Source organism: Rhinichthys klamathensis, unplaced genomic scaffold (assembly GCF_029890125.1).
Source record: "Rhinichthys klamathensis goyatoka isolate OS25496 unplaced genomic scaffold, OSU_Roscu_1.1 h1tg000035l_1, whole genome shotgun sequence".
Classification (NCBI taxonomy): domain Eukaryota; kingdom Metazoa; phylum Chordata; class Actinopteri; order Cypriniformes; family Leuciscidae; genus Rhinichthys; species Rhinichthys klamathensis.
This window is the reverse complement of record NW_026606583.1, coordinates 2,261,886-2,519,061: the sequence shown is the minus strand read 5'-3', so window position 1 is coordinate 2,519,061 and position 257,176 is coordinate 2,261,886. Positions and strand designations below refer to the sequence as shown.

At 38.1% G+C, this 257,176-nt stretch overlaps 9 protein-coding genes across 15 annotated transcripts in view; 5 read left to right on the top strand and 4 right to left on the bottom strand.

Moving 5' to 3' along the window:
- Positions 1-26,252: 26,252 nt before the first annotated feature.
- On the bottom strand, positions 26,253-29,400 carry LOC130080507 (cytochrome P450 26A1). Its single transcript, XM_056245869.1, has 7 exons — positions 28,717-29,400; positions 28,329-28,553; positions 27,713-27,994; positions 27,467-27,622; positions 27,233-27,367; positions 26,991-27,143; positions 26,253-26,881 (listed from the first exon to the last, which is right to left on the bottom strand). Exons 1-7 carry the CDS (start codon positions 28,903-28,905, stop codon positions 26,543-26,545), a joined length of 1,479 nt encoding a protein of 492 aa, XP_056101844.1. The 5' UTR covers positions 28,906-29,400; the 3' UTR covers positions 26,253-26,542.
- Positions 29,401-36,287: 6,887 nt separating this feature from the next.
- On the bottom strand, positions 36,288-109,893 carry exoc6 (exocyst complex component 6). Of its 6 annotated transcripts, none has more exons than XM_056245860.1 (23): positions 109,734-109,892; positions 81,545-81,716; positions 79,465-79,512; positions 79,244-79,334; positions 78,718-78,763; positions 76,117-76,321; positions 75,385-75,525; positions 74,323-74,391; positions 71,993-72,076; positions 71,865-71,911; positions 71,628-71,748; positions 66,825-66,896; positions 66,582-66,679; positions 66,373-66,478; positions 66,105-66,214; positions 56,763-56,874; positions 56,546-56,680; positions 54,799-54,978; positions 54,149-54,178; positions 51,176-51,317; positions 45,580-45,653; positions 40,024-40,136; positions 36,288-36,928 (listed from the first exon to the last, which is right to left on the bottom strand). In XM_056245860.1, exons 1-23 carry the CDS (start codon positions 109,862-109,864, stop codon positions 36,796-36,798), a joined length of 2,460 nt encoding a protein of 819 aa, XP_056101835.1. In that variant the 5' UTR covers positions 109,865-109,892; the 3' UTR covers positions 36,288-36,795. The 6 variants fall into 6 exon arrangements, with proteins under 6 accessions (XP_056101835.1, XP_056101838.1, XP_056101839.1 ...); XM_056245859.1 differs by lacking the exon at positions 36,288-36,928 and adding an exon at positions 38,990-39,232 and having other exon boundaries at positions 109,734-109,893; XM_056245862.1 differs by lacking the exons at positions 36,288-36,928; positions 109,734-109,892 and adding exons at positions 38,993-39,232; positions 91,984-92,123.
- A 4,248-nt stretch (positions 109,894-114,141) lies between these two features.
- Positions 114,142-131,840, bottom strand: adam8b (ADAM metallopeptidase domain 8b). The gene is made up of 23 exons (XM_056245858.1): positions 131,731-131,840; positions 131,256-131,338; positions 131,006-131,112; positions 130,786-130,864; positions 130,280-130,356; positions 129,953-130,136; positions 129,801-129,863; positions 129,323-129,394; positions 128,547-128,716; positions 128,036-128,117; positions 127,766-127,899; positions 126,256-126,433; positions 126,022-126,111; positions 121,630-121,825; positions 120,298-120,400; positions 120,013-120,181; positions 119,836-119,916; positions 119,646-119,730; positions 119,423-119,534; positions 117,902-118,067; positions 117,155-117,190; positions 114,897-114,971; positions 114,142-114,524 (listed from the first exon to the last, which is right to left on the bottom strand). The coding sequence occupies exons 1-23, from the start codon at positions 131,780-131,782 to the stop codon at positions 114,468-114,470; spliced, it is 2,451 nt and encodes an 816-aa protein (XP_056101833.1). The 5' UTR covers positions 131,783-131,840; the 3' UTR covers positions 114,142-114,467.
- Positions 131,841-136,794: 4,954 nt separating this feature from the next.
- LOC130080417 (uncharacterized) lies at positions 136,795-137,771 on the top strand. Its single transcript, XM_056245768.1, has one exon. It carries the CDS (start codon positions 136,795-136,797, stop codon positions 137,719-137,721), a length of 927 nt encoding a protein of 308 aa, XP_056101743.1. The 3' UTR covers positions 137,722-137,771.
- A 287-nt stretch (positions 137,772-138,058) lies between these two features.
- LOC130080416 (uncharacterized) lies at positions 138,059-144,836 on the top strand. The gene is made up of 17 exons (XM_056245767.1): positions 138,059-138,227; positions 138,321-138,437; positions 138,522-138,724; positions 138,803-138,950; positions 139,864-140,553; positions 140,645-140,668; positions 140,854-140,960; positions 141,099-141,218; positions 141,313-141,360; positions 141,466-141,549; positions 142,928-142,978; positions 143,485-143,529; positions 143,625-143,689; positions 143,775-143,844; positions 144,064-144,217; positions 144,454-144,555; positions 144,691-144,836. The coding sequence occupies exons 1-17, from the start codon at positions 138,059-138,061 to the stop codon at positions 144,819-144,821; spliced, it is 2,328 nt and encodes a 775-aa protein (XP_056101742.1). The 3' UTR covers positions 144,822-144,836.
- Positions 144,837-161,771: 16,935 nt separating this feature from the next.
- LOC130080428 (neuropeptide SIFamide receptor) lies at positions 161,772-163,193 on the bottom strand. The gene has a single exon (XM_056245776.1). The coding sequence runs from the start codon at positions 163,129-163,131 to the stop codon at positions 161,839-161,841; it is 1,293 nt and encodes a 430-aa protein (XP_056101751.1). The 5' UTR covers positions 163,132-163,193; the 3' UTR covers positions 161,772-161,838.
- A 9,145-nt stretch (positions 163,194-172,338) lies between these two features.
- Positions 172,339-185,847, top strand: tubgcp2 (tubulin, gamma complex associated protein 2). The gene is made up of 18 exons (XM_056245857.1): positions 172,339-172,451; positions 172,657-172,829; positions 172,900-173,028; positions 174,861-175,037; positions 175,125-175,284; positions 177,398-177,605; positions 177,747-177,946; positions 178,817-179,006; positions 179,967-180,112; positions 180,298-180,478; positions 181,695-181,875; positions 182,255-182,427; positions 182,916-183,044; positions 183,127-183,247; positions 183,366-183,509; positions 184,235-184,318; positions 184,477-184,640; positions 185,601-185,847. Exons 2-18 carry the CDS (start codon positions 172,680-172,682, stop codon positions 185,674-185,676), a joined length of 2,613 nt encoding a protein of 870 aa, XP_056101832.1. The 5' UTR covers positions 172,339-172,451; positions 172,657-172,679; the 3' UTR covers positions 185,677-185,847.
- A 1,222-nt stretch (positions 185,848-187,069) lies between these two features.
- myof (myoferlin) lies at positions 187,070-228,740 on the top strand. Its single transcript, XM_056245856.1, is given in 54 exon segments — positions 187,070-187,275; positions 187,372-187,427; positions 187,712-187,803; positions 194,772-194,880; positions 195,980-196,073; positions 196,364-196,497; positions 196,592-196,720; positions 197,679-197,741; positions 197,824-197,874; positions 197,966-197,996; positions 198,081-198,196; positions 198,651-198,777; positions 199,809-199,912; positions 199,997-200,065; positions 200,163-200,206; positions 200,509-200,591; positions 200,742-200,777; positions 202,096-202,220; positions 202,337-202,450; positions 202,534-202,711; positions 202,801-202,925; positions 203,852-203,961; positions 204,125-204,317; positions 205,248-205,403; positions 205,503-205,634; positions 205,736-205,899; positions 206,918-207,032; positions 207,201-207,303; positions 208,424-208,821; positions 208,914-209,016; positions 209,110-209,187; positions 209,293-209,474; positions 209,744-209,902; positions 215,973-216,074; positions 216,270-216,431; positions 216,618-216,783; positions 217,098-217,174; positions 220,881-220,937; positions 222,295-222,303; positions 222,427-222,525; positions 223,058-223,186; positions 223,437-223,592; positions 223,733-223,824; positions 223,924-224,094; positions 224,190-224,338; positions 224,498-224,637; positions 224,737-224,825; positions 224,900-224,995; positions 226,383-226,524; positions 226,608-226,707; positions 226,806-226,993; positions 227,879-227,988; positions 228,078-228,225; positions 228,323-228,740. Coding segments are annotated over 54 exon segments (6,282 nt in total). The 5' UTR covers positions 187,070-187,187; the 3' UTR covers positions 228,362-228,740.
- Positions 228,741-241,322: 12,582 nt separating this feature from the next.
- The window catches only part of sun1a (Sad1 and UNC84 domain containing 1a), a 21,485-nt gene continuing 5,631 nt past the window's right edge, over positions 241,323-257,176 (top strand). The window contains exons 1-14 of one of the 2 annotated variants that reach the window (XM_056245854.1): positions 241,323-241,467; positions 243,287-243,460; positions 244,838-245,034; positions 245,138-245,164; positions 245,590-245,817; positions 246,110-246,214; positions 250,630-250,761; positions 252,015-252,095; positions 252,792-252,890; positions 254,306-254,354; positions 254,893-254,948; positions 255,047-255,189; positions 255,646-255,909; positions 256,998-257,090. In XM_056245854.1, the coding sequence (XP_056101829.1) occupies positions 241,418-241,467; positions 243,287-243,460; positions 244,838-245,034; positions 245,138-245,164; positions 245,590-245,817; positions 246,110-246,214; positions 250,630-250,761; positions 252,015-252,095; positions 252,792-252,890; positions 254,306-254,354; positions 254,893-254,948; positions 255,047-255,189; positions 255,646-255,909; positions 256,998-257,090 (1,698 nt within the window). In that variant the 5' untranslated portion in view covers positions 241,323-241,417. The remainder of the gene's footprint in view (positions 241,468-243,286; positions 243,461-244,837; positions 245,035-245,137; positions 245,165-245,589; positions 245,818-246,109; positions 246,215-250,629; positions 250,762-252,014; positions 252,096-252,791; positions 252,891-254,305; positions 254,355-254,892; positions 254,949-255,046; positions 255,190-255,645; positions 255,910-256,997; positions 257,091-257,176) is intronic. The other variant, XM_056245855.1, reaches the window with a different exon arrangement.

Sequence of the window (257,176 nt, the reverse complement as noted above, 5' to 3'; positions counted from 1 at the left end):
ATCAGCACGTGTCGCCAGGCCGGGGTTGGAGGGGGGTAAGGGTAAGTCGAGGACAGAGGCGAGAGAGAGAGAGAGAGAGGGCAATACTGCTGCCCTCTGTGTTTGAGTTTATGAGAGCTTTCCTGTGTTTGTCCCCTCGCCGACCTTGTGGCACTGTGATGCTTCACCTGTGTTGTGGTTTCTCACATCTATACACTCCAGTACAGCAAGTGCTGATGTTCTGAGAGTGACCACAGCATGTTTTCTTTACCCATTAAGGCCCATATTGTGATTCTGCTATACAGTGATCAGAATATTGCTATAGTCCTACAATCTGCTTAATAGGAACAAAGACATGCACACATATCCTCGCTGTTCTATTATAAAAAATAACCTAAACTCATTGGAAAAATGTGCCTATTTTTTTTTTTGCACAAATCAAAAACCAACCCTATACATACAATTCAATGCAGTTTTCAGCTGAAATGGCCATTAGTGGTAGTAAAACATCAACAAGTTCTTTGCACAGTACTATGTTATGATGACCTCAAAACACTTATACCATAGTGCCATATTTGAAAACTAATATATTTTGAAGTTTGCATCACATAATCAGCTCCATGTGCATGGCATTTCTGATGTAGTAAAGCTCGGTAGCTCACCGTACAGTATTGCACTTGTTGTGACGCAATGTAAATGCGTTTTTTGCCTCACTTTTGCTTTTGTTAAAACTATTAGTTAGGTTTAGGGTAAGGTTTAAAGTAGGTGGTATGTAATTTTCAAATGAGATATAGCATTAACCCTTTAGCCAAATTACGAACTGCTGCAACAACCAACGTAATAAAATGTTGCAAGATTCACGTTTGTTTTGGATAGAACTGATCACGCTTTTAGCACCACTTACTGGACATTTAAATTTGAAAGCGTAGCAAAATGTACAAGAAGCAATGTAATATTTTGCAGTAATATCACCACAGGCATGTATTTCCAATAAGCTTGGGCTGCTAGAAATACTCCAAATAATTTTGCGGAAATTGCAAATTGTCGGTCATGATACTTTGAAAAGTATGTTCATAAAATGTTTATAAAATAAAAAATACAGTTACTTCATTGCTCCAAAAATGTGTCTGCAGTTGCTGAACTTCTATACCAAAACTGTCTCTATTTAATTTAATTACATAATAATTTTCCAGTTTTTTTAAATGTTCATCAAAACGTTGAACATATTCTGAATAAGGGATTTAAAAGATCTAAAATTCTCATTCTGATTTCTAAAATCAAATGTTTGCCTTTTTTAACATGTTAATCATGACAATTGGGATTATGCGTTTATATGATACTTGCATAGTCAGAATATGACCAAGTAATATTGGAATATTCTTTAGCATGTACATATTCAGTGTCCTGGCACAGTAAGAGTCAACAGCACTACTGAACACACACAGGGAGGCGTGAGTGTGGGTTGTCGGGCATGCGCTCACAGAATTGAGGGCTGTGGAAACATAACCCGTCAGGGATGCATCTTTCCCCTCCACCTCCCGCTGAACTCCCTGCTCACTGGTTGACCTGATGTTATCAGTCGCTTTCACACTTGGTGCCGCTTCTGGTTGTAATTACACCGTGTAATGGAGCATCCTGTCAGCGCGTCTCAAACGCCGCTGGGCCCTTATCTCTCTGGCTAAGCATCTGCCGGGGCTCATGATAGAGATTTGCCAGGACAGTTGCGCAGAGAGAGAGGCAGCCAGACAACTGCTCTGAGTGTTGCCCATTTGGCAGGTGGCGTTCTGCCCGCTGCTGCAGGTGCAAGAACAATTTTTTTTTTTTATTGTTCAAATGAGAACATTAGCATGGCTATTATGTACAGTAGCAACCAAGTAAACCACAATGCTAGGGTGTTCTGGGTGGTTGCCAGGGCGTTGCTATGCTGGGGTGCGTTTCCCAAAGCCAACTATGGTCGCAAGTTCTGTTGTTACCAACAGAGTTCAATGGAACTTGCGACCATAGTTGCAAATGATGCTTGTGGGAAACGCACTCCTGGGTGATTGATACAATGTTGCTATACAATTTTTTAAAGGAGTTCTGGGTGTTTTCTAGGGCATTGCAAGGATGTTCTCATTGCTAGGTGGTTGCTTACTGGCCAAAGTCAAAATAGCCCACCTTCAAGTCTCTATGATTTCCTAGTCTCCAGATGGGGCTCGGTTTTTGTAATCTGCCCAGCAAATATCGTAAGTCTAGAAAAGTAAAAGCACACCTTTCCTCAACAAATTGAATGATATGAGGTATTATTGTTCCCATGATCTCGTGTAAGTAGCACCAATGGGATGAGATGACTTCAAAATCTGTTTAAAACACTAACTAAGTTTGCTTCTGTGTCCACTTGGAATTAAGAGGAGTTTTCCGTTCTGGGCACTAAATAAAGGTGGAAACAGGGTCTAAAATGATTTGTGATCAGATCACTGAAAACATATGGAGGTAGCCATAAACATGTGACAACATCGCATTTGTCGTGGAAACGCTCATCTGTCCTGAATGTGTCCCGGTGTCGTGAGATATCAGGTCCTCTCTTGAAATTGGGTCTCCATTAGAACCCCAAGCGATGCAATTGGCTCATTAGCTCATAAGCTAAAAAGTATTCATGCACCGTACGCCACTCCTTCGCCGTTCCCTCGAATGTGGCCCTGTTTACACCTGGTATTAAGATGTGTTTTTGTCAATTGGCTCACAAATGGACGACGCTAAATACAGGTGTAAAGAGGGTCTTAAAAGTTTTGAGTTTGTCCACTTTCGACCAATTCCAGAGGTTGTCGAATACTCATTCAGCCGGATTGCTTTCGTAGTGTAGACGCTCATGTGGTCGGATGTGTTCGAACAGCCACAAAAGACCGTCTACTCTCCACCTACTGACCTAATGCCTAAACATTATGGGAAGCGCGCTAGCCAGACGGGATTTAAACTTTGTCGGCTGAAGACCCAAGTTTGGTTTAAACACAATATGTACCAAGCACAATGTTCTCTCACCATTCCTGATTTCTAACACACACTCATCACGTCCGGTGTGGTCTAGCGGAAACAGAGCAGAAACGAAAGCTGATGCTCTCCGTGTGTTTTTCCGCCCATAGACCCTCCCCTCGAAGAAATCCAGACAGAAGTAGTTGAAATTGGGCAAAAGAGACGGATTAAAACACCCGGTGACCAAAACGCATCTTAATACCGGGTGTAAACCGTGTCTGGTATGTAGAATGTGGCAAAATAAGAGTGGAGTGTCTCAACATAATCTGAAAACGTGGACACAAAAGACACATTATGCTTGTTTATACCTGGTCGAAATGCATCTCAACCAGGGTTACTATCAAATAAAATACTATTAAATAAAATAGACATTAACTGAAATAAAATGTAATAAAAGTAAGCTGATTTTATTGCAACATTTCTCAGTTTCATTTAGTTTAACTTGATGTACTAAAACAACTAAAACTGAAATAAAAATTAACAAACACTGTAGAGACATAATATAATTAAGTATTAATAAAGACATTATCACAATAATAGTATCTCAATAGTATATATCTCTATGATACTAAAATAACTGACTACTTGATCGGATCTCTGAAAACGTATTTTAATACCAGGTGGGAACTCAACTGGGTCAATGAGCCCTAGTAATAGTGATGTTTGCCTTATTAGACAGCACTAAAAACATTGATTGCATTATGTGTTGTTGACTTAGTCTTGGTGCACATGTTTTATTGCTGGAATCAAAGATGCAATTGTCACAGTAAGTTCAATAAGTCCAAGTTCAGTCCTCTGAAATTCATTATGCTATCATTTATTATCTTTTATCTATGAATGTTCATTTCCCCATTTAGTCAGCCAACTTAAATCAACACCTCATCATTTAATGTTGAAAAACAAAGGATGCAGATGGTGCCTGTATGTGGCTGGCTGCTAGACTGTTACAGATTATGTAATCTTACACAGATGTAGGCGGATATGTGTTGATCTCATTCTCAAACACTGTATCAAAATTAACCATTTTTTAAAACAAACTCAAAGTTCATACCAGTGGAGTATAGCAATTATGTTTGTATTCATAACTGACCGCGTCAGTTTGTGTTCATTTTTTGGACACCATTATACAATCATCTTTTTTGCTCGACTGTCACGTCAGCTGTCTTTTGAACTTAGGTCTCTTTCAAGAGGTGTTAATCAAGGCAGGATTTTACAGTCACTCTTGCAATCATCTCCTCATCTCCTCTGCTGAATGGGCAGTTGTGAAACACAGCACTTCCCTGTTTAATTTGAGGTCGATGTGACATGATTTCAGGCACATGGACAATTCCAGTGAACTCTTTGATGGGCAGCACTGGGTTCACCCATAGTTCAGGGTAATTCTGGGTGCAGAGACAACTCCCATACAAGCCTTTATTTTGATCGGCTACCAATTAGCTTTGACACTGAGGTGCAGTCATTGCCGCTTGACTGACTTGACTTGGGTCAGGGAAATGCCCATCTTTGAAAGGTAAAACACAAAGCAATTGCAGATAACAGCTGATTCTGAGAAGATAACCTGTTTAAGCTGTGTCAAAGCATTTCCAGGTTTCCTGTAAATAATATACAGTCACTTCGGGACGTTTATTGATTATTTAACACTTTCCTTAGTAAATTAACAATCAAAATACATCCTTGGACTCATAGAATGGCGAGGGTATGATCTGCATCAGTGCGATATGAGTATTTCCACAAATTAGATCTATTTAACATCTTAGTTGTTTCTCTCAGACAGCGATGGGATTCAATGGAGAGCAAACTGAGACCTTTTCCCCTTTAAAAAAAGATCCTAGTATTCTCACATTTGTAGTCTGTTGAGTTGCAGATGCAGACTGATCTCATGAAATGGCGTATGTATGACACGCCAATTCGTATTTCCATTTTTGGCGTGCTATCAACACGCATAATCGCTTTTCAGCGTGTTTATCAACGCCGTTGACTTAACGTTACATTACTGGATAAATATATGACCTACCCCAACCCCGTCCCTAAACCTACCCGTCACTGGGGTTAATACCATTTATGAGTCTTCCCCTACCATCCTAGGAAAAAAAATATCGCTCCCCAGATGTAGATCTACATTTTGCTTCGTTTCGCTCGGACATTTAACGGCGTGTACATACACGCGGAATCACTCGGACATTTAACGGCGTGTAGGCCTACATACACGCGAAATCACTCGGACATTTAACGGCGTAGACATACACGCGAAATCACTCGGACATTTAACGGCGTAGACATACACGCAAAAGATGACGGTTCGTTTCGGCGTGGACATACACGTGGATAGCTCAAAATGCGTATAGATAATACGCCACTTGACTTGAAAGTGACGTGTATGTTTACGATAAGTCATGATGTCATGTTGGCAGATGAGATCTCTCAAAATTAAGTCGAAAACAATATGTGCTCGAACATTTCTCAACAAATGCTTTGGGAAACTTGTACCTCGTTCGTTGCTACGTCATGTCACGCATTTAAGTCGGATACATGACACGGAAGTAGCCTAAAGAAAACAAAATAATTATTATTATATATTACTCGCAAAAGCATTCATTATTATTCACTACAAACTTGCTTTCCACTTACTGATGTATATATATTTTAGACATATTATATGAAATTATCTATTTTATAGATCAGAGCTGCAATGTTTCAAACTGACACGCCCTATCCAATGACGCAACTTGTGTATCATCTAGAATTAGTTCACTTTGCCTACAACTTCAAATTGCAGGGCCATTCATGTGCTCGGAACTCATAATAACAATATTTTCTACTACACTTGAATAGCACATTAGTCTCCTGAGCTATGATCGAGGAATTTCAAAGTAATAAAATACTTGCACTGTTGTTGTCACGTATATGGTGGTCGTAAGGAGATGCATGACGCAGAATAAATAACAATGATACTTTAATAAACAGGGAGAGAAAAACTAGGAAAATACACAGAGAATTACATTACTAACAGTACTTAACTCAAGACGTGAACTGACAATGAACTGAACAGAACCTGATGTTGTTCATCAACCTCAGAGTTGATGAGTGAACTAAACAAGAAACAGGTAACCAGGTAACTAATAAAACTAACATGGAGTCATTAAGGTCACAAAGAATGCTAAACTGAAAGGATGTACATGAAACAAAAACACAAAACTAAACATAATCCCAGACAGAAGTCCTCCTCCCACAAGGCGTGTCCTCTTGGCATGCACTTTAGTCCAGCGATGGAGGGAGGGGGCTTTGGAGGAGAACGAGGAGCTGGCGAAGAACAGGAAACAGGAGGAGCCGGAAGAGGGGAACACCACGGCGGAGCTGATGGAGTCCGATGGTCTCTTGGATGGACCCCGGTGGGCCAACCGACGGAGGTGGAGCTGGCCATGGTGGAGACCCCAACTAAACCGAATATATGACGGACCGGAGTGACATTGGAGGCCCGAAAGTCCAAGGCGATGATGCCAGTTTGAGGGGCCAAGGCGAAAACGGGGGCCTGGTAGAATGGGGTGACATCGGAGGGAGTGAGGACCAAGGCAGAGCCGGAGGGAAGAAGGAACCCGGTGGAACTGAAGGGGTGAAGGGCCTTAGCCAGAGGCCCGGAATTCAGCAGTGGAACCAGGATGACGAAAGTCCAAGCTGGAAATGGATGGACAAGGACCTTGAGTGATGTCAGACCACAATGGAGCTGAGGGAGTGCAGAAGAAAGGCTGACTGGGCAAGGTGGAGACATGGGCCTGGAGGCCCGAGGTGCAGCCAGGGGATCCGTCTCACAGAGCCGAGCTGGTGGGTGGGAGTCACCGACGAGAGCGAAGCTGAGGAAGCAGAGCAGGTGAATCGATGGAACTGGACAGAGCCAGGTGTGATGACGGAGACATCGGGCTGAGCAGGTGACAGGGTGGGACTGGATCGTCTAACGGATTCCTTGAAGCGAGTTCAGGGACAGGGATGAGGGTCTGAGGTGGCTCCATTGAGAAGTTAATGAGCCCACCTCAGGAGAGGACTGCCCCCGTGGTGCGGACCCCGGGATTGCCCTGATGGTGGGCTCTGGCCTCTGGACAGAGATGGCTTTTGGCTCTAGCTCCGGGATGGACTTGTTGGCAGTCTCTGGCTGCTTGGTTGGCTCTTAGGTGGCTCTAGCACGTGGTCCGTGTTGGGCATTGATTCTTGCTCTGTTTCCGTTGTAGGCTTAGGCATCAAAATTAGGTCCACAACAGAAGATGTCTCATGCCTTCCAAGACACTCTGGGCTGGGACGATAAGTCCTGTCTGGAACAGGCAGAGATGGCTGCTGGTGATGGAGAATGTGCCGGTGAGTTGTATTGCAATTTTACAGTTGTAATGTAAAATAAATATTAATCATTAGATTTTCCCCCAAATCGTGCAGCCTTACTAAACCCATAGATGTGAAATATATTAAATGTGACTCCGAAAAAAAGGAATTTACTGCAGGGAAATTTTTCCAGCACATTTTAAATTATTCTAAATGTTTGCTTGTTTAAACGTATCACCCAAACGACCAAATTTGTGTCGTTTCTGTAACATGCACAGTAAAGGCTCCAGAGGACAGCTGTAATGGTATCATGGCTGATCTTCCACAGGGTAGGACTGTTCCAGTGCTCACCGTGAATGTTATAAACCTCTGAACTCCTTCTCTCTCTGATTGACTAGTCTATAAATAAAAGCTCATAAGTGTTAAAGGGTCACATGCAGTGTGTGTGGTTAAAACGCATTCCTAGTGAATCTTGGCTGAACCCAGATCTGCTGTTCGCGGTTCCAGCCGCAGTAAAACAGAGCTTCTCTGCTGGTGACAGATGGAGAGGGATGGAGGTCTCGGCAACGGCTCAAGGTGAATCGGAGGGCAGGCCAGTGAAAAACCCAGTGCTCGAAGCGAAAGAAAGATTCCTCACTGCTACCGACTGTACACCTCGGCTTCTCTTGGTGTCGTGTAAGGATGAGACCCGGCGCTCCTGTCCTTTAACCCCCTCTCTTTCTTTCTCACTCCCACAAAGGAGACGAGACAGTCCTTTGATGGTGACAATGAAAGATGGCCAATGCTAAGGAAAACACTCGGCTATGATTGATCATTTGATGCATGGCCTCAACAAAAGTGAAAATGGATGATAAATGCACCAGCAAGCACACGGGGGTAGAGGACTACACGTGGAAAGAAGGAGCTAATGGAAGTACCGAAGCAATGTGTTTGTAAAAGCATCTCAAACTGCTGCTGGACAGACGTGTGCCAGCCTGAAAGGATCATTAAACATGCTCAGAGACAATATGCAAGTGCCATTAATATAAGAAATACCCAATGATGAAGTGCTGGATTATTGAAAATTGAAAGCACACTAGCATAATTATTTTATGTAAAGAGGGTTAGGGATAATGATTTTTTTTGTACTGTTCTGTCGAAGTATTGTCTTCTGCATTCATCTCCCTTCACTTTTGAGTGGAACGGCCACATCTCAAAATCCAATTAACAACTGATGAATAGAACCAAGTACCTACCCTACATTTTTTCTTTTTTGATAATCAATTACCCTTAGATGTGTCACAATACAGAAGAAAAGACATGTTGCTACTTCTGTTTCATCAAGACTTTAAGCATATAGACTGCAGGAGTGTTCGTGAAATCTGTTTGAAAATGATTATTTTTGCAATTCTGTTTGTTGATGCAAGTGGTACAGAAATTACACACTTCACCTTTAATTTTCTTGCTTAGAATTTGTCCAAGCCATTGTGACTAGCACATGGAGAAATACTGAACTATAATGAGGGCAACAAACTTGGAAGTACTTCATGCAGTTCTGGGGAATGATCCAATTGTAATAGTGCTCTGAACTGAACCTCACAAGAAATTGAAATTTGGCCAAATAAAATATGTGAAAAGGAGGGCCCAGCATTTTTACTGTTACCTAAGGTATGGTTTCTGTACAGTTATTAGATATATCACAGTCACATGTTGTACAGTATATGAAAGTATTCAAAAAAAAATTATTATTCATGGATATATACAGAATTTGAAAGTCATTCATTGATTTTTCTCTTTATTTGTACAATTATATTAATAATCTATAATCTATATATTTTAAATAGTTAAATATATATTTAAATTCAAATATATAGTAATATATATTTGATATAAATGGATGTATTATATCTGGTATATGAAAGTATTAATAGATGTTTTACTTATTTGCATGATCATATTATTCGTTTAGATTAATTAAATATTTTAATGTAATGTAGTTAAATATATAATTACATTTAAATATATGATAATATATATTTTTTATAAATTTACATAATATTATATACATTATATGAAAGTATACAAAGTTTTTTATTTGCATGATTGTATTAAAAATATAATAATTAAAATATTTTAATGTAATTTGTATAAAGTTAAATATAATGACATTCAAATATATATTATTTATTTTATTTTAAATTGCATGGATGTATTATATACAGTATATGAAAGAACATTTATTTGCACAATTTTATTAATAATTGATATTATTTCAATGTCATTTATATATAGTTAAAATATATAATTAAATTATGTATGTTAATTGTTATTATATTTGCATACGTATATAATGTCATCATACTCAAACCTACATCCAAATGAACAAACTTCATAGCTAAACACTTCATAGAGACAATGTGAATCGGAATGTGTCTATAGAAAATAAATGCACGCAAAATTGAGGCCATTTAATTTGAGATCAAGTGAAATCAAATATGACAACCGAAACCTTCTGGTCCACGACCCACTGTTATTCAAAGTTCGAAGAATTGACAGTTAAGCATAGAAGAAGAAAAAAGCACAAATGATATATGGGCTGTGGCCTCAATGAGACAATCAAATACATTTGTGAGCTGTCTGAAACTGTGCCACAGCATCTGTATCTGTCCCAGCACTTCCCCGAGGTGGACTGTAGTTAACCCCTGACCACGGCTACTTTCACTCCTTCTTCTGACAAATCAGGGCCTATAAAGTTGAGTATGAAAGCCAATTTATGGAGGAGAACCTCTTTGATTGCGCCACCTAAATAGTCCCTGAGGCTCCTGAAGATCTGAGGATCTGAGATCTGCGTCTCACACCACGTTCAGAGCGTCATTACGACGTCAGCGTGTATCAGACTGCTTTGACACAGGCATAAAATGCAAACGAACTCACCGGGGCGGGGGCTTCAGTTCAAAGAAACGGGGGCCCGTCGTGATAATGTGTCTCTGCTTTTCACAAGCAGGTGAGGTGTCACGCGACATAATGCAACCCTAACTAAAAGTGTGAAATGCTTGCTACTGTAGACCTAATGCCAGTCACAAACCAGATAAGAGAGGGTCGGGTGGGAGGGTCAGACTGGATGACTAGACTCGCACCGTCACCTCTCTTATTCCTTTGTGTTCTTCTGTCCCGTCTCTGCCCCCAGCCCTGGTTCAACCTGGAGGGCCCCGGGACAATTCACATCTCCAGGTCTGACAGGAAACAAGGGCCGTGGTGCACAATGAAGTCCTGTAGACACTTTGACTCCAGCTTTAATGACGGCACTTAGCAGGTACCTCTTCAGACGGCCCTGTGCCAAGTGCTGTAAACGACACTCTTTTCATAGAGGCATTCCTCCATTTATACCACTTTTCCAGCTATTTCTCTTTGCTGTAGCTGTATGACCTGAGAAGAAACACTCATCCCTATTGAACCCTAAACGATACCTTCCCTTCCCTTTACTTAATATACTTTAAAAGAATACTTAAGTGCAAACTGAATGTAATGTTTTAATTTCATGTTTGTAATGATGAAGTTGCAGTTTTGTATAAATAAAAATATTTTCATTTTAAACGTAATATTAAATAGCACAGTGCAGTTAATAATTACAATCAAGTTACATGTGCTTTAGTATGTTAGTCATCACATCAAAATAAGTGCACTTCTTTAGACCACTACAAAACGTTATTAAACAATCATTTAAAATGTACTTTAAAGTAAAACTTTCAATTTGACATTATTATTACAAGGTGCACTTTTTAAAAGTATTACTTACGGTCATCAAAGTGACCTTTTATTTCAATAATATGTTATAGTTTTTAAATAAAATATGCTTTTAAGATTTGAGGTGCGCATTCAATACGATTAACCACTTTTTTGTCTTAAGGGTTCATTACTACTCTATACCAATATGCACCTTTTAGGGGTAGACAAAGTTAAATTTTTAAGGGCACTGCCCCAGTAAAGCTAAAGGTACAGTTTGTAGTACCACATTTTCATTAATGTGTAAAATTTTCCAAATGTTTCAAAAGGAGTTGTTAAAAAGCCCCAAAAGTGAGCATTGGAGTGCTAACTTGATGAAGCAGCAGAAAGGTGAGACACTGGACTTGAGGAGTGCTAAATCACACTATGGCTTGAGAGGATGAAGCATTGCTCTTTAATAGGCAATAAATAAGGATTAGCATCAGTGGGGTTATGTTCAGGTCAGGAAGGGTCTGAGCAGGGCTGTGGAGTTCACTGATAGACTCTCTGGCCCTGACTGGATTCCCAGCTGTGAACGCCAGCGGCCCTCATCTGTCCCTGTCTGTCTCAGCAGGAGCTCATCTCAATGTTCCCCACCACACCTACCACACTCAACATCCACACCGTTCACATCTTACCCTGCTGTCTCCACACGACAATTATTCTTTCCTTGCACTGCAGGCGTGATTCGTAAAGACACACACACAGAGAGAGAGAGAGTGAGAGTAAACATGAACAGGTGACATCTACTCATTTTAAAAATGTCAATTTTAGGATGTCATGACACTCATTGTGCGTCTCGTTATGTGTCCGCTTGCATGAGAATCAACACATAATGTGGCAAGTAAAAGGTTTACTAGATATTAGAAAGAAAAGACCACTGGAATTCATTATGCAGATTTGATGATGGCATCATTGCTGTTGATGCATTTTGAATTGCATTGTAACTTAAGTTATTTAATCTCAATTTATTTCTCAAATTTATAATCTCAAAAAGGAATAAGATTTTAATTAAAACTTAATTTCTTTAAAAGTATAAAGTTGGCATGAAATGTAATAAAAATGCTAATAAATTAGCTGAAGTAATTGCAGGAAATATGGAGAAATTAGAAAAGCAGAAGAAAAAATTGATTGTTTGAGTGTACACTATTGGGGTTGGTAAATATTTTTAAAACAAGTCTTTTATATATTGACATCATATATAAATAATATACATAAATATATTTTAAAATAAGTCTTATATATTGACTATTGACGTGTATATATATATATAAATATGTGTGTGTGTATACATACATTTGTACAGATATATATATATATATATATATACACACACACAAGCACACACACACATATATATATATGTATACATGTGTGTGTGTGTGTGTGTTGGATGTGATTAATCACTATTAATTGATTTGACAGCACTTAAACATATATATATATTATTACTGACCCCGAACTTTAAGTGACAACAGAGACAATTTATATAGAGACATGCCACTTCCTCAATCCTCAATACAACTATATAGGGAAAACCCGTAACGCCAAAGATGGCGGTTGTATGCACATGCCCCGCCCCTCCCGCTGGAAAGCCAATCGTCTGCTTTTAACAGTCAAGCCGGGAAACACGTAAGCCTATCGTCTGGTTCCACTGACGCATGCGCACAGTTGAGGTTTGCGACAGCGGAGACGAGAACCCTTGCGCATGCGTAGTAAACGTATAACCTGTGGGGGAAAAGGCCTTTTAAACCTTATTTTGGGGCAAAGTCATCAAACTTTGTCAGCGATTTTTATCATATTTTACTGCTGTTTCTATACAAGCAGGTTTTATGTCCCGGTGACCAGTGAAAGTGCAGTTCTGACTCTCTGCCCATTCATTTAGATAGGAGCCTGGTCTTGTTAGTCCGAAATAGCTGCCCGGAGGCGTTGCCAAGATGGCGGCCGAGTGGCATGACTTGCCTAAAAGGACTTTGGCGACAATCACTGTGATTATAATTATTGGAGGAAATATGCTACAGAGGAGATTAAACCCATCAAAATAGCTACACCATAAATAACAACAGCACACAAACTATATTGCCGCAATATTTACATCTATGGTTCTTCTGAGATTGATTTAAATGTCTTTATGTTTGGCCTCACAAAGACCCCAAAGATGTCAGCATGATAAAGTTTTCTCCCTTCAAATCCTAAAATAAAGTAACCAAAACTAATTTGACAGATATGCTTGACACATTAACCCTTTAAATATGGATTTCATAAATATTAAGTACCCAATATCTATGTATTGTTAATCTGAGCCCAGCATAATCAGGACTGTAGGGGAAGTGATGACTTGAAGCATGAGGTTAAAAGTCTGGCTCAAGCTGCTGACACACGTTCTCCAGGCAGTGATAGTGTAAAGAAAGACTCAGCACTGAACTTTGCTGAATCAAAGACACGACTGAAATGGAGAGACAAAGGTGGCTCTAGACGGATGGCTGGAATGAGGGATGAGGTGGGTGAGGAGCCATTAAAGCTATCCACCATTAGAGTTTTCCCCAACTGATAAGTTACACTTCCAAAGCAGCTCCAAAAACATTCACTGGCCCCCACCGCTCCGCGTCACTTTAAACCCTCAGCGTTCAAGTAATAGCTCATCGTTTTGATCATTGAGGCAGAAGCTGGCATTGGAAAGCCTCCCCAGTAGAGACAAACTGTTTTCTTTTTGAAACGACGGATGTTGGAAATAAATGACGCTGCTCGCTCGGTCTGGCATGGGAATGAACCCGAAGAGAAGATAATGGCAGGTTGGATGAGGGTGAAATGTTGCAAAGCGTTCCTCTCGTGAAGGAGGTAATGGGAGATACAGAGGTAACTCTTTCAGCATATGTGTGTGTGCGCGCACAAATGTCACAGACACACCACTCTATATCGCCTCTGCCCTCCCAATGAACTGGGCCAGTCCATAGCAGCTGTTCATAGACCGTCCTTCTGATGGGAACGGCAAATTAATCATTTTAGCTTTTTTGTGGGAAGCTCCACCGTTATCTCTTCCCTCATACCGAAACGACTTCACATACCTCTACCTGTGATGTTGTGCTCTTTAACTCATCACGAGCCACACTGAGCAATGCTCAACCTTCAGAAAACTATTTGCTCATGAAGCATTGTGTGTCTAACGGGCACTAAAAAGTCAAAACGTTCACTTTCTGAATGATAATGGAATCATGATAATGATAATGTTTATTCAAATTGCACCATGAACACTTGATTTTGATTGGTCAGCACAGTTTGTGTGTAACTGACTGTTGTTACAGGCATCTGAGTTATTCTAAATCACCTCTAAATCATCTCTTTCTTCTCACATAATAAAATCCTTTCAGCTTTAACAGCCATTTATTTTGTAGTGGGATAATATAAGCTGGTTCTAAACCCTGATCAGGTGAAACAAACTGTACACTTTACACACAACAAACGTAAATGCGTTTGTACATTTATTGTACAGTACATCGCTTGTGAATAAGTGCATTTAATGTGCGCTTGTAGTGCACTTCAAATCTTAAAAGTTCATTTAAAATAATTAATAAGATTATATAATATTGTGCTTCATAACACACTTAAGTAGATGTTTAAAAAGTGATGTGTTGACTAAAAAAGCACATATAAAGTATTGATTATAATTTTAACTGTCGTGTTATTTGATATTACATTTAAAGTTTTTGCATGTACTAAATTTGAACAAACATTACAATGTGTAATTACAAATATATTTAAATACATGGCAAGTTTCAATAGAAATGACATTATTTTAGTTTACCATAATTTCAAAGACAACAGAATTATGAAATGAAGTGACGTAAAAGTTTAACTAATTGCATTTAATATCAATTTAAACTGATACATTTTCATTTAATTTTAAATAACATGCAATTAAGTGTCCAAAAACATTACATAGAGTTCAACAATTTCTGTAACAAGTATTCTTTTTAAAAGTAGTCTATAATGTTCTTCTCAACACAAGGAATCCCTGTCGTGTTGGAAAAACAGCTGTGTGTGTGTGAGCAGGTAGGGAGTGAAGGGTAAAAAGTCAGCAAGGGTTCATGTACAGGCCACATGAGTGCGGATGGGGGAGGGAAGGACATGACGAAATGAAGAGGTAGAAACCATGAGCATCAGGTGTGAAACTGCAAAAGGAATGAGATTAAATAGAAAAACTCCTGCTTCTCTGATGTTTCTACTGAGAAAAAAGAGTTTCAGGAGAGTTGTGTCCCAAATGATATGCTATCTATTATACTGTCTAATACAGGAATTGAAGAACTTCCCACAATTAATTTTTTCGGTTAATTATATTTGAAGTGCACTTTCTTTTTTTATCAATATATTTATTATTTTTCACATGAACAATTCACAGATTCAATCCGAGTGCACTTTTTCTGGTTGGAATTTTGACCGTGGACACACTTACACTACTTACACTTACACTAAAGTGCATGAGAATGCAAATTTTGCATAAAGTCTCACAATGTGCAGATTTTCCACGATGCCACAGTCTGCAGTCGTCTGAGTTTTCGATATGAACAATTCCCATGGAATTCTTGCCAGACCAAATGATCTGAGCCATTCGATCCAGATTCATTTCCTCCAACTCAGTTCTTTCCTGTCTTTCAATTGTCTTAAATGTCATCTTTATTTGTTCTGTTACTGAGACAAATGTTGAAAGGTCAATGAAATCTCATATGAGACACGAAAGCTACAACCACTGAGCAATAGGAATTTTTCCCATGGGTTCCCATAATTCACATTCACTGCTTGCACTATTGCGAATGAATTAACTTTCTTAAATAGACACCAACATTTGTATTTACGTAATTGTGGTCAAATATGAATATAAAAGCATCACCATCAAAACATATTCATCTGATGTCCCTGCATTTACATGCATTTCCAAAAAAATGTATTGATAGTGTTAAGAAATGTTTGATAAAGGCATGATGCCATTAGGAGATACATGAACTGTCCTGGTTTGGCTCACCTCAGCACAGTAAACTAAGAGGTAGAGGGTTACTGAGATCCAGCGTGAGATGACAGTCGACACAGAGTGTTTTATCAGCAGTGTTGAAGACGCTCTCCGTCTGCTCCCAGAGGAGGCCTGAAGGAATCAAGATGTGTAAATGAACTGCTATGCTTTTGTCATTCTGAGTAGAATGATGGGAAGAGTGCAGGGCTAAAGAAATATACAAATCTGACATTTACATTTATTTAAAAAATGTGGTTACCCACCGTCAAAAGGAAGTGTGCTTTATTGTGTTGAACATGCACTTGTAGTGTACTTTTGAAAAAACAACAATTGTACATGCAGATAACATCATTCATGAAATAAAAGAAGAGTATACTTTCATGACTATACGTTTCTTAACATCTTTTAAAACGTGCACTTTGTGATAATGACCAAAATCATTCTTTTACGAATTTTTTGTCAAAATAAGTACTTATTTTGATGTGTTGAGTATATGCACATGTAAAGTAGGCCTATTGATATTTATTACATTTAAAGTTAATAAATTGTAAATCTACATTGCTGCATCATAATTACAAATATGACAATCAAGTTTCAATAGAAAGGACATTAAAGTAGATTTTTAGTTCACCATAAATGCGTGTCAGTATTATTTAACCGTATTTCAAAGACAATTGAAGTAAGTATGAAATTATAAAGATATACTCAAGTCCAATTTAAGTGGGTCAAAAACACCCACAAGTTCAATTAATTGTATTTTATATGTTTAAACTACAATACATTTTTATTTAAATGTAAATAACATGCAATTAAGTGTCTGAAAATGAAGAGTTCAGATGCAAAAACTTCTAAGTCTGATTGACATTCCTTTTAAATGAGGATTTTACCAGGCTCCATATGTTTAGGTTCACTTTAATGGCAATGAAAAGGTTATTGCAATGCCTTATTTTCAAAAACGATAAGGCCTGTTCACACCGAGAACGATAACTATAAAGATAATATTAGCGTCCACGTTTATTTTTAGCGCGTTCTTGTCTGTCACTTTAAATGATCGAGCTCACTATTAGCAGGATTGAATCTGATTGGCTGTCAATGTTTTTATCGTTCATCAGGTGGATAAAATGCCGATATGGTTATAGCTGTGGTGCGAACTTTATTCTTTAATATTGAGAACGCTTTTTAGAACTATATCTTTATCGTTATCAGTCCTTGTTGTGAATGAGCTTAGGTTCAGTAATTTCACTTTCATGGCAATAAAAAGGTTATTAGTCAATGATTGAAATGCCTTATTTTCAAAAAAAAATTCAAGAGTAAAGATAGTAAAATAGTAGTAGATAGTAAGAGTAAAATAGTAAAAACATAAAAATACTCATTTAAAAGACAAATGTCAGGCGGATGTAGAGGTTTTTGCATCTGAAGACTTCAAATATTAGCAGTTTGCACTTACGTATATTAGTAGAACTAATTCTTATAAGTAGAATATGAGAATTATACTCTTTTTAAAAGTATACAAAATTCTACTTCTTTTTTACAAGTGATCCCCCAAAAAAGTATGTCTTGAGGCCACTGATTAGTTTTAGATGATTTTATATATCCTATACACGTGTGATTTGAAATAACCATGAACACGGAAGCTGTTATCGGTTGACACATTTCTCACATTGACCTTGTGAAGTCTTCTTATGACAAATAAGATATTTTTTCCCGTATTCATTCACAACTATATGACAAGGGAGAGGTTTCCACATCTTATCTGGATGAAGTTCGGCCCGGTTATGGCTCGGATGACCTCGGAGCAACCCTACCTGATCCACTTCTGAAGTGTGCAGAGTAATAAAACACTAGAAGATAAAACAGTATGACACATTTATTGTTGTTTTTAATTCCCTACTGTTTGTTTGGCCATTCTTCACAGAATGTGCTAAAATGGATTATTTTTTTTTCTTTCTGAGAAGCAAGCAAATAGGCATTTAGATGAAATGGAATGTAACCCGCTTAATTACTTTCACAATAATTTTATTGCTGTTGTCTACAGAAATCTGTGTTACTCAGGACAGAGCGTGGGTGAAAATACTGCGACTGCAGAACAACTTGAGTCCTGACAAAGTTCATGGCTAGACTGAACTTTTGAACTTTCGATGGTATGTGGCTTTGTGCTGGAGTCCAAATGGAACATGTAGCATAAAGATGCAGTGGTAGATTTGCTCAGGTCTCACATGGATCTCGCAGGTTATCTGCCTTTGGTTTGCCACTGAAAGTCAAGTGCACCGGGCTAAACATCAACAAAACTCTCGAAAGATTTATTGCTGTTATTCATCAGAGCTGAGCTCAACACATAAACCTTTACTTAGAACCCCGAAACTCAATTATTGAGCCATTCATTAGACTGCAATACATTTTGTTTTGCCTTTTTATTTCATGATAATTAAGCACATTTTCCAGTCAAATTCTCAAGTCCGTAATCTTTTTTCTAGGTTTTCTATGGAAGCATGTTTCCGCCAATAAAAAGTAGGCAATTGCAAATTTTTCTCACTATTCTGACTTTTTTCCGAGTTTATATCTCACAATTGCAAGAAAAAAAGCCATAATTGTGAGAAAAACTCGCAATTGCGAGTTTTAAAGTCAGAACTACGCAATTCCAAACTTATTTCCCGGTTTCACAAACAAGGCTTAAGCTAGTCCCAGACTAAAATGGATGTTTGAGCTGTTTTAACTGATGCAACTTGCACTGACATATCTTAATATATGTCAGTGGCAGTGCCATTGTTTTGTCTCAAGATGCTCACCAATAATGTTTTTTTTCTAAAGTATGTTTATAAAAGTCACTTAAATGTCCTAATTGAACTAAGGCCTAATACTGGCTTAATCTAAGCCCTGTCTCTAAAACTAGGCCTAAATACAATTCCGAGTTTATATCTCACAATTTGGACTCTAAAAAATGCTGAGTTGTTTTAACCTAATTTTGGGTCAAATAAGGACAAACCCAAACGTTGGGTTAAAAATGTCATTTAAAAATGTAATCCAGTGGCTGGGTTTGTCCATATTTGCCCCAAAGTTGGGTTGAAACAACCCAGCAGTTTTTGTAAAATATAAAAATACAGAAATGTAAGAAACTTTCAATTAAAAAGGTAATTGCAACTTTTTATCTCACAATTCAGATTCAGTTTCTTTCTAGCAATTGCACGATTATATCTCAGAATTCTGACTTTATTTCATACAGTTGTGAGTTTAGAATTCTTTTTTCTCAGAGTCGTGAGACATTTACTTGCAATTGCAACAACAAAAAGTCAGAATTGTGAGATTTAAGTTAACTAGCTTTTATATTCTTTGGCTTCCATAGTTTTCTTCTTTGTATTGGTTTGCTACAAATCCTTAAGCAACTGACATTTTAAATGGCTTTTTAACAAAAACAAAATGCAGGGAAAAGAAGTCTTTTCATGTTTTTACGGGTTTTTTCAGTAACTGAGATGTGTTGTAAAGAGAAACTAAGGCACTAACATACGTTTGTTCAGGTTTATGTGTAGGACACAGAGACGCCGCAAACCTCAGAATGAGCAGCTTGAGGCCACTGTGAGGCATGAACTCTGAGGACTGTTTGAACTTGCCTTAAAAGTGCGTCAGAAGGCCATAATAGCAGATGTTGTCTCAGAAAGTCAATCATTAGTTCCCACCTCAGCGGATCGCACAGTAATTGGTTGTCTTGCGTCTTGTCTGGATGTCTTGAGGTGTTTTAAGGTTGTGTCAAAAACAAATGTACTTGGGGGACAAGTGGATTCGATGTCAGGATAATTGCTGTTTTCGTCTTATAGTTGATAAAGAAAATTACATTTGAATATTCTAATTTCCAAGCCTTATTTCAAGGATTCACAAGTCCACAAATGATTGAATAATTAATTCATTTATAATGTTTGCATAATTGTTTATCTTTTCAACATTATGAATGATTGAAGTATCATTAATTAAACAAATTCATTAAATTCAGTCATCATTCATTAAATGATAGCTAATTTAGTGTAATTCATGTGTAATGTGACCCTAACTCCAATAAATACTGCTCTGATTGCATACATAAATCATTAAATTTGAAGGTTATATGTTTGGAATTTGAAATACTGTCCCCTTAAATACACATATCTTCTTTTCTTGATAACTTTTAGTTTAGTAAACTACTTTTTTGCAAGGTAGCTTATACTACTTCAAATTATGAGCGTCTCAGGTCACACTTCATAGGTGTCTTTAACAACTTACATCAGAAAAAAAAAAATGTTAGGTACAATTATTGTGTTCATGTTGTATTGCAAAACACATTTGTTGTTATTAATGTGGGATACGGGTAAGGTTGGCGAACGTGATTTCACCACGTACAACATGTTTCATCTTTGTTGATCCTGGAACAACCTTTCAAGCAACCAATCAGATTTGAGGGACAAGTTTACAGTTTATGTGAAGTTTAGGCTTACAACCAGGGTTAGGTGCTTCCACATCAGTGTTATTCACCTATCATTTCCCTCTAGTTTGGTTTAGGGGTGGTGATTGGGTTGGGACAATATTTTTGGACTGGATTGTTGTTCAAGGATCAACAAAATATGTTGATCCGGGAACATCTTACTTGGTAAAATCATGGTGACCGGGTAAGGCTAGGGACAAATTTAGTGGTATGGGTAGGTTTAAAGGAATAGTTCACCCAAATTTTTTTTTTTTTTTTACCCAACCAAACCAAAAACCAAACCAGTATCATGCAACTTAACCTGAAAGCCACAGGTAAAAGCAATAAATTATCTTCACTTTCAATAGACACCTGATATTTATCTGCCTAGACTGGAACGAGGTCTTCCAGGAGATTTGGGGAATTTGTTTTCACTTGTTGGATGCTAGCATTGCTGTTATTCTAAGGACTAAATGGTGCATGCTTACTGTTTATGCTCCTGGTCGAGTCAGAAACCTGAGCCGCGTCGCTCGACCAGAGTAAAGCTGCCTCTTGAGCTGTGTCGGGTGTGGACGTATACACACTCAAACAGAGAAATCATTCGTCATTAGCTTTGACCACAGGTTCTCACTCAGATACCTTGTTTGACAAAAGCTCATGCGTGATAGAATGATCTCATGAAAAGAGAGAGTTAATTCCCAGCAACATACAGTAGTGTCGGCACAGATCCGGGCCACATCTGGTACATGTGGATTCCACGCGTACCAGATGTGGGCTGGATCTGGGCCGACACTGTGTTGCTGTCTGGGTCATCTTTGTTTACTGTGGTGTAAAACACTTATATTATGCATATATTTATGCATATATTTCGGTCATGACAACTCTCTCAGTGTTTGGCATGGTAATGGATATGACAATTTTGATATGTTTGGTTTTTGGCGGGAATAGACCTGCTAGACCTGCCACGCTGCTGCTGCTACTGTTGATTACCCATAGTAGATCAATACAGGTGGAGCTGGGGAAGGTGGAGGGTTTGGTGACCAGTATTTGAAGGTTGAGCAGTGAGCTCATTGGCTACTGATACAACAGGAATTAATCAGGTGGTGCCCTATATAGAATGGTGTGATTGCAAGAAGATTAAGTTAAGAGCCTATCAGCCTGCGCCATGTAGAGGTTCATGACAGAACTTTGTATTTGATCATAACTAAGTAGATTTTGACGATTGCTGGAGGAAATGTGAATGGGGTTTGCATCGAGATGACAGGGTGGGAAATTTTTGCTATGCACAGGGTGTTCTGGTTTGCTTGGGCTGTGTTCGAAATCGCCCCCTATACCCTCATTCGCTTTTCCCTACATTACTCCACTAATGTAGTCCACTTGAAGGAGTCAATTAAAACGAGTGAGTGAATTCGGACACTTAGTGCGCCGGAAGGGCTGCAGCTTTTGCATAATTTGTGGTTGCTGTTTAATAATTATTTGAAACTAAGTAAACTGGCAGCTCCAGTAGTAATGAAAATATTTGTCTTGAACTCCGTCATGAAAACTATCTAATTCAATTTCTATTAATATCTATCTCTAATAATCATTTAAATCAAGCGTAGCGTCAGCTCTGGCACGTTAGTCAAGCTCGCATCAGCTGACTCTCAGCTGATCCACGTCTACCTGTAGGAATACGACACCTATCACTGTATACATAAGCTCCTTCAGTATTATCAACATCTAATGCGTTTCTCAGTAGCTAATTACCCTCCTCCATCCCCAGCTCCTCTCATCAGTCAGGATTTGGGATTCTGATTCCCCTCGAATCAGAATAAATTCTCGAATTATGTTGCATTTTAAAATCTTGAATTAATGATATCTGCATACATGTTGGTTCTGTTCTGTTTACCCTAAGGGGGGTTATTGCTGCTCTTATCTATGCCAGGCTGCATGGATGCGCAGGGAGTTCTCGCCCAGAACAGAACCATACCGCCAATCCAAACTGTATGCTAACTGTCAATCGTATTTGACGACAGTGGTCCTGACAGAAAATAAATTTATACCTGTATGATATTACGCTGTAGCCACATTGGATCGGAAGTTTGGAAAATGGATGAATGGATCTTCTGACGAGACGGGGGAGTTAATTCGATGCGTGACTCTTACAGTATGGGTATTCTTTAGGCTCTGAGTGTGCATCGGTTGTACACTCGTTATTGCAGTGCATCGTGGGATTGATTAAAAACATGCACAATAGTTTTGGACACCACTACATATGGCTGTCCCTTCAAATAGTACACTATTTAAGGGTATAGGGGACGATTTCGGACACAACCTAGAAATTTACCCAAGTATACTTAATAAAATGAGTTGAAGTATACTTATTTTTTTTTGTAAGGGGAACTCCAGTAGCAGGATTGGACACCCCTGCACTAAAGCTTCTCCCAAGCTTTTTTCCCCCTTCACTACCTGATTGTTACTTTTGGCTTGTTTAGTTGTGGTTTAAAAGATATAAGTAATATTATTGATTTAACTGCACCTAGACTATCAAATATCAAAAAAGAACACTCTAACTTTGCAACATAGACACTGTTATTTAACTGAATTGAACCAACATTGAACTGACTTAAGCTGAATAAATAATGACTCTATTGTGGGCTCTAAAGCTGCTATAGCTGAATGGAACTAGTTTCATTACTGATGATCTTTGCAACATTGACACAGTTACTGAACTGAATTGAAACAACATTGAGCTAAATTTAGTTGAATAATGACACTACTATCTTCAACTGCTTACAGCTGATATTGAATTAATTCATTTTACAAATACATTGTTATTTTCCTGTTTATCAATGTGAAGCTGCTTTGAAACATCTGTATAAAGCGCTATATAAATAAACGTGACTTGACTAAAGTTTAATATATATTGTTAGAAGTTTGCACAAATCATTAAGCCAAAGTATGAGCAAAAGTATACACCAATAAAAACTGTTGATCTAAAAATAAGTGTGTAAATGTGTCTGAATGATGTATCACACATGAAGTAGGTCACATATTTCACTCTTTCTTGTACAATTTTAAACTCATTGTCCCCATCAATAGTACTAAAACAGACCTGCAAAACTTCCAGCTCACGAGAAATGGATAAATTAATGTCTCTGTGAGGTCATGCCTCTTTTTGTAAACGACTGAACTTTTCCTGACCCTGCAGACCCGTGAAAAGCCCCCTCTTGATTATAAATAATAGCAATGGGCTGCTAATAGTTAATCCGATTGAGAGCTGGAAAAGTCTGATATGATTCAGCAGGAGGCCAAGAGGGCAGCAGACGTGTAAATGCTTTCAGAAACGCTCTCATTGACCCTGTGCTAATGAAAAAGTCATTTTCACTTCAGTGTTGGAGAGCCATATCAGTCAGACATCTTTAACACTTCCCCTGTGGAGTAAGTTTAGCTGACATTAAGTTTTTGAATGAACCACTAACCCTACTATATGTTATAATGTAGCTTGTTGTGCTAATAAGCAAAGTCAATTCACATTTATTTATATAGCACGCCACTTTATACAGTACAGATTGTGTCAAAACAGCTTTACAGTAATAAACAGGAAAATAACTGTGTTAATGTAAAATTCAGCTCTATAAGGCAATAGTGTCATTAAGCTCTGTTGAATGTTGGTTCAATTCAGTTCTGTAACAATGTCGATGTTAGGGTTCATTTCCGATATTGTGAGTGCAGTCAATTCAACAATATTTCTGAATTGCAATGCATTGCAATAGCTCGGGGTGCAGTACCATGACTTTTGCACTGGCATCACTTATATTTTGTGCAGAAAATGTAAAAAACAAACAAAAAAAAACAGCCTTTTCAGCTGAAAATGCTTCTTTTGTCCCCTTCCCTTACGCTAAATAACAAGCAGTTCAGTGTCTGGGGGAAAAAACCCCTGCAATTACACTGATTTACACTGTGTCCAGTTCAGGGGAGTGAATAAAAACAGGCCTCTTTCATTTGCTCGCTATAAATTCTGTATATACTCACAAATTTAGAGAAAAAATGGCTCCGGGAATAAAAAGTTTTGTTGTCGCCCCTAGATGTCAAACAATAGGCCGGACAGACGTTCTTTACAAGGTGATAGGAGGAAAAGTTCAGCTGCATCTCTCCCCAGGCCTGGACCTGCAGCGATAGGGTGGCTGAACATAAAGGTGTCAGCCCTGCGGCGGGACGCGTGTAAATCAGCAGCAGAGAAAAGCCCCGAAACGGCTGAGAGAGGCATCTGCCAGCATCTCACCGCCTTCTCTGTCTCCCTCACCGTGTCACACAAGGACACGTCCCTTCCACATGACCCCCGTGCGCTGGGAGACGCGCCCCCTCCGGGGGTAATGCGTTTGTGCAAATTTGCCTTTGGGGGTCGTCCGTACGGCAGCGTAATGAGCTTTTGAAACGAGCAATGATGATGACTACTGTAACATTTGTCCTTTGCAAGTATACTTAACAAAACATTATTACTCGAAAAAGAAGTGACAGAAAAGCACGGTACCAGTAATAAAATAATAAAATAAGATAAAAAAAAAAAAAAAAAAATTTAAATTAAATATTAAAATTTAAATATAAAAAAATAAAATAAAAAAAATATTAAAAAATTTAAAAATGTAACTCTCCCAAAGTAACTCTTGCATGGCTTGATAATTTCTGTTTAACTACAAACATTTGGATTGAATTTTAAGAATGAAGTTATTTTTCAAAAATTATAGTAAAAATGTTAAGGCAAGAACATTTGTAAATGTTTTAAGAGTTAACCTTGTAAAGCCTGACATATGAAATAATAGTCAGAAAAGTAAAAAAAAATCTTAGTGGAAGAGTTTATTTAACCTTTAGACAAAATATTTTAATAAATAAAATAAAAAAAAAACTTTTTTTTTTAGTATCATATTTGACAGATCAGGCTTTTATGGCTCACATATGATGTGAGAATATGGAGCTCATACTCAAGGAGTTGGAAAAAATTATTCAGAGGCCCAAACTGAGCAAAAATTGCAATTTGATACAGTTGCTGATTTTTATATTACCAAAAAAAAAAAGAAATTCTGATAGCTTGTATCGTAAATCAATCAGATCTTTATAAATGTATAGCAGACCACTTACATATAAATATCAGTCACTCTATATCTCCCAATAATATATCTTCGTAAGAAGATAAATTATATTTTAGTAATCATTGTGGAGGCAGAACACATTAAGGCAATGCAATACAATGATCATTTAGAGATGAACAAGAAAACATTCCTCAAAAGCCTAATATATCATATTTGATACACATAATTTACATCATTTTAAAAAATGATGTATGGATTCCAGTGTTATTCTTTTTATAAATTAGAAATTCACATATCAAATATGAAACAGTAGACTTTAGGGTTATGTACAAAACAGAGGGTGTTATAGCTCCACATCCATCTACTTCCAGACGGAGAGCAGTTTGGATGTTTAATTGCCACTGATTATTTACTGTGATGAAGTTCTCTGCATGCAAACAGTTTGACTACGTGTTCTATTCAACACCATTATCCTTATATTAACGGTTTCTTAAATTAAGGGCTCCAGGTACTTTGCATTTCATAATGCTTTAGATGTCTGAGATCTCAACGTTCCTGTATGCAGATTTAAAGCCTTTTCAGATAACATACAGATTCTTTTTTTTTTTACATGAGAAAGGATCGGGGAATTACACTATCACATTTTATCTTGAAATTTGCATATGCATGTGCTTCCACGTGGATCAATTCTTAAAACATAATACCAGCAATGAAAAACGTGAAATTTTAAACAACTTGTTTTATTAAATAAAACCCATATGATAAAGAGCAAGTTAAATAAGTTGCATACAGTACAAAAGCTATATAACACAACTACATTATAAATATACATCACAGACACTTTGTAGAATTGCAGTGATCCATGAAAAAGTAGTGCCCTCGTTTTTGCTTTCTTGTATAGACTTATATACACATCTTTTATATAAACAAAATATAAAATATTCAATACATCACAGCTCATCTAAAAAACATATGTACAAAGCTCATGTTAGTTCAGAACTCATTTCCAGACTAATTTCTGACGTAACTACTGAACTTGGTGGGGAGATTGTCCACAGGGTACACTGTTGGGCCCGTTTTCATTGTCGGGGGTCCGTTAGAAAGAACCCAGTTGCATTGCTGTGTTAGCTCAACTAAAAAGATCTTGAGTAACACTTTGGCGAATTCTTTGCCGACACACATCCTGGAACCGCCTCCGAAGGGGATGTAGTTAAACCTGGAGCCGTCCTCCAGACCTTTGCTCATGAATCTCTCCGGCTGGAACTCATCTTTGTTAGGAAACACCTCGGCGACGTCATGCGTGTCACAGATGCTGTAAATGACATTCCATCCTTTAGGTATCTGGTAACCCTGAAGAGAAAATAAAAGAATTCAGTGTTAAACAAATGGGAGAGTATTTCAATAGAGGACATTTTAAAGCGGCAATATTAAAAATCACCAGCCCTGAAGTTTAACTCACGTTCAATTCAAAGGTTTTGAGAGCCACTCTGAAGCCTCCTGGTACAGGAGGGTTGATTCTGAGAGTTTCTTTGATCACACATCCAGTATACTTCAGTTGTTCCAAAAGCTCCATACTTAAGGAGTTTCCAGGTGAGTAGATGCCCAATTCAACCTGTTGATAAAAAAATTAAATAAAAGTATATTAGCCCACACATTGGTTAAGTAATGCAACCAGATTGAGAAGAACTTTTTGGATCATACCTTCTCATGAATCTCCTCTCTAATTTTCTGCACCACCTCCGAGTTCAAACCGAGGAACATCACCAGTGAGGTTGCAGTGCTGGCGGTGGTCTCATGACCTCCAAACAGAAGCTCAGTAGCGGCTTCTTTCATTGCCTGAGGAAAAAAAACACTTTGTTAATGATGTTTGCAGACTGGATCCTACTTCACTTTTGAGCATAAAACAATAACCGACAAGTAACGGGAAATATTTACCTGCAGACTGAAGGGCTCTTCACTCCTCCTGCTGTTCTCAATCAACAGCTGAAGAGCATCTTTGTGTTTTTGCTCATTTTCATTGTCATCGTCTTGAATTTTCTTCCTGATGTTCTCCTCAATTTTGGAATGAATGAAATTACGTGCTCTCAAACCCTGCCAAACAAACGACAGATTGTTATTACATGAAATTTATTTCACATACCCTAAAATGCATCTTTAGACTGTTATTATATCCTAACTTACCCTGTACAAGCCACTGAAGGGAACATCAATAGGCAAGGAGAACAAGTTTTTGATCATCTCCTCAAAAGCTTCCACCAGTTCCTGCTCGTCCGTCTTGATTTGCTCCGGCTCGAAACCAAGCAGGATTCTCATGGCTATACGGAACATGAGGCGTTTCATCTCCGGGTAAACCAGCACACATGCATCTCTTTGCAGCCAGTCTTGTATGGCACTCTTCACCTCCTGCTGGATCACTGGGATGTAGTGCTCTAGAGCATCTCTTGAGAACGCTCTCATAATGGCCTAAACATGACATAAAAAAAAAAATCAATGCATCATTTTTCTTTCAATACAAAGATTGAGGTTTAATATTTACATTGGAAAAAAAAAAACATTTGAGGATTTTCAGAAAATATGCAGAGCTTCTAGGCTCCTTTTTTGATGATGGCTTAAATATCATATATTATTGAATAAAGTTCCTCAAAAACTTTCAAATAGGAGCAACCACTGACAGATTCTACAAAGTTCTTGCATGAGTTTCACCTCATCAGTTCCTCAGACAACAGTGTAGTAGAACGTTTCTTTTTTTTTGTAAAGTACTTCCAATACAATTTAAAGCACTGATTAACATCTTTACCTTTTTCTTGTTTTTGTGTTGAGTGCCATGAACATTGGAGAGGGTGTCAGAGCCCAGAATAGTTCTCACTGATGCTGGCCACTGAACAGAGACCAGCTTGTTTTCGCCCAGCAGAATCTGCCTCACGTTCTCGGCTCCCATCACCCTGACAGTCGGGTTCCCAAAGAGGTGCGTTTTGTAGATGAATCCGTATTTCTGCCGTTTCATCCGGAGGAACTTCCTTCTCTGTGTAAAATGACAACGTGTTATTGGCACAAAGATTCCAAACGCATGTTTTGATCCACATGTATCCGATATTAAACACAACAAAACATTAGTGAGCATCGCATTTACCAATCAAATACAATCAGCTGAACTTGTGCAAATTGCAATAAAAGTGCACGCGTACCTGGAGGATCAGCTGGAGCGTTTCTCCAATGAAGGGTAAGCCCATTGTGCCTGGCGGCAGTGGTCTACCACAGCTCGGATCGACCCGTCGAATCAATAACATCTCCCACAACTTTACCGCGGCGAGAAAGAGCAAAACGGGAAGCACGATGGTGCAGAGAAAGGTGACGATGAGAGTGTACAGACCCATGGTGAAGCGCGCAACGATCGCCAAAGAGCTTCTGGAGAGGAGACGCGTTTTTACGCGCGGACTGAGAGCGTTCTCGCTTGTGCGCCCTTATATATCTATTGCGCGCAGGTCTCCTCCTGTTACCTTCCTCAGATAAATTAGTTCACACAAAGTTCATCTTTAATTGTGGTGTCATCTCGCCCCGCCCACAGGGCAGAAGCTGCTCCAAACTCTGAACCATTTGTTATAGGCGCATTTTAATACCACCTCCCGTAGAAGGCAGACAATCCTGAGATTTCACTTTGAAAAGGTGTTAATTCCCCCGACACAAAAGGAAGCATCCGAGGCTCTTTTGTTGCCAATATTCCCGTCGTTTACACTCATTACTCTGGGCTTGTGTGCCATCAGAAATGCCGCAGAGGATTTAATTGAGGAGCTTAAACTGTGAAGCTCTACTTTTACATTTTAAATCCCTTAAATGGCCCTCTTTTTGTCCTTCTTTGGCGTGGGGGCTCTTAATAGGCCATTACACAGGTTAGACAGCTTACCTGTAAAGTTAAATGGCGGTATTTATCTGTATTTATTTATTATATCGATTTTTTTTCTTCATATTAAAACATTTAATCACTGGGATTTTTTTTATATATATTAAAAAAATTAAGATTATTTATAATCGTGACATTTCTACCCAACAATATGTCCTGTTTCTAATAATATAAACGTGCACAGTTGATTTGCTAAAAAAAACATTGATACAAAGATGATTCAGGTCGTTATTCTCTGGTATTTGCTGCTAGATCTGATAACAATATCAACATACATTGCAATATAATAATGTACTTCTGTCTGTTTATCTAGACATCACTGAGATAAGTATTTGAAATAAGTTATGCCAGATATATGTGTTGTCAATACTGTGGTGAACTGGATCTGATCTCATATTAGACTTTAACCTGGAACAGTGCCATAGATGTTATGCTGTTTTCATGTGGAGCAGAGTGTGCAGTAATATCATAAATATGAACATTGTCTCATTGCGGGTTCAAACCCGGGTCAGCTTAAAAAGTGACGGAGCAGAGCAAGGTTACGGTACATGAAGAGCAAACACCCACAGCAGTCTGAATTACTGTTTTTACGACAGCCATAACGTGGAAAAAACAAGCTGGGAAGGCAGTCAATTAAAGAGACAGGATGGCTCCAAATTTTTCCCTCTCTTCATTCTTTGATGTGTGTCTGCCCTGCATTTCACCTTTCATCCTGTGTGATGGGATGGGGAAAACTCACGCATGACATATCTATGTTAAGCTGGTATTTTAGGTATGTGTCTATGTAAGCAACTCATTCATATGTTACCCCATTACACGACCGTTGCCATATTTATTCTTCGACATGACCTGACCGTGCCAAATGCCCTAAGCGAACCTTCAAACTTGGCCTTATTTGTGAATTTGTGCAATTATGAGTCCTGTTTTCCCTCGTAAGAGTCGTAGAAGTGTGTGAAATGCTTTGATGAACCTAATAAACTCTTTCAACCGGCGCCAAGAGCAATGCAACCTGAAGTTCAAGGATAGTTCCCTAAAGAAAGCTTGTTTAAATTCTTCCTATAGCTTCTTTCTATTACAATTATATTCTTTATGTAAACTGTGATATACTCTAAAGTGCTGTAACCCATTTAATCCACTGGTAACATTTGTAACCAAACTTTACCATTGAGTTTGAAAATGGATTTTATATGAATTTATAAAGCTGTTTAATTCCATTTTTGCCCTCGGGAAGAATATGTGATATATGTCATAGATCCATAAATGTATATCCTGTGTCCTTGTAAACCTGCAAACTCTACATTATGGGGACAAAATGTCATTTTCAGATCCCCATGAGGAAAACAGCTTATAAATCATACTAAGTGATTTTTTTTTTTTAAATGTAAAAATGCAGAAAGTTTTGTGTGATGTGTAGGTTTAGGGCTAGGGTTAGTGTAAGGGGATATAATATTCAGTTTGTATAAAAATCATTATGTTGATGGAAAGTCCCCATAACACATGAAAACACAACATGTGTGTGTGTGTGTGTGTGACCCTGGTATTCCCTATGTTATGGGGACCAAATATCCCTATACAATTATAGTAATAGCAGTAAATTATCACCTTGTGGGGATAATTTTTTGGTCCCCATGAGGAAACAAGCTTACAAATCATACAGAATTCTGTTTTTTTGAACATCTAAAATAGCATAAATTGCCCTGGGATGCGTAGGTTTAGGGGTAGGGTTAGTGTAGGGGGAAAGAATATACAGTTAGTACATTATAAAAACCATTACGTCTATGGAAGGTCCCCATAAAACATGAAAACCCAATATAACCGTGTGTGTGTGTGTGTGTGTAAAAATCTTCAATTGGTTTCATTGAGCTATCCAAAGACCCAAATACACACTGTAAAAAATTATATGATCAAAAAGTTCATAACATATGTTTTTACATTGCTTTAACTCATCAAAACAAGTTAAGCAATTTTCAACTTTTTTATGTTATATAAGATTCAGCTTTTTTTAAGTCAGTTTAATGTAATTCAAGTGATTCTACTTAAAAATTTAAGGCAACACATTTTTTTTTACAGTGCATGTGATATAGCTAGAAACACTTGGGATTATGAACTATAATAGTCCTGACAATCCAGTGAACTCAATTGAATTTTACATGTCAACTGTTCTATTCTTTAACATTTTAGTCTAAAAAATCACTTTCATTTTGCATTCAGATGTTTGCAATATAAACTGAAGCTAAATCACATATAAGTTTTCATTACTAAAAAGACTCCAAAGAGTGGTGCCTCTACGCCCCCCCCCCCCCCCTCCCCCCCTCCCCCCCCCCCCCCCTCCCCCCCTCCCCCCCCCCCTCCCCCTATTTATTTCTCATTTCGATGTTTATTCAGTGATCTTGAGAGTAATCTGAGTCATCGCTATCGATAAGTGTCTCGTATGAGCTGTAATCTCCAACACTGAGTGTGTGTTGATCTCAGTGCTCCTTCCCGGGTGCTGGTGACCCGCCGGTGACCCTGCAGCGCGGACCCTGACATCTCTGTGAACTCTGGCCACAAAGCTCGCCAAGTTCACTGTCCATCAAATAACGAGATACGCAGCCTGAGCAGCAGTAATTATCCACACTGCCATCCATTCTGTGCTGTCCATCACAAAAATCAAATCAAGGGCATCATTAAAGCCACTTACAGTAATGTTCTAATTGGGTCAAGAGATAAACAGCCTTTCTCTGGTGTGCGAAAGAGAGAGTTTTAATTGGAGCCTTGGATGTTGGTCGTCGCCTTTATCACAGTTTCACCCCATTCATCACAGAGGTCCGCCGCCTATATTTAGCTATACAAGGAATAGGCCGTTTTAAAACATGGCGGTGAAAATGAGTCTGCAAATTATATAATGACTTTAAGAAGGGGTAGAATTTTGTAAATCAATTTCTGACAGGAATTTTCGGGGCACAAGATGTGCGTTCGTAACGAATACGCATTAGCAAATCGTATTTTGTTAAATGCCAACCATTTGAAATATGTTTTAAATAAAACACGTTTGTGCGCCCTGGCTTGTAATCTAACTTTTGTGTTGACTAAAATGTTTGAAAATGTTGGCTGCATAAATAAGTAGTACTAAGCCTTTAAGGGAAAGTTCACCCGAAAAATGAAAATTCTGTCATCATTTACTCACCCTCAAGTTGTTCCAAACCTGTATGAGTTTCTTTCTTCTGCTGAACACAACAGAAGATATTTTGAAGAATATGGGTAACCCAAACAGTTGTGGGGCACCATTTGTATTTTTTCTCCAAGTCAGTGGTGCCCCACAACTGTTTGGCCACAAACATTCTTCAAAATACCTTCTTACGTCTTCAACAGAAAAAAGAAACTCGTACAGGTTTGGAACAACTTGAGGGTGTGTAAATGACAGAATTTTTATTTTTGGGTGAACTATCCCTTTAATTAGTAGCGTCAGATTCCCCCATCCCCACATAATTCGGACCGTGATGAAAATGAATCGTTTTCTATTACCACGTATAAAGATATATCTACGCTCGGTCGAAATTAGCTACTTTATATAGCCTACGCTAGAATATAAAATTATTAATTGTCAGCTATTTCAGAGTAGCCTATATGGTACAACCAAAGGGGTACAACCGGCATTTCTTTACATTGGATGACGTGTACGCAGCCTGCTGGAGCTAGCTGTTTCTTTTTCTTTTTTGGAGCTACTGGTTGTTGTTGTTGTTGTTTCCTCGCATAAAATGACTCGCATTAGTGACACGTGGCACAGCTATAGGTAGTGAATTTGTCTTTGATTTATGAGTTTACATGACATATAGACCAGCGAACGCTGTTTGAACCGTGAGCACCGCAGGAGGGGGTCACGAGAGCACAGCCAAACAGTTCACTAAAGGGTCAGACTGAAGACTGACTTTAAGCTAACCTCCAGCCTCTGGAGCCTCATTCTGTCTTTTATTTGCATTTAAAAATACTGCTGCTATTAAAGGATCCTTCCCGGTCAAACAAAACAAAACGATTAGATGGTAGAATATATAAAACGTTCTTAACTGTGTCACTAATGGGTGAAAAGACCTTATATGGTAATTCCTGTTCTGCAATGGCTTTGAATGCTCTTGCTTTTGTATATAAAAAAAGAACGTCATGAGCTGTAATTTAAATAATTATTTATATAAAAGTGTATAGCGGATTAAAACATTAGAAATATGCTCCTGACAAGATTATAGTCACTTAAAAATGTCATTATTATACCTTGATCAATTACAAAATGGGTTGAGCTGAAGTTAGCCTTGCTCATTGCTCAGTGAGAGAGTTTACTTTAGGTGCAGTGGCGTAGGTTTGATTTTGAAATTGGTGGGGACGGGGACATCAATGTATAAATATATTTTAAGTTTTGATCGAAATTATTGCTAGGGATATATCAGTGTCATTGGATATTGGTAGGGACACGTCCCTAGCGTCCCTACCAAATTCTACGCCCCTGTTTAGGTGTGTCAACTTGAAGTTCATTTTGATAATTTTTATTTAAGTTTAAGCATGACCAACTTCTGTAATGGTGTTGTAATTCTGTACTTTATTTTACAGTCCCTGTTTCACATGGACATATGTGTGTACTTATTATAGTAATGACACTATAACTACTAACCCTGAACATACCCCTAAACCTAACCTTAACCCATGTATTACCTTACACTCATTTTTTTCATGCCTGATGAAGGTCGTGAGACTGTGAGACCGAAACTTTGCTAATAAAATTTTGATACTCATTTAATGTGCGGGAGTTCCTTGTTTTTTTTCCCTACGGCATGTTAATAAAAGCAACTTAAATGTCCTAATTGAACTAAAACCTAATCCTGTCTTAATCTGAGCCCTGTTTGTGAAACCGTGATCAGTTGAATTAACTTAAAAAAGTGAGGAAACCTGTTGCCTTAAAATTATTAAGTAGGCTAAATGTTATAAACTAGATGCGTAAATGAAAAAAATAAGTTATGTGGAATTGTCAAGTTCACATAACTTAATTTTTTTTTCAATTAAACATTCAATCACACAGTTTGTTTACTTAATCTTAAGGCAACGGGTTTCCTCACTTTTTTGAAGTGAAGTCAACTGATCACTTTTTACAGTGTACGTAATATTTTATTTTATATTATATACAAATAGGCTATAGCTTTATTGTCTGGGTGAGTGACAAGGGTACAACAATAAAACATGTAAATAAAAGGCACTTGAAAAGTAACGAAAATACAGGATGAGGGCATTGAAAAAAGTTTTCAAGTCACTTATATGGGAACTTTCATACATCAAAAATGAAAAATGGAGAGCTGAAAAAATCCAATAAAAGCACCCAAAATTGTTGAAGAAATACCCTAAACAATTTTTATAAAGCACTGCTCAACAAGCTATTATTTTCTGGTGTAGACTACGGAATAAAGCAAAGATGCAAGAGATGCTGAAGTAGGGTGAATTTAGGTTGATTGGGACACTGTTCGGGAGAGTCATCTCAATGGCAAGTGTCCCAATCCCCCTGAATTCACCCTACCTAGAGCCAGTGCATCTCTCCACTGAGCGGCCAGCCCGCAGAGCCCGTGGGGGAGGGCAGACGGCTCGAGTGAGTCCCGTGCGATGGTCCAGCACAGGGCCCAGAGCTGCCGGTGTTGTGCCGAATTCTGACCCCCGCCACATTACTACCCCCGAGTCCCCAGTAGGTTTAGGATTAGGGGTGGGGTTAGGATTAGGCAACCAGGCAGTGGGTTCAAGGAGGGGGTTCATAATTTGTATATATAGAACTTCAAATGCATTCTTCTAAAAGAAATAAATGAATAAAATAAATATAATAAAACTATTTTTGTAATATAATAATTCACAGTAGGTTAAAATACACTTTATATATATATATATATATATATATATATATAGAGTATATACACACACACATTTATTTGACGTGAAATCTGTATGTTAACATTTCTCTGTACAGAGCGACAACGTGGTTGATATTAAGAAGCAAAAAAATTGATCAAATGTATTTTTGTGATAATATTTTATTAAAGCACACAAATAAAAATGAATGGGCTTTGAAAACAACTGAAGTCACTTGGGTTTGTGTAACTCCAGGTAATGCCAGAGAGAGATTTATGGATATTGTGATTCTGTCTGCCTTATTGAAATGTTGAATATTAGGGTGACACTTTATAATAACTTTCATTAACAAACATTATATAATGCTCAACAGATCATTGGTTAATGTACATTCAAATACTTGTAATGTCTTGAAACCATGATTCATCTGTTTTGAGGTCTTTAAATTATGAGTTATTTTAAAGCGAAACTAATATTAGTGTTGTTACAGCCATGAAATGGAAATATGGAAACACTCTCAGAGCTAATGACAAATGTTTTATCTTTACATTCCATCCCCCCCTCCCAATTTTAACAAAATATTGTGGTATATACAATGGTACTCTAAATACATAAGCATACAGTTGCTTTTTAAAACTTAAATAATTTTCAGTGCAAAATGCCTGTTAAAAATAAATTTTAAGAAACAAAATAAAACCATAAGTGGATAACGAAATATTGTGATTTTTTCCAATGCAACTTTGCACAGAGTCTGTAGCTGGACCAATTATTGCTTATTTATTTTCAGATTAAAATGAGATTGTAAAGCATTTGAACCCAAAGCTTTCTATTCACCCTGAGAAAATAAAAATAAAATATAATTCTGTGGCGCATCTGTACATCATCATTCAGTGAAATGTAGGTGACGACTTTAGATTCTTTTACATGAAGAAGTGCTTTTTGTGCACACAAGTTTGAACAAAGTCTGCCCATTTAAAAGGAAAAAAAATGAAGCATTCTCATGCAAATGTTATTATCATTTATAAGTCACCTAATCTGAGTCAAATTCAACTCAAGGCAGACGGATGGGAAGCATGATTCCATTGCAGTGTTAAATACATTTAAAAATATTTACAATAAAAACTTCATCCTTGTTACACTAGGGAGAACTTCATACAGGTTGCAATATGACCATCAGCATCAGCAGTCACATACACACCTCCGCTCTCTCAAGTGTAGTGTTACAGTCATTGCACTTTCACAACGTACAAAACATAATTCTCAACCTTTAAAAATACATTACAAAAAAATTACTGCATAACTTCTGTTTTTTTCTCTTCATCAATTTACATTATTAGCCTACAGTGGTGAATATTTTGGCAGAAGACATGGAGGATGCAGTCAAAATATACCACAGTACTTTGAGTTGTTAACTTACAGCGACTTAAAAAAAGGGCCAAAGCAAGAAGAAGAATATAGTTTATAAGTTACGTTGTCAAAACCAGCCCAGTGTTTGGAGTTCATGTGAACGACTCTAGGAATGCTGGGACATTCCATTCACCAGACTTCTCAGCTGCTTCACCACCGTCTCGATCAATTTCTGCTTGTCACGGTCGTTCTTTCTGAACTGGGAGAAGATGTTGTTCTTTTTACTTGTGTCTTTCATCCTAGAAAAGCAATGTGAGACGAAAATATAACAGTTTATAACAGCATTCGAGCTTATGATGAAGACGTGAACAGTCATATATACACACACACAGCCACATATACACATATATATATATATAAACATACAATATATACAGTAGTTAACATTTGAAGTGGATCAAAAAAGTTCATCAAAGTTATCCTAAGACAAAAAAGGGTATTGTTAAAGATTCATGTATAACTTTGATGAAAGGTTTCGATCCACTTCAAATGTTGACTACTGTGTATATATATATACACACAATATCTCACTAAAGTGAGTACACCCCTCACATTTCAGCAAACATTTTAGTATATCTTCTGAAGGGACAAAACTATAGAAATGAAACTTGGATATATTTTAGAGTAGTCAGTGTGCTGCTTGTATAGCAGTATATATCTACTGTCCTCTGTAAATAACTCAACATATAGCCATTATTGTCAAAATAGCTGGCAACAAAAGTACACCCTAAGTGAGCATGTCAAAACTGTGTCAAAAGTGTCAATATTTTGTGTGAGCACCATTGTCATCTAGCACTGCCTTAATCCTCCTGGGCATGGAGTTCAGCAGAGCTGCACAGGGTGTTGCTGGGACCCTCTTCCACTCCTCCATAATGACATCACGGAGCTGCTGGATGTTAGACACATGGCGCTTCTCCACCTTCTGCTTGAGGACGCCCCACAGGTGCTCAATAGGGTTCAGGTCTGGATACATACTTTGCCACTCCATCGCCTTCAGCTTCCTCAGCAAGGCAGTTGTCATCTTGGCGGTGTGTTTGGGGTCGTTATCATGCCGTTCGGTCCAGTTTCTGAAGGGAGGGCATCATGTTCTGCTTCAGAAAGTCACAGTACATGTTACCCTCAATGAAGCACAGCTCCCCAGTACCAGCAGCACTCATGCAGCCCCAGACCATGATGCTACCATCACCATGCTTGACTGTAGGCAAGACACAGTTTTCTTGGTACTCCTCACCAGGGAGTCGCCACACATGTTGGACACTATCTGAGCCAAACAAGTTTATCTTAGTCTCATCGGTCCACAGGACATGGTTCCAGTAATTCATGCTCTTGGACAGGTTGTCTTCAGCAAACTGTTTGCAGGCTTTCTTGTGAGCCAGCTTCAGAAGAGGCTTCCTTCTGGGACGACGGCCATGCAAACCGACTTGTTGCAGTGTGTGGTGTATGGTCTGAGCACTGACAAGCGGACCTTCTGCTTCTGCAACCTCTAAAGCAATGCTGGCAGGACTCATGCGTCTGTTTTTTGAAGCCAGCTTCTGCACCTGACGGACAGCACGGGGACTCGACTTCTTTGACCCTTGCGAGGCCTGTTCCGAGTGGAACCCATCTTGGAAAACCTCTGTATGACCCTGGCCTGTACTGTAACTCAGTTTCAGGGTGTTACCAATCTTCTTATAGCCTAGGCTATCTTTGTGGAGAGCAGCAATTATAATTCTCAAATCCTTAGAGAGTTCTTGCCATGAGGTGCCATGTTGAACATCCAGTGGTCAGTATGAGAGAATTGTACTCAAAGCACAAATTTTAACTGCTCTAATACAAGATGCACAAATTTGTATGGTCCTGTCAAGCAGACAAAAACATGAAAATGATGAATAGTACATGTGGCTTTGCATGGTTAAACGACGTACAGCTATTATCACTTAGGGTGTACTCACTTTTGTTGCCAGCTATTTTGACAATAATGGCTATATGTTGAGTTATTTTCAGAGGACAGTAGATATATACTGCTATACAAGCAGCACACTGACTACTCTAAAATATATCCAAGTTTCATTTCTATAGTATTGTCCCTTCAGAAGATATACTAAAATGTGAGGGGTGTACTCACTTTAGTGAGATACTGTGTGTGTGTGTGTGTGTGTATATATATATATATATATATATATATATATATACACACACACACACATATACATATACACACACATACATACAGTCATATGTAAATGACAAAAAAGATCCTGTGTAAATGCATGTTTCGTGATATATGCTACATCAAAAGCTGAATATTCAGAGCAGTTAGAATCATTAGTAATGATTTAGTTTAGATATAGTGATGCATGACTTATGTATCATGATATGTGATTTATTCATATTATATTATTATTCAGCCACTCTGTACAGTATGTATGCTGAAATGGGTGTGGGATGAATAAAGGATGGTGAAATCTATGATTTTTATTCTAAGAATGATATTCATGCAGCATATCACATTATTATGTAGAAAGAGAGAAATCCATGTTGGATCTACGTACCCCCTGTTGACTCTGGCATTGGTTAGTAAAAAAAAAAGAAAGAAAGAGGACGAAGATTATATATTAGATTGAAAGGACAAAGCTGAGGTCCATTGTTCAGATCACTCCATCTTTTGTTCACTGATGTTTGAGGTTCTGTTCCAAAACTAGTGAGCTGCCAGCTGCCTTTCTAAGGGTGTGTTCACACTTGGCATGTTTGGTTCTATTAAAACAAACTCTGGTGTGATTGCTCTGTTAGTGCGGTTCATTTGAATAAATGTGAACGCTGCAATCCGAACCCTGGTGTGCACCGAATAAGTGGACCAAGACCCATCTTTTCAGTTCCAAATGGTGCGGTTTGACTGAAATATGAACGCAACATGGACCAAAGACAGGAAGTGATGTCACAAGATGCGACCCAAAAAGGACGAGCGCATTTAGCCCAGCAGTCCCGTAGCAAAATATGCCATAAAAGCCATTTTTTCGAACCAGAACTAAATGTATCATTTTCATAGGCGGAGGATGAACCAACTCCAGGATAAAGCTAAGGAGATGCGCTTTTCCTTTAAAAACACAAATAACAAATTTCCATGAAATAGTTTAAAGTTACATGTGACCGCACAACCTCCACATCCCAGCATAAACGCTCCTGATATCTTTTTTGGTTTGGATCAAAAGAACCAAGAGAAGTGAACTACAAGTGTGAACACACCCTAAGCAGGATGATAATAACCATAATGGTTAAGTACTCTGTGAAGCTCAATGGAGTTTGAATTTAGCATTTCTTCACTGAGCTGAAGGAACGAGTAGAAAACAATACGTACTTCTCCAAAAGTGCAAGTGCAGTGGAGGGGTTAACCCGCAGGTACTTTGAGGTGGGTTGTCCGTAGTCTGCCAGGTACGTGGACCAATCCCACACCATAAACAGATCTAGAAGCTTCAACACAGGAAACAGATGTTCCATATAAGCAATGAGTCAAGAACAGAACTTTGTGTGAACCAATAGAATAGGTTGTAAAACAATACTGAAGATGAATAAATGTCATTTGCATTTGTTTTCAGAAAGCATATTAATAATCATGGCTGTCACACATTATGACCAATGAATTTATACAATTATGAGTAATTTTATAGAGATTGCATACAGAACTCAAGCTAATTAAATATATCAGAGCTGAAAGTACTGAAAAATTGGAAAAAAGAAATCTAGATTGAAATGTATGTTTTTTTCAATATTTTATTTATTTGCATTATTTTTCCAGACCAGATATTTCTGATTTTTTCCATGTGAAAACCCTGATCACAAGAAACTAACAATATTAGAAGTGCAATATAAAAAAATAACTTGCAAAAACAACTAACAAATGTATAAAAGAAAGAGTCTATTATTTTGTGTTTTCTGAACAAGAATACTCTAAACATTTTGCTAACAAAAATTGCTTAATTGACTTAAATATTCGAGTATTTGTTCAAAACCGGTCTAAATGTTGTCCCAAATTGATTCATCTGAACAATGTTTTTTTGTTTTGTTAAGTATTACATATTTGATACATCAGGTTTAGGATCATATAGTATTATAGGATGAGAATATGGAGCTCATATTTAAGGAAGAAAAGATCACCTCTCAACTTTATTCAGAGACCCAAACCGAGCAAAAATATGGAATTTGGTGCCGTTTCTGATATTTAAATGGCAAAAAAAGATAGCTATTCTGATAGCTTGTAATATAAATCAATGAAAACTTTCTAACAGTAAAGCAACTATTTACATAAAATATAAGCTGTCACTCTCCCAATAATGTCTTATTAAGATGATATTCAAATGTCTAGATTTATGATTTAGTTTTAATCGTGGGGGCAAAACATATAAAGCAATGCAATATAGTGATGATTGAGAAATGAAGAAATAAACGTTCCTACTTTATATGGCCTAATTTATCATACTTGATACTTACATTTTAACATGATTTTTCTAAAAAATTATGTATGAATAATCAAGTTGATAAGTTGCTTCAGTCCAATAAGTGTTCATCTTGAAATATTACTAACAATATATAAACTTATTGCTACATTTACTTTGATTTTTGATTTTACAGCAAAAAATACAAATGTACGACAACCTGAAGGTTTTTTTTTTATTTTTATTTTTTTATTATACTAGGACTTGTACTTGTTTTCAGTTGTGAAGTTTCCTAATTTTTTTTTAGTCAAGTCGTCTTTTTATACAGTGCATAAAAATAAAAATCAGTCAGAAGTTGTCCAAAGAGAAGTGTGTGAGGTCATACACTAATGGTGGGGGTTAGTACTAGGGCACTTATTGGGGAGCTGGGAGCACTTTAAATGCAAAAGGAAGAGAAATCCCTCCGTGACCTCTAGATAACCCAAAGAGGAGCTAATCCTGGCTCCACGGTGCTCTGGTCAGTGGGCTCCCTGCCACTTTGCAACTCGGATTCAAAGCAAGGCTCTGGACACATTGAACTTAATTTGCTGGAGAAGGGCCAGATCACTCACCTCTATGTATGCAAATCAATATCAATCAATGGGGGACAATTCCTGGATGGCTCGTTCATTATGGAGGGCTGGGAGAGGAGGGTTCAGGGGGCTAATAGCACTTCACACCTACTATGTGGTCCGTATTGAGGAGGTCTGTTTTTCGGACCGTTATTTAGTGCTGTTTGCTGCTCCTGCTGGGCTGTGACAATATTGCTGCTAAACACACTAAGACCCTGTGGAGCATCATGGGCAACAAGACTATCTGCTAGTAAATGTCAATATATGCAGACTCTGAGCTGGGTGATATAGCTAAATCAATTGAACTTAAACTTATGCATTTTGTAGATGCTTTTGTCCAAGGAGACTTAAAGGAGAACTCCGGCGCAAAATGAACCTTTGGTCTAATAAAACATTGGTACCTAGTCAACCGTTCTCTGAGATTTGTTTTCATGATAATCGAATGTAAAGAGTTTTATCTCTAAAAACTGTTTAGCGTATAACGCTAGTAATGGGGGCATCTATTAAGTAAAAAGAAATCGCTAGATTATACCACTAACAAGACTCAAAATAGCCCCACACTAACACAGTAACATAATGAGGGTCCCTACATGCAAAACGAAGCATTGAGAACTTTGTAAGTGTACAGACCGTTTAATAAGATGATAAAGATAAAGACAGTCCACTTCGTGTATAGAGACAGGAGCCATCTTTGGAAAACAGTCTCGACTAATCAAACCACGAACGACGTGCTAAGTGAGCTGAACTGTATGAAGTTCAGTGAACTTCTGAACTGTATGAATGGCGTTCGTGGTTTGATTAGTCGAGACTGTTTTCCAAAGATGGCTCCTGTCTGTATACACGAAGTGGACTGTCTTTATCTTTATCTTCTTATTAAACGGTCTGTACACTTTTTAGAGATAAAACTATTTACATTCGATTATCATGAAAACAAATCTCAGAGAACGGTTGACTAGGTACCAATGTTTTATTAGACCAAAGGTTCATTTTGCGCCGGAGTTCTCCTTTAAACGTCAATCAAGGTATACGTGATTTGAGTTCATGCATTCCCTGGATATCAAACCAAGCTTGGACTGTTATGAATTAGATCTTGATGTTTTTCAGCCTTTTGAGAGTATCCGATAAACAGTGGAATCCCAAAGTTCGGGACCACACTCAAAATCTGGGATGCAAAATCTAATTTAAAGCTGAAAAAAAAAAAGTTTTAGGATTTAAAAATGGATATTAAAAAAAGAAAAGAAAAATATAATATTCTATCAAACATTCTATACATTGCTTCTGTGCCTTTATTTAGTACCATTATAATCCCAGTAAAGGGCATTTCTTCAAAAGATCTCACCGCTACTGATTCACGAGCCCAACATGACCTGACACAGTTCACAGTGAGTGTGAGAAAAGTTCACTTCTGAAAGTTTTAGTTGAAGATAATGAAGGGGGCATTTATTATTACAGTGATTTTGTAATGATTCAATGTTGTGTTTTTGATTGCCAATTGTTGCAAAAAGTACCTAGTAACTGGAAAAGCTGGACTAATAGAACAACTGCTCTATTGTTACACTACTAAAAAAGAGCAGCGTCGCTACTTTTAGTTACTTATTCGTGACGCCGGTGAAAGTGAAAACGGGCATGTTCAAAAATGTGCCTTAAGACATTTCAGTCTCTGTTAAGTGATGTGAACAAGTGAATTTTTTACCAGTATTAGTACAAGCATCTGCAGCCCTGCACAGTATCACCTTACAGACAACAAGGACTTAAGGAAATGTTTAAAACATGACAGAGTAAACACGAGTCTCCATTAGCCGCTGCGTGATTGGCAGGGACACTGTGACCTCTCTATTCGGTGTCGGCACATGCTCAAAGGAAAAAAAAAAAACGTTAGCTACGCCACGCCAGCCGGCGATAAGAGCTCTAGGGCAGATCTGCGTCATAATGTGTGATGGGAAGGTTATCTACGCTGGGTGTTGGGGTGAATAGGTAAATTCTGATCGCCAGCGCTCTGCTCTCCTTATCTCTGACCCTGTTCGAGCTCCGCTCCGTCCGAATTGGAGCCAGAGCTCACTGAGTGCACTTGAGAGAAGCTGTCAGCAAATCCTCCAAGAAACCAGGCGAGGATCAAAGCGGCGTCATGCTAATGGTAATCGAGAGGTCTTGGGGAGTGGCCGCAGTCGTGACACGCTGAAAGACGCCACTCCGACCAGAGATAAAACCAGAGCTGCGCGTTTCTTCATTTCCCATGAACAGGTGGTATATGTGATTCACAGGGAGGTTTGAAAATGAAGGGATAAATTCACTATAATTGTTTTCATAGCCTTCAATTTGCACATTGTTTGTAGGACAATGGTGGGCAGGATGTGAAATACATTTGTGTTAAATAAATACAGAAGATAAGGGTGTAACAATATGTCATGCCACAATATATCGCAATACAAAAATGCAACAATATGTATCGTGGATAGTGACAATCTGTGTTGGGTGTAGTTCACTCAAAATGAAAATTACTGTGTGAGAAAAAATTCAAGTTTACACAGTTTCAGTGTCAGTACTACATTACACTGCTATATACAGTATAATGCTCAATATAATGTATAATATTGCATTGGGGGATATTTGTGGGTCCTGATAATGCCAAATGTCTTATGTTACCAGTAAAAAGTGTCCTATATCATTTAAAAAATATCCAGCCAGTGACAAGCATAGGATATTCGTCTGAAATAATTCTGTATTTTCAGCTTCAGAATCATGAATAGTTTTATTCTGGTGTCACTATGGGCTATATGCACGCATAACTTCCGCGTTTGATGCAAGGATGCTCTTGCGTTTCCGGTTGGGGAGATTTAAAGCGGAGGAAAACCGAGGAAAACGGGATTATGGCAGAGTCTTCAAAATGTACTGTCCTCTCGTCTTTGAAGCGAAACTTTAATACGTTTAGATTTAATTTTATATATAGTTATGTTTATTTAATATAATAAACAAAGAAGCATAAACAACATGAGGGGTGTCTGTTTTGTCTGTTTTTGTGACTAACGTTTCTTTAGTATAGCAATAGAGTATAAAAACCAATATAAATTCTCGGTATAGCATTGGACTCTACGATCGGCGGAAGTAATCCAGCATCCTTAGACCTTCACCGGAAATACTGCCGTGCATAGAGCCCATTGTCCTGTGGATTGGGTTACCACCACCACGTCCAAGTCTATTCATTTCCACACTCAATGTAAAACCAAATTTAACATTTTAATCAACAGTACATTTTTTGTTAACATTTTACCATATTTCTTGGAGTCTCGCAATAATATTGTATCGTGAGTTCAGTATCGTGATATGTATCGATTCGTGACATGAGGATAACCTTATACCCCTAACAGAAGATACAATCCAAATAGAAAATACCAAGATATATTGTATATCACCATTCATCCAAGAAATACAGAGAAAATATTTTTGTTCTTGACTACTGTGCGTGCGATTTGAAGACACTGGCCTTTAGCTTTCAGAAGCCGTATAACGTCAAACGAGGTATTAGAAATCAGAGGGGATTTTCCAATTAGTAACGCCACTCCCTAATAATACTTCCTTCTATGACATAGCTTTGTAGAAGAAACCTTGACATGACCTCGGTTTACACCTTAAGCACCTCAGGCCCAGATTAAAAGTTCAAAATCCAAGCAGCACAAAAAAACAGGAGCAAACGGTGAAAAAGCATAATGAACCCCGCTGCGACTAAGTGATTTCCCCTCCTGAAGGTAAGAGTGTTCAGGTTGGGATAATCCATTAGTGCCTGTTAATGCTGTACCTTCTCCACCCTTCCCCTCAGCTCCACTCAAAAGGACTGTTGATCAAGAATAGTCATGTCTCCAGAGAGGTCTGTACCTGTCGCAGGTCAATGAAGGCCAACTGCAGCGTGTCGCCCTGGAATCCTGGCACGGGCTCTGAACTGGCAAACACTGCAAATGAAATACGAAAATATTTCATGTCAATATGGGTTATTGGAGCGAACAGTTGGAGGGCATCATGTAAATACAACAAATCAAACTCTTGAACGATGTTTACAAAGCATTTTTATTTCTTTAAAATGTTATCCATCTGGCTAAAGAAAGCCAACATACTGATCTACTATTTAAACGTCTTCTAGTTATTTTCTAACATTAACTCATCGTAAAACATTCAAATATCCTACAAACTCAGGTAAAACCTTCAGACTGAGCTTGTTTTTAGACTTGTGTTGCTGTATCTATATACACTCAGCTAAAGGATTATTAGGAACACCATACTAATACTGTGTTTGACCCCCTTTCGCCTTCAGAACTGCCTTAATTCTACGTGGCATTGATTCAACAAGGTGCTGAAAGCATTCTTTAGAAATGTTGGCCCATATTAATAGGATAACATCTTGCAGTTGATGGAGATTTGTGGGATGCACATCCAGGGCACGAAGCTCCCGTTCCACCACATCCCAAAGATGCTCTATTGGGTTGAGATCTGGTGACTGTGGGGGCCATTTTAGTACAGTGAACTCATTGTCATGGTCAAGAAACCAATTTGAAATGATTCGAGCTTTGTGACATGGTGCATTATCCTGCTGGAAGTAGCCATCAGAGGATGGGTACATGGTGGCCATAAAGGTCAGAAACAATGCTCAGGTAGGCCGTGGCATTTAAACGATGCCCAATTGACACTAAGGGGCCTAAAGTGTGCCAAGAAAACATCCCCCACACCATTACACCACCACCACCAGCCTGCACAGTGGTAACAAGGCATGATGGATCCATGTTATCATTCTGTTTACGCCAAATTCTGACTCTACCATCTGAATGTCTCAACAGAAATCGAGACTCATCAGACCAGGCAACATTTTTCCAGTCTTCAACTGTCCAATTTTGGTGAGCTCTTGCAAATTGTAGCCTCTTTTTCTTATTTGTAGTGGAGATGAGTGGTACCCGGTGGGGTCTTCTGCTGTTGTAGCCCATCCGCCTCAAGGTTGTGCGTGTTGTGGCTTCACAAATGCTTTGCTGCATACCTGGGTTGTAACGAGTGGTTATTTCAGTCAAAGTTGCTCTTCTATCAGCTTGAATCAGTCGGCCCATTCTCCTCTGACCTCTAGCATCAACAAGGCATTTTCGCCCACAGGACTGCCGCATACTGGATGTTTTTCCCTTTTCACACCATTCTTTGTAAACCCTAGAAATGGTTGTGCGTGAAAATCCCAGTAACTGAGCAGATTGTGAAATACTCAGACCGGCCCGTCTGGCACCAACAACCATGCCACGCTCAAAATTGCTTAAATCACCTTTCTTTCCCATTCTGACATTCAGTTTGGAGTTCAGGAGATTGTCTTGACCAGGACCACACCCCTAAATGCATTGAAGCAACTGCCATGTGATTGGTTGATTAGATAATTGCATTAATGAGAAATTGAACAGGTGTTCCTAATAATCCTTTAGGTGAGTGTATATATATATATACACTCACCGGCCACTTTATTAGGTACACCTGTCCAACTGCTCGTTAACACTTAATTTCTAAGCAGCCAATCACATGGCGGCAACTCAGTGCATTTAGGCATGTAGACATGGTCAAGACAATCTCCTGCAGTTCAAACCGAGCATCAGTATGGGGAAGAAAGGTGATTTGAGTGACTTTGAACGTGGCATGATTGTTGGTGCCAGAAGGGCTGGTCTGAGTATTTCAGAAACTGCTAATCTACTGGGATTTTCACGCACAACCATCTCTAGGGTTTACAGAGAATGGTCCGAAAAAGAAAAAACATCCAGTGAGCGGCAGTTCTGTGGGCGGAAATGCCTTGTTGATGCCAGAGGTCAGAGGAGAATGGCCAGACTGGTTCGAGCTGATAGAAGGGCAACAGTGACTGAAATAACCACTCGTTACAACCGAGGTATGCAGCAAAGCATTTGTGAAGCCACAACACGCACAACCTTGAGGCGGATGGGCTACAACAGCAGAAGACTCCACCGGGTACCACTCATCTCCACTACAAATAGGAAAAAGAGGCTACAATTTGCAAGAGCTCACCAAAATTGAACAGTTGAAGACTGGAAAAATGTTGCCTGGTCTGATGAGTCTCGATTTCTGTTGAGACATTCAGATGTTAGAGTCAGAATTTGGCGTAAACAGAATGAGAACATGGAACCATCATGCCTTGTTACCACTGTGCAGGCTGGTGGTGGTGGTGTAATGGTGTGGGGGATGTTTTCCTGGCACACTTTAGGCCCCTTAGTGCCAATTGGGCATCGTTTAAATGCCACGGCCTACCTGAGCATTGTTTCTGACCATGTCCATCCCTTTATGGCCACCATGTACCCATCCTCTGATGGCTACTTCCACCATGTCACAAAGCTCTAATCATTTCAAATTGGTTTCTTGAACATGACAATGAGTTCACTGTACTAAAATGGCCTCCACAGTCACCAGATCTCAACCCAATAGAGCATCTTTGGGATGTGGTGGAACGGGAGATTCGCATCATGGATGTGCAGCCGACAAATCTGCGGCAACTGTGTGATGCCATCATGTCAATATGGACCAAACTCCCTGAGGAATGCTTCCAGCACCTTGTTGAATCTATGCCACGAAGAATTGAGGCAGTTCTGAAGGCAAAAGGGGGTCCAACCCGTTACTAGCATGGGGTACCTAATAAAGTGGCCGGTGAGTGTATATATATATATATATATATATATTTGTAACTGATCAGACTTCAGGTTTTCCAAAACCAGACGATCGATTGAATGATGATAAATTTTTGGAAAACCATGGATGGCTGGATGGCTGGATGGACGGACGGACGGACGGATGGAAACTTTGATGTTGGTTCAAAAAGATAGTTAGTCAGTCAGTTAGATTTGATCAACTTGTTTTGGAAAACCATAATTCTATATTCGATATTAGTTAGTTGGTTCGTTTGTTATATTTGATCATCTGTTGTTGGAAAACCATGGATCATCAAAAACAGATGATCAAAGATAAAAAACAAACTAACCAACTAACTAACTAACTAACTACTACTACATATAGAAATATGGTTTACCAATTGATTAAAACTAACTGAGTGACTAACAATCTTTTTTAACCACCATCAAAGTTTGTTTAAAGGCTTTACCATCTAGTTTTTTTTATGAAATTAAAATCATATGAGAAAAAAGACAACAAAGCAAAACTAGCACAACTATGTAGAAGATATGTCAATTATTCAGATTAGGCGAGAACTTCTGCAAGAATCTCTAACCACTGAATGCTGGATCAACAATCAAATTATGAGATGAACAGTTGTGAGACAGTGATCGACATGTACACAGCTAGCACAGATCATTTCCTCAGAGGTTTTTATGGTAACATATAGACAGACCCACTATGAGCACTGAGATTAATCAATAGTCAATCATTATATGTTCATATGCACTTGAGCTTCAGTAAGTTTGCACATAGTTGAGCTGCAGTCTTCACCTGTCTATCCAAGTATACTTGATGCAAAACTTTGCAAAATCATGCTCAAGAGGACCCAGGTTTGAGTCTGATTTAGGTCATATCTCAAAACCCATGTCCCCTCTGTTCCTCCACTTTCCTGTCAACTATCCACTGAGTCACTATATAGTCAAATAAATAAAAAAATCAAACAAATCAGACTGTACACTCACAACATGGGAAAAGTATTTCTGTAGGTGTATCTTAACTCTTGTGTTTTGACTAGCGTAAGATGAACTGCCGCTAATGGGACGAACACCATTCAGACCTTAGAGAAGGGTCAGGCGATCCCTGGCGTACCTGTGCAGTTGAACCCTCACAAACTCTACTTCACCCTGAGACATCTGTGACCCGAGGCCACAGGTACGAGCACGCACACACCGCCTTTTCACTTCTGCTGACAGTGATGTAGCGTGACTGAAACCTTAAATGGTCGAGGAGCAGAAGATCCGATGCTAGAACCAAAGAGCTGTCTACATATTAACATTATTGATGAACACTTTGCTCTGACATCTCTATTGTGCCATTTAGAACTAAAGGGGCTTATGTGCTTCCCCAGGGAGATATTCAAGAGATGAAACCTCAACAAGATCAGGTTCTGCATTTCACAAAAAAATTGAGACTATCGTAGAGACTTTGGACTTGGGACAGTGTCATTTTAAGGTCAACCCCACTAGTGGTCGAGTGTACTCAAAATGGACTCAAAAATGTACATATTTGTAATATATATCTGAATTTACATTACAAAATAACCTATGGTCTTATTCTCACCAAGGCTGCATTTATTGGATCAAAAAACAGTAAAAACTCTAATATTGAGAAATACTTTCAGAATTTAAAATAAACGTTTTCTATTTTATTACATTTTACAATAAATGAAAATAAAATCTCGCAAGCCATTCGAACTTGCTGAATCATCACCTTGTTTCCATCAACAGTAGCGAACCGTCGTGTTTTAAAGCTATTTAGTGATTCAGCAAGTTCAAGTGGTGTGCGGGATTTTTTTAAACATTTTTTGGTTTTCGTTGTACATTTAATCGACGCACCCGCTACAGGTTTGGGTGTGCAAGGCATTATATTTTTTTTACATTATATTTTACAATGTAATTTATTCCGGTGATGCAAAGCAGAATTTTCAGCAGCATTACTCCAGTCTTCAGTGTCACATGATCCTTCAGAAATCATTCTAATATGCTGATTTGCTGCTCAAGAAACATCTTGAAAAACAAGAAATTTCTTATTATCAATGTTGAAATGTAACATCTTAATGTCACTTTAAAAAACAAACATTTAATGCGTCCTTGCTGAATTTAAGTATTCATTTCTTTCAGAAAACATCTCAGTGTGTGTTCCACAGACTACAGTTTTGTCATATGGCTTTGAAACAGCATTAAGATGTAAATTATTTTTCTTTTTGGGTGAACTATTACTAATATGAGTGGGTATTGCATGAAAATAGAATGAATGTTGACTTAAGTGACTAATGTTGCACTAAACGGTTCCATATCAGTTCGTATCAGAACATGTGTGGATTTCTAAGAGCAGGTGGAGTGCGGGTAATCAGGAATCTTCCTTGAAAGTTTATAACTAAGATAACTGCTTCTGAGAACAGCTGATAATATCAATAATAGCTGCTGCATGAGTGCATCTACCGCCAAGCTGCGCTTCACAGAGCAAGAAACCGACATGCCTTCCTGTTAATGTATTAGCCATACTCTGATTTGAAAATGGTTTCTGGTGAAGCGCAAACTTTTAATTTCAGAATGGACACATTTTGTAGGGGATCTGTATAATTAATGAATTACAACAGAGGGGAAGATATATTAAAAACGGCTTCAGACGACTGAAAATTTAATATGGAGGTATTTTATGGTTCTTTTATAGTGTACAAGGGCTGGGAATGACAAGAGGGTAAATAACTTCATTATTGGGCTAGCTGTTGAAATGACGTGGCGCTGGCATTGTAAATATGCAATTATTAACTACTCACGTTCACACTGTATGACGTCCAGGTTGAACTGCTGAATGGCTCCCATGCTGATTTGTTTGAGCTCAGTATCCAGCAGCATCTGCATCAGCGATGTGGCCAGGTGTTTACAGGCGGACATACACGACGTCTGCGCCACCTTACCCTGAGGAGCGGCACACAAACACACCAACAAACCGTTACTACAGGTGTCCTCTTCTACACACGGCAACAGTGTTGGGATCAATGTCTTAATGAATTCATAGTATGAACTTGAAACTGTCTCTGAATAGCTGGTTCACCCTTTTTCTTAAGTATTCTTCTTTTTCTTAGACTACTGTTCAGAAGGTTGTGGGCGGTAAGATTTTTAATGTTTTTGAAAATAGTCTCTTATGCTGACAACGGCTGGATTTATCAAAAATACACTAAAAACAGTAATATTGTCAAATAACTGTTTTCTGTTTGAATACATCTAAGCAGCACAGCTGTTTTTCAACATTGATAAGAAGAAATGTTTCCAGAGAATGATTTTTTGAAGGATCAGAATAGTTTTTTTAAGTTTAGTCTTTGCCATCACAGGAATACATTACATTTTAAAATAAATTCAGATAGAAAACAGTTATTTTGAATTGTAAAAAATATTTGACAATATTGCGGTTTTAACTGTATATTTGATCAAATAAATGCAACCTTGCTGATCATAAGACTTCTTACAAAAAACATATTAATAAATTATTATTCTAGATTTGTATATATATATATATTGACTGCTCATTTCCATATAATGAAAGTGAATGGGGAATGGGTCTGTCAAGAACTAAAAAGACAAAAAAGAACATAAAAGTTGCCCATATGATTCATACTCTAAATTTTAAGTCTTATGTCAAAATATAGCTTTGTATGATGAACAGACTGAAATTTAAGCCCTTAACCCTTATACATTTATGTTAATTTTTGTGTCATTTTGTGTCACATAAAACTTGGCGGCTCTAGTCACCATTCTCTTTCATTGAATTTTTTAAAGATCGGCCTGGATATTGTTAAAAAATTTCACCTTTTGTGTTCCACTAAGGACAGACAATCATCTGGGTTTGAAACAACGTTTTGGTGAGTAAATACTGACAGAAAAGGTGAACTATTTTTGGGTGAATGTATGAAAGTAAGCATAGCGATAAGTGTATTTTGATTAATTTCCAAATATATACCATAATTCATCATATCCTTAAACAACCTATAATCAGTGGACGACGTAATGGCACAACATGGAGATGACACAGGCCTTCCAACTCTTGAAAATCTCAAGTTTTAATTCAGAAACGCACACAAAAACACACAGTAACAAGTCTCATATCTGAAGCAGTCGCTCATGCAAGCCGACGCGGCTCATAATCAGCAGGGTTGTAAAGAGGAAAGAGGTGAAAGACCAGTCAAACTTGGCAATAACAGACGTCAAACACTCAAACACACGTAAAACTCATGCAACAGCTGCTCCACCAGTACATGCTGACAACTAGCAGAGAAATTAATAAACAATTCCATTTGGTTATTCTACCCAAAGCAAAAAATGCAAACAAAGCTCTCCACAAAAAACAAGCCTGTCATTATCATGTTATCACATGTTAATATCCATTAGACACATCACAGATCGCTATAAACAAGACTAAATATGTATTATTTTGTGTGTAAGCAACATACAAAAATTAAGCACCACATTGAACAACCAATTCCATTTAACAAACATATGCATAATTAAAAAACAAAAAGCCTAAAACTTCAGAACGCTCCGATCCTCAAAAATCCAAGTACATTCCTCTTTATTTCTAGAGATTCATGTAAACAATGAAAATCGAGGCCCTGTAAAACATAACATTTCATCCTTGAAAAGATGATTTTTGACAAAAAATAAAACATTGTGTCCTAACCAGAATGACATAATGCCAGAACATACTTTATGTTGAATATATAGTTATGTGAAGCAGGGTTGATATAGTTAACTAAAAACCATACCATGATTTCAAAATATTTATTAAAAAAACAAAGTGGACCTTTGGACCAATGAGATATAACTGTGGTTGGGACCAATCACAACACACCAGATATAAAAACCAAGCGATCAACAAAATATCTTGTCATTTGTCGCATCCCATCGTGTTGCGAATGGTTTTATTTAAGCATGAGCTGAACAGCTATCTTGTTTTAAAAGCCCTTTATGCTGTGCTCACATCTCTTTCAACCACAAATGCAATTGTTAACGGCCTATATTTATACTAAGTTTGCTTATATTAGTGAATTAGAGTGAATTAAGTTAGCTGCGCTAACATACAGATTATGTTACATCTAAGTATACTTGTTAAAGGTAATGACGTACAGCTGTCCTGATAGTGTAGTAGGTTATAATGTTTCATTATGCAGCATTAATAAAGCAGCATTCTGATTTGAGACGCACTCATTGTTGAGACTATCCTCTTAAAGGGACAGATCAGACAAAATGAAATTAAAACAGCGCGAAACACAATAGAAGATATTTAGAAAAATGTGCTTTTGTCCATACAATGAAAGCCAATGAGGTCCAGTGTTGTTCAGGACCTCATTCACATTCATTTTATGGGAAAACTGTTATTCAAAATATTTTCCTTTGCATTCCAAAGAAAGTAAGTCAGGTTTGGAATGGCATGAGGCTGAGAAAATGGTGACCGAATTTTTGGGTGAACTGTCTTTTTAAATACTGGTACTAGTGAATCTCAAGTAAGAATGGCATGTGTGTTCTGCAGATACTGGTATCAGCTTCAGACAATCATGGGCAGCAGATCAGGGGTAGCATGCCAAATGATCTGCTTTACATTCTGCATTACACGTGAAAAGGGAGGCAAAACAAGGTTGGCAGCAAGTCCACAGAGCTGACATGAACATGCAGTTTTAATGTCTTTTTTTTTTGTTGCTTTTGAATAATTGTAATTTTTCTGTTCCTCCTCTACAGTTCGAAGAGGGTCTACTTACCGACATTGCAGCATGATCATTGTTGTTATTCTGAGCGGAAACCCCAAGAAAATAAAACACGGACAGGGAAAGAAAGTATAGCGATAATAAATGGACAGACAAAGGAAAATCAGAAATACCAAGCATGCCTGGCAGAAAATAAATCAAAGGATACATTCACTTACAGGAAATATGTTACATTGTTGAGAAACCAAAGCATAACCAACTTAAACTGGAGGTTAAAGCAATTTGTTTAAGAGGACAGTGCAGCTGAAGAAAAACGCAAGCAAGCAGTATCGTTCTGTTTTAATGGATGAGTTGGGAGTTATCTGTGCTGATTATGTGAAGGAATATACAGAGATTAGACTGGGTTTGGGAATGGATGTCTTTTTGAATATTATATTTGTGTAACGACACCTATAACACCAAACACTACATTCCTGTGCGCTTATGTTAAGATTTACACCTAATGTCAAACAATGGAAACTAGAAAATGTGTCATTCTGGAGGGATACTAGAACATCTGCCCAGTTGTGACCATCTAAAAAGCTAAAAATGCAACATTGTTTGACGCCACACATGCAATAACACACATTACATGAACCCACAGGTGGAGAATGATCACAGAACAATGACGAGACTGCGTGTGAATAGGATGACGTGGAACTCACCGGAAGGTGCGTGAAGACCTGGAAGGTGCTGCGCAGGAAGTTGATGAGGTCCATGAGGTATCCGCTGGCCCTGCCGTCCGACTCCGACATGCCCCATTCGTAATCAGCAAGCTGAATGAACTCATCGATCTTCTGATTGAGTTTAGTGTATATCTCTCCTTCAGCTGCGTGTCTGGCATCCTAAAAATAAGAAACCATGCATTTAACTTCATCCGGATTTGTACAAACACTGGCACAACCAATTGCATTCTGGAATGCTTTTAAACAGTATTGAAAGATTCATTTTGCAACCAATACACGTCTGCTTTTTTGTTTAAAGGGGTGGTATAATGCCCTTTTCACAAGATGTAAAATAAGTCTTTGATGTCCTCAGAGAGTGTATGTGAAGGTTTAGCTCAAAATATCCCACAGATATTTTTATATAGCATGTTAAAATTGTCACTTTATGAGGGAGAGCAAAAACGCACGTTTATGTGTCTGTCCCTTTAAATGCAAATGAGCTGCTGCTCCCGGCACAGAGGGCGGAGCTACAACAGCTCGTTCTTAGCAGCTTCGATTACCTCACGCAGATATGCACTGAAAATCTCAGAAACTTTTAGCCTTTTATGTTCAAACCAGAGTAAGACAAAGATGGAGAGACTCAAGAAGAAGAGACAACATATAGACAACATTGATGAATTTATGTAGCTTATGTGTAGTTATCTTCTGGTCATTGATTATCTATAAATCGTGTTCCGGGGGGCAGGGTTTATGTAAATTTTAGGGTTCGTGATGTCACTAACCCGGAAAGAAGCTACTTAAGAAGTAGAGAAGTAGTCCCTACCAGCCGTTTGTTGTTGTCCTTAAAAAGCAATTTCTCTTAAAAAGCTATTTCAATTTCTTAAAAAGACCATTTCTCCCTTTGCTTTGAACTTTGAGCGTCGTAACTTTGCAGATGTTGTTTATGCTCAAACGGCAACATTACACACTAACTAAAGTTAGAAAAGGGAAATCATAATCAACCACCCCTTTAACTTTTCATGCTACAATCAAACATATTGGTTTCACTTTATTTTGATGGTCCCTTTAACACATTCTGTTGACTATAAATAACATTGCAACTCTCATTAGAGTGTTAGTAGAGTATTACTAGACTGGTAGGGTTAGAATAAGTTGAAATGTAGATGCAAAGTTTCTTATAGTCAGTAGAATGTCTGTTGGGGAGCATCACAATAAAGATTTTGCAGATATTAAGCAGACAGTCTACTAACACTCTAATGAGAGTTAGTCGACATGTAGTTACAAAGTTACTTATAGTCAACAGAATGTTCTAAAGGGACCATCAAAATAAAGTGTTACCAACATATTTTGCATGCATATCAAATGGTACACATTTTGTGGATCTTTAATGGTAAAAAAAAATTCAAATGCAACTCCAAGATGTAAAACAACAAAATGTAGAAAAGGGGGGTTAATACTTATGCAACACATTAACTTAAGCAATGCCAACATGCTGCTGCGTGCTCAATGACTCAAAAAGAGGTCACCTGATAACACCTCCGTTTAAATACATTTAACACACTGGCATCAAAACAAGCTCTTTATGAAGTTCATGAAGCCCGAGGCGGCTCCTGTCCCATGCTGTTGATGACAGCTTTACTTTGAGCGCACTGCTCCAGACGGCTGATCTCTGATCAGAGTGTGCCCATGGCGGTAATACGAGTGAGTGAAATGTGTAATTAAAGAACATGTCTGTAAATGACTTTACCTTGAAGGTGGAAAGCCCATAGAGTCTTGTGGTGTGAACTGTTTCCGGGGAAACATTGGTGATGTTTGTGATAAAATCCTCCAGGTATTTACACGCGTGCTCTAAGTGCGTGGTGTTGATGATAATTTGAACAAGCTGCAAAACACAACAGAAAAAAGCCGTATGTTATTTTCACACTGGGCTTTGCAGAGAGAATAAGTCATTGCATCAACTCTACCTCCGTTAATCCTATGTGCGGCTTTTTGATGAGGTTTTGCAAGCAGCTGCTCAACGTCCTCGTCAGCAGAAGGTTGGTGGATTTACGGAGCATGTCGTCAATCTCGGTTGAGCTGAAACACAAGTTAACCAAGAAATACGTTCAATCATTGCACTCTAATCCATAGTTTTGGCAAGCTTTCTATCCACATTGTTCCTGACGAGCCTACTGTGTTTTGAATTATGGGTGGCACTTTCGATTTGGGGAACTTCCATTCATAAAGACTGAAAATCATCAGGTTTCCCAACAAATAAAGCTGAATCCATCAGTTTGACTGAATGAGCTGTCAATTCTCCTTCATGTTTTATTTCCAGACATCATGAGAAAAACGTAACACTTAGTATTTTAACGTGACATGTTATAACAAGAATATCTTTGGCAAGAGCTCTTTTCAGTCGCTGTATTCTTTTCATCAAGATTATTTTCTTTTTGCCCCTTTGCATTCCATTGTAACTGTATGAAAAAGGACAACATACTGCACATTTGTTCTCCCGCACATTTGTTCTCATACTTCACAAATGTGCAGTATGTTGTCCTTTTTCATACTATTACAACGGAATGCAAAGGGAAAAAAGAAAATAATCATGATGAAAAGAATACAGCGACTGAAAAGAGCTCTTGCCAAAGATGTGTTCTCCCAATTTAATTTACGATATATCCCGATATATGATATATCCCCCATTAATAATTCACCAGAATCCACAAAGAATCTCTCGTTCTTTCCAGTTCTCTTTCCAGTTTTGTTTTCACGGGTAAATACAATTTATTAACTGTCAAAATGACGGAAGTCACTTCGAAATAGTATCACGCAATGGCAATGCTGAAGTTAATGAACATTTTTGATTAAGTAAGCAATGTTCCATAATACAGATATATATATATATATATATATAACTAAAGTGACATTTAATCTGTCCGTTATTTCTGTGGAAAAAATCACGTTTCTGGGGTTATTTATGGTCTGTTGAAAGTACCTTGTTAATGCTTTTACACTTTTAAATGTCCTTTTAATGTTCGATGGTTTAAGGGGGAGTAGAATAATGTCATCTTTGTACCAAGATTTAAAAAAAAAAATATTATTGCGTTCATAGAGCGAGCCTTTTCACGGATTGTTTACTGCTTAACGGAAGTTACACCCATAATTCGCGCAAAGCATCATGTGGCGTAGGAATAAGGTGGATACAGGATACTTTTTAAAATCATGTCTTGTTCTATAATTGGGGGTACATTTATATATATATATATATATATACATATATATATACACATATATGTGTGTATATATATATATATATATACACATATATGTGTGTATATATGTATGACAGGGAAAGAAACCAGTGTCCTTGTTTATACGTCCATTAGGACTACTCTTTATGAAGGTGTCGGATTTGACCAAAAAGTCTCTAGTCTAATGTTTCTCGCTCTCTAATGTGAAAGAGAGGCGGATCCGCAAAAAGACTCTCCCCACTGAATCACACTTAAGTATATACCAATGTTTTTTAATCACATTCTTGATCGCTTGACTGTGTGCAGAATAAGTAGTGGTACAAACTTCTTTGTCTTTGATCCCTAGCTGGCGCTTGGTCTGGATTGGCTCCTAACCCCGTACGCTGCTGTGGGTGCCAATGGTTGTCGAATCTCATTCACGAGGCGTTTCCATGCGGGACGATCCAAGGCGGTCGTTTTGGCGTCGTCGATATTTAATCTGCGATTTATGATGTCCTCCTCAACCTGTTTGAGCCACGTTTTCTTTGGTGCCGTTCGCTGGATTCTCCACTGGGAGGGTCGGTTACGCCAGAGGAGTTGGTGTGGTAGTCGGCTCCCACTCATTCTGCAAACATGGCCAAACCATCGCAGTCGTCGTCTTTGGATTTGTTCCTCGATCAGTGGTTGTTGGCATCTGCGCCGGATGTCCTCATTTCGAAGGCGATCTCGAAGTGATACTCGCAAGATCTGGCGCAGGCATCGCATTTGGAAAGCTTCGAGTTTGTTGAGGTCCGCCTTCAGCACCGTCCACGTTTCGGATATGTAGAGTAGAATCGGCAGGATTAGCGTCCGGAATAGGTGAATTTTGGTCGCGATGGAAATATTGGTTCGCTTCCACAGACACCACTTTAGCGAGGCGAATGCTGCGGTTGCTTGGCCAATTCGACTGTGGGTCTCCGCCGTAGACGCAACTTTCTTCTCTTCAATCAGTAAGCCCAGGTATTTGAACTTCTGAACTTGCTCAATCTGGATGCCGTCAAGGTGGACGTTGGCCGGCGATCCATCTGTTGTCATTACCTTCGTTTTGACAATGTTAATTTTCAAACCATATGATTGGGCAACGCGGGCGGTCTCGTAGAGAATGTCCGTGGCTTCGGCATCGTCCTCGGCCAGCACGCCACTGTCGTCGGCGAACATAAGATCTGTTACTGATGAGCCATTTTCGTCGAACTGCACTCCTCGCCTACCCTCGAAGACTTTCTTCATGATTGCATCGACAACGATGTTGAAGAGCAGTGGTGAGGCGACGTCTCCCTGGCGGACTCCAGTGCGAATGGTGAATTCCGCAGATAGCTCGTTTCGGATGCGTATTTGGCTTGATGATCCATTGTAGTTTTCCTGCAGGAGCTTGATGACTTTCGGTGAGATGTGCTCGGTCTCCAGCGTCGTCCAAAGTGCTGGACAGTCGCTGCAGTCGAAGGCGGATCGAAAGTCGATGAAGACGATGACCGTCCGCTTTCCACATCGAATTTGCTCTTACATCACCTGGTGGAGACTGAATATCTGGTCACAGCACCCCTGTTGCGGTCTGAAGCCGGATTGCTCCTCTCTACTCGTTTGCTCATGGTGTTTCTGCAGGCATGCTTGGATAACTTTCATGAAGACCTTGCCGACGATCGAGAGCAGACTGATGCTGCGGTAGTTTTGGCATTCCCGATTGTCACCTTTCTTGAAGATCGAGATGATGATGGCCTTCTTCCATGTCGTTGGTATTTTCTCCGTACGCCAGATGTTTTGCAGGAGAAGGTCTACTCGCTGGAGAAGAACGTCGCCACCAGCCTTGATTGCTTCTGTGGTGATCGCATCCACACCAGGCACTTTGGCATTTTTCAAAGTCCGGATGGCCGCCTTTACCTCTGCGAGCGTCGGTTCGGCATCGGACATCGCGGCCTCTGGTGGCTCGATTTGTGGCGGCTCCGCCGGGGGTCCTTGCGGTGGGTCGTGATTGTACAACGTTTCGAAGAACTCCCTCCAACGTTGTAGACGCTCCGTCGATGATCGCACAAAGGTGCCCTCGGCTTTTCGGATGTTGTCGTTCGTTGATTTAGCCTTCCCGGTCAGTCGTCGGAGGGTTCGATAAAGCGTGTGGTACTCGTGCTTCGAGGCCGCCACCTCCAAGTCAGCTGCTACTTGGTTCCAATAAGCCTCTCGTTCTTCTTTCATTCGGCATCGGACGTCCTTGTTGAGCTGGCGGTATCGCTCGAATGCTCTACCATACTGAGACACTCATCCGATATCCATGGCTGTGTTCGGCGACGGGCGGGAGGGCACAGTTCCTTTGCGCATTCCATGATGGCATTTGAAAGCTGTTGTTCTTCGACGTTGACGTCTTCAGATGGAGCCAATGCTGCGAAACGGTTGGATAGTGCTATTTGGAATTCCGTCTTGCGAACGGGATCCAACAAGCATTTCCAGTCTAGCTTGGCTGATGGACGCGATTTGCATTTGGTTCTGTGTAGTCGAAGCTTGATCACAGCGCGCACGAGGTAGTGATCCGATCCACAGTCTGGGCCGCGCATCGAACGGACGTCCTTGAGTGATGATCGGAAACAAGAGTTGATCAGGATGTAATCCAACATCGCGGAGTCGTTGCCCGCTGGATTACGCCACGTAAGTTGGTGTTTCTTTGGATGTTGGAAGTGGCTATTCCCAATGATGTAGCTGTTGGCGCTGGCTAAGGACAAGAGGCGCAGACCATTATCATTGATCACACCGTGTCCTAAACGACCCATTGTGTTCTCCCAGCCAGATCGATCAATGTGGGCGTTGAAATCTCCAGCCAATATGATCAGTTCGGTCTGCGGAATCGAGTCCAACGTGAGTTGCAGTTGGTTGTAGAAATCGTTTTTGGTCGGGTCCGGGTTTGTCTCGGTCGGTGCATAGATGGCGACAAGGTGGGTTTTGGTGGTGCCATTGATGGTAAGGACCGCGAGTCGATCAGAGATCGGCTGGAACGAGACGACACTCCCGACTGCGCGGCGGCCGGCGGGCAACCATGAATCCGACTCCCGCCTCTCATTTTTCACCACCAGAGTAGTATAGTGTCATCTGGTCGTCGATGCTGGGCAGATGGTCGTTGAGCCGCCATCTATCGACGACCAGATGACACTATACTACTCTGGTACAAACTACAGAATGGGACTTCTTTTGTTTGTCCGATATATAGGACGATTCTCCTACTTTCTCCAAAGCTGATTCTACACTGCATATACGCTTCAGTCGAAGAAATTGGGTATAGGGTGGGTAGCCCTTTTTTTAAAATAAGATGGATGAACACTTGCTGCATGGAGAATACTATTTTTATCCGTTGGTTTGGAATATAAAGAGGTCGATAACGTACCGGATTCAAATATAACTCTAGTATCAAGGAAAAGGACAGAATGGGAATCAATTTCCACATTGAACTTAATAGAATCCACTATATTATTAAAAAAATCAACGAATTCATCAAACAGATGTCTTGAGCCCCTAAAAATACAAAATACATCATCCACATATCGCTTCCACATAACAATATTATATAAAAAATGGATATTATTCCAGATGTATCTCTCTTCTAAATATCCCATGAATAGGCAAGCATAATCCGAAGAAAATTTGGACCCTGTTTTTGTAAATAGTATTTATCCTCAAAATGGAAATATTTTTTTTCTAAAAGTAAAGTGATCATCGCATTCAAAAGGAGGGGATTTCTCAGTTCTTTGATTTAAGAAATGTTTCATCGCCACTAAACCTTACCTATGAGGAATGTTAGTGTATAATGAGACCACATCCATAGTTGTTAAAAAAAATATATATATTATTGGGTTCTTCCCCTTCTATATTAATTCCAGATAATTGTATCAAGAAATCACCAGTGTCTTTTAGATATGATGGGAGATGTTCAACCAAAGGTCTTAAAATACGATCTACATATGTGATTTAGGTTCCAGTAAACTTTCATTGGAAGCTATAATAGGGCGCCCCGGGGGCTTATTCACAGATTTATGTACCTTAGGTAGAGCATACATAACAGGCATCACAGGAAAATCATTAGTCAGAAATTTGAACTCCGATTGATTTATAAAACCCTTTTGATGTGATTTAAGTAAAAACATTTCAACCTCCATTTTAAAAGAAATGGAAGGATCACTATCCAGTTTCATATAATATGTAGCATCAGACAATTGAGATGTCACTTCAGAGATATAATCCAATTTATTCATCAAGAATAAACCACCATCTTTATCAGCTGGTTTCCAAACCACATCAGATTTCCTTGATAATTCAGTTAAAGTCCGACGTTCCTTAAATCCATAATGATCGTGTGTGAGACATTTCAAGATATTTTCAATCTCCTTATCAACCATGTTACCAAATGTATCGATTTTGGAGTTGTTAACCACAGGACAAAATACAATGCGTGGACGTAGAGGTTGTTTAGTATTGACCGACGTGTATTGTCTTTGAGAACTGTCCTTATGAAAAGAATACTCAAGTTTGATAAAATCGAGATTTTATAGATCTAAGTTGAAAGGCATCGGTAAGTGTAGGAGGAACATAAGACTCATAAGACATAAGTTGCTCCTCATCAGTACCTAAGGGGATGGTAGATAAGTTAAACACTAGACTTTGGTCTTGTACATCCTTTTCCTTCTCATGGGTCGAGTGTCCACTTTTTCTTCCCCTTCTGGGGAACATTGGCCTATATTCGTGTGCGGATCTTTTTTCTGATTTTTGATTTCCTTTAGAAGATATTACTCATCAGTTTGGGACTAATGTTTGGCGCTGCGCCTTTCCACCCCCTTGACTTATGAATTTGCACATGGTTTGTCTTAAAGCATATTAAAAACACAACATAAACAGAAACTATAAAAACTTAGACTAACTTTTTTTATTCACCATTTTAAACTTGAGACTTCAAAAATGGACACTGCAAAAAACTGTTATTTAGGGTACATCAAGGCAATTTCAAGCAAACTGATATTAATATTTGTGTGAGATAATTTGCTTTCCCTTAATTGATAAATTAGATTTTTATGAAGACAATTGTTTAAAATATGTAATTATCATCAATAGACATGAAAATGTACCCTAAATTGTAGAATGACCATTATTTAATTTATTACAGCTCTCTAGAATAAATTATTTTGATTGTTCAGTTGCAGCATTCTGTTGTCGAATAATTTTGTATGACAATAAATTGAATGTTTTACCAGGCCGCTGATTTCCTACATAACTGTGCTAGTTTTTAAATCAACCACAACACTTAAGACTCTTTCTTCTGACATAATGAAATCGTTTATATTCAAAACAACATTTCATGTCCATTTATTTATTTATTTGGTAAGTAGACAAGGAATTTAGCTTGTACTTCAGAAAGAGAGAGTAAAATGTAAAAATTGAGTAGCAATGTAGTGTTTTGTTGTGCTGCACTGCTACTTGCCAGACAAATTATCTTGCTAACCGAAAGCTATATTGTTTTAAAACCAACTGAGAAATGTAAAAAAAAAAAAAAAATTGCATGGCTACTTTGGGTTAGTTACTCCCCAAAATGACTTTCTTCTGTGGAAGGCAAAATACTTTTTATATAATATAATATATATAATAACAGTTTTTATATAATAACCTTTTTTTTTTTACATTGGACCCCATTCACTTTCATTGCATAGACAAAAAAATTTTCGTTCTTTTTTTGTTCTACAGAAGAAATCTCTTTAACCAAGCATAGCATGCTTGCCGTCTGCACCCATCAGTGTTGACCGGGTCCACAACTAGCCCTACTGCTGCCCAGAACGCTTGTAAGGTGTGAGTGTTTACAGGACACTGCTGGTTGGTGTTGATTTTACAGTTGGGGACTGTGTGTCTCAGTGTGAGGTGTTGATTAGGAGGAGTGATCAGGTGGCAAACGCTCCATGAAGAAGTGCAGAGGTCGCTCATTATCGCTTGCTTAAATAACAAAGAAACCATTAGAGAGGGGTGTGAAATCGGCAGTCGTTTGCATTGATTAGCGGAGGGGAATAGACTGTGTTAGATCAATCCATAAGTGTTCTGACAGCCTCGTGTGGGTCTCCTCACACACACTCCTCTCACTGCTCAAAGCAAAAGAAGTTTCATCAGTTGGCTCAAAGTCTGTGGAAATGCCTAGTGCAAATATTGGTCAAAATATTGGGCATGGCGAAGCACTGGTCAACCACTAAAGACCCCGATATTTAGTACTTTGCATGTTATTGAAGAACAAACTGGTGTGACGTAATTATGAACAAAATCAGGCCAAACTAAGTTTGTTTCTGGAGTTGGAAACAGAACAGCTTGCCAAAGCAAACATTCCAGAAAAGTTACTCCAGCTAGTAAACACCTTCGAACTACCATTGGTCTGTGGCGATTATGTAATAGGTAGGTGTGGCTCTGAGTCTCCGCCTTTCTTGATGCGAAAACCTTCTCGGGTTAGTTTCTTCTGTTCAGTCCGTCGAGGTCAGATGAGAGTAAAAACATGAACACACAGGAGAGCTGCTTTATAAAATGAAGTTATAATTCTAATTGAAAGAGACACTAGCTCTTTTCCATCCACCAATTTTTAAGCGAATTTTGGGACATTGCATAAAAAACTGCTGGATGGAAATGGCAAAATGCACATAAATTCAAAAAAATTGCATAAAAAACAAGATAACTTCATTGCTTCTCGTCTGAGTGCTCTCAGGCACAAGCTATTTATTATATACGAGAAATTGTATATAATACATACAGTGGCTTCTCCTACTGCACCAACTTTGTTTTTCTTAGTGATATTTAGCGGCAGTTTATCAGGAAGTGACGATTTTGTTCTCTTCGGCTCACTGGATGGAAAAGGCGCTTGGTTCGCAAATGTTTTATGCGATATTCCAATTTTGCGCACAAGTTAAATTCGCAACTTTGGATGGAAACATCACTACTGACAATTTTATCATGTTTAATACCATAAAGCTGCTTTAAAGCAATCTATTGCATAAAGTGCTACATTATTAAAATTGACTTGACTGGATTACGAAATTGCAGAGCTCGTAAAGACATATCCATGTCGATATGATCAGATGCTTTCTGAACTGATGTTTTCTCACCACTGTCATTTTGTTGTAGGTTTATTTTGATATTGAGAGGAAAGTGCGCAGCACATATTTACATATTCACTAAACGTCGGAGTCGGGATGTTCGCTAACAGTATACCACTGCAAACGTATTTCAAACTTCCTTTTACCCCCTAAGCAAAGAACTGCGCCGTGAGTGGGCCTTAAAGAAATAGTTCACTTCAAAATGAAAATTCTGCCATCATTTACTCACCCTCAAGTTGTTTCAAACCTGTATGAATTTCTCTCCTCTGCTGAACACAAAGGAAGATATTTTGAAGAATGTCGATAACCAGACAGTTGATGGACAAAATAATAGGAAAAAAATAGGAAAGAAATACTATGGAAATCAATGGGGTCCACCAACTGTTACTGACATTCTTCAAAATCTCTTCTTTTGTGTTCAGCAGAAGAAAGAAATGAATACAGGTTTGAAACAATTTGAGGGTGAGTAAATTATGAGAGTATTTTCATTTTTAAGTGAACTATTCCTTTAATCTCTGCTGCTGAGCAACAGGGCTACTCGCATGGAAGGGATGGTGGGAGGTAAAATCCACCGGCTATGTGCACTTCTAACCCTCTGGGAAAGAATTCGAGGTGCCGGTGACAAGCACAACACAGACCCCTCACAACAGCCAGCCGAATGCCACAGAGCTTAAAGAGAACAAATATTGTCAGAAGTGATGCCTGGAGGTGGAAGGGAGGGTGGTGGTTTTAAAGTCAGTCCAGACCCATAAATGAGGGCTTCCCATGAAGACTGACAAGAGATGAGTGAAGGACTGAATGACTGAAACTCTGCTGCTAAGTGTTTTCTATTGGGATGTTTGGCTAACAAGTGCAACTCTGCATCCAAAGCAGAATTTCCATCAGTATCTTCATTTCAAGCATGCTGGGATGGAATGAGACTGAAAGTGTTGAATGTCTGCTGATGAAGATTGTGGAGTCTGCTCACCTGCGATGGAGTGACTCCGAGAACTTCAAGCTGGCGTAAATAAACTCCTTTACTTGAGAGTAGATTTGAGGCACTGACTGGGACATGGGCAGCTTCTTTGGAAATTGTTGCTGTTTAATGAAGAAAAAAAAGTTACATTTGTGCTTTTATGAATCAAATATCATCACTTTTGGTAAATATATACATTCTGAGACTACTCTGACACTATACAAGGCATTAATTACTTCAATTAATTGGCCAAAATGGCGTTTTTGAGTGTTTGAAATACCTTTTCTATCTCTGCATCATGGAAGGGGAAGCGACTGACCACAGCCTTATACTCTTCTTCATTCTCCACTGGAATGGGGCTGTAGTTGTCCTGCTCAAAAATATCCCTGTTTCAGAACAGGAAACACAGATGTCATTGCATAACACAAATATAACCACATGGATTCACTAACATTAAAAACAATGCAGTTGTAGTTCAGTTCAGCTCACCTGAACACCAAGGCCCATTTCTTGAGCAATGTTTCATTGTACTGATCTCGGACCTCAAACAAAAGGTCAAAAAGTCTGTTCACAGGGAAGCCATAACCCTACAAAAGCAAAAATAATAATAGTGAGTAAGCAGCCAGAGTAAAAAAAATGTTTTAATACATTTAAGATTAATAAAAATATCAATAAAATGAAATGAAATGTAATTGGAAAGCAACATGGATATGCCTTAACCAATACATGTACCTGTAAAGTGTCTGCAAATATAACTATCAGGTTCTTCAGTTCGAGGACCAGGTCGGGATCACTGCAGTAGGACTGTTGGGTTAAAAATAATAATAATAATGATTAGCCTGGTTAAAACCAGGCCATTCTCAGTTGTAACTGAGTTATGGTCTGGCAAAGCGTCAAAGACAAATCATTTCCAGAGGGGCGTCACCAACGGACGTCGCGGATAGACCTAAAACCAATCAGAGCGATGAAGGAGATGACGTATGCAGAGCGGCGGAGAAACATCTCCGATTGTTGTTCTTTGCTCGGTTTTAACTAAAAGGAAACATTCAAATCACTTAAAACAGACGCGATAGCTGATTCGAACGAGTGATGTTCGACGGCGGCATCCATCTTTGTAATGTAGGCTACAAAATCTGCTTCAAAATCCCAGCGCTGTCGTCATCGTGTAAAGCCCGCCCCAACGTTTCTGATTGGTGCCTCGATTTTGACGGATTGGAAATGGGCTTGAATGAGCTCTTTGCCCGACTAACTTTCAGAGCAAATCTAAATTTGCCGGAAGTTGTCTGGGTTTTCCCAGGCTAAATAATGATAGGAATGACAACAAAATAATGCAACTTTTACATTAACATTCTTCACACATATGATTAGAACATAAAGCATATCTGAGTGAATCTCTCGAAGAAATGTTCAGGTCATATATTCTTATAATATATATAATTCTGGAAATGTGAAAATTCAGCTTTTACATCACAGGAATAAATGACATTTTTAAATATCATAAAACAGAGAACAGGAATTTTACATTGTAATAATTTGTTTAAAAACTTTTCAGTTTTCACTGTATTTTTGATCACATAAATGCAGCCTTGTTGAGCATTAAATTCTTCATTTAATTTTTTTAAAAAAGTCTAACAAAAGTGTGTGTGTATATATATTTAGTGCTGTATTAATCGCGATTAAACGATTCTAAAATAAAAGTTTGTTTAAATATGTGTGTATATATACTGTATGTATATATATATATATATATACACACTCATACATGCAGTATACACACATTATATAAACAAAACTTTGTTAGAATTGTGATTATTCGGTTTGACAGCAATAATTAATCTTTAATTAATTATCAATTAATCATAAAATGACATCAAAATGGCGAAATTTCTTAATGGTCTTGGATTCAAGCTTAAATTTCTTTCTTTCTTTCTTTTTTAATTTTGGGATTAAATATGAGCCATTTCTTTCATTTGATTCGCTGCAACTGCACAATAATAACTTGTGTTATCCATTGCTTCACACAGAGGAACCAATACTCACTGAAGCACATTTCTGTGGACCAGATTAGTTTAGGTTCAGCATTTCACTCTAAATGGGTAACTCACAGCCAGTCACTTATTGATCGAATACACTTGTGTCTTAATGAGTTTTTAGGTTACATTAGCATCTAAATGAGGCCGTCCGACCCTCCCCCCCTCGCTGATGGAGGCCTGTCCATGAGGTTAAATAGGAGAGAGCAGTGCTTGACCCAGGCAGGGGAGTGATGACTGACAGGGTTAGTGAATGTCTGAGCACACAGACCTGCCCACCCACTGCTGTATGAAACCACACGGCACCATTCCCCAAAACAGCAGCACAGATGATCTGGAAAAATCCTTGAGAATCTGCTTTTGGATTTTTCCATGTGTTCACACTCACGAACCACATTTCATTATCATTAAAAAAAAACATTCAAGCTATAACTGCCATAGAAACGTGTTGCTGCCCCAGTTTTTGGCAATCTAACACACTTCTCAGTCCATGGAAGTTTGATTCCACCACACAATAAAAAATGTATATGAGTTTATATCTCACAATTCAGACTTTTCTCACAACTGCAAGTTTATATGTTACAACAAGTTACTTGTAGCAATTGTGACATTTGACTTAATTCTGGAGTTTGCATCTCTGACTTTTTGTTCTGGAATTCTGAGTCTACATCTTGCAACTGACTTTTTTCCCCCTCAAAGTTCACAGTTTATGTCTTGCAATTTTGACGACTTGTCTTGGAATTCTAAGTTTATATCTCGCAATTCTCACTTTTTTCTCCTCAAAGTCTTAGTTTACATCTCATAATTTTGGCTTTTTGCCCCAAAGAATTCTGAGTTTATGTCTCATAATTTCACTTTTTGTCTTGGAATTGTGATGTACATCTTGCAATTCTTACTTTGTTTCCTCAGAATTCTGAGTTTATACTTGCAATTTTCACTTTTTCCCCCTCAGAATTCTGAGTTTAGGTCTCACAATGTTTTCCCCCACCATAAAATTAAAAAAAAGTTCTGGCTTTTTTCTTTCGCAATTGCAAGTTTATGTTGCAATTCTGACATTTCTTCTCAGAAGTTTATATCCCGTGGCGGAAAAAAAGCTTCCATACAATCAATTACTGATGAGTGGTTTTAAGTAGTTAATGATTCACAGTAAACTGCAGATGTGAGTTTGTCCTAACGCTATGAGATACACCCTATACGGCTGGCATCTTCAGCATTCGCAAAGATCTCCAGAGCTTTTAACCATGAGCCAGACGAGCCTCTTCCAGGTTGGTGGGGTTTGATAATGAGGGTGGTTGTACAGGAGCTGCAGGTTTGATTTACAGCCCCTTGCACTAGTGTGATTCTCTTGTTAAACATTTAGATAGGGCGCAGTGGCCTGCCTCTCAGACGTGGGGAGTGAGTGCGTAAATCACACGGTTAAATAAGCACTGGTCAAGCTGCAACACACGCCGTCACTCCACACTTCAGGACATGATGTACTTCATTGACAAAGCATGTGAACATGAACACAAAAACACACACATGCAAATATGTCCCTGAAAGAGGAACAAAACAAAGACCTTAGAAATGGACAAAGTCAAGCAAATATTTTTATAGAGTGTTATATCTCCTCCATTGTCACACAATTGCTTCAAGAAAACAACCATGCTCAGGCATTTCCTCAAGACATACACATTTTTACCATGAAACCATATTTTCTAAACTTACAAATTTTGTTGTCATTTAAAGAAAATGCCTTTTGGATTGTACAAATGCAGCCTGACCAGTGAGTTACACACTCTAGGTTCCCACACATTTTGACCAATGACTCTCTAAGACTTTTCCAGTCATTAAGTATGACTTTAAAACATTTTTTATAGAGGTTTCTGGGGGCTTTCATTTTGCATGGCAGGAATCAATTCTTGGAATTAATAGATTTAAATGACTGTACAAATGTCTCCAAAAACGATCTATTTTTTCTTTTAGGCAGCTCAGGAGCTAAGAGGGCTTTAGTCGTGTCTTTCCGTGAAGTTTATTTTCAAAACAAGGCATTTGGAATGATAATTGGAAGCATTTCCTGGTGAGCCCTTTCAGTGGCCATCCATTCAATCTGATCTAATGGAGAGGTCAGTTGGGCCTAATGAGGACAGATTGCAACAATAACAGCAGATTAACTGTGAATATTCTAAACTGCTGGGGCTGAAAGTGTGTTTGGAGGGCCAGTCAGTTGTAAATCAGTGAGGGATTATGCAAATACCCTGCGGCTGGAGCTCACAGCCTGAGTCCTCTGGCCCGAACAAAGGGGTCAAGCCTGCTCTCTCCCACTGCTAGCTAACTTTCAATCACAAAAAAAGAGACTCGGACCAGAGCATGGCAGAGAGAGAGAGAGAGAGAGAGAGAGAGAGAGAGAGAGAGAGAGAGAGAGAGAGAGAGAGAGAGAGAGAGAGAGGGAGGGTGGGGGGTGGGGGGGTGCATCCCCCGCATACTCAGACTCATTCGAGACTTGTGTTGTTAAAAGTACCTGTACTTCGGTGCCAAGTTGATACTTAAAGGGATAGTTTACCCAAAAATTTAAATTCATCAATAACCTCATGTTGTTCCAAACCCATTAGACTTTCGTTCATCATCTGAACACAAATGAAGGTATTTTAACCTCTATTGACAGTCCATGCAACAACTACTTTGACACCTAAAACAATTAATAAAGAGAACGTAAATCTAATCCATATGAATTGAGCGGATTAGTCCAAATTTTCTGAAGAGAATCAATCGCTTTATATGATGAACAGGTTGAATTTATGCTTTTATTCACATATTCATCAACTCGCACATCAGTTGTGGTAAACGGAAGCTCAAGCATTTTCGCTTGATGTGCGAGAACCAATGAGGTTCATTCTAGTGTTACGCACAACGTTTGAGCTTCAGCAAGAACCAATGAGGTTTGTTCTCGTGCGTCAAACCATTTCGGTAGAGCTTTTGGTTGAGCTTCTGTTTATGTTCGTTTATATATGAATAAAAGAAAATTTGGACTAAACCACTCAATTCTCAAATGTCTTTATGAACTTTTTGAAGCGTCAAAGTGGTAGTTGTGCAGACTGTCAATGGAGGGACAGAAAACTCTCAGATTTCATCAAAAAGATCTTCATTTGTGTTCTAAAGTTGAACGAAAGTCTCACGGGTGACAATTTTAATTTTTGGGTGAACTATCCCTTTAAGTCTTGCAGTGTAAATGCAGTAGACCTGCCATGTGTTCTGTTACCTGTAATGTGTTTCTCTTTGTTTTTCATTTTTTTCATTTTTCATTTGATGTCTTAGTTGAAGAATATTTGAAGGCTACAATAATGTATGATTTACTTGTAATTATTAGTATTAATAATTTCCTAATTTAATTTTATTATTATTTTTGTATTTAGTTGCGATAGTTTTTGCTATGGTACCGAAATTGATACCAATAACTTATTGGTACCGACTACTGAAATTTTGGTATCGTGACAATAGTTGAGACGTGTGTGTGTGCAGGACTCACAGAGTGTGTGCGAAGTACTGCGATGATTTTGGACAGGGCCATGTTCCACAGCTCATCTGTGAAGGCTCTGGTCACCAGACCTTGTGTGGCGTGTAAAATGTGATCTTCCACCACAAAGAACCTGCAGAGCATGATGGGAGTGGGCATTACATGGTTTAAATCAACTTTGTACATAAGAAAATGAACACACTGCCCTGCACATAAATATCTTCACAAATAAATCCAGATTTTACTTACCCAACAATCTGATTAAAGTACTTTCTGTAGCCCTCCACTGTTTCATGCTGGAGGAGAAAAACGCACCATTAAAACATATAGAAACAAATCAAATTGACGTGATTGTTTAAAGAGCAAAGAATACTAACCATGTTAGATTGAGGCTGCAGTACTAGTCTTGCTTGTTTTTTCCTTTGCTTCCTATAGTAATTTTCAAATGTTTCTCTGTCTCCCTAAAAAAAAAGAATATGCCATTAAAGAGGGTTTTAATAACCAATTAATTTCCATCTAACTTAATTTATACAAGAGCATTTAACTTTGGACTTCCACGGCATGTAATTATGCATTTTACCCCAGAGCAAATCGTATCTGGAATTTATCAAATGAGTTTCTGAGAACTGAAACTAAATCTTGTGTTGAAACCAACCCAGGCTCATTGTACATATGTGACTGCCTACATATCTGCAAAACATGAAATATACAGCTCGAAGTACATTTTGCTGTTCTTTTCAGGTTACATATCAACAAGAGGCACTTTGCAGATCCAGGTTTATTAAACAGCCCAGTGTGATGAAGAAAATGTGCCTGTGGGTAGCACGTTTCATGGCACTTTCTAAGTGAAATGTCCAGTGACTGGTGCTAAATAGCGTGTTCAGTTTTCTCAGAAACAGTTCAAACGTGACTGCGGAAACATTGGTTTGTTATACATATTATGGTAGTTTGAAAATGAAATGTCCAGTGAGTGGTGCAAAAAAAAAGTATTGTGCTTTATCATATACCCTGTACACTAATTCCTACCCTAAAGCTAACCGATAGAGTTAACAAAAACCCGCCCCCCTTAGTTACTGTTGCTATCTCGGACAAACACACAGAGTTTTTAACTGTCTTACAATGAAAGCTGTTAGTGTGAAAACCTTGTCCCAAGATGTTTTCGATCAATTTTGGACACGGAAGGACCATCTCTCTTCGAGGAGCATTCAAGTGGGACTTAAATATGCCATGGAGGGATATATAAAAGATTTTTAAATAAATATGGTAGGTAACAAGATTAATTTGGAAGTGAGGGTTTACTGATCACAATGCAAGCGGGAGAAGCACGGTCGTCACGATCACAGATGGCTGTTTATGAGCCATCGGGTGTTTTTGACCTACTGTACATGACGTGAGAACAGTTAGCTATTTATGTTTGTACGTTAGCATGGACTCACTAACTTTAATTGTAACTTAATGAGAGAATGACAACCAGAAAATGAACGTTTTCATCTTCATTGGGATTTGGGGTTGAATCCTTAGGGAAACTGCGCTCACATCATTGATATTATAAATAAACCGGGCTTCAGTCGTATTGCGCAGATAATTGTGCACAGTACGGTGATTCAAAACATGAATACCCATACCCATCCTCTCAGGATACCTGGAATCAGTGTTACAAGTACCCCAGGCACATTGTTTTACCATTTATTAAGCATAAACACTATAAAACCGATGAGAGCTTTGGATCTTCCAATGTTTTCTTTATGGCGCTAAAACCTAAAGATGTCCAGTCCCCATGCAACTGATACTCAACTGCCATTGGCTCATCTGCGTTCCAGGGGAGGGGCTTACCAATAGGTCAATTGTGCAAAAAGGAATAGTTGTTTTGCTGCCTCTAGTGGTCATTTTATCTGGAAACTGTATTGAATTGTGTGTATAGTTAAGTTTTTGTGGTTTATCAGAAATGTATCAGGCAGAGTCAAATATATATCCAACGAGCATGGGTTGGTTTACACATACAATCCCTCTGAATGTTAAGCACCCGAGCCCCCTTTCTCTCTCTGTGTGGCCGAAGAGTGGCCCTCGGCCCCTGCCAGCACCTGTGAGCTCACGGGTAGCACAGCGGTCAAAAGCGCTCGTGTTCTCATTAACTGAACCATTGAGGGGAAAGCGCTCGACTCATCCTACGCCCAGTGAATGCACCGCAGTTTGTGCACAATCTGAATGCCGAAGCGAACAACTTTTTCACTGCTTTGTTTTTATGGCGAAAAGGGGGTTACTGCTCGGTCAATCCCATTAGATGCTGCAGTCTGACCCCTTTTGTTGGTGTGCTGATGGACTCTGGATTAGTTCTGACCAGATGAGCGATGGCACCAAGCGCTAACAAACTCGATTTCATCTCTCTATAGTTTGCGCTTGGTTTAAGGCAAAAATAATATTGATGGCACGACTGTCAAAACTCTGGAAATCCCTTTGCTTATTTAAGCCATTAATGTTTGAGGAGCCACTTGGGAGAAAGCATTTCAGTGAAAACGCACTGTCAACTCAAAGGCTGGGCGCCTATTAAAAAAAGATCAACAGGAATGTTTCTCAATAAAACACATATTCTGTTGTAATGCAGAAACCAAACAAGGATTTCATAACATGTTATGAGATGGGCTGTTGTTATATTGGTTGTTCACTGTGTGCACGGCACGTCTGTAGTGAAGGAGACTCTGGGAATTACCAAAACAGTGTAGATGTGAAGACATCGGTAGACTGGTGAAAAATCCACCAGATCCTGCGCCGTCAAGACCTTAAAAAGAAAACGAACAAGGTTCAAGGAACATTTCTTGACCCGAGTGGCTTTGCTGGCACTAAACAATGAAGCTTCAAGTACGTTTTAAATCGATCAAACAACATATACAAGTTTAACAAAATATTCCTTTAATAACAGGTCCTCTTAAAGGCATAGCAGTTCATTTATGAAACAGATTGCAGTTTACACCTCGTCTTGAAATAAATGTGTCTCCAGTGAAAGGTTATATATTTTGCATTCAAATTTTGTATTTTATTAATACTTTTAATACACGCACATAGACTATTTCTGTCGAATACACTGTCCGGCCCCAAAAAAGATGGCGTGAGTAGCTTTTCATTTCTTAAATAACCATGTAGGAAGATGTAGGCAGAGTCACATATATCTTGACTCTTGCATTGTCAATACAACATCTTGAACAAAAATTGATGCACCCCTTCACGATGAAATAACTTCACAACATTTGTTTCCATCAAGAGGTGCATCAATTTTTAGTCAAGATCGTGTATTGACAATGCAAGAGTCAAGCACTCTGTAAAGTCTATTCCAGCACATCCCAAAGACTTGCAATGAATTTAAGGTCTGGACTCAGAGGTGCCAATTCATGTGTGAAAATGATTCTTCATTCCTCTGAACCATTCTTTCACAATTTAAACATGTTGAATCTTGTCATCCTAGAATATGGCCATGATGTTTCTTCCTACATGGTTGTTTAAGAAATGAAAAGCTACACACTCCATCAATAAGCGTTAAAAGAACTGTTGCCAAACATATAACATGCTAGAAACATAATAATCACTGCAATAATGATCCAACCATAGACTCTTAAGCATTTGCCTATTTAAATCCAAACAGCGATTTTCTTTTTCTTTTTTTTTTGGCCATGCAGTGTATAATTTTTGTAATGAAATCTGGACATTTTCCACTGAAAACAACAAATTTGGGACACACTGATGCTACTCTTCCTCAAAATGTGACTGTACATCATACCTCCTCATCCATCTCCTCTTCCTCCGGGCTCAGGCCGTTGTGATGGAGGGGTGTTCGGCCGTTCAGACCGTACAGAGGTTTGGCACAGCTCAGAGTGTCCTGCTTCTGCACCGTACTATTAAACGTACGGTGCTGCTGAGCCTGTGAGAACAGGGTGACAGGGAGAAGACCAACAGTAACTTCAACAGCCTACAATGCCAGTCACGACGTCATATGTATTGAGCTAACGACTTGCAACTTTAGATTTCTATTAGCTACATGAGCGACAAATTTAGTACACGTTTCAAAACCTAGTTAGGTGTCTACATAGACAGCATTCTAAAGCATCACGGTTTTGCGTGATATGTAGACGCAAATATGTAGATGTACAGTAGTTACGTTCAATTCTTGAAAGAATCTTAAGTCGGTAACCAGTCGAGAACCAGTTTGAAATGAACAGATCAAAAGAACCAAAAGATCCAGAGGATAACCTTGAAAAACTTCAACAGTCAGAACCAGACATTTCTGTTCCTTTGTGTCGGACATTACCAAAAAGCAGACTTATTTTGTACGTTTTATTATGATCTCTGAATCAGGGCAAATCAAGTCACATTTTGGAAGAAAGGTTGATGGTGTATTGACTCATCATTTCAATTTTGTTCATTTTGAACAAAAAAAAGTTACATAAAAATAGTGCGGCTTTAAAAAAGTAGGCAAATTAAATTAAATTAAAAATTAAAAAAATAATCCAACCTGTCTCATTGCGGTTTCACCAATCTTGTCCGAGTGTTTTCGGATACTTTCCAAGAAGTCTTTCAGGTCGGACATGGAGATCTCCTTAATCTCCTCTCGGAGTTTAGGAAGTGTCTCAGCCATAATTTGGCAGAACCTGTACTTGCTCACTCTGGGAATATAAATGTTTTCTAGCTGCTCCATGGTTTTCAATGCAGAGTAGTATCTGAAATGGAAAAGATTCATGTCAGTCACCACTTTACTAGTCCATAAAACCCCTTAAAATCAGTGATATTTCTATATGATAACAGCTAGCTGTTATCATATAGAAATATCATTGATTGTAAGGGTTAAATGTGTGTGTGTATATGTGTGTATATATATATATATATATATATATATACACACACACATTTATTTATTTATACAACTGAGTTACCTCAGTTTGTTGCGTATGGAAAATAGATTTACGCATTTTATAGAAGTCATTGCTTATCTCAACGCACAAACCAGATCATCCAATGATTGTTGATCTCATGATCACTTTTTTCACTATTTATTTTTCAATATTATTTGAAAAACTAAAGTGTATTTTTTGTTGTTGATGTTCCAATTGGGATTCAGGACAATTTTCATGTTATATTTTGGTTGCATTTTTGAGTTAATATAACTGGTTGTGTAAAATAGGCACATAACTTCATATAAAATACGAACATAAAATAGGGCCCTGAATCTAATCAAATTGAAATGTTTGAGGTATTGGTAAATATTGTATCGCTGGCTAAGAGAGAATCAATGTCAGATCAGATCATGATGAAACACCCATAATCCAGAAAATCTTTAATATTATTTGTCAAGAGTTTTTATAGTTAACTACAGACCATTTATGGCTATTAAGCCATTTTGCAGCTTTGCTGTATTAATATAAAGTGTCTGGGTATCACAGGTGGACGTTTATCAGCATTGCACAACAACACTACCACAACGAACTTTGGGAAGACTAGACCAATAACTGAAGCTGTCGCATCAAATAGCTGCAGAAAAAAAGTTTATAAATGCTAAAGAAGTTTATTAAAAGCTTGTGTTCTTACTAGCCTGTGCTCTCCACGTGCATTTCTTTATTTATTTATTTTACTTGTATTAATTAAGCGTGGAGGCCAAATATTCCATCTAGGAGGTCTTTTTCCATCTATATCTACACCAAACTATTTTTGTTTTCAGAATATATGCAACATGGACTCAAATATAACAATTGTGCACAATGTATGAATGTGCCGTCCATGTTCAACGTATTAATACGTTTATTAACTTGTACAGCCGGTGCCTCTGAATGCTCCCTGACCTCACCGCTCTGAAGTGCGCGTGCGTCCGTGTGGAAGGCCAAAGTGGCGCCCCTTCCCAGCGAGTGTTACATGTGAACTGCGAAAGAATCCCTGCCTGATTAAACCATGTCCCAGCCTAGTCATTAGTCCGCAGGGGCGACACACAGATTAATGGAAAAAAACTTTGCGCTAATTGCCTCAATTTGGAGGATGCCTGTCATGGGCCTGCCGGTACAGGACAGTGCTGTGAAGAAGGGCACACACAAGGTCAATTGTCTTTGAGTTTGAATAGTTTATTTATTCATGATGTGTCCTGACTGACAAAGTAGACCTTAATGGACAAAAAGGGTCATTATTTTCAAGTTCAATGTGACCCTTACATTCATGCCTTCTTTCCAGGAGAAAAGATCGAACACTTCTTCATGTTTGAATGCATTCTTAGCAGAATTATAATAGTTCAATTGATTTTTTTTCATGAGAACACTGGCACTTTCCACACACTCCTTTACTTTTTAAAGCAAAGGCACAAATATCATGTTCTTTGAAATGAAAACTATTAGATATCTTAGATCAATTACTATTTTACATAAAATTATTACTTTTTTAGTACATACACGTATAAATGAAGTTCAAATGTCTGCTCAATTCATTATAGAATTCATTTTTTTATTATTTTAATAGCCAATATTATACATATTTCATTGCTTTATCATCACATGACTTTCACCCCATTTCCTAATTGTGACACCATGGAAGTGACATAATTTGGACACTTTCTTCAGCAATCTGTAAATAGTCTCGTTCATTTTTTCTACAATTTTACACTAATTGTAGTTTTGACTACATTCATCAAGCTCATTCATTCAATGATTATGACAAATATTACATGGTCATGAGTATATTTTTTTCTCTCTCAAATTTAAGGAATAGGTATCAATAACTAAAAACCAACAAACCGACCTTTGTCCTAGACAAACCTACTTAGGGACGACATAATTTTGATTGAATCTGCAACCTTGTTAATTTGGAACCATAATTTTGTCGTTTATTTTTTTACACATTATACAGAATTTTTATTTAATTTTTAATGCTAGAACATCAAATCATTCAAATAATAGTTTTAAACTGCAAACCTCAAACTTAACAACTTAAAAAGTTCATATAATATTTAGTTGGACATCATGAGGTGGATGAAAAACACTGCTTTTGCTGAACTCCTTTTTGAAGAGTTTCAAACCCATTTCATCACCATTAATGACTATGACTGATTTGCAAAGATAAAAACTGTGAGTAATGTTACCTTTTTGATTCAAGCTGCTCCTTCAATTTGCTGTACATTTCCAGCACTGTAGAAAAGGAAATAAAAGAGGGTAATATAGAGGGGGAAAGACATTGTATTAAAAAGAAATCTTAACTGAAACATTTAGTTAATTCAGTGAATTGAAACCACTCCCTAAATTTCTAATATTACTTTTTGAAAGAAGTGGACTAAAGAAACCACAACCTAACTTAATTTATCTACAGCATCATCCAACAGGTTAGTTTGGTTAAACCACTGTAACAACAGAACATCAAATTCTCTTTCTGTCTGTCTCTTTTCCTAACAGTTAGGAATTTTTGTATTAATTTTTAAGTCAGAGAGACGGTAAGATGTAAACACAGAGCACTGATTAATGAGGACCTGGACTGGTTACTGTAAGGAGAAACCTGGGAACATTCACATTTACAGTTTCTTGATTGCGTTTACTCGTCTTTTGATGAAATCTCTAGAGTGTTTGCAAGCCATACGGCGAGCGCCTTTCGGTTACGCGAACGCGCCGTCTCACCGGGAATGCAGAGCTGCAGCTTCTCCACCGTGGTGGCCATGTTCCTCTGTTGAACCCGGCAGCGGATGACCTCCTCCGTTTGGGCCGTCACCTTACATAAGGGAAGGTCAAAGAGTGTGAAGCCCTCTCAATTAACGAGACAGTCCTCTCTGCTCTATTGTCTGATAATCGACATTCTTTTCTAACGGCAGACATGCTAACAAAGCCAGACTGTGCCATACCTCCCGTCCGGCGTCTTGAAGTCTTCGATTGGTGTCACTCACTTGGCCCTTAAAACATAATATCACTTTTGTTAGACAAATAAGCCCACAATTCCCTGTTGTAACTGCTCACCCTTGTAATCAGATCATACTTCATGAGGAGTCAAGAACAAAGGCACGCAAATTCAAATTAAATGTGCAGCGGGAACTTGAACTTTTGGTCGGTAGGGAGCTTTTATGGCCGGTAATCGCTTCTGACAGCCCTTTCTAACAGATTCTGTGACAAACTTCTCAATTTTACTTGGGATTTTTGAACTTTGGTTGTTCCTCTGGCCCTGTCAAACAATTCAAATCAATGACCCAATTGACCATTGGTCCCTTGTTGGTAACTTCAATGAGCTCTATGTGCCATTCATTGTCTGGGACAAAATGTGGATAGCATTTTCTGGTAATTAAACATTTAATTTTTTTCTTATTTTTTTCGGCTGAACACAAACGCTGGGTGGCTGATTAACATCAAATTTGAAGACCTCCACACCACTGCGCCAGTATAGTGGCCCAGGTGCAGGGACCGCACGGCCGGAGACTTTCCCACATATTAAGTCTCATTAGGTCATCGTAATAAGGAACCGCTTTTTGAGTTTATTTAAAATCTCTTTTATTCGGGAACAAAGGGGGCCAACGACCTCATTGATGCCGTATGTGCTCTCTTGTTATCTGAATATGCTTTATGTAATTTGGGTCTAATTACGAGGATTGGTGAGCCACTCCTGTGCCGTTTGGTCACCATATTTCACTCTGGGAAGTGGAAAGGGAGCTAAAGAGAATTGGCGTGCGATTCCAGTGCGAGGTCTGGAGCGCCGCTTAACCTCATGAACGCGCAATGACCGGTCCGTCGTGGACGAAAGCTAGACACTGTGTCTCTGCATCCAATGGGAGTTTGTGGAAACCAACAAAAAACAGCACAAATATAAAAATTCAATTGTGCAACAAACTTTGTTCTGGAGAATGGTGCTTAACCTTTATTAATACAATTTCAAGGCAAAATAATTGTTTACTGTGTACTCTACTGTAGAAGAATATATGTTCTCTTACGCCATTTTAAAGGCTAATACTGTCTAAACATGGATTTGAAATAAAATACCCCTCTCTATGGACAAAATACCCAAAAGTACTTTATAACAACATTATGCACAAACAATATTGCAAAATAATTGCCTTATTATGTCAGTAAAAAGCATGTTTTTTTACATTGTTTTTCACTAAATGAACATAAGGGATAATATTTCATTTCTTATTATTTTCTTTACACTATCGTCCAACAGTTTTGGGTCAGTATTGTTATTCAGAAGTCTTATTCAGCAAAGACACGTTAAATTGATTAAAAAGTGACAGAAAAAAGACATTTATAATTTTACAAAATATTTCTATTTCAAATAAACGCTTTTCTTTTGAACTCTATATTCATCAAAGAATCGCAGCAAATCAACATATTAGAATGATTTCTGAAGGATCATGTGACACTGAAGACTGGAGTAATGATACTGAAAATTCTAATTTTAAAATATCCTCAAATACATTTATTTAAAATTTTATTATTTCAAAATATTCCAGGTTTTACTGTATTTTTCATGAAGGAAAATGAATCCTTGTTAAGCATAAGAGACTTATTTAAAAATTCTTACCGACCCCAAACTTTTGAGCGGTAGTGTATATGTACCATTTTAAAAATACAAAGTAATAATAAGTAATATAATCTATATATATTTCTTATTACAAAATTATTAGTGTGTAAAAAAAGTGCCACAAGGACTAACAAAGCATTTTGACCTGATTCTATGGAACTTAATAAAAGCTTTTCAACATGATTTAAAATCAGAGCAACATTCCTGTTTAAATAGTTGTGGTTATTCTAACTATCACCAGCTCTGTTTAGTATAATGCTATATTTTCCAGTACCATGATTTCACCACCTGAAACTATTATAATACCATGGTATTGTCACAATATATAGCAGGGAAGAATTTATTATTTCTCAATAATAATGACAAGCTTATAATTTCTAATCCCTGAAATAATTTTGATCATGATTTCCACCTACCATCAGTTTCTCAGCATCCGCTCGGACTTTCAGCAGTTCTGTGATGGCGTCCACGAATCCCTGATGATGGAAGTTGCACATTTTCTCAATCTCTCGGTCATGGTTGCGTATTCTGGCATCAAGTTTCTCCATAAACCTTTTGTGTGCGTTGGGCTGATCATCATAAACAGATCTATAAAACAAACATCAAATTAATACATGAAACTATTTCAAACAACAAAGAAATCTTCATTAAAGATGTATTTTTTTCATGTTGAACCACCATTTCTAAACTCAACTACACTTTTATTTATAACGCACTTTCAAAACAATTAGAATGGACCAAAGTGCTGTCCATAAATAGTAAATCACTCTAAAATAAATAGAAACATAAAATAACTTCAAAACACGACACCAAGAAAATCATACAACCAATCACTCAGTTCTCAGACCTAATCAAACGGCTAAAGTCATTTTAAAAAATATCCATGCTTGACGAGGATTTTAAAGATAATGGCAACACACATTTCAGAAAAGGTAAAACACCTATTATTTTAATGTGATTAAAGGGCAGAAACACACTTGGCGCTGATGTCCATATCGTGTGTTTCCCCTTCAGATAACACACACTTCTCCTTCAATACTCTGCAGGTGGTGTTCTCAGCCTCAGAGCATGTGTGTATCAGTAGCTGTGGTAGTCTGTGTACAGCAGGGAGAGCTGGCGAAGCGAGGCCAACAGATGGGCCGCTTCTTCAGTGTGCTGTGAGATCACAGAGTGTTTCGCCCTCCTCACTGCTCCAGATGGCCAAGAGAGCCGTCTCTCTCAGTGAAGAAGAACAGAATAATCCAAGATGATTCAGGGTCTTCACTCACTTCGTGACACAGACGGGAAAGTGTGAAGGGAACTGACATTGCACAAGTGCTGCATGAATTCTCATTTACAATTGATGTGAAACAGTGAACAAACCATTTTATTTGTTTCAAAGCAAAACAGAATGTTCAAAATGTTCTCTTTTTTTGGGACTTATTACCCATTAGTGATTGATTGGATTCCAAAAAGTGGTATAAAATGCCATGGTATTACCATGATTCATAACTCAAAGTGGGCTGTAACACATTATTAGAGGATCCATGAAAAATCTGAGAGAAAAATTATTTCTTCTATAAATGAATATCAGATCTTCTATAAATGTATATAAGATATTAATGAAATATGTTAAAGACAATATTTTAACAAAATCCTTTGGTACATTGCAGGTTTATTACAGTTAACTAAAACAAAAACTATAAAAAAAAATAAAAAAAACATTTGTTACCGGAAATAAAATAAATGTTATATAAAATTAAACAATTACTTTATTTTAGCTAGTTGCCAATGCAACATCTCATTCTCTTTTAGTTAAACTTGATGTACTAAAATAAACTAAAACTTATAAAACAATAAATTACAATTAAAAGTTATAGACCTAAAAAAAAACTAATAAAAAAAAAGACAACAAAATTACTAAAACTTGAACTAAAATTAAAATGGAAAATATAAAATTCAAAAATAATTTTAAATATACATATAAACTATAATAGTGTTTAAATGATCCTAAAATAACCCTTTACAATAGAACATTTCTTTTTTTGAAACACCATTTAAATGGGTTTTTTATATTCACATGTATTTTATACATGAGAAAATGTAGCTGGCTTTAGAGATGGGGCTGGATGGTGGATGCATGAATGATTCTCCAAGTGCGCCACCCTGTGTGCAACAAGGGAACGATGCATGTTGAATCTGATGCATAAACAAACCAGCACCCATAGATCAGTGCACAGAGTTTACACTGACTGAACATGACACGGTTACTCATCACAAGTGACAGAAGTGATTGTACACATGTAATAAGTAATAAAGATGACCTTAAAACACTCAAATTCATTAATATACTGCCATGCATTAAATAGACCCAACGATATGACAAGTCCCAACAACATTCAGAAGGGGAACGTGTTTTCTATACTTCGGAGCAGTATAGGCTATAAAACACCATATCACAGACTCATAGCGGTCAATTTTTGACAGTTTCCATGGATAATTGAATTAAGCAATTAAAATGATATCCCTATAATGTGTGCATAAAATAAAATACATTAGTTTTCTTGTCTTTATCAAACGCCCATTCGATTCAATTTTCAATTCACATTTATTTGTATAGCGCTTTTCACACATCGTTTCAAAAGAAACTTTACAGAAGTGCATATGTGTCTACATTACAATTTAGAGTGATCTGTTATCAGAGATGACTGTGTCCAAGTTATACATTTCAGAAATGTACATATATATCACACGGTTAGCTAAAAATAAATTAATTTAACAGTGTATTAATTAAGGGCAGAAACAATGACCTCATTGAGGTAAAGAATACATTTTGTTAACAAATGTTTAGGATTATTGTGTCGCAGCCGCATTCCGTCCAGCACACCTTTCTTTCCTTCAAAGCGGTGCGCTTTCGTTCCTCCCTAAAAACCCAGCCAAATAAGTGAGTGTTGTAAAATGCAGTCTCCTGTTGCTAAACTATGGAACGTGTTTGATATTAAAAACTGGGTATTAAAAGCACATTAAGGCACAAAAGAGACACTAGCTGCTTTTCCATTACCCTTCAAATTGCGCAAATTGAAATTGCCAATTGAAAATACGCCCAAAGGAAACACGTCGATTTCATAAAAACTACCATATATCGCAAAAAAGTGGTGGTTCACATGAGGTGGTTTTCCAGGCAATTCGGAGAAAAAAAACAATATTTCGCAAAACTGCAATGGAACAATTTTATCCACCCATTTACAGGTCACCTGGCCTACGTAAAAGTCGATCTTTCTTTCTACTGGTTTCTAAAAAACAAAGAATTGCCACAATTTATGCTTTCCTTGTGATTAATACTTGGATAACACACCTACGTCTCCTTCGATTCAAAATAATGGCTAGTGCAGTGGCTGCGATATACTTAAACCTATCCGTTGCCATGATTTTTAGTATGACTTATCACGAGAGTGAAAAAATTACGCTTTAGTCGCATAACAGCGCTTAATGGAAACGCAAGTTCATTTCGCAATAGTTTTTTATCGACATTTAGAAAATATCGCAAAAGTTTTGCGCAAATCTGTAATGGGAACCGCTACTGTTCCCCAGGCGGCTTTCTGTGCGGACGCTCTGAGACGGAGCCGAATGCGGATAAGCAAATGGGCTTTGGATACGCGAGTAGAGATATAACACTGTGGGTTATATCTTAAATAAGCGTACACAGTTGAGAAAGAAAACGTGTGTGTAACAGTATATTGAAACTGTGCATTCGCTCTTAAAGTGACAGCAGCCTAATAGCTGCTGCACTCTGTCATTAACGTTACGTTAATGTCATTTCATTCTGTTGTATTTATTTGTCTGTTTGGTTTGTAATTACTTTCTTTGCTCTTATTGTATTGCTGACTGTTACCTTGTCTAATGTCATTATTTTGAGGAACTTTTCTTACATTGGTTAACCCAGATATTCATCTGTGCTGAAGTATTGATAATCGTGAAATTTCACTGAGACTTTGATCATATAGCCTACCAATAATCGTGTTAAATAATTGTGATTTCAATATTTTAATACCAAAAATAATTTGCCATTATCGAGCAGCCCTAGTTGGCATTGTGCAAATTTGTTGCAAACCTACCGGTACGTAGGTTTGTGCAGGAAGTAAGACTGGAATTAAGCAGTTCTCTGATTTTTTTAACTTTGCAGACCTTTTACATTCATAAAGAGCTATAGCACAAACGACATGACAGGTAATATCCGAAAAAGCTAAATAGGGGCACTTTAAAATACAAGACAAATAAGAAGAACAAAGTGTTGTGACATGGTGTGAGGCTAACAAAGTTCTGCTATTGATTTGCTTCCTTGTTTTATAGAGATGACTGCCGTAACTGAAAATCCAAAGGAACTCATTACAAAACATTATGAATCATGATGACGAGAATAATAAACTCTTGAGTCTGAATATTTGTTCAAAGATCCATTCAGACAAGATAAATGGTTTATCTCATGACTCTGATGTGTGAGTATCAGCATCTGAACTGTTCACAGGTTTGTTTGTGTGAGAGATAGAACTTGCTTTGAAACTATTTCATGAGACATACTGGAACTGAAGCATCTGAACAGTGGCAGCAATTAGCATGGGGTCATATGAAACGAACAGCATTAAATAATCTCAACCAAAACTACAGACAAAAATAAAGATATTCATAATAACAAATTATTATCTAAGTCTTGGGTGGCTCACGGCTAGTAAAACCGCCAGCTGGCTCGATCTATCTGATGCCAAGAAGAAGGTTCGGATGAAATCCAGGTTGCCATTGGCAACACAGCCTCAACGTCTAGACAGTGAATGGACTGTTTAAACAACCTTTAAAATGGCACAACTACACAATGTTGCTAGTTCTGAGTGCATTTTACCAAGATGTGATACAATTGCTAGGATGTCTTGAGTGGCTACTGGCAGGGATGAGAAACCAGTTTCATGTTCACAAATTCTATTTGATTAGAGGATATGATGAGTGAACACCAGATTTTTTTCAATGGTCCACAAGGGGGCAAAGAATTTAAACCAAACAGCTTGTGTTTATTTCTTGTTTTGGTCAATGTTTGCTTAACGACAATAGCCTTTTAAATTAAGTTGTCATATTCATTTATTTTCAGTCAGCTGTACTCCATATACTGTACAAACAAACACATTTACATGGGCCAACAAAAATATGAAAACTTTCTTTGTTTTGAAAACAATATGTTCAATGTGAATTCTTTAAGATTAAGTTTATGTTGTGTAAATATCCGATTAATCTCATATAAGATGCGTTTGGTTCTCAAAGAACCAACTGTAAAGTAGGCCTACTTTTAGTTTACCGGTGTTCATTCACTGTTTTGGCTTCAGCTCCTGCAGCTCAAACTGGTCAATAGAGTGCATTAGAGCCCGTTCACTAAGAACTTTTTCCATTCATTTTTCCCATTGAGATTTAAAAATAGTCTTTGTTAAAGCGTTATAAGTGATGATGAACCAAACCAACCAGATACGAGGTAACTTTTAACATAAGAAACTTTAATTTTAGGCAAAAAGTATTAGAAAATGGGACAAAAAGACAAAGATAAAAGACTGTGTACTTCATGGATTAATGAGGGAAAGAACAACAATCCCATGAAGTATTGGGAATGACATAGGGTGCTTTCACACTAGCACTTTTGGTGCGCACCCGTGTTCGATTAACTAATTGATGACATATGATTCGATAAAACTGTATGTTCTGTTTGTTCTCATTCACTTTCCTGACAAGCAGAGAAAATCACATATTTAATCTCTTACACGATACAAATCGTCACAATCTCAAATGATTTTGCCTCATTATAACAACTTAAAATACTCCATTTATGGTTATACAGATAAGATTAAGTCGTCATTCGAAACTGAATAAAACAAAATAAAAACAAAACATTGTGCTTTTGTAAAATAAAGAAAACAAACAGGATGCCGCTTTCTGCCGTTCCAGTTTCCTTTCGATGTGGAGGACGTCACAAAAATGAATCGAAACTCAGCGTATAGGCTACTAGCAAGCTCTTGCGTGCCAACTGAACTCTTGTTTTGGGTTGGTGCATAGATCATGGCTGTGTCCGAAATCGCCCCCTATACCCTTGAATAGGGCACTATTTGAAGGGACAGCCATTTGTAGTGGTGTCCGAAACCCTAGTGGATGTTATTGAGTGCACTCATTCAATCCCACAATGCACCGCAATAACAATTGTACAACTGATGTACGCCCAATGGCTATCGAACACCCATAAAGAAAACAAACTGCGCTGGTCCAGCGTAATATCATACAGCTATAAATTCCTTTTTAATTGATCAATCTTTTCATTACTACTGGAGCTGCCAGTTTGCTACGTTTCAATCCATTATTAAACAGCAAGCATGAGAGTATATGGAGTACTAGGGAGGGAATAGTGAATGAGGGTATAGGAGGTGATTTCGTCTTCTGCTCTTTTTCCTGTTGTGGCGGTTAGCAAACAGTGTTATATTACCGTGTGCGCTTCTTCTGGATTGGAGTGTGGATCGCCTGACTGACTGTAGAGTCAGTAGAAAGACAGTAGCCTACTGACATTTTAAAAACGCCTGCTTTTAAACGCTCCCGCATTTATCTATGCAAGTGGTTGGTGAAGAGCGTCACTTGGTACCGAAGTCGGTACTTTTGACAACTCTACAGTCAGACAACGAATACAGTCATCTGACCGTATGCGTCCCGTGACAGTTCCGGATGAATACATGTACCCTTACACCCCTAATATAAATTAAATGTAAGTATTTCGACAGCATAGCAAGCAAAAATTTGACAACCCTAGCTAGGTGGAATTACTGGCCCAAACGCTGAAATGAAAACTCTGCTTGTACTGTAAGGCGTAGACCAACTAAGATGTATTCAGCTTAACAAAATAGTTTGCCCTATTTTTTTTTTTACATGCATCCCCTGTGAGGTTAGCTTGTCGGCCTTTTCCTGCCAACCAGATGGAAAATGCTGAGGGGATTTTCTATTGAAAACACGCAAAGCTTTCTAAAATCGGTACCCACTTCCACTCCTTTTCAGAAGGTCATATTACACCCCGTAATGGGATATCCTTTCTGCGAATCTGCACACACGCACACAGAACTACTATCAGCAGGACCATGATCACAATGAGTTTCCTCCTTCCTGTTATTGAATTCAACAGACCAAAGAGCGGCAAGTTCCGGACAACTGCCAGGAGGTACTGAAGGAAACACAAACACAGAGCGAGTAAAAGTCAAGCCTCTTCACTTACGGCTCAAACACAAAACATTATACATCTGCATCAGGGTAGTTAATGAAACCTAACTAATCCCCATTGTAACACAAGCTTGAATGAGTGTCATTCACTGTGTTTACATTTAACAATATAGGCTTAGGAAATAAGGTTATTCCAGGGTTTTTGCAAAAAGCATCATTCTGAAACATGTAAACGTGTGAACAGTGTTCTCGTTTAAGACAAAATGGTTTACCACACCCAGGTTTTTGACGGACAACACAGCACATGTGGTCATATAAACACGTAAGTGACATTTATTACAGGTTTCTATAGATAATCTCTAAATTAAATGGCTGAAGTAATGGAAAAGTATGGACAAAGCTGCTTGATGCTGGCAGCAAACATATATTTGGGTTAAAGGGATAGTTCACCCAAAAAATTTAATTCTGTCTACATTTATTCACCCTCATGTCAATCCAAATTCCAAATCCACAAGACTTTGATTAATCTTCAAAACACAAATTATGATATTTTAAATGAAACCTAGGTTTCTATCCATCCGTCAATGTAACCAAAACTGAAAATCTTCAAAAAGGTTTGTCGTAAAATGAATACATACATTTAGTAAGTGTATACTAGGGCTGTCAACATGGCTGAAAATCTAAATTCGATTTGTATACTTATGGTTAATATTCAAATTATATTCAAATTTAAATGGAATAATTTCAGTTTGCGGAAAAAAAGCTTTTGGCTTGTCTCCTGAGGCCACGAGGGCGCAATGAGCAAAATATTAATTCACTGCATTGAATTGTTTATTCAAAGCAATGAAATAACTGTCTTTAAAAAAGTGCATAACGTTTAAACTAATGTTCATAAATCAAATATAATTTCATAAATTACATAAACAATTATTATGAACATGACAGCATCTGGATGTATTTATGCATAGTTTAATACAAAGAGCCGAAGCACCGATCACAGAGTATTTCTTTTGCATTTAAAAACATGACATACAGTGGAATGAAAAAAAGAAGTCTCAAGACATGTTTTTATTTACTTATATATGGCAAGTAGCCTTGTATTAAGCGGGATAATATACATCCAGACAGTTGTTATTACAGAATAAACCCTGACAGAGTGATCAGTACGGATGCATCACTTACATGACATGTCTTTACATTACTTTTTACTTGATAGTTATGGTTGGCACTTGACCTTTTTAGTCATGAAATAAAAATTTATGAAGAATTAATTTTAATCTAATATGACTGATTCAGTGGGAAAAATCAGTTGCTCCAAAATCCCCTTTTTTTAATCAAACTGACTGCCAAATTAAAACCAAAGTGGAAAAGCTGAGGCCCATCACGATAAAGCACTTTCCCTGCACACACCTTTGAGCTTACAAGGTGAAATTATTAAAAGCAGGTGAAGCTTTCCTTCAATGACTTGATAATATCTGTGGAATGAGAAAATACTGCTGTCGTACTGCTAATGTTCAGTGTGAATGTCAGTACAGAACGTGTGGCCTCAGGACATGATCCACAAGCTGGAATGTCGACAAATTCGCATGTCCTGAAGATCTGCTTTCTGGAGGCCTAAACAGCTGGTTTGGTTAACATTCAAATGAATGAATCTCTCACTATCGTCACAACTGTGTAATATGAGCCATCTAGACCTTCTGTTGCATGACACAACAAATTGCAAAGTGAATTATGGCTTCCAGAAGTTTAAGTTACAGCCAAAAGGGCTACTGAGTTTTCTGACAATATTCACATTTATATTCAGATATAGATAAGAGCATCTACTCTTAGTGAAAATAGGGCAGCTCAATTCTGCTGAAATCAAAATTTCTATGATCAAGCCAAAGGCCTCGCAATGAGATGCAGCGGAGTGCAATTTCATAAATGCATGGTGTGATGTAGCCAAATGTGATGTAGTCAAAGATGTCATCATTCATGGTTTAGCAACTGAAGTGCTACTGAAATCATGATTTTATCAGAAATCATAAAGCCATAGTACTCATGATGGGATGCTGCAGAGCGCTACCGAAATCATGATTTTATCAGAAATCCTAAAGCCAAAAATCTCATGAATGGTAACAGCTGAGCGATAAAGAAATACTTTTTTTGAGAATTCATAAAGCCTCATGTCATGATGGATTCCAGCAGAACACTACAGAAATCATGATTTTACCAGAAATCATAAAGACAAAGACGTCATGACGAAACACAGCTGAGCGATACTGAAATCATGTTGTTGTTGTTTTTTAAATCATAAAGCCAAAGATGACATGACGGGATGCAGCTGAGCGCTAGCGAAATCATGATTTCATCAGAAATCATAAAGCCAAATATGTCATGACAGGACGCAGATGAGAGCTACCGAAATCATATTATCAAAAATTATGAAGCCAAAAATGTCATAACAGGATACAGTTAAGCACTTCCGCAATCATGATTTTATATATATATATATATATATATTTTTTTTTTTTATTTTTTTATTTTATTTTTTATCATAAAGCCAAAAATGTCATGATGGGAAATAGCTGAATGCTACCAGCATAATGATTTTTTTTATTTGATTTTTTTTATCATAAAGCCAAAGATGTCATAATGGGACACACCTGAGAGCTAACAAAATCAAGATTTTATCAGAAATCATTTTAACTCTAAAGAACTCATTATGGGATGTTGCTGACCGCTTATTCAAGACTTTATAAAAAATCATGAAACCAAAGATGTCATGACAGTATAGCAAACGTCTACTGGAATAAAAAAAAGCATCATCAAGAAATCATAATTTCTACTGAAATAGTCAAGCCGAATATCTCATGATGAAATCATCAAATTGTGAGTGACATCATGATTTCTACTGAAATGATCCAGCTACAGCTGAGCTAAGAGCAGAATATTAATATCCAGCTCAACCCAGACTCATTTGCTAACGCCACACCCACCCATATTTCGTCAGCTTTCATTCTTCCGTACTTGAAATGTGTTTGGAAAAATGAAAATAGAGTGTATACTTTAGTATTTAATCTGACAGAGCAGTCCATTTGGAAAAACTAAAGCTATTTTGCTCCGAGCTTTCCACCTGTCGACAGCTCCATCATATCCATAATGCAGTGAGACCGTCACTGGGCCTGTGCTGCTTCACCTCAGATGTTTACATCTTATATTATTAAATCACAACAACACCAGACAGACAGACAGATAGATAGATAGATAGATAGATAGATAGATAGATAGATAGATAGATAGATAGATAGACAGACATGTCATGGCACATTATGACAAATATTTCACACATAAATCTTCATTTACTAGCTGAATGACAGGAAAACGACGATCAACAGCCTGTGTCATTGAACGTGTGTGTGTGTGTGTGTGTGTGTGTTTGAATCAGTGTCAGGACAGCATACAGCGACCATTCAAATCATTCATGTGGAAAAACACAAAATCATATCGAATCGATCAGCACTTTATTTGATAGCTTTATCAGCAATGGCAAAGTCCTGCTGAGCTGCATCTTTAGCAAACAAAGGCCTGCTTTCCATCCATTAGACAGGAGAAAACAATACATCACCATCTGAACCTTAAATAAGAGCAGATGATGCACATCTCTCACCGTAGCGTCGGCCCCACACACGCCGTGTCCGTGCTCTCGATCTCCTGTAATATTCGTTCATGTTCGGTGATAGTCTCCAAGCTCTCGCTCTCCGCCATGTTGGCTCTAATCGTCACAGTGTTCATTTGTGACAAATGCCGAGAGAGATGCAGTAACACGAGTCCGCCGACAGGGGGAGCTGCGCCAGTCTGGCAGGGTCAAACTCAAATAAGTGGAACCTTATAAAAATGTGTGCAACTATCTTTTCTCTTGACCGTACATGGCACAAAATCGAATCTCAACACAATTTATGAATGGATTAATTTTGTCATTTCATCTGAATATCCACTTTTGTAAGATTTAGTCAGTCAAAAAGATTGAGGATTGATATAATTTAGTGTCTCTGGAAGATCTGTCTGTTTGTTAATGTGGGATTTGTGGACACATTAATGGTTTTAGATTTGTGGGGAAAAAATACACTTTTTATTTTGAAGTGAAAAGATCAAATTAGACCTCATCCTTGCTTGATGAAAGTATAATTATTTTTAAAACAATTTAAACTAACCCCCCAAACATTTGAAGCAAAAAAAAAAAAACAAAAAAAAAAACATTGATAATAATAAGAAATTTCTTGAGCAGCAAATTAGAACTAGAAAAAGTTCGTCGAGACAAACTTTAAGTTGGCTTGTGAAAGTTTGGACCGCAAAGTTTGAAGAAGTTTAAAGTAGTTTGAAGTTTAAATTAGTTTAAAGTTTAAATTAGTTTGAAGTTTAAATTAGTTTAAAGTAGTTTATAGTTTAACTTAGTTTAAAGTTTAAAGTAGTTTAAATTAATTTAAAGTTTAAATTAGTTTGAATTTTAAAGTAGTTTGAAGTTTAAATTAGTTTGAAAGTTAAAGTAGTTTAAAGTTTAAATAAGTTTGAATTTTAAAGTAGTTTGAAGTTTAAATTAGTTTAAAGTAGTTTAAAGTAGTTTAAAATTTTAAATAGTTTAAAGTTCAAAGTAGTTTAAAGGTTAAAGTATAGTTTCAAGTAATTAAATGTTGCTAGGGTGTTTCTAGTGGGTTGCTAAGGTGTTGTGGGTGGTTGCTAGGTGGTTTCTAAGGTATTTTGAGTGGTTGCTAGGGTGTTCTGGGTGGTTGCTAGGGTGTTCTAGGGTATTTTAGGTGGTTGCTATGGTGTTGCTAGGGTGTTTTAAGGCATTTTGGGTGGTTGCTAGGGTGTTGTTAGGGTGTTCTAAGGTATTTTGGGTGGTTGCTATTGTGTTGCTAGGGTATTCTAAGGTATTTTGGGTGGTTGCTAGGGTGTTGCTAGGGTGTTCTAAGGTATTTTTGGTGGTTGCTTGGGTGTTCTGGGTGGTTGCTAGGGTGTTCTAAGGTATTTTGGGTGGTTGCTAGGGTGTTCTGGGTGGTTGCTATGGTGTTGCTATGGTGTTCTAAGGTATTTTTGGTGGTTGCTAGGGTGTTGCTAGGATGTTCTGAGGTATTTTGGGTGGTTGCTAGGGTGTTGCTAGGGTGTTCTAAGGTATTTTTGGTGGTTGCTAGGGTGTTGCTAGGGTGTTCTAAGGTATTTTGGGTGGTTGCTATGGTGTTGCTAGGGTGTTCTAAGTTATTTTGGGTGGTTGCTAGGGTGTTCTAAGGTATTTTGGGTGGTTGCTAGGGTGTTGCTAGGGTGTTATAAGGCATTTTGGGTGGTTGCTAGGGTGTTCTAAGGTATTTTGGGTGGTTGCTAGGGTGTTGCTAGGGTGTTCTAAGGTATTTTTGGTGGTTGCTAGGGTGTTGCTAGGGTGTTCTAAGGTATTTTGGGTGGTTGCTATGGTGTTGCTAGGGTGTTTTAAGGTATTTTGGGTGGTTGCTAGGGTGTTCTAAGTTATTTTGGGTGGTTGCTAGGGTGTTCTAAGGTATTTTGGGTGGTTGCTAGGGTGTTGCTAGGGTGTTATAAGGCATTTTGGGTGGTTGCTAGGGTGTTCTAAGGTATTTTGGGTGGTTGCTAGGGTGTTCTGTATGGTTGCTAGGGTGTTCTAAGGTATATTATGTGGTTGCTAGGGTGTTCTAAGGTATTGTGGGTGGTTGCTATGGTGTTGCTAGGGTGTTCTAAGGTATTTCAGTTGGTTTCTAGGGTGTTCTGGGGGGTTGCTATGCAGTTGCTAGAGTGTTCTGGGTGTTTGCTATGGTGAACTATTTATGAGTTTAAAAGTTCATAAGTGTATGAATTCATGAGAGTTCATACGTGTATGAATTAATGCATTTATAAGTTCATGAGTTTATAAGTGTATGAATTTATGAGTTTAGAGTTTATAAGTTTAAATGAGTAAGAGTTCAGAGTTTATTAATTTATGAGTTTGAGTTCATAAGTGTATGAATTCATGAGTTTATAAGTGTATGAGTTTATAAGTGTACGAGTTTATGAGTTTAAAGTTTAAATTAGTTTGAAGTTTAAATTAGTTTGAAGTTTAAAGTGTAATTTAGTTTGAAGTTTCATTTAGTTTCAAGTAGATAGATATATAGATGAGTGTCATAGATATATGAGTTTATTAGTTTGAATGAGTCTCATTGGCTCATATAGTGTATAGAATGGCAGTTTGATTCAGTCTAGGGTTTCAAGGGATTTACATTTGAATTTTTGACAGTTGGGGAGTTTGAAAATCTGAAGATTCCGCAATGTAAAGTCAATGGGAGTTTTTTCCGACTTTGATCGTCATTTTTAGGAAAACCGTAAGTCCGATCAGTTAGAAAAGATATAGCATACCGAGTCAGAACAGTTTGAGTGTCCGTGCCGAGTTTGGAGTATGTGGAGTTAAAGCTCTAGGAGGAGTAGCAGTTGTAAATTTTGAGTAAGAAGAATAATAATAATAACTAGACAAAGTTCGTCGAGACAAACTTTAAGTTGGCTTGTGAAAAGTTTGGACCGCAAAGTTTGAAGAAGTTTAAAGTAGTTTGAAGTTTAAATTAGTTTAAAGTAGTTTATAGTTTAACTTAGTTTAAAGTTTAAAGTAGTTTATAGTTTAAAGTTTAACTTAGTTTAAAGTTTAAAGTAGTTTAAATTAGTTTAAAGTTTAAATTAGTTTGAATTTTAAAGTAGTTTGAAGTTTAAAATAGTTTGAAAGTTAAAATAGTTTAAAGTTTAAATAAGTTGGAATTTTAAAGTATTTTGAAGTTTAAATTTGTTTAAATTAGTTTAAAGTAGTTTAAAGTTTTAAATAGTTTAAATAGTTTAAAGTAGTTTAAAGTTTTAAATAGTTTAAAGTAGTTTAAAGTAGTTTAAATAGTTTAAAGTTCAAAGTAGTTTAAAGGTTTAAAGGTTAAAGTATAGTTTTAAGTAATTAAATGTTGCTAGGGTGTTTCTAGTGGGTTGCTAAGGTGTTGTGGGTGGTTGCTAGGTGGTTTCTAAGGTATTTTGAGTGGTTGCTAGGGTGTTCTGGGTGGTTGCTAGGGTGTTCTAGGGTATTTTAGGTGGTTGCTAGGGTGTTCTAAGGTATTTTGGGTGGTTGCTATGGTGTTGCTAGGGTGTTCTGAGGTATTTCGGGTGGTTGCTAGGGTGTTGCTAGGGTGTTCTAAGGTATTTTTGGTGGTTGCTAGGGTGTTGCTAGGGTGTTCTAAGGTATTTTGGGTGGTTGCTATGGTGTTGCTAGGGTGTTCTAAGTTATTTTGGGTGGTTGCTAGGGTGTTCTAAGGTATTTTGGGTGGTTGCTAGGGTGTTGCTAGGGTGTTATAAGGCATTTTGGGTGGTTGCTAGGGTGTTCTAAGGCATTTTGGGTGGTTGCTAGGGTGTTGCTAGGGTGTTCTAAGGTATTTTTGGTGGTTGCTAGGGTGTTGCTAGGGTGTTCTAAGGTATTTTGGGTGGTTGCTATGGTGTTGCTAGGGTGTTCTAAGTTATTTTGGGTGGTTGCTAGGGTGTTCTAAGGTATTTTGGGTGGTTGCTAGGGTGTTGCTAGGGTGTTATAAGGCATTTTGGGTGGTTGCTAGGGTGTTCTAAGGCATTTTGGGTGGTTGCTAGGGTGTTGCTAGGGTGTTCTAAGGTATTTTTGGTGGTTGCTAGGGTGTTGCTAGGGTGTTCTAAGGTATTTTGGGTGGTTGCTATGGTGTTGCTAGGGTGTTCTAAGTTATTTTGGGTGGTTGCTAGGGTGTTCTAAGGCATTTTGGGTGGTTGCTAGGGTGTTGCTAGGGTGTTCTAAGGTATTTTGGGTGGTTGCTAGGGTGTTGCTAGGGTGTTCTAAGGTATTTTTGGTGGTTGCTAGGGTGTTCTGGGTGGTTGCTAGGGTGTTCTAAGGTATTTTGGGTGGTTGCTAGGGTGTTCTGGGTGGTTGCTATGGTGTTGCTATGGTGTTCTAAGGTATTTTGGGTGGTTGCTAGGGTGTTGCTAGGATGTTCTGATGTATTTCGGGTGGTTGCTAGGGTGTTGCTAGGGTGTTCTAAGGTATTTTGGGTGGTTGCTATGGTGTTGCTAGGGTGTTCTAAGGTATTTTGGGTGGTTGCTAGGGTGTTGCTAGGGTGTCATAAGGCATTTTGGGTGGTTGCTAGGGTGTTCTAAGGTATTTTGGGTGGTTGCTAGGGTGTTCTGGGTGGTTGCTAGGGTGTTCTAAGGTATATTATGTGGTTGCTAGGGTGTTCTAAGGTATTTTGGGTGGTTGCTAGGGTGTTGCTAGGGTGTTCTAAGGTATTTTGGGTGGTTGCTAGGGTGTTGCTAGGGTGTTCTAAGGTATTTTTGGTGGTTGCTAGGGTGTTCTGGGTGGTTGCTAGGGTGTTCTAAGGTATTTTGGGTGGTTGCTAGGGTGTTCTGGGTGGTTGCTATGGTGTTGCTATGGTGTTCTAAGGTATTTTGGGTGGTTGCTAGGGTGTTGCTAGGATGTTCTGATGTATTTCGGGTGGTTGCTAGGGTGTTGCTAGGGTGTTCTAAGGTATTTTGGGTGGTTGCTATGGTGTTGCTAGGGTGTTCTAAGGTATTTTGGGTGGTTGCTAGGGTGTTGCTAGGGTGTCATAAGGCATTTTGGGTGGTTGCTAGGGTGTTCTAAGGTATTTTGGGTGGTTGCTAGGGTGTTCTGGGTGGTTGCTAGGGTGTTCTAAGGTATATTATGTGGTTGCTAGGGTGTTCTAAGGTATTGTGGGTGGTTGCTATGGTGTTGCTAGGGTGTTCTAAGGTATTTCAGTTGGTTTCTAGGGTGTTCTGGGTGGTTGCTATGCAGTTGCTAGAGTGTTCTGGGTGTTTGCTATGGTGAACTATTTATGAGTTTAAAAGTTCATAAGTGTATGAATTCATGAGAGTTCATACGTGTATGAATTAATGCATTTATAAGTTCATGAGTTTATAAGTGTATGAATTTATGAGTTTAGAGTTTATAAGTTTAAATGAGTAAGAGTTCAGAGTTTATTAATTTATGAGTTTGAGTTCATAAGTGTATGAATTCATGAGTTTATAAGTGTATGAGTTTATAAGTGTACGAGTTTATGAGTTTAAAGTTTAAATTAGTTTGAAGTTTAAAGTTTAAATAAGTTTGAAGTTTAAAGTTTAAATAAGTTTGAAGTTTAAATTAGTTTGAAGTTTAAAGTTTAATTTAGTTTGAAGTTTAATTTAGTTTAAAGTAGATAGATAGATGGATAAGTGTCATAGATAGATGAGTTTATTAGTTTGAATGAGTCTCATTGGCTCATATAGTATATAGAATGGCAGTTTGATTCAGTCTAGGGTTTCAAGGGATTTACATTTGAATTTTTGACAGTTGGGGAGTTTGAAAATCTGAAGATTCCGCAATGTAAAGTCAATGGGAGTTTTTTCCGACTTTGATCGTCATTTTTAGGAAAACCGTAAGTCCGATCAGTTAGAAAAGATATAGCATACCGAGTCAGAACAGTTTGAGTGTCCGTGCCGAGTTTGGAGTATGTGGAGTTAAAGCTCTAGGAGGAGTAGCAGTTGTAAATTTTGAGTAAGAAGAATAATAATAATAACTAGAAGGTACATTTCCAGAAGAAAATGTGAAGTGGTGCTTGCAGTGGCAAAACTCGCCGCTCGGTTGCTAGGGTGTGGTACATTATTGCATACGAGCCAACAATCATGTCTGTACGATATTGTGGAGCTGAGATATGGCTTATTCATGTGTTTGTATGGTTACTAGGGTACGCTATATGGTTGCTAGGGTGTGCTGGGTGGTTGCTAGGGCGTTGCTAGGCAGTTGCTAGGGTGTTCAGGGTTGTTGCTAGGGTGTTCTGGGTGGTTGCTATGGTGTTGCTAGGCAGTTGCTAGGGTGTTCTGGGTGGTTGCTATGGTGTTGCTATGTGGTTGCTAGGGTATTCTGGGTGGTTGCTAGGCGGTTGCTAGGGTGTTCTGGGTGGTTGCTAGGGTGTTGCTAGGGTGTTTTGGGTGGTTGCTAGGGTGTTGCTAGGTGGTTGCTAGGGTGTTCTGGGTGGTTGCTAGGGTGTTGCTATGTGGTTGCTAGGGTGTTCTGGGTGGTTGCTAGGGTGTTTTGGGTGGTTGCTAGGGTGTTGCTAGGTGGTTGCTAGGGTGTTCTGGGTGGTTGCTAGGGTGTTGCTAGGCGGTTGCTAGGGTGTTCTGGGTGTTTGCTAGGGTGTTGCTAGGGTGTTTTGGGTGGTTGCTAGGGTGTTGCTAGGTGGTTGCTAGGGTGTTCTGGGTGGTTGCTAGGGGGTTGCTAGGTGGTTGCTAAGGTGTTTTAGGTGGTTGCTAGGGTGTTGCTAGGTGGTTGCTAGGGTGTTCTGGGTGGTTGCTAGGGTGTTGCTAGGCGGTTGCTAGGGTGTTCTGGGTGGTTGCTGGGGTGTTGCTAGGTGGTTGCTAGGGTGTTCTGAGTGGTTGCTAGGGTGTTGCTAGGCGGTTGCTAGGGTGTTCTGGGTGGTTGCTAGGCGGTTGCTAGGGTATTCTGGGTGGTTGCTATGGTGTTGCTAGGCGGTTGCTAGGGTGTTTTGGGTGGTTGCTAGGGTGTTTTAGGTGGTTGCTATGGTATTCTGGATGGTTGCTATGGTGTTACTAGGTGGTTGGTAGTGTTCACATTTGGTTACTATAGAGTTTTTATAATGTTCATGGCATGATTTAGCACTTAGCTAATCAATATTAGCATGTAGCTATTCACTGCTAGCATGTGTAGCATGTAGCAAGTCCTGTTTGCTAGCATGAGTCAAAAGACCCAACCCCCATCTCTATACGATGTTCTGATGCAGAGATGTAGGTCTTGCAAAATGGTTGCTAGGGTACTCTGTTTGGTTGCTAGGGAGTGGCTTGGCAGCTGCCAATCATGAAGCTCCAAAGTCAATGTGAATGTATAAACCAACCCCCATCTCTATACGATGTTCTGATGCAGAGATATTGGTTTTGCAAAATGGTTGCTAGGGTACTCTGTTTGGTTGCTAGGGAGTGGCTTGGCAGCTGCCAATCATGAAACTCCAAAGGCTGCTTGTCACTATGAAAGATATAAACCAACTCCCATGCCTCTGTGACATTCAGAATGGACGATATTCCTCTTTGGATTTTGGTTGCTAAGGTGCTCGACAATGGTTGCTAGGGCGTGGCTAGCAAGTGTTGAGGTGATTCATGATTGGCTGTTTGCTGGCCCGAGTCAAACGAGACCACCCTCATGTTTCTATGACAATTCAGTCCAGAGATATCCCTTCGATCTCTTTCAATGGAAGTCTATGGGAGTTGTTGCTAAGGTGCTCTAAATGGTTGCTAGGGCGTGGCTTGATAGCTTCACAATGATCCTGAGAGACTGATTGGTTGTCTGAGTAAAATGAGCCCGCCCCCTTGTCTCTATGACACTGTGATCCAGAGTTATGTTCAATATAAAAGCGGTTTCTATGGTGTAGGACGGCCCATTTCATGGGCCGTCCTACACCATAGTAAGTCAATGGGGAAACTTTGGGCAGCTCCTGCACCCCAGGGGTGCAACTTTTACCCCATTGTGTGGTATGTTCTTACAGAGTCTGTCAGCCTCTTCAAATGTGGCAAATTTCACGTTTCTGCGACATCCTCGTTCCGAGCTACGACTCGTCAAAGTTTTTCGCAATGTTAAGTCTATGGGATTTTTTTGGGCCGTTTTTCGCCCCTGGGGCGACCATCGTACCCCCGATCTCTTAGAAAAGTCATAGCACACCATTCCCGAACAGGCCGCACGTTTTGACACCTCATTCATGGGTCTGTGACAAAAACTGCGGGAGGAGTAGCGCGTCAAAAAGTGGCCGGAAGAATAATAAGAAGAAGAATAATAAGTATGTGAGATAACAATAGTGTTGCTTCGCCATAGGCAAGCACCACTAATAATAATAATAAGTTTAAATACAACATCAGTAAGTTGGCTCTCACAAGCCAACTTAACTAGAAAAAGTTCGTCGAGACAAACTTTAAGTTGGCTTGTGAAAGTTTGGACCGCAAAGTTTGAAGAAGTATAAAGTAGTTTGAAGTTTAAATTAGTTTAAAGTTTAAATTAGTTTGAAGTTTAAATTAGTTTAAAGTAGTTTATAGTTTAACTTAGTTTAAAGTTTAAAGTAGTTTAAATTAATTTAAAGTTTAAATTAGTTTGAATTTTAAAGTAGTTTGAAGTTTAAATTAGTTTGAAAGTTAAAGTAGTTTAAAGTTTAAATAAGTTTGAATTTTAAAGTAGTTTGAAGTTTAAATTAGTTTAAAGTAGTTTAAAGTAGTTTAAAGTTTTAAATAGTTTAAAGTTCAAAGTAGTTTAAAGGTTAAAGTATAGTTTCAAGTAATTAAATGTTGCTAGGGTGTTTCTAGTGGGTTGCTAAGGTGTTGTGGGTGGTTGCTAGGTGGTTTCTAAGGTATTTTGAGTGGTTGCTAGGGTGTTCTGGGTGGTTGCTAGGGTGTTCTAAGGTATTTTGGGTGGTTGCTAGGGTGTTCTGGGTGGTTGCTATGGTGTTGCTATGGTGTTCTAAGGTATTTTGGGTGGTTGCTAGGGTGTTGCTAGGATGTTCTGAGGTATTTTGGGTGGTTGCTAGGGTGTTGCTAGGGTGTTCTAAGGTATTTTTGGTGGTTGCTAGGGTGTTGCTAGGGTGTTCTAAGGTATTTTGGGTGGTTGCTATGGTGTTGCTAGGGTGTTCTAAGTTATTTTGGGTGGTTGCTAGGGTGTTCTAAGGTATTTTGGGTGGTTGCTAGGGTGTTGCTAGGGTGTTATAAGGCATTTTGGGTGGTTGCTAGGGTGTTCTAAGGTATTTTGGGTGGTTGCTAGGGTGTTGCTAGGGTGTTCTAAGGTATTTTGGGTGGTTGCTAGGGTGTTGCTAGGGTGTTCTAAGGTATTTTTGGTGGTTGCTATGGTGTTCTGGGTGGTTGCTAGGGTGTTCTAAGGTATTTTGGGTGGTTGCTAGGGTGTTCTGGGTGGTTGCTATGGTGTTGCTATGGTGTTCTAAGGTATTTTGGGTGGTTGCTAGGGTGTTGCTAGGATGTTCTGAGGTATTTCGGGTGGTTGCTAGGGTGTTGCTAGGGTGTTATAAGGTATTTTTGGTGGTTGCTAGGGTGTTGCTAGGGTGTTCTAAGGTATTTTGGGTGGTTGCTATGGTGTTGCTAGGGTGTTCTAAGGTATTTTGGGTGGTTGCTAGGGTGTTGCTAGGGTGTTATAAGGCATTTTGGGTGGTTGCTAGGGTGTTCTAAGGTATTTTGGGTGGTTGCTAGGGTGTTCTGGGTGGTTGCTAGGGTGTTCTAAGGTATATTATGTGGTTGCTAGGGTGTTCTAAGGTATTGTGGGTGGTTGCTATGGTGTTGCTAGGGTGTTCTAAGGTATTTCAGTCGGTTTCTAGGGTGTTCTGGGTGGTTGCTATGCAGTTGCTAGAGTGTTCTGGGTGTTTGCTATGGTGAACTATTTATGAGTTTAAAAGTTCATAAGTGTATGAATTCATGAGAGTTCATACGTGTATGAATTAATGCATTTATAAGTTCATGAGTTTATTAGTGTATGAATTTATGAGTTTAGAGTTTATAAGTTTAAATGAGTAAGAGTTCAGAGTTTATTAATTTATGAGTTTGAGTTCATAAGTGTATGAATTCATGAGTTTATAAGTGTATGAGTTTATAAGTGTACGAGTTTGAGTTTAAAGTTTAAATTAGTTTAAAGTTTAAATAAGTTTGAAGTTTAAAGTTTAAATAAGTTTGAAGTTTAAATTAGTTTGAAGTTTAAAGTTTAATTTAGTTTGAAGTTTAATTTAGTTTAAAGTAGATAGATAGATAGATGGATAAGTGTCAGAGATAGATGAGTTTATTAGTTTGAATGAGTCTCATTGGCTCATATAGTATATAGAATGGCAGTTTGATTCAGTCTAGGGTTTCAAGGGATTTACATTTGAATTTTTGACAGTTGGGGAGTTTGAAAATCTGAAGATTCCGCAATGTAAAGTCAATGGGAGTTTTTTCCGAGTTTGATCGTAGTTTTTAGGAAAACCGTAAGTCCGATCAGTTAGAAAAGATATAGCACACCGAGTCAGAACAGTTTGAGTGTCCGTGCCGAGTTTGGAGTATGTGGAGTTAAAGCTCTAGGAGGAGATAGAGTTGTAAATTTTAGTCTCAGAAAAAGAATAATAATAATAATAACTAGAATGTACATTTCCAGAAGAAAATGTGAAGTGGTGCTTGCAGTGGCAAAAGTCGCCGCTCGGTTGCTAGAGTGTGGTACATTATTGGATACAAGCCAACAACCATGTCTGTACGATTTTCTGGTGCAGAGATATGGCTTATTCATGTGTTCAGGTGGTTACTAGGGTACTCTATATGGTTGCTATGGTGTGCTTATACAGTTTATGAGATGATATTTAAAGAGTAGTTGACAGTCTGAGTCAAAAAAGGCAAACTCCACGTCTCTATGATTTTCTGGAGCTGAAATATAGCTTGTAAATGTTGTTTTATGGTTGCTAGGCTGCCCTAAGTGGTTGCTAGGGCACGAATATGAAGTTATTATGTTACTACTTATTGGCTGCTTGATAGGCCGAGTCAAAAGAGCCCAACCCCAAGTCTCTATGACCTTCTAGTCAAAAGATATGATCTCACAAATGTTGTGCCAATGTTAAGTCTATGGGAATTTTTTCGTCCGATTTATCGCCCGCTGAACGAACATCGTACAATCGATCACTTAGAAAAGTCATAGCACACCTCTCCTCAATGAGCCGGTCGATTTGACACCTCATTCATGGGTCCACGACAAAAAATGCGGGAGGAGTAGCGTGCCGAAGTTTTGTCTAGGTGAATAGTAATCACAATACTAGAATGTACATTTCCAGAAGAAAATGTGAAGTGGTGCTTGCAGTGGCAAAACTCGCCGCTCGGTTGCTAGAGTGTGGTACATTATTGCATACGAGCCAACAACCATGTCTGTACGATGTTCTGGTGCTGAGATATGGCTTATTCATGTGTTCAGGTGGTTACTAGGGTACTCTATATGGTTGCTATGGTGTGCTTATACAGTTTATGAGATGATATTTAAAGAGTAGTTGACAGTCTGAGTCAAAAAAGGCAAACTCCATGTTTCTACTATTTTCTGGAGCTGAGATATGGCTTGAATATGTTGTTTTATGGTTGCTAGGCTGCCCTAAGTGGTTGCTAGGGCGGCAATATGAATGTATTATGTCACTACTTATTGGCTGCTTGATAGGCCGAGTCAAAAGAGCCCAACCCCAAGTCTATATGACCTTCTGGTCAAAAGATATGATCTCACAAATTTTGTGCCAATGTTAAGTCTATGGGACTTTTTTCAGCCAATTATTTGCCCCTGGGGCAAACACCGTACCCCCGATCGGTAAGAAAAGTCACAGCACACCTCTCCTCAATAATCCGCACAATTTGACGCCTCACTCAGGGGTCTGTGATGTCGGCATGTATTTATTTACAGATAATTACTATGGAGTTTTATATGGAGTTTTTATAGAGTTTTTATAGAGATATTTAGTATGGCACTCGGCCTGCGGCCTCGTGCCTATGGCCTACGGTTGCTAGGGTGCTGTAACTGGTTGCTATGGTGTGGCTATGAAGATGTTAGGCCATTACTTATTGGCTGCTTGATAAAATAAATCCTCTGAGGGAGAGAGAGAGGGCCTGACAGCAGGGCTGTCAGGCCCTTTTCTGTGGGTGTGTGTGAAAGTGGCAGTTGAGATTTAAATTTCTGAAAATTCCGCAATGTTAAGTCAATGGGATTTTTTTGGCCGCTTTTTCGTCCGCTGTGCGAACATCGTACACCCTATCTCTTAGAAAAGTCATAGCACACCTCTCCTCAATGAGCCGGTCGATTTGACGCCTCACTCAGGTGTGTGTGACAAAAGCTGCGGGAGGAGTAGCGCGCCAAACTTTGTGTGGAATAATAAGAATAATAAGTATGCACAATAACACTAGTGTTGCTTTGCCATAGGCAAGCACCACTAATAATAAGTTTAAATAGCATTTCAGTAAGTTGGCTCTCCAAGCCAACTTAATAATAACTAGAATGTACATTTCCAGAAGAAAATGTGAAGTGGTGCTTGCAGTGGCAAAACTCGCCGCTCGGTTGCTAGGGTGTGTATAGCTAGTTTTTAGTAAGATGCTAACAAAATAAGCATAATGATAGCATGATTAGCATGTTGCTAGCATCATGCTACCGTGTCTTTAGCATGATGCTAACATGATTAGCAGGTTGCTAGCATGTTTGTAGCTAGATGCTAGCATGATTAGCATGTTGCTAGCATCATGCTAGCATGATTAGCATGTTGCTAGCATCATGCTAGCATGATTAGCATGTTGCTAGCATTATGCTAGCATGATTAGCATGTTGCTAGCATCATGCTAGCATTATTAGCATGTTTCTAGCATCATGCTAGCATGATTAGCATGTTGCTAGCATCATGCTAGCATGATTGGCATGTTGCTAGCATAATGTTAGCATGATTAGCATGTTTCTAGCATCATGCTAGCATGATTAGCATGTTTCTAGCATCATGCTAGCATGATTAGCATGTTGCTAGCATCATGCTAGCATGATTAGCATGTTTGTAGCTAGATGCTAGCATGATTAGCATGTTGCTAGCATCATGCTAGCATGATTAGCATGTTTCTAGCATCATGCTAGCATGATTAGCATGTTGCTAGCATCATGCTAGCATGATAAGCATGTTTCTAGCATCATGCTAGCATGATTAGCATGTTGCTAGCATCATGCTAGCATGATTAGCATGTTGCTAGCATCATGCTAGCATGATTAGCATGTTGCTAGCATCATGCTAGCATGATTAGCATGTTGCTAGCATCATGCTAGCATGATTAGCATGTTTGTTAGCATGTTTGTAGTTAGATGCTAGCATGATTAGCATGTTGCTAGCATCATGTTAGCATGATTAGCATGTTGCTAGCATCATGCTAGCATGATTAGCATGTTGCTAGCATCATGCTAGCATGATTAGCATGTTGCTAGCATCATGCTAGCATGATTAGCATGTTGCTAGCATCATGTTAGCATGATTAGCATGTTGCTAGCATCATGCTAGCATGATTAGCATGTTTGCTAGCATGTTTGTAGCCAGATACTAGCAAGATTAGCATGTTGCTAGCATCATTTAGCACTTAACTAATCGATATTAGCATGTAGCTATTCACAGCTAGCATGTTTAGCATGTTGAAAGTCCTGTGTGTTAACATGAGTCAAAAGACCCAACCCCCATCGCGATACAATGTTCTGATGCTGAGATATAGCTGTTACAAAATGGTTGCTAGGGTACTCTGTTTGGTTGCTAGGGAGTGGCTTGGCAGCTGCCAATCATGAAACTCCAAAGGCTGCTTGTCAGTATGAATGATATAAACCAACCCCCATCGCGATACAATGTTCTGATGCTGAGATATAGCTGTTACAAAATGGTTGCTTGGGTACTATGTTTGGTTGCTAGGGAGTGGCTTGGCAGCTGCCAATCATGAAACTCCAAAGGCTGCTTGTCAGTATAAATGATATAAACCAACTCCCATGCCTCTGTGACATTCAGAATGGAAGATATCCCTCTTTGGATTTTGGTTGCTAAGGTGCTCGACAATGGTTGCTAGGGCGTGGCTAGGAAGTGTTGAGGTCATTCATGATTGGCTGTTTGCTACCCCGAGTCAAACGAGACCACCCTCGTGTTTCTATGACACTTCTATCCGGAGATATCCCTTCCATCTCTTTCAATGGAAGTCTATGGAACTTGTTGCTAAGGTGCTCTAAATGGTTGCTAGGGCGTGGCTTAAAAGCTTAACAATGATCCTGAGAGACTGATTGGTCATCTGAGTAAAATGAGCCCGCCCCTTTGTCTCTACGACACTGTGATCCAGAGTTATGTTCAATATAAAAGCGGTTTCTATGGTGTAGGACGGCCCATTTCATGGGCCGTCCTACACCATAGTAAGTCAATGGGGCAAATTTGGGCAGCTCCTGCCCCACAGGGGTGCAACTTTTACCCCATTGTGTGGTATATTCTTACAGAGCCTGTCAGCCTCTTCAAATGTGGTAAATTACACGTTTCTGCGACATCCTCGTTCCGAGCTACGACTCGTCAAAGTTTGACGCAATGTTAAGTCTATGGGATTTTTCGGCCGGTTTTTCGCCCCTGGGGCGAACATCGTACCCCCGATCCCTTATAAAAGTCATAGCACACCATTCCCGAACAGGCCGCACGTTTTGACACCTCATTCATGGGTCTGTGACAAAAACTGCGGGAGGAGTAGCGCGTCAAACTTTGTCCAGAATAATAATAATAAAAACTAGAATGTACATTTCCAGAAGAAAATGTGAAGTGGTGCTTGCAGTGGCAAAACTCGCCGCTCGGTTGCTAGGGTGTTGTTGGAGTTTGCTATGATGATGCAAGGCAGTTGCTAGGGTGTTCTGGGTGGTTGCTAGGTGGTTGCTAGGGTGTTCTGAGTGGTTGCTAGGGTGTTGCTAGGTGGTTGCTAGGGTATTCTGGGTGGTTGCTAGGGTGTTGCTAGGCGGTTGCTAGGGTGTTCTGGGTGGTTGCTAGGGTGTTGCTAGGTGGTTGCTAGGGTGTTCTGAGTGGTTGCTAGGGTGTTCTGGGTGGTTGCTAGGGTATTCTGGGTGGTTGCTAGGGTATTCTGGGTGGTTGCTAGGGTGTTGCTAGGCGGTTGCTAGGGTGTTCTGGGTGGTTGCTAGGGTGTTGCTAGGCGGTTGCTAGGGTGTTCTGAGTGGTTGCTAGGGTGTTGCTAGGTGGTTGCTAGGGTATTCTGGGTGGTTGCTAGGGTGTTGCTAGGTGGTTGCTAGGGTGTTCTGTGCGGTTGCTAGGCGGTTGCTAGGGTATTCTGGGTGGTTGCTATGGTGTTGCTAGGCGGTTGCTAGGGTGTTTTGAGTGGTTGCTAGGCGGTTGCTAGGGTGTTCTGGGTGGTTGCTAGGGTGTTGCTAGGCGGTTGCTAGGGTGTTCTGGGTGGTTGCTAGGGCGTTGCTAGGGTGTTCTGGGTGGTTGCTAGGGTGTTCTGGGTGGTTGCTAGGGTGTTGCTAGGTGGTTGCTAGGGTGTTTTGAGTGGTTGCTAGGCGGTTGCTAGGGTGTTCTGGGTGGTTGCTAGGGTGTTGCTAGGCGGTTGCTAGGGTGTTCTGGGTGGTTGCTAGGGCGTTGCTAGGCAGTTGCTAGGGTGTTCTGGGTGGTTGCTAGGGTGTTGCTAGGGTAATTTGGGTGGTTGCTATGGTGTTACTAGGTGGTTGGTAGTTGTCAAAGATGGTTACTGTTGAGTTTGTAGCATTTTATTGGCATGATTTAGCACTTAGCTAATCAATATTAGCATGTAGCTATTCACTGCTAGTATGTGTAGCATGTAGCAAGTCCTGTTTGCTAGCATGAGTCAAAAGACCCAACCCCCATCTCTATACGATGTTCTGATGCAGAGATATTGGTCTTGCAAAACGGTTGCTAGGGTACTCTGTTTGGTTGCTAGGGAGTGGCTTGGCAGCTGCCAATCATGAAGCTCCAAAGTCAATGTGAATGTATAAACCAACCCCCATCTCTATACGATGTTCTGATGCAGAGATATTGGTCTTGCAAAATGGTTGCTAGGGTACTCTGTTTGGTTGCTAGGGAGTGGCTTGGCAGTTGCCAATCATGAAACTCCAAAGGCTTCTTGTCACTATGAATGATATAAACCAACTCCCACGCCTTTGTGACATTCAGAATGGAAGATATCCCTCATTGGATTTTGGTTGCTAAGGTGCTCGACAATGGTTGCTAGGGCGTGGCTAGGAAGTGTTGAGGTGATTCATGATTGGCTGTTTGCTGCCCCGAGTCAAACGAGACCACCCTCATGTTTCTATGACAATTCAGTCCAGAGATATCCCTTCGATCTCTTTCAATGGAAGTCTATGGGAGTTGTTGCTAAGGTGCTCTAAATGGTTGCTAGGGCGTGGCTTGATAGCTTCACAATGATCCTGAGAGACTGATTGGTTGTCTGAGTAAAATGAGCCCGCCCCCTTGTCTCTATGACACTGTGATCCAGAGTTATGTTCAATATAAAAGCGGTTTCTATGGTGTAGGACGGCCCATTTCATGGGCCGTCCTACACCATAGTAAGTCAATGGGGAAACTTTGGGCAGCTCCTGCCCCCCAGGGGTGCAACTTTTACCCCATTGTGTGGTATGTTCTTACAGAGTCTGTCAGCCTCTTCAAATGTGGCAAATTTCACGTTTCTGCGAAATTCACACTCTGAGCTATGACTCGTCAAAGTTTTTCGCAATGTTAAGTCTATGGGATTTTTTTGGGCCGTTTTTCGCCCCTGGGGCGACCATCGTACCCCCGATCTCTTAGAAAAGTCATAGCACACCATTCCCGAACAGGCCGCACGTTTTGACACCTCATTCATGGGTCTGTGACAAAAACTGCGGGAGGAGTAGCGCGTCAAAAAGTGGCCAGAAGAATAATAATAAGAAGAATAATAATAAGTATGTGAGATAACAATAGTGTTGCTTCGCCATAGGCAAGCACCACTAATTAGAATAAGAATAATAAGTATGCACAATAACACTAGTGTTGCTTTGCCTTTGGCAAGCACCACTAATAATAAGTTTAAATACAACATCAGTAAGTTGGCTCTCACAAGCCAACTTAATGATATCTGAAGGATCATGTGACATTGAAGACGGAGGTCTGTAGAATTTCAGATTAATCGCTTTTACCAGGATTCTGCTTCGTCTGTTATTCTTTATTCAGTTATTCACCTAAATTGTCAGAACACCATTGCCTCTTTGAATAATTTAACATTTTGTGCTATGACAACTCTATTAGCAAAGGGTTCTGTTTATTTCCCTTATCAACACACTGGCTAATCTAATGTTGCATCATCATTAGTGTTGGGTAAAGTTACTTTTAAAAGTATTGCATTACAATACTGAGTTATTCCTTTAGAAAAAGTAACTAATTGCATTACTTTTAATGGAAATCAGTGTTATTTTAGTCGATAAAGTTTTAAATATGGATATTTTTCTTACACAAACGCATCGCTTCAGAAGGCCTTTATTAACCCCCCGGAGCGGTGTGGAGCACTTTTATCATGGATGGATGGACTTTGATGAACTTAAAAAAATATACGGCCATTCACAGCCATTATGAAGCTCGGGAGAGCCAGGACATTTTTTAATATAACTCTGATTGTATTCGTCTGAAAAAAAATGTCATATACAAGGATGGCTTGAGGGTGAGTAAATCATGGGCTAATTTTCATTTTTGGGTGAACTATCCCTTTAAACCTTCACAATTTGGTTTCCCCAATTTGAAAATGCATCCATAAAGAACACTATTAATGTTAAATCATAAACGTTCCACATGGTAACGCAATGCATCCATAAAAAAAACCACTCTTTACCTTAAACTCGTTCCCAGGGGCAGGTCTACTGATTCCAGTTCCGCAAAAACATTCCCATAGACCTTTCCTTCTCCTTTGTCCTCTTCTTGGGGACTTGTGGGAGTCTTGAGACTGCTACTGCTGCCGTACATGTCTGTTAGTCTGTGTGTTGTGTTGGGAGAGCCGTGCATCAGCAGGACATACACATACTACAGTCAGCAGAAAACTGCAACTAAGGAAAAGGGACAGACCTTGTGATCCCTAGTACTTTGAATCCAACAAAACAGGCTTAAGTGCTGTCCTGTTAAATATTTCCCAATTGTGCTTCAAGATGTTTTCAAGCTGCTGGACTGGGATCTTTATTTTATGGTTTATTTTAAGTCATAAATGACACAGAAAAGGAATGTAATATTCTAAAAATGCTTTACAAATGTTTATGACAAGTTTAGTTATACATAAAAAAATTTATTAAAATTATTTGTGGGAATAAACTCAAATCGTGCAGCATATGTCTTAGATATTCACTTTAACTACCATTCAAAAGTTTGGATTTTTGTTTTTGTTTTTATGAAAAAAAGTATATTACGCTCACTAAGACTGCTTTTAGCATTATTCAGCAAATTAGAGGAATAAATAACATTTAAATAACATAGAAAATGTATATAAAATATATTTCACAATATTACTGTTTTTATATTTTTCTGTATTTACTGTATTTTTGATCAAATAAATGCAGCCTTGGTTAGCATAAGAGATTTTAAAAAACATTTAAAAGTCGTAATGATTCCAAACTTTTGACCAGTAGCACAGATTGTGTTCTTGAAACTGAAAAGTGAACAAAGGAAGAACTCAGCAGAGAAATAATGAAATAATTTACGGCATTACAGCAGTGTTTGATTAGATATGGTTGTTCATTTTACATCATCTTACAAATTACACAGATTACAAAACACTGTTCTGTTTGCTGATGATGTCTTAACAAATGGTTTCCTCACTCCTTCACAACAACAAGAAAAGCTTGAGAACTAACTTACAGGAAGCAACTAGATGAACCTTTTTTTTGTTTTAGGTTTTTTTTCTTTAACTTCTCTTTAAATGTAACACCCTTAAATAACCTGTTTTTTTTCTCTTGTTTTTATTGTCAGAGTTTGCGACTGGGCTGGGGAGGGTCACACTGCCTAAAAGCTGTAAATTGTTGTTTGTCACGCTGTCCTAAAAAATAGGCACATTGTTTCTTAACATGGGCTTATCTGGTTCTGTATTATGGTTAGTATTTAATTTAACATTTAATATATAACATTTTTTAATTAAATTAAACCTTGGGACAAAACCAGTCGGGGGGCAAGTTCTCCTTTGGCCGACGAACCAACAGTGAATGATTATGATTCAGGCAGCATTACAGGAACATTCCGAATATTATCCAGTTATATCTGGTTAAAAATCGGAGTCATCACGCTGGGATGGAGACGGGTTTGTTGAGGATCAGTGCCGATGGCTGTCGTGTCGATGAGGCCTTCAGAGGGGAGAGTAGTTGACACAGCCTCCGCTGACACTTCAGGGATGCGTTGTGGTCGTGTCTAGGCGCAGGTCCTCCATCTGATCTGGATCCGGCCTGGATCCGGCTGAATATCATGCGTTGTGGTCGTGTCTATGCGCAGGTCAGAACAGGTTTGTGAACGTTGGAGCATGGCGAAACCGTGACAAGCACTGGCTGAATCCAAAATCGCCCCCTAAACGCTCAATCAATATTCCCTACGTTAGTTCAGAGTTCACTTGAAGGAGTGATTGAAAACAAGTGAGCGAAATCGGACCGCCGTTGAGCGTACATCGGCTGTACACACGTTATTGTGGTGCGATGTGGGATTGAATGAGTGAACTCGATAATGTCCACTACGGTTTCGGACACCACTACAAATGGCTGTCCCCTCAAATAATGCCCTCTTTGAGGGAATAGGAGGCTATTTCAGCTTAAGCCTGTGATGTAAAATCATTATTACTTCAGTCTTCAGTGACACATGGTCCTTCAGAAATATTTCCAATATGCTGATTTGCTGCTCAAGAAACATTTCGGACGATTATCAATGTTGAAAACAGTTTTGCTGCTATTTGAGTCACTGGTCATAATGAAATCTTCTGTGTTTGTATTAATGAATATAATTCAGTACTGAGTGCTGACATACAGTAGTACACGTGACTTTGTTAATGTACATTAGAGAATAGCTGAATCAATTCACATGAGGATAGAGCTGTGATACCAGCACAGTTTACAACCACAAATAATACCAGTTTTTTCTTAAAGTATTGTACACTTCTGTTTTATGAACTTTGAAAATGTTTGCTTTTACTCAGATAACAAGCTTCTAAGCACAACATCAAGACAAGCACAGACAAGTGTATCACTTATCCTTTCCAAAGGAGCCCGGGATGTACAGTGTTATCATTTTCACCCACAGGAAAATTAAACAGCTTAATCACAATGAATCACACTTCACAAAGAGTCAAAAAGGCACACGTGATTCAGTGTACAGACCGTATCTCAAAGGTTAGGGAAAAATTATTGCACTAAATACAGGATCAGTCATGTGCAATATTATCTGGGCTGTTCAGGAGTTGTAGAGAAGGTTGTGAGGGCATTATGTGCTCATTGTGTGTGTGTGTGTGTGTGTGTGTGTGTGTGTGCGTGCGTGCGTGTTTCTAACCTTTTAACAATGATTATTACGCTTTTTTTGTTGCAGTTTTGCCAAGAAAAAAGAAAAGATGCCAAAAAATAGACGAGACATTAAAGGGTTAGTTCACCCAAAAAGGAAAATTCTGTCAGTAATTACTCACCCTCATGTTGTTCCAACCCCGTAAGACCTTCGTTCATCTTCGGAACACGAATTAAGATATTTTTGATGAAATCTGAGAGCTGGATCACTCCTCCATACTAGTCCATAGGCTTCTTCAGGGATTGAACTTGCCGGCCTTGAAAAGTTATTAAAGACATCGTTAAAATAGTCTGAGTGACTACAGTGGCTCAATCTTAAGTTTATCAAGCGACGAGAATACTTTTTGTGCGCAAAAAAAAACAAAAAATAACGACTTTATTTCAACTATTCATTTCCTTCTCTGTGGGCCTCGAGCAAGGGGGTAATCCATCGACCGGAAGTTGAAGCCGGCCGGGTGCCGCCATGTTGTAGCAGAACTTCACTTGCGTTAGCATTTCCATTGACTCCCATTCATTTTGGCGTCACTTTGACAGCGAATAATTTTACATCTGAGGCGTTTAAAGACTCCATTTGTCCATTATTTATTTCTAAAGAAACACGACAATGTATAAAGGGCTCCATTACCTTCTATGTTACATTATGGCCCCGTAGAAACAGATTTAGTAAAAATAGGCTAACGATTGCGTCATAACCACTCGACTCTCTGTCGCGCTGTACAGAAATTACCGTACAGACAGGAGGAGAAGCTCGCAGGCAATCGGGGGGACGTCCCGTCAAGGGAGAAGCCCATAGATAATGAGTCCATAAAAGCAACGGAATACTTCCTCCTGCTCACTCACGCCAAAGAACTCTTTGCTCAAGTTCCCCGTCTCTGCAAGATTAACGTTGGCAATTTTCACGCACAGCTACTAGAAGATCAACGTCTGTCAGACAGCTTGCTCACGTCATCAAGCTTAGTTTGAGTCGGTTTGAGTCTGCGCGTCAGGAACGGAAGTGCTCAAAAATCGCTAAAAACGGGCTTCAACTGTCTCAACTGAGTTCCAATGAGATGGCTCTGTCCACTTTTTATACTGTCTATGGCCTCGAGTCAGTTCACTAGTGTAATAGCGTAAGCTTCTGTTGTTGTACGTCACACGCATCACCCACATGACCAGCGTCGGCCAATAGTGAGCCTACGTGTGACGTAGCTCTACGGAATCACACTACGTTAACTGAGTAGAGGCCCAAAGAGAAGGAAATGAATAGTTGAAAAAAGTCATTATTTTTGTTTTTTTTAGGCACAAAAAGTATTCTCGTCGCATGATATACTTTAGATTGAGCCACTGTAGTCACTTGGACTATTTTAACGATGCCTTTAATAACTTTTCGAGGCCGGCAAGTTCAATCCCTGAAGAAGCCTATGGACTAGTATGGAGGAGTGATCCAGCTCTCAGATTTCATCAAAAATATCTTAATTCGTGTTCCGAAGATGAACGAAGGTCTTACGGGGTTGGAACAACATGAGGGTGAGTAAATACTGACAGAATTTTCATTTTTGGGTGAACAAACCCTTTAAGTACAAAATCAATTAAAAATCAAAATCAATTACAAAGGAACACCATATTAGTTAAAAGTTTTTTCTCATTAAGTTTTGAAACTTATAGGTTCCCAAGTGACCAAATCAGTAGAACATATTTCTTGTTTTGGTTTCATACTTTATTTGAGTTTAAGGCAGATCAGGATATGTTAAATAACTTTTATTCAGAATTAAATACATACACTTGGTAACAGTCTGTAAATGTTCAATTAAATTAATTACTGTATAAAGCATTTTGGTATATTGATCATTTCTCCAACCACACATTAAAATGTATTACATAAATATACCATCATAAATACTAATTTAACAGACAAAAACCAGCTCTTACTCAAGGCCAAGCACAACAGTGTATGTGTGTTTTTAAAGCGTGGTTTAAAAAGCACTTTGTGATTCAGCCACCCCCACATTATAAAAGTGAACAAGGACTGTAATTTGTTTAAATGAGTCACATGATGATTTCACGTCTGGTCATCTTCTTGGAATGGTGGGTGGTCTCAACACAACCTTCACTGTATCGCCTGTGACCTGCAATGTAAAACGCCTACAGTTTACTATTAGGTGAATGCAAGAATTCTTTTACACTCTTAAAAATAAAGATCCCAAAAGGGAATTTTCACAGTGATACCATAGAATAACCATTTTTGGTTCCCCAAAGAACCTTTCATTGAAGAGTTCTAAAAAATTAAATTAAATAAAATCTTAGTATGAAGAACCTTTTTCCACTACATAGAACCTTTTGTGGAATGGAAAGATTCAGGGTGTTAAAGGTTCTTCATGGAACCATATGCCAGTAAAGAACCTTTATTTTTAGTGTAACTTATATTAACATTACAGGATGAACTGTTTTAAACTGAGCGTACAATACAATCACTTTCAGAGTAAATGCAAGTAACTAACTTGATCTGTTCTCCAGGATCCTGTTGCTAAAGATGGTTTAAATGGTGGAACAGGAGGTGCAGTCGGCTTGATTCCCTACAATTACACAGAGGATTTTTGAGCTTAGAAAGCGTAAAAACAACATTATACGTTACAAATCCTATATCCTAACTGAAATTGTACATAAGGTGGATAACGTGTAAATTTTGCTCAATTAAGTCACATTAAACCCAAAATACAAGCTTTTACAAACTGGGGAATGATGAGTCAATTATTTTCGGTGGTAATTGAAAAGACTATGCATTTGTCTGAACAATGTCAGAATGCAGGAAAGGGGTTGCAAAAAGTTGGAAAATAAAAGAGCTGGGTCTATTTGCATGCAGTATCTTTACTGAACACAAATTCAGGTTAACAGTTCTTAGAAGCTCAACAAACAAAACACGATGAACAGAACAACCACATAAAACTGACGAGATCTAACAAAGGCGGAAGAAAACACAAGGCTATAAATACACAGGGACAGACTAGGGACTAAACAATACAATTAACTAGACACAGGTGTGACACATGAGGAAAATCAAAAACCATGGCAACTGATGAACAAAGACAAAGGAAACTGAACTGGGAACAGTGCAAAAAGAACCAAACTCAAACCCAAAACAGGGCTGTTGTGATGACGCAAGAGTTGCAACTACGGCAGCTGAGAAGGCTTTTTGTGTTCTTTGTGAAGAATTTTCGGAGCCTGATGAAGTCGGTATAAATATGTTTAATACTACAAAATATGCCCGATGTTACAGTTACTGCACTTGCCGCCCAGAACACAAGAGAACCAATCGAGTGAAGGGATTTGTGGAAACTGAAATGGAAGCACATCTTACCTAATAAAGACTAAAACACATCTATTTAGCCTCACATCCTTGTTGTTCATAATGTTTTATTAATACCCTGAATTTTCTTTCTCATTTTTAGGAAAAGCACTTTACATGCATTGTTTATTTCTATACCAAATGTCACACACTTGCAATGAAGCTAAAAATATAAACAACTACATCATATGTTGATATCCTATATTTTTACAATAAAACTTACGACAAACATGTCTTCTAATATCCTTAGTTGTTGCATATCGAACACATTTGTAAATTACTTCCATTGTGCGAGTTCTCTTTAATACCGTGTGCTTTATATACATGTTGCTGCTGATTGGACTGCAGTTCTGACACGCCCACCAAACAAGAGAAAACGCATCTCAAACCCTGTTGCACACAGGTGCACGCCGTTTCCAGGAAACATGGCGTTCAACCCGGAAACCGTAGCAAAACGTTGCGCACCGTTGTGATCTTGAACATGCCCCAGGTGTAACATTAGCTTTCCATCCAATTGGTTGGAATTGGTTTCCATCCAAATGTGAAGCGAATCTTTTCAAAGTTTCGAAAAAATAAAACCAAATGCAAATTAGGTGTGTTTCCATCAAGTTGTTCAAGCGGACGACGGTGGTATTATTAACCAACAGTCAATAAAACACCAACAGCGAACAATTAGTCATCTCCCATTATTCGCGTTAACTCAAGTCAAAAGCCACCTCAAGTGAGCGTATTAAGGGATCCCCCACCCCGCATCAGGGATTCTGACGTGATACTTCAAACTGCGCATTACAGGGTGATGGAAACATAGCTACAGACAGGGCTGAATGGACAGTCTTTACTTTGAAAGACTAAATGAAAGGAGTAAAAAGTAGTATCCTTTTTTCTTCTGAAAATTAATTGTACAAGAGTACAAGTATTCTGCTGCAGTTTCAAAATTACTTGAGTAAAGGACAAATTCCCCACAATAATACTTAAGTATTTTCCACCCCTGATTACAACAGTTTGGAAACAGCATGTTGCTATGTTAACAATGTGTTTAATAAGTACTAATCTACTGTAACTGCACTGTACTACTTTCATGATACATTTATAGTGCATGTGATGATTTTGGAGATTCCTATATTTAAAATAAATTTTTACATAATGCTAATATATGCTGTAAACTGCTAAAATAATTTACAAAATGTGCAAGAAAATGCATTTCTAATCTTAAAATACAATTTGTGTAAATGTTTTTTTTTTTTAAACGTTAAATGGGAATATTCCATCTCCTTTCATGTTCAACAAAAGAAAGAAAGTCTTACAGGAGACAGGATTTTTATTTTTGGATACATTTTAAACATCATTAATTGTATTTTACACAAGAACTGTCACCAGAAAAGATGAATTTCTGCTATCAACAGTTGATCTTACCTGTTTAACTGTAGTCTGCTGCGGTTTTTCTGGAGGCTGCAAGCAGAATGAGAACACATTTATTTTAATCTTTCTAGAGAAGAGCAAAAAGACTGCTCGACTCTTTCCTGTCCCGGTCCCGGACAGGCATTATATGTGAAACTACAAAAATGAAACCCTTTAGTCTGTCCATATGCCTGTTGTATAAAACTGGAAAGCATTGCTGTAAAAATTGTGGACTCAAATCTTTGAACAATACTTGAGTTATGTTTGATTAAGTAGTGATTAACTAGATATGAGATATGATATGAGCAGAACTTATATTCAACTTGTTCAAGATTTAATCAGTACTAATTAAGACTTTTGGACAGACAGAATTTCTGATCCCAAAGCCATTCACAATTTACACAATTTTTGTTTTGGGAGAGTTTTTTTCAGCACTCTATTCTTGTATGAATAATTTTAGATTTACCCAGCCCTAAATGGCATGTAAAAACTGTGACTGGGTGCATTACATGTTGGCCATAAGGTCTATTTTCATCTAGATGGGTGGTTCCTGACCAGAATAAGCTGCAATGTGGCTCACTTTATGCAAGACATTATGCAAATAGCCAATTAGTATGGTAACAAATAACAATAAATCTAAATTTATTTCACATTAAATGTCTCAAATGGGGGAAAAACTTCTACTTTTCATGCAGTGAGAATAGATTTTTTGACTTTAAGATGATAATGAATAGGCAGCATAATAATGAAGGTTGTACTAACTAGAGGGGCAGGACGGGCCGGACGGGCCGGACCCGCTCTAGCAGTTAGAGGGGTGCAGGGTTGAGTTACGGTGGTCCCCATGAATATGGGCTGGCTGATTGGAGGGTGGTCCTTCTTGGTACCATTGTTCTCAAGAAGGCTCAACTGCCCTGAAGATGGAGCTTTTCTGTAAACAAACAGACAGACGTAAAATAAACGGACAGATTATAATTACATAAACTCACAGCTAGCCACACATTCTGACCAATGAATTTCCAAGGGACTTCCAGGAAATCACCTGGATGTAACACTAACATAACATGTTTTAAAGACACACTCAGTCATTTCACCTTCATTAACAGAAGTTTCACACACAAGGCATGAATAGTACTTCTGAAAAAATTATGTACCCTCACATGAGATGAAGACTCCAACTTGCATGTTATCTGACAGCGGTTACTTTCAGAGTTTTTCAAAGAACTCTGGCGCAACACATTTTGAGGAACAAAATCATGACGAGTCTATACTTATCTTATCACACATTTGATGATGTCTAAAATATTCAGAGAAAAACAGCTAAATGATACCCACTGCCTTAGATCATACACTGTTCCTTAGTTGGCCAGAGGAGAACTGGCCCTCCGACTGAGTCTGGTTTCTCCCAAGGTTTTTTTCTCCATTCTGTCCCTGATGGAGTTTTGGTTCCTTGCCACTGTTCCCTTGGCTTTTTGCTTGCTTACTTGGGGACATTTAATATTCAATAATATTATTGATCTGCCTTACTTAAGGTGGATGTTGACGCAATTTTCTTTTAGAAACAAACTTTGTTGTATTATTTTCATGTTATCACTGTGAAGCTGCTTTGATACAATCTGTATTGTAAAAAGCGCTATATAAATAAAGGTGACTTGACTTGACTTAGGGTCCAAAAAAATCCATCCAACCATTTATCATCATTTATTATCAAATGTCATTGTTATTGAACCATCATTGAACTGACTTAAGCTGAATAATGACACTATTGTGGGCTCTAGAGCTGCTACAGCTGAATTGAAATTGTTTCATAATTGATGAACTTTGCGATACTAACGCAGTTACTGAACTAAATTAAAACAGCATTGAGATAAAATGAGTTGAAAAATGACACTATTATCTTATTCTGTAGAGCTGCTTTACAGCTGAAATTGAATTTGTTTCATAATTAATGAATTTTACAACATTAACACTGTTATTGTTCTGTTTATTCATTTGAAGCTGCTTTTCTGTATTGTATATAAAGCGCTATATAAATAAATGTGACTTGACTTATCACGGTCATGGGGATGCTGGAGCCTAACCCAGCGTTTTAGGCCAAAGGCAAGGAAACACCCTGCAAGGATGGCCAGTGGGTCAAAAAATAAATTGAAAAAAAAAGAAAAACTATGCAGAACGGTTTTATGACCACTAAGATATACGAATGGTAGGGGAACATTTTTTATTTGAGTTCATTTAAGACCATGTGCATGATACATTTAGCAAAGCAAGTCAAATTAAACAACTCACGTTTTGTGGCTGATGATCCTTTTTCTTTTTTTACGATAAAGCACTACTCCACATACTAGTAGAAGCAGAGCGATTGCAACTGCTACTGAGATGCCAATGATCTTTGCTTGTCCTAAGAAATTGCAAACAAGAGTCAAATTTGTCAAAATGGTACATTACTGCAGGTCATTTAAACGCACTTATGAATTTTTCAGACAAAAAGAGTGAGTTTGAGTTTGATTACCGGATGGCAATTCAGAATATTTGACTTCACAGAAAGGAGGTGCCCAACCAGGCTCACAGTGGCATTGTTTTTTATGATTACATATCTGTAAAATAAGAGACAATAACACTCTAAGCATGGCTTTTTATATTATGAATTATAAATATGGCATTTTCCTGTTGGTTTCAATGAAATGGAGGTTTGATCTCACCCCTCTACCACTGCATTTCAGTGAGCAGTTTTCATTACTACCGTACACATTCAGGTCTTGGCACATATAATCATAGCAAACCTGTTGAAACATAACCGAGTGATTTCATTCAGTATTTGTTCCTACAAGACAGAAATACCTGCTGTGATAATTCAAATAAAAATTTTACAAGCTTACCTTATTATGTTCACATTTTGTGCCAGTAGGAACCATGCTGAGGGCGTCCTCCTCTGATTGGTCCCCAGCTATGTTGCACATTCCCCTTAATGTTACTATGACAGCTTTCTGACCGGTAACAGGGTATTCGTTTCCTCCATCACAAAATATCTTTCCACAACGAATGTTTCTATATAAAGAAAAAAGTAAATCATTTCAAAATCTACACCGGGTGCTACAAATACTGATGCTGGAAAAGTCATTTTGTGAGCTATTTTACATAGAAAATTATAAAAGATCACATACTCTTTTGTACAGGCTCTGTAGCCATCTTTGGTTTTTCCACAGTGAGAATCATTTGTTCCCAATCTGTTTCTTAAAAAGCATGCATCAGAAGCCACTGTGGAACCTAGTGAAAAAATCAGATAAAAACATTGAAGCAAATATCAATTCTTGTAGTTTTGAAGAATGAATAACTGGTCCTTTTTGGAGATTTGGTAAAAGAATCAGCTCATTATAGTCAATCTTTCTTTTGTCACATTCAATTCAGACTGTAAAAGCATTTATTTTGCTATGGTAATTAGAAGCAGTGGTACAGTGCACAGTACTTTGAATGAATGAATGAATGAGGCATTTATATAGCACTTTCATATGTACTACTGTACACCAAAAGTCCTTTACAATCATAACAGGGAATCTCTCCTCCTTACTTTAGTAAGCTCCCAACCCTACAACCCAGATTTGAACCCTGATTGTGCGTCTGAACAAAAATGTACTTACTAGGCCTAGGTTACTTTAGGGCAGGTTATTAAAATTACTTGATGTTATTACTTAAATAATTTTACAACACATTTGCATGTTCACGGTTTTCTGATGTCGGTGAATGGTCAAATGACATGCAGACAAAATATCTACCTTTTTTAGCAAGTGTTTTAATTTATTTATTTTAATTACTTATATATAGGGCTGCACGACTTGGCCACAAATTAATATTGTAAATATTTTGTCATATATTGAGCTGCGATATGACATTTCATACAGTACGTATCATACATGACATTTGTATCATATCACACATGTCATAATTGCAGTGTAAAAAAGTATTCTTCAAAGTAGTGAATAAAATTAAGATCGATGAAGTACATTTTACAAGAAAATACTATTTCAGTCTTTGTCCTTAAAAATTGTATGTTTAATTCAATGTGTTACTTGCAGTTTATTTGTAATTAATTGTGACATTTTCTTGAAATTTCTGTTCATACTTGGATTTACTCTTTACAAGAACCAACAAACACTACAAGTTACAATACAAATACTTATTTCTCAAATTCTTCAATTTTAAAATTTCAAACCCTTGAGCTTTTAACGTCAAAATCATCAACCTTTTATTTTGGCAGAATATTGATGAAATGCTGAAAATTTCTGTCCACAAAAATGTTGGCAATTATGCAAATGTGACAGTAAATAAAATGAACCTAAAGCACAAATGCATGTTAAACTCACAATGCACATGAGTTTGTGAGAAGCAGCATTTACTGTGAACTGTAAGCAGCATTTCCCTAGTTCCCTAACCCTGCGCTAGGGAATGTCTATTAAAAGATGACATAGATGTTGTAAAAGTTTTGGACTCATGCTTACTTGTTCCCCAAAGTTTTTGGCAGTGATGGAGGTGAGTGGGGCATTGGCCATTGTAGCAGTAACCCTGGCCAGTGCTGCAAGTTATGCCATTCATCTTAAAATCATTCTCTGGGCACTGCTCTGAGCGCCCTGTGCAATACTCTGGGACGTCACACTCATGTTCAGCTGCTCGACACAAGCTTTCAGCATCTTTCATCTAGCATGGAAAGAGAGAAAAGAAAATAAATAACAATAATTGTAAATAACAATAATTTTGAACCACAGCCTACTATCACATTATCTAGAGTTAATGTTAACACAACACAGATAATTAACTTCTAGAAATTTTCATTTCATCCCACACGCTTGACACATAAATATAAAAGAGGCATTGGATTACTTGCGCAGCCGTGTCTCTATCACTCATTTTGAAAGTGCACAAGTTAGAATAATACAATAATAGTTACAATAAAAGATAATCGAAAATATTAAATATTACCCTGTACCTCACTCAAATGGGCCAGAATTCGCCTTTCCTTTTAAAACACTTGTATTTAACCAGATGTCCCGGTGCTCCGTATTCCAAATTTACTGCAATGCAGTGGAAACTTTAACACGTATTGATTAATTTGCTTGAACTCTGATTTATGGATTTTTATTACCTAATATTGCTTTGAGTTTGCTTGATTTTGCATTCAATTCAGCGATCGAAGAATCAATACTCTGGGTTCTTTTTAGGGTGGGTTTGCTATGTGTTTAGATCTGTTTCCTTTTCAGTTGGTTAACTTGGTGATTATTCGTTGTTTGATTATCAGTTACACCTGTGGATTTCATTGATTGGTTTGTCTGTCTATTTAGGCTGTGTGTTTCTTCTGTTCTTTGTGTGATCTCGTCAATATTAGTTTGGTTGTTCTGTTCCCGTGTTTTTGCAACTAGTTTTCCTGAGAAGTGTATTTTGAGTTTGTTTGCATTAAACGTTCACTGCATGTGATTAGATCCAGCTCTTTTATTATGTTCCTAGTCGGCCAAGAGAGCCATTCCTGAAATGTCTGCCTGTTCCACGTTGAGACGTCTATCTGTATTGTATCGGCCAAGAAGGCCGTCTCTGAGAAGTCTGTCCATTCCGCTTTGGCCAAGGATGCCATTCCTGAGAAATGTGTGTGTCCAGATTGTTAAACCCCTGCCTGCACTGCCCTGCCCAGTCCTTCAGCCCTTCAGCCCTGTCCTCACTCTTACTCCAGCCCTTCGTCTCCTCCTACTTTGCCTGATGCAAGCATCGTGGATCCGCCTTAGACTGTTCGCCAGCTCAGCCCTGGACTGTTGACCCGACTGTAGATTCTCCCTCTGCCAGTCAACCAGTCGGCTCCACGCCCCTACGGCTCCGCTTGGGATCGTCGTCCCTGCGGCTCCACCGGGTTTCCTCATTCCTACGACTCCGCCTTGATCAGTCGTCGCTCTGCCTGTGTCACGGGCTTTTGAGCCTTCAGCTTTGCTTTGTCCCTCCACCCTTTCAGCTCCGTCAGGCTCAGCCTTCCTTCTGGCTTCACCTCAGTCCTCAGGTGCACTGGCTCTGCCACAGTCCTCCGGCACCCTGGCTTCGCCTCAGCCACTCGTCTCCACGACTCTGCCTTGGTCTCCAGGACCATCTGTGTTACCGGGGCTCTTCGGCTCCACCTGGGACTTCATCACCATCGGCTTCGTATCGGACGAACTTTGCCCTGTTTCCGTCTGCCAGGACTCCACCGTGGCTCCTCCCTCCCTTGACTCTGGCTTGGGCTTTCGTCCTGGGGTTTCTGCTGGGGATTCCACACTGTCTCTTCCCACCATTATCTCCGTCCTGGTTCCTCCTGTCGTTTGCTCCGCCCTGGCTCTTGTATTTGTCCCCTGTGCCTGCCCAGCACCATACCTTCTAGGCCCCCTCCCGCCCTCATCCGTTGGACCTTCTTGATGGTGGGGGAAATGTATTGGATTGTCTGGGTTTGTTTCTGTTTGGAGTGGGTTTGCTATGTTTAGTTGTGTATAGCACATTGGCTACCTAGATTGTAAAAAGAGGCCATTCAAAAGTTGTCCATTTGAGTCACTTTGAAAAAAAATTAAGTGCATTTTAACACCCTTATCCACCTTATTCTGCTCTAAACAATGCGCGCCGCCATGACGACGACTCCGGTTGCCTACTTCCGGTTCATAAGTTACTGTATTAGCAGTGAGAGAATGAGTTCAGGCTCTACGTGCTGTTGTTGGTTGTTTTAACAATTCAAAGAAGATTAAAAAAAAAACTTTTTAGAAACTGGGTGCTTTGAGCATAAGACAAAAAGGAGAGAATGCCCATGTCCTGTTCGTATTCAATGCTAAAGAGTAGACGTTTTTGGTTAGGTACGCTAAAACTGAAGCATCCAACGAAAAAGGTGTATGTCTCTCCGCACCATTTTGTTGACAAACGCCTAATACGTTAACAGTAGGGATGGGCATTTCAAGCAAAAATAATAATCGAAGATCGCTGGGTATTATTCAATTATTATTCGAAAATCGCACCCCTCCATCACATCACGCACACATGCATGTATAGGCTATAAGCTACACACCAGAGCACATGAGCAAAGCGGAGCAGTGATGCTTAAATAGGCTATAAGTTAAAAAAAAAACTAAACATACGTTTTATATTTAAGTTTCACAATATAATGTTTTTATTTTATTTATTTCACCTATGTTGATTATATGAAAAGGGAACCGCATGGGATGAGTCAGATATGATCATAATGCCCCAATATATCGGAAAACATTTGGAATGGCTCAGACAGACATGATTTTGACCACTTATTAAGTTTTGTTTTGTAGAAAGCCTTTCTTTAAAGTGAATTTCGTTTAGTATAAATTGTATCTTCATTTTAATCAATGTTTTATCAACAAATTGCCTGGAATAGGCCTACTAATAAATAAGAAGCAAATATATATACAGGACACGGAGCCGCGGCCACGTGAACTGGAGCGCGTTAATCAACGAAGCTCAGCGTAGGCTATAAGTTACTTGCCTCACATACATGAGAAGTATATCTACAGAAAGCTTGAAATATGTACTTTTAAACAAGCAAAAATGGGCTGCTCTCTGCTTATGTAGGCCTATAGGTTAATTCGGATGAAGTGTGCATTTCTCTCTATAGGCGCGTTCTCTACTGCAAACATGGCGAGTCAGCATCATCAAATTTATCTTTGCAGTCAACACTTACAGAAAACACTAGTTTATTAATAAACAATTCAAATGTTTCATGCATAATCATTACTTTTGCCGTTTTTTGTGGCAAGCTTTATGGGTGCGTTGTGATGCAGAATTGTCAATATATTACGAAAACGCCCATTATGGTTTAGCATTCTCTCCCATTTAGTAACTTCCAACCCAACTTCAGTCGTGCACGGGCAGGGGAAGCCCTACTTATTTCACATATTTTCTAACCAGCACATCACTGCGGCGTTCTGAGCGAGCGGCGCTTAATCTTCATAAAGCTTCGAACCGGAAAAGGACAACCGGCTTCCGGTTCAAACCCGCTATGAATCATGGGTAAATTCGCTAACCAGGAAAAAGGTGGATACCACCCAAAATACATCTAGTAAATTTGTTAGACATTTACAAACTCTTTTAAGCTCTCTAGCGACTGTTCAACAACACTTTACGTCTTTCCTGGATCTTTACTTTTCTGAGTCACCCTTTTTTTGCAACAGTTGGTACCATTGCTCAGTTGGTTGGAGTGTGTGTCTTGTAAACATGAGATTCTAGGTTCAGTGGTACCTATGAAGGGGATTTTAGGCGGGCTTTATGAATGTTCAATGAGGCCATTCAAAGGTTATGGAGTTAAACTTCTGGCAATTTGGTAAATGCATTTTGCCCCCTTATCCCACACCAAAACAACAAAAAAACCATCTAGAACAAAAGCTTGCGTGACATTTGCAAACTCTATTATGCTTCCCACACACTATACGACAAGTCAAAGGCAGCACTCAAGTCTGATTTATGGAAGCTGGGTTTAAATCCCAACAGTGCCTCTCTACCAAATACTTTGCTCTCTTGGTTTACCCTAGGAAAGAAGGCCATTTTTGAACCTGGCTTTTGTTCTGCTGAGACTCAATGGATAGCACATTAGAGTTCTAGAGTGTAGAATGATGCAGTTCAAAGGTTGTGGGTTTGAGTCTCATCAAAGTCATGACTAATTTCATAGGTGAATATAATTCCTTTAATAAAGACATATTCTATAGTGTAAGTTCATAGTGACATTTTGTTATAAAAAGGGCTTGAAGAATTTTTCTAGTAGTAGCACAGAATAATTTTATTCCACTACTCACACAAGGTAACTTCATCCCAGTAATTTTATCCAAAATGCTCTACAGTGAAATTAAAGACACAAAGTCACTTATGGACATTACCTGGCAATTCTCACAGCAATCTCCGTGAGCACAATGTGAGCCTTCAGTCAGTCGGCAGGTCTTGGGATCACAGCATGGATTTTCACATTCCTTAGAAGACGGTAAATCACAGTCATCAATGAGATATCAGATGTGGGTAAAACGTGAACCTACATTAATGATGTCATTTAAGAAGGATAATTTCAAAGCCGGGCTTGACTGAGTCATTACAGACACAGGATGTGTGTGCAATACCTCCACTGTTCCACAGTCACACTCCTCTCCAGGGTCCAGGAAAGCATTACCACAGACAGGCCCACTGTAGAGTTTGTATGAGCTGGGGATGTCCAGCAGGCAGCTGGGGTTGGCGTTGTCTAGAAACACACTCAGCTGTTCTAGACTACAGTCACTAAACATCTCCGGGAACAGCGTGCTAGATAGACAATTTCAGAATATGTCATTTTCAAACAGTGCACACTTTAAACTGCTACAAGGCAGAGCAGTCCACATACATTGTTGTTTTTTACTACGATCTATCTCCAATTGAAGCCTTACATTGTGTTTTCAGCGGAGTGAAACTTAAAGGTTTAAAGAGTTTCATGCACTTGTACTTGTACGTGTATACTACCCTTGTAAAAAGTACGCTTAACTGTTCTGAATGTGCGCTTGTAGTGTACGGTGTTGTAGTGTAAAAGCTTTTTTTAAATTTACTTGCATATAATATAATATTAATGAAATAAAAGGCCACTTAAGTGTATTTAAAGGAAGTACATGACGTTTCACGTTTTCATGAAGTTTCTTAACACACCTAAGTACACTTTTAAAAGGCGCACTTCGTAATTGTCAAATTAAACATTTTACTTTATAGTACATTTTAAATCATTGTGTTTTAAATAATAATCTTTTGTCATGCTTTAAGGATAGGATAGGATGTGTAGACTTTATTAATCCCACACCGGAGAAATTCACTTATTACAGCAGCTCCCCCCCCCCAAAAAAGTACACTTATTTTTTACACGTTGACTAACATACTAAAGCACATACAGTATAAAATACTTGATTATAAATTTAACTAATTTGTTGTTTGCTGTTACATTTAAAGTTAATATGGTGCTTTAACTGTACTAAACTTTATCATTACAAATGTGGAATTACAAATATATTTAAATACATGACATACTAGTTTCAAAAGAAATTACATTAAAGTATATTTCGGTTTACCATAATTGCTTGTCAGCGGAACACTTAAAACATATTTCAAAGACAAAAGAAATTATGAAATTATATATAAAGATGTACTTAAGTTCTACTTAAATGTGGGTAAAAAAAACACTCCTATGTTCAACTAATTGCATTTTATATTTAAACTATAATAGATTTTAATTTAACTGTAAATAACCTTCAATCAAGTGTCAGAAAATATTACATTTAATTCACACTTAAGTATATTCTAAGTATATTATATTACTTCCATAAGTCGTTTTTTCAAAAGTGTTATAAAGAGCACTTCTTTTTCACAAGGGTTTGCCGAGTGGTTGCTTGGGCATTGTAGGTTGTCGCTAGTTTGCTTTTATGTGGTTGCTAAGATGTTATGAGTGATTGCCAGGGCATTCTTGGTCTTAGGCATTGATCAGTAGTTGCTTAGGTAGTGAGTGTGTGGTAGGTAGACAGATGGCAGGCAGTTACTTGACAAACAGTTATCTGACTTCTAACTAAAGCAAAAATAAACAGTACATTGAAAATATCTTACACACATTCTGCTTACCCCACACGCTCTGTCATGATACAGAACATTGATGAACCACACATGCAGTGATCTACATCGTGGGACATGCCCATGTTATGACCCATCTCATGCGCAATTGTAGATGCCAAGCCCAGTGAGTTTAGATTATGATCCTGAAAAATAACCGCATATAGCCGTTTAAGAAATAATATGTAATTATAATGTGTCTTTAAAGAAATTATCTTTTTTGTTCAATTATAGGAATTAATTCACTACCAGAAAATCATTACTAACTCAGATCATGAATACCTGATTGACTCCCGCTGAGCTTTCCGCACACATTGCAAATTTGTTTGCCAGACCAACTGTGTCACCCAAAAAATCAATTCCACTGGAAGAAAAGAAAACCAACAAATAAAACAGTAGCCCTTTACATTATGGTTTTGTTTCTTAACATTAGCTAACATGAACTAAGCAATATATTTTTTACAGAATTTATAAATCTTCGTTAATAATATTAGTTAATAATACAATTGTTCATTGTTTGTTCAGGTTAGTTCACATTGTATTAATTGATACAAATGTTAGATAATGTAAATTTGTAAATGTTGTAATTAACATTAAATATGATTAATAAATGATTTAGAAGTATTGTTTATTGCTAATTCATGATATGTAATGTCATCAACTAATGATAACAAATGAAACCTTACTGTAAGCATTATATTAAAGTACGCTATAGGTTCTGCTATGCTATAGTGTAGTGAAGGTCTTAGTCATCCAGCTGAGTAAATGGTTAATAATTAGATCATATACTCACGTCACAAACTGAGCGTTGTCATGCCTGACCCTTTTAAGCAGATTGCTCTTTCTCCACTTAATAAACCGACTAAGAGTGTCATCAGAACTCACACTGACTACAAACTGGTCCTGTGTTGTCCAAACCTCAAGACCCACTAGCATAACCCGGATATTAAGGGGTCGATACAACTGAGAAAAGAATAAAGTGTTTATTATATTTCTTTATGACATTTATAAAAGGGGACCAATTATGCCCATTTTCAAAATATTCAAAAAACACATTATTTTTCATATTGTTGCAGCTCCTCTCTTCCCAGGGTGTCAGTAACGCTCTGTTTAGTTCCTGTATCTGTAAAGCCCCTCATTCCGAAAAGCGCAATGTGCTCTGATTGGACGGCTGAACCTGTGTGTTGTGATTGGTCAAGCTCTTTGAGCGTGTTTGGGAAATGTCACGCCTCTTACCTTAACAGCGAGTTTCAACACACTACTAACGAAACTCAACCAGGCCCTTTTTTTGCGTATGCCTTTGGGAGGGAATTATTTAAATGAGGAATATTGTGACGTGTACGTTTCCGGAAATAAACTCAAGATTACAATCGAGGCGTTTCAGGGAACTCAGAATCAGTGCTTACTGATATAGAGAATAACTCTCTTTGGAGTGATTTTGTAACAACAGCATTACACAATACAGAAAGTTGAAAAAACACTTTTGGCTGATTTTCAAATATTGTAAATCAAAAAAGTAAATATTTGTAGGTTTGAATCTATATTAGAATAAAATATATGAATATATACCTTGTCAACGTGATTTGCAACCTCCAGCATCCTGGCTCTGATCATGTCCATGTTAGAACCATAGGTTTTGTACTATAAGAGTAAAAAAATAGCAATCATTTGTTTGCCTTTTTTGGAAAATTTACTTTCAGCTTTTGTATACTGGCCTCAGTATAAACAATTGTCAAAATCTATAAGGCATAAATATTAGTGATTCACTAATATATTATCTAGGCCAATCAAACAGACAATATTTGACCATTTTTTAATTAATGGCATTAGCCTACACATTTTTCAGCCTTGTAAAAAAAAGCCTTTTTTTTAGTAAATTGTAAAAAAAGGTGTTTACTTCATTTCAGCATTTTTTAAATATCAGCAAGATTTTATTGCCTGGATATTTGCACCACCATCAGTCATTGTAAAACTCATAACTGTTGATATATACCAAATAGTCTCTGTATATACTTAAAAACTAAAAAATGAAAGGTAAAATTCTTACCTCAGTGTTATCGACCACAAGAAACAATTCCACAAATCTTGGAGTGTGAAAACGCTTCACTTTCTAAGAGGATATATCAATGTTTTAGAATCTATATATAATTTCTTTATACGCAGAACATTAGCTAAAAGTGTGCTAGAAGATGTTATTACCTGTCTGCTGGACTTTAAGGGGACAGCCACTGGTGGTTCATGGTCATAAATGGCGGTGTTTGGTTCACCACAAGAGCTTCTCTTCCACCTCAGATGTTGGTGCTTATAGAGCGCATGATCTCCATCAGTGTGGTTGGTCAGGGGTTCAATCAGGTATACTTGCTTTTTCACCCTAACAAAACCTCTATGGACAGAGGACAGAATGCTGCTGTTCAAGAAGAGCATACAAACATGGCATCTAATACTACTGCATATCCATTAGGAAATGTATAAAAAGCGTCTTGTAATGAACATGATGTAATAGGAGCATGCCGTTGTGCATGATACCTGATTCCAGAACAGATTGTCACACTGACTGAGGAATCTTCCAAATCCTGAATATGGCCATGATAATAGCAATTTTCCTGATACAAAAGATACAAAAGTTATATTTATATGTATATCTAAAGCTTATATCAGGGCACTTCAACCAATCCTATGTGACTTTAATACATGTTTTGAATGGAATACTAGCAGGAACTACGCACTATGCAATACTATTTTAAATAGTATGTGAACAACAGTTTGCTACAATGCTGTAACATGACCTTGCATGTTTAGTTCTTCAAGCGATTTCTGATCATCATCTTAGAAATTCATATACTGTATGTTTAAAATCCTATATATAATTATTTCCAAATCTTTTAGCACGTGGGAAATGGAGTTAAGTGCAGATGTTAGTAAAGGTAGTAGTTTACAGTATGGATCTAGAAAATACTACAGCATATACTGCAGAAATAGTATGAAAAGTATTCTGTTCTGAACATAGGAATTGTTAAATTACAGTAAGTTACCTTTAAATTTGGATTGTTGCTCACAATCAATCCATCATCTTGATAGTATATTTCAGTATAATTATGTCCAATGAGGTGCCTAAACCACAGTAAACATTTATTTAGGCTGACTTTGGAGTACAATGGTGTATTTCATACTATTTAACATCAAAATTAAATGTGCAGACATCTTCGAGAGAAACTTCAAGTGAAATATAATACACCCAAATGCAACACTCACCTGTTCTTTTCCAAATGAATCATGTGATTTTCCCCTCCAAAGAATAATTTGTATGTAAGTCTATCAGGATACATTTCATGGCTTTGTGGACTTTTATCAGACTGTACCTGCATAGGATTGATATGTTAATCCACACATAAACAGCACAACTCCACTGTTGCTTTTCCAAAAATCTAAGAACTAAACAGGTTGTTTTTTTAGACATTTCTTGCTGCTGTAACTGTAAGATCCCGGTGGTAAACGGATGTACCTTACTGAGGCTCAGTCTTTTAGGTCTCACCACATCAAACTGCTCCACATGAGGTAAAGTATGGATGCTCTCTGCAACACATCCTGATGAAGAATCAAAATGTTTCACAAATGCCATGCTATCCAAGAATTAACAACATCCTTGATAAATGACGTTAAAAAAATAATAAGTTGAGAGTTTCTAATAAAAATTCTAAAATATTAATGGATTTGCTAACAACAAGAATAGATAATAAACTCTTTAAAGTCACCTTAAAGGACAGAAAAGTTCCTCCATCACTATACAATATTTATAGACTGACACTATTACTATAAGTATCCCATTCGCATGAATGTACATTGCCTTTACATGAATAAATTGTTAAAACAGACTAAAGCGACCGGTTAAATCTTTCACCGCAAATATGCTTTATTACATGAATTAAGAAGTAAAACAGATGTCTATATACTTAATTAAAAGAATATTGCGTACATACCCCAAAGACAAAGACGGCAAAGTACATGAGCTGTGAAGGTAAAACGCTGCATGGTTACAGCGCGTTATGGAAATGGAACATTTCTGGCGAAATACATGATAAAAGATAAACTTGAGATCCGCCCAAGTGGGCAGCACTTTTACTTTATCAGGGCAGAGTCGGCAGACCAGAATAAATACGTAGAATGGCCATTAGCACGGATCAGAAGTTTTGAAGGGGGCGGGGCTAAGAGACGTCATGAATGATCAAAATAATAATTATTTTAATTTGACTAATTTAAACGCTTATTTTAAATTATATGTCAATGCACAATTTCTGAGTGTCATTATGGAGGTGTAGATTATTGTCCATACTGCTGCTGAAATAGATCCCTGACAACGTGGTCACGTGGTAACTAATACTTTTATTTGCGCTGATCTTGGTGGACCAATCACAACTGTTTGTGATTACAAGATAAATATATTTTTAAATCGTCTTATATCGAGCGATGGGGTGAATTTTAATGTTTAATGCTTTCATTTTTTTACGTCAAAATATTAAAATTAAAGAATTAAATTATTTGAGGTTTTAGTGTGCAAAACAAGACCTGAGATTTCAATGCGTCTCAATGAAGCAATCGGTGAATTGGGCCTCGCTCCGAGCCATGAACACAGTGTTTCCTCTTTATTTACCATCCAGTAGGACAGAACGCAACATATCCCGTAACGACAGTGACTCATAATATTACAGGAAACACATGTCATAGCAAATGTTTAATATAGCTTTTACCTTTAGAGTTGTTTAAGTCCTACGTAATCTTATTATTATTACAATTGATGTATTTAAGGGATTTTAAACACAATATGACCTGGACACAGTCACTTGCAGTATTCAGTATTGCCAGAATTTACTGAAATGAGGTTCAAATAAACCCAAACCATATTAATGTTTTTTCTCCCCCAAAATAGGCTGGAAACACATTAATGCATGTAGGCTTAATTTTGTGACTTGAATAAATAAATATGTATAAACCTATATATTCATTGATGAAAAAAAATTCACTTGCAAAACACAACCACTAGAGGACAGATCATAGATACAAATGTCTGCAACACATCACACAAGTAGGCCTATAGCTTTGGTGTCTCCGTCAGTCATACAGTAACAAACCTCTTACCTCTCACACTAATTCACTATAGGCTACATGTATTTAGGCCTATTTAGTTCTTGTTAGATTAGACACTTTTTTATTTGATTTGGTCTCTTCTTGAGAAATTGCTCTGTTATATGAAACAGAGGAATTCTTTTTCTGTTTGCTGGTTGATTGTTGAAGGATTTATATTTTGGTATTTTGGTATTTAGTCTTTGAATGCTTGTTTTCTGAAGATGACCAAATTTAGAATAATAATAACTTGGGGCAGTGGTTGACCAGTGCCAAAAAGCATACTCTGATGTGAAAAGCAAGAATATTGTTTGGCCTGCTCTCCATACACAGAATCATTCAACAGTAAATCAAGAAGCAAGGAGACAAACGACAACAAAACAGGTGGTTCCACTAAATTAAATGTCATGGAAAAATAAAAAATGTTTGTGTTCATAATCTGGTGAGGCACTTTACTTGAAAAGTGATTATCAAGGAGAGATATTAGCGTAAAAACGGCTGTCACACCCATATGTAAAGAGTTGTACATTTTCTACCAGCATTGTTATAGAAGTTGATGTATAGCCTATGCTTCAGCTATGAATTCTTAAGTAGCTATATGCTGTCAGTGTCAATAGATGCTTTTTATGTTTTTATTAAATGTCTCTTTTAGCTATAGTCTCTTTCCCAGAAGCTTGAATTTTTGTCCAATTTCCTAAACTGCAATACTTATCATGAAATTACAGCTGGCGTTCACAGTGGTGATTCACTGACTCATTAAATGTAGAATGTGTCATCATAGTTCACACAAAGTTTTGCAATCAAAGACATGGCTGTTTAACAAGCTGTAAAAGACAAATGGTCCTTTTTGAAGAAGTCCATCATATGCACGAATCGATCCTGCTGATGTCAACGATATATTATAATAGCCTACATCATATTATACGGGAGATGGAAATTATCCTTTCAGAAAGCAGTGAGTAATCTGCATTTTCCCAAGTATGTGTGTGTGAGCTTTGGCACTGCTGTTCAGATCCTGTCACTAAGGTTTTAGTAGCCTAGTTCTTTTATATTATTTTCAGACTGTATTGAATGGGGCCATCTGGCCAATCAGAGCAGAGTATAGATCGCGGAAAGGAGGGATTTAGAGACCGAATTGAGTCGTTTGATAATAATTGAAAAATGTGGTGATGTGCAATCTACATTATGAGAAAATGAAAGACCTCCGAAACAAAATTAGGAACCTTTAGAATAGCATAATGGGGCACTTTAAAGTCACCCGTTTTGAAAATCAAGCTTTTAATGCTGTTTATGTCTTGGTGTTTTTAATATGCTTTTATGCAATGCTTCTGTCAACACCAATTACACCATTGCTGAGTATTTTCTCTTTAAAACTGTAGTGAACCAAAGACAGTCTCAAAAACGCGAAATCGCTGGTGTTTTTGACGTCACAAACTACCTTATAACCAATCGGGTCAACGTGTGCCGGGGCTAATTTGCATATTAATAGAACCGCGTATTAAAGGGAGATAGTACGGTGGCCGAGACAGCTCAACGCGCTGCAACTGAAGAAAACACATGCAAATAGAAAAAAACGCGTGCAAATAGAAAAAAACACCTGCAAATTAAAAAAAAACATCTTCATCAGTTTCACAACACACGTGTGCTCCAAATACAGAAACGCGCTGCAAAAGTTCACAACACAACCAAATACAGAAAATGCACTGCAAATAACACAGACCACAACGGAAATGTTTCCAGGGGAACCAAATAAGTGACGAACCCGGCTGGGACGTGCTTACTGCTCGTGAGCGTCCCTGTGCCCTACTCTCTTCGAAGGGCAGATTGCAGAGCCCTTAAAGTGGGCCTTTGGAGTGAGCAGGGCTCTAGTGTGCTGTTATAGCCGTGTGGAGCGTAATTTCCTCATTATTTTCACCTGGGATGTTCCCATGACAACGCAGCACGGCGTCCATCAGCTGGTCTTACCCATCTACCACAGAAATATAATGCTGTTAACATAACGGTTGCAAATACATTTTTATTTTTAGTTTACAAAAAAGCTTTGAAAATATGCGTTATATATCTGTGTGTCTCAACTTTAAAATTTTGGACCCTACATTACCTAACATTTCTTACGAAACTTTTATTTATGAAAATGTAATAACATGAAACAATTTGTACAGTGTAACTGATGTTTAGATAAATATCTTTCCTTCATGTTTTTCTTCTTTATCTTTTTTATTTATTTATTTTAGTTTCCAGCTCATTGTTCTTTTCTCATTTGTATTCTGATGACATTGAACATATTGTTAATACATTTTGTACATTGTATACAAGTTGTATGTCATAAAAAAATGTAATCTCTGTATGTTTTGCACAAATAAATAAATAAATAAAGTATTATTTTAAGCTGTAAGCACCAGCACGCATAGATTTATGGATATCTATGCCAGCACGTCCCAGCCGGTTCGTCACTTATTTCCAGTAGGGGTTCAGCTAAAAAATCGGCAGCTGGCAGCAGGAAGTAGCTGTCACTGGCAGCAGGAAGTAGCTGCCGTTGACAGCCGGAAGCCCTGCCAAATTAGGAGGGACCTGCCAGTTCGTGGCAGCCAATCAGTGTCGTCCAACGTAGCAGCAACCAATCATATGTAACTTCGACAGCAGGCCATTTTCATTGGTGGCGCCCGCGAATTTTCAGCAATGGCGGCTGTTTTTGGCGTGGTAAATTCGTAAATGAATTATCAGATTATAAATATTTGTTGCTCTGTAAATTTTAACTTTTTATGTTAGAGACAGTGTATCTGTGCCTATTGCAGAAACGCAGCTTGTGCACTGTGTGGTCCTGGTTTGTGAGGGGCTACCATTAACTTTAAATACAACGTTATTATTACCATCACCATTAAATATTAGCGTTTGTTAACATGGTAACTTAATCTATTGATTAGAATAAAGGTAATGCTGATTTATTGGAATTATTGACAAGCTCAGCCTAACGTTACACGTGCAACACTAATAACCATGTCGTTTTTTGTGTATTTAATTTTTCAGGGGATTGTCTGATATCCAACCATTTATTGATTTTTTTATTACTATTGCATTTTTGGACAAAACAGTTCTTTTAAGAACTACCTTTCTTTTTCTTACTCTGTGTACACCCTGCTCTACACCTCTTGTGTAACTGCCAATCAATTATGGCAGATAAGAAGCCAATTATTTACCAAAATCTTACTTACTAAAGTTCATTTGAGCAGAACATGCAAATACCTGCCCATGTTAAAGATGTAATTAGACTTCTAAAATGTTCTACCTTTATATGTGAATGAATTTGTGTTGCTATTTGAGATATGTTATTTTCTCGTATACACTGCATGTGTAGGAATACCCTTTGCTTTTGGAAAAGATGTCGTCTTTTCTGGGACAGGCAGTTGTCCCTACTGTACAACTGGGGTGATTTCGAGTCCTGAGCACTTTCAGGAAAAGCATGTAAAGCATGCCATATATTTTGAGGACAATGGCATCCGTAAGCATTGTACAAAGCACGCATGCATTTAACATGTTTGTTGTAAGTTAAAATGTATTAACATTCTCTTGTCTTTCTAGAAAAATATTGTGTTCCTTGCTTTTGTTTGAATGCCCGACAAAAAAATAGGTGCCATTGGCATTGCCCTAAGTGTCAGCACATCTTGTGTCGTGCCCCTGACTTTAAAAAGCACCTACATAATCATAGTATGTGCAATGTAATTAGTTAAATTTTAAAGTTTTGTTTCATTTTTATTTCATGTTATGATTAACTCACCTCATCTTTTGTCCTTTTTGCAGATCTTTCAGTTACATGCAAAATTACCAACAAGCCAGACAGTATGTACCTTTGATACTGGTATTTAAGAATGTTTAATATTTGTTGATCTTTGTTTACTTTAACATGTTTATATTGTCCCTCAGAAATGCCATCATCAGAAAAACCAAAGGCAGGGCAGCAGGTCAAGGAACAGCCACCTGTCATTTGTATTGATGAACGAAATGGGATTTTTGTCACCCCAAAAGATGCCCATGGACCTAGAGTCCCTGTTCACATAAAGAAACAAGTCGTCTCGGGGTCTATTGGCTGTGAGTCACCTCTGTGTCGAGATTTTATGAGGATTGGAGTAGAAAGTGGCAATCCAGGCGTTGAATGCGATCACCTTCAGAGAACCAATAGAGCTGTGTGCTATTCTGCACCAGCAGCACTTAGGGAAGACTCTTTGCAGTCAATGGTTGACAGTGGCCTGCTGTCCAAAACCCGACAAGATGAATGTGTGCAGCTAAGAAACAAAAGTATTGCTGGTGGTGTGGATTGTGTTTTCCCCATTTTTTGGCATGAGCATACCTCTGTCAGGTTAGTTTATTTTTCTGTGTTTACTGGGGTAAGAGACAGCTGGTGTCAGTTCGAAAGGACCAGAGTCTCTTTTGATAGCCATCTGGGCAAGTGGCACTGCCAGTGCCGCAATAGAATGAGAAGCTGCGTCCACAGATACATGTGCATGTGGTGGCTGTTTCAAGAGAAACCCCACCTCCTTTCCTGTCAAACTGACCCAAATGGTGAAGACAGTGATGTGGATGAAAGGGTCAGAGATGTTGCAGAGACAGAAGTGGCAACACTGGCTTCTACTGACATACAGAAGTTGACAGATTATTTGTGGCGGCTAAAGAGGGTGCCAGAAAACCTTCCACAGGATTTGTCAACAAAAGAACGCCAAATACCAGACTTCTTTGAACCCCTGGAGTCCAACTGTCCTTATTGCCCTGGTCCCACTCCACCAGCTTTGGGGGAGAGGGTACTAATTACACGGCATGGGACAGTGTATGGAATATCTTCAGTGACTCGAGGTTAATTTCAGAAATGTATAGATCTCTTTTTCATGTATTTTCCACAATGTGTTTAACATTTAATCTTTTAAACAATTTCTGTCTTCTCCAGATGTGCCAGTGTATGTGAAGGACTGCCTTGTTTGTAGATGTCCAGTGAGGTTTCAAGAATATCAGTCTGGTTTCCACAATTATGAAAACAGGACCTTTTTGACCATTCCCCTCTGTTCTCTTCTGACATCTGGACTGGCAGTGAGTGACTTAAAAACATGACTTGAATTTTACAAATAATTCTACATGTCAGGTGTGTGTCTGTGTGTGTGTTTATAGAATCATATTGCCCTTGGACGTTTTTTGCAAACAATGGAGGATCATGCCAACATCACTCTTCCACACAATTTGATACGAAAGGCATTTTATCATTTCTCTGCTCTGAGGGAGTACTCCTATGACTATTCATGTGTTCGATGTGGCCACAGCCCTCCAGTTTTGGTTGCAGATGGAAACTGGAAAATTGCATTTGATTTACCTGGTAAGTGAGAGTGTATTGTTAATTGTGAGTGCATATAATGACTGGTCTTGATATATATTTGCTGCTTTGCTCATTGTCTTGGTTGTGTATTAGCACATCTGTTTAAACGGCCAAATTTGGACAAAATCTGCCAAGAGGATACTCAAGTCAATGTGAGAACAAGATGGGAGACACTTGAGAAGGAAATGACTGCTTCTGGGTTCTGTGATGGTAAGTGCTATTTTGGGGGTGGAGTGGGGGCACCCATAGCTTACATCCTGAAATGAAAGTTTTATTTTCCTTTTTGCGTTTTAGGCAACACATTTGCCAATCCTTATTCACATCCCTTGACATACACTGCCTTTACTCCATGGCTGGGTAACTGCTCTAGGGTAAGCGATATTGTTCCAAAGACAGAAGTGTACAAAGGTCTGTCTCAGAAAGATCGTGCTTTCACCTCTAGCTGTGGCTTGGAGATAGATGAAGAAGCCATTTTGCAAGTGCTGGAGTCCAAAACTGTATGTAGTGTACCTTATTCTGTAATGATGTTTTCTACCATTTTTTTTTTCTTTATTAACCATGACTTTTATATTTAGCCAAAGAAAGAAGCCTTGGTGAAAGCCTGCAATGCCCTGGGAGTATCACACGTGGGTAGTACCACTGACTTAATTAACAGACTTGAGGAGCTACTCCTGTACAAGGATTTGTACCCCAAAATGTTTGTTAAGCTTCAAAAGGCTGGTGGTAAGACATTGTCATATGTTAAAGGGTTAGTTCACCCATTTAGGGAAATGTTGTCATTAATCACTGACCCTTGTGTCGTTCTAAACCCGTAAGACCTTTGTTTATCTTTGGAATACAAATTAAGATATTTTTTATGAAATCCGAGAGGTTTCTGACCCCTCCATAGAATGCAATGCAATAACCACTTTCAATGCCCTGAAAGGTAGTAAAAAGTCTGTCTCCAGTAGTTCAACCTTAATGTTACGAAGCAATGAGAATACTTTTTGTGCGCAAACCCAAAAATAATTTATTTCAAAAAATAATGATTATCTTCTCTTCTGTGTCAGCTATTCACGTAGTGTGAACGGTGCAAAGCTTCCGGGTTCTACTTCAGAATGCCGCGTCACTATTGGCCGTCTCCTGCGTCAGCATCACACGCATGTGTCGTGGTGATCACGTGAACCGTGTCGGCTAATAATTAGATGGCATTCTGCCGTGGATCCCAGAAGTGCTGCACTGTTTACCATGTCGGGAGACAAACAGAAAATAAATTGTTGAATAAAGATGTTATATTTGTTTTTTGCGCACTATGTATTCTTTTCTCTTCATAATATTAAGGTTGAACCGTTAAGGTTAAACTATTTTAAAGTGTTTTTCACTACCATTTTGGGCCTTGAATGTTGCAATGATATTGCTGTCTATGGATGGTGCAGAATCCTCTAAGATTTCATCAAAAATATCTTAATTTGTTACGGGTTTGGAACGACATGAGGGTGAGTAAATGATGACAGAAATTCCCGATTTTGGGGGAACTAACCAACCCTTTAAATTGTATTTACATTTCTTTCTTTCTTTTTTGTCATGCATATGAAATGTTTTGAGGATGTTTAATTTTAAAATTTTACACCATTTTTCTTTGTTTTGCCAAATGGAGGTGGTGTTTTGCACATGACCTGCCCACACTCTGTGGTGTACTACCAGTCAGCACTGTGGTGGCAAGAGTCAGCCCGTGATCATGGAGATGCTCTTTTGAGCTTTAAACACCCTCCCACAGTGTATGTGTCCGACATTGCTGGACGTGTTGCAAGACACGTTAATAATCGCACCAACCAACGTTTTTTCCAGCCATATGATGGACGACTTTGTGAAAACACTGCTGCACACATCCAGGCAGCAGCGGAAAAACGACTTGAAGTCCGGTTCCCATGGGTGACAAGTGTTGGCTTCTCATCAAGAAAAGTCTCTGAAAATGAGGCCACCTATTCTTCTGACACTTTGTCCTCACTGCATCCTGTGACAGGAACCAATGCAAGATTCTCTTTGTATGATCGGTTCCATCAAAAAAATCAAAGCAGACAAGAGGAGGTTTTGAGAAGTTTGAAATTGGCACCACACTTAGCTTCTCTTGTTAATTCCTCCGTAGCTGAACAGCTAAACCGGGAGTTGTCTTCCAGCAGATATTCTTTGTGTCAAATGAGGGATGAACATTATATGTTCTCCCTACGACTGTACTTTCATCTTCACAACAAAAGAGTTAATGAAAAATACACAAAAACTTTGAAGATGCAGGCAAAGCATTCAATCCACATTGGCCTACATGGGAAATTGACATTCAGGAATGAAGGTAGTTTTAGTGATTACTGATTTTCAATATTGCCTCTAATGCCCTTTAGATTGTTTCAATTAGCCATTAATGTTTTTTGTGTGCTCTACAGGTAGTACCACAGAACTTCAAGAAGGTAAAGTTGACTTGAATCACTTCAGTAATTGTAAATATCAGGTTTAGGTTTTTATATAAATCATTATTTGGTAGCCAATATCCCAAATGTGCCATGTTTTAATACAAAATACCTGATGGAATGAAAACCATAAATCCATTTTAATCATATTACTTCACCATATTCTAAACTTCTGTATTTTGTAGTTCCACCAAGTTCACCAGAGCCTGACACAGATTGCTGGGGACGGACAAACATACGTGCCAGGAAGGAAACCTCAGATTTCCAGTTGCAAAACCACCCAAACCCACTGGTATGTTTTCACATAAGGAACACAATGTTCAAATGTATTATAAACTGTCTTGATTTTAGATTTTATCTAAAATTTGACATTGACATTTGACAACTAACATTTGACTAAAATTAGTCTGTTCTATTGTTACTGTTTTAGTTTGATCATGTTTTGGATGGGACCCAATCACCAGATGAAATCATAGGTGCCGTGGGTAAAACAGTGTTGAAAAGATCTGACTTGATGTCTTTAGGATTGAACCAGGAAGTGGAGGCAACAGTTAGTGGATATGTTACACAACTTTATTTTAATATATTTTAAGTAACTTGTGATCTATTTTTTTTACCTAACATTCCTGATCCTTATGCAATAGGTGATGAACTGTTGCCTTTCTCAGTTATCCCACATTGCTGGAGAGAAGGTATTATGGGTGTCATTGACAAACCTGTGTAATATAAAGTATTAATGATATTACATATTTGTGCTTTTAAAATTAAGTTGTAACGTGTTTTTTCTTTTTTTACAGGGCAAGGATGTTCATGTTCTTGATTCATATGTGGTGGCCACTTGGCAACCACCTTTGAATTGTGATCCATTTCTGTCCCTGCCGGTAAGTAGTTTTAGAAAGTAGGTTTGATATCCTCCTTTAAAGGGACAGGTTGAGGGTGAGTAAATGATGACATAATTTAAAATTTGGGGAGAAGTATCAATTTTAAGTTATCTTATTTAACTTAAAGTAGTTTAACTTATTGTAATTTCTCAGATGAATTGCCACATTCCAACAATATGCTCTGTTTGTTGTTCCTCTGTTCACTCCAACAGACTGATGCATCCTCAAAAGACTGCATCCTATTTCCTATATGCAAATCAGGTCACTGGACCCTGTGTGTAAGTTGTTGATTTCTTCAAATACCATTCGTTTAATTTTGGAAATATCTTAATCATTGTTTTCATCCAAGGTTTTGCCTGACAGCCATATTTGATATTGTTCATTTCTATGGTAATCATAATTAGACATTAATTGTATTCCCTCTTTATCTTAATAAAAATTGTATACTTAAAAATTAAAACAAGAAATAACCAACCTACACACAGGCAGGCTATATTGTAGGAAGTTTGCTTTGTGTATTCTGCAGGTATTACTCCCGAAACTTAAAAGGATACATGTCCTCGACTCCACTGACCCTAGAGGTTATGGAGATACTGACTGTGTATCAATGTTCAGGTTTACATACTGTATAATTCCATTCCATGGAGTTCCGTGGGGCAAAAAACTGTTCTGTGTTCCAGTTGAAGTTTTATGCATTCTATATACTGTATATATTGTTAATATTTGTTTAATTTTATATAAATCTATACAAAATATAATGGAACTGTTCATTGTTCCATATAACTTTCACCCCCAGTTTTACAGACAAGTCTCAAACTAGTCCCAGACTAAAATGCAGGTTTAACTGAAAGCAACTTCTTAAAATGTCAGTGCCATTGTTTCTTTTAATATTCACAACAGTAAAAAAAACTTCTAAGGCTTGTTTATAAAAGCTACTTCAATGTCCTAATTGAACTAAGGCCTAATCCTGGCATAATCTAAACCCTGTCTGTGAAACTGGGTTTCAAAGTTTTAAAGTCCAGTGGTTCAGTTCAACACTTTGTTCTCTGGCTTTAGATGGGCATAGACAGTGGCATAAAAAAAAAAATAAAAAAAATACACCTGCTCCCTAGTTCTGGTAACTGTCATGTGACTATACCTGTCTATACCCCTCTCTCCCTCTCCCTCTCTCTCTTTCCCTCTTGTTCTCTCTCTCTCGTGTGTATAAAATAATTAACTTTTTCCCTTCTTTTTAAGCTCAATTGCAATAAAGATGGTTCCAGGATCTTGGAAGCTTGTTAAAAATAAGGTATTGATTTCATGTTACAACAATTGATTTATTTGCCATCTTTAGTGCATAAATAAAATGTAAATTTTTCCATTTTGATTTCTTTTCTAGGGTGTTCCAGCACAGTTAGGATCTGTGGACTGTGGAGTATTCATGCTAATGGTAAGTAATTACGGTGTTTTTTTTCCCCCCATAACATTTATCTTAAGGATAACCCAACATCCATAATTGTCATCAAAAGACTATCAGGCTGTTCCCAATGAAAATAGAGTTTCTTTCTTTTTTTCAGGGATTGACAAGTGAATAATTTGATCTATATTTGTAATTATCAAAGGGGTGTATAATACCCCTTTTTACAATATGTAAAGTAAGTCTCTGATTTCCCCTGAGCGTGTATGTGAAAATTTTAGCTAAAAATACCTTACAGATAATTTTTATAGCATATTGCCCAGGAGGAAGCTTGTGTATTCCCTACCAGTTGTTTGTTGTAGTCCTCAAAAAGTGATTTCTGTATAAAGAAAATTCCCTTTGCTTTGAACTTTGATCGTCGTAACTTATTCATATTGCAGATGTTGTTTATGCTCAAACAGCAACATTACACTAACTAAAGTTAGAAAAGTGAAATCATAATCAACCACCCCTTTAAAAATGTGTTATCTGTCTGACAGTATGCACTGTACAAGGTGTTTAACTGGGAGTTTGACTTCACCCAGGTAAGCACTATCCCTTCTCTTAATATTTTTTTAGGAAAGGTATTATTTTTGGACATTTTAAACATCCATTTCCAAATTTATCTTTTGCTTTTCAGAATGATATGGCCCATATCAGGCGGTGGTGGGTGAATCTGCTATTGTCAAAAATGACAAATGGAAGGTATAGATAGAATATGTAAATAAAAACTATTTTGGCTAAGTAATGTTTGGTAATGAAATGCATGTTGTTTTTGTTTTGTTTTTAGAAAGAAGCGCACATCAGCCATGTCGATCAGTGAGGAGGCAGGACAAGTACAGAACATCGAAATCTTGATGGTAGTAGTACATTCAATATGACAGAAGCAAAGAACGAACAGATTTCAAGCCTTTATTTTCTCACAAACTAGTAGCTTTATGACATATCTTATTGTTAAATTAAATGTTTTCATGTATTACCTGCACCCATAGGATGCACATTTTGTTTTAAGGGAGGTTAGGTCATGATGTTTGGAAATGGCAGTATTCATTTTTTGGTTTGTTTGTAATACCCAATAGTTGCCAGACGCTGTCCTGTCTGAAATTCTTCTTCACGTGGTCCTTGAGGAGGGTGATTCCGGTTTGTTAAATCTGTCTTTAGTTTGTTCTAAATTCAGAAGTCTGGTGGATACAGACTCGTTTAGGAGGAGGGCACACTTCTGCTGGCTTGACAGTATGTTTGTATTTACTTTCTTTTACACATTTGATTGAAATGTGGTTTTAAAATGGTAACTGAGAAATGTATTGGTATGTTGCTCCAGAGACGTGCGACCTCTGACATATATAGCAATTGTAAGTCGCTTTGGATAAAAGCGTCAGCTAAATGAATAAATGTAAATGTAATTATGTCTTCAATTATTCTCTTTTTAATCATGCTCATTTTTATGCTCCTCAAATTGAAATATTCAGGTGTAACAAATTGGAGAGAGAAGACATGTCAAGAATATTATCAGATGTACACACTGCAGCCCTGCAGACACTGCAATGACATTTACAAGAACTGCTTACCAGGTGCATCAATTATGAATGAAAATGTGCTTAATGACAAAATGCAATAAGAATAGTCATTCATGTGGCTGCATCCATGTGCACTGTTAATAAGGTAATTTGGATATTAATCTCACAATTTTCTTATGAATCCTCTAGGTTATGTTGGAAGAGGAAAACGAGGAGAAATGCAAGGTTTTTACTCGGAAAACACCCATCCAGGGTTTTGCAGTGATTGGTGTCAGCTGCTGGAGAGTGCAAATTCGTTCACTCTACCAGTTCCAGTCTAAAAGCCTACTTAATCATCTAACTCATCTAACTGCGTAGGACACAACATCATGAGATCGGTTCCATCCAGCACACGGCTTGTTCATCCTGCTACAATCGGGTAGGAGGTACAGGTCCCTTCAAGCCAGACTGGCCAACAGCCTCTATTCTCAGGCAGTTAGACTGCTGAATAACACCATCCCCGGCTACCTCCTCCTCTCACTTAATCCACTCACTTAACACTACCCAACAACTACAATAACTGTGAACTGGACTTTGCATTGTTGCAGCACACACAATTATACACATTTTCTGGTTAATAGTGATTCTTTGCCTCATATGCCCTTTCCTTGTTTGTTTTATGTCGCTTTCCCTGTTTCCTTGCTATTGTTAATCTCGTTTATCCGTCTATTATGCATATTATCCAACATTGCAATAATTGTGACCGGACTTTGCATCGCTGCAGCACATACAAGTATACTCTCTTTTCCTGGTTACTATTGATTCTCCGCCTCATACACCTTCTTTTTTTTCTTTTTTTCTTGGTTGATATCTGCCGCTGTGTCCTGTTTACAAAATATGCCCTTGTTGATCTCTTATACCTCATGAAATTGCACTGTCGACTGATGCCCTAATGTAATTTTGTTGTATCACTGGAATGACAATAAATTATTATTATTATTATAACTAATCTTTCTTTTTTTCTAACTAATCTTTAACTTAACTAAAATTCTTTCTTTCTAACTTTGCTAATAAGCTAATAGAAGAGCTCAAGTCTGAAGAAGACCCTCATCAGTCTGTTTTCTGCTGACCAAGTTAACTTATGTGATCGGATTCACAGAATTGTATGTGTATTTCTTTAATGAATAAAGTGATCATTGTCCGTACTATCTGAGGAAGGAGTGTTTTATCAGTATGTTTTGGTAGTCTGTCCTTATAATGATGAGCTTAGGCCCTCTACAACCTTGGAGGAACTGCGATTCCCTTGTGCTTTTGTGTGTGTGTTGAATGATCTGTGCAGGTCTTGTGATATGCAACAACAGACCCCGAGATGCATTTCTACGACCTCCGAGGTCATCACCGAACCAAGTCTTGGACTCGGATGACAATTATCTTGATTAATGTCGGCTTATCTTCTATCTATCCATAAGTGTAGAATTTAGACTTTTCTCTTAGCCAATCAGAAGTAGCCAACATGTATGTACTGATGTCATTCATGCCCCAAATATCAAGCCTGTTTCAAAAGTTACAGCTGCTTTATTAAACAAATACAAGAATGTATTTAAGTACTGCAAATGTAAAACTGAACTTAATGATAGCAAAATATGATTTTAAATAAAGGTCATTGATAAGACAATGTTCTTTTTTTCTTTTAGACAGGACTTTCATTAAGTTTAATGAATGTTTATGTACATAGGAATTAATTTATGCATGTATATATTTCATTATTTAACAAACATGTATACTCATTCATAAGTTATATTTATACACGTACAAATGCATAATTTCAAGTGTAGCTTGTTTTTTTGTTTCTTATTATTTCTATGATCTTCGTAACTTGATTTTAATCAAATTATATAAAATAATTACTAATAAAATGTAAATAAGTACAAAAATTATATATAAATTAATATAATAATTATTTGCCTGGCTAAAAGCGGCATACACCTCCGATTTCCGGTTATAGCGGCAGCTGACGTCCGGTTTTATTGGCAGGTACGGTCAGCTGTCAACGGCAGCTACTTCCTGCTGCCAGTGGCAGCTACTTCCTGCTGCCAGCTGCCGATTTTTCGCTGAACCCCCTCTCCTTATTTGGTTCCCCTGGAAACATTTCCGTTGTGTTCTGTGTTATTTGCAGCGCGTTTCTTTATTTGGTGGTGTTGAGTATTTGGAGCATACATGTGTTATGAAACTGATGAAGATGTATTCTTAATTTGCGGGTGTTTTTTTATTTGCACGCGTTTTTTTCTATTTGCATGCGTTTTTTTCTATTTGCATGCGTTTTATTTTATTTGCATGTGTTTTTTTCTATTTGCACGCGTTTTTTTCTATTTGCATGTGTTTTTTTCTATTTGCATGTGTTTTCTTCAGTTGCAGCGCGTTGAGCTGTCTCGGCCACCGTAAGATAGGGTGTAGTTACAGTCAAGCAATTTTAAGGCATGAATAAAAAAAATTTCAGGGAAAAACGTTTAAATATGTAATTTTGGTGATCAAAGATGAGTTTTAAGGGATTATTGACAACAGGGGAACTTTAATATTTTACACTTATATAATCACATTTTTACAATTAGGCCTATGTGAAACATTATAAAGCTTGAAGTCATTAAGTGAGAACAATTTGGTTTGGGTAATATTAACAATTTTATAAGATATGCTTAAAGTCCCCCTGTAGTCAATAATTTTATTCCTTAAAACTCATCTTTGATCACCATAATCACATATTCCTTGAAAAAAATTATCCATGCCTTAAAATGAGGCAATGCTATGAATATGCAAACTGTCTTTGGTTTACTGCAGTTTTAAGGAGAAAATACTCAGCAATGTGTTGACTTATGAATTTGCTCATGGTTTGTATATTAAAAATATAGACATATAAACAACATTAAAAAATAATTAATCAGTTTAATCATGGTCATTGAAGTATAGCATTATGTCAAATCCACCTGTAAATAAAGATTTAATCTCTTCTTAATTAAATGTTCTACATCAACCCAGAATAGTTGTGATCAATGCAAAATAAAAATAAAGACTTCCTTGTCACTTCTACAAGCATCACACGAGTAATCAATGTTTAATTTAAAATGCTCAGAACATGTTTAACTCGATATATTCTATGCATTCTATTAATTGTTTTTGCATCTTTGTTTCAGAAATGACATGATACTTGCAGTCTAGTGGAACTCCTTGTCACTCAAAGTAATTTACAGTAAATAGATTTTTTTAAGAAACAGGGCTCCTAAAATTAAGGGAGCCCTTGCCCGTGCTTAAGTGTGCGGTGGTGACAAGGAAGTATGGGTTTGTAAGTATCTACTACTCAAGTAGGCAACCCAGGTGTTAAAAATAAATGATCCTATCAACATCACTTACCTCAGATAGTGACAATTGCACATCCAAAAAACAGTAGTCAGTGAGATGATATATTACAGGATAGTTCCCGATTTGCTTGTCATGTGGTGTGTTATGGAGACTAGAGTTTTGGGAGTCTTTTCCCAGCTTGGCCTAGACCCTGTGTGCCTGACAGCAGGATTAAAATATCATTACATTCTCCACAGATGGGCAAAGACTTTCAAAAACTGCAGCCTTGAGGATTTAGGAAATAAACCAGAGAAAGTGAAGCCTTCCATTGCCTCTTCTAAACGCATATATGGAATCACATAATTTTAAGGTAACATTTCAATGAAGTCTATCTTAATTGCTGTAACCAGCAAGCATTACTTTTAAATTTCAGTCTGACTACTTTGGACTACATTTACATTTAATCATTTAGCAGACGCTTTTATCCACACAAGAGGGCAACAGTATACAAGTGCTGTAACTAGCAATGCACGCAAGGTTACTATACTATTATACCATTATATTATACTTTACTATGCTATAGACCTTATGTAGCCACGCCCCTTTTCCGCGCTGAGCTCATTGTCTTTTTGATTTTGCCTAGTTATGAATGAACGGCTCGTTAAAAAAAAATTCCCAAGGTCCATTGGTTAAGATATGCTTTACAATGCTTATCATAAACATTACAATGCTCATGATAACTTTCGTTAACTCTACAATAAGTAAATCAACTTCACCAGCTAATTACTCCTGGACAGCGATGCCATAGAAATATACAGAGCAACCGCAAAAACGGAAGTTCAAAGACAATATTCTAAAGATGGCGGCGCCCTCGCTTCTCTGGTGCATAAGGTCTATAGGCTACTATTTCAAATTTTGAACGTTTATTTTTAGAAGACTGTACTTGCAGATAATATAATGTTAAAGTTGGCATGAAATCTTTTCTTCCCTATTGTGATAGGGAAACGGCTTCACAAACAGAAACAATTTTAGGCCGGGACTTGATTTTGTCTATCGGGAATTGATTGGGTCGTTGGATCGTTGCCATGGCCGTAGCCAGCTATGAGGTCACCGAGGTCCGGACCTCGGTCATTTTTTTTACATTCAAAAATAAAATGTCAAGCTCTCTGAATGATTAATTAGCAGTGTTTAAACCACCTCATATGAGTGTTTGCAATTCATGTTGCTGCGAGAAGCTGGCGCAGTGAACTGAACGGGGCTTGAGAGCGCGTTGTGAACGCGGGTGCAGCCTCCGTGTTGCCAGATCCACCTAATAGAAAGGTGGCAGTAGTCACCTGTTTTTCTGATTTAATGTGACACTTTAGGAAGTTATTAATGTGGAAAGGTTTAGTGATATATTAACCTTATTTCCAAAACACAAGCTTTGAACTTATTTCGGATTATTATTATTATTTTGTTTTGCTTGTTTTTCGTAGCAATATCTGGCAACATTTAACTGTCGGCATTAATACATTTAAAAAAAAAGAAGCTTATAGACAAACTGTAATTGCATAAAGCTACCACATTCGGTAAGACAAACGCAATGACAATCGATTATCTGTAAGAAATGTATAACACTATCAAAAACAATAGCATAAAACAGATCTGTATGTTAGCCTACAGAATGAAATTTGCCAAATAACTTACTGGCCAGCTGGAAGACGGCTCATGCTGTTTAGTTAACCTTTCACAAAGCCATCATAAAAACATTAATTAAAGCAGTGTTTCTCAACTAGCAATCTATTCAGTCAGCATATTTGTGTTTGATCTGTGTGAATTTCGTCCGAATTTGACGAGTGATTAAAAGATGGCTAATTCGTAACAGTTCGTACGACCTCACTCGTACGAATTAGTACGATTTTTGCTAAAACGTACATATTTGACGAGTTGCCCAATTCGTATGAATTCGTACGAATGACCCTGACCCCGCCCCTAAACCTACCCATCACGTGGGTTTAGACAAATGTACAAATTCCTACGAATGAGGTCGTACGAATTCGTACGAATTAGCCATCTTTTAATCACTCGTCAAATTCGGACGAATTGGTCGTGAGATTGCGTTGCACTTGCTAGACCTACTTTTTCTTTGCACAAAACTCTCCAGAAAGTGCCATTTTGGTTTATTTTTCACAAAAAAATCCCGGGGGGGCAAACCCTCGGACCCCCCTAGTGAGAGACTACCCCACACATAATTAAATCCAAATTTAACCCCTGTATATATATATATATATATATATATATATATATATATATATATATATGCCAAATTCCATTAAAAAAAAGGGTCACAGCTTAATGTCCATTGGGAAATGTGGGTCCAATGGCCAAACCATTATTATAGCAAAATTCTTTACACAACACCCCGGACCTCACTAATTTTCAAACCCTGGTTACGGCCTTGATCGTTGCGGTTTGCTATTGGTCAATCTGATGTGAGTGACAGATTGTCCTGCACTTGCACCAGTATCACTTCATCGGAGAAGAGATGAGGGAGGGGAAGATATTTTTGAGTAAAGAAAATAAAGTAAAAGCACTGATTGTCACTTGTATGCTCTGTTTTGTTCAGTGTTCCTATCACCCTCTGTGCATTTAAGCCCTCAGTTTCCTGTGTTTCACTGTCTAGTTAAACGTGGTTGTGTTCTTTATTTTCCTGCGACCTCCTGAGTTTTAGTTTGTGGATTAAATAAAGACTGTTTTGTTTTCTACTCCGTCTTGCTCATCATTACAGCCACACCCTGACACTGATAAATCATTTATAATAAACACTGCAATATTTAATATAAAAGAATAAGAATTGTCAATTTTCATTTCATGGTGGCTTTAATGAAATATGTATATTAAATGTACTTAAAGAGAGTACACTTTCATCACTGTTTAACACAATTAAGTAGACTTTTAAAAGTGATAATGTCAAATTAAAAGTTCCAATGTTTTAATAATCTTCCGTCACGCTTTAAAGTACACTTATTTTGATGTTTTTATTATACTAAAGCACATGTGAAGATTATAATTGTAACTGTATGTTATTTGATATTACATTTAATGGTTATATTTTAAATGTACTAAATTGCAATTTCATCATTACAAATGTGCAATTAAATAACATTTACATGCATGATTGCATTCTACAACGTACAGTTAAATAAATAAACGTTTGTCAGTTGGCAGTAATCATATTTCAAAGACAAAGAAGTGATTATAAATTACATATAAAGAACTAAAATCTCAATTTAATCTATATTTAAACAATACATTTGCTTTGGAATCATGCAATCAAATGTCCAAGGACATTACATTCAGTTTGGAGGTAGACTTTCAAAGTTATTTCCATTAGTACTATTTTTATGCTATTTTCACAAGGGTATGCATCATGCATTTCAGGCAGAAGCAAACAGATTGACTGCTGAAATTGCTTCTGTATCTTATGAAATGCTTCATGAGAGTTCAAAACAAGAATTTGCCCTCTGTTTAAAAAAATAATCATAAAATCTTAAGGATTGTTCAGTTGCAAGCCAACAAAATGAAATATGCCTCCATGAATAACCCACTCATCTTTACATTTACTCTATTGCATTGATTGTAAATCCAGAATGCCAAATATAAGCAATATAGCATTTGCAGCGCTGTATAACATTCATCTTTTTCTGCTTCATTGAGGAGTCTGAGTCATTCATTTTCAGACTTGAAATATATACGGTTTCATATCAGCTTCTCGCTTCTGAGACGAGGCAATGAATGTTTTATTGTGCTGGTTCTTTAAATGACCTGACACATTAAGAACCCTATTTGTTCATGTCTGTTTCTAAAATTAGTACGCAGAAGAAATGATTGCACTGACGAAGGAATCATTCATTTGTACTTAAAAGCATTTCAGTGGGAATAGAGCTCAGTATCTTTCTGGGAATTAATTTCTTGGCAAATATACAGTAAACTTTGTGAATTTGTGAAGTATAAAATGAAGTGAAGTATTCAGGTCAAAGATAAAGCTAACTTGTAATAATCAGCAGGCAAATGCATAATAACATAATCACTGTAAAACTGAATAAGCATTGCACAAAATAATGATGCGCAATTATGTAAGTGTGCCTAATTTATACTATTAAATTCACATTTATATGCAAATCTACTCCTTTGTGTCATAAACCTCATTCTCCTGCTTCTGTGCAGCACTTTTCAAATTATCCCAGCTCAGTTATGGTTGATTACAGCTCTCAGGTTAAATTATTAAACTATGCGCCTCTTTTTTGACTATACTCTTAATTATCATGATTAGATACCATTTCCAATTGTGATTGTTGTAATAAAGCTATGCAATTATCCTGGAAAGATCAAGAGGATAGATGATGGAATAGTTTTTAGAAATAATCGTTTTCTGTGATAAAAACGGGGTTTTCGTGTAAATAATTGTTTAGGACAAGCTGATACATGAATATTCTAATTAGCCCCGCCTCCACTCACTCACGCCAGCTCACAGATTCACTCTGCCAACTTACTGAGGTAAACTTGCTTGACTGTTATCAAACAGCTAATAATGTGTTGCTAATGTTATGTTACACAAACCATGTTCCCGTTCGCATCACAGAGTCAGACAGCTGCCTTCTAAAAATCATCAGAAACGCTTTGTCAGTGGAGAAAGACATATAATCATAAGTTATGACATCATACACCCGCTATATTACTAAATCTACCCGATTTTTTATATCAACAGAAAAATATACCGGGATAACTTGGCTTCTCACGAATCCCCTGCTAGTTCGCTGTTAAAGCCCGCCAGCAGTGACGTGATTGGTTACAAGATTTTTGTGACGTCAGAAACACCAGCGATTTCAAACCGCGTTTTTGAAGAGAAAATACTTAGCAATGGTGTTCACTGAATTTGCACATGGTTTGTCTTAAAGCAAAACATCACATATATAAACAACATTAAAAGCTTGATTTTCTCCACAAGGGGACTTTAACAATTAATCATGTTTTTTTTTTCTTTTTACAAATGGCAGATTTTTAGCTAATGAGAATCCCAGAAAAATTCATGGATATTTGAAGATGCAAGACTTGTTTAAAGTCATTAAATCAACAATTCATGATTCAGAAATTGTTAAATATGTGAAAGGATATTATTTAGGGTAAAAAGCCCCTTGTTGTTGGGCTTCTAAATGACTGCTTATTTCTCTTCACAAAAATATTTTTTGTCAGACAAATTTCAATAAATAAAATACATTTGATTGATTGATTATTGACTTATAGGTATCTTTTCCTAATGGTGTTTCCTTTAGTGTTGTTATACCCTAATTAAGGATTTCTTAAATTGATGTTCATGAAGAACTGCAGGGGGTTCATGAGTTGAAGAAAAGGAATAATCAATTTTATCCAACGTAAAATTCAAATAAATAAATGGGGCTGCACGATAATTGCAATTTAGCTTAGTGGTAAGACTGAGACACTATAAAAAAGGTTTGTGTCCACTTTAAAGTCCAGATACAAAGTGAAAATAGTACAATTACTAATAACAGATTAATATATTTTATCTATACTTCTATCCCATGTTACTTTCAACCAACATCAGAGAACCTTGAATATGTGAATGTGTTGTTAAAGTAATTTGAATATTAACATAAAATTTTAGGGGATACTTTGAAGTAATTTGACATAGTTCAGCTGACAAAAAAGTTTGGGAATCCCTGCCCTACTACATATAAATAACTATAAAAGTTGGCCTTCAGCTGGTCAATTGCCATTATTCTTAAATGACAGAAGAAATAATAAGGGTCAGTAGTTTCAAAGGACCTTTGAAAAGAACCCATTGGGTGGACTGACACATTAAATTAGACTCAGCAGCCGGTCTTAAGAGATACGAGGTAAGAAGCCCATTTCTTGTTTTACAGATGGATAGCTTTAGATGTCAAGATGAGAGTGTGTGACTGCAGCAAAAGTCTGATGAGGAAGCAAACTATAATTTATTGAGTGTGCTCACAAGTGTCTCTTCCATCCTCAGAACGTGGCTGTAATGAACAACCGCACTGAATAACAAAAAGACTCATTTAAAGAGTGTGAAAAGAGTAGCCTACTGAAAACCATACTTGAGAAAAAGTACAGATACCTTACAGCGAAAATGCCAATACGACTTCAGTAGAAGTCTTAGAATATCAGAATTTAACAGTACTAAAGTCCCACTGAAGTGCCTTGGAACGGGCAGCGTTATGTGTTGAGGTCATTTCCACTGAAACAGGAAAACAGGAGAGGACATATCGAACAGCTACTCCGCTTTTTCAAAATTGCCAATAGCGTTGCGTTTATATCACAGCTCAGCCAGAGCCGTTGAGCTCAATAAAGCCACAGTACACTCCTCTATAACCGTTTCTCCTCCTAATATCCTCCATATTGCTTTAAAATATAGCATTGTGCAGAAGTCAAATGGGTCTGATACATTTTGTGGTCTGCTATGTTTCTGGACCGGAGAAGACATGGGCACTGCAGCGGTTCGCGTGAAACCAGACTTCATTCACCCCAATGGAAAGCATATTTACACTGTCTGAATCGTTCCCTACCCCCTATATAATGCACTATGTGGCATTCACCATGTAGAAAACTGTAAATGTGTGAATAAGTGACCAATTTTAGCTGCAGCTTCAGCGTCTAATGTAGGGGGCGGGACGCTTTAGATTCAAGAGCATTTGATTGGACAGAAAATCGAATGAGAAGCTGAAGTGCAGAGTGATCCAGAGTGATCCATATTGGCGGAAGTGAGAGACTGTAAGTTTTGAATGTTTATATCTTCTAAATGAGAATTTTGTCATTGTTTTGGGGCACACTAGGTCATAGACACACCTAAAGGATTATTAGGAACACCATACTAATACTGTGTTTGACCCCCTTTGCCTTCAGAACTGCCTTAATTCTGCGTGCCATTGATTCAACAAGGTGCTGAAAGCATTCTTTAGAAATGTTGGCCCATATTGATAGGATAGCATCTTGCAGTTGACGGAGATTTGTGGGATGCACATCCAGGGCACGAAGCTCCCGTTCCACCACATCCCAAAGATGCTCTATTGGGTTGAGATCTGGTGACTGTGGGGGCCATTTTAGTACAGTGAACTCATTGTCATGTTCAAGAAAATAATTTGAAATGATTCGAGCTTTGTGACATGGTGCATTATCCTGCTGGAAGTAGCCATCAGAGGATGGGTACATGGTGGCCATAAAGGGATGGACATGGTCAGAAACAATGCTCAGGTAGGCCGTGGCATTTAAACGATGCCCAATTGGCACTAAGGGGCCTAAAGTGTGCCAAGAAAACATCCCCCACACCATTACACCACCACCACCAGCCTGCACAGTGGTAACAAGGCATGATGGATCCATGTTCTCATTCTGTTTACGCCAAATTCTGACTGTACCATCTGAATGTCTCAACAGAAATCGAGACTCATCAGACCAGGCAACATTTTTCCAGTCTTCAACTGTCCAATTTTGGTGAGCTCTTGTAAATTGTAGCCTCTTTTTCCTATTTGTAGTGGAGATGAGTGGTACCCGGTGGGGTCTTCTGCTGTTGTAGCCCATCCGCCTCAAGGTTGTGCGTGTTGTGGCTTCACAAATGCTTTGCTGCATACCTCAGTTGTAACGAGTGGTTATTTCAGTCAAAGTTGCTCTTCTATCAGCTTGAATCAGTCGGCCCATTCTCCTCTGACCTCTATATCATCTCTATAGCATCAACAAGGCATTTTCGCCCACAGGACTGCCGCATACTGGATGTTTTTCCCTTTTCACACCATTCTTTGTAAACCCTAGAAATGGTTGTGTGTGAAAATCCCAGTAACTGAGCAGATTGTGAAATACTCAGACCGGCCCGTCTGGCACCAACAACCATGCCACGCTCAAAATTGCCTAAATCACCTTTCTTTCCCATTCTGACATTCAGTTTGGAGTTCAGGAGATTGTCTTGACCAGGACCACACCCCAAATGCATTGAAGCAACTGCCATGTGATTGGTTGATTAGATAATTGCATTTGTCATGAATTGCGTGGAAGCAAAGGCGGTAGTCGGATCTAAATGCAGCAGTAGACTTTAATAATGCAGACTAAACTCAGAACAGACAAGACACTCGTGGTACGTAAAAACATTCATTCAATAACTGACAAAGACAGGGCAGAAACACAGGGCTTAAATAATCAGAGACAAACGAGCAGACAGGATAACAAGGGGGCGTGGATAACAAGAAACACCTGGGATAACTAATGACAAGACACTAATGACACTAAACATGACAGGACACAAGACCCACATTATGACATAACCCCCCCCTTAAGGGCGGCTCCTGACGCCCAACAAAACAAAACAAAAAAACCCACAAAAGTTCAGGAGGGCGGTGAAGCACAGGTGGTCTTGGGGGAGGGATGGAGGGCCAGGCCCGTGCAGGGGAACGGGACCAGGACCTAGGCAAGGCGGGCCTGGGCCGCAGAGCGTGGGCGGAGCAGGACGAGGCGAAGGCCAGGGCGGAGCAGGACGAGGTGAAGGCCAGGGCGGAGCCGGACGAGGCGAAGGCCAGGGCGGAGCCAGACGAGGCGAAGGCCAGGGCGGAGCCGGACGAGGCGATGGCCAGGGCGGAGCAGGACGAGGCGAAGGCCAGGGCGGAGCAGGACGAGGCGAAGGCCAGGGCGGAGCAGGACAAGGCGAAGGCCAGGGTGGTGAAGCCCCTGCAGACGACCATGGCGGCGCAGCCTTCATGGTCTCTTCACCGGACCCTTGGCCCCCCCCCCCCAAAAATACTTGGGAAAACCTAGGGGGACAACCTCCGGGCTGGCAACGGGCTCTGGGACAGTCTCATGGAGCTTCATAGACATTGGCCGAGCGAAGAGCAGAGACGGGGCCGGCAGGGCGAGGCGCAGAGGCGGGGCCGGCAGGGCAAAGGCACAGAGGCGGGGCCGGCAGGGCAAAGGCGCAGAGGCGGGGCCGGCAGGGCGAGGCGTCTGGGAACACCCACCGGAGCCTGGCGAACCAAACGAGTCCTCCTTCTCCTCCTGCGACGGCGAGTCACTGGTCTAGATACTTTCACTTGGCTAGATTCAGCACTTGACTCACTCGATTCACTTGATTCACTTGACACGGCACTTGATTCACTTGATTCGGCACACGGCTCACTTGACTCGGCACTCGGCTCACTTGACTCGGGACTTGACTCGGGACTTGACTCGGGACTTGACTCGGGACTTGACTCGGGACTTGACTCGGGACTTGACTCGGGACTTGACTCGGGACTTGACTCACTTGACTCGGGACTTGACTCACTTGACTCGGGTTCGTCGAGGCAGAAGCGACGTGCGGGTTCGGCTGAGCGGGCGAGAAGCGCGGGTTTGCGGAGCGTGGTCTCGGCAGGGCTGGGGTGAAGCGCAGGTTCGACATGGTGGGACCCTGGAATGATGGTCTTCCTGGCAGCACGCGCAGACCTCATAGGAGGATCAGCCACGCTGGAGATCGGTCCCGTACGGCCATAGACCGATCCGGTGGCTGGCTTGATTGCTGGCAAGACGTGGAGCGTGGTCTGAGGGGATACTGCAGGTTCAGGGTGCTTCTCCTCCTCGCCCACGGTAAACGAAGAGCTGCTCCACAACAGGGCCAGGTCGATATACCACTCTAAAGACCCGTGCGGATCAGGTTCGGGCATCTGAGACCGGAGTGGTTCCGATAATCCCCCGCGGAAGAAGATTTTCAAGCCCTGGGTGCTCATTTGCACGAGATGCGCCAGTTCAATGAAATCCGCGACGTACCGTTCTATGGAGCGATTCTCTTGACGGAGACGGAGAATCTGGACATCAGGACTCCAGGTTGGCATGGCTGCTGGATCACGATGCGGTGAGTTCTTCTCCTAACTGCTAGATCCTGGGAGGTCAGTTATTCTGTCACGAATTGCGTGGAAGCAAAGGCGGTAGTCGGATCTAAATGCAGCAGTAGACTTTAATAATGCAGACTAAACTCAGAACAGACAAGACACTCGTGGTACGTAAAAACATTCATTCAATAACTGACAAAGACAGGGCAGAAACACAGGGCTTAAATAATCAGAGACAAACGAGCAGACAGGATAACAAGGGGGCGTGGATAACAAGAAACACCTGGGATAACTAATGACAAGACACTAATGACACTAAACATGACAGGACACAAGACCCACATTATGACAGCATTAATGAGAAATTGAACAGGTGTTCCTAATAATCCTTTAGATGAGTGTACATAACAGCAAGCTATAACATGTACTAAAAGCCAAAAAAATCCATTTTTGATTTCATGGGGACTTTAAGTAGCCTATTTTACTCGTCCTGAATAGGCTCAAAGATGCACTAGTCCTGAACACCGAGACATGCCAGTGAAAAACGAAACAGGTAATTTGTGAGGAGAGCAATCACATGTTTATTTTCTAAAATCAAAAAGGTCGTAACAACAGCCTTTTAAAGGTCAACAAACACTCAAGTCTCGGTTAAGTTCGAGAGCTCAAAAAGGGCAAATAACCTACATCCCACAAAGACGTCTCTTCAAGAGTTTTATCAAAATATCGAATAATTAAAATAATGTTAAGTCAAATGAAATAGTCAAAGCCTATTTGCACTGGAAGGGCTGGTTTCCACATCTCAGATATGTGAAACACCTGCGATTCACAATTACCTAATGCAGTTGCATTCGCATAAAGTAGACTTGTGAGTTTGGGCAAAAACCACGCATTCTCATCCCAAGGCGTCACTAAAATGACAATTTTGACCATGCTTCAATATTCGACGCTTTAGGCACCCTTTAGCGTCAGTTACATGACGCGATCCTAGGGCGTCATCTACTGATGCTTTACCTTTAGCGTCAGTTAGATGACGTGGGTAGATTTAGGTCTGGGGTAGGGTTAGGATTAGATAGCGTCATCCAACTGACGTTAAAGGTAAAGCGTCAGTGAGATGACGCCCTAGGATCGCGTCATGTAACTGACGCTAAAGGGTGCCTAAAGCGTCAAATATTGAAGCATGGTCAAAATGATTCCCAAGGCGTCAGTTTCATGACGCCTAGGGATGAGAATGGGCTGGCAAAAACGCACAAAATATAGTACCTGCCTTCAATGCCCTGCAGATGGCTATATCGCTTCTTTCTTAGCAGAAATAAACTGCTGCAGAAAAAGTTAGGTGCCATGCAAAATGAAATGACCAATTGCATTAGCCTATATCACAAATGTATTGGAGTAAAGAGTATATAGTCATTCAAAAATGTGGTCAAGAGAGTAAAAGTGTCTAATATTTGTTATACTCAAACTACAACGTAGCCAAAAAGATACTTATGTAGCCTACAGTAACTAATTACAGTAATTAAATTTTCTCCAATACTTTACAACTCTGCTTCCTTGGATATTTTATTCAAATGTGACTGGTTGCAATAATCTACGATAGTCTATAATTGTAGGTTTTGAAGGAAGCGGTTAACTAACTAAACACAATCCACATTCCACACACAGTACCTGTGCCTGAAATGAAAAGGTCAAATTGCTACTTTACATATACATTACTTTGAGGACAGATTGTTATCCGGCCTTTGTTATATAGGTTCATGAGGTGTGAATTATTAAGCTGCAGTAACCGATGTTCCTTTTGCTTTGAAACGGGGCTGAATTGTTGACAGCACAAAGCTCTTTGAGGTTATTAACAGAGGCACTACATCCATTATAGCACTCATTTATTTTGAATGACTGATGGGAGGCCATTTGTGCTAGACATTCAGTTTAAATAAATGCAATCATAGGACACTCTTGAGATCTTTTAGAGCAAAATGGTCTTAGTCCCTCTATTTCCACCGCCTATAAACGGTGAAAAGTGTAAAAAATGATAATAATTCAGGGCTATTCAGCACTCGTGTAAGAGAAAAAAGCTGTCATATATTTGCAACAACAGATTTGCAAAAATCTTTCTGTGCTTCAAACAAGAAGATTTGAATTGCTTTATCAAGCATGAAACAACACATTATTCAAATGCAATGTTTTTACATTTAAACATAATTTTTCTATTTTGCAAGGCAGAGATATCAAGAGAGACTATTATATTTCTCCTATTGTTGATGTATGTGTATTCTAAGCTTAAAAGACCCAATATTATCCTGGCAACACCATCGTTTTACTGTTTAATTGAAAATGAAATGCTATGTTTTGTCTCGAAAACAATCAAATGAGTTGAATGCAGAGCATTACAAGGCTTATTCGGGTATTTAAAAGAGCATCAGCACCTAAAGTGTTGCTTATGTCACATTTACAACAATCAGCACGCATATGTTCTGATCTATTGATGTATCTTGCCTGGATTAATTTAAGCAAATTATGCACAGTCAGTTTTCAGTTAATGATGCAAAGCTGCCTTAATTATTATTTCTGAATATAGCCAGCATGCTTGCACAGAAGATCACATCTTCATGCACAGAAAATCTGTTGCTCTTGAGGATAATCTTAAAATGCCATTTGTCCTGATTAATGCAAAATTAATTAAATTGCACAGAAAATTAAAGAGATCTGTTTGTCAAAATTACTGGGTTATTATTCACTGTCTGTGCTCCATCTTAGTGGCATCAAATTATTATCTATATTAGTGTACTATGGAAGAGGGTAATTAACTAAATCCATTACTCTCCGACAGATTAATTTTTTCCCTCAAAGTTTAGCTTATGTGATGGCAAACACTGAAACAACATCATTATTGTTCATTTCTAATTTGTCATTGATAAGGTTCCAAAAGGGGGTTTTCACAGCGATACCAAGAATCAGTTTTGGTTCCCCAAATAACCTTTCCAGTGAGCAGTTCTTATTAAAATAAAAAATTTTTTTTATTAGATTTTAGAATATTTTAAAGAACATTTTGAACCACAACCCAGCTAACAAAATATATATTTTTTTAAAAAAAATGTTCTAAGAAAGTTTTGCTGAGGTTCCCATTACGTTATGAAAACATTCTGAATGTTCTCTGAACGTTTTCTAAATGTTTGATAAAGAATTATACAAATGTTAAGGAAACATTACATTTTATCATTCTGAATTTGACGAGTGATTAAAAGATGGCTAATTCGTAACAATTCTTACGACCTCACTCGTACGAATTAGTACGATTTTTGCTAAAACGTACATATTTGACGAGTTGCCCAATTCGTATGAATTCCATGAATTCGTACGAATGACCTACCCCTGACCCCGCCCCTAAACCTACCCATCACGTGGGTTTAGACAAATCGTACAAATTTGTACGAATGAGGTCGTACGAATTAGCCATCTTTTAATCACTCGTCAAATTCGGACGAATTGGTCGTGAGATAGCGTTGGACATTATGGGAATGTTACTTTTGAAAAACCATAACGTTTTTGTGCTAACGTTTTGAGAACATCAGATAACTTTGAACGAACGTTCCATTAATGTTACTGAAAAAAGGGCCAAAGTTCTGAGAATGTTCTCTAGCTGGGGAAAAACGCATGGTGAACTGTGATGACGCATGGATCTACAATATACCAGTAAAGAACCTTTATTTTTAAGAGTGTTGAACTGTTCTGCCCACCAAATATAGGAGGTATATAGCTACATTTCTTGTATCTTAAGACTGTAAATGTGGTGCAGTGATCAAAATGTACAGTATAACAGTAGGAATATTTATGTGATCTTTCTGGTGGGGAGGAGCTGGTGGAATAACAGACAACCACACGTCAGGGCTAAAGCCCTCAGCGGTGCCATTAATCCTGGCTTGAGCCTCACATTCTGGGTTTGCAATTTTCCACTCATATTGACTGTTTTCAGAACAAATCTGGTATTCGTTTATTTAACAGAAAATAATTACAAAAGAAATAGACAAAATAGCCAAGATATAGCCTATAATTCACAGTAACACTTTATAATAGTTAATAACTGTTACTAACTGTAACAGTTAACAATAACTGTCACCTTTTTCATATTTCCATGATTGTTTCAAGTCTGTATTACATTGATTCTCAGTTAAATACTCTCACACACAGTCGTTGCAGACACGCTTTTACTTCTGGTCAGTCTGAACACAGTGTAGCTCCTTGTTTCTGAAGAAAATCTCGCAGACGAGCCAGAGTTGCGCTGCTGGATTTTAGAGGCAGAATTTCTTATCGAAGACCTATTGGTCAAACTCATGACAGATGAAATCTTCTCTCTGTAGCTCTCTCTGAACCTTTTGGCCGATCTGTACAAGTTTCCGATGAAGCAGTAGCAAAGAGGATTGAGGGATGAGTTGGTGAGACCCAGCCATTGCGCAAAGGGTCTGCTCTGGAGAATCCAATGATGTTCGACGTTGCTCAGCTCGTCGTTTCGATCAGGGGAGCTGGGAATGTTGGAGTCGATCCAGATGTCCACGGCATAAAGCGGCAGCCAGGAGAAAGTGAACAGCAACACGAGCGCAAAGACCATTTTGGCGATCCTCTTGCGCGTCTTCAGGCGCGATCTTGAAGAGGTTTGCGCTAGCTGGTTTGGATCTGATATTGATGATGTGCCTCCTCTACTCAATTTCCAACCGGTCAAAAAGCAAATGACCAGGTTAAAGACCACCGGGAATCCATACAACGCGCAGAAGAGCAAAAAGTTGTAACCCTGGCGCAGTTTGATTTTAGACCAGCTCTCCACGCACACAGTCACTGTATGCAGCCCGTCTAGTAGGGAAAGCGTCTTAGTCGTGTTCATGAAAAACAACGGCAAACATAGTGCAGAAGATACGATCCACACCACAGCTATCATGCATATCATTCTGCTGGTCGTGAAGAAAGATCTGGCGTGCAGGGGACTGTGGACGCTGTAGTATCTGTTCAAACTGATCGCGGCCAGACTCAGAACACTGGCCGAGACTGATACCGCTTGAACGAACGGCACAGCTCGACACAGAAACTCTCCAAACACCCAGGCGTTGTACACCTGAAGTCCTAAATTAACCGGCATGCAGACGCACACCACCATCATGTCGCACACCGCCAGGTTGACCAGGAGTCTCCTGGTGGCTGACGCTCCAGACAAGCGATTCCTCCGGCGCGTCAGGACCCACAGAGCCATTATATTCCCCACCAGTCCGGTCACGAATGATAGCACATACATCACCATTAAAACTATAGTGTCCGGTTCATGGCCCGCAAACAGAAAGTCGATGGAGAAAGGCGTCAAATCATGGGTGGTCCAGTTCTTCTGGAGATGCCCCCAAAGAGAAAAGTTGTTAGGGAACAAGCGTCCGAGTGTGCTGTAAATGCTCGAGGAGTTCATGTTTCCTCTGTGTGCCATTTCATCTGACCATCCGCTTATTGAGGATCTCCATAACGCCCCCACCCCTCAGGAACATGATAAAAGAGCAATGATTCACCAAAGGATAGAAAAATCTATCACTTATGCATACATTAAAAAATCAGATGCTGTTGTCTAGATGTAATATGAAGATTCGTATAATTTACATATATTAATATTAGAGAAGTGCAGCTTAATATGTCTTTGGGTCTGTCATCTATCCATCTATCTATATATCTATATCTCTTATGCATATACATAAAAAACACATGCTGTTTTCTAGATGTAATATGTAGATTAATATTTTTAAGGAAAAATTACATAAATATTAGAGAAGTGCAGCTTAACTGTACATATGTCTTTGGGTCTGTCATCTATCCAACCATCTATCTATCTATCTATCTATCTATCTATCTATCTATCTATCTATCTATCTATCTATCTATCTATCTATCTATCTATCTATCTATCTATCTATCTATCTATCTATCTATCTATCTATCTATCTATCTCTTATGCATACATAAAAACCACATGCTGTTGTCTAGATGTAATATGTAGATTCATATTTTTAAGGAAAAATTACATATATAAATATTAGAGAAGTCCAGCTTAACTATACATATGTCTTTGTGTCTGTCATCTATCCATCCATCCATCCATCCATCCATCCATCCATCTATCTATCTATCTATCTATCTATCTATCTATCTATCTATCTATCTATCTATCTATCTATCTATCTATCTATCTATCTATCTATCTATCTATCTATCTATCTATCTATCTATCTATCTATCTATCTATCTATCTATCATCTATCTATCTACTGATATAGGCTATACCTTATGCATACCTTAAAAAGTCACATGCTATTGTCTAGATGTGATATGTAGATTCATATTTTAAAGTATAAATTGCATATTAATTTTAGAGAACGTTATAACTTAACTGGGTCTGTCAGCAGTGTCACGTCTGAGGTCTGACTATCTAAATACAATGAGAAATGAAATAAAATGTTTTTTATAATTCTAAATATGCCCAAAATATTATTTGTGGATAAGAGTTATTATATAAGAAGTATAAGTATTGTATATAAAAACAATAAATGTAAATGAAAAGCCCTTATTTACCTAATAAATAATAAATTAAACGTTTTTAGTGTGTGATGCTGTTTCACGCCTTTAAAGGCAAATAGCCACCATACAGGAAGAATAATGGGAACACACACAAAAATCTCTCTCGCTTTCTTTTTCTCACATCTGACAGTTACCAACCAAATGTAGAGATGTATAAACAAGATCATGAAGATGTATTTTCAGTCATGAACACATATTCCAGACATCATGTACCAATCCTGACTAAAATATTTTCAGATTCGCACACTGAACGCAGTTCTATTTATATTTACTTAATGCTTTGTCAGTTAACAGACAATATCTAAATTACAGAATTGGTATATTATATATCATCGAATCAGTTCAATCAAATGCTTGTCACTTTTTACAGTGATTTTGCAGGTACGATAGTTGCAGCACATTTATAATGTTAAAACATTATAAAATGATTAGTTCCGTCTATAATATCTGATTTCATTAGTCATGTTGGAAGCTGTTGCTATAAACAGCCACATGTAGAGGCTAATGAGCTATTTCACTTGGCAGAAGAATCGTTCATATGAATTAATGTAATTATCTTTTCAACATTTGTGTCTTATCTTATTGCTGTTGCCACCATTTATAAAAGCAATAAGCCACTCAAGGCCACCTTACAATGTTTTCTTAAAGAAATTTGTTTCTATTGTGTTTTTATGCCTATTATTACATTTTATATGACACTTTGAATGGATGATACAATGAATGAACATTTGCCTTTGCTATGTTAATATTTATGAACAAAAAGCCTTATATCTTCACACACCTCAAAACTAACACATTGTGTTCCAATCTACCAAGCAGCAGTGATGAACAGACTTACATAACAGGCCTGCTGTCAAAGTGTTTTTATTCACTTATTCACATCACTGACATGTCAGCTTCAGCCTACAACATGACTAATTTGAGAACTAATAATGATTTGTTCATTATATCAGACATTAAAAGACCATTTCTTGAGTAAGGTAGGAAGGCACATGATGCGATTTGAGCGTCACTGTCTTGCAAACAGATTCATCTCCATCACATCTGATGGAACAAATTGATTTCGCCCACATATTTATTACTTTCCCTCCATCATAGCAATGCCCGATCTAAATGCACTGCAGTGGTCTAGTTTATCCTCCACTCAATAAGCTCATTGCATTTGATGGTGACAGTGATGATCGTTTGCTATCAAGTGTCATCCTTCACAAATAGTGTTTTTATCACTCCTTTCCACTGCCTAAATGACATGTTAAATGTAAATGATTATGCAAATTTCAAGAATTTGCATAATAATTTTCCTGTCATTTATCCATTTTTGTTATTAAAAGCAGCATTCACTACATGGAACATGAGGGAATAACATCAAATCTTATGACATTTTGTAAAGAAGCAGGTCTAGGCTCAAGAATTGAACGTATAACTTAATACAGTTTTTCTCAATCACTTTGGCATTGAGATATCAGACTCAAGAGAGAGAGAGAGGATGATTAACACCTCAAAGCTTTTATTGAACAGTGTCCAAAACAGGGTATAGACAACAAACAATGTGCAGTGCAAGTATTCCAGTCTTTGTTTGCAGGAGCTGAGAAAGGATTTTACTTCAATTGGTCAGTATGTAAACCCATAGCGTTAAAAATAATTAATTGGTTTGAGTAAAGCCAACTCAAATTAAACAAATTAGTTCAATCAAATGAACTTTTTTGAGTATTTAGAACTTTCTTTTTCTTTTGCATTCACAAAAGTGTCACATTTTAAGTGATCGGAATTGTTTTGAGCTTCATGAACTTGTTTCTTTTAATTTAGACAAACTGAAATTTAACTGAAACTGGGCTGGGATTTCTATTTCCCAGCATGCTTTGCCATGACACTCAAAAGGGAGAGTAAATGCTAAAATGAAGTTATATAATGTATTTGGTGCAAGATTAGGGAGATTTAGTAGTGTTTAATGTTTTGCTATGTTAGTTTAGAAGAGTTTCTGTTATGCTGTTTTTTTTGTATGATTAAAATCATGGTGACGAGTGGAGCATGAGCTCAGTTTGAGAACAGATATATGTTAAAAGCATTGTGATACCAATTAGCAAGATAGCATTTATTGAATTAGCTAGTTAAAGCTAGCCAAGTGTCTACTACTAAAAATATTTAAATTGAGATTACATGATAATTTTAAGTTAAATGTATGAATTAGTTTACTCAAATATTTCAAGTTAAGATCAATTAAAATATATGAGTGCAAAATAAAAATCTGCAAGTTATGCTTACTTAAACTTTAAATTTCTTAACTTACGGTAAACGGATTACCCAATTTTTTTTTTCAGTTTTGCCAACTTATTCGGGTTTACAGTGTATCCAAATACACACATCTTTTGGTTGCCATTAGATTGATAATGTCTTTGTCTTACAGGATAGCGGGAACCCTGGAGGGACGCTGAAGATGGAGAACAGACAAGGAAACAAGTAATACAGGAACTTGGAGAAATCACAGAAGGTAAACATCTCGGGTGAGTACTGAGTAGACAGGTATCCATAGTCCAAGCCACAGACCAGACCAATGACTGAGGTCTGTGTTTACTGTGATGCAGGTATGCAAATCTGTCCCTCAACAAATAAGAAAAATTTGTCATGCATCTTTATGCTACACAATGTCAAGAACCTAATCATATGTCAAGCCATGTAGGAGTATCATTCATTTAATCGAGCACTCTAGAGCAGCACAATCGTCAGCAGTCAAAAGGGTCATGTGATATTAAAATGCATCAATTGTTTAATAAGTCTTGAGTGCTCAGGTTTCATCTCTGCAGATGGTCTCATTTCCCAGGCTAGTGACCTCGAACTATAAACTAACAACCGCACTTCAGTTCTTTCACCATCCACTGACAGTTTCGAGATTATTTGTGGCTTAATGGCATCATCTCTATTTTTTATTCACCGCCTGCTTCTTTCACACATTATTCTTCAAAGGATCCATTTGCAAACGCCATAAGACATTTGGATTAGATTGGTGAGATGGCACTTTTTTTCACAAGGTAATGCCTTTAGTGGTGAGTCAATGATTGTGTTTATCATCCTGGCAAGCTGTGCTCCGTACTGGGCTAGACATTATAGAGAATCATTGACATGAGTAATCTTCTGGCCTGAATTATCTGCATTCTTTAGTTTAGATTAACACCAGAGTGCAAAATGAGAACAAATGAATGAATTAAATAAAATAAACAATTATTTTACGTAATTAATATGTCATTCCAAAAGTTATACTGACCATTACAGCATTTATTTGTTCTTTTTTATGTCTATTCTGACAGAAGAATTCTCTTACAAATCAGAAAGATCAAAATCTATTTTTTACCCACGAATACAGTTTTTCACAGTCGCTTTGGTACATTTCTCAAATCATCCTTAACATTTGTAAGTAAGTTCATTTCTCAAAACAATTCGTTCAAATAGCACCACACAATGGATTAAAAGCCTGTAACTTGCTCAAAATCCTTAGTTCATCTCTCAAAAGTAAGTATGTACATCAATGAACATATCAGTGCCATCAAAATTATTAGTCCTTGTGTCATTGTTGACTAAAATAGTCTTAGTGTTGTCAGATGTAAACTATGACTATTGATTGAATGACAATGATTGAAAAGCAGAAGACTGCACCTTTTCTGTATATGGCATATATACATTTTAACAGTACAAATTTACATATTACTGTATATGGGATTCTTATTTACCCTCTTTTTGACTTAGGAACATGTTCTATACCGACTATTTTCAATGTACTTGGACTACCATGATTTTTGGGCCATGGTCTCTTACTGTAATTATTATTTCCATTACACGAGAGTATGTTAAAACTTCATGCTGATTTGCACTCGGCTTTCGCCAAGATAAGGACCAACTAAGACGTAGCTTTACAGTAACTATGCGTCTCCATCCATTTACGCTTCCTTCCATATTGTGATGTGAATATCCTTCTGTCTGGTGTTAATGGCTGAAGTGTATTTCCTGGCACGTCACCACACACAACGGCTGCGATGCTGGCTCCGGGGATCCACCACAGTGCGGTCTCCTTAGCGGATCAGCATGACAACCGTCTGGATTGAGCCGAGTAGGGTACATCTCTGGGGTCTTCAAGTAGCCCACAACACCTCAAGAGGGCTCGACAGTGATTCTCGACAGAGTCACCCCCCCCTCCATCCCCCACTCAACTCAGCCCAGCTTACTTACCTGTACATCAGCGTTTCTTTCTTTCTATTGTGATCCCTCCTGCTGCTGAGGTTGCTCTTTCCTCGTAGTTCAGTGGCATAAACCCTTGATGTGACCTAACCACAATCTCTAACGCCACAATCTCACCGCAACCCGACCATACGCGCCAACCCGTTTGACTAAGGCTGTCGGAGCCCCACTGTCGTCGTTAATGCAGGTTCAGTGGCAACGGTTCATTCTACCGTACCTACCGTAAAACACAACAATATCTGTCCAACACAAATCCTCATTCACGCAAAAATACAGTACACGGAATTGTAATAACTATGCAAACTATACAAATAATCCAACAGACTCTTCAAGTTTTTCAAGAATTCTTCGAAACCGTAGTGTGGCAGCCAGTTGCTGCTCCTCTCTGCTGCTTCAGAGAAGTTCTTCACTGTGCGACGCAACTCTTGGCCACTGAATACGACGTCTCTGAGAAACCGGGTTGTGCGAATCCTTGACAACCCCCTTTCACTGGATAAACCCGGACTCTCCATCCTCGCTGTTCTGCTTCAGTGGCAAGATGAGCATACCGCAGTTTCTTCCTCTCATCTACAGCATCCTCCCATGGCACTGTTAACTTTATCAGGTGAACAAGGCATGCTGATCCAGACCACAAGACAATATCTGGTCGAAGGTTAGTGGTGGCAATCTCAGGTGGAAAAATAAGCCGTTGATGAAGATCAGCCAGCATTTTCCAGTCTAGCAGCTTCCAGTTGTCCTGGGCGAGAATTGGTGTTAACACCTTTTCTTGGTGGTTGCTCGCCTGGGCGGAGGAATATTGTCTTCTGTGTGTAATGCTTTGCTAGAACAGGCGGCAACTTATTGGTCATACTACACTTGCCTTCCAATGCTAAAGCCAAACATCGCAGTACTTGGTCATGGCGCCAAGTAAACCGACCTTGGCTAAGAGCCACCTTACATCCTGTCAAAATGTGCCTTAGTGTGGCAGGTGATGAACACAAAGGACAAGAGGGATACCCAGAGGTTTAGGTTCTGCGGTGATGGAAGAACATCACATGTTGACCTAATAAGGAAACTGATCCTACTCTCTTCCATTGACCAAAGGTCTTGCCAGCCCATCTTGCGTTGTTCCACACTCTCCCATCTCATCCACTCTCCCTGCCTGGCCTGGGAAATGGCCTTTATACACCTCATCCTCTCCTCCTGCTTTCGCACCTCGTTGACTACCAGCTTCCTCCTCCCGTACAATGCCATTGCGATATATACAGTAAAAGCAGAAGACAAGATACATACACAGCATACAGTACATGTGTATTTTTGTTTGTGATATGTATCTGTATATTTACTATATACAGTAAAATGCCAATGTAATATGCTACTGTAATATGGAGTACAGTATTAGAGTACAGTGCACATTGTTGAAATACATACTGTCTACGAAATGCTTGAATGATTGAGGAAATAGTTATTCTCCTAGCATTCAGCCATTGTAAGGTCATGATTGAGGACATGGTCCACAGTGGTCCTTATTTCATCAGAAACATGTCCTTTGCCTTACCTCTTCCTCTGTTTTCCCTCCCATACCCTTTCATATCCTCACTCCTCTTCTTCTTCACGGCTGATTACCCTGTTTGTTTCCTTAATTGTTGTTCTTCCATTGTAAGAAATTGTAGATCTGTGTTTTGCTCTGTCTAAATGCTTTCCAATTGAACAATCATGAAATGCATCTCTGACTGAGCTACAGTATTTAAGAGAACTGGTTGATTGGTTGATCTAATACTTAACATTTAAACATTCCTTTAAATTAAAGAAATTCAAGATTCACCTGTGCAATTCATCAATTCAGGAAAAAAAATCTAATAGAAATGTATAGAAAATATACTTGAAGCATTATGGCAACTTCAACCACAAGTTCCTGTTTGCCTTGGTTTGTCCTCTTGTTAGCCTGCATATATATATATATATATATATATATATATATATATATATATATATATATATATATATACCCCTGTGTTTGGTCCGTAGTTGTCTTTGCATAAAGCTGTTACTTCTTCTGTGTTTCATATATGTCATTATGTTTGGATTAGTCTTGGCTCCTTGTTTGGATTATTGCCTTACCATTATTGCCTTACCTTGTGCCATTGGCTCCTTGTTTGGATTATCTTTGTGTTTGTGTGTTGATGGAATAAAGACTTTTTGCTAAAGATCCTCACCTCTCCTCGTCCCTGCTACACCCCGTGACACCAATAAACTGAAATAAGTTTAAGTTGAAGCACTACAATTGTTTACTGGAAGTAAATATAAACTAAACTAACAAAAACTGAAATAAAAATAAATTAAGCCAATAGCAATATTTAAAATAGAACAAATAAAATGACAAAATCACATGAAATGTGTCATAACTAAAAATTTAATAATTTAAAATAGTAATATAACTATATATCCTGTGGATATTGCGTGAATGACGGGTGGTTGGGCAGATATTGTGTTTTGCGGTAGGTGGTATGCCATACGGAACCGTTGTCCACTGAAACTGCATATTAACGCACCAGTGGGGCTCGACAGCCTTAGTCAACGGGTTGGCGCGTATGGTTGGGTCGCGGAGAGATTGTGATATTGTGGTTAGGTCTCAGCAGCAGGAGGGATGTAGAGGTCAGTAAGCTGGGCTGAGTTGAGTGGGGGACGGAGGGGGGTGACTCTGGGACGCCAGAGTCACTGTCGAGCCCTCTTGAGGTGTCGTGGGCAGGTCGACGAAACACTGAGGACGGAAGGTGCCCACTTGAAGACCCTAGAGATGTCCCCTACTCGGTTCAATCCAGACGGTTGTCGTGCTGGTCCTGTAGTTGCAGCCGTCGCGTGCGCTAACGCGCCAAGTACACTGCTGCCGTTAACGCCGGACAGAAGGGGAGTCACACTACCTTATGGAAAGAAGCGTAAATGGATGGAGAAGCATAGTTTACTGTAAAGCTACGTCTTAGTTTTGCTTATCTTGGCGAAAGCCGAGTACAAATCAGCATGAAGTTTTAACATCTACTCTCGTGTAATGGAAATCAGGATATACAACGAAAATAACAAAACTAAAATGAAATATCACTGGTGTCTAGCTGTTCTATATCTCTCAGTACTGGAAGTGTGTGTATGTGTGTGACTGTATATTGCTATATCTCTGATAATAGCAGACACTCTGGAGGTACATAATAATAATAATAATAAATTATTATATTATTATTATTATTATTATTATATAAAACAACAACAACATATAATAATAATAATATTATTTGTTATTATTATCATCACCTGAAATGTTTTATTATATGTATTATTATATTAATGCTGTAAATATAAACAATCTAAGCCAACAAATCGTACAAATTAAACAAGTAATCGTGGATATTTTAAAAATGTTAACAACAATAATAATAATACATTTGATTTGTAATGCGCCTTTCTCAAACTCATACAGAACAAAATAAATCAAACAAGGAAAAAAATACATATTAAAAAATACACAGTAATAAATTATAAATTAAAAGCTTGACTAAAAAGATAAGAAATAAGAAGTTTCTTTAAACAATCCACAGAAGCAGCATTCCTAATAGGTAATGAGTTCCATAAGGTAGGCGGATTATGGGAAAAGGCATGGTTTTTAAAATATTAATAACATTTACATTTAACATATTAATAGAATATTAAAAACATTTAAAAAAAATACATGTTCTACTGATTGTAAAAATCGAACATTTGAAATATATACCTGTAAACAAACAACAACAAAAATATTCTGCTTTATTTAATCAGGTGGGATGCAAGTAAAGGACCTTTATTTTGAAAAAATAAAGCCTTTTGGCGGAATTTTACAAATTGACACAGTTTCCGACTTCCTATTATTATGGTGTTGTCAGTTACGCTGCTGGTTTATCAACAAATGCGTAACGTGTTGTTCAGAAGGACGAATTAGACAACTATTAGGTAAAACAACAAAGGGTATTTTTATAGGTAAACAAAACGTTGTATTTATGAATGTATACATAGATTGCTAGCTGTAAATAAATAGCATCAGCAAATTCGGTGATCCAGATCTAACGTTAGTGTTGTTAGCTTAACGTTACCTGATGTATTCATTCATTCATTGAGCTTGCTCTCGTTTCTCACTTGTGTCTATTTCTGATTTCAGGTTCTGATTTTTAATCAGAAGTCATGAGTGAATTCAGAATTCATCATGATGTTAATGAACTTCTCGGACTCCTTAATGTCCGCGGAGGAGATGGTGCTGAGGTTTACATTGATTTACTGCAGAAGAACAGGACTGGATATGTGACCACTACAGTCTCTGCACACAGTGCTAAGGTGAGCGTGTTTTATCTCCCGTTACACGTTTTCTGAATGCACTGCTAGACTAATTCACATTGTCTTATAGGTCAAAATGGCAGAACACTCCAAAACACCTGAAGACTTCTTGAGGAAACATGATGAATTGAAGTCAAAGAATGCACGCAACCTTGATCCACTGGTGTATCTGCTTTCCAAACTCACTGAGGATAAAGAGGTATGTTTAATGTAACTCGTTATTAAATTCTAAACAGGAATATTTGAATCCAAAACCTTGTCAAGAATATGTATAGGTCACATAATTTCACCAAAAACACAAAAGAAGTAAATAAGAAATCATATTTTGCAAGATGAAGATGCAACCTATTTTAGGACCATTAAGTTTGAATGATTATTTTTTTTCAGTATTCTAATCCCAATTATCAAAATTGTCATTTAATTCTAATAAATGATGCTATGTTTTTTTTAATTAAAAATGGCGGAATATGTTGTACTGCCTTCAATTTATGCTTATTTGAACTCGGTTTTACTGTAATAACCATATAATAACAGTATTACAGTAATACAAATCACATACTGGGATTACAAAAATAAAACTTCAAAGTAAAACATCCATAAACAATATGGAAATTAGAATTTGGAGGGAAAATGTACTTAAAGTCAGCATGAAACAGAAGTTACGATTGCCTTTTCTTCCCTATTGTGACGGATATCAAAGTGAAACGGCTTCTCGAAGAACAAAAAATGTAGGGCGGGACCTGCTTTTGTTCATCAGGAATTGAATCAAATCGTTGGATGGTTGTGGTTTGCTGTAATCTTGTGAGTGACAGGTTGTTCCACCCTCACGCCAGTTAACGTGTCATCAGGGAAGAGAAGAGAAGATGCTGTAAGAGGAAGTGGAAGTTATTTTGATCAAAGATTACGAGGACACATGATTTTTTTAAAAGTAATGATGTGACTATGAATAAATAATTTATAGTAATACTGCAATATTCCATAAAAAAAGCAAACAATAATTGTCCATTTTGATTTCATGTTGACTTTAATTGTCATGAAAATGTCGAAACAAAAAATCAGGGACCAGTTGCATAAACATAGCCATGTTAGACAGTGTCTTAAAGGGTTAGTTCACCCAAAAATTAAAATTCTGTCATTAATAACTCACCCTCATGTCGTTCCGAAACCATAAGACCTTCGTTCATCTTCGCAACACAAATGAAGATCTGTTTGATAAAATCTGAGAGCTTTCTGTGCCTCCATAGACAGCTACACAACTACCACTTTGATGCTTCAAAAAGTTCATAAAAAGATCGTAGAATTAATCCATATGAATTGAGTGGTTTAGTCCAATTTTCCTAAAGAGACTGAAGAGATTAAATTTATGCTTTTATTCACATATAAATTCATTAACTTACAAATCAGTTGTGGTAAACGGAAGCTCAAGCATTTTTGCTTGACGTGCGAGAACCAATGAGGTTCATTCTTGTGTTACGCAGCACGTTTGAGCTTCAGCAAGAACCAATGAGGTTTGTTCTCGCACATCAAGCAGTTTCGGTTGAGCTTCTGTTTATGTTCGCTGATCAATGTTTAAATGTGAATAAAAGCCTAAATGAAATCTCTTAATCATATAAATTGAGTCTCTCCAGAAAATTTGGACTAAACCACTCAATTCATATGGATTTTTTTTTTTTATTATTATTTCTTTATTAACTTTTTGAAGCATCAAAGTGGTAGTTGCGTAGCTGTCAACGGAGGAAAACGGATTAAAAATATTTTACGGGTTTGGAACGACATGAGGGTGAGTAAGTAATTAATGACAGAATTTTCATTTTTAGGTTTTAACTATCCCTTTAAGATGTAGTATGACCCATTAGCAGTTAGTCAAGGTTAAAAAGTTATGAACAGTCTTAAAGAAAAACATTTGATGACTAAGTTGTAAGACTATTAGAAAGTTAGGACCTAAACCCGGGCTTTTTCTTTTGATCTTCGAGTATCGTGGAATTGTGATCTAGACATATTTTCTAAGCCATGGCTGCTTCTACTCTTCAGACTTTGAAGTTCCTGCAGCAGAATGCCAAAGAGAGATCAGAAATGTCTGCAAATGCAGCATCCAGCACCACCACGTCGTACAGCATTCCTGCAACCAGCAGCAAAATGTCCATGCAAGAACTGGAGGAACTGCGGAAAAAGCTGGGAAATGTCACAGCCAGCTCCAGTGTGCCGCAGGTATTATGACGAAACGTAAAGATAACATTAATGTCTATTAATTCTGTACATTGCATCAATTAACGATGGTTTTGTTTTCCTGCACAGTCTTCTGAAGTAATCCGTAAAATGCTGAGAGACAGACACAATAAGAAGAACCCCACTCAGCCGAACCCTGTGTTTCCAAACTGGGTGTATGACCGGCCTGCACTGATTGGGGATTTCATCACTAGCCCCACCCCTGTGGGAGATCCCGTGGTGGCTGTTGGTATGTGACAGGCCTTTCCAAAATTAGAGCCCTAGATGAATAGGGAATTGTTACAGTGGTTGATTAGAGATTATGGATAATATGGACACTTTTGATTTCACTTAAACTTCAGTATCACAGAAGAAACGGTAGATACCAAATCTGGTTATAGACGCGACTGAATTGTTCAAGACAGCATGAAACAGAAGTTGTGATTATTTTTTTTATTCCCCTTTGTGATGATTATCCAAGTGAAACAGCTTCTTGAGCAAAAATAATTTAGGGCAGGACTTGATTTTGTCAATCTGGAATTGATTGGATCAGTTTGGTTTGCTAATTGCTGCGATTTCTTTACTTTATAGTTCTTGAGGGCAATTTGCTTTGTAGACACCAAGTAAATCCATATACAGCGACATAACACACACAATACCACACATTATAATCAGCCGTTGTAATCAACCATTTAAAATGTGATCGCTGTAGGTACTTTGATTTACATTAAAGCAACACTAAGTAAGATTTTTTTACCTTAAAATGATGTTTTCAAAATCGTTTCAGTGGTTCATCAAGTCGTGAGATGGTGAAATGCACTTATACCACCGCTTTGCGGTCCTTTATCTGATATATCCACGCTATGTAAGATTGCCAGATCGGGTCGGGTTTCTGTAGTCCGAATAAGACATAGGAAAACTACAAATTTGACTTGCTTTACGGCAAGCGTTAGAATTGCCGATAGGTGGAGCGTACTCGACAGTAGACTACAACTACATGTAAGAGACCTAGCAGCCGGGTAGCTTTTGAATTGTCATCATGATTCCAAAGCCGGTGCTGGATAAATAGAGAGCATGTGCGTGCGACAGTAGGATGCGGTAGGCTAAATTATTTACGACAGCAGTAATGGACAATTCCACTTCCAACCTGTAGGGTGACCGCAGAGGAAAAGTTACTTGGTGTTGCTTTAAGAAACTTTACATCTCGGCTGGAGAGGAGAAGTTGAAATTCAGTACACATTCTTACCCTTATTTCATATTTGTGCAATATTTACTTAATCAGTCCCCACTATCTTGTTGCAAATTGTGATTGTTCAATATGTTTACATGAATCCAAGATCAAAAAACACTTTATTTTTCTCGTAATATACATTTCAGCACCCTTTTTTCTCACAGTGTCTGAAATGGTTTGATCAAGGATTCGGTCTCTTTAAGCGCCTCCTTTCTGAGAGCCGACTCTGCTTTGATTGGGCAGATGGCTCAATATGTTGTGATTTGTCTACAGCTTATAGCGTGTGTTGTAAAAGAAACACCCATTATCATATCTGAATTTCAGCTCCGGAGGCTTCCTCAGCACTTGTATACACAGTGATATAAACAGTAACGATGGCATCGGTTTTACCGCCAAGTAAAATGGATTTGCATTCGCAATGCAGAAAACAGTATCTTCTCGACATGTCAACGACATAAACCAATCTCTTCCAGGCCTCAGCTACAAATACAGTGTTTGAGGACGGGTCAAAGTAGACGTTGTTCGTGAGCACCCAATGAAGACCATAGACTGGCATTATGCTAATTTGTTACAAACCTTCATAGGTTTGTGCAAGAAGTAGGAATGGAATTACTTACGACTCGTTTAAGGAAGTTAACTCCATTTATCAGGCACTTTGTTCTTTGAAACTTTGCAGGCTTTTTAAATTCACAAACAGTTATATAACACACTAAATAGCATCCGGTAGTATATAAGTACATAATAGGGGCACTTTAAGACAAGTTCAATAAATTGGGTATAAAACATGTTCACACAGTTTCCTCGGAAAATGCACACGTTAAAGATATCAGTGTTCGTCTCAATTATATTTTTAGAGGTGAATAACATTTTATTTCCTGTGAGTGACTTGTTGGAAAAGAGGGTTTATTCTCCTGCCTATGTGGCAGTGCATGTGTCATCAGAGAAGAGATATTGTTGCATGAGGAGGGGAAATGAATGTTTTTGATTAAAAAGCACATGAATGAAATAAAAAAAAAAGTAATAAAGATGTGCTCGGATAAATCATTTATAATAAACACTGTAATATTATATAAAAAATAAGAAGTGTCAAATCGAATTGATTTCATGGTGACTTTAACAAGTTTAATTGCAGGTACAATGCCGCTGGCTGCACAGGAACAAGCTCTGGTTGAGGACCTGCTTTTCGTGCTGATTGGTGTGGATGGGAGAGACATCACAGCTCAGCCTGTGCTTGGCAGACAGAGCCGCTCCTTCATAGTAGACCCTTCCCTCGACATGTCCGTCAAAGAGCTGGTCAACCGAATATTGCCGGTCGCATCTTGTTACTCCACTATCACACGGTCTGTGAACGATATTACGGTTAATAGATATGTTAGTCTTGCGTTTACACCAATATCAAACCAGATTTTAGATATTTGATATGTCATGATTAAAGTTTGCATGGCGTGCTCACACTAATCATTTGCATAATCCATGGCCAGCTTCACAGAGGAGAAGTCATCGTTTGAGTACGGTCAGGTGAATCACGCTCTGACTGCAGCCATGAGGACTCTGATGAAGGAATACCTCATCCTGGTGACACAGCTGGAGCATCTCCACGGACAGGGCACGCTCTCCCTGCAGAAGCTCTGGTTCTACATACAGCCCACCATGCGCACCATGGAAATCCTTGCCTCCATTGGTAAAACTTTCAACATGTGTGGTTACTGTTAAAAGAGCAGCGCTCAGCATTTTGGATGTGTCAACAGTAGTAATGAGTTCATTTGTAAATTGTCCTAATATATTTTTCATCTTCATTCTTAATTCATTACCTTTTGCAACAGCATTCTGGTCAGGACAAACTTTGACAAAAGCCTTATCTGGAAAGTTTAAAATAAAGTTTAAAATAAAGTTTAAAATTTGATGGCTAGCCATACAAAAGTCTAACATGATTTAGCATGGTGGTAGTATGTTTTAGGATGTTGCTAGTATGTTCCTACCATGTTTTAGAATATTGTTAGCATGTTTCTAGTATGTTTTAACATTATGCTAGCATGCTTTAACATGTTTCTAACATGTTTTTTTTTAGCATGGTGGTAACTTGTTTAAGGATGTTGTTAGAATGGTTTAACATTTTGCTTGCATGTTGCTAGAATGTCTCAGTACATTGGTTTAGCATGTTGTTAGCACGTCATAACAATATTGTTAGCAAATTGCTATCATTATAAATATGCTTTACATAATACAATGTACAATTTTAGTACAATCAACTTGGCTGTATAAGTCATTTCAACTTAAATTATATTAAACTGACGTAAAAAATAAAGTTAAAATAAAGCGCTCTGACTGACCATTCTGAAGGTGCTGGTTAGTAGATAGATAGATAGATAGATAGATAGATAGATAGATAGATAGATAGATAGATAGATAGATAGATAGATAGATAGATAGATAGATAGATAGATAGATAGATAGATAGATAGATAGATAGATAGATAGATAACCAACATAATAGCATTGTTGACATGCTCATGGTAATGTGCTTTCTCCCTTTAATGTCTCTTTAATGCAGCCACCTCTGTTGACAAGGGTGAATGTATGGGTGGCTCGACCCTCAGCCTGCTTCACGATCGCACATTCAATTACACCGGAGACAGCCAGGCTCAAGAGCTCTGCCTATATCTGACTAAAGCAGCCAGCGTCCCCTACTTTGAAATACTTGAGAAGTGGATCTATAGGGGCATCATTAAAGACCCATACAGGTACAATGTGACCCCTGACCAACAGGGCTTTGAGATATTTAGAACTCTATTGAGAACACCTTTTAAATGACAGTTTCTGAATTTGAATTGAGGTTGCAAAGGATGCAGAATTCTAATTGCATTTTGAATTTAATGTGATACTGCTGTAAGGGTGGTTGTTGTTAATGCAATTCACTTGTTAGTGTGAATTAACTATAAACATGTTATACACAATATGGACCCTTTTCACATTTCTAGAGTTCTCTGAAGCGGTAGTCACCATAGTTGGGTAGACTTTTTTTAGTGGTGAATAGAAACTACAACAAATATATATATATATATATATATTTTGCATTCCCATTTGCTTAAAAAATAAATAAAAAAATCCATTATAGTGTTTCTGTGATTTTGAGATGTCAAACTGGGTGTTATTTCCTTTAGCCGTTAAAGAGTTAATTAGTTCTCTGAAATTTAATGCCAAGGTAAAATAACACAAATTATAGTGTTATAAATGTACATTACATTTATAAAAAATGAAAATATAAAAAACCGTTGCTAGATTTATGGTGTTAATAACTCTGAAAACACGTCATCACAGTCTGTGAAAAATGTCCATTGAGTGTTTCCAGAAACATTAGAGGACATTAGTAAGATATGTTATGAAATGCCACCTATTAAAATTTGTATTTAATTTATATTTCATGTATCAGGTAACTTGAGAATGCTCAAATATTATATTATAATATTATATTATATATATTATTATAATAATTAGTTTTGATGCTTCCTGTTAAATTCCAATTCAGCATCCTGTAGATCTTGGGCAATTCCAATCAAATTCACACTCGTGGCTTGAAACGCAGCCAGTTCTTAAATTCAGAATTTTGCTGACCATGAAAAAACATTTGATTGGACCACATTGTACCACATTAAATTAAGTGAAATAAACTTCATCACATTCTATGTTTTTTGCTTTTATAGTGAGTTCATGGTTGAGGAGCATGAGCTGCAAAAAGAGAAGATTCAGGAAGATTATAATGACAAATACTGGGATCAGAGATACACTATCGTCCAGCACAGGATCCCATCATTCCTTCAGAAAATGGCAGATAAGATATTAAACACAGGTGAGGCATTTTTATACAAAGCATTAGCTCAGTTCCAAAATGTAGATAGAAAGCTAGAAAGCAATTCTGGAACAATGGTATGAATGTCAAAAACATTCTAACAATTTCTAATGATTTCAGTGCCCAGCTGAAAAGTGACTAAATGCATTTTTTTTCATGAACTGTCCTAACTTTTCTAATTTCAGGCAAGTATCTGAATGTTGTGCGGGAGTGCGGCCGTGATGTTACCTGTCCAGATGCTAAAGAGGTTCTCTACACACTTAAAGAGAGAGCATATGTGGAGCAGATTGAAAAAGCATATTACTATGCCAGCAAGGTTCTGCTTGACTTCCTGATGGAGGAAAAGGAGCTTGTTTCACGCCTGAGGTAAAACGTAAAGGTTTGAAATTGTTGTGGGTATCTCTGAAATCCTTCACATAAATGTTGTAAGCGCTGGGATCGGTTGTTGTTGCCATCTCCAGTAGTTGGTTGTCGTTTGCTCTGCTTCTTTTGTGACTTTGAAACAAACTAATTAGTGCAAAAATAAATCAAGCTGCGTGTATAGAGCAGTTAGTAAAATCAGGCTGTGCACGTACAGTACGTACATACCACACAATTTCCCATGGTCATTGAGTGACTCAAATTTTTTTTAGGAATTTTAACCAATATTAATTATTTTTTTTAAATGGTCGACACACGCACCAAGTACACTTTACTTAATATACAACAATTTTTTTATTTTATAAAATCACTAACACTGATGAATACACTATTAAATAGCAGTCCCAAACTAGTTTTTGTTAATACAGTAAAGTTACTAAATTGGTAGCCACCACAGTCATCAAAAATAAAGAAAATAATACAAAGTAAAAATAAGGTGGAATTATGGGTTAAGGTTATGGAAACTACTGTTACCGTTGTAAATACACACTACTAACATGAACAGTTAAAAAAACATGGAAATTACTCCTGACGAATCGAATGTACATCATACTGCATGCAAATCCTTTACAGCTAAGGCACGACGTACTAGTTACTTAAATTATTGTTTTTGGTAAGTTCACGACTTGACAGCGTAAATATGACGTTGTTCGCTCGTAATTTCTTTTGCTCTTTGTATATAGTGAATAGATATTTAGCGCACACCTCTGCATTTGTGCGTAAAATTGAAGAATGTGTGTCGCGAGCACAATGTATCTGACAGGACAGGAACGTTTGTTTTTCTAAGGTGAGACTTTTTATTTTATTTTGCAAGATGTTACAAAAAATATTTTTTAAATAATGATAACAACATATAGCTTGACAACATCTCATCTGACAGCAGATACTAAATCAGGAGTTTTTCTGTCTTTCAAAATAAAAGTCTTGCTTCAGTAAAACATTAAGAATTAGGTTTTTTTTTTTTTTTTTGACTACACACTCTGCGACCCACTCAGAAGGGTCTTGCAACTCACTTTTGGGGCATGGCCCACCAGTTGAGAAACATGTATACGTGCAAAAACCAAAATATTCTCGTGATATGAGAAACAGATTATTTGGTATTGTTTAATAGTTGTGTACTGAATATCTAAATATCCCCTTATTTCTTATATTTGTGGTGCAGGTCAATCAAGCATTACTTCTTAATGGATAAAGGAGACTTTTTCGTGCATTTTATGGACCTGACGGAGGAGGAACTGAAGAAGCAGGTTGATGACATCATTCCTCCACGGTTGGAGGCTCTGCTGGAGCTGGCCCTGAGGATGAGCACTGCCAACACAGACCCCTTCAAAGACGATTTAAAGGTTGAATGCTCATCCGTGTTCTTAAATACTCTTTTTATTTTATTTTACTGTGAATTAAATATTACAGTAGTAATATTGTATTATTTTGTTTTTATTTATATTTTTACTTTGTGATAATAAAAATCATAAATGTATCAGAAAATTCCACCACAAATCATGCAGCCCTACATGAAAACACAGCAAAAATCCAAAGGAAAAAGTAAATAACATCTGCCTATTGAACACATTTCGTGTATGAAAGTGGCTATTTCACCCATCTAAATGGTTGTATTATTTGGAGGGATGGTTGAGATTCTTCTTAACGAATAGAAAATGACGTCCAAGTGTCCAAAAATAGGCAGAAGTTCATCGTTAACTTAACATAATTGTTCTCTTCCAGATTGACCTGATGCCCCATGATGTAATCACCCAGCTGTTACGTGTCCTTGCTATAGATACCAAACAAGAGAAAGCCATCATTAATGCAGAGCCCACAGAGGTGTCACTTAGCGGCCTGGAGGCTTTCTCCTTCGACTACATCGTCAAGTGGCCACTTTCACTCATAATCAACAGGTACAGTTTTCCTATATGGCTGGATAGCTTTCATTTAAAGCAGCTTCAGCTTGGGATTGTTGCTGTGCCCCTGTGCCTCTTAAAGGAACTGTTTTGTCATCATGTACCCTTCACATGTTGTTCCAAACCTGTATTCCATGCAATTAAAGTGTGGTCACATTTACTGTTGTTCGGCGAATTTTCGCTGGGGGAAATCCAGTCATTGCGATAAGAATCCATGGGATCAGAAATGTCTCACATTACACACTACGCAATCGGAAATGCACATTCCCATGTACATTTAACCAGTGAGGGCAAAATATATCCCTATGTAGATGTTTCAGTAGGTTCAAGTAACTCGCATGAATTTGCTGTTGACCAACAGAAAGCTGCTTGGTTTGAAAGTGACTTCTGTGTGAGCTGTGCTTCATACATTGCAACAGTATTTACACATTGGGACTGGAACTTTACAATGAACTACTCCTTAAAAACAATGCTCTGTTGTGCAGGAAAGCCCTGACAAGATACCAGATGCTCTTCAGGCACATGTTCTACTGCAAGCATGTGGAGAGGCTGCTCTGTAATGTGTGGATCAGCAATAAAACAGCTAAGCAATATTCACTTCACTCTGCTAAATGGTGAGACTACATATATTTAGTTTATGTCTTGGACTTTTAGTTTTAGTCTGTGTATCTTCAAGTGAGCTCTTGTTGATTGTAGGTTTGCTGCGGCCTTTGCATTAAGACAACGGATGCTCAACTTTGTTCAGAACATTCAGTACTACATGATGTTTGAGGTTATGGAGCCCACGTGGCACATCATGGAGAACAACTTGAAGTCTGTGAGTCAATGAGTCAATCTATCTGTCTAAATTTATATATGTTTAGAAAGAGATTTATAATATATAATTAATTGAAAATGAATTCACTGTGTGTGCTTAAATCACTTGTCGTTTTTAGGCCTCCAACATTGACGACGTGCTGTGTCATCACACCAGTTTCCTGGATAACTGTCTGAAGGACTGTATGCTCACCAATCCTGAGCTGCTTCGGATCTTCTCCAAGCTCATGTCTGTCTGTGTCATGTTCACCAACTGCATGCAGGTAAAAATACAGACATTGTGGAGAAAGAACTAAAAGTACTAAAAGTACTAAAAACTTGTTATCATTCAAATGTTTGCAGTCAGTAAGATTTATTTAAATGTTTTTGAAAGTCTCTTATGCCTACCATGGCTGCCTGCATTTGATCAAAAGTACAGTAAATATTGTGAAATATTATTACACTTAAAACAATTGTTTTCTATTTGAATACATTTTAAAATGTAATTTATTCCTGTGATGCAAAGCTGAATTTTCAGCATCATTACTCCAGTCTTCAGTGTCACACGATCCTTCAGAAATCTTTCTAATAAGATGATTTGGTGCTCAAAAGCATTTACTATTATTAGCTATGTTTAAAATAATTGTACTGCTTAATATTTTTGTGGAAACCGTAATACATTTTTTATATGCTGAATAGAAAGTTAAGATTTAGTTCAAATAAACATTTACTTATAGAAAAATATTAATCTTTTCTAACATTCTAAATGCCTTTACTGTCACTTTTTTGATCATGCATTCTTGCTTAATAAAAGAAAAGTATTAATTAATTTAAAAATAATAATAATAATCTTACTGACCCCAAACTTTTGAATGGTAGTGTACATAATTAGAATATAGATCTTCTAGTTTAGAATATAGAACTTATTTTTTTGTTTTGATATTTAATTATATAGTTTATTCTTTAATGTCAGGATGATGCTGGAGAGTTCATGTTGATTGTTTTGCAGCGGTTCACTCAGAGCATGAGGATAGACAGCGAGATGAAGGCGGAACGGACAGACGAGGCAGAGAAAAAAAGACTGGCCACTAAAGTGAGTCACTGGCATTTAATCAGTAATTGTACAATACCGGAAATAAAAAAGCTTTTTAAAAACGGACTGTGTCATCACTCACGCCGAAATCTTCCAAAAGATAGTAAACCACAAACAAATGAATCTTTTTTTATGTTATCTATTTGTCTTTATCTCAGTTCTTAGCTGAGTATGTGGATGCCCTCCAGTCTGACTCAGGGTTTGAGGGGACCATCAGCAAGTTTGACAGTAACTTCAGCACCTTATTGCTGGATCTTTTGGATAAGCTCAGCATTTACAGCACCAATGACTGTGAACACAGCATGATCAACATCATCTACAGGTGGGTTGTGGAAGGAACCTTTCAGTAAATCTTAAATGTATTAGTGCTTACTGATTTAAGGCTGATTTACACTTCTGCGTCGGACCTACGCCGGAGCCTCTACGCTGTAGACTACGCGTTGGTTTTAATTTATACTTCTGCGTCGTTGTCCGCATTGATGCACGCAGAGGGAACATGTGAAACCCGAGGGAGCGGTTCTAGCAGACCAATCACAGCGCTTGCGTGCGCATAAAATTGACGCGTTGTTACATTTTTGGAGAGGTGCGCGTTAGGGTATGCCGAAGGGTACGCGCGTTACACACAGCCTACGACGTAGCTACGGCATGAGTTCGACGCAGAAGTATAAATTGGGCTTTAACCTGGTCTTAAAGGGATAGTTCACCTAAAAATGAAAATTCTGTCATTAATTACTCACCCTCATGTCGTTCCAAACCCGTAAGACTCATTCATCTTCAGAACACAAATGAAGATCTTTTTGAAAAAATCTGAGAGCTTTCTGTCCCTCCATAGACAGCTACACAACTAACACTTTGATACTTCAAAAGTTCATTAAGATATCGTAAAACTAAACTATATGAATTGAACGGTTTAGTCTAAATTTTCTGCATGATGGCTTTATATGATGAACAGATTTAATTTAGGCTTTTATTCACATTATTCAAGCGTCAAAGTGGTAGTTGTGTAGCTTTCAATTGAGGGAAGGAATGCTCTCAGATTTCATCAAAAAGATCTTCATTTGCATTCCAAAGATGAACGAAATCTTACGGGGTTGGAATGACATGAGAATGAATAATTAATTACAGAATTTTCTTTTTTTTGGGGGTGAACTATCCTTTTAATAGTGATAATAGAAATGTGTAGCACAAGCTTTTGAAATCCCTTACTATTTAAGAGCTTAGACAATCCTCATTTAAATTCAGTCTTGAAGGTTTGATGAATAATGAGATTTTTTTTTTATAGGCTGGACTTCAATGGCTTTTACACAGAGAGACTGGAGCGAATGGCCATTGAAAGGAGCCAGAAGACTGCATCATAGCATTGTCCATCTTAAAATCTTCTGTGTTTTAAAAGTGTTCAATGTACTACTATTACCTGGTGCTGTAACAAAGCACTTAAGAATTTCCCCTCTCTATTGGAAATGTATTTAATAGTCTTATACAAATTCCACCTGACTAAAAACCCAATATAATAAAGTAAAAATTTTGCTAATATTTGGTTTTCTCTGCCTCTTATTCTAAACCCAGATTACTTTCATAAACTTATTTTGACTAACAAGAGAAGGCGTGCTCACAGTGTGCTCATAGTATTTACATGATGCTATACTTGAATATGTCTCTGACAGGTATTGGATGATCCAGATACAAACTTTTCCAGATGACCAAATCCAAATTATTACCAGTGCTCGAAATGGGACTACATATGACAATGTTGGCTACTAGCTAGCTATTTATCTAATTTATCAATCTAACAGTTAAATCAAGTGTGAACTATAAATGTGTATATATAGTGATCCAAACGTTGCATTATTTGACCAGTTTTCAGGTTTATACATTTTGTTCCTGAAATCCACCCTTCTCTTGGTATTTTAAGATGAAAAGTATCCCAGTTCTACTAAAATGTTTTGGACAACACGTGCTGAAGGTTTGATCCAGATCAAAACCAAGACTGAATTCATCTAATCCAATTTCATAATATATATTTTTCTTCCAAACAACTAATTTTCTGAATTTAATTCAATCCGATATGTGAAATCTGATCAAATTCATTTTGACCAAATTGGTTGAGTGGATTATTCAGTTACTAATAATACAGATAAAGATGCCAATTGCTGGCAGTATTATGTAATTTAAACTGCAGAAAAACTAATTAAAACAGACTTCCAGCCAGTCTGGTCTGAACGCGTAAACGGGCACAAGCGGAGGGATACAAACAATAGAAGTGTTCCGCCCATATGGGACGCCGCTCGGCCAATCAAATTCGAGGACTGCAACTAAAAGTTAGGGTTTGAAGACTGAAGAGTGATGCCATCAAGCCGCACAAAAATCTCCTCAACTCAAGTGTGCAGAATCTGAACCCAGGCTCGCTGAAGGTAGTAGAAGAATGAATGATGTCCAATTACTTATCCCTCATAACATACACCACACCCAAATCCTTTACAATATGACGGTATGTTCATTTGATGTGTACAACTCTAAGTTGATCTATGTGATTCGTTCAATGCACTGCTAGGTGGCGCTTGTGTCTCATCTCTTAAACTTTAAAATGACTGAGATTATAATTTTACGTGTATTTGGGCAAGCATGCAGGCAATATTCTTTATGTTGTATCAAAAAGAATTTCATAATTTAAAGCCAATATTTGCGCATCACTTCTGCAAATATAAGTGAACTTGAACAGGTAGGCAGTCTGCCACTTTGTGTCAGAGAAGTCCACACCCTTTACAAACTCATAAGGATAAGGGCACTGCAATGAGCCCACAGTCTCGCATACAGAGAGACATCGTTATCAAAGTGCATTGAATGAAAGCGTGTTGTGCTTTTTACTGTCATGTTGCGCGTGGCAGTGGAGTCTGCGGCGGGTTTGCCCAAGAAGAAACTGGGCAGCCCAGACCCCGTCGTATCTGTGGTGTTTAAAGGTAAGAAAGCCTGTTTTGTTTCATGTATAGCCATTTAACTGCAAAATAGCGGCACCGACTGTTAGTTTTGACCTGTTGGCTTTCGTATAATTTTAGACGAAAAGAAGAAAACCAAGTCCATTAGCAATGAAGTGAACCCAGTGTGGAATGAGGTCTGTTGAGGTTTTGTTTTAAACACTTTAACGCTAATTACAAATGAATGGGATTAAAGTTGCTGTGTATGACATAAAAACTGAATGCAAACTATTTTAATTTGATTGTTGTCTTTTTGTTTTCTTTAACTTTTTAAAATAATTTGTTTATGTGTTGTTTTTAATTTCATATTAATTAGGCTACCGACCTGAGCCTATTACTGCATGCATAGGCACAGACTAGTTTAACATTTTCTCCAGTGGCTGTGAGTTTTTGAAGTTTTTAATGCTCTTTTCCCCTTTAGACACTTGAGTTTGATTTAAAAGGTGTTCCTCTTGATTCTTCTTCCTACATTGATGTGCTTGTGAAAGACTACGAGACTCTTGGCAAGGACAAGTGAGTGTTTTTCAACTGCTCAATTGAGTCATACGCTCAATGTTAACCAGTGTAAGACAAACAGTGTGGTGTTGAACTCTTGCTCCCACCTTAATCAAATACAAGTTGTGTGACTACAGAAGTATAAGCTTATAGAATTCAAGAGTTTTGACCTCCTGGAATTGACTCAAAGTGACTTGCCATTCAGTAAAATGCAGAGTTCAATACAAAGTTTTGCATCAGTTCTTTCTCTTGGTTAGATTCACGTCTATTCCCTTTCACTTCTGTATTGATGTCACAGTTTAAAGTAGTCGCTGCATTTCTGGATAATCGTGGACCATGTTAATCTTGGTTTTCTCAGTCTCACACTGTAATACCATGCACCTCAAACACACCCTCCCGGCTGTGTTCAGACCTGCTCTACAATGCCATGAGGGGTGGAACGGAGGCGTTTGGTTCGCAGTACTGGATGAATAAATGATTGTTAGTTACTGAACTGCAGTTCTTGTATAAAGACATGACTTGAAGTAAATAGTATGGTCTTAAAACTCTTTATAACCATGTTGGGCTATAAATTTCATGCATTTCCAGTTATTCTAGATTTTTTTTTCTGTGAGAACGGCATTGGAGAAAATCCAATGGCGAACACAAAGAGGAACATAACTCCCACTGAAATTTACATTCATGCAATTTCATGCAAATTTGTCTTGTTGACGTCAAGTGGGTCTTTCATTCATTCCGTAGGTTTTTAATTTTCATTTCCCTTTGATTTTTGCAGGCATTCTGACAGTCTTTTATGAAGGAATTTTCTATCCATTTTATATCATTCTGTCATACTTTGTCAGATTAATTTATTCCTTTCTCTTTCGAATAGTTATAGGGCTTTAATCAGTAGAAATATATATTGACATTAACAAAATAGTTTGCAATAACTGTCTAAAAAAGAATATAATGTGTGTTATATGGGAATGAACTACAGTCCCTTAAAGAATCTGGAATGGCATACATTATAGTAGTTTTTACCCCCGACCCCTGATCATTTCTGACTCACATTATATAAATATGTTGTCAAATGCTGGCTATTATTAATCACCATCTTCAGTTCGTTGTGGTGTTTTGATATACTAAGAAATTACACTATTGAGATGCTTTCAAACCAAGTCAAAGGAACGGAGTTTTATTGTAAGGATCTCTCTCTCATTTTATTATTCTGACAACTATACCTTGGTTACCAAAGTAAAAGAAGCATTATGTTGAAGATACAGGATGAAAAAGCAAATATTTTGGGCCTTGACATGTAGCTTATGTTACTGATCTCATAAGAACACCATTATACTGACGTTTCTTTGTTTACCTGTCTCTATGTTGAAAGAGCACTAGTTATGGTGTTGCAGGATAGCACATAAGTAGTTAATATGGGCTAATCGGAGTAAAACAACACCGTTATTGCTCAGTTTACCTCTAATATCAGTGGGATTTAAAGTGTCTCCCAGACAGTGCAGTGGCAATGCATTGTTTAATGACTATGAAAAGGCTGGACTAGCAGTTTTCTTTCCTGTGTTGATGTAATCCCTATCGAAACAGGAATTTGGAGCAGAATGTATCTAATAGCCTTTAACTTGCATTACAAACCTAATAGACATGAACTACAAGCTCTAAAAACTTACCATTTTAAATTTCATGGGATCTTTAACTGATTTTGTTGGGCAATTTCCTGTAGGACATGTTCCTGGATCAACATCTTTGTTAGTTTTGGAATAATATTGTAATCAATTAATCAGATTTTAGAGATGGGGGAAGGCTGATCAAATTATAATTTTGGACAGTCTGAGAATTTAGCTCCAGAATGTTGAAGAGATGTGGTTCCAGCAAAGTATTTGGCAACATTTTCTGGGACACATGCATTTTTCTCTTTGGAACAAAAGTAGCATTGTGGCATTCCAAATCAATTCTGTTTGAGAGTCTGGCAAATGAAGAACACCACGGCACTGATCTAGTCTGCTTCCCACAAGGCCAGAGTTGTAGTGAGCAGTGCACTTAAGAGTTTAATTCCCAATGAAATACTTGTGTGCGCTAAAGTACAGGAAGTGTGTTTGATCATTGCTATTAAGAGGCTAGTAAATTTTAATCATACTTGGAATCACCTTAGGTTAAGGATCTCAGAAATGACATTCCATAAAGTAAATGGAATGAGGCGAAATGTTGGAGGGTGTGGTTACCTTTGCTTTTTATGTTTGCTTTGCCATGTTTGTTTGAAACTTGAGATCATTAGGTTTTGAATATTAGTTTGAAGTCTGAGAATTTTGTTCAATGCAATTGTTTTAATTGTCATAAGATGTTGTGAGACTTTCCCTGAAGATTTTGTAAGAACTCTTACAATGAAAACATGGGCTTCATTTAAGGAACCCAAGCAGAGTTGGTATCAAATAGTTTGAAAACCAATTACATGAATGTTGCATAAAATTAATTACAATAAATTAAATACTTCTGAATTAAATTATAAAGTTTCATAAGCAAAGATTTACTTGGCAAAATTAATTTGGGTGTAAATTGTTGATGACCATTCTTGAATAACTGTAATTTAAGGCAAGACACATGCAAAAAATGCACTGACTTAGGGCTACTTAGCATTTAATTACATGCTTTAGATTAGTGAAAAGAAACTTTATTTTATTGTGCTTTATCTGTTTGTCTGTAGATTTCAATTACAATAATACATATCTTTAAAGGCTGTTTTCTCCAAATTAGTTTTTTTTTCAACACCAGCCAGAAATCTCCACTTCAGTAGCATTTACAAACACCAAAATGTACAGTTTTATCTATATTCTTAAAGGGATAGTTCACCCAAAAATGAAAATTAACCCATGATTTACATGCACTCAAGCCATCCTAGGGTGTATATGACTTTCTTCTTTCAGAGGAATACAATTTGAGTTCTATTTAAAAAGTCCTGGCTCTTCCAAGCTTTATAATGGCAGTGAAGGGGAGTTGAAATTTTGAAGCCCAAAAAAGTACATCCATCCATCATAAAAGTAATCTATACCGTTTCAGGGCGTTAATGAAGGCCTGTAGTGAAGTGATGCGTTTGTGTAAAACATATCTAAAACTAAAAAAGTATTTAGTTCTCCAACATTTCTCTTTAAAAATTATTGTTTTAGACTTCGAATTCGTGACTGGTGTTTTGTTTTGCTCTATCCTCTGCACTTCCGTTTTTGTCAATATGTCAAGGGTCACTCACCGTAAATCAATGCGCCCGGCCATCTGTCGGAAGCTAGATATTTTAGTTTATAAAGTTTTAAATATGGATATTTTTCTTACACGAACACATCGCTTCGCTTCAGAAGGCCTTTATTAACCCCCCAGAGCCGTGTGGAGCACTTTTATTATGGATGGATGCAATTTTTTTGGGCTTCAAAATCAGGACCCCCATTCACTGCCTAAGAAGAGCCAGGAATTTTTTTTTATATAACTTCGATTGCATTCGTCTGAAAGAAGACAGTCATATACACGTAGGCTTCAGGGTGAGTAAATCATGGGGTAATTTTCATTTTTGGGTGAACTATCCCTTTTAAGCTTTTTAAAGAGGGGTTTGTTCATATCATTTGCTTCATTTTATACATTTTATTCCTAAACTTTATTCCCTTTTCTGGCTGTTGACTGTATTTTCTGATGAAAATACGGTGACGGAAAAGAGATCCAAAATCTCCTCTGTAAAAACCCTTGACTCTAACATGTCAACAAAATAAAACAAGAATTTTGAACCTGGCTTTATCTAGTGTTCATTTTGTTCTGTTCTAGGAAATATATGCAAATTAGTGCATATTTATATAGTGCATCATCTGCATATTTAAACATATCATTTGAGAACTTGGAAAAAAAAAATTCTTAATTTAATCAATCATCTGAGGAAGTATAGTAATATCTGCTTTTAAACCTTTTTTTTTTTACTATTAATTTAAATATGCATTGAATTGAATTTTACATTCAATTTGACACATGAATGCATTTAAGAGCAGAATTTTAAGACTTTTGTAAAACCGTTAATGCCATTTACCATAAAACCATTTACACAGCAAGTAAAAAATATCTTGCTATAATAGTGCAAGTGAAAGTTGTGAAGTTAATTTATATAGTTGATAATATATATATATACACTCACCGGCCACTTTATTAGGTACACCTGTCCAACTGCTCGTTAACACTTAATTTCTAAGCAGCCAATCACATGGCGGCAACTCAGTGCATTTAGGCATGTAGACATGGTCAAGACAATCTCCTGCAGTTCAAACCGAGCATCAGTATGGGGAAGAAAGGTGATTTGAGTGACTTTGAACGTGGCATGATTGTTGGTGCCAGAAGGGCTGGTCTGAGTATTTCAGAAACTGCTAATCTACTGGGATTTTCACGCACAACCATCTCTAGGGTTTACAGAGAATGGTCCGAAAAAGAAAAAACATCCAGTGAGCGGCAGTTCTGTGGGCGGAAATGCCTTGTTGATGCCAGAGGTCAGAGGAGAATGGCCAGACTGGTTCGAGCTGATAGAAGGGCAACAGTGACTGAAATAACCACTCGTTACAACCGAGGTATGCAGCAAAGCATTTGTGAAGCCACAACACGCACAACCTTGAGGCGGATGGGCTACAACAGCAGAAGACTCCACCGGGTACCACTCATCTCCACTACAAATAGGAAAAAGAGGCTACAATTTGCAAGAGCTCACCAAAATTGAACAGTTGAAGACTGGAAAAATGTTGCCTGGTCTGATGAGTCTCGATTTCTGTTGAGACATTCAGATGTTAGAGTCAGAATTTGGCGTAAACAGAATGAGAACATGGAACCATCATGCCTTGTTACCACTGTGCAGGCTGGTGGTGGTGGTGTAATGGTGTGGGGGATGTTTTCCTGGCACACTTTAGGCCCCTTAGTGCCAATTGGGCATCGTTTAAATGCCACGGCCTACCTGAGCATTGTTTCTGACCATGTCCATCCCTTTATGGCCACCATGTACCCATCCTCTGATGGCTACTTCCACCATGTCACAAAGCTCTAATCATTTCAAATTGGTTTCTTGAACATGACAATGAGTTCACTGTACTAAAATGGCCTCCACAGTCACCAGATCTCAACCCAATAGAGCATCTTTGGGATGTGGTGGAACGGGAGATTCGCATCATGGATGTGCAGCCGACAAATCTGCGGCAACTGTGTGATGCCATCATGTCAATATGGACCAAACTCCCTGAGGAATGCTTCCAGCACCTTGTTGAATCTATGCCACGAAGAATTGAGGCAGTTCTGAAGGCAAAAGGGGGTCCAACCCGTTACTAGCATGGGGTACCTAATAAAGTGGCCGGTGAGTGTATATATATATATATATAGATATAGATATATATATATAGATATAAAGAGATTTTAACATGTAAGCTCACATGTAATATATTTTAAAGCTTTGATTTCTAGAGAATATTTTATTACATATGATCTGTATATATTTATATACATTTAAACTAACTGCTTAATAGTTAAACTAAAGTTGCTCATGTGTAATTTCGATTTGAGATCTCTTACCCAGAACATAACCTGCAGAAGCAGCATGAAGCGTAAGTAACTGTGGTGATGACCACCGCTAAAAGCCAAACCACTTGCATGGTTCTCAGGGTTGGCACATACTAAACAGAAACATACCTGGCTAGCCCCCTAAACTGGCTTCATGGCATAGGCCCCCAGCAGGTCTAATGTCTGTGGACGCACCTTCGTTATTTGTGAAATGATACAACACCAGCCCACTAATCAAATGTGTAGAGGTTACATGTCCCTGTTTTCAGAAGGTAAATGCTGAATGTGCTGTTTTTTTGTGGCTGAAAAATTAATAATCAAAGCGTTTTATAGCAGATGTTTCTCTTAGCCAGGGAAATGCTCAGATGTAAAATGGTCTTTGAGGGTGTTCCTGGATGCTGACCTACTAAGCGTCGCAGTCACATTATTAATATGGGTGGCGTTATTTACTTTTGGAGGAGATCTCTCTTGTGACTTTCAGAGAGCACACAAAGAATTTTTCTCCCTCGTATAATATTTATTTACGCATTGTGTTGTGTGCCACCTCTGTTTATTATGTAGCATTTAATGGACTGACAGAAAATAATTAAAGTTCCCCTGTGGTGAAAATTTGAATGTTGTTTATATGTCTATGTGGTCTTTTTAATATGCTTTGACAAAACATGTGCAAAATCTTAAGTCAACATAATTATTTTATGACATAAGTATTTTCTCCTCAAAACTGCAGTAAAAAAAAGAGTCTCAAAAAGCAGTTCGCTGGTGTTTCTGATGTCACAAACTACCTTGTAACCAATCAGGTCAATATCTGAGCTGGTGTGTGTGGAGGTGGGGCTAATTTGCATATTCATAGAACCGCATATATTAAATTAATCAAGGGCGTAGAGTTACATTCAAGTTATTTTAAGGCATGAAAATTTTTTTTCAAGGACAAAACATTTAAATATGTAATTTTGGTGATCAAAGATGAGTTTTAAGGGATCATATGATGAAATGATGACTTAAAATGAGTAATCAGATATATTTCCATTTTTAAAAAATATATTATGGAGGCGAAGGGTTGAGAAATTAAAGGAATTCATGATGTCAGCTGAAAAGAAAAGTTGTTTCAGAGGTGGAGCAAGTTTTGGCATTTTTATAAAAGATTATAAAGGCAAACCTTGTTTGTTTGTTTGTTGCTTTTTTTGAATAATATTAACTGATGAGTAATTAACAGTCAGACCAGGAACATGAATTATGAAATAAGTTTTGATTTCGTGGTGCACTGCACTTTTTTTCAAATCCAAATGAAGTCACACAATTCACACAGCAGTATTTGAAACACTGTATGAGAACAGATATTATGTTCTGTAGAAACATGGGACATCAGTTGACCTGCTTGATTTTCCACAGGCCTTTTTTTTTATTATCTTTTTTTGTTTGTTTGTTTGTTTTAGGTTGATTGGATCTGCTAAAGTCTCTTTAAAAGACCTTGCCAGTAGCCAAGTTAAGTCTCTCCCTGTGAAAAACTTGGCTCTAGTGGATGAAAATGGCAAGAACATAGGAGTAAGTGTGTTTTTCTTCTTTTAATCTCCTAAATCAAATGACACACAAATGTATATTTGTTATATTTTAAATACATTTTCTTATAAGTAGGTACTGCACCCGCACAACTAATTCCGTCATTTACAAAGTCCCATACATCCTCATCTTTTGCATTTTCTTTTATTAAATACCTGAAAATACTTTCAGCTACCAAATAAGTATTATTGGGTCTCATTCACTAATAATTGCATGGATTATTCGTATTTATATGCACAGGAGAACTTCTCAAGAAAATGTTCGCCTAATTCACAACACGTGTGTACAACAAACCCAAACTATGTCAATTTAAGGACTTTCCGCACACCCTTACCTTTCGTCACTCTCAACAAACACGCTCTGTAAAATCACATTCTAGCTTGAGAACACGTGCAGCAAGATCCTCGAGCAATGCCAATTGTGCCATCCTCAAAACAAGTTTAAACTAAACAAACCCATTTAATACACACCCAGATTACAGACTTCTGATTGGCCAGCTGTATACGTGTACCTGTGTCTTTATTCAGAGCATACTATAATACACTTTTTTTTACTTTTACTGTATGCATACATGCGTGTATGTATGTATGTGTGTGTATATATATATATATATATATATATATATATATATGTGTGTGTGTGTGTATATGTACATGATGAAATATATTTAAGATCTATATTTAAGTATTACATTTCATCTAGGCCACCAAGTGTATGTGAATATTTTGTGTATGAGTGCTTTAAATTTAGAATACATTTTAGATTGAAAGTTATTGATGAATCATGATTTGTTCGTGAAAACATTCGTACGCTGATTTCAAGCACAAAGTTAGTGAATGTGAACTTTTGGTCCCATGTATTTACAATGACTTTACTGGCTTAATTGACTAGTTAATTTTAATTAAGTCGTCACCTGTATTAAACATGAGAGGCATATTTAAACAACGATTAAATTTTTTTAAATCTAATGTAGTTTTGTGATGATAGCATCACTGTCAATATTTACACATTCGAGGCACTTTTCAGTATTTATGTAGTCTATTTGACACATTATTATGAGATAATTAGCTGCATCCTTTTGTAGGGGACCATCAGCATGATGATTGGCTATGAGCCACCTGCCGGTGCTGTGACAAATCCACAAGATCAACAAGATGGCAGCATGGGTGGAAACACAGGTTAGCTGAGTGTGTGGCTCAGTGCTTTTCTGTTTGACCTTGTAATGGAGTGTTATGCAGATGACATGCTTGATGGTGTGTGAAATTATGTGTAAAAATTAAGTGTGAAATACATTTTCAGATACTTTATAGTTGTACGTCGATTGCAGGAATGCGTGAAGATCATTTTGTGAAAGGCTTTAGCTTTGAATATGTGTATTGCATGTTTGCCATGTTGCATATGTTTGACTGACCCATGCCATGACGTACTTGTTTTATGTATTTTTTCTTTGTGGATGTGCACTGATCAGCTGGGGGTGAAGAGGGTGACGTCACTGATTCTGGGGTACCGGGTGCTGCCACGTCCCCTGGTGAGCCTGGCCAGAAACTTCGGACTAGGACAAGGAAACGTCATAATTTGGCCAACAAACCTCAGGATTTTCAGGTACAGCAGCGTCCTGTAGTCATATATGCAGATGTCTCTTCCATTTTAAATGCTGACTGCATATGCTTTATTAGTCATGTTATTTTTGTCAAAGATACGTGTGCGGGTGATTGAGGGGCGTCAGTTGCCTGGAAATAACATCAAACCTGTGGTCAAAGTGCATGTGTGTGGAGAAACACACAGAACTAGGATCAGGAAAGGAAATAACCCATACTTTGATGAGGTACACGATTGATATTACAGAATATTTGTATTATTTTATTTATTTATTTAAAACGGCAACAATTGTTTTTTATTTAATTAGTTATTTATTTTTTTAAACATTTCCTATTCTTAAGTACACTTCTATTCTTGTACTATATTGTAATCTTGCTAATTGCTAATTTTCACTGGACGAAAAAAATGGACAAGCTTCATATTTGGGTGAACTGTTCTTGAAGGCTACATTCACACCGCAAGCCTTAGTGCTCAATTCTGATTTATTGCTCCGATATATATATATATATATATATATATATTTTTTTTTTTGTTTGGCTGTTGTCATTATTTTTTAAATGTGGTCAATATCAGATTCAAGTGTGAACTGCTCTCAGTCCCAAACTGACCCCAAAAGAACAATAACAAGACACTGTCATACGAACGTAAACATGGAGGACACTGAAATTAGTGCTTAAGCATTCCATTCGTTTAAGCTGATGTTCCCCTGAAGCACGTGAACTGATATAGTTTTTCACTTACTTCACCGTGATCCAGTCCCTCCACTGACTACTGTCACAGCTGTCTTCCATATTAACCGAGTGACCAAAGAACTACAGTGAAATCTTTGGTGTGACTCCCGTCAGCGCAGAATTGTGACGAATGTCGATCTAGAGTGGCGTAAAAGACGCATGACTTCCGATATGACTGTTCGGGCTGTGGTTGCATTGCAAAACATCTGAACTGTACCAGATTTATTTCCACATATAGAAGTGGTCTAAATCAGAATCGAATAAATCAGATTTTATGGTTTGTGCTGTTCACATTAGAAACCGATAAGCACATAAGCGAAAACATCAGATTTGAGTCACTTTTGTCCGCAGTCTGAATGTAGCCTTAGACTCTATTCCTGATTATTTGAAAGCCATCATTTCCTAAAGTCTAAATGGAATGTCACTAAATACTGTATGTGTCACTCTTTCCAGATATTCTTTTTCAATGTCAACATGTTGCCCTCTGAACTGTTTGATGAGATCGTAAGCTTCCGGGTAAGAAAAAAAGCTTCTTTTTTTTTTAACCAGTTTTCCTTTCTTTCTTTATTATCGGTGATGTTTTTCTTCTTTTCTGCAGGTGTATAACTCTTCTTCTTTTAGATCAGACTGTCTCATGGGTGAATTCAAGGTAATTCAGTAAAATTCAAAGTGTGCTTTTATTATACTAGATGCGCAGTGTACTTCAAGATGATCTTATGAATTCATTTCTCTTTTTGTAGCTCGATATTGGCTACATCTATGATGAACCAGGTAATTATCTGATACTCACAAAATATTCATTACATTTTATCTGTAGTTGAACGGATCATTAAAGGTTTGTTTTTTAAACCCCAGCTCACTGCGTCATGAAGAAATGGGTTCTCCTGAGTGACCCAGATGACTCGAGCTCAGGAGCGAAGGGTTATATCAAAGTCAGCATGTTTGTGGTGGGGACAGGAGATGATCCGCCGGTACGTCCCCTGAAGATCATTTATATTAGCATTTGTGCACTGTGTAGAACCTGATTTCACCAAGTGCAACCTTCCAATCAGATTTGAGGGACAAGTTTACAGTTTATGTCAAGTTTAGGCTTACAACGAGAGTTGGTTGCTTCTACATCAGTGTTATTCACCTATCATTTCCCTATGATTTTAGGGATAACTTATTGGTAGTGTTGAGGGGTAGGGATATTGTTAGGATTAGATTTTCAGACAGGAATGTTGTTCCAGGATCAACAAAATATGTTGACCCAGGAACACGTCTAACTAAAATATGCAATAGTGCTCAAGAAGACTTTATAAACCTGCTAAAATACGGCTTTCTATCTGTCATAAATTTTGGAGAGAAAAAAACTCCTAAAAATGTGTAAGCTCATGCTATACAAGCTGTATAAACTGGTCTTATTTGTTAATGTCTATTTGACAGGTGGAAAGGAAGGAGGAGGACAGTGATAAAGATGATGTGGAGAGTAACTTGCTGCTGCCCGCTGGCGTCGCTCTCCGATGGGTTACACTTAAACTCAAAGTGTTTCGGGCTGAGGACGTCCCCCAGAGTATGACAGTTATTCCTTATGCATTTGTTCTCTGAAGTAGCACATCAGACAATCTTCTTTGGTTGATATGATTTGGGTTCAATTGTTAGTCCAGGAAAGGGCCACATTGAGGATTCTTTATTTGTTGAGCTGGCACATTGAGTCACTTCCTGATCCCTCAATGTGGTTTCCTACTAGCTTACACAAAACCGTTCCCTGCCATTAACTGTTGAGTTGCTGGGACTGTTAACACGTGCACAGAGTTCCCTGATCTCAGATGTCTGTCAGTTAAGCTAATGACTGGGAAAAAAATCGGAGAAAGCTGGTTATCTTATTTTGTTCTTATGACTAATCCTACAGAATGTTTTTATGTTTAAAAATGGTTAAGTATGTAGTTAAAGTATACTAGTTAAGTATGTGGCTTAACTAGTAGATAAACCCCCATTTTCACAGACATTTTTAAATGAAAGCAACTTGCACTGACATGCCTTAAAATATGTCAGTCAGTGCTATTGTTTTGTCTCGAGATGTACACCAGTAATGTTTTTTTTTCTAAGGCACGTTAATAAAAGCTATTTAAATGTCCTAATTGAGTTAAGACCTGATCCTGGCTTAATATAAGCCCTAAACCGGCCGTTAAAAATATTTAGATAAGCTGTAGATACAATTTTGTACAATAAGTTGTATTTAGTAAGTTGTACCAATGGTTTTTTTTAGACTGTGAAAAAATAAACTCTAAATAAACTAAAAAAATAAATCTCAATACTGCTTATCAAAATACTTCAACCACATCTGCTAGCTAAGTTGTAAGTAAAGTTTAAATCATAAAATAAGTTGTACTAAGTAGTTTTTTTTTTCAGACTGAAAGAATAAACTGCACTTTAAGCAGCAAAAGTTAGTTAACTTATTGTTAGAGTACCGTAAGTAAATATAGTTGGAAGTATTTGGATTATTTTAATTAATAACTTTTATTCTTTTCTCAGACTGTAAAAGAATAAACCACACTTTAAAGTGTAAGTAAGATGTAACATTGAAGTGCTTTTTGTTTTCAGTGGATGACTCCATCACGCAGACTTTAAAAGCAGCATTTGGGGGTCAAGAAAACAAGAAAAATCTAGTGGATCCATTTGTTGAGGCCTGGTTTGCTGGCAAAAAGGTACAGTACTACAGTCCACCCAGACATACTGTATGCGCATATTTCTTCTGCATTTTGTCTGAACTACAGTTACATGTATTTTAGCTCTGTACACAAATAATTGAGAAGAATGCAAATCCAGAGTGGAACCAGCAGCTCAATCTGCAGGTCAAGGTAATTGGCTGGATTGGGAAAGATTTGTTTTTGCACTTTATTAATTTGTTAGCCCCCTGAAGTTTCTAATTGGAAACACTTTTGACTTGTTTTACAGTTCCCATCCATGTGTGAAAGAATCAAGCTGACTGTATTTGACTGGTGAGCATAAAGTTGTATGGCCACAGTGGATATGAACATTTTACATCTGTGTCGAGAGAATCCCCTGTGTTAATCTTGGAATGTGAGCTGGGAGTCAAAATGTGGTCAGTGTTTTGAGCTGGGAGGACACAGGCAGGCAGTATGAGTCATAGCAGGACTGTCCCACCCTCTCCCACAAAGCATTCCTCCCCATAAACCAGACTACAGCTGCTTAGGGAACAGTGGAAAAACTGATAACTCCCCTAGCTGGACTGATTCAATGACACACTGGAACATTTAAGCTGACTCCCCCTCTTTCTTAGGGATCGCCTCTCTGGAAATGATGCCATAGGCACCACGTATTTGGATCTGTCCAAAATAGCATCCTCTGGTGGTGAAGTTGAAGGTATAAAATACAGAAAACACTATTTTCATGTCACTCTTTTTTTTATTTTTTTTATTAAAGGGGTCGTGTCGTGAACTTTTGAGTTGTGTACTATGAAATTCAAAACTTAAATATTCTTTTATTCATCTTTATTTGTTTTCTGTGTGATAGAGGATTATCCAGGAGATGAATTTTCAGCAAATAAAGGTTGAATATTTGCGCTGATTCCAGATCTGCAATCCCTTGTGTCCAAACACACAATTTAGACCTTCTAGTTATTCTGTACATTCTAGTTAACATGCAGTACTTAAGGTTTTTATTAAACAGGTTATTTTCTCAAACCAACTATTTTTATTCGTATTGGTCTGAAAGGATGTGATACCCAAGGGGTTGCAGTTAATTTACACATTATAAATGCCTATGCATGCTTTCGAATTAGCATTAGCACAGAGCATGTATGCTATTTTTGTCATGTTATGCAACATGCAAATGCAATTTACTATAACCTTAATTTCCTAAATAAAATGGCATGGCATAATTGAGCATCTGACTTGCATAAGTTTGGAATAATTCTGTTTTTCTTTTGTTTGTTTTTTGTCTTATGCTTACCAAGGCTGCATTTATTTGATCCAAACATATAGTAAAAAAGTTATATTATTAAATTTAAAATAACTGTTTACTATTTTAAAATGTTTAGTTTAATCATTTTTCTTCAGTGTCACATGATCCTTCATAAATATTCTATTATGCTGATTTGCTGCTCAAGAAACATTTCTTCTCATCAATGTTGAAAACTGTTTTGATGCTTTTTTTTGTGGAAACTGTTACACTACCATTCAAAGTTCAATATACTGTAGTCAGCATTTGAAGGGGATCTAAAACGTTAATCAAAGTTGTCCTAAGACAAGAACGGGTATTGTTCAAAATTCATGTATAACTTTGAACGGTTTTGATCCACTTCAAATGTTGACTACTGTATTTTTTTTCAGCAAGGATTCAGCTTATCTATCACAGGAATAAATTACATTTTGAAATATATTAGAAATAAAAAAAAACAGTAATATCTCACAATACTACTACTTTTACTCTATTTTTTATTTTAAAAATGCAGCCTTTGTAAGAGATGCTTATTTATTCCAAACTTGACTGGTAGTGTACGACTGTTATTGTGAAAATATTCCAGTTGTGAAAAATCATATTGTGCTGAAATCATCACTAACATTGTTTATCCATGTAGTTGAAATCACAGCATGAATTTAATAAATTATTATAATAATTTCATATTGTGCTGAAATCATCACTAACATTGTTTATCCATGTAGTTGAAATCACAGCATGAATTTAATAAATTATTATAATAATTTCATGAATTATAACGAATCATTTTAAAATGTACAGAAACCCACAATTAATGACACTAATTTAAAGAGCTCTGCTTTTGAGATGCTTCAACAAACCTTACTAATCTAACTACTAACTAATATCATGCCACTGGAAACTTTTAATTGAATGTGTTTTTCCACAGGAGAGACTGGGGAATCTGAGATGGGCTTCCTCCCTACGTTTGGGCCTTGCTATATATGTCTGTATGGCAGTCAGAGAGAGTTCTCAGGCTTACCTGACCCATATGACGACCTTAATTTAGGAAAGGCAAGTGCAGATGATTAATTTTGTTTCCATTTCCAAGTAATTAGAATTTACAGCAAAAATGTTTTCAGTTAAAAAATGCTTTTCAAATACACTGAAGGATGTGTGAATATTCGCAGGGTGAAGGGGCGGCTTATCGAGGGAGAGTTCTTGTTGAACTCTCTACTAAACTTGATGGAAAGCCTGACAAGTCTGTGGAAGAAATATCAAGCGATGATATCTTGGTTGTTCAGGTGTGGCTCTTTGAGTTTCCTAACAGATTAGTTTTTCACTTGAAGCCTAATATTTACAGCTTTGTGTTCTTTTCTTTGCATAGAAATACCAGCGCAGAAGGAAGTATTGTCTGTGTGCAGTGTTTCATAGTGCGACCATGATTCAAGAACCGGGGGAGCCCATTCAGTTTGAAGTTAGCATCGGGAACTATGGCAACAAGATGGATCAAACGTGCAAACCTCTGGCTTCGACCACACAGTACAGCTGTGCTGTTTTTGATGGTGATGCACAGTTGGAAGTATTTGGTGTTTGTAAATATAGGATGTGAGGTATTGATTTTTTTTTTCCCTTTTTTCTTTGGTTCTTCCAGGTAATAATTACTACTACCTGCCATGGGGCGACACTAAGCCTGTGATTTCCATCACATCCTTTTGGGAGGATATCAGTCACCGGTTAGACTCACTGAACATCATTCTGTATATATCTAACCGTTTGGTAAGTGAATGTTTTGTATGACATTGAATTTAGGAGTGTGCGATTTATAACGATTTTAGATCTTGAATGTTTAAAATGTCTCAAATCTGCTTTTAAGAGAGAAAGTAGTATCATGCTTCAGTGCACATTCTATTCTCAGTTACAACGTGACGTACCTTCACGTCACATGTTTAGCAACGCAACAATAGGGTTACGCACACGTGACATTGCAGTTCTTCGCAATAACTAAAGTTTATTATTTACATGCATCTCAAAGCCTTGCCAGTTAAACATTTTATTCGCACACTGTTCTGACCAAGCGCCAACCTTCCTGTCTCTCTCTTGAAACCAACACGGAAGTGACTTAAACTGCAATTCATCGACTGGCCGCTAGAGACAGGCTCCAAAAGAGTGAATCCCATATATCCCCCATGTAAAAATGCCCAACTTTACAGCAGAAAAAAATGTTTACAGCCTGGTGCAAAAAGTGGTTTTGCTCTATATAGCTAATTTTGCCCTTCATGACAACTTTGAGGGGCGTGAATGTCCTTATAACTCATCCGTTTGAATTATATTAAGCCTTAAAGTTCTGCATAATTAACGGGGTGGCCACTTGAGTGACAGGTGGATTGCCGCTGTTGTCGCTACTAGCCGTTTGTCTGCTGTTAGCCGTCACAGCTAATCCCGCCTCTTTGCCCATTTTCGGTTATCTGGGAGTGACGCGTAGTAGTTCTACCAAGATGGCGACCGCCGGCTCCGCCCACTTTGGGCTTCAAAAATGCTCTTCAGAAACCTACGGGTGATGTCATGGACACAACGTCCATATTTTTTTTACAGTCTATGGTTCTGACATGCACTTGTCAGAGCATAAGAGACCCCAAACTTTTAGTGTGTGTGTGAGTGAGTATAATTCTTTCTTTGAGCATCAAACTTTAATACTTTTGCAGCAAACAAACCTCAGTATGTTAAAGTCTGCAGTACTGTCCAGAGCTACAGATGCAAGACTAGTAGAAATCTGGCTGAAGCTCATCAATCAGTTAATGGAAGATATCACCAGGTAATGTCCACTTTAGATCTTATTTAGATCCACAGTCATCAAGATGTGCATTGTTGAATGTTGTCAGTTGAAATATGGGAGATTTTCTTGTATGTAGGGTAAAGAGAAAGTGTTTTATTTGTTTCATGCATGTTTTAACTAATACAAACTACTGTGTGCTAAGTTTAAAAATTCCTGACCTGGAGGGGAAGCCCAATCTCACAGCCCTGGATATTCAGATAAAGAAGTTGCGGGACAGTGCTTTGGAGAGCATCATGGAGGGGGCCAAACGCTTGTTTGAGGAGGCCACAGATGTTACTAAGTGCTTGAGCATCATTGAAACCTGGCTCGACAAACTCCTGCAACTTGCTGAGGAGGTATGGTTTTATTTTGTGTAGGAATGGAGCTACAATTAGAAATACACATGGATTTTTTTTTTAAACTAATCTATACTAATTGGTCAATTATAAATGAATATCAATATTAGATATTCAGTTGTGCACGCTCATTTACCATATTTTTTTTGCCATTTGCTGTGATCTCACTTAGACGGTGACATCTCATCTTTAGACACCTAATCATTGTACAACAGTAGCCTATTCATTTAGTTGTTTATGCTGTACATTAATGTTTTGGCTAAATGCACTTGTGGCATTTAAAATTTCGTATTTTATTTGTTTAGACAAATTAGTATAGAATTTTATGAATCTGCTATTTTTCTGAATAAATAAACATGAAAATAATTAGCGGCTTGTTATCGAACATAATTTTAATATTGATGCATCCCTAAATAACACAAAAGAAATCAACCCATTGCTTAAGAACCAAGAAACCTGACTAAGACTGACAATATTAGACCAGCGGAAAGAAAATGCTCAAATAAATGCATACCAGTATCTGGCTACGAGCAGAATGTGACTTTCTGTCCATCTAAAATGTACTGATTATTTCACAGATAGAACTTAGAAAACAATATGGAATACAACATTTTGTTTGTGAATATCAAGTTAACATGCTCCTATGAGACACAAACAAAACTCTTTTAAAGATGCTACAAACCTGAAAAACATTTTCTACTAGTATATCCAACTCCAGGCAAACTGGTGCACTTCCAGGAAGTTGTGTGGAGCTGGTTTTCTGCCAATGCTTGTATTTTATTTTTACAGTATACTTTAGACGTCACGTTAGGGACCAGTGCTAGATTAGAATTGTAATTTAGGTGCTTATTCTTTTTAATCAGACTAATAGAATCTAACTTAAATGAAGTCACATTTAAGCATAATTTGTATCAACATCTTTTACCAAAGCCTCAGAACAGCATGCCTGATGTGATTATCTGGATGTTGAGAGGAGAGAAGAGGGTAGCGTACACCCGCATCCCAGCCTATCAAGTGCTGCATTCATCCTACTGTGAGCAGGCATGTGGCCAATACTGCGGGAAGAATCAGACTGTCTTCATGCAGGTATTGAGAGATTGTACTATGCTGCTCTTCAAACAAAAGGCATAAAACACGTTTAAGCTTTGCTCTATGAAATGTTCTGTACCTCATGTTTCCTTACAGTATCCCATGGACAACAAAAAAGGTTTGAAGATTCCCGTCCAGATACGTGTGAACATGTGGCTTGGGCTGGCAACAGAAGAAAAGAAGTTCAATAATTATGCAGAGGGGATGTTCAATGTATTTGCAGAACTGGTAAAGGTTTTTTTTTTTTTTTTTTTTTTGCTTTTGCTTTGAGGTCTGAAGAGATGCAGTCATTAGTTTTGAGCTAATGCCGTCAATTGTTTCATTTACAGTATGAAAACCAAGCTCAAGTTTTGGGAAAATGGGGCACCACCGGTCTGCTAAATCGCAGCAAGTTCTCTGATGTCACAGGCAAAGTTAAGCTGAAGCAGGAGTACTTCATGCCCCCTGTTGGCTGGGAGTGGGAAGGTGATTGGCGTGTTGAACCAGAGAAAACGTAAGTTGTCCCCCACCCTCAGCACAAACATTAAGAAATAGTTAGCAAATTATTATTTGATGCTTCCATGTACTATTACTATGGCTATTTTTACTATTACTGACTTTTTACTTTTTACGGCAGTTTTCACCATGGTATCGAAAATGATGTTGAATATCGATAAATCAATATTTTTCAAGGTATCGTGTCGAGTTAGAAATTCCAGTATCGTGGCAACTCTACTAGTAACACTGTTATATAAACTAAAGGCCTTTTTACATCGAGACAAATGTTTTTTTTAATGCAAAAATTCAGTGCAATAGATATTATAATTTGAAGGAACAGCTGTTACTGTCTGTTCAGACTGTCACAACCATTCGTATGCCGTTAATGTGACACTTCTGCTGAAAGTTGGTAACTTTTTACAATAAGGTTCCTTTGTTAACATTAGTTAACATGAACTAACAATGAAAAATGCTTTAAAGCATTTATTAATCTTAGTTGATGTTAATTTCAGTATTTACTAATACATTGCTTAAATCAAAAGTTGGTAAAAAAAATTAATAGACCACAGTTAACATGAACTAACAATTTATTAACCAATTTTAACAAAGATTAATAAAAACTGCAACAAATGTATTTCTCGTTGTTAGTCAACGGTAGTTAATTAATTAATGGAAGCTTAATGTGAAGTGCTTTGTGTACCACAGTATCTGGGGTAAATATTTCTGCTTTTCCATAAGTGCCATATACTGTCAGAGAGGGAATTTAAATGTTCATTCAGGCCATCTGCCCTTTTCTTTTTTTTTTTACATCAGTCTGAACACATGCGAAGATCAGACCGAATTTTAGTGCCAAACGTTTGTTGATGTGAACAAGACTTTAGTCCCACTCATTTACTGTATAGCCTTATAGCAATGCCTGGGTAACATTTGTTCCCCCCACAACACCTAGTATAATAGTGGCAAGTTCATAATCATTTCCTTCAGAAACCGTTCGTTTAGTCATTAAATTGTATTTTCCTTGGGTGGATGGGTAGTCTGCTGACTGAGGCTGATGCTGGACACACAGAGTTCGTGGATGAGGTCTATGAGAATGAGACTCGATTCCCAGGAGGAGAATGGAAGCTTGCTGCGGAGCCTTACACTGATGTGGTAAAAGAGTCTGTCTAACTTTAGCTTCATATCAGATGTCTAATCAAGATATTCGTAGATTTTTTTAATTGTTTCTATTTGAAAAGAATCTACTGCACATACAGAAAAGTTTGTACTATCCCTCAAAAATCCTTCTATTCCTCATTGTTATCCTTTTGGTATTTACAGAATGGAGAAAAAGTTCAGAGCCCTACAGAGATTGAATGTCCACCTGGCTGGAAGTGGGAGGATAACTGGACTTTTGATGGTAATCGGGCCGTCGATGAAAAAGGTAAGCTTGTCTTTGCTTTTTGTTTAGAAATGTTGAATTTTGTTTCATGCCCACTGAGCCACTTTTAAAAGAATTTCCCTACCGAAAAATGTTTTTAAAATTCCATTTCCAAGAAATTCCATTTAGAATTAAGAATTAAAGAATTATAATTCTGTCATTTACTCAACCGCATGTCACTCCAAACCTGTTTGACTTAACTTTATTCTGTTGTAAACAAATGAGAAGTTTAGCTACATTTTTACTGCTGTTTTCCTTTCATTCCTTTCTCGGTTTCTTCTCATGTCTCTAAAAAGGATTAAAAAAAAAAAAAAAAACTTTAGAAGCTCAAATTAGACCATATGACTTGTGCATTATATTTCAAGTCTTTTCAAGTCATGGCTTTAAGAAACAGACTGGCACTTAATGTTCTAGTCTCTTAAAATCCTGCCTTCCTCTATAGCTAACTTCTGCCTCTGCTGATTGTGCAGACAATGAGATTGTTTGCTCAACATTTAAATAGTGTGGCACAGTGTTTGTTGTAAACTGGTTCTGCAGTGCGCTATCAGAGTTCCTCTGAAATCCTCCACCTGCCTAGATCTGCTACAGGATTTATATACGGTATACCTATTCATGCCACTGCAGTATATCTTACATACATTTATATAATATTTGTTGCTATAATTAACTAACTGCTGTAAGAATGTATGTACATACATGTATGTATGCATACATTTACACTGTGACAAATTTGACATTAACGGCATTGGTTCGCACAAAGCATCTTCCTGGCAAACATGCATGATAAATGAATGCTTCATCAGAAGGGAAGATTATCAGTACATACGAAAAATTTCGGTATGTTCATCACACATAGCTCTCGTATGGCTTCAGAAGACTTCAGAGGGAATTTAGTGCCCAAATCAAATTGACTACTTTTAAGATGCCTTTTATGGTATGCGTTTTCCTTTTTCTGGAGCATGGCAGCTCCTGGTTTTCTTTCATTGTGCAAAATATGCTGCGTCAAACATGGCATCCACAGTTGAAAGTCATATATGTTTTAAATGACAGAGATTTAGTTTTGATGACCTGAGAATAAAAATTCAGTCAAAGTCAGTTATATGATGTGTATTTGTGAGTTTAGGTTGGGAATATGGTGTCACCATTCCACCTGATGATAAGCCCAAATCTTGGGTGGCAGCTGAGAAGATGTACCATGTTCATCGTCGCAGAAGAATGATCCGTCCTCGCAAAAGGATTCCTGGTGCTAAAACAGCCATTGATGCAAGTGTATATTGTGAATTTAAAAGTTTTTTTTTTTTTTAGATTTTGCCTTTATAAAAATGTATTTTCTAATTGTCTGACATGCAGAAGAAGGATACAGGAGATGCAGAAGGATGGGAATACTCCTCGCTCATTGGCTGGAAGTTCCACAAGCAGCAGCGATCCTCTGACACGTTCCGCCGACGGCGCTGGAGAAGGAAGATGGCACCCTCTGGTCGAGTTGGAGCGTCTGCCATTTTCAAACTGGAGGGGGCTCTGGTTAGCATCAAAGTTTCCCATTTCTTATCCTAATACTATCCTACATTTTAGTGCCCACATAATGAGCTTTTCACTGTTGATTTACTTGACAGGGAGTCGACATGGAATCTAAAGTTGATGAAAAAGGCACCAAAGCAGAAGCTTCAGTTCAGCAGTTTGGTGCAAACAGGCCAACTGTATCATGCACATTTGATGGTGAGTTCATTAAGGACAGAGATTCCAGAAAGACTTCTTTTTTTTTCTTTCAGAATATCCATTTTATTAACGTTAAGCCTGATTTTCTTTCAGGACCCAATGCGTACCACTTGAGAGTTTATGTTTACCAGGCCAGAAACCTTTCTGCTCTGGACAAAGACAGCTTCTCAGGTCCCATAGTAGTTTTGATATTGCTGATTTGTCTTTAAATTAGAATAATCTGGAAAAGTGACCTGGCTTTTATTATAACTAAAATCATATTGGTTTAAATTGCAGATCCATACATCCATGTGTCGTTCTTGCATCACAGCCAAACAACAGAGACAATCCAAAGCACCTTGAACCCGTCATGGGATCAGACTCTTATATTTAAAAATGTGGAAATCTATGGTGATCCCCAGTCTCTCGCCCGGAATCCACCCAGAGTGGTAATGGAAATCTTTGACAGCGATCAAGTGGTTAGTCTGATATATTTATGCTCTCACTTTACTCCACTCAATTGACAATATCGGCTTCTCAAGGTGTCTCAGGATGCCTGTTCAATTTTTTTTAATTTACAACACAAAAGATCTTTTTTTTTATAATAAAAAATTGATCACATATAAACAGAATTTGTTGTTTACTGGTAAACCTGACAAATATTAGCTATTCTATATTTAAATTTATATCTTATTTTAGAATGCAAGTGCCCCCATAGTGTGAATGATTTGCAATTTCATCCTGTTAGGGTAAAGATGAAATGCTTGGCAGAAGTACGTGTGTACCTTTGGTGAAGTTGACTTCAGGTGTGGATGGATCACCTAAACTCCTCTGGGAGCCTGTAATGCACAAAAATGCTCCTGCTGGGGAGGTTCTAGTGGCTGCAGAGCTCATTTTGAAGACCAAGGTATGGTTCTTCATGGAATTTGGGTAATTTTAACCATATTAAAGGGATAGTTCACCTAAAAATGAAAATTATGTAATTTACTTACCTCAACTTGTTCCAAACTTGTATGAGTTTCATTCTTCTGCTGAACACAAAAGAAGATATTTTGAAGAATGTTGATTACCAGAAAGTCGACAGTAGCTATTGACTTCCGTAGTATTTTTTCCTATGGAAGTCAATGTCTACCATCAACTTTCTGGTGAACAACATTCTTCAAAATATTTTCTTTTGTGTTCAACAGAAGAAAGACCCTTACCAGGGTCCCCGCGGGTCCTTAAAAAGTCTTGAAACGTCTTAAATAAAAAAAATTATTTTTAAGGTCTGAAAATGTCTTGAATTCTGGAATTTTCCATAAGGAGGTCTTAAATTTCATGTGCGATCTTAAATTTCATGTCCGACTCGTCATTTTAATTTATTTTTTCAACCGCAATTTGACCAGCGCAACATTTGGGGGCAGCACTTCGTGGGTGCAAGTTGCGTGCAACCTGCATCATTCCATAGGTGACATACGAGTAAGTGATTGATGAGTGCGTTGCGTTGATGGTTCGCCACCACGGCATTTTGCGAAATCGCAAGCATGGGCAAATGTGTGTTCAATGACAATTGGTTGGAGGACGAAAAGTATCGGGGGTGGCTGAAGAAAACAGCCAGTAATCATGAAGCGAGGTGTGCTTTATGTAAAAAGACAATACAGCTGGGGTCAATGGGCCACATAGCGCTCGATTCACACATGAAAGCAGAGAAGCACAAGAAGTATGTGTCGTCGCAGGCAAGTAGTTTGCCCATAAGTATGTTCTCATCGAGCACTTCAACCTCTCAGCCTTCCACAAGGCCGTCCACTTCAAGCAATGCCTTCGGCAGCTTTGCGAATGTAGCTACACTTAAAGCCGAAATACTGTGGGTATTTCAAACCGTAAGCCGCCACCACTCGTACACCTCAAATGAGGACATCCACCTAGTTTTTCAAGCGATGTTCCCTGACTCAGAGTGTGCGAGTACGTTCACGTGTGGAAGGGACAAAACCGCATATTTAGCACGATTTGGTGTTGCCCCATACCTAAAGAAGGAACTAATTTCACGGGCAAACAAGGACGCTTTCATCATAATGTTCGATGAGTCCATGAACACAACAACGAAAACGAAACAGTTGGACTTACACGTCAGACATTGGTCAACCGACGAGACCGGGACCCCGATTGTCAGGTCTCGCTATCTTGATTCGCAGTTTTTGGGCCACTCAACGGCAGAAGACTTGCTGGAGCATTTTAAGGTAAGACTATGAAAGTAACATTTAAAATGCTTTGAATATGTTAAAATGCTTTGTGTGTTTTCATGTTATTTCCTAATGAATATTTGGGACAATATATCGATTCATTGCGAATCTTGGATTGATTTAAATTTTTTCCTAATGCATTGCGAATTGATTCTGAGCTTAGTTTTTGCAGATGGCGCTCTAGGCTAGTTTTTAACCGCGCACTCAAATGCTCACAAAGAAGAGCGTTTGTGCGTTCGGCTGAGTCTGAGAATGTACTTGATGCTTTTTAAAACAGCCCACTGCAAACACCCTTGTACTTCGCTTCAACCTTTTCGATCTTCATGAATTATTATTTTATTGTAGGTTAAATCATAAAAGGGGTGGTGATGGTGCAATGGATAAGACAAATGCCTGGTGTGAGAGATCCGGTTTTCTCTCCACTGTGAGACACCAATGTGTCCCTGAGCAAGACACTTAGTTGCTCCAGAGGCGTGCGACCTCTGACATGTATAGCAATTGTAAGTCGCTTTGGATAAAAGCGTCAGCTAAATGAATAAATGTAAATGTAAAGCACGCAGTGCCATCTGCTGTTGAAAACTAAACTCAGAATCGATTCGAGCGAGAATCGTGATGTATTCAGAAAAATTCGAATGATCCAGAATAATTTGTCGATTCACGATGCATCGATATATTGTCCCAGCCAATCAGTTAAAAAAATGTTGTGGGTGGGTGACATCTAGGCATGCCTACTGCATTCTGGATGGAAGGCAGTGCTGTAAATAACTTTATTGTATAAAGCATTCAATATGCATTATGCTTCTTGCATATTTTTTATGTGAAAAGTAAAATTGAATTTAATTAAATAATGTAGGCCAGTTCACAATTAGACTCCAAATATCTGTTTTGTGCTTCTCAATTTTAGGTTAACAATGTTGACACTGAACCATATCACATAGGCCCAATTTGCAAGCATTCACTATTATGGCTTAAGATGTGTTTCTCAAACTTTTTTTCAAACCAAGGACCACTTAGCCAATTAAAAAAAAAACAATCTTGACATATTTGGATTAATGATCATCCCTATGCATGTAAAAATGCAGGCCATTTTAGTCTGAAACCATGGCTAACTTCACCTGCTAATAATGTGCATGATTAGAAAACAAGTCATGAGAAGTGAATTGGAAATGATCAACAGTGTCACAGTCCATGTCAGTCATTTTTTTTGATGACTTTTGGTCACAGACCTCTTTGGTAATCTGGCATACCACCAGTGGTCCCCAGACCACAGTTTGAGAATCATTACTTTAGACAAACCATCTAATCTGAGTGAACATGAATGAAAATGTTATCATTCTTTAGCCGAGGTGAACTGTGTTTTGATTTTATTTTTTTATAATTTCAGAAGGGCACCAAGGAACTTAATTTAAGGAACATGCTTTCCGTTTCAATGGATGGACCCGCAGTAAATTGGAAATTCATGGATCTCCTACAACTGGAACATGCAGAACAGTTTGGGGGGATTCAACTCCAAGTGGTAGGAAGCTGTGGTATCCACACCCTACACAATTCATTTAAAGGTGGATTTGAGGTGTGGCATGTAGAAAAGGTGCTGAGATCTCTCCACTATCTCTTCAATAATGCCCCAGCAAGAAGAGAGGATTTCACATCTGCAACACAGTCATCCACATTCCCCTTATCCTTCTGTGGCCATCGTTGGCTTGAAAATGTGCCTGCTGCAGAGAGGGCGATTGAAATTTGGCCCTCTATTGAGAAGTTTGTTGACCAAGTGTCAACAAAGAAGGTGAAGAACCCAGGAAATGCATCATTCGACACCCTCTCTGAGGCAAGAAAGGATCCTCTTATCTGTGCCAAACTCCACTTCTTTGTGTTCATAGCAAGAGTCTTTCAACCATTTCTGGAAAAATATCAAAAAGATGCTCCCATGATGCCCTTCCTTTGGAATGACTTGGAGGATTTGATAAGGGTAATTATTTGTCATAATGCGCAACACCTTTAGTACACAGAAATTCACTGATCTAACTCAAATATTTATTTTTTTATTTTACTAGAGCCTTCTCAAACGATTCATGAAGCGCGATGCTTTGCCCTCGAGTCCATATAAGCTGGTGAGGCTCGATGTCACAGACCAGAAGCTTTGGCTTGGCACAAAAGATGTTGACATTGGCATGGGTGCAGCAGCTGTTATCAAGGTGGGTATATTCAGTTTCATCAAAGTAGTTCACAATGACATGTAGATGTTAACATTGACTCTGTGTGTGCGTGTGTGTGTGTGTGTGTGTGTGTGTGTGGAGAGGCATGTTCTGAAAAGGGGCGCCATTAATATCAGTGTATTATGCTTAAATATTGCAGACTATGTAGAGGGACAGAAATGTTGTAGATTTGACAAACCAATGTTTTTTTTTCTGTCAGGGACTGTCAGGGGCCAAGGGCAGGGTAAGCGAGCTTGGTGTGCTGCAGTTTAAAAAAGAATGCCAGAATGCGCTTTCAAAAATATGCAAGAAGGCACTGGATAAGTGCCCTCTAAAATATGCCACTGTCCATAACATGATGTGCCTGGACCCAAGAAAAATGTATTCCAGCCCTGACGAATGCCTACAGAAACTGAAACGCCTCATTGAGAAGTTTGTGCTGGACAAACAGTTGACAGGCGGGATATCTTCTGGTAAATTATAGGAATAAGAATAGAATAGCACTCACTGTTCACACACTTCCTTCCATTTGTATCAGTCAAGACCAATACCCATAACCCTGTAACATTAAATTCAACATGTATTCCCATTTCTGTGTACATATTTGATACTATTCACTGACCTCAAATGATCAGGAGGTAAAGTTATGTAGTCTACTATTTAAACAGGCCATTCCACACAAAAAACTACACTTGTTTGTTTTTTTTTCGTGTGTTTTTAAAAAAAATTGGACAGGTTGGCATGACTTCAGTGCAAACCAATGAGCTGCAGAACCCAGGCATTTTTCTTTGTAAAAATATTACTCATGGAAGGGATTAACAGAAAATTTATGGAATGAGTGTGGATTGTTCTCTTTAAAAAACGCAACTTTGCCTTTTATGTTGTGATACTAATTTTTTATTCACACTGGCTCTCCTTTGTGCATTATTACAGGTGATGTGATTTCTCAACAGTTTGAGAAGGCCCTTTCCAATGAGGCCAAATCGCTGGAATTTGCAAACTTCCAGCCCTCAGTGTCCAGGGTTGATACATTCCTGTCTCAGAATCTCAGTTCCTACACTGATCTGTGGAACTTCTGCAAGAAGTTACTACTCCTCTCACATGGACAAGCTGAAGTGGAGCGGGGCTTCTCCATCAATAAAGAGGTGGAGACGTGCAACATGTCTGAGGAGACAGTTGTTATTCAAAGGCTCATCTGTGATCAAGTGAATGTTTGTGGCGGGGTGACACAAGTGCCTATTACAAAAGAGCTAATCAGTTACTGTGCCTCAGCACGGAGCCGTTACCGCGCACACTTGGAAGAGGAAAAAAAGAAGAGAGAGACAGAAGAAAACTCCAAGAAAAGAAAGTATGTCGAAGAGGACCTGAAAGAGCTAAAGCAAAAGAAAAAATCAATTCGAGAAATTTGCATATCTTTGGAGAATGATGCAGATAGAATGGCAGAGCAAGCCGAAAGTTCAGGTGGTAGTAAAATGGCCACATTGATCACAGAATCCAATTCTTTGAGGAGAAGAGCTAAAGAAAAACATAAAGAACTAATTGAGTTGGATGCAGAAATTGAAAACAAGACTGTAGAATTGACAAAACTGTCATGAGGGCTTTGATTTGAGAACTTAAAAGTTGAAGGTTTACATGTACCTTTAGTGATTTATTTGTATTATTTGCTGAATGTTACTGTCTGGGCCTAGAAAATCAGTTCCTTTTATGTTTGATCAGCACTGTGGCTTTATAGGGAAGTCCGAAGCTGTTTCTCTATTTGTCATCCCATGCAAGCATGACTGTTTTCATGCTATTCTGTTTGTATACTGTTATATTGGAAGTTTGATGCACAGTACTGAAAGTAGTTGCTGAACAAAGCACTTTAAAATAAATTTCTGATCCTGATCTTTCCTACAATTATCTGACTGGATCTTCATTCATTAGGTCTATGCATAGATTATTGAATGTGCTTGCATTTATCTGTGTCTGAAATGATATGGAAAACACTATCAGACCCTGAAAAAAATGTTCTTGGGGGAGAACCCCCAAACCCAGCTCAAGGCTTTTTGGCAGCCACATTTACCCATAATTTAGATCAAGTATGACGAATACTTTAACTTTTGTGTATTTGTGGGCTTTTGTAATGTCCTGGGGCTGTCTTCCATGTCTTTTTCAAACTGCTGTGAGGGGCCAGAATTTAGAAATTACCTGAAGTACCTTAAAGTTATAAGGTGAATCAGCACTTGGTATAAACGTTTTCGCGTCTCTTTGACCAGTCTTGAGCGTGGCTCTGGTGAGTTGTACCACAACACATCATTCTGTGTTGTTGCGCTGAACATTTTCCTGTTTTTTTTTTTGTTGAGGTAAAGTCTTAAATTTTCCTTTTAGAGGACTTAAAAAGGTCTTAAAAGTTATTAAATTTGCTGTTAAAAAATGTGCAGATACCCTGCTTACGCTGTTCCAAACCTGCATGAGTTTGAGTAAATGATGACAGAATTTAAATTTTTGGGTTAACTATCTCTTTTTTATGACTGCTCTGTGGTTCAAATAAAAGTCTACTTGATAATTCCTATGTTGTCTACTCTAGGGAAATGACACTGAACTTCCCCTTGCTCCTGCTAAACGAGGAGAGAAGCTCTATATGGTTCCTCAAGGGGTGCGACCGGTGGTGCAGCTCACTGCCATAGAGGTCAGTTTCATCTCCACGGGTTATGTCCTTTTTGGGAGTTGTTTAAAAGGGGTCATATCATGCCAAATCTATTTCCTTAATAGATCGAGATAATGCACTATTATAGCTTCCTCTCCAGTCCACAAAATATCATTTATTGAATTAAAACATGCACACAAACACCAATATTTACACAATGATGTTTTATATTTGCAGGTTCTAGCATGGGGTTTGCGTAACATGAAGACGTATCAGCTGGCTCCGGTTACTTCACCCAGTCTGGTGGTGGAGTGCGGAGGAGAGAGAGTTCTGACAGCTGTCATCAAGAACATAAAGAAGTGCCCTAATTTCCAAGGAAATGTCCTCTTTTTAAAAGTGGTGAGCATCCATCTCTACCTGTTGAGAAAAGGCATAGTAATTCTTTCAAATAACATTTTTCCTTGCTTTGCATTAGACAGCAAAATATCAATGACATTCAATTACATTTAAATGTGGTTTAATCTTCCAAATGCTTTTTTGAGCCCATAGACCATATGCGATCAGCGTCTTGTTTTGTATCTTTAGCTTCTACCCAAAGAAGAGATGTATGCTCCCCCTATAGTGCTGAAAGTCATCGACCACAGACCCTTTGGAAGGAAGCCTGTGGTGGGTCAGTGCACGATAAGTTCCCTGGAAGAGTTTCGATGTGACCCTTATGCCACAGTAGCTGAAGTTGCCATGTCTTCAAAAAGTACGTCCCCTTCACACTTTTCGGTTTACTGATTTATCTTTTTTTTGTATTGATATTCTTAAAACATTATGTAAGTTAGGTCACCTTTTGTTTTTTAAACTTTGGCAATTAATTCAGTCCAAACTTCATTCAAAATGTGTTATTTCTTAAGCAGGTATCTTCTGCCTATATATATATATATATAATTAATTGATTTTGTCTCTCCAAAATTTGTGTACAGCCTTCAGGAAATTTGAAAGAATATTTATCAGCATTCTTACTTTTTTCTTTTCTTTTTTGTCTCCTTTTTTTTTTCTTCTTCTCTTTTCCTGCAGTGTCTTTGATGGCAGCTGGTCCAAGAGACCTCCATGTAAACATTGATGATGACAGACAGCAACTTCTAGAAGCTCAGGTACTGGTACCACGTCACTTGGCTTAGTAGGTTTAGGAACTGGAAGGGTTAGTTCACCCAAAAAGAAATTCTGTCATTAATTACTCATCCTCGTGTCGTTCCAAACCCAACTTTCTTTCATCTTCTGAGCACAAATGAGGATATTTTTAATGAAATCTGAGAGCTTTCTGTCCTTCCATTGGCAGCTATGCAACGACGACCGCAACGTTATCGTAAAACTAATCCATATGAATTGAGTGATTTAGTCCAAATTTTCTAAAGGGACACAATCGATTTATATGCTGAACATATTTAATTTAGTCTTTTATTTACACAAACATTCATCAACTCACACATCCGTTGTGGTAAACGGAAGCTTAAAGGGGTCATATAATGGTACATGCACTTTTACAAGTTGATCGTACTGAAATGTGTGTTGGCAGTGTCTGTACACAACCATCATATAATGATAAAAATCCATCCAGTGTTTTTGTTTTAATCTCCTTATATGTTTGCCTCAAATCAAGCCGTTCGAGCCTGTGACATCACAAGCTCGCACGCCCCTCCCACGATTGTTGAATGACAGCACCGTTTCAACACAGACCCGCCCTCGCGTGCGAGAGCTGTCAATCATAGTCTGCGCGGTCATTGTTGATATGCTGGAGCACTGTCTATGAGCAGAATGGCGTCTAAGCGATTGTGGTGTTCTGTTCTTGGGTGTAATAAGGAACCCAGCAGTCATTTTAATGTTTCTAAATCCAAACCGCTGAAGACGCAGTGGCTGAGTTTGTTTTCGAAGGGAATATTCCGCACGAGCAACGTCAATGCTTTCATGTTTGCGCGAATCATTTCTCACACCAGACTGCTTTATAAACGAGGAGGGTCAGTATAAAGCTGCTTTTGCTAAGCAGCTGAAAAAGGATCGGTACCAGCTATTCGTGTTCCTGCTGAAGCTGAACCTTTAGAACAACTGAAGTGAGTGTAACGTTTTATTAAACTTTATATTAATATTTATATTAATCTTTGCAAATCGCTAGCTGCACGCTTCACAATGAATGTGTCTAAGGTTTACACTCAGGGTACATTACGGCATGTTTTCTATGTACGATATTCTCAATATAATTCATAATCCCACGTTTATACTGAACAACGCGTTATGGTTATTGTGTTATTGTGTTACACACGGTGTACACACAGAACAGAGAGGCGGGGTGAGCAAAGCTCATTATCATTTAAAGTCATATGCACTGAAACGGCGTGCTGAAAACAGAGCTGTTTTTGACCAGGTAAAATAAGTGTTTTCTTACTATACTAATGAGAATTTTTAATTAAAGTATATTACAAACTTTTAATTTAGACCCTAAAGAATCATACTAGCTTGTACAAAAATGGCATTATATGACCCCTTTAAAGGGGAATTCGGTAACTCTAGCCACTTATTCGCTGATTTTCACTTTTCTTGTCGCATGTTTTCTCAACGAGCTCCCCCTACAGCTGTGGTGTGAATATTTCACAACACTGTCGTAAATTCACTTGCGGCGTCCTCCTCCCCTTTCTACCGTAGACGCGCTCATGTGCTTTTGTTATTGTCGGATCCGGTGTGTTGAACAAATGAGTCCCCAAAGCAGTTCGTGTTACTCGCTCTTTCTCGCTCGTTCTCGCTTCTCACGAGACTTCCTATTTCCAACTTACCGGGACGGTAGTCCCTATGTTGCAAGGCTGGTTTTCCGCCTGGGAACGCTAGGGGGAGCGGGAAAAGTCACCATTCTCACCAGAACAGGTTATTTAAACATCCAAATGATTTCTAAATGGATTTATTAAGTTAAAAAAGTTGCCAAGTGCTGCTTTAAGGATGTTCGCTTGACGTGCAGCGCGAGAACCAATTAGATTCATTCTCATGTGTTACGCAACATGTTTGAGCTTCTGCAAATACCAATGAGGTTTGTTCTCACAAAGCAAGTATGGTTGAGCTTCTGTTTGTTCGCTGAATCGCTGATCAATGTTTATATGGGAATGAAAAGGTATATCTGTTCATCATATAAACTGCTCGATTCATATGGATTAGTTTTACTCTTTATGAATCTCTTTATGAATCTCTTTATGAATTTCTTGAAGTGAAAAAAATGGTAGATGCGTGGACTGTCAATGGAGGGTAAGAAAGCTCTCCGATTTCACTAAAAAAGTTTGTGTTCCGAAGTTGAATGAAAGTCTGATTGGTTTGGAACCGCATTAGGGATGGCAAATACCGACGTAATTTTCATTCATGGGTGAATGATCCCTTTTCAATGTTTTTTTCTTAGAAATGCATCTGAAAAACAGGGTAGTCTTATATTCATGGTGTAGACCAGGGGTGCCGAACATCGGTCCTGGAGGGCCACTGTCCTGCAGAGCTTTTCTCCAACCTTGATAAAACTCACCTGCCTGTAGCTTTATGGTAACCCTTAAGACATTGATGTGCACCTGACCTTCAGTTGTGTTTGATTTAGGGTTGGAGCAAAACTCTGCAGGACTGTGGCTCTCTAGGACCGACGTTCGCTACCCCTGGTATTATTTTACATGTAAATAATACACCTGCAAAAGGTGACGCCAAATATGCGTAAAACGAGTGTGCCAGCATACGGTGTCAGTGTGAAATGTTAGAAGATCGCGAGTGCAAAAAAAAAGACCGTCTTATAAAAACAAACAGTCAAAGAAAGCTTAGTCTCAGGACTGACATGTTAGTATGCCTCGCTGACGGGACCAAAATTCCCTCGTACGTGACTTTAAAATGTAATAGGCTACGGTACCCCTGATTTCAACTTTACTACAATAAGATTTTACTTTTGGTAGGCTACATGGTTTCACTATGAGATGGATAGCCTAATTGTTCTATAATTCAGATGGGCTAAAGGTTATTTTTACGTAGGGTTGCCAACTCTCCCGTATTAGCCGGGACGTCTCGTATATTGGGCCTAATTTATTTGTCCCGTGGCGTACGTGACCTTCCTTGTCCTGTTTATGGACTGCTACACTGATCTAACTGACTGATACAACAGCAACACAACACTTGAGAATGATCAAGACATCCAATCATAGCCCACCCTCATATGCGCATCAGACCATACGAATAACAAACTCTAAATTGAGAATGAATCATTCTTTTGGGACAAATCATTGTTTGATTTGCGAACAGAATCCTCTGCTGTCTGGTCGCTCCCGGTTCGATCCAGACTCGCTCTAACAGCAAATCCCTTTCACTGTCAAGGTTTTGATTTCGGCAAATCATTTCATTTTAGAATTAAATAGAAATAAACACATTTGTTTTGCTTAACCTATTTATGTACAGAGAACCTTTTTTACACACACTTAACTGCAGACACTGAAATGACAAACACTGTGTGATACGGTACAAATATTTTGGGTATCCCTTATTTTCCTATAAAGAACCACGATTTTTCCGTATTTTCCTTTTCTGAAGTTGGCAACCCTAATTTTATGGTATGCCAAAGTGTTTCTTTTTAAATGTGATTGTTGGTACATTTTACCAGTATTTACTATACTTTCAATACAACAATTAAAATATGAAAAATATGCAGTATGAAAATTATTTTCAAATAAAAGCATTTTCTTTATTAAAAAGCCTTTTTTCAAAAAGTACATCTTGAAAAAGTGCGGGTATTTTCGGAACATTACGGTAATGGTAGTACACACATCTGTATGAATCTATTTTTAACTTTGTGAATTTCAGTATATTTATGGCATCTCAGCTGCTGTTGACAAAATGGGCACTGCTAGTCCACTTCAAGTATGTATAGTAATAAGGCTCTTCAATCAAAATGCCTGAATTTTGTAATTACTGTAAATGTATTTCAGAGTGTGTGTGAAGTGTGTAATTTCTGCATTACGGTACCAAACTGATGCCATTGTGGTTGAGCCAGTCAGTGTTATGTCTGGCCTGGTCAGACTGATCACAGAACAGATTGCAATTCTGTTTGGTGCCACTAGAGGCACTGAAATTACATTCTTCAACACCAACACTTAAAGTCCCCCTGTAGTCAATAATTTTATCCCTTAAAACTAATTTTGGATCACCAAAATGACATATTTAAAAGTTTTTTTCTTGAAAAAAAAAAATTCTTCATGCCATTACTTAGCTAGAATGTAACGCTACCCTTGATTCATTTAGTATACGCAATTCTATGAATATGCAAATTAGCCCCACCTCCACTCACTCACACCAGCTCAGAGATCCTCTCTTGATGAACACACGTTGACGTGATTGGTTACAACATGTTGGCTACAACAGCATGTGAGCAGAACAGGTGATTTCAAACTGTGTTTTTGAGACTGTCTTTGGTTCACTGCAGTTTTAAGGAGAAAATACTCAGCAACTGTGTTGACTGATGAATTTGCACATGGTTTGTCTTAAAGCATATTAAAAACATATAAACAACATTTAAAAGCTTGATTTTCAACACACGGGGACTTTAAGTTTACCTCATACCTCCTGCTCAGGCTGATTGTGTGAATCTTCTGTAGTTAGAAATGGGTTAAATTGAGGGAATCTCTAATCAATATGTTGTGCTCAGAATGATCAATCTCATTTCCCGTTCAGCTGACCTTTTATACATGAAATCATACTAAATTACATTGAAGTGTGTGGTTTTTCACATTCAGTTTCTCTACTACCTTTCTGAATTCAACATTTAATACATTTTTTTTTGTCATATTTGCTTGTCTGCATTCAATTAACTAACTGTATCCTATTGATTAATTTAAAATTAACTCCCTTGTGTGTACTAAAGGTATTTAATAATGGAGGAAAGTATTAAATAAACTTGACCAGTGTATACATTTGTCAATTTGTGTTGTAAACTTTTATTAAATTAACATTCAGCACTTGAAATGCTAGTATAATTTGTTCCTTTTTCTTATATTTGTTGTTGTATACTTGTTACACTGGTAAAGTTGCAATTAGACTGAAACCTTACATATATGTAAAAGCCTAATAATATTCCATCTTAACAAATCTTAACATTGTTCTCTCTCTCTCTCTCTCTCTCTGTCTCTGTCTGTCTCTCTCTCTCTCTCTCTCTCTCTCTCTCTCTCTCGCTCTCTCTCTCGCTCTCTCTGTCTGTGCGCATTTCCTGGTGTTTCAACAGCGTGAGAAGGTAAGTTCTGTGACAAGTTTACACACTTTCCAATTAACAAAAGTTTGATAAGTTGATAATTATGATCATATCTCTATTAGCTCTATCATGACAATGAAACTGTCCATTTTATTAACCTTACAGGAGAAAGAGACTGTTGATTGGTGGAGTAAGTTTTATGCTTCTGTTGGACAGAGTGAGAAATGCCGCCCATACCTTGACAAAGGTTATGACACATTAGAAGTGAGTCCTGTCTAGCTCAACAATGTAGATATGAATATTTAATGTTACATTTAATAAATTACTAAATATCTTTATAGATTTAAGGTTAAGGTATTCTTCTCAAGCTGTACATTTGCTGTGTGAGGAATAGATATTTTCGTTATTCTATTGTCATTCCATTTGATTTTCGAAGGCGTTATTCACTGGAGATCACCCGCCCTGGCTTTCCTTTGTGCGTTCATGAATGCTCCTGAGAAGTACAGATGTCTGATTTGTGAACCAGATTTTTCTTTTGAATCTGATCTTTTGAATGAATGAGTTGGTCCAGTTCTCTCAACCTAGACTAATTAAGTTAACTGATTTAGTGATCTGGATGAGCGGTTAACAACGGTTTACAGATTTTCCCTGAATAACAACTTCAATTTTGGTGTGTTCCTTACACAAATCTATTGTATGACTTTAGAATACTTAGATCCGCAAAGGTGAATTTTTACTGGAGTTCTTGTATTGTTTAGTAATTGTAACAATGTACTTGTTTTGTTGGTTTTCATAGGTTTATGACTATGAGCTTGAAAGTGTAAATGAATTCATGGGTCTTACCGATTTCTGCAAAACATTCAAATTGCAACGTGGGAAAAAGGAAAATGACGATGATGATCCCGCTGTAGTTGGAGAATTCAAGGCAAGATGTTTTATTAATTTGGTCTACAAATGAATGGATTTGGTACTATTACATGCTACAATGTTTGATTTTTTTGGGAATATTCTGTGTCAATTGGAAATGTCACATTATAGAATTAAAATGGGTTGAAAACAGCATTTCAAGTTCTTGGTTGTGTAAAATGTTATTAATGTTCAGTGTCACATGAACCTTCATAAATCATTCTAATATGCTGAGGCTAATTCTAATCTTTCCAATTGCTTGTTTTCAGGGCTCCTTTAAGGTCTACCCATTGCCAGATGATCCAGGGGTGGCTCCTCCGCCACGTCAGTTCAGAGAGCTGCCCGACAGCGTCTCTCAGGAGTGTGTGGTCAGAATCTACGTGGTTCAAGCCATCGACCTGCAACCCAAAGACAACAATGGCAAAGTACTTTTCACCGTCTAGCATTTTAGAAAACTAATTTTGAGTTTCAGTTACTCAGTCACCATTCTCACCATGACTCACAGTCCAATTTGTTGAATTCCTTCTAAGTAAAAAGAAAAAGCAACGTTCCTTTTCTTTTTCAGTGTGACCCATACATCAAAATCTCTTTGGGGAAAAAGTCTATTGATGACAGAGACAACTATGTGCCGTATGCACTCAACCCAGTGTTTGGCAGGTAATGAATGCCATAGTCTGAATGCTCGATAAACTCTCAATAAATCTGTCAAACTGTTGAAGAGGACTGACCTATAACCCTTTTCTGTTCTCTCAACAGAATGTTTGAAATGACATGCTTCCTCCCACAAGACAAAGACCTGAAAATTGCCGTCTATGACTTTGATTTGCTCACCCGTGATGAGAAAGTTGGGGAGACAGTGATTGACTTGGAAAACCGCTTCCTTTCTCACTTCGGTTCCTACTGTGGTTTACCCCAGACGTACTGCATGTGAGACCCATACAATTTACTTAACGCAAACTCAGTATTTTCATTGAGGACAACAGTAAAGACATTAGTTAACTAATGTATTATTCATTAAATAGTTCTGGATTAAACCAGTGGCGTGATCAGCTCAAACCATCTCAGATTCTTGAACATCATGCCCGTTTGAAAGGATTGAGTCGACCCAGGAGTGAAGACAATGGAAACACGTTATCCTTTGGTGGCCGATTGTATTCCCTCTCTGACTTTGGTGATTTTAAAAGCTATTTGTTATTTTTTACACCATTATGATGGCTTGACAAACTGTTAATGTGTTCTATTATAAAAGCTGTTTGATCGTTTTAGTCAATGCCTATGTCAAGCCAACTTTCAAAGCTGTCTAGTTATACCTTATATGTATGCATTTTAGAAGCGAACAAGAAAATTCACGAACACCTGGGTCCGCCAAGTGAACGGATCGCTCTGCACGTCCTCAGAACTCAAGGCCTTGTTCCGGAGCATGTTGAAACCAGAACTCTCTTAAGTAGCTTCCAACCGACTCTCCCGCAGGTGTGAAGCAGCTTACTTGCTGGTTCTTCCTGTGATATACTTTATAGACCCCTTTTTGTTTGAAAGCAAGCTCAAAACACTGCTTTATCTGTTTTATAGGGAAAACTCCAGATGTGGGTTGACATTTTCCCCAAAAGCCTTGGGTCTCCTGGACCTCCTTTTGACATATCTCCACGCAAAGCAAAAAAGTGAGAAGAAATCGGTACTTTCAGTTCAGTTTTATGTTTATCGACGATAGACTCATGTTGAATCTTTTTATCAGATACTTTCTGCGAGTCATCGTCTGGAACACGTCTGACGTAGTTTTGGATGAAACCAGCATTACTGGTGAAAATATGAGTGACGTCTATGTAAAGGGGTATGTAAAATAATCTTTGCTGTCTCTTAAGGCAAGACACTACTGACAAAACAAGTTTTGTTTTTGAGATTTTAGGTTATTTTGCTTTCATAAGATGTTATTTCAGACTAGTGGAAAGAAAACAAAAAAACAACACACTTAAATGTGTATTTTGAATGTTTGTTTGTTTTTTACACTTTAAAAAATATAGAAGTCTTTCTGCAGATTTCAATAACAGTACATATCTTTAAAAAACTTTTTTCTCAAAATGTGTTTTTCTCATACAATGAGCCAGAAATCTCCACTTCAGTAGCACTTACATACACACAACTTTTACCTATCTATATACCGAAGGTTTTTACAGAGGGTTTTGTTCATATATCATTCCCCTGATTTATTTAACATTTATTTCCTTAAAACATAGTTACTTTCAACAGCCATAATTTAAAAAAAAATCACCATTTTCTGATTTATGGAATGATAAAGAGATATTAAAGATTTTTAGGTAGGGGATATTGTCAACAAAATGAAACAAACATTTTGAACCTGGCTTCATCTTCTGTTATGGAAATGTAGGCGAATGAGTTCATATTTATAAAGATAGTCTCATTTGCATATTCAAACACAATGTTTCAGAAAACTTGTCTTAATGTACTATGATTAATGGATATCCCCATATTTCCCTGATTGATAGGTTACATTTCTAGCCTTATTCACTTGGTGTCTTTCTTTGAAGTGCCCCATTGTGCTATTTGAAAGATTCCTAATTTTGTTTTGGAGGTCTCCTACAATAGGTTTACATGCATCCAAGCTCAAAAAACACTTTAATTTTCTCAATATACATTGCAGCATCATCTCTTTTCTCACAGCGCCTGAAATGGTTTGATCAAGGTTTCTGTTTCTCTAAACCCCTCCAAAGCGAGAGCATACTCTGCTCTGAATGGTCAGATTTTTTTACAGTATCAATTCGAACCAGAGTCCTCATCCTTCGCAAGTGGATTTGCTTTCGTAGCGCAGAACAGTGTCTTCTCTACATGTCGGCAACACGAAACAAACTCTTCCAGGCCTACGCTTCAACTACAGTGTTTGAGGGCGAGTAAAATTAGACTGTTCTCGGGCAGCCATAATGCAAATTTGTTACAAGCCTGAAACCTGCGTAGGTTCGAGCAGGAAGTTAGACTGGAATTGCTAATTACTCGTTTCAGGCAAATCAGAGCAGATTCTGTCTTTTTGGAGACTAGAACTATCTACACTTTGATCTTTGATATTTTGCAAAACCTTTTACATTAACAAACGGCTATATTATTCACTACATGAAAGGTAATATCCAAAAAAGCCTAATGGGGCACTTTAATCTGTTTTACGAATACATTTTTCAATACATTCATGCATTTGTGTCTTTTGTTAGTTGGATGCCAGGTATGGAAGAAGAGAAGCAAAAAACAGACGTCCATTATCGCTCTTTGGATGGCGATGGAAATTTCAACTGGAGATTTGTCTATGGATTTGAATACCTGCCTGCGGAGCAGCTTTGTGTTGTATCTAAAAAGGTAATTTAGATTGGCTGTTTAAAATGTGTAATGAAAAGCACTGGGACGTATTGAAATATTCTCTTTCTTTTACAATAAAAAAGGAACATTTCTGGAACCTTGACAAATCAGAGTTTAGAATCCCGCCCAAGCTGATTGTTCAAATATGGGATAATGACAAATTCTCACTGGATGATTACCTAGGTGAGATGTCTGTATGCAGCTCCTTTCTGAGCTTTTGGGAATTTTATTTTTCTTTACATTTTTGGCTCCTCTTGTGTATTATATATCTTGTGTTACAGGTGCTATTGAACTTGATCTGCACCACCTCATCAACCCTTCCAAAACACCCGAGAAATGTAACCTTACCATGGTGCCGGATGGAACTACGGGTCCAAAATCAGACCAATTCAAGTCTCTTTTTGACCAGAAGACAGTTAGAGGATGGTGGCCATGCTACATGGATAAAGATGGGAAGAGGGAGCTTGGTGTAAGGGCAGCTAATGCAAACAATCGTCTCTGTGTGTTCCTGTATGGTGCAGTATGAGACACATTTTTCATGATCCAGTCAATTCCCAATGGATCTTGAATCCTCTTTATTTATTTATTTGTTTAGTGTATGTTCACCACTTTTCAACCCACTTTGTATTGTTCCAATGTTGGTAGTATATGTAAATGAACAATGTTTACTTTTCGTGTTATCTGGTCTGAGAAATTCACGTTTATTTGTAAGCAGATCTTTGACTTGACAACTCCAGGGCTTTCGTGAAAACTTCAGATTGTATTTAAGCATTTTTGTATCCCCGCCCACGGACATTTGGATCGTAAGAGACTTATTAACAAAAGTTATTGTAAGAATGGGTTCATCACTGAAAAATGTTATCGTACTTTGTCTACTCTTTACACAGCATTATGGAAAAATGGAAAACTATGCCAACAGATTTCTTACCTGTACGCAACAATATTTTGTTTCGGGGGAGTTGGGCAGAAGCTGCTCCCTGTTCCTTTTCTTCCAAATCAACTGACAGAACAAACATTTCTTTCAGTTTTTACCCCCTCCATTTGACCTAAAACACTGTGTTCAGAGTCATCCTGTTTGATATTGAGTCTACAAGCACGGATGTCAGATTTTCCGTTGTGGCGTTCTCTCCATATTTATGATTCTTTGCAGCTTTTAATGCTCTGGATCCTTCACTGGAAGTCAAAAATAACTCGCACCAATTAAACATTTAATTTGGATACTTGCACATTGCAAAATTACAAGTCAACACCATTGTTACTATAATTTTGCTAAAAAGTATCCCCTACTTAAGCAAGGCAGTATTTGACTCCAACTGTGTTCTTTTAATTGGTGCTTGTTTATGTGTTGTTTCAGGGAAAGGTGGAATTGACTTTGGAGATTGTGAATGAGAAGGAAGCAGATGAGAGACCTGCTGGAAAAGGCAGAGATGAGCCCAATATGAATCCGAAACTGGATCCTCCTAAGTAATTGAGTTCTCGCTTTATATATGTTTATTGTTCTGTGTGTTAACAGAAGATGACCTCAAGATTTGTTTTTCTTTTAAACCTCTCAGGCGACCCGAAACCTCGTTCTTTTGGTTCTCAAATCCATGCAAGACGTGCAAGTTCATAGTGTGGCGAAAGTTTAAGTGGATGTTCATCGGCCTGGTTGTGCTAGTCTTAGTGCTATTGTTCATTGGGATCTTGTTGTATTCATTACCAGTAAGGACATACTTCATCAATCCTTTCACAGAGGTTATGTTCGGACTTTTCACTTAAGATGTACAATGCCAATTAATTTATTTTTTGTTTTTTTCAGAACTACATCTCCATGAAAATCGTCAAACCCTTCAATTGAGTGCAGGAGGAGTTCAACTTTTTGTTTTTATCCATGTAATGTATTTGGCATGATCAGGGTTTCACACAGTGAAAGCAGTTAACAGAAATGGTTCATACAGACCATCAATACAGTGTTTGTTTTGTTGTGGTTGTTCATTTTTCATGTGGTTGTTTAGGTTTTTCCATTAATCACTCTTTTGCACCATTATTAGATTTTACCATGAATTTTCACTTTTTTGTTCAGGTTTCACTGATGTTTGGCAACATTTGTACACAAACCATGAAGTGTTTTCTATTGTGAAAATATTTTATTGTATTATATTCTCAGATCATTTTAAAGTTTATTGGTTAAAGTTATAAAATTGTTAAATAAAGACACAATAATATGTTTGTTTAAATTGTGTCCATTTGTTTTTGTGTAAATTTAAATTGTCCAAGTGTAAGTCTAATATTGGTACTGATATGCATGTATTCTGGGATTGCGAAATGATCAAAGCTTACTGGAAAGAAATTCATAGAACTGGTCAGAAGATTATTGGTAAATCTTTTGCCTTGTCGGAGTAGCCGATTTACACCTTGACCATGGCCTAGATGTGTGTTGCATTTTTGTACCTTTTTGACGAGGAAAAAAATTCAACTTTTGTTATGGTCCACTCATGTCCCTTCTGTTAAAATTTAGCTGTCAAGTTGCATCCCTTTTACTATTTGAAAACTAACTTGTTTTACACCAGAAGTCTAATAATTTCTGGCATATTTGGTCGTCTCTTTAGAATTTTCTTTGGATTGTATGTTGAATGCCTTTATCTCTTGATTAATGTTCATTCTGGCCCTACCGCCCTTTACTATACCTACCTATATAATATTTATTTTTTGTGCTATGTCCCTGTTCAGGTTCTTGATTTTTAATATTAATATCATGATACAGTTAATCAATATCTCACAAGTGCTGTTTTTCCAAACATCTGTATGATTAAAATGTGATGTTGAGTTTATAAAACAGTTCAATAAACAAGTTAATAGGGACTTACATTTTAGACTATTTATTCAGCTAGTGATAAAACTGAAATTTTGTTCTCATACATGATTACATGTTTTCCAAAAGCACTTTTCACTTTAAGTATAAACCCATTTAAATGAGGAAAAATAAACTGAATGCACCATGAAATGCATCTGACAGAGCAAAGTACCCTAGAAGAGTGCTTCTCAAACCTCTCCAGGGCCCAGCTGTTCAAAAGGTTTGATCAGGATTTGGAAATCCCATGTTTTGCTATCCAGGATCAGGTTATCCATCTTACTTTTGAGCAAAATGGGATCGGATCACCCTGATCCAGATGCACACTTTTTCAGATTACCAAATCTGGATTATTAGTGCTCTAAAATAGATCAAATATCACTTTGTAGACTACTAGCTATGTAAAAAAAAAAAAAAAGTATATTAGTCAAAGTGGGGTCACTTTAAATGTTTTTATTTGAAGAAACAAAACAATACAAACATCCCCTTCCTTTTTCACTTTAATTTCAACAGTCAGACCGTTCAGCTGACCCACAACAAACAAATATACACAAATTCATTGGAACATGCGACTTAAATCATAAAAAATGCTAAATGGCCAATAGTTAGAAAAATAATGTTTGGACCTCTTCGTTTGAAGAGAGTCCAGCGTTTTAGGAGTTGAATCTCAAGTCTTGCTTTGGTGTGCAGTAGTTGGGTAAGAGTGATGTGTTCCTCTGCCAGATGAATCTGTATTTCTGCTCTTTCGGATTCTCGTTTAACAAGTGATGTAGGCATCATCATCTTTGCTTGGGAAAGAACACTTCTGGCCTCTTTTCAGAGCTCATGTGGCAATAACTACTGGATCTACCAGTGAGGATCCACTTGGTTCCTCAACAGGACTGAGAGATCCAGAATAAATGCTCCTGCAATAGGAACTGTGTCACTTTCTTTTTCAGTCGTGGACTCACCATCCCCAACAACACCTTAAATCCATGCAGAGATTGTGAGTTTCTACCTCCACTAATGTCAAGAACCACATCTGTGTAATCACTTCTCCTTAAGGGCCTGTTTTGGTGCATTTTGCTTCAGCGTGGTCCAATGTTGCCCTGGCCTTCTTATTTTTCCATATAAATTGCCCTTGGTCTGTAGTTCTCTTCTGGCCACACACTATGGCATTCACTGTTTGGGTCATTTCATCTCAAATATTTTTTTGTTAGGCACTTCTCCACCCTTAGTAGAATTAAACTTCCTACTATTGAGGCATAACACCCTCCAGCAAGGCATGGGTTTCTGCAACTGGGAAAAGGTCCTTTTGAGACCATGCAACCATCTCTTTGGTGTGGTGAATGTAGATGTTTATTGGCCTTGGTCCTGATTGAGTGAAGTAAACACAAGCCAAAGCACATCAGGTAATTGATGTTTTCTGTTTGAAAAGACCAATCACACAGTTGTCTTACTCAGCCTTTCTCAGAGGACTTTCTCGGTCAGTCTTTCTCGGTTTTGCTTTGGGAATGCTGATATTAAGTACATTGCAGACCTTATCAGGCCCAAACTTCAACCTAGAACCCGAAGGAGTCTGTGGAAGAACAGGTCCTCGCTGCTCTGTGCTTCTAAAAATGGGACTTTCTACCAAGTTGTTGGTGACAATTTAGGAGTGAACAAATCAACTGTTAGTGATGTCATGACATATGTGTCAATCGCATTGGTGAGCCAAGTCAGTCAATTTGTTTAATTTCCAAAGGATGACCAGACGGCCCAGAGCAAGCACAAGCTTTATCTTAAAGAAAACATGCCTATTGGGGTTATTGACCACTGCACATACAAGTCAATCGAAAGGGAAGGCACAGCATAAACATCCATCTTGTGGGTGACGCTGTTGTGAAGTGACCTGGGTCTTTCCATTATGCCCGTATCCTGAGGGAGAGTGCTCTGTGCAGAGAGCTCCAAAACAGCAGACCGGATGGCATAATATAAGGAGAAAGTGCCTATCCACTCCTACCATGGCTGATGATTAACCATTTTCTTGCAGCAAACGCACCTGAGCAGGCATGCTTCAACACTGCTCATAGCTCATAGCAAAACAAGATGTACAACTGAGCACTTAAATGTAGTCCTCAAGAGGCGCTTTGCGTGTCTTAACCTGACTACTTGCGAGTGGAATCACAGGGAGCATTGCCTTATAGTTCTGACTGGAGGTGCAATAAGGGATGCAATTGTTAACAACTTTTGACTGGTTGATCTCTGATGATTGATTGTAATTAATATACTGTGACAAATGACAGTTCAAATTAAATATTTTACTTTGCTATTGACATCTGTTTAGGGGATTATTTATAGGGACAAAATCTTTTATTCAGGGGTGCAGGTATATGACGTCACTTTTTAGGCCAATCGGCAGTTAGCATCACACTGGCTCCCTCATCAAAAACCCAGTAGGATTTTTCCATATTTGGATTATCCCCAAAAACAAACTTACAAACTTACTTTACGTTTATGATACGTACATGTTTTATGCCATCACGATAATTTTCACAGATGAACACAACTTTTATGAATTTTGAAGCTTAAATGCAGTCGTCAGAAGTAAAAAGCTGAAGGTAGGCTATAAACGAACTGCACGGTCCCACAACTTCAACGTCACCACCACTAATATTCCTACAACTCTTTCAGTTTTTAACTAAACATTTTCCAAGAAAGTTTGAGTTAGGATAGTTTATAAGAGCACAATTATAAGCATAACGAGGCTGTAAAAGCAGATTGAGCTGACGCTCGGCGTGATGACGTTTAATCTCCCCGACAGACTCTGTAGTCTAAATTAAGCCAATTGTTAGCATTAGCAACCGCCTTTTTCAAGACACGTAACAACTTAAAAAAATCACGAGTGTCTGTGTCATATAATACAAATGTGAAAGTATCTTGAGCTTATGTTCACCACAGACCTTATTTCAGCCATTTAACCATAATAAAAAAAAAAAAAAACATTGACTTTGGAATGATGGAACTGGAAGTGCCAAAATGCTAACTCGCTTCCGCGTTTTGGCCTACAAAGTGACGTCATACCACTCTACTGGTAGCCCAGTGTGTTCTTTATACTTTATTAATATAAAGGTTAAACTAATCAAGAGCAAAACATTTTTGTATACTACACGATTACAAATTGTGTATTGTGTATTTTCGACTAATTTTAAAGTTTTATTATACATTACATATTACATTACTTATTTTTGTTGTTGAAATCCACCCTTCTGATGGGATCAGTATAATCCTGATTTTTATTTTATTTGATCAAAAGTCTCCCAATCTTGCTACAAAAAACACACACAAATTGACCATTTAATCCAGATCAAAACCAAGATTGGATTTTGTGATCTATTCCGATTTCAGAATCCTTTTTTTCTTTTGAACAACCTATGTTCAAGATTTGATCACAACCGGATAGCAATAATTCAATCAGATTAGTTTTGAACAACTGGCCCCAGGTCAGGTGCATCAGAGCAGGTTTCTCTTAATTTTGATATTTATTTCATTTGTAATTAAAAAACTTTTTTTTCTTTCTTAAATAACAGTACAAGCCCTCCTTAAGGGAAATGCTGGGGGAAAAGATACAAGTGGGTGTTAATATCTCATTATAAAATAGCCTTTGGTACAATTATGACCAAAGTATAGTAAAATGAAAATAAAATCCATAAATCAAAAATAATGGATATGTCATAATACAATAAAGCTATACAAATAAAGGCGCTGTATAAATAAAAAATTATATTAAATATATTACAATAAACATTATTATTATTATTAATAATAATAACTAATAATAAAAAGTCAAACGCTTGGCGGATATGACGTCGTTTCTCAAGGTCAAGTGCGTGACGTAATATTTAAATAGCCACCTGAGGTGTGATTAGAAAAACGATTCAACAGTTAGCGGCGCGACATCATACTGTAATGTGAAGCGAAGACGATCTAACGCACTAACGTTCAATGCTAAACTACAGTTCAGTTCTTATAACCTAGCTTTCCTATTTGATCTGAGAGAAAAATAACGACGCGTGAGCAGGTAAATTACTTAAGTTCTGTTTGAGCTGCTAACTGGCTAGTCAAACTCCGACAGGTGCTGTTGATTCAATATTTAACTTACCCAAAACTAGTTTTTCCTTTTCCGTTATATTTTCTCCATGGCGTTTGGTACGTTTATTGTGCGGTTTAACTAATCATCAGTGTGTGAAATGCTGTGTTTTAAGTTTAATGTTGGATGTATTGTTTGTCGTGTGTATATCAGTGTTTGTATTTGGCGGCGGAAGGCCGATGCTCCTCTCATTGGCTCGTTCAGTCGCTCTCTCTTGATGATGCCATATTTGAGCTGCTGGAGGGCAGGCGGCCACATATGGATTAAAATGGTTTAACGGTGAAACTGGTGCTTTTTCGTCTGTTGAAGGCTGGGATTTTGAAGTTGGAGGGCACAAGACCCGTCCGAGTAAGTCTCCTGTTTCTCCATAGATGAAACGAAGACGCTGCATTTGTATGAGACCGCGTATTATCATGAAACCTGCTTGGGTAATTATACAACACACTGCTGGGCGATTGACTGCACAGTTGCTTAACATATTTAGCATTATTTTATATATTGTTTTCATATTTGTATAGCTTAAATGTATCTACACTGCATTGTGTGAAAAAAAACATTATGCTTATTGCAATTTCATGAGAGATTTTCTGTCGTTATACACACATCCTTCCTTTCGTCCACAAGCTAAGACTTAAACTTGTTGGAATTTTTTGTTGTTGTTGAGAGATGTGTTTTTATAATATAAATTGTAAATAGCTTGTCTTTAATTCTTGTGTTATGAAAATCAGACTCATGTATATGTTAGACCTGTCTGTCATTGTCTCTTTGTCTAAAGACTTCACTTCACTAGTAGAACATTGTATTTCTGCTGTAATTTAGTTGGACCAAGTCTATCTGTACTTGCTTTAGATAATTATAATAAAACGACATCGGCCTGTATTCTGTTTGTATTTTGAATGCATTAGTACATTGCAGTTAGTTTGATACATGACATGAGTCTCCAAGATTTACTGTTTTCTTGGTGTAATGCATGTTCTTCCAAAAAGGGCCAGTGAGCTCACTGGTGTGAAATCTAATGCGTCACTAAAAGGACGAGTTTGTCAATTTTTAACCAGCTTTGTATTGTTACAATGTCTAGTAAATGAACAATGAGCACTGTTTCTACACCTGCATGCAGATGTTTATTGTCAGCAAATGTCGGCTGTATACATTTGACACACACACACACACAGTATAGTGATTAGTAAATGATTATCAGAATCTTAAAATTAAATACTTGTAAATGGATTATATTACATTTTAAAATGCTGCTAATCAGACTAGTTGCGTTTTTTAATTTAATTCTTTTACATTTACAAAATGGCTGTCAATTATTCATAACTCAATGATTCTCCATAATTCTCCTACTTTTATCTTTTCGGGAAGTCTTCCAGTTTTGTTTTCAGTGTCATTTTTGCAGTAATGCTTAGTCATAGATGCTCATTTCACTCTCTCTGTCTAAGAGCGTGTGGGGGAGTCCGAATCTGAAGCATCACTCTGGATGTGTTCGTTTTACATAGAGGTTGAAATGGATGTTATCCAACACGTTAAAAAAAGGCGTGTTAAGCCGGTAGGGGTGTAACAATATATCGTGCCACAATATATCGCAATACAAAAATGCAACAATACGTATCGTGGATAGTTCCCCCAAAATAAAAATTACTGTGTGAAAAAACAACAACATTTTTTCAGAGTTTTAGTGTCAGTACTACATTAAACTACTAGACATAAGGTTGATTATAATGTATAATAATGCAATGGGGGAATATTTTTTGGGTCCGGATAATGCCAAATGTCTTATGTTACCAGTAAAAAGTGGCCGAGATTATTTTAAATATATCTAGTCAGTGAAAGAGTGCAAGCATATTCGTCTAAAATAATTCTGTGTTTTCAGCTTCAGAATCATGAATATTTTTATTGTCCTTGGGTTACAAGCACCAAATCCAAACCTATTCATTTAAACCCACAATGTAATATCAAAGTTAGCATTTTAATCAACAGTACATTTTTTGTTAACCTTTTATCATATGTCTTGGAGTATCGCAATAATATCGTATCGTGAGTTCAGTATCGTGATATGTATCGAATCGTGACATGAGGGTATCGTTACACCCCTATAAGCCGGGCGTACACGCCACGGTACAATTTTTGCTGTTGTATGAGCTTGCAGGCATTTTTATTTTATTTTTTTTATTTTAATCACAAGCCCTAAGTGGCAAAAGGGCCAATTGTTTTGTTTTTGTATTTTTGGGGGCATTTTTCCCGCAAACTTTCGGGCAGTTTTGGGGCCCTTAACATACTCTCATAGACTTTTGAAACCTTGCACATGTTTTGGAATCGTGTGGAAGGGTGCTATAACTTCTGCATACAATGATTTTGATGAAACTTCTGCTGTGTTTTCGTTATAGGAGGCCGATCACACAGATTTGACTATTCTGAGTCCCAAAAAATTCAAATAACTTAAATTAACTACAATGCTTGCCAGAGTAGATGGTATTCCTCGCCGCTTATGCTGGTCCCCCTCCTGCCGAGTGTGAGCACTCAGACCTGTCCATACAGCATAAGTGGTGAGGAATAGGCTATGTGCACAAGCGTAATTTCGAACTTCCGCTATTGTCAGAAGTCGGCATGTCAGTTTCCGGTTTACGGCTGTTCATCCGCATCCGCTATAAACGAACAAGATGAGTGCTGCTGTTGTACGAAAAAAGAGTTGTTAAACACATCTAAGTTTCTAAGAACTGTAGGTGGATCCATCATCTAACGCCCGTTTCACACATACCCCGTTTGCAGTGCGTGTTGCGGTGCAGGAGCAACGCGCGCTATAGTGCTTTCACATATGATGCGTTTGCAGTGAATAACTGATCCGCGGCTGTACCACAAACACATACTTACTATTTTTATTTAAAATCCAGAAGTTGTGCTGCAACTTTTATTTCAAAAAAAGTTGTCAGCATTGCGATTCTCTTTGTACACACTCTTTAATGGATGTATGCACGTTTAAACACAATTTAAACAACGCAAGTTAGGGCTATTATTCCATGCATTACTTATATTAAGTTGCTCAAGCAAGTGGTCAAATTTACTATATTAAAATGGCAAATATTTTAAATTAAAACTTAAAATTGGCAAAAACAGCCGACTCACATCCCTTTTCTTTTGCATTTAAATTGTAATAGCCTACAATAGATCTTGCATGTCACAAAGAACTTGTTTTTCCACCTCCACGAATGAGACGAGTGTTGTTCATTATGTCGCCTTAATTGTAGTTTTCCTTGATTTACCCCGGTCTTCAGATGACTGTGAAAAATAGTAGTACCGGTATATTAAATGCATTTATGGTGAGATTACTACATTTTATTTAATGAAACGCATTTATGGTGAAATTACTACATTTTCAGGTCAATCTTTGTGCATTTTGACCACGAAACATGCGGTGTCACTTTAATGCAGCACAGCAGAAATAGATTCGGTGCAGAAACGATCGCTGCACTGCTGTTATACGTGCCGCATCTGAAACGGTGTGAAAAGTGAAAGCCCTAACCTGTTAACATGGTGATTTAGGAGCACTGCTGTGTGCCACTTTGCTCTGCTTCAAGTCGCTAACAGCCATTTGAGCTTCCACCGCTTCCCGAAAAACACCAACCTTCGTGCGCAGTGGCTGCACAAAATAGACATTTTGGGCGACGCGCGCGCAAAAAAAAAACAAAAAAACTAAGTATGTGTTTGTGGTACAGCCGCGGATCAGTTATTCACTGCAAACGCATCATATGTGAAAGTACTATAGCACGCGTTGCTCCTGCACCGCAACACGCACTGCAAACGGGGTATGTGTGAAACGGGCGTTAGATGATAGATCCACCTACAGTTCTTAGAAACTTGTGTTTAACAACTCTTTTTTTCGTACAACAGCAGCACTCATCTTGTTCGTTTATAGCGGATGCGGATGAACAGCCGTAAACCGGAAACTGACATGCCGACTTCTGACAATAGCGGAAGTTCGAAATTACGCTTGTGCACATAGCCTATAGACCAATTTTCAGTTGGTAAACATGGTGACGTTTTTATGTGGGCGGAGCTAAGGTGGTGGCAGAACGATCCCTCTGGCCGCTTTCTCTAACGTAAAGTCTGCAAGTTTTGTTAGCTTGTTTTTAACAATGACGGGAGAAAATCCGATTTTATCTTAATGTGCAAGGTCACTCACTGTCCAGGACCACGATTGTTATTTGCAAAAGTTCATTTTAATCGGACAGAACCAGATTGGCCGACCCGTACACTGAGGATCTGACAGGATTAACGTTAACGTTACCTCCGGTTGAGTGGCCTGACTTCTACACCTACCTGATAGAGAAACGGAGGGCATGTAAATCTTTAGATGCCTATAACTATGTGCTGAATGGTCATGTACAAGACTTGTGTGGTACGATCCGCAGTTCTGCCTAGCCAGCGCCGAGAAGACGACAATGTAAAGAGGGACATTGCGGTGCAATTTTAATGAGGTGAATATTTCTAGAAATTAAAATTGCAGATAAAGCATATTAATTTTTCATTGATTCTTGCACCCAACAACACAACAAGATGACATTTAATAATAAGAAGAATAATTTAAGATCCTTATTTTGTAGCCGAATCTGTGCTGGTTTGTATTTGCCGCCTCCAGTTTTCCCTTTGTTCTGCCACCAGCTAGCGCCGTGACGTAACTGTGACGTCGGCTGAAAATTGGTCTAACTCTATACCATCTACTCTGGCAAGCATACTAACTTAAGTCATGGGACTTCTACTTGTGTGCTGATCATGTGACTTTAGTAGTTGTATATTTGCCAGAGTTACTTCCTGTGTTTACAACTGAAGATTGTGTTTGAATGAAGACCGAAATGTCTTGTTAATTTGTTTTTATCTAGTCCAGTGACTTTTAATAAATTATATTTTATCATTTTATTTCCTGGATGTTTTAGACGTCATTGATCTACATAGACTATTGTGAGTCAAAGTCATGGCGCCACCAACTGGCTGCACAAAGTGTCACTTTCAAAATGCTTTGAAATCAGCCTCTTATTTTTACCCGGTTTGCTTCACACTTCATCAGAATAATGTCAAGACACTGTGTCAATAATGTGATGTACACCTGTGAAAGGATTCTTAATATCTTGAATGCTGTTGCCATGGCAATGTGTCAAACTTTAATGTTCTTTTTAGTTGTTTGAGACTCTTAGCATGCTTCAAATTGCATGAAACTTGACACGCACATCAGAGTTGTCAGCCAGTAGACATGGGCAAAGCCTTAGAAATGGGTGTGGTGGAGGGGCTCAGTACCGCCATCTTTTGACTAAAGTGGGGGGGTTAGTTTTTCCTACAGTCTTCTGTACATATGTTCTCTTGGTGGTTTAGTTTAACCCTTTCATTGCTGTATTTTGCCTGAATTACAGGATAAGAAATCTCTTAGGACTCAGTTTCGATCAGTTTTAATGGCAGAATAAACGCATAGAACCAGTTTATTTGTGGTGCACCGACGACGGTTTAAGGTTAGTGGAAATTGAGCTGCAGATGATAACTTCACACTCATTTGAAAGTGACCTAACAGCCTATAACATGAAATTCATCAATTTAAATGATCTCATGGATGTGGCTGTTGTGGTTCATAGTCATAGTGGCTCCAGCTAATGTGGCATATTCAAACGACTTTGATGTAGTTCTTATATATTTACCCACTGTAAATGCATACGCCATGCCCAGTTGTCCTAAAACCACCAGGGTGGATATAATCTTTTTTTTTCTTCTTTTTTTGAGAAAATGTGTGGAAACTGGAAATCGTTGATGTTCTTATGGTCGCGAACAAGCTGAGCAGAGTATCTTATGAGCCCCTCTCGACCTCCCGATCATTTTTAAACCTGTTTTAAAAATTCAGAGTGTCAGCCTGATTTTGATCAGTATAGGCTGTCACCTATTTCCAAATCATAACAACTTCGTCACGTATGCTAGATCTATGAATATTAAAGCCCAGTGGCTGCCACACCCAATACTCTCTCGTTGTTTTCGTTGAAAGGAATTGCTGTGCTGTTCTCTGCTTTTCACCAAATCATTTGCACACTTTTTTTCTTTTTTCTTTTGTCCCTATCCTAAGCTATAGGAGCAAACCGCTCCAGTCTTCGTGTTTGGCACGAAAGCTCGGCTAGCCGTACAGTTCTGCAGTGTACCGGCTGCTTTGACATTTATCAGGTTAACTGACTCGCAACGTGTGCAATGGTGCACAAACTCCCAAATGTCTGAACATGGTGTACGCCCGCCTTTAAGGTCTTTCCCATTTGTTTCCTATGATTGGTCAGGTTTTTTTTCTGTCGAGCAACTGGTGTAACTTATTGACCACAGACTCATTGAATGATTTATCTTTTCTCAGATTGTATATCCAAAAAAAGTCACCCTAGTTTCAAACCACTTCGATTGAGGAAACAAAAAAAAAGGGAGAGAGAAAGAAAATCGGTCAAATTACAAAAGTAAATCTAACGTGCTGTAATCTCATTTGCTTCCATTTTTCCAAACTTGGCTAAAATTGCATTTAGGAGCGCTCTGAAAATTCCCAGGCTACAAATTGTTTACGCAGACGTGAAATGCTTTTTACAAGTTGGAATCTTGCAATATAGACATAGCATGAACCTTTAGGATCTGGCAGAAGGAGCTGTGCATACCTGCGTGTGCGCTTAAGGTTTTTGAGAGAGATGACTGGTGATTTATTGGTAAAAATGTGACTGATCAGCAATACCATTCCCCACCCCCTCCCCTCTTTTTCTTTTTCTTTTTTTTTGGCATCTGGTCGGAAAACTCAAACTGAATGAGTGGTTCTTTGTTGGAGTCTGAATTTGCTTCCACCCATTTGTTATTGCGAATTTGGCTCAGGACAGGTCAAGGAGAACAAACTGTGGAAAGTGAGTGCGGGATCACAGATGCTGCTCTTCTCTGCTGTTTGTAGTATTACAAAGTGTTGCCAGGTGCACCAGCAGGACAGAGTGATCAGTACTTGAAATGACTAGTTAATTCTTAACTTTGATTTGGAAGGAAAAATCGATTAAAAACACAGATGATCCATAAGAGAAAGTGGCATTTGTCAGCTTGATTGTTGTAACTAGTTGTTGAATGTCACATTAGATTATTTGATTTTGAAGAAACCCACGTGACCACAAGCATTTGTTGTGTAGACACTGACATCAACATGCAGATGACAGAGCACGTCTAGTTCAGTTAAAACGCAAACTTTACTAAAATACTTTCTGTTAGTAACTTTAATAAAAAAAAAAAAAATTGTGTACCGTGTGTATATATATTATTCTTTTCCCTCTAATTAATAGCTTAAATTTTAGCTGTGAAGTCAAGATATTACTTAAGTCATGGAATGCAAAACAGTGATTGGTTTAATTTTTTTTAAAGCATTCTTGCCAATGCATCGAAATTGTCAATCATTCTGGCAATTTAAAAAATTCAACAGAATTCACAACAATAGTTATACATTCAGAAAACCAGCATTAGCATTAATAAATAAGGCATAAAAGCACAACTAGCCAGTGAATAACAGATTAACTAACCTGAAATGCACTCACACTGACCCTGGATCAGCAGAACATCATCATCGCTCAGTTCCGCATGTTACTGCGCGGTGTAAACCACAATGTGTGTCTCGGCTGATCACATGATTGGATCACCAGAGATTAATAGCAGGTGTAAACTGGGTCTGACTCTGGATTTCCTCCTTTTATTAGCAGTTGTACAGATGCAATTCATCACGCGTTCAAAGTACAGCGATGCACCTTTAAAATGGATAGATAGCGAAAGAGATCCTGAGGGTAATGAGGGAGGGACGGGGAATGTTTAGTGGCTCACATGTCACGTATACAGGAGATAAACACAGGAAGTAGAGCAAGCCTTTTTAATTCGCTTGATCCCTCCAGAGCTCCTTGTGCCCGTGAGTGCGTGCAGATTTTTCCCATGGGATGACCAGTGACGACTCGTGGGATCTGGAGAGCTGGGGCTGGACTGTACTGTGTGTTCTTTTTTTCTTTGTTTGAATATTTATTGATAAAGCATTAGCCAGAATCCAGATTTTTTTTGCACAATTAATTTAAGGCTGGAACTTTAGCAGCGGTAAGCTGAAGTTAATTCTACATTGGCAGGTTACTGTTTAGCGTGTTTTGCTCAGCAGCTGCTGTCTGAATGGCCTTTGTCATACTGTCAGACCTCAAGCAAGCAGAACTGCTCCAAAGTTCACAGACGTGAATGCTGGGATTGTTCCTGGAGAGATGGCAGTGGCTTCTGCCCATAAACCATTGGCACTGTCTGATTGGAAACATTGAGTTTAGAAGTGAGGACTGCACAGTTAGTGGAAAATGACCAGACCCATTGTTTAGTTTTTAGTGTATTGCTGTGATGTCTTAAGTGCGTTGTTTACAGGTTTGGAGTAAATTCTGTCTTCAGCATTTTTTTGTGGTGTTCATCAGCTGTTCTGTCCAATCAGAATAGAAGTTTTATCCCTGGAGTCTGAGGTGGTTTCTGGGCCCTGGAGATGTTTTGACATGCCCTGACATTTGTGCTTGTTTCTGTTACTTTAATGTGTTAAAGTACCAGACTTAAAGTAACAGTAACTTTAATGCTTATTACTGTAACATTTTTTGTGACTAAAGTCTGATTACACTTTGTTCAGCATAAACTTTGTTACAATAATATGTAAAAAATATATTTGCTTGGTCTTCACTCAATTGAACTCTACACTGATTCTTAATAAATATATTAAATGCGATCACAAATTCAGTTTTTACGCATTGTTGCACTTGAGTGGTCAAATGTAAAAAAAAAAAATATATATGTATATATATATATAATTATTTAGTTTTTCCCACAAAGACATGTATATATCATATATACCGTTCTGTGCTTCGAGGACAGAGACCATCTCTTGTCTAATATCTTTATCTTCTCCTGATGTTCATGTGCAACTTGTTGTAAAAGGTCTGAAGAGCAAATATCTTCCACAGGTCAGGTGTAAGACATTTAGGATATATTTGATGTTGCGTTGCAAGTAAAGTGAAACTAAATTACTGGCATGTGGGAAATGCGCTTTACCAAGTTTAATAACAAGGAAAAACTGTTAAATAAAATTTGATGTGCAAGTAAAAAGGAATCTTTCCTACAGCGTTTTTCTACTTTGCCAATGTAAAGGATCCACTTAGTTATTAAAAGTGAATGAAAGAAATACCTTTTTATATTCCCCTTCGAAAATCTGTGAGATGCGAGTGAAGATTTGGCAAAAGAAAGAGATTCCATGTCCAGCTGATGGAATGTAGTTAAATTCGTGGAAAATCAGGTGACCAGATCGCAAATCCGAATACAAAGCCGACATGGCTGAAATTTATGGACTCAAGTACCTCTTATTCGGCACAAATCCAAATGTTTCCATGGTTGCGATCGATTTAAAATTTAATTGCAACTTATATTTATTTTGTGAACAAGGCTATGTGCGTATTTGCATGCAGAGAAAGAAAATGTGATTTCCATAGAAGATAATTTGGGAGGAAATGAAAACACAGAAAGAGTTCAGCATTTTTATCATGTCATGTTTGCTTAGTCAGTGAATTTGTGATTCTTTTGTTGTTATAGGTGATATGCAATTGTAATGCAGGTTACAGACCTGGAACTATTTCATAGCTGTGTGTTTGCTAAAAAATAATTGCACCTTAGAACATTTGTCCACCATTCATAATCAGGCATTCAACAGTCCAATGGTATAATTGATAGTCTGATCTGTAGTAGCTGATGTTTATAAGTCTGGCACCTTTTTTTTTTTTTTTTTTCTCTCTCTCTATCAGTTCCAGCTACTCTTCAGTGCTAGACTTTGAGAGCGAGCTCAGGATTGGGCCCGTCTACGAGTCACCCAGGATGTCCAGACGCAGTCTCCGTCTGCACACCACCACGGGTCAATATGGAGACGACAGTTTGCTTGACTCGGCACTCCACCACAGCGCCCCCTACAGCCGTGATAAGTGAGTACAGTTTGCACATGAAAATCAGCAGTGGATTAAGCAACAGGATGTAACTTTTAATGTTGACAAGTTTAGAGAAGACATCAATGATCAACTGAAATTGGAGAAGATGCAGAGAAAAGCTACAATTTAAATTGCATGAAGTTTTTCCAGTTGCATTTCAGAACTAAAACTAAGTTGTTGTTTTTTTGTCTTGGAGCTTAAAGGCTGGAATCCACTAGATGCCTTTTTAAATCTGAACAGATTTTAAAGGGGTCATGAATTGAGAAATCAAAATTATTTGACATGTAAGAGGTCATTTTACTGTAAAAACATTCTGCAAGTCCAAAAACGCCTTATTGAAACCAATTTCAGAAAACCAGCTTCTTTGGAATTGTCACATTGACGTAATAGTGCGGCAAAAGACCGCCTCTAAAGACCGAATCAATTCAACGCCAATGCGGAAATCATTGTGTCTTTGTCCCTGCCCCCTGGCACACGCTGTTTACTGTGTGCGCACAGAGCCACGCAGACAGTGTAAACACCGAATTCATTTCTCTTTCTCTTAATTTTTCTATCTTTGTTCTATTGTGTTTATCTATGCTTGTTGTTTGTTGTCAGATGCACTACCCTACCTCAATCATCCTAGGATGTTTAGTTCTTTACAAAAAGAGCTATTTGTCTGGTGAAATTGTTCATATCGCAATGTCAGTTTTCTTCTAATATCCTGCAGCACTACTAGGCGATGTATGCATCATACTGTTGCCAATTTTGTAAGTTGATACTGAGGAAAAACTCTGCATCATATGCTAAGCGACTGAGTGTCACATACTTAATGACTCCATTCCACACACAACAATCTCAAGCACTCATTGATGGGTGCATGACAGATAAAAATAAACATGTAGGCTATGTACAGGAGCTGAATGGAGTCGTGTTGTATTGAGTCATGCAAAAAAACAAGCCAAGTGCATTTGGGTGCGGTCTTGATCTCAATTGCCTGTACAGATTGCAACAGGAGTTGGAGGTAAATGTCATTAAGTTAAGAAAGGTGTAGACTTTGATACGTGTTCTAAATTTGGCTCAAAATATTTGGTATTCCCCAATTAGATGAAATAGTCTGAAGCTTAAAAAAATCTTAGTCTGTGCCCATCGTACGCTACAAAATACGCAGACTTTTATTTTGACCGTGCTTCGAGCACAGCAGAAATAATCAATAAATCATTTTTTGTATATGTATAAGCACATTAGCTTTATATCAACCATCAAAAAATCTGTATCGATTCATCACTAATATAAAGACATATTTTGGTTCTGTGGGCATAAGAAAAATGTACACTTATTTCAAACTCCCATTTATCTACATTTTTTCTTTAATTCTGTCTCTTTCTGTTGTAGGACTCTAAGCAGAAGAGCTTATCACTCTGTTTTAGGGTCAACACAGATTGTTCAAACACCAAGGTCTGCCACACCGTCAGTCCTCCAAGCCCATTACAGCACCATCAACAGCTGTGCGCCCAGTGATGGCTCTCTGCTGTCCTCTCTGCTAGATGAGTCCTCTATACAGGAACGCACTGTAGTTGACAGCTTCTGGGGTCAGTGCCAGCGGGCCAATGCTATACTCTATAGTTTAAATGAATTAAGATTGATGGACAGCTGAAGCATTGATTTGTGAATTTATTTATTTTTTTATTTTAGGTTTGGACGAAGACCGTGACATCAAGGGTAAGTATGTGCTCCAGCTGAACGCATGCTCTTAGATCAGAGTAACAGTTTGGTAAAACAGTTTAAAAAAATATATATTTTCTTTTGAATAGGTTAACATTATAGCCAATGAACAAAGACACACCATGAGTTCATATAATGTTTTTAGTAATGTGCTTCTATTGAATGGGTGGATGGAAAAATAGAGGGATGGAGAGAGGGGTGGATGGAAAGATAGAGGGATGGAAAGGGGATTGGATGGTAGAGGAATGGATAGTAGATGGAATGAAAGAATGGAGGGAGGGATAAAAGGATGGAGGGATAGGTGGAGAGAGGAATAGATCTTGGTATTAGTAGTTTGTTCATCAATATAGCTTTTTTTTTTATGTTGTGATTTTTATCTTGTGGTTGGTTTTGGTTGAACTATTTTGGCATTTTTATTTCAGACCAAACTATCATTGCACACCATAGCACAGTGGAGGCCAAAACACAGACTTCTACAGCACAGAACGGCTACATCTGCAAAGACTGCCCCATCACCCCTCCCTCCAAGAACAACAGTTTCCTTCATAATGCTCCTGGGCATCAGCTGTCGTTAACGGAGACACCCAGCACAGCTTCCTTTCCAAACACTACATTGTACTGCAGGGACAACAATCGCAGACACAAGCCAGGTGAGTTTGAAAATCCAAAAGTAGTCTTTTACACACCTGCAGTGTAAGAGCATTTCTGTCCCCCTTTTTTTTGGTATTTTGAAGCACATTACATTGTGGGGATACATTATCCATGTGTTCCTAATGTAGTGCAAACTCAACTGTCTTTGTCACGTCCATGTCGTCAGGTTTTTCCTGGTGTCTGGAAACGCGCCTCATGAGTCTGTCCGTTCTTTGGATGCTTCTGTGATAAGATGTCTGTTATAAGTAATATTGAAGGAAACGAGCAGGCTTGACTTCATTGTGTCTCCAGGGGTACTGGGGATGTTGGTTGAGATGTTCCTTCATAGCAGCGGGCAAATTGCTGCATTTGTGGTGTACATATGCACACTGCTGATGCAGATGGCTCTACTCAAAGGTATCAGCCTTTTAGTCTGGTGTTCACCTCTGTGGTTTGTGGTGTTTCTCACTGGATGGTGTATGCCTGTTTGGGAATCTTTCACCTGCTACAACATGTTTTCACTGTCAGGACATAAAACTAACTCAATACTTAAAGGTGCACCATGCTGAAAGCCCCCCCCCCCCACAAAAAAAAAAACATTTCTTATGATCCACTTGAAGTGTTAGTGTTTAGACACTGCCCTGTGCCTGTATTTTCTTAAATCTTTTTTTTTTTTTTTTGCTTTGCCTGGGGTGTTTTTGGACTACCAGTGGGCTTGTAGCCCCAGCCAATAACGAGGCACGATGCGGGTGAGGACGTGACTTTATCGTCTGTGTCTGAAGCTCAGAATCTCTGTTTAGTTCTCCTGCCTCAACAAAAAAAACAATTTGCTAGTGTTTCTGTTGCCTTATTGACTGCTATCTGTAACTTGACTGATTACTAAACATTGTAATTGCGTTTTTATGACGACCCGTAATTGTTTATTAGCGAGCTAGACTGAAGGTGGCTAAACTTGCTCACAAATTGCAAAATTTCTGCATGGTGCGCCTTTAATGTTTTTACATTTTTCACTAGTTTCTTCACTTTAATAGGGACGTTTTACACCTCTGTAGATATCAAGAGGATAGTAACCTCTTGTCTAATCTCACGGTTTCTCTTTCAGGGTTAAGTAGATACTCTGAACCATTATAAAGACATTTAATGCAAGTACATGTGCTCGAGTGAAGTCTGCAAAATTGCAAACATTGGGTGCTTCTCAATATCCCTCCTCGTCTCCTCGCTCCTCCGTCCTCCATCCTATGACCCGGAAACCGATCGAGCTCAGCCATCTTGAAGGACATCTCAATTCTCTAATTGCACCGCGAGGAGGCGAGGATCGAGGAGTGAGGAGGCTTCCAGAGGAGCTATGAGCGAGGATGCACAGTTGCATGCTTTGCGGAAGTGTTTTATCGACTAAACGTGACGCACGTATCAATTCTCCTCCCCTTCACGTCGGTCACAATCATTTTAATTTATACTTTACCTTTGCAGTTTATATAAACCACACATCTCACATATTTCAACAGGGTATCTTGCTTTATTATTATTTATTACTAATTTCTTAAATAACCAAAATTCTACAACATAAGGGCAGATCCTTTGAGCGCTGCTGATGACGCAGTGAAGTGACGCTCGAGTGGTCAAGTATTCCAAAGTATTAAAAAAACATTCCTTCGATTCCTCTGTCCTCGTTTTCTTTCCTTGCAGCCTTCCCTCGCATCCTGCAGGGGGTGGAGCTGAGACGCAAGGAAAGGAAACGAGGAAAGGAAACGAGGATGCACAAATAAGAAATGAGAAGCACCCTTTGTCTGATTGTACGTGCTTTAATGTAGTGAGACATCCGTGCTCAAGGGGGTGAAAATATAGTTTGAGTTTAGCAAAAATTAATTGTAAAAACCTGACATTGTTTTTACCATTATTTTAGTTTTTTCCTTGCCATGAAAATAGTCACAGAAGCTTATATGGCATTGAAAAACAAACAAAACTCAAGGGGGCGATATTTACCTTCAAATGTCTAGACTCTAGAATGCTTTTGTGTTCATGTACTTGCATAGTTTGTTTTGGGACTTGGACCATGTACTAGGCTATATACTGTACTGAGCTCAGGGACATGCAGAGAGTTCCTCAAGGGCAGGGGCTCAAATGTAAAAAAAACTATATATATATATTTGGGTGGGTGGGTGGTGAGCGCAATGGATAAGACACATGACTTTGGTGTGAGAGACCCGGGTTTGAATCCACTGTGAGACACCAATGTGTCCCTGAGCAAGACACTTAACCCCTAGTTGCTCCAGAGGCATGCGACCTCTGACATACAGGTGCTGGTCAACGAATTAGAATTATTTTAAATAGTGCAATCATGCAATTCTTTGAATGCATTTTTTGTGCAGAAAGCAAATCAGGTGTTCACCGCACCTGTCCTACTCGTTAGACTAATGACAGAACTCGTTATCTGGAAAAAAATTTGCTCAGCTGAGCTTTCCAAAAGGCCCATTTAGGCCATTTAACTGTGACACTGTTGTTTTATTGAATTAGAATAATGGTGAAAGCGTTTCATTGAATTGCAATAATTTTTATTATAATTACAATCATCACTTTCTCAGTATTTTGTGGCTGCCCCTTTGGCTTGTATGACTGCCTGAAGTCTCCGCGGCATCGATTTGACCAGCTTGTCGCAAGTTTCCGCACTCACAGCTTCCCAGGCAGTGGCGATGTTCTGCTTCAGTTGGTCCAGCGTAGTAGGCTTTCTGTCGCGAATTTTCCGCTTGACGATGGCCCAAAGGCTTTCAATGACATTGAGGTCAGGCGAGTTGGCCGGCCATGCCAAAACTTCAAGCAGTTTTTTAGTGAACCAATCTTTGGTCGACTTTGCCGCATGAGCCGGTGCAAGATCCTGTTGAAATATGAAGTCTTCTTCGCCGAACTGTTCCTCAACAGTCGGAATCAGGAACGTTTCCAGAACATCTTGATATACGGCAGCATTGACAGTCTTCTTGAGGAAGCAGAGTTTCCCTACACCTCGAGCGGACATGCATCCCCAGACCATAACGCTCTGGGGAAACTTGACGGATCTTTTCACGCACTCGTGGTTGTAGGTTTCGCCACCACGACGCCAGACACGAGGACCTTGGTCACCGAAGGAGATGCAGAAGCGTGATTCGTCACTGAAGACCACTTTCTGCCAGTCTTCAGCAGTCCACTCGCCGTGTTCTTTGGCCCACTTCAGCCGTTTCACCATTTGTTTCTTGTTCAGCATCGGTTTTACTGCTGGAACGCGAGATTTGAAGCCGAGTTCGCGCAGACGACGGTAAGTGGTTGATCTGGAGACGTCAGCGCCGGTCTGCTTGTTCCACAAGTCGGTGAGCTCGGAAGTGGACTTGAACCGGTTGCTGACTGCGATCTTTCTCAGCTGCTTGTTGTCGCGAGCAGAAGTTTTTCGGACGCCGGAACAGTTGGTGCGCTTGCTGCAGTTTTTCTTGAGAGCTTTGCAGACGGAAGACTGGCTGATGCCGAGCTGCTCAGCAATTTTAGTTTGGGTCAAGCCTTGTTGGCGAAGGGCTTGAATTTGAGCCACTATTCCGGTTGAGAGGTCGCGCTGCTTACCCATGATTGATTTTACAACTTAGAAATTCTACTCAACCCTGACTTTATACTGCACAGTGAACACTCTTCACAGAAAACAAAAATTTGAGCATTTATTCTAATTCAATGAAACGCTTTCACCATTATTCTAATTCAATAAAACAACAGTGTCACAGTTAAATGGCCTAAATGGGCCTTTTGGAAAGCTCAGCTGAGCAAATTTTTTTCCAGATAACGAGTTCTGTGATTAGTCTAACGAGTAGGACAGGTGCGGTGAACACCTGATTTGCTTTCTGCACAAAAAATGCATTCAAAGAATTTCATGATTGCACTATTTAAAATAATTCTAATTCGTTGACCAGCACCTGTATATAGCAATTGTAAGTCGCTTTGGATAAAAACGTCAGCTAAATGAAATGTAAAATATTTGTGTATATGTACCGGTCAAAAGTTTGGACACATTACTTTTTAATGTTGTTTAATTGAAGTCTCTTGCTCATCAAGCCTGCATTTATTTGATCAAAATACAAGAAAAAAACAATATTGTGAAATATTACTGCAATTTAAAATAATGGTTTTCTATTTTAATATACTTTGATACTACTTTTCAGGATTCTTTGAATAAAAAGTTTTGTACCAATATACACTACTGTTCAAAAGTTTTGGGTCAGTAATTTTCTTTCTTTTTTTGAAAGAAATTAATACTTTTATTCAGCAAGGATGTGCTAATTATCATGGTTTGAGAGGGGCACTTTTGATTAATTTTAAATAAGGGCTTGAGCACCCAAAGCACCCCCCACCCCACCCCCACCCCCACAAGATGTTCTCCACAACCACTGTCACTCGCTCTCTGCTTGGTCATTGTGATTTTTGCTGCGTTAGAGATATACCTTGATTTAATATCTTTTGTTGATCCTGTAACAACGTTCCTGTCCAAAAACAGTGATGACCCCATCCCTAAACCTAACCCTACCCATAACTTATCCCTAAAACCTGAGGTGAAGAAGATGAAGAATGATAGGTGAAATAAGAATGGTGTAGAAGCCCCTAACCCTTGTTGTAAGCCTAAACTTTACTATCAACCAATCAGATTTGATGGATAGTTTTACAGTTTATGTGATGTTCCAGGATCAACAAGGATGTTGAATTCAGGAACATGTTTTACTTGGTGAAATCGCATTCACAATCTCGGTCCACAGTCTCTCCAGACAGCTCCATCAATTTGACCATCAAACCTTATGTGTTGGTTTAATATCAGTCTATTTCTCCAGGCCTGCTGTTATCAGTGTTTCACTGGTTTGTGCGGGTGTGTAATGGAGTTGCTCGCTCCACAGCCACTGTGCTGAAGAAGATGCTGCAGTCTGTTCAGCAGAAGAGAGCTACAAATGGCTGTACTAACAGAGGTATTGACTTTTCAGACCCTCTGGTGACTGGATTATGTCCACCTAACCTAACTACTGTGCACACTGTACAAACAACCAGAAATGTCATCTTAAAGAACTCGCACTCTTAAAGGTGACACATTTTGCTCTTGATATCACACCCATTAATTTCAAGAGAAAATTATTCATTTAGGGATTTTGAGGCTATTTTTATCTGGGATTTATAGAAATGTTTGATCATTGGTTCTCAACTAGGCTCTTGATCGGTGACTGACCTGTTCTCTGCAGCAAACGATTACAGGAACGCTTCTAAATAATATACTGCTGGACGGGGGCTTGTTTGAGACTAGGAAAATACTCCTTAAAATATTTGTCTACCTTAAATCTTTCAGTTTAATAATCTGGTCCTCAAAGCAAATGTAATTGAGGAGCCTTGATGTAAATGGCCCCTTTCTGGTATCCTTGCAGGCATCATGCAAAAGTTACCGGCTTTACTTCGTCTTGAAATTGAAGTTGCAATAATGGATATAATCGTGCGTAACCCAGGTTAGTAAGTGGTTTTTATCACTGTTGAAGTCACCCTAAAGGTGAAGTATATCTTTGTCACTTGTGGCATTGAATAGAACTTAAATGTTTTCAAACATACCGAACACAACAGAGGCCATTTTGTTATTATTTTATGGCTCAACAGTGTTCCAGTGTTCACATTAGTAGCCTTATAGTAAAAATGACCATCGCTTTTTCATTTTTATCTGTTCTTAGGAAGTGTAATATATAGAGCACTTTCCACGAATCGAGTTAATGCGTTTATCCAAAATTTGTCAAGATCTCTACAAAAAAAATCACCCGAACACTTTCTTTAAATCATTAAGTTGGTTGAGGAATCCATGTGACAATCACTTTTAGGTTTTACCCATCAGCAATCCCATGGTGCCTTGGGGTATGCTGAGCAGCTGTTTCCTGATGGACCTTTCTCACCCTCTCTCACTCATTTAACAGGCCGCTTTAGTCTCCACATGTCTTCCATGGTGTTTGACTGCCTACATCCACTATAACCTTAAACTTTTCTTCCCCTGCAGATGTTCTGCGACGCATGATTACACTGTGCATAAACAAATGTGCCTCTCCACTATGAGCACTGCCTTGGTTACATGCAAATCTCTTTCTGCTCGAGTCTGTCTTTGCAGAGCTATGATTGGAGGGATGGAGAGAGACTGGTACAGAACTCTTGGTTTTATCTAATGTTTGTTTGTTCTCTTTGTGATCCGTCATAGGCAATGAGAAATACTACAGCAGTATGAGTGTTAAAGAGGTAGTGCTGCAAAAGGAGCAGCCAAAGTTCAGCGGCATACTGTGTAAGTACACATTCTTGACTTTCAGGTATTTTTCCACTTAAAGTTGCTACTATAGGAAAGTCATACAGGTTTGCAATGGCATGCTATTAACTGTGCTAATTGATTATGCTGCCTGTTTAGATGCCTTTCCTTTGGGCAAACTGTAAAACAATATCACATCGAGTTGGACAAAGCGATAGAAATGTTGATTTACAATTCAAAATGAAACAAACATAATTGTAGTCAGTGCATCAAAATGCCTATGCTTTTTTTACACAATCAGCCGCTTATGTGATTCCAATTCAATTACAATTGGTGATTGAGAAATACTGCCATGCAAATTGGATCCCTTACCCTGGCAAATAAATCAGTGTAGATATAAGTTTAATCCGCCCTCGGAAAGCCACGGTTACGGTGCATCGACATTGGTAACTGGAAAAACTGATTGTTTAAATGTGACCTTAGAAGGTTGATGCCTAGACAGGCTCACTGGGTTGTGTAGCAGAGCCTGTTGTATACCCTCATGTATAATGGTAGTGATGCATATATGAATGTAGGCATCACTGGCTCAGTGTTTGCACACTAAACACTGTTACAGCCTCTTTAAAATGTTTACAGTGGTGGACATCATTGGATGAAGACGGCAGCAAAACAATTGTAGAAGTAGAACTTTAGCCTACAGATTATTCATTTTCAACCGTACACTGATCCTAACAGGTGATGACTGCAAAAGGAAACATAATTTTGCAAAGGACATCCAGTCTTCCCAGGAACAGAAGCCTGTAGGGACATTATGGTGGCTCATAGTTTTTACAGGTTATATGCTCATCACTTACCCTCAATCCTGGTCCTTCCTAGAGCTTCTGGTTTGGAAATGGTGGGCAAGCCAGTTAATGCTCCTGTGAACTCCTTCCCCGCATCAATGTCTTTCAGGTTGTTGTCAGGGCAGTTTGTTCCCTAGCAGTTGTGGGTTTGTCCTGGTGAAGAGCTTTCAGACATCCTTGCATGGCTACTTTTGCTTTATCCTCTCCCCCTTTTTTTTTTTTTTTTTTTTTCTGTGGTTCTGATTCCGTTTGGGACTCACCTGCATGTCCACTCGGTGTAGTTATAACATTCCTTTTTAGTTTTGCTCTCAGGACCATATTAATTTATTTGAGGGTTGCGTACGTTTGCTGTTACCCTCTTCAAACCCTTTGCTGTTTTTAGGTGGAGTGTCTTTTCTTGATATGCACCATGTAATTTTTTTCAGCCGTATTCAATACTACACCAAATATTTATGTGCATTGTGCAATAGTTTTTATTTACAGATACAATGGGGTCAAATCTGACATGACAAACGAACCCCCTCCAGTTTAAATCTGGAAATAAAATCTTTATATTTAAAACATGCGATAAAATGAAGAGATATTCTTCAACATGCTGTTGAAGTCAGTACTCCAATGTAAGCAAATTAGTGATATTGGGGATTGGGGATATTTTTTTTATTTTTATTTAACAGACTGACTAAATGGATTTTCTTCAATTGAAGCACAAGATGCTCTTTGCCGTTTTCTCACATTTATAAAAAAAAAAATTATCGCGTGTTTTTCACATGGCAATTTTTCATCCTGTCTGTCCTTAAATGTAAACTGGCCCTATTTTGCTGTTGTGCCTTTAAGAAATTTATGTAAACATCCTCTTTGCATGTGAAATTCTGCCCTTGCAGTGAGTCTGGTTTCATCATTTTGAACTGCCCCATCCCTTAATTTTAGCCTCTGTTTCAGAGCAAGATATTTAGATTTTTAATGAATGGATAGGATGTTTTGAAGTTTTACAATATTTTCATAGTACAATGAACTCTTGTCATAAAATCAAGGAAAACACTTAGACCTTTAAGGCAAAATGTGGGCGTAAGACGTAAGTGTTTGTCACCCTTTCCCTCAGACTACATTGACTGACATCTTACATTGTTTATTTAGAAAAATGTAAAATGGAAGTGTTTTCAATAGTCTCAAATATCTGGAACTTCCTGTACAGTATATTTCATGTACTCTAATTTTAGGAGGCCTGTCTTTTTACAGGATGAATACTAATAAGTGCAAAATCTGTGCAGTTTGTCAGCTTTTTTCCAATCTCTTGTGAATGAGCATGACTTCCCGCTGTGCACCCTAACCCCAATCTGTGCTCTGGATTAGTGTACACACTTCACAGTCAGTCTTTACTCATGTTTGACTCTGTGTGTCTGTTTCCAGGGAGGGCAACCTCAGGAAGTTTCTTTTGGCTTGTCAATTTCTTTGCAAAGTAAGATGTGTTTGTTTTTTTCCAAAAAAAAAAAAAATTCTATAACTGGCAGTAGCTATGTTTCTATCCAAAGTTGTGAATTTAACTGATGCACAACTAGAATATCGCAAAAAATATTTGCCATTTAAAGCGTTTCCGTCCCATGTGTTCAAGAGAACAAACCCACTTCCTGGGAAATTGGTGCAAAATATCTGTAATAAAATTGGAAGTTGCAATTGAGCATATAAGGTTTTTTTTTTTTTTAGACATATTTTAATTTAGGTGCATTTTGCCATTTTAATCCACCCTGTGGTTTTGTTTTTTTAAGTAATATCCCAAAATGCGCATGAAAATAGGTGGATGGATGCATAGCTAGTGTCTAATGCATGTCCAGTCAGTGTGGTTATATAATGGTTATTCATCATTTGATTTATTGTTAATGTAAACAAGCTTGTCAATTTAATAATTTCATATTTTGAGCAGTGGCCAAAACACTGCCAGTGTGTTGGAAGTACAACGGGACTAACAAAATGTAACCTGTCACCATCTTCTCTTCCAGGTCTCTCCCTATGCTTTCAAAAGTCCTATTTCTTGTACCTTTCCTTCTGTTCTTCGGTGAGCATACCATACTATTTGTGACTGGCTATTGGTCTAAATGGAAATAAAATCCTGCGTCATCTTTCCACGTGTTTCTTCTGTGCTGTTCCTGATAGCTCTCTGCTACTGGGGGCCTTCTGGACTGGTGGCCATGCTGCCTGCTGTTAATGTGATGGAGTGGAGGGACTCATCCCATCTCAACCCTCCGATCATGGGCGACTCCGAGAAGGGACAAACTCCCACTGACACGGCCTCTCAGGTAGTATTTAGCTTTCAAGGTTTTACTTGGGTATTCTAGCTAGTTAAGTAGACTTTACAAATACCAAAATATTATTACTACACCCTTGCTTATAATCATAATATATATATATATATTAATAATAACAATAACACTAGGCATATAATCAACATTTTAAAAGCATGATTTCCACCACAGGGGCTCTTTAACATTTAATGGCACGTTAAAAAATATATAGAAATAAGAATATCAAGTGTAAAAGTTGAGCCAAGGAGTCTTGGGCAGTCTCATCCCAGTAGTAGGGCACTATGACCAGTTTTAATTTTGTCAAGTAAATGAGCAAATGTTTTTATTTCATTTTAATGTTCTGGTTGATGCTAAACATAGATTAATGTTACCATGTAAAAGTATAAGCACATCGTTCTTAAGATTGGCATCTTTCCCCCATCTTCCCCTACCATGTCTCACTCCTCCCAGAGGCCCTCTGTGCTGTCAGTAGAGGCAGAGAGGCTGATGCATTTGGAGGAGAGCTTGTCTCAGCTGTGGGATCGAGTGGCTGGGGGTTTGCTCAGGCAGGAAGAGCAGCACACTGAAGTGCTCAGTCTGTATAACACGCTGCGATCAGAGCTTCACAGACACACAGACAGAGAGAGCCTGGGCCAGTGGATAGGAGACCTGCTGGAGGAGAGATTCAGCCTGCTGAAGGGAGAAGTGCAGAAAGAGGCCAAGAACACGCAACAGGTGACATCATGCGTAATCCCAAAAAGCCTATTGCGTCATTTATGCACATTTCTAAGATCTCTAAATTATCAACATGATCAAAACTTTGACGAAAAACCTGTTAACCTTTCATCTGATTAATAGTTCATACTGGTTTTTAGCAAGTAAAAGGCCTTTTTTATTATAATTGTAATGTCCTCCAGGTCGTGGTACACTTGTCTTTTTGTGGTGAAATCTTTACAGATATTTATATAGTAGACGTAAGAATAACTTTTATATTGTTAAAAATAGTGGGATTGGTTTAATACAAAATTTTTAGAAAAATCATGTTCAAATGTGAGTATCAAATATGATACATCAGGCTTATGATTATGATCTCTCAATCATCATTGCATTGGTTGTTTGACTTTGTATCAAAAACTAAGCATTTAAATATAAGACATAGTATTGGGAGATATAGTGACAACTGATATTTTTATGCACGTAGTCTGCTATACTGTTAGTCACAGAAGCCATTAGAATACACTTCTGACAGTTTGAACATTAAAAATACAAATTGAGTTGCTGAAATTATCTTTGTCAATGTTAAAATGCTGTAATATTTATGAATTTGATTATGTACTTATCCACTTCGTTGCAAGTGCAGTGTGCTTGCATAGAGCCTGCACACACACTCTTCTGATTGGCTGGGTTTTTTTTGCGTCTCATAGTTGCAGAGAAATTACTGGAATCTTATCGCATTGCATCTGGTAAGAGTAACTTCAAGAACAAAAAAAAAAATTCTGCCCCCAAACTTGTGAACTGTAGTGTATATTATTATCTGGATATTTCTCAATTTTTATGAAGTTCACGTTAAAAGAGTAACTTGGGTGAGCTAAACTCATTCCCAGCTGTGTAGAGCACAGAGACGACTAGAGATTAACATCCTGACATAACATTAACATAATATTGTTCTTGGTTTAACAGCATTCTTAACATGTTTATTTTCAGTTATATGTTATGTAATACCTTTTTTTTGTGATACATTCAGTTAATTGAAGAATGCTTAAGTCCTTGTTTAGCAAATGAATTAGTTCCTGATTTGATCTTTTTTTTGCTTCTGTCTGCAGCGTCAGGAAAAGCACGCAGAAGAGCAACAGTCAGAGAACACTCGACTCGCTGAAGCTGAGGCTCTGCTCCAGAAATTGGCACGCAAAACTGAGGTGTGTGACATTCAAATTGTACCAGGAACACACAAGGTGGTTTATATCAGCATGCTGCAGGATTTAGTTTGTTGTGAAAGGCTCTA

What these genes read in the sequence shown, in the direction of transcription:
- LOC130080417 (XM_056245768.1), top strand. Translation starts at nt 136,795, where the DNA reads ATGCCATCATCAGAAAAACCAAAGGCAGGGCAGCAGGTCAAGGAACAG.
- LOC130080507 (XM_056245869.1), bottom strand. Translation starts at nt 28,905, where the DNA reads ATGGGTCTGTACACTCTCATCGTCACCTTTCTCTGCACCATCGTGCTT. An exon ending in CGCTCCAGCTGATCCTCCAG is followed by an intron (nt 28,554 to 28,716) that starts GTACGCGTGCAC and finishes CATTTTACACAG; the next exon opens with AGAAGGAAGTTCCTCCGGAT. An exon ending in CCTTCAGTGGCTTGTACAGG is followed by an intron (nt 27,623 to 27,712) that starts GTAAGTTAGGAT and finishes TTTGTTTGGCAG; the next exon opens with GGTTTGAGAGCACGTAATTT.
- exoc6 (XM_056245859.1), bottom strand. Translation starts at nt 109,864, where the DNA reads ATGTACGGCAGCAGTAGCAGTCTCAAGACTCCCACAAGTCCCCAAGAA. An exon ending in ATGGGCTTTCCACCTTCAAG is followed by an intron (nt 54,979 to 56,545) that starts GTAAAGTCATTT and finishes TCTTATTTTTAG; the next exon opens with GATGCCAGACACGCAGCTGA. An exon ending in AGGTCTTCACGCACCTTCCG is followed by an intron (nt 54,179 to 54,798) that starts GTGAGTTCCACG and finishes GTTTCCGCTCAG; the next exon opens with AATAACAACAATGATCATGC.
- LOC130080428 (XM_056245776.1), bottom strand. Translation starts at nt 163,131, where the DNA reads ATGGCACACAGAGGAAACATGAACTCCTCGAGCATTTACAGCACACTC.
- tubgcp2 (XM_056245857.1), top strand. Translation starts at nt 172,680, where the DNA reads ATGAGTGAATTCAGAATTCATCATGATGTTAATGAACTTCTCGGACTC. An exon ending in TGTTACTCCACTATCACACG is followed by an intron (nt 177,606 to 177,746) that starts GTCTGTGAACGA and finishes ATCCATGGCCAG; the next exon opens with CTTCACAGAGGAGAAGTCAT. An exon ending in TGTTCACCAACTGCATGCAG is followed by an intron (nt 183,510 to 184,234) that starts GTAAAAATACAG and finishes ATTGTTTTGCAG; the next exon opens with CGGTTCACTCAGAGCATGAG.
- adam8b (XM_056245858.1), bottom strand. Translation starts at nt 131,782, where the DNA reads ATGCAGCGTTTTACCTTCACAGCTCATGTACTTTGCCGTCTTTGTCTT. An exon ending in GCAACAATCCAAATTTAAAG is followed by an intron (nt 130,357 to 130,785) that starts GTAACTTACTGT and finishes CTTTTGTATCAG; the next exon opens with GAAAATTGCTATTATCATGG. An exon ending in CCAAAAACTTTGGGGAACAA is followed by an intron (nt 120,401 to 121,629) that starts GTAAGCATGAGT and finishes TTTTTTCACTAG; the next exon opens with GTTCCACAGTGGCTTCTGAT.
- LOC130080416 (XM_056245767.1), top strand. Translation starts at nt 138,059, where the DNA reads ATGGAGGATCATGCCAACATCACTCTTCCACACAATTTGATACGAAAG. An exon ending in TAAGCTTCAAAAGGCTGGTG is followed by an intron (nt 138,951 to 139,863) that starts GTAAGACATTGT and finishes TGCCAAATGGAG; the next exon opens with GTGGTGTTTTGCACATGACC. An exon ending in AGAACATCGAAATCTTGATG is followed by an intron (nt 143,845 to 144,063) that starts GTAGTAGTACAT and finishes AATACCCAATAG; the next exon opens with TTGCCAGACGCTGTCCTGTC.